The 288,358-nt window shown below is 30.8% G+C and overlaps 2 protein-coding genes across 2 annotated transcripts; one reads left to right on the plus strand and one right to left on the minus strand.

Annotated features, from left to right (window-relative positions):
• Nucleotides 1-25: 25 nt before the first annotated feature.
• On the minus strand, nucleotides 26-2,170 carry LOC148278149 (uncharacterized). Its single transcript, XM_088231834.1, has one exon. The coding sequence runs from the start codon at nucleotides 2,168-2,170 to the stop codon at nucleotides 26-28; it is 2,145 nt and encodes a 714-aa protein (XP_088087960.1).
• Nucleotides 2,171-52,191: 50,021 nt separating this feature from the next.
• LOC148278150 (trissin receptor-like) lies at nucleotides 52,192-236,392 on the plus strand. The gene is made up of 7 exons (XM_088231831.1): nucleotides 52,192-52,435; nucleotides 116,605-116,992; nucleotides 127,252-127,396; nucleotides 129,700-129,859; nucleotides 147,550-147,747; nucleotides 196,576-196,713; nucleotides 234,938-236,392. The coding sequence occupies exons 2-7, from the start codon at nucleotides 116,794-116,796 to the stop codon at nucleotides 235,445-235,447; spliced, it is 1,350 nt and encodes a 449-aa protein (XP_088087957.1). The 5' UTR covers nucleotides 52,192-52,435; nucleotides 116,605-116,793; the 3' UTR covers nucleotides 235,448-236,392.
• The last annotated feature ends 51,966 nt before the right edge of the window (nucleotides 236,393-288,358 follow it).

Below are 288,358 nucleotides of genomic sequence, written 5' to 3' on the forward strand. Positions count from 1 at the left end.
TTAGAGGAGGTTAAATGTTAATGAATCATGAAATGAGGCCTGGGAGGCTTATGACGTCGTCTTTCCACAAAAGTCCTGTTTCCCATTGTCCCGATATCAGAGGTCGAGTAGTGTTTTGAAGAATATCAATTGCTCTTTTTTCACTGCAAGATATTTTAATTGTCGGCAAAATGCCTAACGAGTCAACGGCATAATTTTTCTTCACAAGATTTTCTAATCGGGCGTTGTCTTGTATTGCGGCGATTGTTTGAAACGGCATTGTATTTGTACCGCCGTGAATCGCCTCTCCTAATGCAGTAACGGAGATAATATATCTCCCGCTTTTCCTTGCTTCCCTCGTTACAATCAAGGAAGCGTTATCTTGGCCAATTAAAATTTGCGGGCGCACTGTTTTAATTTGTCCGGCGTCCATTACGGCTTGAGGCGGTAAATTTAAATATTGCATCGTGTTAGCTCGCATTTTGTATATTTCACTGTTATCGCCGCGGATATTTACTGTTATGCGACGTGATGACTCATCCGTCACATTCATGCCACCGGCCCCGTGAATTTTTAGTCCTCGTATTTTTCCTGACGCACCTGCACGGTCCGCCACTTCACTGTCGATGAGGGTAATTGTAGACCCTTCATCCAACAAGGCGTACGAAGTCACTGTTCCCGCTGGTCCACTTATTTCCACCGGTAATAATTTTAAAAGAATCGGTCCGTTCGTTGACCACGTGTTCACAACTGTTCTATTTCGTGAGTTTTCATTGTCATAGCGGTTTTCACTTTCACTCACTAAATTCTCACTTGATTCTCTCCTTGCGGATTGATTTCCGTTCAAGGAATTGTTTTGACGCAAAAACGATGAGCTCGAGGCTCCGACCTCGGCGGTAGGTCGATATTCGCGCACTTCTCCGCGGTTAGATTCGTGAAGCGTTTTATGGTGCAATGAACGGCACCTATCAACGCTGCACTCACGCGAATGTTTACATTGCGTAACCCTATGCGATTCCCCTAAGCACGAAAAGCATAAGTTTTTACTTTTAACTATTTGCCATCGCTCGGCCACTGATAACTTTAAATAGTCCCGGCACGACTGAATAGGGTGAGATCGATTACACAATGCACACTTGTTCTTCTCACTTGTAAGTATTTGAGGCACTACCGCGGTATTTACTAACTCGCGTTTTCGATTGCCTTTTCCACTATAAATGTTCGGTTCGATACCTCCGCACAACATTGCGGCGCTCGATATTTCTTCTAGCCAGACAGAAAAATCTTTAACAGTGGCTCTGTTATTATCACCTCGTCTGGCCCCCCACCACGATGTACGCATACATAGCGGTAGTTTCGCTACTAGCTCGCTTAGTAACTGCGGGGTAGTAAGATATTCACCACCGAAGCCTTCCAGAGTGGCGATCACGTTGCTGATGGCACCAGATAGCTCGATCAGTGACTCCGTCGAACCAGTACCCTGAAGACATTGGAGTCTCCTTACTCTATCCAGCATGGCTGCAACGATGACTTCTTTTTGGCCAAAGCGCAGCTCCAAAGTTCGGATGATTTGTCCGACGTTACGCGGCTCTACGAGTAGCGCTGAGACCGCCTCTCTCGCTCGCCCCCTCAGGGCGCGCTGCAGACGTAGGAGGTTCTCCGGCTCTGATAGGCGGCACATCTCAGTCGATTGATGATACTGAGAGCTAAATGTGGGCCACTCCAGCGGCTCTCCTGTGTAGACGGGCAGGTCCTTGGCGCTGGACTGTCGGGCCATCATGGCCCCAACCCTGCTGTCGTCTTCCACGTTAGGCGGCCTGGGGCTCCCTATCGACGAGGTTCTTATTGCTGAGGCCATCTCAGCAATAGCGGTGGCCATCTGCGCCATGGGATCTGCGGAGCGGTTAACCCACGTCTCTGTGAGTCCAGCAGCGCTCTCCTCAGATCCTTCCAATGGCGGGAGCGTAGATGGTCCCTGTTCTCCGTCCAACGGCTGTGGGCGGCTCTCTCTTCTACTCTGGCGCTTTAGTTGGATGCGAAGCTCCTTGTTCTGTGCCTTCAGGAATCTGATGGTGTTGGCTGATGCTTGAGAAGCGTTGTCAGAAGCATCGTCGTCGGATGATTCTCTTTCAGATATGGCGGGGTCCACCCGTTCGGCGGCGTTCTTCCCCGATCGCAATACAGGAGTCATCTTGGGCGGCTGTGATATTCAGTAGAAGATTCGGCAGTGAAGGACCACTTTGTACGAGACGCGTTTCCGCCTCGTATAAAGAATTGTGAGACTGTAAAAATCTCGGCAAGGCGCTGGTATTCTACTGCGAGCTGCGATAGGTATCAGTAGCCCGTAGGTATGAATATTTATTCCAAATACTGTCGGCTGACAGTGGCGGCTAGCAGGTTGTAAATCCGCTTCTGGATTCGGCTGAGTCCAGGAAAGATGCAGTGAAGATCTGAAGACGAAGTGGCGAAGTAATCGGGCAGAGTAGAGTTAAAAGAGAGTGTTTACTGTTTTCGATCGATGTCTTTATTTTTCACATGTGCACATATTTATACAAGATTACAAAATCTGACCCTACGGTTAACTTAGGTATGGGAATGGTGCCGGCCCCCCACTCCTGTCAAGTATTCTCCCGAGCGGCCAACGTAAATAGGCGCCCCCTAGCCAACGTATAAGCCCCGACCCCCGCCTCCGTCCCTCCATTGCACAATCGAGCGCCGACTAGAGCGGACGTGAAAGGGCCGCTAGCTTGACACGCTCCGCTCAATTTGTCCTTTATACGGCAGCGGCCGGTTAGGCACGGAATTAGCCTCGCAGACTCATACATACTAGGTTATATATTAAATACAAGTAAAATAATAATTGAAACATTTATACGAACATACAAAAATAAAATAAAGGACTATGACGTCGGCTACAGTTGCTGATAAGAAAATTAATGCTTCCAGAAATCTAGTTATCTTTTCTAAATTAAATTTGATAAATACATTACAATTTTTATTTTATAAATTCACTAACTTAAAAGCACCCATAGTAAAAAAACACGTTTTGATACAGAATTTCATCTCATATATTCTCAGTTTGAATAAGGTTTTCAATATTAGATCTGGCTGTTTTCTGTAAAATGCATATTTTAGGTTGTGTGGACAGCTAGACTTTTGAAAAATCTCAAAATTTTCTTTAGCGTAGGATAAAATATTATTTTAAGTTATAACGGCAAATTAATTAAGTGATTTTTTTTTTATTGAAATTTTTTTACATAAGCATTCTTCTAAACATTTTTTTAATTCCCGCCAAACTGCAAAAGCAGTTTTTTAGCAGGGATTCCTCACTTTAAACACTTTGGTAACACACTGTTTACATAGAAAGATAAAAAAATCTTAAATATGTCAATAAAATAAAAGTTTTTAAGAATTAAATACAAGTGAATCAAGTCTTTTTTGGTACCGAAATAAATAAAAAATAATAAACAAACACTTTTTTTGACACTGTTTTAAATTGTTTGGTTTCCCCTTTTTTTACAAACTAAACTTAGAATTAAAGAAAAAGATTTTTAAAACCAATTATACTATATTTTTATTTATATCACTATTCTTTATTTTGTCCGAAGAGTCTATTTACTACGCGAGGGAGAATATACGCCCTGGTCCTCTCTCCATATGCATTTAGAGCTCTTTTTTCTATGAAATTTACTTTCATTTTGGCGCGTTTCATGCTTATGTGATATTGATTCTTGACAATGAAGTACCCTAATATGAATATAAAATAACATGTTTAATACAGAATTTTACTAGAACTGGCTGTTTTCTCCAAAACGCACATCGCAGGTTGTGTGGACAGCCAGATATTAAAAATCATTTAAACTGATTAAATAAGTAATAAAATTATTTTCTGTTTTAAAATCTAAAATATACATTTTTTATTATTTGTCAAAGTAATTAATATTCCAACTGTTATGTATAGTTGATTATTCACTCTTTTCAAAAAAGTGCTATTATTTTAGTTTTACTTTTCAATGGCTGACTGCTTTCTGCATAACTACGTTCAATTGTAGGAGGTACCTATTATGAATGACTCATTTACCTATTTTTATAGGTTTACTCTCACAAAAAAAGATAATTCAAAACGGTAAATATTTTTTACGTTTTCTTCAAAATGGAAAAAATGTGTTGTGTGAACAAAAAAAAAAACAACACGTTTTATGAATTTGGACAAAAATTAAACAATTACGCACAAACACACTATCTTAACTTACAAACGCATCTCAAAACCCATATATATTTATTTTAACACGTACTGCTGTTGAATTTGAGGGGTGTTTTCCTTTCAATGTAAAATATGGCCACCTAGGTTACACGCGGAACAAAACATCCGACAAATGCCCGCCTTGGCTTTGTTGGCAAACGTTCACCCTTTTCACTAAATTTTCGATCATATTCTAACATAATCTTGGATGAATTTTGACGATAACTCGTCAAATTTTCGTTTCGAGCTCTAGAATTGTCTGTGACGTCACTTTTCCCTTTAGAAACTCCCAAAGAAAAAAGTGCAGAGGTGTCAGATCACACGATTTTGGTGGCCAGTTAACTTCTCGATGACGCGAGATAACTCGTCCTGGAAATGTTGTATACAATAACTGCATTGTTTCTGCCACAGTGTGGCAGGTTGCACTATCAACATCAATATCATCCAACGCAGGGTACAAAAAGTTAGTTAACATGTCGCGATAACAATGACCATTGACGGTAACTGCATTGTCCGTTGCATTGTCAAAAAAATACGGGCCAATGATTACGTCAGTCCAAAATCACACGCGGTGATCTATCAGTGGATTTTCGATCCCCCAAAATTTGACAGTTTTGTTTATTGACGTACCCATCAAGTTGAAAGTGCGCGTCATGGCTAAAGATGATTTTTATGGATAAATCGCCATCGACTCGTTTATGCTCTATTATCTTATTGACGAATTTTTGGCGCAGCGCATAGTCTGTTGACTTTAAACATTGTGTTCATTAAATTTAATTTCGTGCATGTGTAGTCTTTAGTCAAAATGCGTTGTAAAGAATTTTTAGAGAAGTTTAATTGTTGAGAACGATGACAAATATATGTGAATGGGAGTTTGTGTACTCTTTTTCTAACTGCCGCAATGTTTTCAAGCGATTGATACGTACAAAAACTTTAACATCCTGAACGGAGCCAACAGTTTCAATTTTTTAATTTAAATCTCCACAGTGACTCGAGATAAGGAAGACCAAAAATTATGCGACATTTTCAATCCGTCTCTGTCTCTTACCATTTCGGTAGTGAATTTTCAAAATTTCTATGCGTTTCTCTACTAAAAAACGCTACATGAAACCTAAACGAAACGCTAAACCTCAAACTTTGTTGATGACAACTGCAAAATATCCGCGTTCCATGTTTGACTCAACGAAAATGATTGGAAATTCAAAATTCAAGTATCTTTTGATACGCCCCATATATGTTTGTATGATTTGGCGGCCTCCGTGGTGTAGTGGTCAAGACGCTTGACTCACACACAAAAGGATCCGGGTTCGATTCCCGGTAAGAACACATAAATTTAATGTGATTTTTATCAAGCCTGAGTGTTTTGTAATGAAATTTACTACTGTAATTGGGCCTCCCGGCCTTTTGTGGTGCAAAAAAATAAATGAAAAATGATGATCTTAAATAAACATCAAATAAATTATTGATTGATTTGGTGTTAATTTTGTAGAACTCCATATTAAAAATTATAATATAACAATTCAAGCACTGATTTGAGTCTATTGAACACTTTATTTTTTTTTTACAAATATTAAAACAACTCAAATCAGAAATCAATTTCTTATATTATAAGTTAAAATATCGATTTCTACAAAAAAAACTAATAAATTAAAAAATCAATAAATTGAAGGTGGCTGATATAACCACCCATGTATTTTTATATAGAAGATTAAAGTTGTTTAAACATGCCCTAACAAAGCGAAACAATTGTCACGAAAGTTTTGTTTTTATATTTTTAAAAATAAAATAAAGTGTTCAGTAGACTCAAATCAGTGTACGATTTCACATATTATAAGATCAAATTCATTATTTTGATTTTTTTAAAACTTTTTTTTGGTTTCTGCATATTTGTTCCTTATATTTTTGGCGTAAACATATGAATACTTTGAAAATTGAAAGTCTTGATGTTCTTAACAAAAATATTTTCAAAAGCCGTTTCAATACCAATTAACTATTTAACATGCTATCATTTTTACTAAGAAAAAACGGAACGTCATGTGCGTCTATCCTGACATACATCCCCAGCTTATTCCACATTCGTACACCTTTTTCTACATGCCCTTTACGCATTTACGCATTTAACCATACTTTAAAATTAGAACCAACTGCTGTGTTTTGTTGATAAATAAAAAACGTTCTCTATTATCAAGAATCACTCTAGCTCTAGGGTAAAAACGCGTTGCTTTTCATAAATATTTACCTCTTTCCATTAGTGAAAGGTAAGGCCTATTAAGTGGATGATGGTAGAATATAAAACCTTGGATAATACACTTTCTCTTATATTCGGAGACTTTCACAGCTTCCATTGACGTCAAATCATACGGCTCACGTATCTTGCGAAATAGTTTGGTTAGTCTAGTGTAATATGACAAACTCTCCAATATACCCTACTGAGTAGTATCAGTTCAAGCATAGCATCAACTTGTCCCATTTCTGTTAACCAAAGACAGACAAAAGCTATGTAAACAATTTCATTGAAACATAACAGTTAACTAAAACAAAAAATAAAATATTTAAAAAAACGAAAGGATGTTATAGTATTTAGTTTTTGTTTTTTTAGCTCCATATGAAAAAATATCTGACTTAAAACAGGTTGTACCTAGTTAAGCAGACTACACATAATCCAGAGATATCTATTACCATAAAAAATGTAGTAGCTACAGATATAGCAATTTTCGAAATAAACTATTATTATTAAAATTCGTATATTCTTGCTGACTTTACATTATTATTTCCAGTAAAAATAAAAATATTTTTTTATTTTATTAAATCAATAACATGTGGTATGCGAACTTAACATTAGGGCTTCTTCCTATAATCGTATTCCTGGTAAGATAATTACAATATTTTTATATATTTCAATTTTTCAATTATGCTTATTTTGTGTTTTTTTTTTTAATACTACTATATTTTACTATTATTTTGTTGATTTTAATGATACCACTATTTTGTATATTTGATTATGTGTGATTCTTAATTTGTATAATTTTTATTTTAAAAATTATTTCTGATTATCTTTTTTGTATTGTATTCTTTGGAATTTGATTATTTAATACATTTACCTTTTTTTCTAGATTGTGATTATATGTCATTATAATTTGATCTTATTAATTTTACCATGTATTTTTATTGTTATTTATTGTGGCTTGACACGGGCATAGCCTTAAAAGCCTTAATAAGTTCATAAATATTTAATTTTGTAATTTTAAATGAATAAATAAATAAATTTAGATTTGTTTCTGAGTTGTAATGAGGAAGTTCAGTGCTAGGGGAAATTGGATACAAAAAATGTTTTCTTACCCATGTTAAAAAACAGAACATTTAATCCCACGGCGAAGTTTCTGGAAAATGTTTAAGTATGTGTTAATAAAAACCAACAAATTATAGCGCCGTTATATTTCTGTGACAACCGACAATAGATTTTTGATTCTGTCATGTTTTAGGACGTTTAGCGTGTTTCGACGTTTAGTGGGTAACTCGTAACGTCGCGAGCGGTATCATTTAGAAATTTCGGTATGGATTTTTAAAATTACAAAACTTAAAACCGTAGCAGTGATAATACGTTACCATTTTTTATTTGGCCTAGTTCGACTGTCTTTTAAAAAATATTTTTAAAAAACACTGAACTCTCACATTAAATGGAAGTTTTTTTTTGTTTGGAGTTACAAATAGGGAGTTTTGCAAGGATCAATCCTGGGCCCATTATTTTACAATTTAAACATTCACTAGCGGACCTGACAAACATTGTCCTGCCCAAACTTCGGCTTACCCGCTATTAGCTGGTTTACCAAATGTTTTTTGCTATTCAGATTTTCGATAAACTATATACTAAGTGACATTTGACATTGAGTTTGATTGGCATAAATATATGATTCTTCACATGTAATGAATTATTAATATTCAAATATTGATATTTATGGTTAATTTCTAAAATTAAAAAGAATTTTTTTTTAATACGGAACTGTTTTTGCTAATGTCATACTCTGCGTTTTCAACAGGGGTTCATTTTATTTAGGAATTTGATTTTTAAAAACGTATTGAATGTCACTTAATATTGTTTTAGTATTTTCAAAAATCCAGTAAAAAGAAATAAATGAGTAGAAATTATAAGGAAATAGTCTGATTGAGATCCACAAAAAACAAATACTGTTTGCACACACTAAAATAAAAACTTCTTTTGCATGCGAAAAAATAACGTCTTTCCAATTTTTTAGTACATGCATTCTTGTCGAATGCAATAAAATATTCATGCTGCTAAATTGAAAAAATATATCAAATTGAAGATTTTTAGATCTACAAACATGCGTAGGGAAAAATTCATTATTATGCAAAAAACCGAAAAAATGCAACATCGTACATTTTGAAACGAATAAAAAAGGTCATCAAATTGAAGCCTATAGAAACTGAGAAATACAAACTAAATTAGAACATGTCAAATATCAGGGGCTTAGCATGGACCGACAGTTAAAATGGGCAATACATATTTTAATTTTATTTTATAATTTTCTTCACCATGTTGTAGTATGTATGTGGGTGAATGTGTATGTGCGTGTGATTAAGTTTGCGTGTGCGTGTATATGTGTGAATATTTATACATGCGTGCACACGCATGCGTATTTGCATGCATACGTATATGCAATTATTTATAGAAATATGTTTTATATTCCTTCACATATTTTTTTGAAATAAATGTGTTTTTTGTACTTAAATTATAAATATTGTAATCCCACAGCAAACACAAGAGGTTGCTTCTTTTTTGTGTGGTATTTCGTTTCGGTTTTTGTTTCTATACTTTTACTTTACTATGTATTTCTTTTTGTTTACATGTCATAACTTTTTTCTTATATTATTATTTTTTTTTTTATACAAACATTTTTGTTGATAAAATAGCATCATAATGTAGTTTATTTCATGAAATTAAAAAATTCGTTCCGATAAAAAAAATTGTTACTTGATTCCATTATGGGGTACAGGAAATCAAGGAAATAAAAATATATTTTAACGCCAAAAAACCAAATGTTATAACTTCTATACGACTTACGATATTCAACATAAAGGTAGATAAAAAACTGAAGCATTAAATTTAATATGCATGAACTTTACCAATTACAGACTATCAGGCAAATTTAAAAAATAATTCTGAATGAACTTACAGACATGGAATTTAATATAACAAAAAATACTCAGACATTCTTATAATACAAGATCGTCTGAATACAAAGTTCAAAAATAAGACAAGCACAAACAATTTTCATAAACCCGAGACTCAACTAAACAACGCTTTACCCGAGGAAACATAAACAAGAAAAAGTCAGCTTTTGGAAAAAAGTTTTAAGTATTTCATATACATATTTAATATATGTATATTTAATTGAAGAAATTGTACAATATAATAATAATCCGTTATGGTATTCTTCTGAATATTGTAAGAATTAAAAATATATATATATATATATATATTTTTCTGTAACTTTCTAAGCTTTCCACGGCCATTCAGATGCATGACAAGTTTTTATGCCGTGTGTCGTTTGCACTTTTTGTCGACGTTTAAGACCGCGTTACAGCGTTCATCACAAAAGTTGATGTTATTTGTGTAGATATATTAGAATTTAAATTTTGTCTCCTGGTCATTGATTCGTATATGCATATTGTAAGTCTGAAATCTATATCATTTCACAATCCACTAAAACGTTTTTAAGTGTCTGTAAATCTAGACGGATATTCAACAAACCATCACGCCATTTCCCCGTAGGGGTAGGCAAAGAGGATAAAACACCATATCACTCAGTTTTTGCATACAGACCTCGCTTCGCCAACATTCATACATCTTCTCATGCACGGACGCCGATTATTCCTACTCTTGACATGTCCATCTTCAAGTATTTGATAAATTTGATCGTGCCATGTCTTTCTCGGTGTTAAATATTTGTTAACCAAAGTAGATTTCAGTGCACTGTTCTCCTTTAAATATATTTCTCAGTATTTCCTTCCCTAGTAAACATACTTCCCAGATACACAAATTCTTTGAACTGATTCAGAATATCTCCGTTCACACTGATCTCACATTGAGTTAAATTTTCATCCGTTTCGATTTATCAATATTCATTAGCAAATCGCTTTTCTTGCATACATCGTAGACTTTTGTTACCAAGAATTGCAGGTCTTTTTCGCTGCTAGCACGAAGCACGGAATCATCAGCATATAGAAGGCAGTTAACAGTTATACAGTTCGTTTTTTATTTGCTTTGCAGAGTTTGGCAAATCTTTGGATTGCCTTAGATTAGCACTACAAAAAAAACTTTTGTCCCACACATTTCTAAAAGCGATTGGATTTAGTTCTGAATTTGCTTAAATATCCATATTTCTTCTCAAAAACGCTATTTGTCCAAAACTTTACGCGTATTCACAGATCCGAAATCCGAAGTTCGAGTCCTACAACGCTCCACCTTGTTGTATTTACGAATAAAAAAAATGGTCTCAAAATTTTTAATTTAACTAAATTACTGTTTATGTTTAGTTATACAAATAAAAACAACATTTCTATAGAAAAGTTCCAAGTGTTAATATCGTCACAAAACATTTGCCTTAATTTTTACACTAATAATTTTCCGACTCAAATTTTGACTCTTACGTGAGGAAATTTAGTGGTTTTTTATATTTTTAATTTGTCAACAGACTATTAAACTACGCCAACAATTTTGAAAAAGAAATTATCTGTCGTATTATTAGCGTTTGGACTTTTACAGTTTTGTGATTTTGACATTACTCCGCCCGTGACATCACAAGCTCTCATCGGCGAGTTCTGCTGATTGGTGAGTTCCGTACACTGGAAATCTATCACAACATACTATTATTAGTTAATTTGGATGAATTTGCGAAGTTTTTACACTAGAATATTTCCGGCACTGTGACTGGCACCTGAAGCGTAAGACTGAGCATCTACACCTTTATGTTACAAAAATGATCCCGTTACTCTGCGAGTGATGTACAAATTCAGTGCCCTATACACCATTAGGTGCGTAAAGAGAATGATAAGTTATGATGTGACGCAATTTGTTTTTATTTAAATCGTGTTAACATGTTACAACATAGATGAATAACATTTAAGAGAAGGTAAAATAGAAGTCTAGGCATCTACAGGGCTTCTGACCTTTAAATGGCTGGTTTAAGTGGCCACTTTACACACTGTGTAACATTTACCATTTTGCCCATATTTGAACATCTATATTCCTTCAACTTTTTCATCTGTTGATGTTTGTGAAGTTTAAGAGCTGAAACCTTTTTTATGCCACCTTTATTTATGAAACCTTTATTTATTTATTTATAGACTTCTATATCACCTTCTCTGTAATGTTCTTCATCTCTGTTGTAATAGGTTAATATAAACAGCTCCCGGGGGAGTTGAATCCAGTCCTTAAATAAAAAAATTTAGACAAACTCAAAAGTTTGTTGTAAAATCGTTTTTATTAATTTTTTCATACATTTTCAAAAAAACTTTTTATCGCGAATAAGAAAAAAAAATTAATTCACATTTTCCTATAACTCTGGACTTCATTGTTGGTCAATTTTACAATTTCTAAAAACTTCTAATCTTGTACATTTTAACAATGTTTGTTAAGAAAAAATTGTTATAATTTTTTTATTTTTGCGTGTTTTGAATACAAATCACAGAGATCGTTTTGCTCGAGGCATATAAATTTCGTTATCATTGTACTGCGGATGCCTGTCTTCTGTAACAGCGCGGGCGCGGGTATGCATGGCATCAAACAATACGGAAGGAATACTTGCCGTGATAAATTTATTCGTCTGTGTAAGCTTGACACTCACTTTATTTCATTTCATTTTTTCATTTCATTTTTTTTTGCACCACAACAGGCCAGGGGGCCCAATTACAGTGGTGAATTACATTACAGAACAACCAGGCTTGAGAATAATCACATTTTTAATTTTTGTGTTCTCACCGGGAATCGAACCCGGAACCTTCCGTGCGTGAGTCAAGCGTCTTGACCACTACACCACGGAGGCCGCCGATTATATTAATGATAGCGTTACTGAATTTTAGCCGCTTTACTAAAACTCTAAAGTACCGAATGTTATTAATCATTTACCAGTTTTAATTACTTATGTTGAAACTCAATATTACTAAGCAATATTTATTTATTTATTTTATTTAAATTTATTAACATAAACGGAAAATCCGCCTTCTACAAACATTTATAATACTAACATATTTGGCTTAGTTTTTTTTTTTTTAAAACAAATTTCCTTATACCCAAGATTTATTAAAAAAAATTAAACCTTAAAATTAAACAAGATTTAAATTTTAAAAATTTACCTTAAAATTATACAGCATATTCAGTAGAAATTTTAAATAATATAACATTCCACAGTTAATACATCAAGAAAATCATAAGTACTGTTTCACACAGCTGGGCAAAGTGAACAAAAAACTTATTATTTTTATTAGTATGGATAACTTATATAGCGCCATTTTCGTAATAAAATACCTCAAGGGCGCTGTACATAGTGATTCTATTGTTCAATTAATTTAATTGAAGCTTTTAAATTTGTAATTTAATTAAAACAATTTATTTTGTTGTCACATGCTACGGATTTATTCAAATGATTTAGGGAACAAGTGGGTTTAAAGTTTTTTCCGAAACATCTGGGACTGTCGACGATTCGTAAGTTTGAAGGCAATTGGTTCCAGGCAGAGGGGCCGGCAACGGCAAAAACACGATCTCCAAATCCAGTGTTTGGGGAGCGCCGGATTTTGACAAGCTTTCCTCTTCCTGAATCAAGTAGTGGTCAAGACGCTTGACTCACACACGGAAGGTTCAGGGTTCAATTCCCGGTGAGAACAAAAAAAAAAGTATTTTTTCTCAAGCCTGGGTATTCCGTGATGTAATTCTCCACTGTAATTGGGCCTTCTGGCCTGTTGCGGTGCAAAAAAAATAAATACATACAATATAAAAATGTTATGGGTAGTTTTATGAGGCATTGCCTAGTACGCTACGCCTAAAATAATTTTGATAAATCACTGCCGCGTCAGTTGTTTTAGCTTTTTTTATCATACAAATATTAAAAGATGGATAAATTAAAGGAATGTGGATGAACAAATAAAAACAGAATTATGAATGTCATTCAGTACATAAAAAAAAACAAAAAAATGGGCCCAGACTTCCACATCACATATTTTATAAAAAACAATATTTACCATCCATGTTGTTTGAAATATAATTTTAATTTTATAATCCATCTACATATGCTTCGGTAAATCCATATATGTTTTATATTTTATTCTGATAGGTGCCTACCCGAAAGTAGGGAAGACATCTCTTTCATCACAATCACAATCTGCCTATGTTGATCCACTCCAGGACATGAACCTTCCCTAGTCTATTTCATTTCTACTGTCTCCCAGTAAACATCCAATTATCACCCGACCATCTTGTTGGTGGGCTCCTCCGGTGTCTTGTCTTCACTTTTGATCAGGTCCTTTCCATCTATCGTCAGACATTACCAATATATTGCCTGCCCATTTCAATTTCAACCAGCCAATCTTTTACACACGTCACACAATTTAATTTCACTGCGGTTCAATCGTTGTTCTTTTTGTCTCGTAATGTTAATTCAAGCATATACCATTTCTTACTTTTAAGAATGCTTGGTAAGAGTTATAGTCTCCGCGTCGTTACTAGGACAGATATAATTAATTGGCTCGATACTCAAGTCATTAGGGAGATTGAAATGGAACATCAAAATGGGGACCTATAATATACCTTTAAAAATTAAATACATCTAATATATTGGTATATTTAGGCTACATGTAATATTCTTTGATTCAATGTCTATCATTATTTTACTAAATTTAAGTTCATATTTAAATAAATCAATTCATATTCCACGTTTGGTTAATTGGTGTTCTTAGTATTCTAGGCCCTTAGAATTCAGACATCTCCTTGCTTATTGACAACGTCTTTGACTATCAAATTCTGTTTTGGGGCGTTAAATTAGATTCAAATCATTCGACAAAAGCTATTGATAGTCTATATCTCAACTATTTACCTTCCGAAACTAATCGTTTCGACGATATTAAGTATTGTTTGATTAGAATTCCCTAAGGGAATATCTGTTGTAAGCTGTAAGTTATTAGTACGTATGAGGAGGTATTCTAAGGCAAATTATTTATAATTATGCCTACTTAAATGTACGTTCAGCCTTGGCCCAATGTAAAAGCACCCTCTGTTTTTCATATGATGGGTTTATGACTGGAAGTACTACAATTCTTAATTTGTTTGCAATAATTCACTACCTGCTACTCCCACATGTTCTTACTATAAGAGTAATAAAAACAAATCATTAATTTACTTTTTTCACGAGTCTCGATCGATGAGTGGATCAAGCCAAATAGGTAAAATGTATGCACTGTTTACGAATTTTTTTAAATTGGTCTGTTTAATTGGTTATGTTTTTTATGAACATTTTTGTTTTTTATTGTTTATCATGTTAATTATAATTAGGTTAATTGGATTAATTTCGTTTTTTTATTGTTATTATTATGTTAACTTTGTTAAATAGCTAATCTGAGGCATGTTTCACATTTTGTAAAATGTTTCCCTCGGCACGGGATACCCTAGTGAGGAAACATTATTTTGTATAAAAAAGAATACAAACAATGTAAAAGTATGCATAAATAAAAATAAACACAATGTTAAAATTTTACCCCACACAGTGACAAGATATCTCTTTGTGTAAAGCAAGAAAAAAAATACCACTCTCTGAAGAAACTACACTAATCTGGGCACAAATACACAAAAACTGGACAATGGATCATTTAGCGAATATTCTTTGGTCTGAAATAGAAGAACCAATATTAATATAGTTGTGAAAACGTGTCAAGTGTAGGTATTTAAAAATCAAATAAAACTGTTTTTCTCTCTTTATCTATGAAATTTTGGCACTTCTGGGTCTGTAAACGTCCTTCGGAGAGTAGATGAATAATAAAACCCTAATTGTGTGGTATGTACAATAAAACGTGGTGGAGAAAATATTATAGTATGGGGGTGTGTGACGTCTACAGGCTTGGGAAAATTCTTCGTATACGTGGGACGAATGAACTACATCACCTTTACCACCATGTTAAATGATGTTTTGGAACCTTCGATCGTTAAATTTTATAATACCGACTACCGAAAGAGTATTTTAGCAAGATCACGGTGACGTACCGTGCCATATTTAAAACAAAGTATTAAGTATTTTTTTAAAAACCTAACTAATTTGTTTGTAAAATCACCTGACCTTAATCAAATTTAAATATTAATAATCAATATTTAAATAAATCCAACATCAAAACAGAAATGAAAAGTAATGGCTTAATTAAAGGCTGACTTTTCAGAAAATAAGGCAAAATGAAAAAATGAGTGTGTGTTGTTGTAAAAGCAAAAGGAATAATTATAATCTAAATCAAAGTTTTATAACAAAATAACAATGACTTTATCTACTACATACACAGTTAGGTAATAATAGATTTCTCTGGATTATGTCTAGTCTGCCTAACTAGTTGTTAATTTACTATACAGTTATACAATATTCATTTAATATTTTGGGGGCTTAGGGTCATAAGGGCGAAACTACAAAAAATGCTGTTTTGTGTTAAGTGCAAATCTGATATCCAAACAAAATATCCTGTTAGTGACAAAAAGATGAAACTCATCCGATAAGTAGTTACCTAGATAAATTTGTGTGAAACTACAAATGAAGCGTTTTGTTTAAAGTCAGAAGAATAAAACACCTTTTACATCATTTTGTTAATTTACTAATGTAAGCGCAAGTTAGGGTCATATAGACGAAAGCGTAGTTTCATATTTTTGTCTCTACAACATTTTTTGCTCTATTAACTGTATTTTTTATTTTCTTTATTTGTTACCCTTAAAAGACAGTGTTATTTTTTGAAAACTGTTTTATCATTTATCTCATAACAGTGTTTTTGTAGTTTCGCCCTTATGACCCTTAACCCCCGATTTAGGAATGTATTTTGAGTAAATTTTTCGATTTCCGATCCCAGTAACCAATTTTTAAAAAAATTATTAAATTGAATCCGGCTCATGTTTTTGCAATCTTTGGGTGACATATAGGGTGGTGAATATTTTGGGGCCCAGAAACCTGAGATTTCTTTGCCCGAAAATGTTCACAACATTTCGAAAATCCATCCTAATATAATACATTTGAAAGTGTGTTCGTTTGAAAGTTAGTGTTTCTTTCACGAGATTTTTAAAAATAGAATAGCCGGAAAGCTAACAAGTGTCACATGCTACTTTTCATCCAAAAAAAAATTCACTCCCTCGGGAAAATTCAAAGTGGGAAAATGAATTAATTTTAAAACCGAATAACGATGCTAGTCACCATTCTAACGCTGATTTGGTAATTTTATTTTTAGTGAATGTTTTATCTTCATTACATTTGTATTGCTCCGAGCAATAAAAAATAAATTGTGAAGCCCAAAAGGGCGATAATTTATTAATTTCAAACTAGGTGTCCGAGAACCAAATGAACTGAGACCCGAAGGGCGGAATATTCTTGCAAATGCTGTATAGCAATATTTTTTTTCCACCTGGTAGTTAATAAATAAACCAATACTACATTTTTTAAAACTAAGTTTGTTAAGCGCGCTTAATTTTGCTAAGGGTGTACGTGTGTTTATTTAGAACCACTATAGTATAGTATAATTATCTATCCCACATAAGTTTTATTAATCCAAGAATCTGTCAATACAAATGTTCTAATTTCCAGCGAAGTAGTAAGAGGTAAGCTTAGCAACAAAAGTTTGATATAAGTTATCTGCTGGTTTGTTAGTTGTATTTTCTACTTTGGAAGGTGGGCGGAATATCAAGGATTGTTCTTTTACTTGGACACAAAGCATCGTTATAAGAGAATAAAAAATGTATAATCGCATTTAATTGTCTTATTCTATAAAAAAAAAAATATTTTTTTTTATTTGAAAAATATCGAAATTGAATATGTTAATCTAGGCTTTTACGGAAATCGTAACCTGCCAATGACAAGTTTATGTGATCACTTTACTCAACGCAATATTCGCAATTTGAACTCCCATTATTATAATATTTTTTTATCTGTTGATTTTTTTATGAGTTTATTGTCGTATTCTTCCAGTTGACTTTATTTCAATTTGAGATAAAATGTAGACCTACACACAGGCCATACCATTGTGATTTTTTTTGTCATTTTTGTAAATGTAAAAGTTTTTTTTTGTATCTTTTGTATACCTACCTATTGTTGAATGCAAATACAAAAATATAGTAAATTAAAAATATTTAAAAAATTTAAATTAAACATTTATTAATGTAGATGATAACATTATATCACTTTGCATTTTGCCATAGAAAATAACGGTCCCAATATGATTGAATATTATTTATATATTTATTGCGTTAACTTTGTGGTCAAACATTTAATTAAATGTTTTAAATATTTGTATATGTATTGCATGTGCTTGTCGTGTTGGTTTTATATTTTTACGCAACAACTATGGTGAAGGTGTATAGTGGGTTTTGCATGTTGGTTTGCGTGTTGGTATAAATAGTGGTCTGATGAAGTGACGAGTACGTGTCGAAACCGGTAGTCATAGAAAAGTTGGTAAGTGGTTATATACAAATATTTAATAACATTCAGTCGATATAATTGTTTCATAAACATTACATAATGTTTTTAATCTACTACTACTCCTACTGTTATCACAACATTTCCCCATATAGGTAGGCAGAGAGGATTGACCACCACGTACGTTTATCCTGGCATACATTTCTAGCTTCTTTCACATTCATACATCTTGTCATTCATACCTTTTGGTTTTGCGTGCTTTTGACTTGACCAGACTTAAGATATTGGTTTATTTGATCATGCCACGTCTTCCTTGGTCGACCTCGTCCTACGTTACTATTCATTTTCGCTATATATACTTATTTTACCATTTTTCGCCATATTTTTGTTCTACAAGACTAACTTATTTAGAGACCCTTTCTTAATCTTATCAATTATGCCAGAATTAAATTTACACCATCGTCTGATTTCATCATTCATCACCCTGTCATGCATTGACTTCTCACACATTCGTCTAAGAGATCGCATTTTAACCGCTTTTACTCTGCTTTCATCCTTTCTCTGCTAGTTCCATGTATCACTTCCAAACATAAGTGTTGGGAGTAAAGCTCCGTTGTCCACTCCCAGTTTAGCTTTGATTGACACATTTTTATTAGCAATTACTGTGCTAAGTGCGCCGTGTATTTTTTGCTCGCTTTACTCTCCTTTCACCATATTTATCTACTCTTTCATCTCTTGAAAACATAATCTCCAGATACACAAATTTTTCTTCGTGTTTAAGACATTCTCTCACATTCCCTTTCAAATACCGTCACTTTTGACTTTTGTTCATCACCAATTCGCTCTCTAGACATACATCATACGCTCTACTTTCTAGAGACTATTTTTTGCAAATCCTCTTTGTTGCTTGCTTAAAGAACTGCATCTTCAGCGCATAACTTTAACAAAAACAACTTTTTAGAAGAATTCATTAAAAAATAAAATAAACCAAAAAATCTTATTTAATAGCCAGCGAATATATAATCGATTTAGACAAAAAAAAAATCTTGTATATTATTGTAAATTAAAAATTAATTATTAACATGCATTATTAGTTACTTTTATTATATATTTATTTATTTTTTATTTTATTTATTTAGATAACCAACAGCTATAATTATCTTTTATATACGAGTATATTATAAAACAAATAACCCAGTTACAGGTTTTTACAAGTAGCATCACATCATATGAACATGGTTATTTGGTATTATTTGACCCATAAAGAAATGAGATGTCACTTTGAATTTCATATGAAATTTCATCAAATATACTTTTTTTTTTGAATTTAATAATTTATTAAAGTCCGTAAAAATGCCTCTTAAAACATGTAAGCGAAAAATGAAACGGCTTTTTTTAATTCTTGTGGACTCATAAAACTCATTTTGTGGAGGGCAAAGACAAGGTCATAATTATTTACAGACTTAAAATGGAAGAATGAAAAGATGAACAAAAGGTCAGACGTGATTACACGATTTAATAAATATAATTATAGCGCTCTACCTACCTACTTTTTTCCGCTAACATCTTACTAAATTACATATCGTACCTAACTTACTCAAATCTAATTTAAAACGAAAAGCTTTTGTAGGATATTAGAACAGGTTGTTTTCTAGACCTATCTACAACATTAATTATTCTTCTTAAAATATCGATGAAAAAACTTTGTTTTTTATCGCTTCAAAGTAGAAAAAATATAACCCAAGTGGTTAAAACAAAGTTGGTATATATTTATTTTATTATAATAAATAACCCCAAAGTAAGTACATAAAATATAAATTTTAATTAGTTTTGTCTTATTAATTCAATTTCAATTTAAACCGCAATAAAATTGAATAAAAGAAAACGATGCTTTATTTAAACAAAAGGGAAAAATGTATCCGGAATTTTTTTTCGTGGTCCCAGATATTTAGGGATTTTTTTCATCGGTGATGGAAAAAGTTGTATCTTCATACTTAAACATATTTTTTTTACAAATATTAATCCCGCAATGAAATTGAATAAACACAATGGTGCTTTTTTTAATCAAAGTGAAAAAAATGTGTCCTGGATTTTTTTTGTCTCAGAGACAAAATGGGGATTTTTTCATTGGTGATGAAAAAAGTGGTATCTACATACTTGAAATATTTTTTTAATATCTACATTTATTTATTTATTTATTTATTATTATCATTATATTACATACACAAAATTATAATTTATGTAAAGTTGCTTTGACTGTCTAACTAGGGCTATTTACCCCGTTCTAAAACAGTCAAAAAAATATAAAAAACAGTAATCAATTTATAGAAACAGTTATAAAGATACAGGACAAAGTGAAAAACAAAGTAAAAAATGGAGTAAAAACATGGTAAAAAATGTAGTAAAAACATAGTAAAATTGTAGTAAAAACATAGTAAAATTGTAGTAAAAACATAGTAAAATTGTAGTAAAAACAAAGTAAAAATGTAGTAAAAACATAGTAAAAAATGTGGTAAAAGAAACGTAGCAAAAAAAATAAATTATTAAAACAAAGTAATAAATGCAGTGAAAACATAAAAACAGAATACATAGTAAGAAACAAATTTAAAGTCATAATAAAAAAAATGAATGTATGTTGTATAGCAAAAAGCATATTTAAAGAAAGAAAAAAAAAACAGCATATTAAAAAATAAAGTAAAAGATGTAATAAAAATTTAAAAAAATAAATACATAGTTAAAACAAGTTAAAAAGTCATGAGGATCTTAAAAATTAAATCAGCAAAAAATTAAATCAGCAAAAAACTAAAAATATACATTAAAACCCAACATTGTTTTAATTTGCGAGATACCATGCCCTGACTTTTTTATTTTTCAAACCGTAAAACACGATTATAACACCGTAATATAAATTCTTTTTTTCTGAAAACAGATTTTTAAATATATATATAATTTTTGTGTATCGTTTTCGTGATTGTCTCAATGGCAATGTTCCTATTTGAAAACAAAGCCAATTATATATCTTTATTGTTGTAAAAAAGTTTTTTTTATATATTTATAATTGCATTTCAATTAAATGGGTTTGAATCATGAGATTTTAAAATAAAATAGTAATGCTCGTATTCACGGTTTAAAGAGAAAATTTTGTATAATCGCACATAAAAAATGCCAAAAATCTTTTTTTTTGCATTTTAAATGACAATTGCAAAGCCAAACCCGTGATTTAGACAAAAAAAAAACTTTTCAAAAACGAGGATATAAAATATATTTTTTGATTTTGTAAAATAACATTATCGATTCGATAAATATGGTGATCCCTAATGAGAACATTGGTACCAAATGTGTTAAATTTGTATTTTATTGTCAAGCCATGTCAAACCTACGTAAAAAAATCTTATAAACTTTCATACTTCATGACCGTCAATTAACAAAATCGGTTAATAAAACACACAACCGTACGTTATACTCGTACATAGCTACGATCAATTAACGAATCGCAGCACTTACGGAAGTTTGATAGATTGTTTGTAAAACTAGCTCTTAGTGGTATGACACTTATTTGTTGACAAAATTTAATACAACACTTGAATACTTTATTATCCGTAAACCGGTTTTGAAATAACTTCATTGTTTTCAGGACAGCCACTTAGAATCACTTGCCTCATTATTCGCATTATAAAATATTGAAAGAAAAGAAAAGATGAATGAAATAAACCTAGATAAAAAGAAGATAATATGTATCATAACGTGTAGTTCTTAAAAAAACAAAGAGAATAGTTTCTAATTTTTTTAAACAATGTTACGTAAAATATATTTAGCTTCAGTAATCCTCTTGAAATTCACGGAAAACCATTTTTTAAATTCAAGTTTATTAATCAGAAACATGTCTTTACGAGCAAAGATTTCAAATACATATTTCTTTTCTTGAAATAATATCAGTATCCCTAATTTGTTTGTTTTCCTTTAATTCTTGACCAGTTCTAGGAGGTGAAAATTATTGGCATTAGTATGCGGTTGAGCATTATGATAACTTAGCCTTTCAAAAAAATATGAAAAAAGTAACAAAAAATGATCTGCAGAATTTTTATAATGGTGTTTTGTATTCTTCCGGAATTTGGAATTTTAAATCATTTTCGTTGTGTCAAACATGAAACGCGGATATTTTGCAGTAGTCATCGGCAAAGTTTGAAGCTAAATCATGCAATGTTTTTATGTTCAGCAACGCAAAAAAATTGAAAAAATTAACTACCGAAATAATGAGAACTTTAAAGAGACCGTTCGAAAATGTCGCACATTTTTCGGTCATTATTATTTACCATATCGAACCGCTGCGCTGTGGAGATTTTAATTAATAAATTTGAACTTGTTGGCTCCGTTCAGGATGTTTAAGCAGGTGGGGGTTTTTTTTTTTGATTTTGAGATTTTGAGAAAAATAAGACTCTTAAGTCATTATAATAAGACTCTTATACTTAAATATAAATAACTTTATTTTAAGGTATGAATAAAAATATGTACACTTATAATGTGGCTAGAACGTATTATTTTTAACTATTTCATATTTTTTACAATTTAGCTTTTATAGTACAGGAGCTTAACCCGGCAATGCTTTGCTATTGCTAGATTTAACTATATCTTCTTTTGTAGAAAACAAACACAATCGAAAGAGTGATATCAATTATTGTATTTATTTTAATTTAGATATTTACATCTACGAATATATTATTATTTTTGTGTTTCGGATTACAAAAATTGTAAGAACATGCTATGTAATTTTAAAAAATATGTATTTTCATATTGTTCTGTAACTATCTTACAGATGTTTCCCCGATTCTGTGCAAAAAAGACAACTCCGTGTTGTACTTTTTATGTTTAACTAAAATAGATAATATCGACATTTTGCTGTTCCATTTCCTGCACCTCAAAATTTAAAAGATTTTTTTCGTTTTTTAGTATCAGAATGACATTTTCTTTTCCGTTTGTTTTTGCATTTTTCATAAATAGTTGGAAGACAACAGACAAAACTGGGTGCTTTAATGAATTTTTGGATGGTTCTAGTTCCCATAAGTAACAATTTAAATAAAAAACAAACATTAGAAACACGCCAATGGTAAATATTTATAGTGTGCAAAAAATCCCAGCTCTAATGCCATAATCCAAAGAAAAAAAAGGGAATACGTCAGTATGAAGAGAAATCAGACCGCGATTCTTCATAAAATAATACATTATTAAATATAGGTTCTTATAAAACTTTGCTTTATAATGCTAAACGTAACCATTGAAATACACGTTCGGTTTTTTTACATAAAAATATGCTGAATTGATCAGTCATGCTCAATGTGTATTAAGTTGTTTTTTAACCACCAGCCGGGTTATGACCTGTTGTTAGTACCATTAGCCCTGTAAATGCCTAGACTTCCATATTCCCTTCCCTAAAATTTTCTCCAAATCTGTTTTAATTGGTTAATCTTAATGACTCCCAAAGGGGGTAAAATCTAGTATCTTGTCTACAAACATTTGGACAAATTCAAAATGTAATAAAATTTAGAACTATTTTTGTAAATGTCAAACTGCTATTTATGACACAGGGGTGCACTTAATGTTGGAATACGGTTTTCAAAAATGTATTTAATGTCTGTTAATATTATTTTACTATTACCAAAAATCAAGTACAAAAAAAATGGGTTTAAATAATTTAAGAAAATAATCTGATTGGGATCCATAAAAAACGAATGTTGTTTGTAAACATTTAAATATAAACTTTTTTAATCTGTAAAAAATAAAATGCCCAATTTTTCAGAATTATCATTCTCGTGGAATGGAACCCTGATAATTGATTAATAAAACATTTACGCTCCTGTTTTTTTTTCAGAAGCGATTAAAGGTTTTAAAGAGCTATAAATGGCAGTTTATGTGGTGTAATGGCAGGTTCGGACGGGAGAACGGAACGGAAGGTTCTAGGTTCGATTCCCGGTAAGAATACAAAAACCAAACATGATTTTTCTTAAGCCTAGGTATTCTGTGTTGTAAATTACCACTGTAATTTGGCCTTCTGGCCTGTTGTGGTGCCAAAAAAAAAAACAAAATATCCAGCGTAAAACTTATTATTTCGAAAACAACCGCACGTAAATCGGTCCAGTAGTTATTTTGTCCATCGAGGACATTGCCTTTTATAAATAAAGAAGAAGAAGATGAAAAATTAAAACGCGTTTTTTTCTCTCAGGTAAAACTCCTGGAATAGTCATAGTGTAGTGGTTGGCGCGCTTGCCTAGCATGTTTAAAATCCTAGGTTCCATTCCTGCCAAGATAAACTTGAAACATTGGTTTAAAATGTGATTCTACCATGTAATATTTCATGGTTCCTGTACTGGTGAACTTATCTTCCATTTAGTGAAAATGATCAAGATGCTATACGAATGGAGTACTGATGCAGTGCCGTATGTAAAGGTTCATTCTACCTTGCAAATGGTCTAGCTATTTAGATTTTTGATACATTGTATGTACATTAGAGTGGGCCGATGATGGATGAAGTTTTTTTATTTTTTTATACATTAAAGTAAAAGGGGTCTAAAAAATTGCATTTTGAATCACATTGAACGTAAAATTATTGAAAAAAATATTTCATACTACTTTCGGCTCTTAACCAAGGTTTCAAGTTTATCACTGTCTGAACATTTTGTTAATTATCCATATTGATAAAATTATTTTTTTGTTAGTAAAGATATGACTTAATCACATTATAAATTCGAACACATTTTAAAACTACCGAAATGCAAAAAGTTTACACTCCCCGGAACTGATTCCGTTGAGCGCCTGGCTACTATTGACGAAAACAATGACTCAGTAGAACAATGTTACTCATTTATTACAAAACAGTGTGCAACTCACGCCCTAAGATGCTTTTTAAATAAGGTTTGATGCACATTACAACATTTTATTGCACTGATTTTCTAACTGAAATACGAAATGACAGCTGGTTTCGCGCAAAAATCAACTTTTTTGAAAACTTCAAGCTCTGGTTGAGGGCTTAAAGTTTTTGTGATATTTTTTACATTCCGGGTAATCTAAAAAGCAACTTTTTAGACCACTCCCCTTTTATTTCAATAATCGGAAGAAAAAATATTCGGCCCACCATAACGAACATGTCTTATTAAAAATCATTTTTGTCTAATTTGATAAGCCGGTGCGCACATCAATACAAGGCATGTTTTTTAAACACTACACTTACTGTTATACAGAACTTTAAAACCCAAAAATTTGTGATAACTTTAACAAAAACACAAAGCCCTTATGTCAAATCTAAAGACAAGCGAGCTTTTGTAACCAATTTGGTTAAAATGTTATAAAAAAATACCTTTGAAGTTCTGTATTCCAGTTAGCATGAGGTGTGACAAAAACATGTTTAAAATGTGGATTGTAGAAAAATCCAGGCAAAAATTTTTTTGAACGCACGAGTAAAGAATTCTTGAATAAAAATCTGAAAAGTTACACGAAAGTGGTCATACTCACGCGCGCACGGGTTTACTTTTATTCTTAATATTAACCCAAATTTCACAATTTTTACACCATTTCCTTAAAGTCGTAAAAATACTAATTAAAATGAGATAGAGTGGGATTTGAACGTGGTACTTTTGATCCGTAAGATTACGGGTAATAACTACCTCGGGACCACAATCCGGTTCAAATGACAGGCGCCGGGGTGTAGTTGGTTAGACGGCCAACTGTGAAACTGGCGTTTGCAAGTTGCCAGTTGCGGCCTCCGTGGTGTAGTGGTCAAGACGCTTGACTCACGCACGGAAGGTTCCGGGTTCGATTCCCGGTGAGAACACAAAAATTAAAAATGTGATTTTTCTCAAGCCTGGGTGCTCTGTGATGTAATTCACCACTGCAATTAGGCTTCCTGGCCCGTGGTGCAAAAAAATGTTAAAAAAAAAAACTCCAAGAAAGATTTTTTCCTCAATTGGTCTGGGTGCTGTGGTGTATTTTACATTACCTCCTTCCATATCCCCTCTATCCCATCTGCTGACAAGCCTCAAAATAGAGGCTTAGCGGGTTATTCCTTTAAAAAAATATATTTTTTTTACGCAGATGTTTTTTTCGGATATTTTGGTCTTTTTCTCCTTACATACTTTTATAATATGTAAATTCCCACCGAAGTTATTATGTTTTACTGTGTCAAAAATTACAACTTTGGCGTATATCTTTTAGTTACACGTGCATTATTATATGATTATGAAATTCGGCAGTTATATTAAATATATTTATTTACAACGTACGTAATATTAAACAAGACTTTCATAAAATTTTGCGTGTTTAAGCATTTTCGTCATCCAGTGATCCGATAGAGCGAAATTTGCTGCCACCTTACCAAGACTGCCAAAAAATAAGGTAATATTGCTCTTGAAATGTAATAAATATATTCTCATAATATGGCTGCCAAAGATCATAAAATTTACCGAGTTCTGGAAAACCTTTGTGCTTAACCCTTAGACTGCTAAACAACGATATATCGTTGTTGTTAATCCCTATCATAAAGTTCTAACTAGACTGATGCTGACGTCATAATCCCCAAAAGGGTAAATGAATTCGGGAACTGCTTGTTGCACTTAACCATCAGTGGTATAAAATATTTTAAAAACATATAAATTACTTATTCGACGGGTTATTATTCAGTTTCGTACCTATTTCAGCCCTACGGAAAATTTAATACAAAAAATGTTTTCTTACGCGCGGTAAAAATTAGAACATTAAAGTGTACAGCAAAGTTTCTTGAAAATTAATAAAAAATAATATAAAATATTTTAATAAAAACGAACAACTTTGAACGACGTCACTTGTTCATATGAATCATCCAAGATATATTTTACTCAAATTTTGTTTAGCAGGCATTGATGGAAGTGGTAGGTTTGATAATAAGGGCACTTTGCCCCGCAATCGACAACAAAAACAATCATAATACTGTCGTTTCAATAATAACTATTAAAACAATGCGCCTTGAGATTGCTGTGCGAGATCATTTTTGTTTGTTTTTATTTTCTATTAAGAAAGGGTTTACAACCGCTGTACGAGAATGTGTTGCGGGCGGCACGAGTTGTCTATCTTGCTCACTCCACTGGGCTTGAATTAGATATTTATGAAATGGAAGATTTTTCTTGGAATTGCTATTAATTTTTAAAACAGTAGTGTGTTTGGAAAACAACGTATTCGATATTTTTTTTTTAAAATGTATTAATAATAAGATTTCTGATTAGATTCTTGAAAAACTGCGTAGCAGCGTAAGGGTTAATACCTCTATGCCAGAATTACTTGGCTCGAAACCAAAAACATACGGATTTTTGATTATGCACGGATTGAAGAAACCACATGAAAACTACATTAAAATTATTATCTTATCTTAAATTATGAATCCAATTCTTTTTTATTTTTTTTAAATTGATTGCTTTAAACATTATTAACAATGTTTTGAGTTTGTCAAAAGGACTGAATTAAACTCCCTAGGAAGCTGTTAATATTAACATATTACAAAAGAAATGAAAAACATTTTAGAGAAGGTAATATAGAAGTCTAGGCATATACAGGGCTTATGACCTGTCATTGGCTGGTTCAAATAGCTACATTTCACACTGTGTAATATTTATTATTCTGCATATATTTGAACATCTATATTCCTTCAATTATCTCATCTCTCTTCAAAAACATCAAGAAATGAAGGAAAATTGATGTTTAAATATGGGCAAAATGGTGAATGTTACACAGTGTGTAAAGTAGCTACTTAAACAAGCCAATGACAGGTCATAAGGCTTGTAGATGACTAGACTTCTATATTATCTTCTCTAAAATGTCCTTTATCTTTGTTGATAAATTTCGTTTTTTATTTATTAACTCGTTACTAATGCACTAGATGACAACGTACAAATGTTTTAAAAAACGTACATAAAATATTGGAAATTATTTTTTTTTCCGTAAGTTTTGCTCTAAATACCTCCCCCCCCCCATGACTAGAAAATGGGAAGCAAGTTGGGTTAAAGTGGGATTCGTACCTTGAATTCTGACACGCAAGTCCGTGACACTGTCAACAAGACCATAAACCCAATTCAGCTTAGAACTACCAACTATCAATTAAGAAAGACCTTTAAAATCAAAAAGCAAAATAATCAAGCGGGCATATTTTTATCTCCATTTGATTTTCCTTTTCAGTGTTCTTACGTGAGATCTGCCATCGAATCAAAACCAGTTAAATCCAGGGTTCTGTTTTTTTAAATTTATTTATTATTTTTTATTTTTAATTTTAAAAACCAAAAAGGGTTATAAAACTACGAGAGAAGGCTGAAAACTAATGAACACGTGCTTGTAGAATACGAACGAAATGACCTTTCGCAGCGCGCCAGGTGGCATGTGGAAGTAACATTACCCGTCTATACGCATGCTCAGATTTGAAAACGTTGCGTTCATCTAGTGTATTTTGAGAAGTGTAAGTATTGAAACATGTTCTAGTGCTATGTCAACGCAAGTTAAATAGCATGCTGTTATCAATTTTTAGCTGCCTACTGAGATTCATTGTCGTTTAAAGACTTAGTAACGATGCTATTAATATATCCTCTGTAAATAAATGAGCAGTAAAATTTCATAGGTGCGAGCCTGAAAAAGTCATAATTGTTGATGAAACATGCAGCGAATGTCCAATAACTGCCGCAGATGATAAACATCGCAAACTCTTCGACGATTTGATTCAAAACGACTGGCAAATCACTCAAAAGCGTGTCGCAAATCATATTGGAATATTCAAGGAACATGACGGCTTCATTATGAAACAATTTGGGTACTGTAAAATCTCGCAACATGATAACACTCGTCCACACACCTCGCGCGCAACTAAAATGGTTTAGTGAAACCTTAAGTTTGATCCAATTCTACACTCTCTTTACTCCCCCGATCTTGTCGCTTGTGATTTTCTTCTCTACTCAAGATTGATTTCAGGGGTAATCATTACACCTCGGATAATGAGGTTAAGGCAGCTTTCAAGTCCTGGATTCGAGGAAAGTCGGAAGAATTTTTAGTTTTTATTATATTTTATTTTTAAAATTGTTGTGATCCCCTGAGTTCTAAGCACGAGACAGTTTGTATTATACCTAGGACATTCAATATACATTAAAACGGTACCAACCAATTAAGAATTTATGATTTTTGCCCTTTTTAATTTACTGCGTTATCTTTATGTATTTTTTATTTACCTAAATTAATTAACCCTTCAGAAATCTGTGGTTATTGCCCTCAATCAAAATACATTCATTATCGGCAAAAACCTCAACCATACATGATAGAGAAAGAAAAAGTTCTAAAAAATCCTCAACAATACATTCCATAAAAGCGGTCCCAAAACACAGCCTTTAGAACAACCACATGGAATCTCACGAATAAAGTGTACTACCGCCGAAATACACAACGTTTGCCGGATACACTACAATATACTACAATTATTACAATTTAGAGTTTTCAACAAAAAAATCCTGAAGCAGACGGAATAAAAAAAATGATTTGCGCTTACCAAATTATATAGCTTCTTTCAAATAACATAACCTTGATTTACTTACAGGCTAAAGAGATATCAACAACCAGAGCCTGCTTTATAAAATTGTAAACAATGAGTTTGATTCCCCAAAACTAATTAATCTATTTGCCCTTTCCAACCACTATTTCTCGTCATCAAACCAAAATGAATTTTACGCTCTTACTTTCCTTCATTCATCCTTCATCACTCCTTACGCCTTTCTTTCTTTTCCCTTTCCACTATTTACTTGTTTTATCCCCCTTTTTTCTTTTTTAATTTTATTAATAACATTGTTTCAATAACTTTTCATTTTATTTTTCGTAGTATGTTTTAACGAAACGGTTTATTTAATTAACATTTTGTGAATACCTGTAATCTGATGGAAAGCCAAATTATTTATAAATGTTTTTTTTATAGTCCCAAAGTATAAACAAGTAGAAAATTAAACAGTAAAGAAAATTGTAAACATTCAACTCGTGTATCTGTTTATATTCTAAGTAAGTAATCTAAATTATAAAAAAAATCTTGAAAAAAACGTTAAAAAAACGATACAAAACCATTTCTGAATTAAGTATTTTTATAATTTAAACAATAAATTACAAGGTTTGAAGTTTATTTACAAATTAAATGTTAAGTGTTACATTTTGTTACTTGTATTAATTTAAATTAAATACACAACCGAGAAAGAAAAGTAAATTTGAGAAGGATTTCTAATTAAATTATACGATGAATTTTTCCGTTTGAAAGCAGAACATTCAATTCCACATCGATGCGCGATCTGTTGGTTGGTTAGTATTAACTTTCAAAATTGTTTTTCTAATATTTTGGTTCACTTCATGGTTCACATAATATTGCGACATTATGTGTTAGTTTCCACATTCCAATTTCCAGTTAAAAATGTAAAATATTTACGTACACACGATAATTTTATTATGGAATCAGTTTCACTATTTTTCGATAAGTAAATGCTTTTGAGTTTAAGTGATTGACATTTTGAACTTCGATTTTTTGTCTAATTACACAAAAATACAAATGACTATATGGGGTCACAGTCCATTGATTGATGACATTCAGCCGTGCAAAGATTCCACCTGAAATATAGAGCAATGCCTCCAAGAAGAAACTCAACGTTTTTACAATATATTTTTTTCTGCGAGACTAATTGTATTGCACATAAATCGTAAGTTTCGAAAATAATAACGTCCAACAATATATTAACTTCATAACACTTGTTTCCGCCATGGAAACATGAATAATAAATAAATTGTCCAGGTGCAGTTAGTTCGACACACCATCGTCCTAATACTCGCACGACATTATGAAATTCATGTTATATTCTCCGTGAAACCTCGATCCTTGGTTCTTTTGTCAACATCTAACCGGGGTAGGAGCCACAACCCCAACAACTATCAAACTAAGAGAAATTTTCATATTAACACTAGAAATAAAGAAAGACTAGCTATGGCTACTACTGGGCTCCAGAATATTGATAATCCTTTACAAGAAAACTGTATACACTGCAACAATGAGCTCGTGGGGGATCTATAAATAATTTTTTATTTAACGGTTAGACGCTTTTGTCCGAAAAATGCATTATCAACCTGCGATCTTCCACTCACAAAACCAGTCGCCACCGGCTAGACCACAACGCTAGAGCATGACAGGGGTATATTGGCTCGAAGTTTACTACATGAAACACAAAAGTACATTAGAGGCAAAATATGTTTAATGAAACACCTTTTTTACAGTATGTGAATTTGATACATAATCATGAGAATTTACACATTTACCACTATCACTTAAGTCTATACCTAATTTCTGAATTTATTTAAAAATAAACACAGAATAAACTGTTTTTTTCTACAAATATCGTTAAATTATTAATTAAATATATCTCTACTGGCAAGTAAACAATTTCTGATTAGAAATATTCTTAATCATTTATTCAATTCATCTTAAATAAATAAACGGTTTTTGGTTCAAAAATTTACAGTTACTGATTTAACCGAAATCAGGTGTCAATAAAAACAACATGGCGACTCGTCGAAAATGGAATCTTGAAAAAAATTTATTAAGGCCCGCTTCTTCAATCTTTTGAGTCTTTCCGTTGAAATCCTGGGTCATCTGATTGGAATTTGCATCAGGTTCAGTAAAAAATGTTCCAGCCCCAAGCCATAACCTCAACGCCAGTAGCTTCTTGGAAGATATCAGATGATAGTTACCTATATCGCTTATTTTTCGTAGATATAATCCATTTGTTTCCTTTTTCAATAATGTGCCATGAAATTGAAAAGTTTGATGGTAATTTCCACTCCTGAACCCCCTAAATTGAATTTTAAAAGATTCAATTTGAAGGGCTCAGGAGTGAAACGAAAATGAATAATCTTATGATTACCAAACAAACGTGAGGTTCGTGTAGCAAATTCACATTGGAACACAGTCGAAATAATATTCGCATATGAGAATACGTAGGCAATAAAAAATGTATATGAATAAAATAACAAGAAGAAGTTCCGTTTATTTAAGCCGAAGATTAATGTGAGGTCTAAAGTCACTGGATCGACATAAGTAAAAATAATTAAAGTCACTCACACCCAAGGTAGCCCCCCGGTTGCACGCGCGAGCTTCTACTCCGCTCGTATTTAGCAACGGTAAGAAAGCTTAGGTCGGCCACATTTGTAGACCCGTATTTGACATAGAAAACATCAGAAGATTGGTAGTGTGATGTGATGGTTAACATAATATACCCGTTACAACACTTTTACGACGAAATACCGATTAATATTAAGCTTAGTCATGAAACAAATTGAAAAAAAATGTTAAACATAAGCTCTTTAGAAAAAGTTATTATAAAATTACTGAATATTTAGAAGACGCAACAGCTTGGCAATGCATTAATCTTTAAATTATAAATGCGAATTCTGTAAACATAATTGATTACGTTTATAGAAAATTCCATGATAAATCCTATGTGAAAAAGAAATTGAAAATACGTCAAAACGAATGAAAAATACAGTAGGGTATGAAATATGTCTATAAATTATCAATTTCTAGATTTACACAATTCACACAAAGTACTTATTAGAACAAGAGTGTTTTCGACTAAATAACTTATCTCATTTAAAAATCATGCAAAGGGAAATTGTGTGAAGATTAGTTCACCTCGTAACGTAGTTGTTGGCTAGTTTGTCCACTATGATTGAGGTTCCAGATTTGGTTCCTGGCATATTTGATATGAAATGTTGCATTTACACTAAAATAGTAAATAAGACCGATCACCTTTTAACCTCAAGATGATTTATAAATATTTTTAAAATACTTGAAAAATACAAAATCTCAAAAATTGTAATGAACATTGAAAATCCCGAAAGTATAAATAATTCACATAATAAGTATGAATTTAAGAAATACAATGCTTACTGTGGCAATTTCGAAGTTTACTATGGATATGAATATATTTAATGTCCAAATCTTTTTAGGTTTTTTTTTTAATATAAATCTTGTATAATTTTTAAGTTTAATTTTTTTTTTTATAAATCTTGGGTATAAGAAAATTTATGTTTTAAAAAAAAAATATTAAGCCAAATATGTTAGTATTATAAACGTTTGTAAAAGGCAGATTTCTCGTTTATGTTAATAAAATAAAATAAAATAAATCTGTCCGAGTTCTTTTACTCTTTCGTTATTCAAAATAAGTAACAATAAAAAATACTTTTAAGGACCAACAATATTAAAAGGAATTTAATCCTTACTGATATAGTGCACTGATTTTAATAATTAGTGCATATTGATGCTAATTTTTAACTAAATGTGACCTTTTAGCAGGTTCTATTTATATTTTCTGCAAGTACTATGGTGAGACGCATAAAAGGATTTGAATGTTTGAAATTACGGGTGCGCCTCAAAACTGGTAGACATCGAAAAGTCGATAAGCAGTTATATTAATATTACATTTATTAAAATGTTTTTTTTCACTAAGCTCATACTTTAAACATTTACCCATAATATGTCACGCTCCATTAGTATTTCAGTATTGTTACAAAACACAAATGTAAAAAAAAAAAACAGCCATCATTAGTTTGACAAAAGACCAAATTCCCAATCAAAATGTCTGCTACGACGAAAAACCTCATTAATTTTTCACTCAAAATAACATTTATTTTTTTCTCTTAACAAAACCATAGGAAAATATCTTTAATTCTTTAGATATTTCTTAAAACAGCTTAAATTGAAGTGAACTTTAACGTTATAAAAAAAAAATTACCGCAACCTGAAAAAAAAACAGTTATCATATTTAAGTGTCAATTTTCTATTCAATATGTTTACGTTTAAAAGCGCGCTTCTTTTGAGCTTTGTGTAAAAATAAAACAATTTGATATTTTCTTCGTTTTCGGGCTAAGATTTTTCTTACGTGTTTATTTTAGAATGAGAAAAACATGAATTTAAATATCTTTATTTTAAAATAAGGGAAATTTTTGAGTGCACGTTTTCACATAAATTATTGTTGAGATTATAAGCATAAAAGGAATCGTACTCATGACCATAATGATGAGAGGCAAATGCATCAACCACTACACAATATTATCTTAATACAAAATTATTTCATGAAAAAGTAGTGGTAGTAGTCGTTGTGGAGTGATGTATCTGGCGCATATCACGTCTGTGTATTTTATATGGTCAGAATTACATTGTTCTAGTATGGTGTGTCGTGGAGCGCCACAATGCAGCCCCTTTTATGACGCATCACAACTTACTACAAAAATTTGTTTCTAGCGCTTCTTAACGCTTGAGTCACTGTTCACAGGTGCGCAAGCACGTTAAGCAAGATAATCAAACAAGGTGAATGATCATTAAATAATGACAAAAGAACCCTCAACAAACCACACCACTTCACAGCATGACTCAACAATGTAATCCTACTTTAAAAATTTTTTAACGAAAAGACAAAAATAATCATTTACTTGCCCGTTTGTTGACGAATGAAAGGATTAGATAATCAAAATAAAACAATTCAAAAAAATATATAAAAACATTTAATTCACATATTATTTTTTCCTTGTTTTTGAAGCGTAAGTACAATTGATTACTTAGAAAAAAATATTGTTTAAACTTTAATTATGAAGATTATAAGTGGAAAACTGTTTACCGAATTACTACGGAATTCATTTGGACGAATGTGAAAAAGGTGCTTGACCACGGCTAACGTTTGCGTTTTCGGACGCGGCGCAGGCCTGGTGCCCGCGTGCGGGCGCCTCGCGCGATTTACCACGCGGTTTGCTGGGAAGTCAAGCCAGTTTCAAATGTTTTTTTAAAAAAAAAATTAAGATGGGTGTTGCGTATTGTAAACAGGCTTTATATTTCGTAAAAGTGGATTTTTCTGCTTTCACGTAAGCCATTATTTTTATTTTTAAGTGTAAGAATATTCTACACTCGTAGTGGGCTACTCAGAAATTTCTTTAAAACAGAAAATTCACCCAAAACCTTAGCCGATACTAAGGAAAATTTTCGGTATTCCTTGCATGTACATGTATTTGTCTTTGGATGGAGTCCAGTTTCCTACGGTTGACTTTCTTTTTACTTAGTACTTAATATACAATACAAAACCGTTTGTTTACAAATCTACACAAGTAGAACAAAATGTTGTGTCGAAATCAAACTGATTTAACTTTCCCATAAACGACGTAGTCAGACCTTAAAACGCGCGCGGCGCATATTGCTCGCCACTGTGGCTACACACTAACAATTTGTCACCATTGAAATTGGAATTTTAATTGAAATTATTGTCACAGAAAATTATTATGAAACTACAGAATTAAAATTTCGTCTAAACTGATTCAATATTAGCTTGATACCGTAACAATTTTGTTTTTTTTCACCTTAAAACTGCAATTAAGAAATAACTTTAACGAAATGTGTTTATTTTTTTAAAAAAATTTGTTTGATGGTGACAAAAGTTTAATCTTCAAAATAAAATTTCAAAAATATATCCGTTCTTGTAATTTACCAAAATACGTCTATTTTGGTGAAAATTTTCAATAAGTTGTAAATAACTTACCATTAGAAAATGGAGTAGAGTGCGGTTCAAACCTCGAATCTCTAATCCGCGAGTCCGCAACACTAGCCACACGACCAAACCCTATTCATTTTTCTTTGCACGGTAATTGGTGGTTTTAAATCACGTTTTGTGTTGTGGTGTAAGGTAAATCACTGATGTCTATGTCTGCAAATGTGTGTTCATTGGGATGAAATGGAATTTCTTTTCAATCCTTCATGTCTGTGTAGAGTTAGTAGGTCCTCGGCTTTCGCACATAATTGGTTTCCAAAAATGTGTGAGAATTCTTTAAAGTCGAGGAATGTAAAAGAAATTAAGAAAAATTATGTTTTAAAATATTTATTTATCAACATACATAATTAGGATAATGAGGCGTGGTTACGTGCTTTCAGGTGGTTGCTTTATAAATTCGTCAAGAGTTCATTGAATACCAACTTTTTTTCTGTTTTTGATAAAGAGTTTTATAATGATACACCGTCTTTTTCAATCACTCTACGTACTTGCACATACGTTCTCCATTGGCCACATATTCTTCCATTATAGTCAAAGATTTGTCATCAATCCATGAAGACAAAGGTCGTTTCATTTCATCCATCACTTTACCGTATACGTTGAAGGCAATAATTGAAGATATGTTTTCAGAATTGTTCAAAACGGAATAAATAGTAAATCTGCCGTACGATGGACCAAATGAACCAAATAATTCACTGCTATCATAACGTCTAATTATATTCATCTTTGTCTCAATCGTATTTAGTTTACGGGTTCTTTTTTTATTTGTATCAACACTAGACTTTTTCTGTATTTTACTCATGTTTGCAAATTTATAAGGCAAATTATTTCAATACCCACAAATAAATTGGTAAACCACACAACGCATCAACATCCGCAAAATTAAATATGTTTAATGTGTATTTGCGAAGCAACTGCTTCGATGCAATAAATTTTTCCACCAGCGATAAAAATCTGTAAAAGACGTAATTTTGAAAAATGAGCAAAAGTCGAAAGCCGCCAGAAAGTATTTCTTAACTCACCCTCCCCAGTGATGTGTAGCTAGTACACATTGCGTCTAATAACTAAAATATAATATATAAACATAATAAATATAAGGTTTAAATTTTCAGTAATCCTCCATTACACATTTATGCATCGACTGAAATAACTTGTAATCAAATAATAAGTACTTATTGTCACATCTTGCTGGAGGATATGATTCTATAAAATGCTGCAAACGCCTAGTTACATTCCACCAGCTACACTTCTGACTAGTGAAACTCGCAAACCCTGGGCAATAGGATCACACGCATAACGGTGTGATCACAGCAGATAACGAGAGGATAAAATGCGAAATTGCGCCTCAAAACCTTAACCCACTAGCTAAGGAAAGGTAACTCCGACTTTAATTAACCATACATTTTGGTAAATTAAAGCCATTTCCTATAAATATTTCATTTTTCCCTTTTTAAATCTTTTATTTTTTAATGTGTTGTGATTGCACAGCACCGTAACGAGCGGGTGTTTTTAGGACAGTAAGGGAAGGGTTAAATTGTATAAAATTATGTTTAGTTTATTTTGTGTGACAACATTCATCAGTAGTGTTGACGGTGGAATGCAACTGGGCATTTGCGGCATTTCAGAATTACACCCTCCAGCAAGATGTGACTCACTGCAACCCTACGAACGGTTCGAAATCCCATTTATTATCAAAATTTACATTACTATCAAAATTAAAGATGGAAGTAGTAACCTTGTAGCTTTTCATTTTAATAAAATAAGTATAAAACGACTTTGTTTTTAACTACTAATTTATTATTTTTTGTTTCAAACCTACACAAGCACCTTTACCTAGATAAACATAACTTAATTATACCTTGATAAAGAAGCTTGTGTAGCTTTGAAACCGGTCGGTAGAAAAAAAAGTTTTTATATGGATTTTATTTATAATCAAGGCCTGAATTACAAAATACGACTTTTAGTTAGAAGGACATAGTCTTGTATTCTATGTTAATTTATGTGACATTATAGCCACACAAAAGTTACTGAGAAGACTAGAAATGTATGTATATGTTGTATATCGCTGCCGTTGTATCAGAGCGTATCCGCCAAATTCTGCATAGGGAAATTGCCGCAATAATAAAGCGAAAAGAAACATATTTAATCAATATTTCAAGGCATACCATTATGAATAGTCCAGAAAGATTGAATACACTATGCCTCACTTTTGCCGCGCGCATTCGTGATGTCGCCGCGTAATGTTGCACGATGGGAAAATATATAATTTTAATACAAATGTAAGGTAAAAAAAAACCAATGTGTTTATTTCTCTAAAATTTTATTGTGCACGCGGAAACATTGATTGTCACAACAGAGTAGATAAGAAAAGGGTAATTGAATTAATGAACTTTAAACTTAAAATATAAAACAAATTTTATTTTACATATAACAGATATTTTTATATCATGTTGAATAATATTTGGTGTTTAAAAGATAATGTCGGTCAAATGTCCACGATAGAGTTGTTTAATCCTAGAACAAATTTTCATGAGTTCTCTCGTTAGATAAGCAAAGTTACTACCCTGGCAACACTAACAAAAGGTCCATTTTGATAGATGGAAACATAATTAATTTTTTTTGTAATGCATTTGTGACATACACATTCATTTGCTAATTATACATGAAATGTAATTGCATCCTGTTTCTTTAAGTTTTTAGCAGTATTTCTACACTTTAAAAGGGCACAACACGGCATGGTTGAATTCAAATAAGGAGTTGCGTACTGAGCGACGTCTAAAAAGAAACTAATGGGTCAAAACGTTAACCTACTCATTTATGAGTAGTTTAGTCACCTTCTGTTTGATGTGCGTATGCGGTTTCTGGATTATTTTTAAAATTTCACTACCAACTGTTACATTTTTCGTCTTCACTTTTTTTCTAGAATTAATTAATACTTTATGTTTCTCATCTTATTCCGATCACTTATAAATTCCATTAGGACCTGTACACGTTACAAAGGAGAAACATTGAAAGGGTTGTCTCAATTATCTTACATTTTGGATGAACGATTCCATCTAGTCAGATAGGTACATCGCGGTACGTAATCAACAACCATTGAATTTCAAATATCGTTCAGCAGTTATTCAAGTTACTGTCTCCATGTTTGTTTTCTAGATGCAACATACGGCTTCCACAAACACTCTCTAGATTATCAATATTTTGAGTTCGTCCAAATTTTTGTAGACAAGGACTGGAATTAACTCTCTAGGGAGCGGCTAATATTAACATATTACAACAGAGACCTGTCATTGGCTGGTTTAAGGGGCCACTTTACTCACTTACACCAATCATTTTGCCCATCTTTGAACATCAATATTTCTTACATTTTTCCATCTGTTGATTTTAGTGATGTAATAAATATTTAACCATACGATGATACAAATTATGTTTATGTATAATATTAATAATTAAGAAAAAACACAAAATTTTGGAAAAAAAGTTATTAAAGCCAACATGAACAATAAACATGATCACAATACCAGAAAAAATGTAAAAATTAGACTCCCATATAGAAAATAGGCGAAGTCAAAAAATCCAATTATGTGTGAGGCAGTAAAAAAGTAATGCTAGAATTAGAAAAAAAACATTTACAAAGAAAAATAAAATTGAACAGTTGGTTTAAAAATATGTGTTAAATAACTTATGAATTAAATAGATCTACATTGTTATTATTAGAACACTCATAATAATATGTTTGTGTGTTCTATTTCAAGACTAAAAATGACATTTAAAAAATAAAATAAAAGAGCTAAACTTTTATTGTTGTAAAGAAATTCATCTGATTAAACTATTTCACATACTTTGAAACGCCTGAACACAATTTTTCAATATTTATACTTCTTTTTGAACCAGTTGGTTTTGTTACAATATTTTGAGTTTGTCGTGATCGTAGAACAATGACAAATGAGCGAAAAATACAACATTGACTTTCTTTTATATTTGATTTTGAAAAAGTTTTATATTTCAAGTATAAAAAAAAAAAACTAACCCAATTATTCAATAATATACTTTTGTACTTATTGATTATTAAAAACTATGTATTTGTCTTTTCAAATCTCAAATAAAAGTGGCCCTTCACAGAATTTGTCAATTAAAATTCATGATTTAAAATGTAATGTAGATAACTGTAAGAAATGCTACAGCAAAAGTTCTCGTGAAAGCTTTAAATATTTTGGTATACACATAGATTATAGGCTAAAATGGTAAAAACATATAGCTAAACTAACAGACAAACTCAGATATTCATCTTATGTTTTCCAAAGACTAAAAAATATTTTGAACAAAGAAAAATGAAAAATGTTTTAAAACACTTTAATACAATCTTCAATTCCATATGCTTAAAGTCTTGGACGTGCATAGTCGCTCAACGAAAATTGCACAGAAAAGTACAATTAAGATCTTGTTAAAAAAACATAGACTATTTCTTAGTAATGAACTATACGTAGAGAGTGGACACCTTAGTTTTAGAAAATTATATTTATTTCTGTGCCTGAAATATGTTCACTTAAATGCGGAATTATTTATCAATAATTTTAATAGGATTAGCAATAGATCCGATAGTGTACTGTCAGTTCCAGGATGCAGAACTAAGTTCGCACAGAGTGCATGTTGGTTCAAGATCCTTCGATCTCCTACCTAAGGAATTACAAAACATTAAATTACTGAAACCGCCTAAAGTAGATTTGAGGTCTTGGATTAGCATGGATGGAATATATAGACACCTTTAAAAAAAAAAAAAAATAGTATGAAAATTTGTACTTTCAGCATATAATGTTATTTTGTTTTTTTTCTTGGTTATGTCATACCATATTTATAAGCTATAAACTTATAAATCAATAAAAAAGGAATGGCCCACACTCAGACGCTGACGTCTTTGTGGGCATTTTTTCCAAATTATGATATAGCTCAATATTAAGATGTATTTTTTTAAGTGTATTTTCGTTATTAAATTTTTTTGTTAATATATGCGTCTAAAAATTAACAAATAAAAAAAAAATGTCACATAAAGTATCAAATAATAAATAAACCGCTCTCATGTAGAGTTAAAAAAAATCACACGAGTCATTGTTCTTCGATTCTAGTGAAATTTTCGAAGACAAAATATTAGATATTCCCTAGGGGATAAAATTAAGTTTTTTGTCTACGAACATTTGGATTTACTCAAAATATACGTTTATTTTCTCAATTTAGAAGTCATAGAAAATATTGGTACTATTTAAATGTAGCGTCAAATATTCGTCTTGACAGATCACTTTTAATTTATTTTATTTTCCGCTGCGCAACTCTGCAGTATATTTGATCCATTATGTAAAGACCTTTCAAGTATCTCCAAGTTAATTTAAGTTTATTTCAGGTCAAACAAATGCAACATATTTTACAATACACGGAGCAGAATTCAGGAACCGTATCTATGTGAAATCTATTTGCGGAGAAAACTTCGGAGAGTACTTCGAAATATCAGCTGAAGGAAAATAGCTCTGACATTTTAGAATGTTTTAAATAAAACAAAACAAAACCTTGAAGTTTAAGATCATATTACTTTAAAATAAATATCGATTCCCATTGTTTCAACAGATGCAATATTACTGATGATTGAACCGATAATTTAATACGGATAGTTGGGTAAACATTTCATGAATTCAGAAACTTACGTAAAAACACGTGAAAATGCCTTCTATGTCCATGCTTCGTGCACCTTTTGCATATATTTTATTTTTAAATCCTTTTATATCCAAGATAAAATAAGTTTTAAGTGTTTAAGTATGTTTAAGTTTGTGTGTGTTTAAGTTTAATAAGTGTTTAAGTAGTTATGTTCATTTATTAAAAAAAAAAAATGAATATATCAATTTAAAAATGTCAAATATATTTATAAATGTACGACTAGTTATTTGTTTTTTAGTTTTTAAAATATTTTTTTTTTACATATTTAAAAAAAAATTTTTTTTTTAAAAGGTTTGTTATTTTGTTTCTTTTTATTTTTTATTTTTAAAAACGGTTGAGAACGCCTGAGCTCTTATCGGGAGACAGTTAGTATTATTCCTAGGGCATTCAATATACATTGCAACAATACCAACAAATCAATGATTTATGATTTTTGCTATTTCGAATATACCACGTTATCTTTATTTTATTTTTTTTCCACCCAAGTATTTTAAGTATTAAAATTCCAAAGTTATTATATAGAATGTTTATAAAACAGCTGTGTAATATGTACACATATATTGTTATTATATTATTTCACAATTTTGTAATAGAACACTGTATGTTAATTGTATTTTTAATTATGTTTATAAAAGGCATTTGTGCCGTGTAAACACTAATAAATAAATAAATAAGTTACATAATATTCTTAATGCATTGAAACCACTTCAAGAAATGAAATTTTCACTGTAATATAATCAAATTTTGGAATATTTCTAAACGCAAAATTCGCCTGTCTCCATATCAATTTGTATCCACATTGCTAAAGGCAGCGCGCCGAAATTATTCTCACGATATATTAATTTATTAGTTAGTTAGTTCAGATAAATACTTTAAACTAGACGCACATCAGATTAAATTGTTTTTTTTTTTGTATTGGGTGGGATGTGGCACTATGCAAGTAAATAAAATACCTAGCTTCGGTGGCACGCTAGTTTGTGTCTTGGGCCTTATGCAATGTACAGCTATACTATTTAGAGCTCATTTGAAGCAAATTATCACCGAATTACCCGTTCGAAATTCAGTTTAACAAAACGGCACGCACGCTCGTGGTCGTGGTATACGATTTAAGTTTAATCAAATTTACATACCTTTTATGGACCTTGTACATGTGAAAACCGTCATTTTAATAGCAAAATAAACGATTTATTGTAATATTTTTCATACAGTTCTACAGATAAAAATCTTTCAATCTATTAAAAGTATGCAAGGTGAAAAGTCTAATGACTTTTAACGTTATGAAGTGAATTTAAGATATTTTGAACAAAAAATTGACATAACTATTGGCGGCCAAAAATCGAAAAAGCAATTTTCCTAGGGACTTTTCCTGAAGCCTGTGATAAAAGTGAGATATAATTTGACTGTATTTTCAAGATTTCAATTAACTAATGTAATGCAATTTGCCGTGGTAGTGGCGGTCATCGCAAGGACAACCACATCGGCGCGATTATAGAGTTGTTTGAAAAATGATTTGACATCGAAATTGACTATGGAAGATGGACTAAGTTAAGCCACTTACCTGTTCTTCGTTTTTTTCTTCTTTCTTCAGTACCTACATAACGAGTTGATCCTGATACTGTACACAATATATAGCGCGACGCGACGATGGCGGAATACGACAGCGAGCTTCAGAACACGGCACTGACATGAACGGATCGGATAAACACGTATAGCGACGGCAACAGCGATTGCCAAAGGACAAGATTCAGAGGCTTTTGCGAAAGGACTGAAGCGGAATGGGAAGGCAAGTAGGTGGGTTATTATATAATGTCAATTTGCGACAATAACAACCGAGAACAATAATCAATGTACCCATATGCGTAGTTGTGACCGACCGAAGTTTCGTATTCGACCAGTTTCAACCTGTAAAATAAGTTTCGTATTCGACCAGTTTCAACCAGTAAAATAAGTTTCGTATTCGACCAGTTTCAACCAGTAAAATAAGTTTCGGCTTCGGTTTCAGTTTGGCCAAAACCAAACGTTAGGCTCAGCCAAAACCTGCGGTCGGGATGTGTCGAAATACGTTCTTCTGTACTCGGGTGGAATATTGGATTGTTGTCCATTAACTTTTTTTTATTTTACTCTTTCCGCACCTAATGGTACACAGGGCATATTGGTAAACCGATCGCAGCGTATCTTGATCATTTCTGTTACTTGAAGGTAAGGTGATCAGTCTTACGCTTCAGGTGCCAGTCCGGGGAGCATGAAATATTCTACTGTAAAAAGACATTTTAAAAAAAATATTTCATTTCAACTATGTCGGAAATTCAACCTGAGACCTCTTACATGGTAGGCAAATGCGCTGACCGCTACACTCCACCTTATTGTCCATTAAATAATTAGTTACTGTAATGCCATTGTCTTACATAAAAAATAAAAACGAGACTGATTTTTCGATTCGTTGAATATAGTTAGTAGTTCTAAGATCTTTCATAATTAAATTATAAAAAAGAACAATTTTGGGCGTTTTGAACTGAGTTTCGGTTTTGGCTAAAAATCTTGTTTCAGTCGGGCACTGCGTAGCCACTGTTTTTATTTTTAATTAATTTCAAATCAATACATGTAGAGAATACATTTATTTAACAGATAAATATAAAAAACGGTTTTTAATGTAAATAAACTAAACCATAATTCATAAAACTGAGCCTGATTTAGTGTAATGAAAATTTGTTGATTTTTGGACGTCGCGCGTCGTTCAAAAGGATTTTCGTTAAAAACACCAACATTTTTGTCCGATATCTATGCCATGTCAAATATTTACGACGCAGTTTAAAATTCTAAAAAAAGTTAAAAATTTAAAATTCTGAGTTTAACCAGCATATTAAATTCAGTCTCAGCTATAGTGGCTCAGGAGTCACTTTTTACCGTCTAGAATAATAAAACTGTCAATTGTAAAAAAATAAAAATAAACCATTGCATGAAACAGATTTTCTAGCTCACACGGTGAAAACCATTTTGGTAAAAACTAATATATTTTTTTACTGCTATAGAACTTTGGAAAAATATATCAAAAACGTTGGAACCGAGTGTAATACACCTCTAAAAAATCACAATAAATTATCCTGCTTGCGCTGAGATGTCACAAAGAAGTTTTACACTTATTACTTTAGTCTAAATAAAAGAAACATTATCATAATAATATTATGTGACGGCATGTCTGTCTACAAGAGTCTCGCCCTATTTACACCTCTTTTCTATGTTATAATAGCAAGTTATTATTAATGTTTTTTTTCCAGCGAGTTAACATTAAAAGCTATAAAAATATTTAATTTTATTTTTACCTTATTTTTAATATTATTTTTAACCTTAAAAAATATTTTGAAAAATAAAAGTTACAAACTTTAATATTTTCAAACGGATGAAGAATATAGCTCTGTCTGTGAAATAAACCAAACCAGAACCCTAGACGAGGGTTTTCAACTCAATGGCTGATCTCAGGTTCAATTTCCGAATAAAAAAACCGAGTTGAGATAGTGACACCTTGTTGTGTAGTAGTTGACGCGTTCGCGTACCATTTTTGACGTCCTGAGTTCGATTACTGGCAGCGTGGACGTGAATTATTGATTTTAAAGGCGGTTAAAAGGGAAATACTTTTTTTTTTGGGACGCAAGACTGCTCAACTATCCTTCATGTAACAGATGATTTTACAAATGAAGTGCGCTACACAATTAGGTGTGAAAAAGGGTATGATAATAATGAACGTTACAAACGATAACTTCACGTAAATAACAAAACGGCGCGGGGCGACGTTGTAATTTTAAGTCAATATTACTATTTTAGATGGTAATCCAGGGAAACAACATTGCAAAATTCTTATATTGAACACAATGTAAATTTTAATTCTGATGTATGTTGAAGTAGTAAAAGCTTTTTATTTCCATTCAAAAAAACATATTATAGTAATATGTTTAGTATATAGCTTTACTGGCAAACTAACATTAATTCAAATTCAAGTTTGTGAGTGAAAATTTTCTGAAAGTTTATTATAGAAACGAAATGAAAGTAATTTATTATGGAAAATAAAAGATGAGTGATACTTTAATCCATAAATTTGGAATATCCAGTGACCAGTTCCATCGTTTTCGCGACATTTTCGAGACCGGTCTCGAAGTTGTCCTGTGTGCACAATAAGGTAGGACTTCAATAAGGTGTGTCTCGAAGATCCAGTCTCAAAGATGTCGCAAAAGCGATGAAACTGGTCACTGGATAATCAAAATTTGTGGATTTAAAGTATGACTCGTCTTTTATTTTCTATAATACTCGTAAATTAAAATGAACCTCCATCAAGAATTTTCACTAACAAACTTAAATGTTGTAAAGAAAAGCAATGCTAATTTATTATATTATTTCCTACCTTTGTTTTGACTTACAGTATCTTTCTTTAAAATGTCAGTATTTTTAGGAATTTACATGTTTTTTTAATTACTGAAAAGATTTTGCTCCGTTAAAAAGAGAAATGCCTCGGGCGTAATTGTCGTTTCTTGAAAAAACAAACACAACCAGGATGTAAATGGTTTTATTTTTTTCCGTAGTTTTTTAGTCCTATCAAAAGAGACTTATTAGAGTGATGTTTCTTACCTTTTTTTTCTATTCAACGTTTGCAATAAACAAAACTTTAACAAACGTGAGGAAACAATGAATGACAACATTAACTGCCAACATCACTTACCATGTCTTTATTTGTTTTATACTCTACCAATTTTAATAAACTGTCAGTTATGGACAACCAGGGCAATAAGCATACGGTAAAAAATAAAAAAAACTTCAGCTTGATAATAATTACGTTGCAACTGAAGGTTGTGAAACAACTATTCTCGTATTTTTAAATGCATTTCGAAGTTGAGCAAATCATTTCAGCACCACGATCACAGATGTTTTTCGTTGTATTTAAAAAGCCTAAACATCTGAGCAATCACGACGATCATAACTAAGTTATCACGGGCCCGTGACCAAACGCCAAAAATAAAAGATATTTTATGTAGCCAAACGTCAAATCAAAAAAGTCAAAGCTCATCGAGTGTCAGTTTGTCCATTTGGTTTCTTCCTTATATAAATATTTATATGTTGATTACATTAACCAACATTTGATGGCTAAATTCCATTTTTTTAATCAGTTTCGGAGTATTTTTTATCTTGAATAATACAACAGTAATCACCAGTGAAATTCAAATACACAACACGTGCGCCGCGAAATATAAATATTTTAACATCATATAGTGGGTGTTGCTACGCATCAGGTTGAGATGTGGCAATATTAAAAAATATAAATATTTCGATAGACAACTTTTAACTGATGTTTCATTGGAATCGCTAAAACGATAACCAATCACGGCGAAAAATTGTTATCACGTCGATTAACATCCGTGATCGAGCTGCTAGTGAGTGTTAGAGAGCAGATATAATAGATAATATAGATATGTAGGCTGTGAAATTTCCCATGCAAACACACATTATGTACAAGTTTTATAAAATATATCAGTCTGACGATATCGCAAGAGAGATGAAACCGGTTATTGGTCAATCAAACTGGATTTATGTATCAACAGGTAATATTTTTTTATAGATAACAATGAACAATCTAGAATTTCCGCTAATAAATTTAATTGTTTTAAGCTATACCGATATATCGAAAACTCATTGGGAAAATAAATACAGAATACATTTGAATTTTTTGATTTATAAAACGAAAAAGCAAATTGATATTGCCGTAAGTAATTTCATCTACCTTATTTTTAAAATGACGTTTGTTTTTCGTTTTTCAAATAAAATCTTTAACCCAATTTCTTAATTTTTATATTTATTTTTGGTTATCATATCTTTCTCTCCTTAGAGTATTAGTTGCAACTACCTGTTTTCCACTATATACTTAATTTTTTATAATATTGATGTTCATTGTTGATATTTCTTGATAAGTTTGTTTATAGTTTTATCATAATCATTAACTTTTTATCTTGTCTATTTCACAAATATTATTTCTTTTAAATCGCACATAATTTTAATATTCCTTGATTTGTCTTGACCAGATCTTGTCTTGAGGTAGTAATTATAATTCAGTTAGGGTTCAAGCTTTAATTTTGTTGATTTGTATTTCATTTCAATTGTGTTTGTATGTATCATAAAGGTTTGTGTTTGCCATTTTTTGAATGGACTAAGTTTGTTATTAAATAATAATAATAAATATGATAAAAGAATGTCTGAGCCAAACTAGTTGCATATCTTCTATTGTCAAGTATTTCTACGGATATTTTCTTCCTTTTGCTGGGTTTTATTTTCTCACTGTAATTTAAAACCGTTCTCTGGTAGATTGAAAATTTCTTTAACCGATCCCTTAATCATTTTATCGCTAGAGAATCTAGTAACAATGTAAGCAGATGTGTTCTTTTGATACGAATTTTATTTTTTTTGCTCGTATCAGCAACTGATGAGGCACGAAGCATAAAATTAGAGTAGTGTTTATTGAATATCAATGCATAATTTATTGAACGAAAATGAAATTTTCGGGAAAACATGGAAATTGAATCCGAAAAATTATGCGTTTCAGGAATGTTTTTACTACTGATGTATTCGAGACTTTTGCCTGTGTGTTTTTTTTATTTTTTATTAACTAACATTAACAGGCTACTGGACATAAAAGCATTAATAAAATACAGAATATTGCTTGACCCGTCACTCTTTAAAAGTGTTCGCATCTTGAAATGTGTGTTGAGTGGCTTAGTATGATAGTGGTTAAACATATTGTATTAAAAATTCGTTTTAAAATGACTTGAGTTTATTTTAGAGCACTCTTACTTTTGGAAATCACAGATCTTTTTATCATCATTTGTAATTATAAATAAAACATTAATATACAAAGTTAAAACAATTTAAGTACTGACAGTGGTGGAAGAAGCTTATAAAAGAGGGGTAAGGGTGGTTTCTGTAACGGAAATATTGTGAAAAAGTATCGCGAATTTCGAATTTCCGCGGGTTACGTATATTCGATTTTCGATTTTTTTGTGGGGTTATCTTAGCACTCATATTTCTCACTTATGTCGACATGTTCAGCCATTTTGAATATTAAATTGATTTTTAACAGCTGCTTCCAAAGATTTTTGCCTAGTCAAAAAATGGATCAAAGAATCTGTATCAAGTTTTGTGTAAAAAACAAAATTAAGTGTGCGGACTCATTTCAAATGTTGACTGTAGCATCTGGAATATCTACTTTGGACCGAAACAACGTTTAACGGTGGTACAAAATGTTCTCAGAGGGCCGAGAGATTTAAACAACGAAGAGCGTGCCAGACGCCCGAGCACGTCAACAACAGACGAAAACATTGATGAAATGAAGAAAATAGTATTGACCAATCGTCGAATTACCGTTAAAGTTGCCGAGGACCTAAACATGTCGATTGGCTCGTGTTATTTGATTTTTACCAATGATTTGGGCATGTGACTGGTTGCCGCAAAATTCATACCAAAATTGCTCAATTTGCGCGAAGCAATCCGCCAGAAACGCCCGGATTTGTAGAAGAAAAAAAATTTGCTTTTGCAACATGATAATGCCCCTGCTCACACATTGTTGGTTGTGGGAAATTTTTTTGCCAAAAACAACACAATCATTCCCCAAATCTTATTCCACACTTATGCCGCAGCCACAGTATTCCCCAGATCTGGCCCCCTGTGAATTGTTTCCGAAACTAAAAATGCCTATGAAAGGACGATTACGGAGATAAAGACGGCATCGAGGGAGAATCTGAACAAGATCACAAAAATTATTTTTTGAAGTGCTTCGAGGATTGAAAAAAACGTTGGCACAAGTGTATACTATCTGGCGGGGATTACTTTGAAAGGGATAAAATAGATATTTATGAATAAATAAATAATTTTTGAAAAAATACAAAATTCGCTATACTTTTTGTACAGACTACGTGTGTTTAAAAACAATATTGTTATTAGACATTTTGTCAGATTTTTTTTCGTATTTAAAAATTTTCTAAGCTATTTATTATTTGGCCTTTATTTATAATAGAATTTAAGTTTCAGCACTTTTACTTCACAAAAGTCAACACATGGAAAAGTTTAGGAAATGTGGATGTTTAAGCATAGGCAGAATTGTGAATGTTGCACTCTGTGTAAAGTGGTCACTTAAACCAGCCAATGACATAAGCCCTGTAAATGCCTACACTTTCATATTTCGTTGTCAACAATGTTTTTTTCTGTCTGTTGCAAATAAATTTAGACTTAAATAACTCCCTAGGGAGGAAATCCAGCCAGTCTGCAAACATTTGGAAATACTTACATTACATTTTTACAAAAAAAAAAACAAATACTCCAATTAAGTATATATGCAGTCCACAAGCATTACTGCGCACTGTGTGCGAATAGAAAAATGATAATGAAAATCTGAAAGGTTTATTTATTTCGCGTATTTTGAAAACTGATGTGTTTTTTATCATATGATAAGCTCAACATTTTATTAAATGGACATGTCTGAAAATTTATTATACCACCTTAAATATTTTCGTTCGTGAAGGGGATTATTATGAGTGTTTATTTATCAAGTTTTGTCATACAATGGCTACTTTGAAAAGTCTCTTTGTAAAACTTTTCACAACATAAATAATACTCACATTTCTTTATTTGACTTTTCTCTCTTTATTCGAGAAAAATATATATCGTCCAATATTGAAACGTAAAGATTTATAAAATTCAATGGGTAGAAGGATTTTTTTATTTTTTACTGAACGCATGTTTACTGTGCAGTATTTATATGAAAAAGCGGACAAATAAAATATAACCAATCTAACAAAACATTGGTTATAAGTTACAATTTATGCCTCCCGAGAGCCTTAACCACGCTTGACTTCTTCACCGGGCATCAGTTTTTCGATATCCTGGATGTCGACTGCTGACTGTTTGTGGCAATGGAGGATTCATAGAATCTGGCAGCCATCAAAGGGGCCTGGAGGCTCTTTGCGGACAAGATCTGCTCCAAAAAGGGAGCGGACATGGAATGAAGATGATTAAAAGTAGCCATCGTATCATATTAAAAAAACATAATATTTTTACAAAACGAAATACCAGTTAGGTACTCATACTAATAATGTATTTTCTTGGAATGATTTTATCTAAAAATAATTAAAGATTAAACTATTTAATACACAAACGTTATTTTTACTTGATAAACCTATTTTGTTCATGTCCAGGCGAATGAGTAATGCGTAAGTGTTGTGTGTGAAAAAAGAACCCGAACCCTTTACCCGGCTTTTTCAACTTAATGGCTACTCTCAGGTCATAATCCTGAAATAAGAAATCGATGAAACACCATGTCCACCTTGTAATGAAGTGGTTAGCGCGTTTGCCAACCATTCTCGAGGTCAAAGTAAAAAAGTTCACTGCAAAATTTCATGGAACAGATTATGAAAATATGCGGCATCTGGTGCACCAATGCAGTTCTCTATGCAACTCTTGATGCGTAAATGATGACGTTGACACTTATATTGACTCTGCAGTACATCTTTGTGAAATTTTTATAATAAACCTACTGAAGACTACCCGCTTTTTCAGTTTAATAAGATTTCAGGTTGTCTTCTGTTTAACATTTTTTTTAAATATTTTTTTTTGGTTTTATGAAATTTAGTAAACCCAAATCAAATTTGCATTTGGCAATATACTATATATATAACGGTAAGAACGATTTTGAGTAATGAAGTTGATTCATAAAGGGATATTTTGACAAGTTATTAAAGATTATTGGAATTCGTGTAAATGTGCTTACTTCTATTTCTTTAGCTAAAATAACTTGTTAAGATTTACTTATTTATTTCAATGTTTCTCACAGTGTATAGAGGTTTATTGTTTTAGGTCCTGATTAGCTTGGAGTTTCCTGTGGTTAGGCAGGATCTTTTTTGATATGAATGTTTTTTTAATTGAATTAGACTAAAATAATTAAAATCAGTACAAATAATATAATAATTAAAACATCAATATTAATACTAGTAATATTTTTTTTTTTAAAAGTAAGCAATTTTTTTGTTAACCTTACTTGCAAACCTTGCAGAGCCCTTTTTTCAAACTGCCGCTTTTTAAAAAAAATTACGTACTCTGTTTCGACCCTAAACATTTCTCCCCAAGATAAAGAAAATATCCTTAATATGCAATAATAGAAAGTGTGCTTTAAAAATATTTTTTTTTCTCTTTTCAAAGAATTGTTGCATTTATACCATATTCTCAAGTTAAAACTTAGCTTTTCCTAAAAATTTATGAAGATTCACTTTTTTATACAAATTGAGCCTTACTTGTAAACCTAGTGTAAAGTTAGGCCTAGGCATAGTGGTAGAGTAAAGATGAGAATACCATCCCTTTAGGCTCATATACATTTATTTTAATGTTACAATCCACCAAGTCTCTAATTTAAAGGCTTGTCAGCAGATGGGAAAAAGAGAATGCGGAAGAAATTTGTCAAATTAAATTAACTTATTAATCACAGCACTCGAGAAAAATACGTAAAATACACAATCCGTGAAAATGAACTATTGTACAAAATAAACATACTAGAAAAAAAAAGCTTTGTATGCATAAGCAAATCAATAAATAACGGGAACAAGAAGAAAAAAAATTACAGCACCCAGACCAATTTAGAAAAAATGTTTCTTCAATTTCTTTCTCGCAACTGGCGGGAATAGAACCCGCGACGCCAGTTTCACAATTAGCCGTCTAACGAACGACGTCACGACACGGTTGGTCTAATTGTTTTACTGTTAACTGTTGATGTTTAAATACATCTACCCGTTTATGCGTTTTTATGCTATTTGCAAAGATATATTGATAGATATATGTAGATTTACAAGTTTGGTTAACAGCGTGCATAAAAACTGCAGCATTCCACGCTGATGGAAGATTTTTCTTGTGACGCGTGGCATCCGCCTCCGTATCGGGTTAACGCCGAGACGTCGAACGAGAGGGCGTCAGTACTTCACAGGCGTCGCGTAGCTAAACACGGTCCAATCTACGCCATACGCACGGCGCAATCGCATTTGACCTACAGATTAAAACTTTTCGTGGGTTGAACGCGAGAAAACTTTGGTTATACTTCTCAAAATATCAATAAAATACTTGTCACTTATTTACAAACTTTTTTTTTATAAACAGTTGAATTTGATTAACAAACGTGCCAATAAGTTTTTCTGTTTACTTCTTGTGTATTGTGAGTTGCTTCCAAATTACTGGTAACAAACATTTTCCAATTTTTTTAAACTTATACAAACCCTATGCAAATGAATAAAAATGCGTAAAATTATTTTGACAAGTTTATTAGATCTAATGTTATTTTTATCAAAAATTGTTTTACATCGATTTCTAGAATAAAATGTAAGTTTTTGTTACATATTTTGACACGCACTTAAAAATGATTCTGCATTTTAAATGAATATTCGAAAAAAGTTGGCCCAGATATTTGAACAAATTGATTTCTAAAAATTTAATGTCATATTTTAAATCATTGTTGGTATTTTAATCTGCCAAAATTTTAATAGGGCTTCTGATTTTTCAATGAAAAAAATAGTTTATATACGGAAAACATTTTTTTTACGAATCAAGGCAGACTATCTTTATTTTAAAGACGGTTTTTACTTCTTTGAAATGTATCATTTTAATAAAATACTCAGAAATTACTTTATTTTGTCGGCTATTTGATGATTTTTTAATTTTTAAATACTTCTTTGTGGATTGACTGGGATGCTTTGGAAAAACAGGTTTTTGTTTAATTAGGTTTTAATTAATTACGTTTATGATCAGAGTTTTCCGACAGATTTCTGTGAATTATTTGGTTAGAATAGCATAATATAATAATAATATTCTAGTTTATACATAGATGAGAAATGTTTTTTCAATACATTTGGTTGACGCATGCGCAGAACGCTGTTTACTTTATTAATTATTTTTAGAATTTGAATTTACTAATAATAAAGACAAACATATTTTTATTTTATTCCTTTAAATTATCATTTTATGAGAATCAGAAATAATGAAATTCTGTTCCTCGGTCATCATAAGACTTATTATGGTTTCCATGCGCCTCTACCCAAGAATAATTAGATTTGTAAATGAAAATCAAGATTTGAATTATTTTGATTGTTAGTTGAGTTTTTTACAAATATACTGAAAAAATATTCCCAATAAATTTACTGTGTATTTGTAGAATTAACCTGGATTCTATAATGCCTGTCTAATGTATAAACTTGTCTTTGATTTTCTTTTCGGATTGATTTTATTATTTGTTACTGTATTATTACTGTATTATTATTGTTTTTCGTTATATGATTTGTTAAAATTGAACATTGTCCGTAAACTTGTAAAATAAAAATAAAAAAATAAATAAATAAAAAAAAAAAAAAAAAAATAAATAAATAAAATAAATTAAATAAATAAAATAAATAAAATAAATAAAATAAATAAAATAAATAAAATACATAAAATAAATAAAGTAAATAAAATAAATAAAATAAATAAAATAAATAAAATAAATAAAATAAATAAAATAAATAAAATAAATAAAATAAATAAAATAAATAAAATAAATAAAATAAATAAAATAAATAAAATAAATAAAATAAATAAAATAAATAAAATAAATAAAATAAATAAAATAAATAAAATAAATAAAATAAATAAAATAAATAAAAAAAATAAAATAAATAAAATAAATAAAATAAATAAAATAAACAAAATAAATAAAATAAATAAAATAAATAAAATAAATAAATTAAATAAAATAAATAAAATAAATAAAATAAATAAAATAAATAAAATAAATAAAATAAATAAAATAAATAAAACAAATAAAATAAATAAAATGACCGGGTTTCCTCGCAAGCGACATCGCCAGTCTGACATGTGTATCGGTGGATAAAATCTAGAAGGAGCAATGTCAGATTTTATATTTTTCTTGTCATCATTTTGTAGAGGGTTAATTTCAATTAGGAAACTTGTATTTTTGACTATTTTATACACACATACATGTTTTAATGTTTTTCATTAATTTTTCTTTTAAAAGACGTCAAACAATTCCGTGTAACGCCACAGAATAGCTAAATATTTACTCTCCTGTAAAATTACGATTTACGACATTGGCCCTTATATATTCAAGCCACATACACAAATATATTGTATATCGTAATATTTACTCTCCTGAATAGATATATATGATACAAATATTCTTAGTTGTAATTTTAACATCATTCTCTCTCCACACATAACGCTGCATAGGGCACGGCATTTGGATACCAATCGTAGCGTATCTTGATCGTTTTTATGACACGCAGATAATATCAGTCTTACGCTTCAGGTGCCAGTCCAGGACTATGAAATAAAAAAAAAACAATTTTCAAATAAATATTTCATTTCAACCATATCGGAAATCGAACCCGATATCTCTTGCATGCTAAGAAAACGCGCTAACTATTACACCCGTGGTCGAAATATAAGGCCGAGTTGATATTTGTCTCAGGTTCAATTGCTGATATGGTTGGTATGAAATGTTTATTTAAAGGTTGTTTTTACAGTGTGGAGGGCAACACCAACCGCGGTGAGGTCAACAGGTCCAAACTTCGGCTTGGCCCGCAACGCGTAGTCCACTGCAACATCAGCTCAGACAAAATGTCAAACTGATCTGACGTTACAGCGGACTAAGCGTTGTAGGCCAAAGCAGAGTTCAGACCTGTCAACCTAACGGCTGTTAGTGTTGCCTTCCACAACACTATGATATCTGTGCTGACACAGAAAAGGGGAAAAATTGAGTTACTAATATAATTAGATACCCCATTTACAAACAAACACACAAGTAAAATAAAGAAAAGTAAAAAGAATCTCTATTGAAACGATGAAAAAGCGAATTTACATTTGAGTCTAAGTTAATATTTGTAAAATGGTATCAAAGAAAATAGACCTGACTCGAGTTGTGCCTTCTTACAAATATTTTAATCAAATTTGAAACGTGGAATACGAGCAAAAGTCAACTTACGCTTGCCGTGCAATGCAATAATATTAATCCGGAGTCCTTTTAATATCAAATTTCAACGTCAAACTTGAATTATTCACCTGAGTAGTGTGATTATTGCTGCATATTTCCTGTTAAAAAATAAAAATCCAAGATTACGTCGTGTCAAAGATATCTAGTGCCAATAAAAATATCACCCTGATAACATGATGAGAAAAACATGTAAATGTTCAGTGAGATTTATGTAATGATACATAATATCTTTAAGTATATAAGTAAGAGCAAAGGAAGGATAAAAACAGAGTTAACGTGGTCAAAATGCGATCTCTTAGACTAATACGTGGGAAATCAATACATGGCATGGTTACAAATTATGAAATCAGGTGAGATTGTAAATCTGAGTGAGGTATAATTTATAAAACTAAAAAGGGATCTCTGAGATGGTTTAGTCATGTCGAACAAAAAGATGAAAAAATGGTAAAATAGGTGAACATGGCGAGAATGAACTGTAACGTGGGACGAAACCGACCAAGAAAGACGTGGCATGATCAGATGAACCAAAACCTCAAGTCTGGTCATGTCGAAAGCAAGCAAAGCCGAAGGGCGTGTATGACAAGATATGTGAATGTGGAAGAAGCTGGAAATGTATGCCAAGATAGACGTGTGTAGCGGTTCTATCGATGATAGTAGTACAGCAAAGGACAGAACCCTCAGGAGAAAGTACCAATATCCTTTGAGCCTCCAACATAGTTGAAGGTGAGCTTAAAAAAGAAAAAATATGTAAAAATGTAGAAAAAATAGTGTTTTGTGGAAATATATCCCCAATTTGAGCAACAGCAAAACTTAAATGTATTAATAAATTTAGGCTTATGAGCACTTACTGCCAAATCGATTGTTGTATGAAGAAAAAATAACAGGAAAAAGGGGCAAAACTTGTATAAAAATATATATACGCGATTTCTTAAAGAAACAAAGATGAAAATATTATATTTCAATATATTCAAGCATTGAAGTTGAAAATTTTAAGCTATATCTATTGTTAATTATAAAAACCAACGAGACCCTAGCTGTCTATAAGTAAAACAACTATTTTGTAAAATACACCACACTGACCTATGCCCTTTTTCCGTGTCAGCACAGATATTTCATAGTCCCTGGACTTGTGCTTGAAACGCAAAACTGATCATTTTACCTTTATGTAATAAAATTGATGAAGATACGCTGCGGTTGGTGTACCAATGCAGTGCACTAAGCACCATAAGGTGCAGCAAGGGAATAATGATGATAATATTTAGCTTGTCTAAACAAACCTTAAATACTTAACTTGCCAATTTGGGTCATTTGATTATTTCATTTTGTTTTTTGTGTAATATTCAAGTCTATAAATATTGACTTCAGAGCATTTTGAAACATTTGCTAAGAGCACATTGACATTTAAATTAATTGCTTTTCCTGGAAAAACCCCGGTCAGAGTTTTGGGTTTCTCTCGAAATGTCAATAATTAATTATTCGGCCCTCCCCACAATTATGCTTATTTTTGCATGCCTAAAATTATTTTTCATTAGATGTATCATGTTTCTTAGCTAAAAAAACTTTTGATTCATTAACAATAATGCATTGTTAATATTTATTTCGTTCATTTTTTTAACGATTTTGTATAAATCACACGAGTTTAGAGTTACACGACCGATTTGAAAGCTACTACTTTAACGTCAAGGGGTTCATACAAATTTTAAAATCAAACGCCATGTCATAAAGTAAAAAAATAAATTATATTTAAAATAAACTTGTCCTACAATTTTACTCTTTATCGAATTTAATGTGTAAACATTACATTTTTAATAGTTAAAAAAAGAAAAAATTCTTTTAATTTTACCCATTTCTTTACAACTTTCTTTTTTCATTTTATTTGAAAAAATTTGAATTTATATTTGAAATATTAACTTTATTGTTTTTATTATTTAAAAAAACCAAAATTCTGTGATGGTAACCACATATTATTTATTTAATTACCGACCGGTTTTGGAGCTAAAAAAATCACGTGTTCCTTTACCAAGATATATTTATTTAGAAATGAATGTATTCCTATTTTATAATCTTAAAAATGTCTCCATAAATCAAGTCTAAAGGTATTTTCTTTTTATTCCTTATAAGTATGATGTAATATTCTTCATACTCATGTAGATTAGATTTGTTTTATTTATGACAAAATACAAGGTTTATAAACTTTACGCATTACATTACATTACATATTTAATTTGTACGAAATATACCCAATCAGCAAATGTACTGGTATGAGGGGATATTATAGAGATTAATATAATAGTTTAAATGAAAAGTCGATAAAATAACATCACATATCACTTGTCACACGAAAATCAAGAAAGGGGTGCTGCGTTGGTTTTGACATGTAGAGCGAATGGACAGCGAAAGAACGGCTAAAAAGATCTACGATGCAAAAGTTGATGGATGCAGAAAACGAAGAAGACCGAGAAAGACATGGCATGATCAAGTCCATCAAATACTTAAAGATGGACATGTCAAAAGTAGGAATAATCGGCGTGCGTGCCTGAGAAGATGTATGAGTGTAGAGGAAGCGAGGTCTGTATGCCAAGATAGAGTGATATGGCGTTCGGTCCCATCTGCCTATTCCTACGGGGAAACGGCGTGATGGTTTGTTTGTTTGTTTTTTTGTAATTATCGTAATTGGTATTGGTTTTATGGTGTATTGTCATAACCTACTTTTATACCTTCTTCTCTTTTTCCTACTTGCTGACAAGCCTCTGATTTGAGAGTTTGCGGTTTAAAAATAAAAAATAAGGTTATTTGAAATAAAATCGTGTTATTTAAATATTATTTTACAATGAGTAAAATGTCTCTTTGGATCTTACACACGTCATCGTTGGCTCTGCAGCCCGCCGGGGGCCGTGGCCTTCCCCAACGTTTGTCGGCATCTTTTTTTACCCTGGCATGTTTTTATCCAGTCCCTGATGCCAATAGCATCCGCATTCTTCTGCACTCCATCCGGCTTTCGGAGTTTGGATCTACCAACACTACGTCTACCTTGCAGCGCGTGTGAAGTATCTTATTGAGCACTCTCATTTCATTTGTTCTTGCTACGTGCCCTGCCCATCGCAGCTTTCTTATTTAGTAAATTCTACCTCATAAATAATTATAAAATCATATATAAAACGTAACGCAAAAACTTGATTATGTTTTTATCCGAATTTCTAGTAAAACAAATTCAATATCTAGAAGTTTATTAAGATAAACCATATATTTAAAAAAATTAAAACACGTAACTTTCAGACAGGGAATTAAATTTTGGAGCTTTGAACAGAAAAAATAAATGGTTTATAATTGAAGCTTTGTAAGTTTTGAATATTTTTCACGAACTTGTGACTCATAAGATAAAGTAGGTATCATGTTCCTTTCAGATAACACCTGTCTGAAGCATTGAACATTTTAAAGAAAATCATCTTATAAGTTAAGGTTATTTTTCATTCTTCGAATCTCATAAATCACAGACGTGCTTTTTAAATGCGTAATTTTCTTCTTAAGAAATTTTTTTTAACGCGTAAACAACATTTTTTTTATCATTACAACATAACAAACGTTATTTAAAAGTAGAAACTTATTAAAATTATTATTTACTTTTTTTGGCCAACCTGTTTCAAGATAATTTGGTAATGAGAATCAATAGAATGGATTATTTCAATAATAATATTATTGGTGCGTCAATTATACCAAAATGAATCATAAAAATAATTTGAAGTAAACCTTAAGAAAGAAGCTTGTTTCGCTTCAAAACCGGTCTGGGTAATAAAAAATAGTGGTTAAAAACAAAATGGTTTTATTTATTTGATAATGATGAATAACTACAAAGTTAGTGCTGCAAATATAAAATAAAAATATCAAGTTTGTTTGATTTAACATTCATAGTTGAAATTCTCTTACTTAGTTCTGTAAGTGAAATAGAACAAGTACCCTGGACGAGTGTTTTCAACTCGATAATTGATTTCGGTCAGGTAGAAATAAGTCCGCCTCGTTGTGTAGTGGTTGACGGATTTGCCTACCATTCCTATAGTCCTATGATTGATTCTTGGTAAGGTGGATGTGAAATATCGATTTTAAAGGATTTTCGAACTGCAATATTTCATTGTTCCTGGACAGATTCCTGAAGCGTAAGACTGATCACCTTACCTTCATGTAACATATAATTAAACTACTCTTCATTTGATTAACAATGCAGTGCCTTTTGCACCGCTCACCGGGGGCGAGAAGAAGAATGATGATGATGTAAAAGTATCTTGAACTCAAGTGAGTTACTACTTGCAAACCCGGCAAAATCCAAAATTTAAAAAAAGTGAGATATTAATTGAAACTAATTCAGAATACATATTTTTACAATAATTGTCACTTTGTCAGTTAAAAATATGGCTTTATTAGTAGGATTCGACTTTTAAATTATCGGGTTTGTTGCAAACATGGCAACCTCTACTTTAGTATTGCAAAGTTGGTAATGTATAAAATAAAATTTATTATTGCCCTACTGTTTCTTAACATAATCATGCTTATGTCATCACTGCTAACGTATAAAATATTTACTGATTATAATAAATAAATTATGTTTGTACAGTTTTTTGTAATTTGCTCAAAATAAAGAAAGATGGATTTTGCCGGGTTTGCAAGTAGTGCCCTCAAGTATTAATTAATTATAAAATATTTTGAACATTGTTTCGTAGCTAGGAAAATATATATAAATAATATATATATATTTGTGTATATAGGATTTTTATAAATTTAAAAAATAATTACATAATTTAAACTCGTTTTAGCGAAATGCGATTTTATTATTTTTTCAATAAGAAAGATATATCGAGCCTTATATTCTATTAAGACATTATTATAACAATATTTTGAGTTTTTCCAATTGATGAAAACAGTATTTTCAAATTATTTTATGATGAATTTTTTAGACAATTAAGGCCACGGCTGCCCCCCTTGACTGTTTTAACGCCCTCTATTTCCCTCCGGACCTGCTGCCTCCCCCGTAGAAAGCTCCCGCCGTATCTGTGGGGCAACCGCCCCCGTTGGGAAAAGATGAACATAAACCATGTCCAAAAAGTTTACATTGAATTGATTTTTCTAAATAAGTGCAAAAATGCATTTAGAGAGTTTTATCATTTGCACATTATATAAAAAATATATAAAAACGTATTTTCGAGTTAAATCATTTTTTGACAGTTCTTTTAATAATTATTGTTAGAAAGTTTTTAGTGTTTGATTTGCATTATTCCTCACATATTGCAAGCAAACTTCCCGTTATTTTTTGAACAAACCTCGTATTTGTAAACTTTGACCGGAACAAGAGGCACTTGGCATGCAATACGAGTGCAGTATAACAGTTCCGTTAGGATCCTGAACTGTTTAATAAGGTTCCACAGTGCCTTTGGTATATTTATTTTTCTCTAAAAAACATTTTCAAGCCACAATGTGGCGTAAACCGACCATTTTTACGTTCCATTGGCATTGTAGTGCAACGTACATAAATAATCATGTGAGTACGTCTTAACTTAAGGCTACTGTATTTTTTTTTATAGCACCAGTAGTTTTTTTCCTTTTTATTTCCCGATAATGAGTCATTGTTAAAGTTTGAGTTTTGCTTAAAAATTTGGATGTTTTTTTGAATCTGTAATTTGTATTTTCTCTTGTTTTTGAATAGTTATTGTCAAAGTTGATGTTTTTTTTTTCACTTTTTTAAATTGTGTTTCAACCAAATATAAGCATTTAATAAATAGAATAGAAAAATTAAGTATGGTTTTTAAAAATGCGTATGTTGCTTTTCTCACTATCCCTTTTTTAAAACAAAATACGTTGAAATTTAATTTGTTTATACGAACTTCATTACGTTTTTACCTCGATCAGATTTATTAATTTCACATTCATAAAATCAATAAGGTCAATTTATTTTATGTAATATATGATACATATCTTAAGCATTCACTTTGTAGAGAAACATTGTAATAAGTATTAGTAAATATTTGTATAAAACCTCATACCGACTTTTTATATCTACTGGTTTCTAGACGTACCTGTTTCTTCGTCAAGACACAAATTGCACTAATATGCAATTTCTGAAACGTGCTGATGAGACACACGCTATAAGAAGCTTACACAAACGTGCACTATTTTTTTATTATTTTAGGAACAAGAGATGAAAAAAATAAAGAAGGGTAAAGGGAGGAACATAAATTCATAAGTGTAAAAGGGGGACTATTATTACAATTAAATATCGTAATTATTTATGTTTTCTGTAAAATATTCATAATTTGATTTCAAATTTAATGAATAATATAAAACACTAGCGTACCCAACAGACGTTGTCCTGACCGAACGTTGGTTTGCCCGCTTATAATTATATTATCTTATTTTGGAAAAAAGACTTTTCATTGATAAGTAGGTACCTAGGTACTTGTTTATGGTTGAATTCCAAAACCTAAAATGAATTTGTTTTCGAATATGGCATTCTTTTTGCAAACGTCAAACTCCGGTTTTCTCGTCAACAGAGGGGTGTTCATGTAGGAATACGATTTTTAAAAATGTATTGAATTCAATATTGTTTTAGTATTACCAAAAATCCAGTAAAAAGAAAAAGATAGAGATCCACAAAAAATTAATGCTGTTTGTAAACATTCAAAACTTATTTTTTTCATCCGCAAAAATACAACATCTTCCCATTTTTTTATAAATGCATTTTCCTCGAATACAACACCGGTAGATGGATGAATAGAACATTTATGCTTCTTTCTTATTTTTTTACATATTAGATAGGAGATTTTAATACCTACGAACACACACAGCGCAAAGATCTATATTTCCCTAAAAACAACACGTAAACCGGTTGTGCCGTTTAGGAGGAGTGCGGTGACATCACGCGTACAGAGGTTATATATAAAGATTGTATTTACATCGAAAAATGATATGACAAAACGATCGAACTGAATATGTTTTATAAGAATAAAGTAAAAATAAATCATTTTTTATTAATGCACACAAAAATAGTTCATTTTCTTGGCGTTTATTAAAATTAAAACAATGATTTTCGAATTTGCCCTGAGCATTTTCTCGCATGTTTCTGAATTTAAAATACATGACTGAATAATTTTTCATAACTACTCGTTTTTCCTTCTTTAGGATTTTAAAGAAGTTCTTACGTATGTTAATTTCTGCCCAAAACATAATTTACTCAAGTACTCAAAAAAAACTTTTTAAACTCTCGTAACTTTATGTAGATACTTGTTTATACCATGAATGCTTTTACTTAAATAAATTTTCAGAAAAATCATTTGAAATAATACTGAGTACTTGTTGGGTGATTTTTTTCAACTGAATTATGTAAAATCAATTGCTTTTTACCATATTATTTACCAAAATGCTTTTCCTTCTTTGTTTTTTAAGGTAAATTTTTCATTGTGATCCTCAGTAATTGTGTGTATGCGAAGCGAGCAATACGTTTTTTTATTAATGTTTAAAATATGAAGAGAATGGCTTAAATACAGTTTTTTTTTAATTTTTTTTGTGTATTTAATGTAGTTACTTACATATTTGTGTTACATAATATATTTGTAGGGGCAATAGTTCATTGATCAATGACACTCATGCGTGTTTAATAATTTTACCTAAAATATAGAGCAACGACTCCAAGACGAAACTCAGCATTTTTTATTGGATACAAAGCATTATTTGCAAAAAGACTTACAGTATTGCACATAAAACGTCCGACAGCTTAAGAGCAACGACCTGCCGTACATTCACTTCATAACACACTTCATTCCCGCCATAGAGACGCGAAGAATAAAGGAACGCAGTCTAAAAAGAGACCACAGGGCATGGTAACGCCCAGTTAGCCCGGAAAATCAGCCCAACTAAGTCAGCTCAACGCAGTCACTCAGTTCCACCATATAGTTAATTTGTTCAACTCATCGCCATTGTAATTAATACGCATCAAAGATCAACCTGGCGTCTTCTGTCAATTTACAACTGGGGTAGGAGCTCCAACCTTTAGCCAAAAAAATATTACATGTAAAAATGAAAAAAAAAAATTAAAAATAAAATAAAAGTAACTAAACATTGAATTTCAAAGTATATTTATCATCATTCCTCTTTCCGCATCCTCTGGAGCATAGGAAACTGCATGAGTAAACCAAGTTTTTGATCATCTGATACGTAAAAGCAAAGCGATCAATGATGGTAAGTGATGTCACATTAAGGTTTTCCCTTTTTCTTCCCTCTTTCTTTCCCTCTCTACCCCTTCTCTCTCCACAGTATAGTGTAGATATTAAGTTGATATAGACCGAAAGTACCGTCGTGTCAAATCCATCAATTCTATCATTTCTTTTATAAAAATCATTCTCTGTAAACGCGTCTATCTTAAAAAAGTACCGTTAGATTTTTTTTAGTAAGTAACAAGGACCCAAAATGCGCCTTTCGCGAGGGTCGTTAAAGCTAAGTAATAAATTGAATGTCCGTCCGCTCAGGTAATCGAGAGCTTATTGTTCTTACCGAGAAGGTACCTCTAAGAACCGGCCTCATGTGATTATTTTTGAAGCTAGAGACAATTTTAAAAACGTAAGATCAAAATGAGTTTAAAATAATATTTTTATTTTGAAATCAATTCAATTCAATTAACATTTATTTAGACATGTTTATTTTTCACGTTTGTATGAAAAACGTAACGGCACCCATCACGCCGTTTCTTCGTAAGAGTAGGCAGAGAGGATGGAACGCCACGTCACCCTATCTCTGCATACAGATCTCGCTTCCTATACCTTCATACATCTTCTCGTGTACGCGCACCAATTATTTCGATTATTTATTTAACTTTAATTATAATGCTAGGTTAATTTTATATTTACGTTTAAAAGAATAGGTGCGATTTTAAGAATGTAAGTGGCCACGAGAAAAAAGGAATTTGGCGGGAAAAGAAGACCGCCCCAACCGAAGTGTGCGCCCGCCAATCAGGGCGACGAGACCGAAAAACGAAAGGCGTCATCCCAACCTGGGAGTCGGGACGCTCAGAAGATGATAAAAACCATGACACCCGCTTCCCGAACTCTCTTCTTTGATCTCTTTCCTTCAAACTCTCTCTCCGAACTCTTGTCTTCGATCTCTTCTCCAGACTCTTTTCCTGCGTCAGTTGTCTTTGAGGGTTACGGCCAAGTGCCTTGCCATCCCCGTGGCCCATTCAGCAGCCCAGGAGAGAAGCCACCACGCTGGCTAACCGGCCCTGACGCCGCAAAACCAACGCTGCCGCCTAAGAAGCAACCCACGCGCTCATGTCGCCGCACCACGGTGACGCTGCGCTCATGACGAGCCACCCACGTCGTGCGTCCCTCCGCACCCGACGTCCTTCCTCGTGCCCCACCATGGGACAGGAAGCAACGCCGCCGCTCATTCCAAACCGCCCCCGCGGCACACCTTACCGCAGCTGGACGCTAAGGACCCACACCGCCTTCGCGTCACCGCGCCGCACCGCCGCATAAGGGCGTAAGGTTAATTTTAAGTTTATTGTTTAAGTAGGTTTAAGGCTAGTCTTAGTTAAGTTAGTGATCCTGGAATATAAGAATTCTTTTAAATTCATTTAAATTTCATTTAAATTGCACAATAAGCATTTTATTCCAATTTTACCCCTCCACATTGATATTACGAGTATTATACCGAATGCAAACTTAATTAATTGTTATTCTGTACGAATAACTGGCGCCCAACAAAGACACCGATCTCTCTCACTCTATCATTCACTTATTTTATTTATTTTTTATTTAATTACTAAATTTCTATTTTCCCTTTAATTTTATATTTTTTTAATTTTCAAAGTCAAAGTTAATTTTTACTTCTTAAAAAATGTCGTCATCATTCCCTTTCCGCACCTTATGGTGCATAGGGCCCTGCGTTGGTACACCAATCGCAGCGTATCTCAATCATTTTTGTTACATGAAGGTTAGGTGATCAGTCTTACGCTTCAGGTACCAGTCCAGGGATTAAAGACTATTCCTTTTAAATAATATTTCGGAATTCGAACCCGAGACCTCTTGCATGGTAGAAAAATGCGCTGACCATTACACCACGAGGCCGACAAATATACATGTTTATAAATATTTTTTTCTAAAGCGAAATTATTGAATAATCAATCATGTATTGCGGCCACCGTGGTGTAGTAGTCAAGACGCTTGACTCACGCACGGAATGTTCCGGGTTCAATTCCCGGTGAGAACGCAAAAATGAAAATGTGATTTTTCTCAAGCCTAGGTGTTCTGAGATGTTATTCACCACTGTAATTGGGCTTCCTGGCATGTTGTGGTGCAAAAATAAATATAATATAATTGGTCATCTACATTATGAAAATCCGTCTCCTCCACTCCTCCACTCTAATTTCTCATCCCTTAACCTTCTTAAGAGCACTTTTTTTTCTCTCATGTCTGATATAATTTTTTTTTTCTCTTAACTGTGTAACATGTTCTCTCATTATATTTCTGAAAAACTTTAACTGGATGTATGTTATATTCTTATATTCTAATATAACAACTGTTGTTTTTCATTAATAAATAAAAATAAAAATAAAAAATAAAAATAAAATAAAAATATTCAAATACCAATGATTTTCTCCAATTGAACGGTTTGGGTAGGTAGGAAGAAATTTTCTTTAGGCAATATGCCCGCCCTTATGTTAAATTTGTTTAAATAAAGTAAATTAATAAATAATGCCAGTTTAGGAACAATAAACCAGTTATAACAACCTTCAAAATCAATATTTCACGTCTAGTAGAAATGTCACTGACTCTGGATCAAACGGTTTCAGGTTCGTTTCCACCCATCATAACTTAACTCAAAAGTTCATGGACATGAATCAATGAACTAATTAAAAAATGATCAAGAAATTTTTGTTTCATAGCAACAATTTAGTTTCTAGTACTGCGAAATATTTGAGAAAAAGTTTGTGTAAACTATCGGTTACATTTAATCATTGATTTCCTATATTTTTAAATTGCTATTTTATAAGCTATTGAAAAATGACATCACGTAAAAAAGATGTGAAAAAAATGAATGCAGTCAAATGTTTCCATTTTTAGAATGAAATATATTTAGTAATACATTTTTGAAACCAAATTACAATTCAAACAAAAAAAAAATTGTTCAATTTTCTATTATAAATTCACATTGACTTAAAAAAAACGTATTTTTTCAAATAATGATTTATTACCAAAATATTTTGTACGAAAATAATATATCTTCATTCCTTTTTTTTAGTCAGTCAACGTGTTTCCAATGAGAGAAAACCTTTTCAGAAAAACAGTAATCCTGTATTACAATATAAAGGAGAAAAGCGTCTAAGTCATCCATTGGTGGCGTAGAAGTTTTCTCAGCCGGAAAAGCCAATTGATTTTGAGGGGGTTTTGTTTTAGTAACAACAGAAACAATACTCATTTGTATTCTATGAGTGCCTGTTTCAAAACGGAAATTGGGGAAGCTATTCTGGTCTGTAATTTAGAAGAATTGTAAATTGAATTAAATGTGTATTTAACCCCTATAATTTAGAGCAGATAAATAATTGGATAAAATTGTTAGTAGAAATTATAATGTTTGTTTAGACGTACCAAACAAACTTTGAATTGAATGCTCGGTGCTTGGTTCAAGTATAATGTACCAAAACAAATAAATAAATATTATATTTTTTTAAAAATAAGTTAAAAGTAAGGTGGACGATGAATACTATCCAGTGTGTGAAATAGAATCAGAACCCTGGACGAGTGTTTTAGACTCGATTGCTATACTAAAGTAAAAATCCTGAAAAAGTTAATCTTGTGGGGAAAAGTCCGCTTAGTAGTGTAGTGGACGGCGTATTCACCTACAATGCTTAAGGTAAAAGGTTCGATCCTTACATGAAATATCGGTTTGTTGAGTAGTTTTACGCTGCAATATTTCACTGTCCTTAGATTGGTCCATTAAGCATAAGACTGATCACCTTAACTCCTGTAACACATGATCGAGAAACACCGAAATTACCTTTTTAGTGCAGTGCGCTTTGCTCCATCGGGTGTAAATAAGGGTTTGATGATGTATATAAATATAAATAACATTATGAACAAAAAGTTAAATAAACATTAAAAAAATTAATTCACCTATATCCAGAATACATAGGTGTGGAAAGAAGTTCGAAAAAATATTTGATATTTTCAATACACACTCTGTAAATGCATTAAAATGTAATCTCACTCGTTATTTTTTAGAAAAAGAATGAATTTATTTAAAAATATATTATCAAATTATTTTTTTTTTCTTGGATTCGTGTTTTTGTTTTTTTCTTAATATAGAAATTATATATTTGTGGGTTTATTGCCAAATTCCAACTTCTTCCAACCAAATGATAAAATAAAGTTGTATTAAGATTATTTAAGCTTTCATATTGATCCAAAAAACGTAATATTTATAAAGTATTATTGTGGCATTGCTTTTTTTTCATTATTATCTAGCTAAATACTACCCACTTTATGTTGATGTTAAATTATTCTTAATTTTACTTTGTTATATTTATATTTAGAACATAAGATTTTCTCCCTATAATTGTTATCTTTTATTTATAAGCTTGGATATGTTATGTTCCTTTTTTACTTTTTTGCAGTTTTTTTTTTTTTAAATATTTTACTTTAATTTATTTGTTTTGTTTGAATTATTCTGTTGAATTATAAAGTTCATATTGTATATTACATAATGAATTGTTTACTATTGTGATTATTTCTGTAAAACTTTTTATTGTAAAAGGTTTTTTGGACCGTTGATATATAAATAAATAAATGCTCTCAATCTCTGTTGTAATATAAGTATATTAAGAGGTTTATTTTCTCCAATTACGACTGTGACGTACTCGTGGAGAGGATTTTAATGATACAAATTAATATTGTCTCTCAATAAACAACAGAACAATCATTACGCCATGTGAGATACAATTACCTAGCCAATATTTTAGAGATTGTAGCGAATTAAGAACTTTTTGCATTAATTTGTGCTCACATCGACGACCCCTACGATATGACAATGCGGAAAATGCAAAACGGCTCAGTTAACTCTTCCTGATGATCCAATCAATATTTCAATTTATTTTTGAACAATAACGTTGTTACAAATTCTGCAACTGTGCTTTGTGCAAAGTCAAAGATCGTCAGTAGTAAAAAAAATAGCCGTATCTCAATATAAATCCGGCATTAGCAAATACGGCATTGGATGTAATGATAATGGAAATTAATTAACAAAGTCACGTTAAGGTGCTTATTCCTAATAACGGACAATGACTGCTCGATAACTTCCTACATTAAAGGAAAGGAGACATTGTAGGGTACACCGATGCCTCCAAGAAAGATAGACAAGCGGGTGCTTCCGCGCGATGCTTTCCACGTGGAGTTAGGCCCGCTTAAAAGCTTTGTTTAGCCTAGAACTCTATCTCACAATAAAGGGACCTTTACCGAAACTACCGTAGAAAAAATCATCTCAACCTTGCCCGGAAACTAGAAACCCTAGAAACCCACCAACCATTGCACTATGAGGTGGATGTTTTGATATTACATGCTCGATATTATATTTCCGATTTTTTACCTAATAGTAGCTGCCGAGTCAAAAACGTTTTTCCATCCAGTTTAAGAAACAAAATTGTATTATTTATCCGCCCTGGTATACCTTTTTTTTTCTTTAAAGAAATACTCGACTTCAATTAACTCAAATGTTTGAATTTTCAGATAATTTCCTTAAAGTCATAAACAACTTGAGTTTGAAAAATAGAAATCAAATCAAGGCAGTGTGAAATTTGAACCTCCGACCTTTGGTCCGTGGGTTCATAATACTATAAAGGGACTACAACCCGGTTATTTCATATAATTTATTTCCATCAATCGGAGAGCAAGTGCAGTATTTTCAAAATAATTCTATAAAATCAACGAGACTTAAATTACTTTAAATAAATTAAAATCAACTGATGTTTCTGAAATACGGGATGGGGTGAAACTGACTGAGTTGTTTTAAGGAACCACTTCTTGGGCTGGGATTGAGGTGGGTAATTTTTTTTTCTTTTAATCCTGACAAACTAATGCTTATTCGTGAATTGAGTATTATTGACTACAAAAACCGCTCAATGCGCTGTAAGGAAATGTTTTAGCAAATCGAAGCACTTTACCATCTTTCGAAGGGTGACATTTAACAACATTTTTTATATTGGGCTGAAAATAACTCATTGTAACTCCACAAATTACCATTTCTTTGAACTCACGGCCATATTCATTAAAATGTATAGAAAATTATGCGAAAGCTTCAGAAATTGCCAGAGATCAATGTATTGTTGATAACGGCCGCCATATTTTTTTTATATGATTTTCAAAACATGATTGAAAAATTGGGATCACCTACAGTTTGAATAAAATAAACCTTTTTTTTTCTTAATTGTACCATTCTTTATATAAAGCCTCTCAAAACTGTTAGTTTGCTTCATCAGGTGTGTTTCTCATTGTTTGACTAGGATTTTTAAACAAATAAAAGCAGATTGATTTTTTCAATTTCTATTGAATAAATCGTTTTCTAACTGGAATCAATTTTAGCGTAATACGGGCATTGTAGATTTTGACACTAACTTATTCAAACACAAACACCACCAATACATCATTATTTATGTATTCGTTGCTTATTTTCTTAAGAACACTACATTAGTTTTTCGATCGCGGCGTTTATAAACTATTTAGTAAATAAATGGAACACGATTGGTCTTAAATTTCTACTACCTTTCCAGAAATCACGCAATATTTCAGTGTACAAGCATCATTTTAAATAATTTTCTTACGGAATCCAATCTGCCATTTTATATTAAAAATTCATTTTCGTGACATTGATCTGACAAAAAAACGTGTTTTTAATGGGGGGATATATTTAAAAAAAAAACAGAATATAAATTTTATTTCTTCGACATATGGAAACATGTGAAACACGAGACATTCAGCTAGGACAAAAAAAACTATTTTCACTCATTGAATTTCGTGATTTTACGTTTTTTAAAAATTGATAGATTTTGAAAAAACCACCCCAGAAAAAAGGATTTAAATTTTCAGGCAACATCTGAACCCGATTATTGTGTAAATTAGTGTTTTGTACATCCTTAAAGTAGTTTTTTTTCGAGTAAAGTGTAATAATTGCTTTATTTATCATTAAGGTAGAGAAATGGTTTATTTCACACCAATTAATGTAACAATTATCCTATTTGGTATATATTGTGTCCTCAATGAACTTCCAGTCAACTCTGTCAGCGATTAACTCCTTAACTTTCTCTTGAGTCAGGTTCACGTCTTTTAGTACTGACATGAACTGCTGACAAACAGTCAGCATCGGACCTTAAGGACGTCGAAAACCTAAGGCCTTTTAAAGTGAACAAGCGTGGATAAGGCTCTTAGGAGGCATCCACAATATATGCGTCCGACAATCGTGTCAAATCTACTTTATGATAGTTGTCACAAGAGTTTGTTGCTTCCATTCTTTTAATTCCTCATTGTTCACAAAGTCAAACCAGCTAAAAGATACGAACGACAAATGTAGAAACTTAGGCAGCACTTACAAACCAGGTGGTGGTACCATGGCTCGTGTCGCGAGCTCAGAGATCAGAGGTTTGAACCCCACTCTACCACAACTTGATTCCCATTTTCTGATAGTGAATTATTCACAGCTTGTAAAATATGGCCCCCAAAATTGAATTATTTGGGTAAATCATAAGAACGGCATTTTTTTCAGAGCTAACTGCACATCGATTACTTCTATATTTGACCTCGTGGTGTAATGGTCAGGGCGTTTGCCCACCTTGCAAGAGGTCTCGGGTTCGATTCTCGACATGGTTGATATCAAATATTTATTTGAAAGGGTGTTTTTACACTAGAATATTTCATAGTCCCTGGACTGGTACCTGAAACGTAAGACTGATCATCATTTCAAAAAAATCAAGATATGCTGCAGTTGGTGTATGGATGCGGTGCTCTATGCACCATTAGATTTGGAAAAGGAACGATGATGATGATGATGACGTTTCTATGTTTGGTCCACAACTAGCCAAGAGACCCAATCACAGTGGTGAATTATAGCAAAAAATACCGAGGCTTGAGAAAAATCACCTTATATTTATTTTATCTTTACCGGAAATAGAACCTGAAACTAAAGAAGTCTAAAACGCAGCCAAGAGGACGTTTTCTTTAAAATAAATGTAAAAATTAGCCATTTTTACGTTACGTTACATTTTTACATTTATTACGAAATGCCGCTTATGATTATCAGTGTAGGAGATTTTTTTTGTAAACAGATTTCATTGGGATTTTATCATATTAGGCGTTATCGGATATATTTGCTTACGTCTGTTTACGTTTATACAATCGTTAATGAAACATAAACATCCGCTTGTGTTCATTATCCAGAAGCCTAAAAAGCATTCGATAAATACCAGAATTTTTATTTCTAAATATCATAATTTCCTGGAAAATATCCAAGATTGCCGTTTCGCACAAGTAAACTTAAAACGGTTTTTATGATACCGATATTTTATTTTTTTATTTTATTGCTGTATTTATACAACTTCAATTAGAAAGATATTTATAAGCCAAAATGTGTTTTACTTCAATTTTATGTCAAATTAAAATCAATATTGCATAGAATCACTGATGTAAAGCACCCTTTTTTTATTATATAGTAATTTGAAAATTCTCATTCAGCCTTATTCTTTCCACAGCTGGATAAAGGACTCTTTCAAACGTCTTTTCTTTCCTATCACCTGTTTTCATCATCCACATTTTACCGGCGATAGAGGCAATTTCGTTGACCCATCTTTTCTATGGCCTTTTTGTTTGCCCATGGCTCCACTATATAATTATTAATGCTAAAAACCTCCAAACAAAACAAAATGAACTCGAATTTTAAAATTTGAAAATTGTATATTTGGAATTGTCCATATAATTTATTATTTATCTGTCTTGTGGTTGAAATTTCAGGGTATTTGCATACATGCAAGAGGTCTCTGGTTCAATTCTTAACATGGTTTATACAGAACTTTTTTTAAAAAATTAAAATTAAATTAAAGTGTAAAACCTTCATGTAACTGAAATAATCTAGATGCGCGATGATTGATGGGCCAATACAGTGCCAAAAAGGAATGATAAATAATAATAATATGAGAGTTGTGATGTGTGGTATTGTGAATGTTGGAATGTTCAAGAAATCATAAACTTTCAACACCCAACGCAAGATCAACCCGACAAATTCCTAGACTTCTTCTTTTCTTTCTCTGTTCTCTCAGTTCATGTCAGAACTACGGGACGCGAATCTAACTTTGGAGGATGCATTGAAACTTGCAGCTGGCAGAAATATCCGGAAGCTATTTGTGACACGATATAATCCAGCTAGGGAGCGGACATGGAATGATGATGAAGCTGAAATATCTGTCTTGAGCAATGTGATTTTTGAGATGTGAATTTTGCCATGTGAGCCATGTGAGTGACACATGAGGCAGAAACTCGTATCGACCACATTTTTGCTAAAACAATTAACCCTACTGAATCTGCTGTGCTTCGCACCTCTATTACTGATTATTACACCACGGCTGTTGGTATTAAAACCACAGTTCACCATTAAAAAAAGTCGATCACTCATCAAACTACATTTTTTATTTCCATAATTTTTAAAAAGTTATCGTATTCTTATATATCTTATCCCATTTTCAATTAATTTTCTTTTGCCATCTCAGATAAAAAAAATGCCGTACTTATTTTTTTTTAATACTGTCTACCTTAGAGCAGGTATCTTCTATTAATTTATTTTTATTTCACATTTAACATAACCCTGTTGTTTTTAAATATAAATACCTCACTAGGCACAACCGGTGTCGAGGCATTCATTTACATGATTTAAAATATACCTATGATTTCTAACAAATATACATAAAATAAAACATATTCATACATCCACACAATAAAATTAAGAAAAAAAGAAGAAAAAAATTATCTAACTATACCTAGTGAGAACAGACAGTGCTTAATATGTTTGTATATTTGTAAATTTTTTACTTTCTTCACTGTTTTGCAAACAGAATATAATAATACTTTGCTAATAATAAACGCCGATTTTCGGCACTGAAATGAACTGAATATACTTGTCGAAATGTGGTTTGAGTTATCCCTTAGCTTAAAATATTTATAAAATAAAATTCACGAAAATGTAACATACAACTGTACGATTATGTACTCCAAGTTTGTTGAACGTCTGACGGGTAAGTACATTTAAGTCATAATCATATTCTAAATAAAATGATTTCGTATGTCGCAATATATTAACTATAAAGGTCTGGTATTTACATGTGGTTTTTTCCACATTAATACGAGTTTAATAAAACGGTTTTACCGTAAAGTGAACGCCACCGATTTTCATAAAAGCTAAATTTTCATTTTCAAGGTGCAATAATGCGAGAAAATTTCGTATAATCAGATATTTTTTTACTAATCTGGCCACTCAGATGAAATATTTTCAATAATGAAATACATTGATAATACAAAATACCTAATCGAGTCACTAGAAGTACGGAGTTGTTTGCAACTACGAGTACATACGTAGCTACTAACTATGCACGACACTCTCCGATTCCGCGTTTACATTCCTTAGCCAACAAATTTGCTTGTGAAATAGACATTTTTAATACGACAATTATCAATTTTAAAACGTTCTTAAATGCACTGTTTGAAACTTATTATTAATGTCGTAATAAAACTTTCTTTTTCATACAATTCTTTCTCTGTTTTTGATGTGTATTATTATTTTATCTCTTTCTGATATTAATTTATCAAATATTTTTGTGTACCGTATATTATATTATTATCACATAAATACTTACCGTTAACTAATTTTCATTAATTGTTTTTAACAATAGTTTGTTGATACCATTTTTTTTATACTTATAAGTTTATGTAAATGTATTTATTTTTTGTTTGAATCCTTTACATGTTATTTATGATTTGCTTTTTAATTCAATTACTTTTCTTATATCCATTAAATTTTTTTTTTTGCTTTTTTACCATGTAAAGTTTCACTTTTTATTTTGCATGGCTGTATGCTTCTTATTATTTCTACATGTATAAAAAAAGCGTTGTTTATCTTTTAAATATTTACTCACTATGTTTGTACTTACCTGTTTATTTTTTGTAAATGCCCCTTGAGCGTATTGTAAAATTAAATAAATAAATAATTTTTTATAGTTATTTCATGAGATACGTGAAACCTTTTTAAAAATAAAAATAGTTCACTCACAGGAATCAGACTGGATATGGACTACTTTGAGTAATTATTTATCATTTTTATAACCGTGTAATGTACGTGTCTCGGCTTCGATTATAATGTTAAGTTCACAATATTATTGTAAATTGTCTATAAAGTTAAATAAAATTTCCTTTATGAAAAATAGAATATTTATAAAAAAATACTAGCGGACCCGACAGACGTTGTCTTGCCCAAACGTTGGCTTGCCTGCTTTAAACTTGGTAAAAGACTTTACATTGATAAGTAGGTAGCTAGGTATTTGTTTGTTATTAAATTCCAAATATAAAAATTGTTAATATTCAAATATTGAATTTAAGTAGGTACCTATTTTATGGTTGAATTCCAAAACAGAAAATATATATTTTTTTTAATATGGCATTCTTTTTGCAAACGTCAACTCTGGTCTTGTCACCAACAGAGAGGTGTTCTTATGTAGGAAAACGATTTAAAAAATAAATTGAATTTAATATTATTTAAGAATCACTAAAAATCTAGTAAAAATAAAAAATGGGTTAAAATTATAAAGAATTTAAGGAAAGTATCTAATTGAGATTCACAAAAAATAAATGCTGTTTGTAAACATTCGAAAACCAACATTTTTTTACACAAATAACAACATCTTTCAATTTTTTAGTAAATGCATTCTCCTCGAATGCAACCCTGGTAGATCGATGAATAAAAGATTTATGCTCCTTACTTCTATTTTACATATTTAATTGAATATTTGAAAATCTACGAACACGCACAGCGCAAAAATCTATATTTCTTTAAAAACCGCACGTAAATCTGTTAAGCCGTTTAGAAGTTTGGTGACATTTCACGTATGGAGGAATTGTATGTAAAAAAAAATAATAACGGGTTACTGACGAAGGTGCGTTAAATTTTTGAAAAAATATAGGTATCCATTTTTAAAAAAAAACATTGTTACCGGGACTCTGTACTTATTTTTTAAGTTAGTAAAAATAATAACTTAAAATAATAACATTTTTACTTCAATAACCACATTATTTTGGAAATCAAACCAAAAACTATATGGACTTTTGCTAACCACGAGGCAGACGTATCTAAGCCATTTTAGGCTCAAAATGCGACTGAATAATGATTTTACTATGGTGCATAGTGTAAATCACGAAATGAAAGAAGTTTTATTTGTCATAATTAAACAATACGGCCTTATAAATGCAAAAAACAAAAAATAAAGCCTCGTGGCTCGAAACATTATTTATTTTCACCCGAGTAAATTCGAGAGTAGTCTTTTCTGCAGGTAAAGTTTACCCGAGTTATCTCGGTTGCGAAAATCTTCGCACATAATTGCCGCCCGAGTATGTTCGGGTTTAGTCCTTAAGCGGTTATTAATAAATCCAACATTATATTTTATGTGTTACCCAACAACATGAAAAAAATATGAGTAAGTATTTCTTAAATATACCTAAAAGGAATTTAGCTACCCGCCTACATACTCACAAGTTTATTTATCATCATCTTTCTTCCATTAGTAATATTATTGTGCATAGATTATTACATAAGTATACTAATTGCAGCATATTTTAATCATTTGTAATGTTTCAAGTGCTAGTTTGAGGAATATTTAAAATCATAAATCTAATAAATATTTCAACTCCACCATACAAATAACTAAATATCTTATCTTTCTCTTTTCTAAATCCGCTCCTAAGTGGAGCATGTGGACATCACCAGACGCTTCCAGGAAACCTTATCACCAGCCAGCACTCTTGCCTTCTCCTACGTCAAACCCTCGTCCCTTAGTTCCGCGTTTCGTTAGAATCAAATCTGGGCCATCATAAATGGTTGGCGATCATACTAATCAGTCCACCCAAAAAGCGGACTTTTCTCTACTGGAATAACTTCACCTGTATTAAAAAAAATAACTCGTTTTGGGTTCTAGTACTACAAGTATTTTAAAAACGGAACCGTTTTCTTGATTTCACTTGGATACGGGTAAAAAAATACCGTGTAAAAACTGATTTCAAAAATTAATTAAGGAAGTTTTTTACAGTCGGAAACTGACCCAAAATGTAATGCATACTTTGCACGCTAACTACTAATTGCTTTACTCTGAAAAATTGATATTTTTTATATTGTAGGTTATGTTTACTAAAATAAAGCTTCTGGAAAAATTTTCAAATCTAATTTTTCAATCATTTAAATCACATATGCATCTTTAATGTTGCGTGTTTAAAAAAAAATGCATCATACAATATTAGAAATAGCGATAAACATTTAACACTTAGAGCACCGGAAAAATACATATAGAATTGACTCTGTGCCTGGCCCATTTTTGTGGTATCATTTTTGTATGATATTTTTGCCAACATTGGCCTTTATTTATTTAGAGCCACATTGAAATGTTCCCACATATACAGGCCTCACTATTTTTTTGTCCTTTGTATCCCAGAGCCGTGTATACACGTGATTATAATAACCACGCGTTGTGTCCCGGTCCCGTGTTTTCACGTGGTTTACCAGCAGCGAAAAAATACTTATAAAAGTCACTAGATGTTAATAAAATGCACTTTTTTAGACAGCTGGTAAACCACGTGAAAACACGGTACCGGGACACATCGCGTGGTTAAACATACAATCACGTGTTTACACGGCTCCGGGATACAAATTGTTAATATAAACATATAACTTTATTTGAAATTCTTTAGAAACTTTAGTAAAACTGAAACTCTGAAAATATGTATCAAATTGTTAAGTTATGAAATTTCTTGAAAATGTTTTAAGTTGTAAGGAAATTAATTTTATTGTTTTCTTTACTAATCGGATTTTTCAATAAATTCAAGGTTAAAAGCAACATATTTTCCTATTAAAATATTAATATTTGGAAACTTTATATTAAGCAAACGTCTGTAGTTATGACAATTAAAAATTAATCAAAACTCTTCTTCTTCCTGCTGACGATGACTGTATGTCCCATTTACTTCGGGTCAGCCCTCTTAGTCCTCAGTTTACACGTAAGACTAGGAGATTTATTGTTTGGTTTTTTTTTTACGGCCTGTTGCCACCCGATGCCAAGACAGTATCCCCTCATACAAACTTAGGCTTAGGATGCCACCGTTGACTATTGTTCCTCCGCTGCCATCCTCAACACAACGTCCTGCCCGACGCCGCTGTTTCCCAACAGCCCATAGCCCGAAGTAAGTCCGGGTGGCCTGAATGAAGATTTGCGCCCCTTCCGCCTGTTCCACCGTGCTGGTGCACTTCATCTCCGCAACCCTTACGGTTGTGGTCTTCACCCGTAGCTCTGGGCAAGGAATCGCGTTATACTTCCCAATACTGGGTCTTGACCCAAACTTATCCGCCTTGACACTTCGGTCTACTGAAGTGAAAGGTGTCCACCCTCGCTAAGTGGACGCGCTGAATGATAAATACTTAAGTGGAAACTGAGAAGGAGACTCAGTCCAAAATCAAAACCGAATACTTTCAATTTCAATTGATTTTTTTTATTTTTGTAATCTTACATAGGATTTTATTTTCTCATTTGTTTGCTTTATTTATAATCAAATCAAAAATTTAAAAATATAGTTGTGTCGTTCTTGATACTTATTAACGTATAATTATACGTATTTTATGTTTTGTCTAAAAATATCAATAAGCGATTTGAACAGAGAAATTAATATATAAAATAAACAAGTATTTATATTTATTAAATGATGTATGACATAAAAAAATACGCAATTACTAGGAAAAATTATATAAAAGTGAGGAAATAACTCTATCAAAGTTTTAATCAAGAGGTCTTGAAAGATATCAAAGTATATTATTACAATGTCACATTTTTAACAAGAAATGGGAATTTTAATACTAGTTTTTTTTTGTAAAAAAAAAACTAAAAAGATGGGTTCTGTTTTAAAGTATATTTTAAGGTTGGGTGATTAATTCTACTTCTCAATGTCGTTAACCCCAATCGGGTTGTTTTGCTATACAGGTTCGAATAGGCATCCAACGAAAATAAACTCAAATCAAACTCCACGTAAGTAGTTCTTTTTGCTGATTATCTAGTTCTTTTACCTGAACAAGCTTAAAAAGGTGAGCTTTTTTGTCAATAATATTAAATTATGCAATAAACACGATTAATCATACCATTGATGCATTAAACCTAAATCATAGTCATAATGTTAAATGGCACATTGTGTTTCAAGATTTTTCCAGCTTCTTTATTTATTTTTAAAGCTAAAATAAATATTTGCGTTCTTATGATTTACCCAAATATTTCATTTTGAGGGTGATTTTACATTACTCACTCTTAGAAAACGGGAATCAAGTTAGGGTATAGTGGGGACCACGGACCTTTGAGTCATGAGTCCGAGACACTAGCCACGAGACCACAACCCGATTTATTCATTTCGCATAGTTTTATTACGAAGTCACTGGTTTTGCGAAATGGAAATTATTTATCTTCTTAGAATAACTTAATTACATGGCGTCTCGGGACAATCAACTTTTTGAAATAGAAGACATGAATAATGAAACACCGAATTTGTGTTAGCTATTTAAGAAATAAATGTCTTACTTTAGTAGCTTCAACATACCTCAATCTTTTGACTCATGCTTTCGAGAAGTAAAAATTAGTATATTAAATAAATATCGAGACTATAGGTGTTTTACAATTCAAGTTAAGATGTTAAAACAATTTTAGAATTCACGTTTATTAACACATTTACAAAACAAACTTTATCATTTATTATACGCATAAATTATTAATTTCCATATTTACTATCATATCATAAACATAAAATTATACATGAATACAAAGTTGCTTTGCCTGTCTAACTAAAGTTATCAATACCGTTCTAAGACAGTCAAAATACATTTCAAAACTTTTTGAAAAATAAAACTGAGGATATTTTTCTTTTTACCTGTTTTATTGCTGTTGTATTTACATTTAAATAACCCACTTTTTAAATTGTGTATTTAATCAATGTGTACCAAATATTTGACCTCAAACAAAATTTTCACAAAAAACTTTATTTAAAATAAATCCTTGAAATTGAGATTAAATTACTTAGAGGTGTTTGAGTGCCATACGTTAATAAAACGCTCCAATGCTCCCTGAACACATATAGAAATTCGTTTTTCTCTTCTTCCACCTCAAAAAACGATCTAACTCATTAACTCGCTTTATATAATTTACATTTTTATTTTAATAGCAGTAGTTATAAAAAATTCTTGTGAATGGGGAAATAGAGGCCTAGCTACTCAAATTTATACACTCTGTAATATTTATTTTTACATAAATTGCCATTAACATATACATTGAACATAAATATGAAGAAACAAAAATACCTACGAGAAAAATACGAGAAAGATATTGAAAAGAGGGTGAGTGCCGGGAACAGGGTGAACGGTGCACTTAAATCTACTTTGGCAAACAAATGTTTATCGCAGGAGGCTAAACTAGCAGTTCACAGCGGAGTTCTAGTGCCAACTCTTATGTATGGGAGTGAAATATGGAATTAGAGAAATGATGATGAAAGTAGGTTGAATGCTGTCGAAATGCGATCCATCAGGCGAATGTGTGGTAAAACGATGTATGATAGGTGCACAAATGTCGAGATCCGTGAAGTTTGTAAGGCTGAGATATGCATTATAAAATAAATAAATTGAATTGAATTATTGACAGAATCGAAAAAGGGGTGCTGCGTTGGTTTGGACATGCAGAGCGAATGGACAGCAAAAGAACGGCTAAAAGAATCTACGATGCAAATTTTGATAGATGCAGAAAACGAGGAAGACTGAGAAAGACATGGCACGATCAAGTCCATCAAATATTTGAAGATGGCAATGTCAAAAGTAGGAATAATAGGCGTGCGTGCATGAGAAGATGTATGAATGTAGAGGAAGCAAAGTCTTTGTGCCAAGATAGAGTGTTATGGCGTTCTATCCTCTCTGCCTACCCCTACGGGGAAACGGCGTTATGGTTTGTTTGTTTATTTGTTTGAAAAATACATATGTTCATATATTTACATATATAAATACATAATTAATATGATAAAGTTGCATAAATATAACAATAGTAACAAGTTAATAAACATGAGTAACCAAAAATGAAAACGAAATATATACATAAATATGAAAGAGTATAAAAGAAAAACATTTTCAAACATAGAGAAAAGTCGAAGAATTATATTGCAAGAGAAAAAAATCTTTCAGACTGGTTTTAAAACTATCAAGTCCAGAATTAAATGTATCAGCCTTGTCCTCATACTGATTACCATATCTGTGGAGCCTAGGGATAGGCGAGTGCATGTGATAGCTGATCCTAGAACTTGCAGAACAAAAAGGAGGTTTGTGGCTGGTATGTTGATCAAGAACACGTAAACACACCGACTCCAGGAAATCTGGACAGTAAATTAATGAATTGATCACCTTATAAAGTAAAATTAGGTCTCTTAGAATTCTTCAATCGGAAAATTCAATTGGAAAAAAATCGGAAAAGACTTCCTAAATATGGAAATCATTTATTTTTAAGTAAAGCAGCTGAAATATGTTGTTTAAAATAATAACAGTTTAGAAATTTCTAGCGCTCAAGTGAATCAGAATGTACACTATAATGGGCCAACCAGACTGCAGAAATATGTTCTAAACGACGTCTTACCAGGAAGCAATAAAGAGATTAAATGTATTCTTATTGTATATGCATACATAAATTTTTTAATCAGTCTTTCAATTTTTAGAGCTTTTTGTGTGAAGGTAATTTTTATGTCACGTATGTTTGCATTATTCCTTATTACTATTTAACTGTTGAATTTCTTGTTTAGTACATGGTTATTGCTAAAGTTTTTTTTAGTGCTAGAGGTATTTATAATAATTTTACCGTGTCTATTGAAATATCAAATAATTAAAAAAAACATTAAAAATATTTGATATCTCAGCAGAAATAAAAAAAAACTATAAAAAGTATGCCTTTGTGGCATTTTTTATTATTTTAATGCATCGTGTTATTATTTTATTTTTTTTATTCGCTGATAATATAAGAGAAAAAAACGATATTAATAAAACTACGGCCATTATTAAAACAACAACATATGCGTCAATAAAACAGTTGATATGTATTTTTTCAATATTTTTATTTTATTTTATTTGTTTTTGCACCACAACAGGCCAGGAGGCCCAATTACAGTGTTGAATTACATAACAGAACACCCAGGCTTGAGAAATATCTATTTTAATTTTTTGTGTTCTCACCGGGAATCGAACCCGGAACCTTCCGTGCGTGAGTCAAGCGTCTTGACCACTTCACCACGGAGGCCACTACATATTATTTAATTTATATGTGAAGTTTCTAATTCTATGAATTTATTTTTGTTTCTCTTCCCGGTTTGTTTTCCTACACACGCGTCAAATCGCTTTACATTTTTTAAATGCTGATACTATGGTTTTTTATTATAATTTTACAAAATCAAATAATTTTACCCTATTTTTTATATAATTGCATGTATTTTCAACACAGTATTAAAAATATGTAACACAAGTGATTTATTATCGTCAGATATTATATTCATAAGAGATTAATCAAATACGTTTTTTAGTTCAAGCCGAGGCCTTCCAAATATATACGGTAATTGGATTAAATATTCGAGCACAAAAGGCATGAAAAGTTTGTTACAAGAGGATGAAAACTACTTATTATACTCTTTTGTGCCCATTAGACTAGATTCCATTTTGTGCCCATTAAACTAGATTCCACCTTTCTTTCATTGTTATGATATTACCTACTGACGTGCACGACAGTATAAACTTATCAAACAATTCGAACAACTGAATTATGTCATTATTTGAAAACGGGTTATTATCGTATCCAGTAAATTGAATGTCTTTACAATAAAAACGTCTAAGATATTTTCCAGCCTTTAAGACTTTGCAAGTGTTATAACCTGTCGAGAAGAGAGTAATGAGTTATATTGTATTAATTTATTATTGTATAAAATTTTTTAATATTGTTCTTTATTTACTATTTTTTTTTCTCATGTATCTCTATAATAATGTATAAACTTATATGTATGTACATGTATGTGCATGTATGTGTATGTGTATATATGTAGATGCATGTATGTTTATGTGTTTGAGTGTATGCATATGCATGTGTGTGTATGTGTGTATGTTTTCATAATAAAATTTGTTAAATATTTTTCTATGTACCCATATTCCTATGTTGGTACATTTCCTTATTTTTACTTATTATTGAATCTTTTAGTTTTTCTAATTTTATCTTTAATTTTAACTAAATTGACATACTAATGTTTCACTGCTGCACTTAAATGTAATTTCTAATATATGTAAAAGCCCGTAGGGCGTGTAAATTAATAAATAAATATTTATTTTATTTTTTATCACATACCGTGCAAACAATTTAAGCGTGTATTTTAAGGACGCAAAATAGGCAAACAAGATATATTATGGGCTTAACGGCTCGCATAATGTAGGGAAAAGTATTCAAATATGTATTAAAAAAAACATGTTGGCCAAGAAAAAGCTGTTGAGTTAACTTAAAAAGAACGGTTTTTTTAAAACTATTTCGTACTCAGATAAATTTACTGAAGTAGTGCGCACAATAATTGAAAGTCTTACAAGGATGTTATTTTTTTTTCTTTAATACTTGAGATAATAAATAAATAAAATACTTATATTTGTTCTGTTATTTACTAAAACGTTATTTATTTTTATTAATTTTACTGTGCGCGATTTTCATATAATTTTGTATGGAGAAAAATGAATGAATAATCTACCTACCTCACGCGTGTTTGTTATTTTACAAAAAAAATGTTTTATACCTTGTTTGATTTTTACAAAGCCAAGTTTTTATTTAAAATACAAAGACGCCTAACATAAATACCTTACTAAGCCATTGTTGAGAGTTTTGTTAAAATGCCAAGTTTGGTGTCATGAGATGATTAAGGGCAGTCAGTAAGTACTTAAATTAATATTAACTTTTAATGAAATGTATAATTCGGATAAGGAAACCGACTGAGTTGGTTAAGCATCATTACAGTATAACAAACGTATATTTTATAAGGTAACAAATTCATTTAATCCCTTTATTATACGAACAATTAATTTGAACGTTTCCTATGTTTGATTATACAGTTAAATGTAGGATTTTCTTAAATGACGGTGATTACCATTTAAGTTTATAACCCGTGAAATGTGCGTTCATTGCTGGAAGTTCGGTAAAGAGAATAATGCGTACATTTAAAAGAGTAGTTATTCGTGAGGCTTAAGTGCTGTGATAGTCTATTTCGGGAATAGACCATTATACCTATAACAAGCATGACTAAATGGCCCGCGGGCTACATGTGATCCAATCAAAGGTAAAAACAAAGAAAAAAAGTTATTTTTTTTAGAAAATATTATTTTAAAAATATATATGATTAAATGTTAAAATGTTTGTATTATATGAGAAGATACATACTCGTATGTTACGGGGAGTGTGTCGGGCACCAGCTATTCATTAGGCAAACTAGAGGAGTTACCTATATATTTATATATAAATATATGATTCTTCTGTACGTGTGATGTCACTGAACTCCTCCTTAATGGCTTAACCGATTTACGTGCGGTTTTCAGCGTAATGTAGATCTTAGCACTGCGCGTGTTCGTAAATATTAAAATTTTCAATCAAATCTGCAAAAAAAATTTAGAAGCATAAATATTTTTTTCATCGACCTATTAGTGTTCCATTTGATGAGAATGCATAAACAAAAAAAATGGTAGGATGTTATTTTTTTGTGTTAAAAAAATGTTTTAGAATGTTTACAAACATCATTTGCTTTTTATGGATCCCAATCACATTATTTCCTTACATTCCTTATAATTTCTTCCCATTTATTACTTTAAAATGGATTTTTGGTAATACATTCAATACATTATAATACCCTGCACCCCTGTTAGTGAGAAGAGCCGAGTTTGACCTCTGCAAAAATAATCCTTTATTTGAAAATGAATTATTTTATGTTATTTAAAGAATCAATAATTTTGAGTTTTGGAATTTAATCATAAAGAAGAACCTAGATACTTACTTATTGGTGAAAAGTATCTTTCCAAGGTAATATATTCATCTAGCTGAATTATTTTACCCACCAGGCGACGCCTAAAATACATTTCAATTTATACTTCTTTGCAACCAAATCAGTATAAAGAACTGCCTCTTAAAGAATTTAAGAAATTTCTATGATTTGGCTAAAGATGTAATTGATCACAATCCAAACGCAACTATTATAATAGATATCAAAACAAGTAGTGCCATATTCAATCAAATAAATATTGCTGCACAAATATTTTTTAGAAGTAAATATAATAGTTTCATCAAGACTGGTATTAACCCAAGTCTTAAGACTCTATCGATATTATCGACCAGTTAGTTCAATGAAAAATGTTTTGAGTATGTCCAAATGTCTGTAGACGGACTGGATTTCACTACCTAGGTAGTTATTGCGATCTCTAGATTTTAGAGATTCTCAATTTATTGTAAAAGAAAGGAAAAACATTTTTGATAAGTATATATGGAAGTCTTGGCATTTACAGGTTTATGTAATGACAAATTTTAAACAATTATTGTTTTAACCATATTTATCTGAAGCTTTTTAACTGACCACAAATATTACTAAAAAAGGTTTTCAAATTTCGTAATTTAGAGGGTTGTATCAGTACTTCGTCAATATTCGCTTAGAACTCTGGGTGGATTATTAATACAACAACGCGTATTATCACCATTAAATTTTACATAAATTAATTTTAAACCACCAAATTAATCTTTTAACATTTTCGTCGAAAATTCAACAAAATATTTACATTCCTCCGCAGCCAGATGTGTTCTATAGTATGTGAAATAATTCAGCCATATGAATCTTACTCATATCGATAAAGGTTTCTTTTTTACTATGCAAAAGACGACAAATGGAAGACTTGGGAAATTATCACTTATTCATTTTAATGAACCGAAAAGGACAACTAGGCAAACCAACCAATACTGTGGCAATAATTCTTCGATTTCATACGATAAAAATACAGTCATCAATAGACTTCATACACAGGACAATAAATACTAAGGTATCAGTGATTCTTTTCATATGAAATTTAGTACCTACAGGGTAGCCTTTCTATATGGGCAGGAGACACAAGAACTTCGTAGTTCGAGATAATATATTTTTTTGTTTAGTATTATTAAAAATAACACCTTCATGTTTATGAATTTGTATAAACCACTTTAATTTTGAGTAACACTTCGACCAGTTTTAAAATTACTACCTTTTCGTTAGGAATTAAATTAAACCGTTCGAAGTGTAACTCAAAATTAAAGTGGTTTATACAAATTTACAAACATATACGTGTAAAATGTCATACCACAAAGTGAACAATATTTTTAATAACAATAATTATTCAAAATTGTTTTAATTTCTTTATTTATGTGTTTTTTCTCGATTTTATTTATGCGTTTGAAATAATTTTTTTTATTCAATAGAGAAGTACTTGAGTTTTTATAATTTACTGAAATATTAAAATTTTTGGACCATTTCCTAAAAGCCGTAAATAACTTGTGCGGGAAAAATGGAAATCGAGTTGTGTTAGAGTGGGATTTGAACCTCGGATCTTTCGCCTGTGAGTTCACAGTACTACTACGGGACCGCAACCTGGTTTATTTTGTATTTATCTTTATTTTTATAACTTCTTAGATTAATTTTTCGTTCTGTTAACCTTTTCACTTTTCTTAATTTGCAAATAACTGTTATTTAGTATTTATTTTAAAACACTGTTTTTTACTTTTAACTTTATGATTCTAATTACCTGTATGTATTAAAATGAATGTTTTTTTCAATTTATATGTAAGAAGCTCTAAATGCCGTTTATTTGAATATAATAAAATTTCAAGTAAAAATGAATGCCAAAAAGTTTTGTTCTATTTTGCGTTTTGTAACCACGCATTGAATAAGGTAATTTAGATTAATAAGGTAATTATCTGTTCTAGTGTTCATCTTATGCAGACCTTTATCTGTTAAACAGTTTTGTTTATTATTAACGATACTTCTCTTAAGTTAAAAATTTACCGTGTGGTAGGTCTGGTATAGCAAAACAGTATTTTCTTAAAAGTACGTTTCTAAAATCAACCTAAAATATGTTTTTTCTGAAAATTGGATATGGTTGAAATAAATTTTACACATTGTATTGTATTGTATTGTAAAAAAATAATATTTTTGGAAATAGAACCCGAGATACATTAGAGACAAACACGGAAAGGCGGACGACATTACATTTGTTGGATTAGGTTGTTGAGGGTTGGTTTGAGCTCCTACCCCAGTAAAAGATTGAGAAACGACACGAGGTTGCTGTTTGATTGCGTATTTATTTCATGGCAAATAATATACAGTACCTGGTTGTGTGGCACGAGCGTAGGAGCGATGATGGATTGAAGAGACTGAACTTGAATTACATACTGGAATTGTGTGACTGATTGAAATAGACTGACTGAACTGAACTGTCTGACTGGCGTTGGCTACACTTTGTGGTCTTTTTATAGGCCACGTTTCTTTGTAGTTCATTTCTTCATGGTAGGGACGATGTGAATCTACTGCAAAAATATGCTCCCAATTTTATGTGCAATACTGTTAGAGTTGCATTATACGTTATATTGGATTCTAAAGAAAATGATGACATTGCTTTCTTCGGTCATCGCACTATTTCAGGTGAAATGTTTCAGCACTTGTATGTCATCGATGGTGGACTATGAACCCCATATATTTATTAGGAAAATATTTTTTAACATTGCTTTGGTAAGTTTAAAAAAGATATACAACGCCTTTAAAAATAAATTTATTTATTTGATTCACAACATATTTATGTATTATTTATTAAGACGCTATATTAAGGACGAATATATGCATTACACTTAAACAAGATACGTATCGCCATCTATATTATACAGAATAAGAAGTTCATTTAAAAATACATGACATATAAACATATAAAAGAACGTCCACTGAAAAAATATTTTAAGTACATGAAAAATTTAATCGAAATAAACTAACTAAAATATTTTTTAAATATTGACAGCAAAAATTAAAGAAATATGGTTGTTTTAAAAATGGCAAAATTGTAAATATTACAGTGTGTAGTAATCACTCAAACTAACAATTGACAGGTCATAAGTCCTACAAAGTCCAGACTTCTAAATTTTCATCTAATTTTTTTTTCATTCTTTTTTACTTAATTTATGACAAAATTATCTTAATTCAAAGCCCAATACATAATTATTTTACAATTACATTAGTATAATAGAGAAGATTCATTAGGTTTGACTAAGATTTTCCGTAGAAAAGGGTGGAATTAAGTTCAAAGGTTTATTTAGGTAATTAACAAAGATTCTGGCGCTGACTCAGCCACAGGCATTATCATCTATATTTGTACTCTGGCGTCGAGTCTAATTGACATCACCAGTCTTCATGAAATTTGTCATGAAACTTGTGAACAATGTTTAGGTAAACGACCGTACCAGTTTCCTAATTTTTATTTCTTATTTAATGTTTAAAATTGACATGGAAATATTTAAGATTAGGTAATATGGAAGTTTTGGCATTTACAGGACTCATGACATGTCATTCGAAGGTTTGCGTGACATATTTACACACTGAATTACATTCACCATTATTATGCCTATGTTCGAGCTTCCACATTACTTTATATAATTTTCAGGGGTTGCCTACTAGGTGAAATAGTTTAGCCAGATGTATTTAAATTTATTTCAACAGAGAGGGAAAAATTTTTGAGAAGGGAATATGGAAGTCTAGGCATTTACAAGGCTTATGACCTGTCATTGGCTGGTTTAAGTGGCCACTTTACACACTGTGTAACATTCACCATTCTGCCCATGTTTGAACATCCACATTTCCCCAACTCTTCCATCTGTTGACTTTTGTGAAGTGAAGTGAAGCCTCCCTAGGGAGGAAATCCAGCCAGTCTGCAAGCATTTGGACATAATCAAACATAGTCAGATCTATCTCACTCGTAACAATAAAAGTGTATAAATCATCAGATGGAAGATTTTAGTGCCCCCTCTCATGAAGCACAGTGGTATAAAAAAAGTAACACATATTCAATATATTTTTTTTATACTAGAATCATCGTAAATATTAATTACCACATTGATGGTCATATTTAAATTTATACTACCTGGTAAAGCGTTATCCATCTTTTTTTAAAAATATTTTTTTGACACCCAAATTTAATTATAATTTATTAAAAAAATTTAAATAAAGTTATTTAATATTTTTTATTAAAATAAAAAGCTGTGCCTAATATAGTTAAACCAGCTAATGAAAAGTCAGAAGTTCATTAGGTTTCCGTATTTTTTTGTTTAAAATGTTTTCCGTCTCTGTTGTAATAAGTCAATGTAAGTAAGTCTCTAGGGGATGAAATCCAGTACTTGCCTACAAACATTTGGTAAAATTCTTTTGCTTTCAAACGAATACATTCGATTTTCTTGACATTGTTGATTTTTGTAACCATGTCAAATGCTAGTAACCAATCGGGTAGAAAAGCCAAAAGAAAAATTTCAATATTTTTCTTATCGTATCATTTCTTGTTCTTCTTTCAGACAGCTTGACATGATAAAACGCAACAACATATGTTAAATTCTAAATACTTAAGTAAATAAAGTTCTAGAAAAACTTTATTCAGTAGATCAAATGATAATAGCCTTCAAGCTTTGTTCCTACATAAATATTTCAAAGTGAAATGATGATTTAAATAAGTAATTTAACTAACGGAGTTCCTCAACATAAATAAAAACTATCATCATACCCCTTAGTTGCACCCTAAACGGTGCATATTTATTTATTTAAAATTTAATATACGTATAAGTTTGAGAACATATTTTTTCCTACCTACCCAAACCGTTATGTTTGAGAAAATAAGTAATAGGTATATGGACAAATCTCAGGTATATTAATTTAGAATCTAATAATTTTAGTATAAAATTGAACAAACATGTAAGTGTATATATATAACCTTTTTTATAGACAGCAAAATCAACGATAAATCTACACTATTTTATGAAAAGAGGAGAGCGTCCGTCTGATAGTTAAAGGATACATCTATAAATGAATCGTTTTACTTGCATACGGCTCAAAATATTCTACTCCCTGAGATCTATCATATGATATTAAATATAATATTTAATAAGGCTTCCCAGCCAATTGGCATCTTTATGTGACTATGGAAAAGTTCTGTTTTAAATTATAAAATACATTTTTGAGGCAATTATTGCAGTTCAAGCTTTTAGGAATGCATAGTTTCTCCATCAGGTGAGCAAAGGGGGATGGGAAGGAAAGAAGAAGAAGAAAGGAAATACACTGTAGATAGCCTAAACAGGTACTCCGTATGAGTGGGTTTAAAAATCAATATTGCAAAAATTAATGCATTGTGTAACAAAGCATTGTTGACAAATCAAGTCATTGAAAGGGTCGAGAGTTTTAAATACCTGAGAGTATATGTTACGGATAATGGCAGCTTTCAAAAAGAGATAGGAGTGCGGCTAGGAATATCAGGCACCATATTCTACAGTATGAAGGCTGTCTGGAGACCGGATATTTACTCAGTGAAAACCAAATACCACCTAAATATATATAAAAATATCGATTTCAGTTTCAATAAGGATATAGTATGAAATAAATGTAAATTGTTTTCATGTTTGTTTGCTTACAAGTGAAGTCATGGAAAACATGAGTTCTTTCTATATTTTGAAATGTGCGAATCAAAATAGAAGGCAATAATTTTTTTTTATTACGAAATTACAATTGATAAAATAACTTTCAATAACGAAATTAGATTAACCAATAACAACAGGGATGGAGAAAACCTTAAAGAAGGGAATATGTACACTCCCGAGGGGGTGAAACCCAGTATTTTGTTTACAAACATTTGGACAAACTCAAATATTCTAATAACGTTATTTGGTTTTAATATCGAATAATTATTCAATCCCTAATTTACAAAATTAAAAAACATTTTATATAATGTCCTCTAAAGTGAATTACTAGGTACATACCATACAGTAAAACAACTTTGGCTAAGAGGCATTTCTGTGTGGTAGGTCCAAAATTTTTCAACTGTTTAACTAGATCCAGGTGACAAAGAAGTCTTAGTCATTTTCAAAATTGAAATCTGGTTTGGGTAATTGGTTTGCTCGAACGGGAATGGATCACTGTGATACAATGTGAAATAACTGGTGAACGACCAATTTGTATGTATGTATAAATGTAAAATGTAATAGGTAATATGAGGCCATCAGTATCAATGATGGCCAAACGTCAAAAATAGTATCAAAAGCGGCCAATTGCATATTATATACGAAATAAAAATAGTGTTTTTTGTGATGATAACATATAGGTTAATTGTTCAAAGTGTTAGTGGCACCAAATATTATCAAATAAAATATTTTATTTGTAAATATTTCAATTAAAAATTGCTGGTATAGATTTTTTAAATTTTCTAAAAAATATGTATGGAATCTTTGATACTGAAGGTCTTATGTATAGTATATTTATAATATGTATGATGATATGTATAAACTTAATATGCGTCTTAAAATATAATACAAATATGTTTATGCGAATATATATGTATATATATGTGTGTTTGTAAGTTTATGAATGCATGTGGTGTCCCGTGCTTGGATTCAACACCGATTTCCTAGCGAGTCAGGACAAGTTCACAGGCATGGGTCGTTCTTAATTGTGTCGCTCCAAACTGTGTCTTTGTACTTTATTAATGTATGTACCTATTATTAATTAAAATAAATAAATAAACATATTTCAAATGTGTTTTTTTTTTTGGCAAATATACGGTAAAAATGCCAAAGTATTTTGTATGCTAAATCTATTTCTTGTTTAAGAGCAGTAATTTGAACACCTCGGATGCATTATGTTATAGCAACTTCCGGAATATTTCATAGGAGAATCCTTCTTTGTTCAGTAGTGAACTCTGAATAAACTTTTCAGTAACTTAAATGCACAAAATAACCCACATCAGTGAGAACCGACCACTGTGCAAGTTTCAAGATAATGCAGTGCAAGTTAAATATTCCTAGAAGGTCGAATTCATTCACTTGTTTCCCTGGTGGGTTGTGGGAATCTGTATTTATTGTACAGGTAGGAGGAAGAAAAAAACCTGTTAGTTTTAGGTACCGGAATATCCCCTAGACAGCAATTTAAATGGTTGGAGATGTAAAGATATCATAGCAGGTCTTTTTCTATGAAAATAAATCTTTATAATTAACGATACGGTAATCCTTTTTAAGTCTCTGTTTTTTCATGTTTTTTAAGAGTTAAATAAAGCTTTACCTGTAGGTAACAAATATTTCTTTTACTTCTGAAAGTAATATTTGAATACTTATCACTCCCTTGCCGGTGATGTGTAGCTAGCACACATTGTATCTAATGACTTTCATATATCTCTTTAAATATAAAAAATATTTAGTTTTGATTTTCAATAGGTATTTATTAATTAATATCTCCATTTTACATTTATGTATCGCTTGAAATATTTTTTTTTTAACAAGAAATATTTGCGTTCTTATTATTTATTTTATTTTATTTTATTTTATTTTATTTTATTTTATTTTATTTTATTTTATTTTATTTTATTTTATTTTATTTTATTTTATTTTATTTTATTTTATTTTATTTTATTTTATTTTATTTTATTTTATTTTATTTTATTTTATTTTATTTTATTTTATTTTATTTTATTTTATTTTATTTTATTTTATTTTATTTTATTTTATTTTATTTTATTTTATTTTATTTTATTTTATTTTATTTTATTTTATTTTATTTTATTTTATTTTATTTGGGAAATCAACAGTTCTACATACATATTTTTAGTAAACAAACAGATATAGTGTATAAACTCAAAACACATAACAGATTTCCACATAGTATACAAAGTTAGTAAAGAAAATATATTACATATCAAATAAATACATACAATTTATACATATAAAAATGTTATTTTCATGTACTCAATAATCAAATTTTTTTAAATATTTATTATAAGAACATTAAGTTACTGTAAATTGTGCGGGATAAGGACAAAAATGCTTGAAGAGGGGATAAGGAAGGGAGGGGAGATGTACATATTTATTATTATAATGTCTACTAAGTTACATAATACATTTTTAGTGTATTTTTAAATCTGACACAGTGATGTTTGTGTAATTACCCAAATATTTAATTTTGAGGGGCATTTTCAACGGGTTGTAAATAACTCACTATTAGAAAATGGGAATCGAGTTGGGGTAGAGTGGGATTCGAACCGCGGATCTTTGGTCCGTGAGTCCGAGACACTAGCCACAGGACCACAACCTAATTACTAAATAATATTTATTATTAAATAATAAATCGTTATTGGGAAAAGAAAAAAGATTTTGTAACAAATCAAATGAAATAAACGATTTGGTATAAAGAGTACCGAATATACAGATATCTCAAACACTACTTAGGTAATGATGTAATAACTTATATTTACATATAAGTTATTAATTTAAAAATACTTGGTACGCTTCCTCTTATTTATTTTGACCAATTAATGTCAGTCTGAAGATGCCCATTAGAGGGTGAAAGCGCTAATTGGTCAAAATAAATAAGTGGAAGCGTACCAAGTACTTTTAAATAAATAACTTATATGTAAATATAAGTTATTACATCATTACCATGGAATTCAATCAAGAATTGTCAATAAATAATTTAAATAAAGCTATTTAGGTAGCCAATATGTTTCTTTGTTGGGTGATACGGATTTTCAGCTACCATTGCAGGAGCCATCTTTAGGGTAAGCTAAGTGTTTTGTAGAAAAAATAATCTGTTTAAGTATTAGTAATGTGTACCATGTCGCAGTCGGCAGTAGGCACATTTCTATTAATTTTTGTAGAATGTAGTGCTGGGAACTATGTTGAGTTGAATTAAAACCTCTCGTCTTTGTTTGTGTTATTTGGGTGTTTATGTATTGTAATTGCCTCTTTCATTATTTGTACACTGTAATTACTTGGGTTATGCAATTTTTTTGGTTCAAAGGCAAAAAAAAGACCGGTGTCGATAAAATGTTCCGTTATTGCAGATTTGTCAGGTTGCCCAAATTTACACGCTCTTTGGTGTTTGTTAATCCTTTTCTTTGCTGTGCGCCTTTTTTGTCCTATGTAGATAAACACATACTTTTTTCTACAAAACATTCAGTTAACCCTGAAGATGGCTCCTGCAATGGTAGTCAAAACGTCAAAACAAATCCAACACACACGGTATCACACAAAAAAGAAACATATTGATTACAGTAACCGTGAAAACCATCGCACCTACTATTTAGGTAGGTATATTCGCGAGCGAGATAAATTCACGGGTCACGTAGGCCAGTAAGAAAGTGACTCGTATGCCAGTCACCAGTTTTGCGTAGTTGCTTTTGGGCTTTTGTTGGGGGTGATTCTCTTCTCGCTGCGAACGTCAGCCAATGGGTTTTTTTTAATGTTTTTAGCAAGTAGATGGAAAATATTATCGCTTTTCCCTTCAATCATAAATAGTTGAAGAAATCCTAATAAATATTTCATTTATCCAATTTTAAATCTCTCGGATTGAGGTCACTCATTTACATTGCTTCTACTCAATATAACATCTTGCCTATTCACCTTAAATCATTTTTTTACCAATCTACGAATGGAAATCGAATAACACTAAAAAATCGTTTCCTTAAAATTTTTCTCGATAACTCTTGACCAATGTAAGTTAATGTTAAATAATATATTAAAATTTGTTTCTAAAAAGGTTTTCGAGATTCGTTCATTTTTGTTTTAATTATTTTTGACTAAATTTGTTTTTATTAGATTATCTTTAATTGTACCTATCCCATAATGAGTTTGCTAACTCATGAAGTTACAATTATTTTTTATACATTTTTGTATTTTGTAATTTTTTTATATTTTAAAACTCACATTTTTGCATGTGTATTGAATACACAGCACTGTAACGCGCAGGTTTTGGTGGCCATATTTAACGAATTGTGAGTAACTCACTATTAGAAAATAAGAATCAAGTTGTCATGTGTGGTTCGAATTTCAGACCTCTGATCAGTTAGTCCGCGACACTAGCCACGTGACCACATCTCTAATCTCGAACCTTAATGAGTGATTATTAGTATATTTGTGAAGATGATAAAAATAATTTTAAATCATGCTGACTCCTTAAAAAATAAATTGAGTTTAAAAACCTTATGAAGGAAATGATTTTTTCTTAATACTGCAGGACTGAACTGAAAACGATTATAAGTTTATTGCATCAGAAAGGGAAAACATTTTTGTGTAGGGAATTTAGAATTTTAGGCATTTTCAAAGCTTATGACCTAATATTGGCTGGTTTAACTGGCAATTTTATTCACTATGTAAAATTCATTATTCTGACTTTGTTTAAATAGACACATTTCTTCAATTCTTTCATCTGTTCACTTTTGTGAAGTCAAAGAACTGAAACCTCAATTGATGTGGGTGAGACATATTTAGCTGAACTGTACTAGGCAATGCCTTAAACTTATAATTTTTACTTATTTTTTCACCAGTTGGTTGAATCAACTTTATTCTGACTATGTCCGAATATTTACAGACAAGGCTGATTTTTTGTTCCCTGGGATAATCAAGATTGAAGTGTATTGTAAAAGCATGCATGAGAAGGAAATATGGAAGTCATGGCATTTACAGAGTTTATGGCCTGTTATTGGCTAATTTATTATGTGTAATTTTTATTTAGAAACTTCGCTGGTATATATTTAAGCCGTATTTTTTTTGTTATTATATCATTGTCATCGGTTTGTTTCTGTAAAATGAATTAATACTTTAAATATTGTTAAAACAATTATATGTATTCGGTTGTTCTGAAAAAAATCAAATCACTTTACTAAACACGGAAGAGCACACCCTCGATGCGCAGCTGTTTTTTTCTATCTCGCTCGACTAAACTCAGTTCGCCTCCCTTAAATTCACCGTAACGAACATTAAATTTAATCTTCAAGCATGACGGATTGGTGACTGTCTATTTGCTGGCCACTAAAAATTTTGTACGCAATGCGCCCAAATAAGTTTTCACGTCAAAAATACAATAGATAAATATCACCTACTACGAATACCGATAAAAATATATGAAATGGATTAAGTATAATTAATTGTATCTTCGAAATCAATAAGGATATTGTGGAAAAGTGTTTTTGAACAATAATTTAAAAGACAAATCAAATAAAATACGTTGTCGAAAAACGCAACATTTTTGGCCTTAGCAGGTGTGACGTCAAGATTGGTGATAATGTTCTTAACAAATTTGAATGATCAGGAACAAATAAATATAAATCGTGAGGCATTTGGGGCGTGACCAATGGAATGACCGTTTTCGAGGGAATTCAAATTTTCTATTTTTTTTTTCATGGTACTTATAAAAACAAAATATATTTTTTTTACTGGACTCTATTTTAAAGATCTTCATTACTTAATTTTTTTTTTTTAAAGTGATTTTTCCCTGTTATGTTAGTAAAACAAAAACAAAAATTGAATTAACGTTACACTAAATCATTCGAAATCTGGGTTATGTATCGTTTTATAAACGTATCAAGTCGGAAAACAGTTTTATTATCATTGCAAAAATTATTTGCAGAGTTAATTATGCTGAAATCATCATTGATAGCTATTTTATATACATATCGATAAATCACTAGAAATCTGGATTATATCTTTCTGCTACTTATTGCTTGTCATTCTTTTCATCGTGTAAGATCTTATAAGTATAACAGATGATGGTTTTATAGCTTCGCATTCTTCTTTTGTTTAGAGCGAAGATTATTTTTAAAGTGTGTAATATAACCAGTACAATAGTTCCTACGCTTCCTCACCTCGCTAAACATACAAACAATACTCTAAAAATTTACGTTTTAAGATGAAAGACGTTTCCTAATTATCTAATTAACACGTTCAAAGAAACTAGCGAACGCTTCCATAATACCTACTCAGAACATTCTTTGATATATTACTACTTTATATATTTTCTCTATGTACATGTACAATACTTGTAAAAGCCCTCCGGCCGCTTAAGTGAATTAAATAAAAAAATATAGAAAAAAAATATTTTCAATATTTTCTTTTATAATATTATATTTAATTGATTTTTCCCTATCTATTTTACTACTCTAAAGAAAAATATGTTTGACCATTTTATTTGGTTTTGTTGAGTTTTTTTTGGATTTTTTCTAAATTCATTTTTTTTCGTTTTTCTAAGCACAAAAAATAAAATATTTATCCATATTTTAAATGTGAACAATATTATGTCTATAGGTAATCTTTAATTTAAATCTTAATAAAAACTAATGTCCGAGCATCCGATGACAAACTATTATTTATTAGGTTATCGGGACAAATATGTTTTCATTCTTATAATGTTTTAATATTGTAATAACATTTGTATTTTATTCAACAACAGCTCATTAATAATTGTCATACAATCATTTGGACATACATACTTAAAATATTGTTGATTAAACTTGGTGTAAAATATTAAAACCTAAAAAGTCTTTCGAGGCGTTATCTGATAGGTGAAACAATTCAGCCAGGTAAATTTCGCACACATCAATAAAGGTTTCAACTTTTTCTTCACAAAAGTCAACAGATGAAATAGTTGAAGAAATTTGAATGTTTAAACATTGGCATAGTGATGAATGACACAGTGTGTAAAGTGGTAAATTAAACCAGCAAATGCCTTGTCAGAATCCCCGTTAACGCCTGGACTTCTACTCGTACATATTTCATTCTCAAAAATATTCACCCTCCCCGTTGCAATTCCTCGGCCTCATGGTGTAGTGGTCAGCGCGTTTTTCTACCATGCAAGAGGTCTCAGGTTCGATTCCCGACAGGGTTGACATGAAATATTTATTTAAAAATATGTTTTTACACAAGAATATTTCTTAGTCCCTGGACTAGTACCTGGAGCGTCTGAATGATCATCTTACCTTTATGTAACGAAAATGATTAACACTGCTATTGGTGTACCAAACCAGTCTCTAATGCACCATTAGGTGTGGAAAGGGAATGATGATGATGATGTTGAAATTTATTTTATTTTATTTTAAAAGGTAGGTAATTCAACAAACATACATACTAGGAAACATACAATTTAAATGTATTCGTCGATGCAATTTCACATACATTAATAAAATGTTCAACTATGGAATTACCCAAAATACTTATTTTTAGAATTACATTCGCTGTTTTTTTTTAATTTCTTTTGTAGTATACAATACAATGAAAAATAATTTTCAGGTGTGAACTAAGATTTAGATGGCATAGCACGTTGCTAACGCGAAGAAAATGACATTTGATCCTTGGATTATTGCCTTCAGTGCCTTCATTCTCTAATGGACTTTCATCGTGATCAGACGTGATGACAAAATAATGTTATGATGAATACAAATTACATTGTAATGTAGCTATGACAAACAAAACAGATTGTGCCGTTTTATTCGTAAATACATTCCAATTTATGGAATACACTAGCTTATTTATTTATTTTAAAGAAACAAACAGTCGACAATTATATAATAACATTTTTATAATAAAATACAGTTTAAAGACAGACCAGCAAAGTTTCTAAATAAAAATCATACATATTATTGAATTGTGTTACAACAAAAGGGTGTGTTTATGTGTATTTGTATAAGAGTAAGTATAGATGTGTGTTTATGTTTATGTGGGAGTAAGTGTTCTGGAGTGTGCATCATTAAATAGTAAGTGGGATCGTATCGCAGCCAGAAATAATAAGTCTTAATTTATTTTGAAATAAATTAAGGAGTGTGTAAAATATATTAATTGATGAAAAAAAAACATTTCAGTTAGAGCAAGAACGATAGACGAAAGAGTTATGTGCATAGTCCGTGCTACAGACTGGCAGATGGAATAAATACTTATTTCTTGTCACGCGAAAGGGGACATTAAGATTAATTTTGGAGAGTAGGTTAAAATAGTTTATTTTATTATTTAATAATTTGTGTAAATAGCATAATTAAGATACAGTGCGTCTTTTTTCAAAGTTAAAAATCCATTTTGTTTGGCAGATTGGCTGTAAGTACAAAGTACTTATAATAAAATAATTAAATTAATAGTTTTAATTTAAAACCGATGCCAGCTAGTGTAGTTTCTATGTTATTCCACCTTGTATTCTAGGCAAAACCTAAAAAAAAACTCTGTTTAAATACTTCGTCATGGGTCTGTTGGTTATATCATCAATATTCTGAGATAAATATGGACATGTATTTTTTATAATTTTCTCCGATTTTTAGCCATATTTACCATGTGTATATCGTACAAAAATATCTTTGTAAACAACTGATAAAGTATCAGCAGTCGTTTCACGTTACATTGTAATGTGTCTAATAAAACGCTTTATTGTTTGATCAAAATAATGTGATTGATTGGCAACCCTTAAAGATATTTCAATCAAATGTCAAAATCATGTCAAACTGTTGGGTTAGTGATGTAAAATAGGTACTAAAAGTATGACAACTGATTTTCTATCGCAGGAAAAATTACAATCTGTTCCAAAAGTTAAACCTGGGTTTTTTTAATTTTTGGGGTGAATTTTTTACATCACAATCATGTCAAATACAATATTAATAAATATGCAAACATTGATATCAATCATATATACATTAAATAACTTATAGTGTAATACTGCCATTCGCTATAAAAATCGAACCATCATTTAATTGAAAAATTAGCCAGAGTGCCTTCCTTTTCATTATTTTTCTATAGATCAAATATTTACATATTTCCAATGGTGCATAAAGCATTGCGTGAGTTAACAATCCTAACGAATCTCGATCATTTGATGTTTTGTAAAGTTTAAAAAAATATCAATCTCATTCAGGTTACGCGACGCGACGCTAAGAACATTGTTTTGCTGTAATGTAAAAACACAATTTCAAGTACATTTCATACTAAAAGTTAAACCCAACTTTTTGCCTAGTAGGCAAACGTAATAAGCGTAAAGTGATCAGTATTACGCTTCAGGTTCCAGTCCAGAAACTCATTAATATTAGAATTTCAAAAAAAAAGTTATCCACCCTGCTAGGATTAAAAAGAACACTTTGGTACAATATACCAAAAATGTATAATATGCTCCCATTTTAATATAAAAAAACAAAAAAACTTATCAAGCTCAAGAGAAAGACTTATGCTCAGAATCTGTCTTTTTGAGCGTGTTTTTTTATTTTAAAATTTTTTTGTGTTTTTCTTTTTTATTTAGACTATTTTTTTTTTTCTACGTGTAACATATTTTCGATGCAAATCGGAATACGTATTTTATTACAGAGTTTTTATATGTTATAGAATTGTGGAGATAAGATTATGTATTAGAACTTAACTATAAGCACCTACTGACGAACTGCATTTAATGCAGTTAAGTAGGACTTGATAATTTGTATTTTAATTTTAATAAATAAAAATATTTAAAAAATTTAAAAAATCAAACTCAAAGCCTCAAGAATGATACACAACGTGAAAACGTGGTGGATTTATCTCCACCCCGTGTTTCTTATTCGGGTTTTTTTATTTGAGAGCAGCCATCTAGTCAAAAACACTCGTCCGCCTGCACACAGATAGATAATTTACAAACAAATAAGTGTAAAATTTCATACCACAAAGTGGATTTTTTTTATATTAGAAATTTTTGATAGTAAACTTCATTAACTCTTAAAAGACGGTGGTAAAAAAATTCTTTGCAAGCGGTGATGTAACATCGTGTTACCACTAGTAAAAGACGGAATATTTTAGTAAAAGGTTCAGACATTTGAAGAAAAAAAAACATAAGGATATACTGTTTTTTAATTCCTTTTCCATAAAGCCCTGTTACAGCAAAATAAATTAAAACTCATAAATACTCGTATTACGCGCGTGCATCCCCCATCACTTTCATCAACCGACTGAATCTATTTTACACAACACCCACCACAGAGCAGCATCTCTGTCTTCCTTGTTGTGAGTTCTATCTTCGTGCTCTCTCTTATACAGATGTGTTGCTGAATTAGCGGACATTAATTCTTCGCGCAGCAAAGATAAAAAAAAAAAATTTTAACATCCAGCACAGCTATACAAATTTTACTTTCCAAATCCGGTGTGAAAATGTCCATTTGAAGATTACAAAAAATACGAGTTCATAATTCTAAAAAATAAGAGAGATATATCAAGTCGTGTGTCCTATGTCGACTAGTGTGACATCACTGCCACACTAGAATTAAGGTAAAATAGTTTGTTTTAGTTTTGTGTACAACTGTAGGTACATATAAAAAAAATATCATATATGATAATAGATCTAATTTATGAAAAAAAAATACATTTACTATTGATGTGCTAACTTATCTCGTATATTTCAATACAAGTTAGGAATTAGAAATACTTGATAAAATACCTTATAAGCCCTTCCTTTGATCATGTACATCGTCCTATACATTGTAAAAAAACAGAAATAATTTCATAGAATAGAATCCTCCCTTGCAGTACACCGTCAACACATATTTTTAATAAATTTATCTCACTCTATTTCATTGAAATATTGTGTATTGTATCTCTTTCAACTTATATTTTAAATGTTACTTCACTTTATATAATATTTAGTTTGATAAAAAATTTCCTTACACTGTATCATATTTACTAGTCTGAAGTTACCCATTAGAAGGTAAAAGCTCTAATTGGTCAAATAAATATGTGGAAGTTTACCAAATATTTTTAATGGGTAACTTATATTTAAATATAAGTTATTATCCTCGTATTGGAATATCATCAAGAATTGGCAATCAATAACTTACACAAAAACTTAAATCAAATTGACAAGTGCCGTGGCGTAGTTGGTTAGACGGCCAACAGTAAAACTGGCGTCGCGGGTTCGATTCCCGCCAGTTGCAAGAAAAAAATCCAAGAAAGATTTTTGCCTCAATTGGTCTGGGTGTTGTGGTGTATTTTTCATTACCTCCTTCCATATCCCCTCTATCCCACCTGCTGACAAGCCTCAAAATAGAGGCTTAGTGGGTTATTCCTTTTAAAAAAAAATCAACATACATTATTAATCATAATTTACTGGAATTAAATATTAGTAAATGTCATTCATTTTGTATTTTGCGCAAACAAACGACGATCAGTTTTCCTTACTTTTTTTATGATACCCTGATCCCTATAACAGATAGTCAAATTCGCGACTTAGGTATTATTATTTATACTAAGCTAATGTTTTATATTCATATTGAATCAGTTCTGAAAAAAACATACAAATGGTCGGATTTATTATGCGAGTATCGAAACCCTTTAAACATGCAGAGACATATGAAAAACTTAACAAAACATTTGTTCGTCCCCAGCTAGAATACTGTACTCCTATTTGGTCTCCTTACTATTATGTAAGTATTAATAGACTAGAAAGGGTCTAACAAAAAAAAAATAAGCAGGTCGACTACCGGTTAAACATTCACTTCTCTAACCATGCTGAAAGTATGCAGTACCATGGAATAAACTCTCTTAAAAATCGAAGAATAATGTTAGACCAGTTATTTTTATTCTAATAAATAAATAATAGAATTGATACTCCTAACCTACTTGAAAGACTTCAATTCCGTGTGCCATTTAGACCGAAAAGACAAAATCTTCTGTTTTACACAGAAAACGCGTCAACAAACTATTTTCAACAATCTAAGATAACTAGAATATGCGACCAATATAACAACATATTTACCGAGGCTGATATTTTTCTGACAATGTATGTAAATTTAGGTAAAAAATTATCGAAATACTGAGAGAAGCAGATGTTTAACCAAATTATTATATACATATTTTTTCATTTCGTTTCTTTTACATTTATTATATTGAACATAATTTAAATTATTGTATTAAGTTTAAACAATTTTTTTGGTGTGCGCATGTCGTCGCATACGAGTGTCTTACACTAATATACAGAGAAATTGGCAATATTTGTGTACATACTGTTTGTTTACCTAATAAAATAAAATAAAATATAATAAAATTATTAAAACCAACAGAGATATTTAAAAATGATCGACAAATTAATAAGCATTGTATACTTCTTTCTTATTAGAAATGTTAAGACTATCAGAAAAAAAGTATTCTTATTGTCGGTGATTAAAGTTTATTTAATGTAGTATCTTAATATTTTTAAAACAAGAGATAATACTCTAAATGTTTACTTTTGCAGTAAAAATTAGACTAAAAAAGATTTCGTTGGTGAATGTGCCGAAAAAAAATATTGGGAGAATGAAATAAAAATTAATATAAATAAAGCAAATTTAGATTGATCAAACTTAATACAGAAATGAATTGTTTTATGTCAATCAAAGTAAATCTCATCTCACATCTCGTTATTTGTGAAAGCTTATGGTGATTTTGTAACCGATTTGTTTCGTTATCAGAGGGGTTATGTTCTCGCATTTTTTTAAACCACATTGTTTAACATTAATGACGTTTTTAACCAGCCAATGACAGGTCATAAACCTTAAAAACTGTTAGCAATTTAAATTTTAAAATATAAAGATTACCCTTTTGGAGAGTGTATACGAACAAAACAATCAGCAAACCAATATAAATGTCATTAAAAGTCAATTAAATTTACAGTTATCATGTCTTGATATTGAGGAGTCGGATATAGAAAGAAGCATTGAACAATTAAAATCCAAATAAAGTAATAAACCCGACAAAATACCACCCGTCTTTACAAAGAAATGCATCCATTGTCTTATACATCCACTTCATATAAATTTTAATAAATCATTGTCAGAAGGATATTTTTCTGAATTGTTAAAATCAAGTTTTCTAACTTGATAAGTGGATATATACAAATATTCACTTACATTCAATTTTGAATTCAATTTAAAAATAATCACAAATTTAAATTTCCCCCCGTTTTAGCTTTATCATTGGTTCTGGTTGCTCTAATTTATGGTACATATTGAATAAATACCTAAAATTTTCAGACGTGGGACCAATAATAATATACTCCCTTCCTACGTTTTCATCATACGAAAACGTGCGAACCACTTATGTGCATGACAGCAAAATGACGTGATGCTTTTTGCATAATAGTATGAACCGACATCTGCATGCAGCGCATTTAAACGCTCACGTTAAATTATTATCCACGTACTGTACATGCGTATTAATAAAACATATACATACATTCCTATAGCGATACATTGTCATATGAACTGTTTTGTAGTCCCTCAGTTATCTCCCGAACTGAATAATTACAGATCTGAGGTCTGAACTTTGAACCCCGTTTGACCATTTACACATATTCTAGCACAGTTATCAAGGACTAGATAGAAATGGCCATTAAGGACGCGAATATGCAAAAAAGGTACTGTGGGCATGACTACTGACATAAAGTAAAGTATTTAAATGTTTAATAATATATACGCTGAGATAAAAAGTAAATTTTAATTCTAAAAAATAATTCATACTAGTATATTAAAAGCGAGAGCATGTTTGTTTATGATTCTTTAACGTCTCAACGAAGCGACCGATTGTTATTTTTTTGCATAGAAATAGCCGGTAAGGCGAGAAATGAAATAAAATATTAATTGTTTCATCCCGAATAAAAAAAAATATGTAATATTTATATCAAGAAATAGCAACATTATTTGTAAATTAGGCGGTAAGGCGGGATGCCAAAAAAAACCTATTCGAAATTAATTCTTTAAATTACTGTAATTGACTTAGTTTTTCTATGGTAAGTTTGGTTTGATTTTCGTTTTGGTTTTGTGGTTGGACCTTGGATTTATGAACAGAAAAACGATGCGATGTCACCATAGACCAACGGATAGTCCTATTTTTCATAGTAATACAAGGAGGAGTGGAAATCGATACCAGAAATTTTCTGTCCCAAAAAAATATATCACTCCATCGGGAAAGTTTTTATTGCTATTTCTTTCCCTAATACCTCGTGAAAAACGGGTAAAAGCTAATATTTGTATAAATCTGTAATACGTAAACACAGATACTCACACTTTAATATGGAGGAAAATGTCTTGACCGTAGGCACAATTAAAAGTCTTGAAAAAAAGGGGTGTTATCTTCAAAATTTTACCCTTATACCAAAGAGAATATAAAAAACATTTTAAAGCTAATAAAATAAAAGGTTTATTTTTTCCGTTATTTACTTATACATAAATTTATAAACCGCTTGTAAAGTTGTTGTATAATACGTAAATATTTTCAGTAATGCTGTTGTTTCCTCAAAATAAAAATAAAAAAAATCATCTTGTCGTTCGCCACTTTCACATAAATTTGTATGAAGTTATCCGCATGAATAACTATTTACGGTCAAACGTCAACTTATTCTACACAACAAAAGTTTGATATAAACATTGGAGCCAGTCGGACGTCGCGGCGTCACTAACTGGTCACTAGCCTACTTCCTCCACTTACATTTAATAGTTGGCGCAAATGTATTATATTCAGTAATATTTTGAAGATATCTTCCAATTCTTTCTGTGATGTGCAGGCAAAAGAAAAACATAATTCTGTATTGGAAATATACCCAGAACGCTGGACAAGTATGTAAAACTCGATAATTACTCTCAGCCAAAAACCTTAAAAAAATAATAGTGGAGAAAGTCCGCCTCGTAGTTTAGAAGTTGGCGCGTTTGCCTACCATGCTTGATGTCTTGGATTGAAATCCTAGCAGAGATGGTATGAAACATTGGTTAGAAAGGTAGTTCTTCACCACAATATTTCATTGTTTCTAGGCGTTAGACTGATCATTACATACCATTGGAGTATTTATTCAGTGTCCTATGCACTATTTAGTGCTGAAACAGAAATAATTAAAACAAAAATTGTGCTTTATGGGCTTAATTACCTACTAACTGATAAAGGAATAATTGATATTTCATAACTATAATATTTTTTTAAGGATTTTGTTGAAAGAAATTTTTTCATTTATTTTTGGGTGTTTAATACTTAAATCCGTATTCAAAATGTGAATTTATAAAATCGTCAAATATGAGAATTCAAACAATGCCTGCCACAATATAAAACCTTTTTTTGGTGATCACCTGTAGGATTGATTCGATCTGACGTTTTGGCTACCGTTGCAGAAAATAAAAAAACATATTGAAATAACATTGGCCATAAAAATATACTCTCACGTTTATTTTTATTCATTCACTTTAAATGTTCATATATATATATACATATGTATACAAATTATATACATATAAGGGCGGGCATATTGCCTTAATGCAATTTCTTCCTACCCACCCAAACCATTCAGTTTGAGAAAATTACAAGTACATGGACATATTCTAGGTTTTCTAAAATTGTGTTATTTAACACAAAATTTGAAACAAAAATTCGTTCAAAATCTACACTCTACTGTTAAAAGAGTAGAGGGAATGGAAAGGAAAAGGGGAGAAAGGAACAACTCAAACATAAAAAAAGTGACATATTAATATTGATTTACTTGTAAATAAACAATGGGCGTCTCTAACATTGGTTGGTAGATTATTCCATAATCAAACAGCTACTATTGTAAAAGAGGAAGAAAAAAAAAAGAGAGCGGTGAGTGGGTATTTAAAACGTTTTCTTGTTACTAGAGCGAAGAGATAGTCCACGTTGTGAAGAGGTTGGAAAAGCTCTCTCAGATAAACAAGTGAAGTGGGATTATTCAAAATATTGTGAAGAAGTGATAGAATGTGAATGTTTCTTCTATGCCTGATACTGAGCCAGTTTTTAGTGTTTGCCACATATTATTCTACACTTATTTTTGAAAAAGTAAAAATTAAATAAACAACCCCTTCGAGATTTGATAGATACGCTTGATAGATACTTGAATCATTTGTCATTTTCTGATAAAAAGTATGACATTTGGGTATTAAATCAGTTTACGACACGAAACGACAAGTGACTACAGCCACCTCGGTAGTAGGTGGTATTGAATATGAAAACCAGTTCGTCTTGGCGGGTGGTGAATTTTGTCGCCATGTAAAAGCCATGTCTCGCCACCTAAATATAAACATACGTACATGTCTCCACGAGCTCTTTTCTAAGTGGAATGTAATATTTTGCGCGGCAAACTTTTATTCGTTTTATTTTTGCCACATTTTTTGGAACAATTTTATTTTTGGAACAATATTTTGGAAAAATTTTTGGAACAATTTTTGGAACAATGCCACAATTTTTGGAACAATTTTATTTGCTGAGTTTTGCATATAGTGCCTTTATTGTATTTTATCATTCATAATGTCTTCATACTAGTTTCTCTAGTGACATAATACCACGGAATTGAAAATAAATAAATAATTATTAACCATCATGCTTTAATCGTCTTCAAATTGCGATACGCCGCAATTGGTACACTAATCGCGGCATATATTAACATTATATTCACTGCACACTCTCACATACACACAATACTCACACACCCATACACATATACACACACCCTCACACACCCTAAATATATATACTCACCCTCACTAACATGTACAATAATAAAACGGATACACTAAATTTTTTGTGACTAAAACTAGTACTTAGAGTAAATATTATTATGTAATAATAAAAGTTATACTCATAATGTAATTGAGACACATTTAATGTATATATTTCTACCGACATATTGTAACCATTGCATAAATTCCATAATGTGTTTTGTTTTTATGAGAAAAATAAAATAAATGTCGTTATCTTATTTTGCTACGCGAAAGTAAGTTGATCAGTCTTACGCTTTATATATCATTCCAGTGACAATGAAATTTCGCAGCGTAAAAACAAATTTGATGACAATATTTTATGTCAACTATATCATAAATCAAACCCGAGATATCTTATATGTTAGGCAAACACTCCATCTAGACTTTTAGGAGAGCATAAAAAGAACGCATACTTATTTGCCTTAAGAGTTTTCGTTATTTATTTTATTACATTTTATTAATTATATGCCAGAGGGCTTTTACATGACAGGTACAACATTAATTTTCATGCGCTTCATGGTATAACAAGTCTTTTTATAGGTACTCAACTAATAAACCTTTTTTTTAGTATTGAATTACATTATGATTTATAGAAATACACATGTATTAAGATAAAATACTACGTGAAGTAGGAAGATACATAATTAAATGTGAAAAAAATAGGATTCACAGTATGCATCATTTAAGCGTAAGTAAGCAAAATACAAAATTTTAATTGATATTTACAGAAATCGAATAATTTTAGATATTTTGATTTTATCGCCGAAAGAATTTTTGTCGATAAAAAACGAAACACACCAATTTATCCATCCTCGTTTCCGAGCCGGTGTAGTCAGACGACTGGAAAATCGATAAAATAATTATGTTATAGACGCATCAACAACCGTAGACTGCAATCTTGAACATTTATTTGGTACTTTGATACTTATCAGTCACGTCTAGCGTGACATTCGCCATTTTATAAAAATTGATGGCATCATTAAGAATTTTTCCCTTTGAAAGGAATGACAAGCTTAAAAGTCAAGTAAAAAGTTGTGAAGTTTTACAGTTTAATTTTATTGAATTGCGATTTCGTTCCACATTTTTACTAATTATTTAGTTTAAAAAAATGTGACTGTAAGATACTATTTTACTTTGAAATGATTTATTACGATCAATTTTAAGAAATTTATTCGATCATCTACAAAGTCTTTCATGGACTTACTTGCCTTATAATCAAATTAAACTTGATTGTATCGTTCAGTCTCTGATCGCTTAGTCAAATTACCATCGATATATTTTCGCAATCTCAATTACCTTGATACCCATCTCGGGCTAATAGTATTTTTCTTTTGGTGATCTAAATCTACTAAGCGGACACAAAGACACGTGTCTGACCCAGATTTCCTTTTATTTTGTGAACAAATTTTTATTTTTTATTTTCAGAACTTTGAGACACCTGTTTACACGTGATTCCTATCATAATAGGGAAATATCACGTACTACGAATAATAATAAATAAGAATGAAATAGATTTAGAATAAGAAATTGTATTTTCATAATCAATAAAGATATTGTAGAATTTTTTTTTCATACATAAATCTAAAAAATAAATTCAATAAAAATACGTTCGTAGAAAAACGCGACGTGTTTGGCCTTGGTTGTTGTGACGTCAAGATTTGTCATATTGTTCTACACAAAATTCAAAGGCCAGGAACAAATAAACATAAATCGTGACGTATTAGAGGCGTGGCCAATGAAATCACCGTTCTTGTGGGAATTCAAAATTACAAATTTAAAAGTATTTTTTATGCAACGAATAATTAGATTGTTTTTTTTCTGGACAGTATTTTAAAGATCTTTTATAACTTTAAGAATGTAAAAAAATGAGTTATATTCTCCTATTGTTGTGATTTTACATGCACTAAAATTTTACGCAATGAGGGGATAGTTTAAATCTTCCTTTTAGTTATTAATCAAGTGTTTTCATTTTCACAAGTTTATGAATTTGAAATTAGTAAATGATAATTTACTCTTTCAATCCAAAATTTGCAATAATTTATACTGTATCACAAACGGACTATTTAAAAGTTTATTGTACCTTTAAGCACTTTAAAATAAAGTTTTTTTTTATAATATCTTTATGTTTATAATTCCTCTGTACTTGTGATGTCACCGAACTCCTCCAAACGGCTTAACCGATATACGTGCGGTTTTCAGAAAAATATAGATTTTTACGCTGTGCGTGTTCGTAGATGTTAAAATCTTCAATCCAATGTGTAAAAAAGAAATAAGGAGCATAAATGTTTTATTCATCGATTTACCAGGGTTGCATTTGAGGAAAATGCATTTACAAATGGAAATATGTTGTTTTTTTGAGTAAAAAATTATTTTTTTTTGAATATTTACAAACAGCGTTTGTTTTTTATGGATCTAAATCAAATTCTTTCCTTAAGGAATAAAAATTCCTTATAATTTCTACCCATTTCTTTTATTTTACTGGGTTGTAAGTAATCCTAAAATAATATTAAATTTAATGCATTTTTAAAATTGTATTCGTCCATAAGTACACTCCTCTGTTGGCGAGAAGACCGGAGTTTGACGTTTGCAAAAAGCATGCCATATTTGAAAAAATATTTATCTTATGTTTTGAAATTCAAGCATAAACAAGTACCAAAGTACCTACTTTAATTCAATATTAACAATTTTTGGTTTTGGAATTCAATCATAAACAAGTATCTAGGTACCAACTTATCAATGAATGAATGTCTTTACTAAGGTAATAGCTGGCAAACCAACGTTCGGGCAGGACAACGTCTGTTGGGTCCGTTAGTTTTAAATATAAGGTAAATGACTTTTTCGGTTTAGAAAATTGATTATTTATTCAGTCATTGTCACTCGTATAAATATGTTTTATGAATCTTTAAAGAGAATGCCTTAAAGAGTTCATTCGAGTCTTCGAAACTGTTTGGAATAATTTAGGCTAAAACAGTCTTAACGAGCAAGTATCTTCGTACAACTCTGCTAAATGCATATCCAGTAAACATTTTGTCGACGAAGTAAGCAGAAAAAATCGTGCACAATACGTCCTTGAGACCGCTTCCTACACCTACCATAGTGAGACTGATTCACCCTAATAAAATCTCCCGACACATAACTGGACCGAGGTAACGCTCAAAAGCGACTGAAGGAGCGTGGCATTCATGACAAGATGGAGCGAATAAAGCAAACTGCAAACGGCAATAGCAAAAGGTGCAATGGAGAGGGAGGGGAAGTAAATGTTTTGAATAAAAAAGAGCAAGAACGAACGTGCATGTGTAAGAGAGAGAAGAAACAATTTCCCTTATACTTGAACAAAAATTTCGTTTTTTTTAATTTGTTTTATTTTGTCTGCCTCGTATTTTCGAAAATGTCAATCTTACAAAAAATATTAAGTTACGGTTTTTGTAGGAAATTTTGATAGATTTAATTTAAATATGTTTTGCCAAGAGTGATTGTTTCGGAGAAATTTGTAGGAAACCGTCAAAAGCAACCTTCAACCCTTTTTTAATAAAATTTCTTACTTTCGTTATCTTAAAGCTGGTATTTAGGTAGCTTTTAAACCACTTTAAGATGTTTTCTCTTATTCCAATCGCTTTCAATTTTGCCAATATTACTGTTCTCTCAATAGTCTCAAATGCTCTTTTAAAATCTAGAAAAACCGCTAATTCTCGTACATATCAGTTTTGGCAATTTCTTCTTTCCGGTCATTTATTACTGAACTAAGACCTGTTTCATATGAACTTTCAGGCCTGATGCCTATTATTCAATACTTTTATGCATTTTTCGAATCATTAAATAAAAAAAAACATATCTAATCAAATAAAATGAACAGATTTCTTTTATAATTAGTAACTTACGTACATTTTTCCCTATGAAAGTTGTTCTCCATCTCGGTTGGGTTTTTTGCAAAATTTCATAATTTAATTGAGTAATGATGTAGAAATAAAACATATTTTTTTTACTGCGCCCAGTTTTATTTGAACCTTTGCAGCGCGTTGTTTCTCGTTTTACTGCTTTTGGCTTATCTTTATATGTTTGTTTTATAACGTTCATATAAGTAATAAGTCATTTCACTAATATAATTAATGAAGCTAGGTTTATTTTATCTGAGAGGAAATTAAATGCAATTGGGGCTAAACGTATTGTGCGCTACTTCAACATTTCAAAATGTACAAATATCGTAGTCTTAATAATTGTACTTTGTAATGTTTTAATTGAACTGCAGAAGTAAAAATAAATGAATAAAAATTCAGTTGAAATAACTTGTAATAATTTTAAATCCATCCAAAATGTATTTTATGGGTTTTTCGAAATACCGTTTCCATTTTTATGAACTGGAATTTGAAAGTGTCGCAGATTCACGGATCATAGGGCTGAAGGTTTAACCTTACAGCTGTTTCCAAATAGTTGAAAATGTATAATGAATAAATGTATACTAATATTAAAATATCTCAGATTGATATAATCAAAATTGCCACAAAAATTTAAAGTACCTATTTCAAAATATAGAAACAGGACGTGCGAATTGAAGAATTATTTTTTCCAGAAGTACTTTGAATAAATAATGTTAGTTTATAGAGAATGCGCATTCTTGAACATATACCTTTTAATATTTCACCGTTTTTGCTTGTATATGTAATTTTTAATACTATTTAAATGTTATTTGTGTTTTTTTCTTTTTATATACTTTTTTTGGCTTGTATACATAATTTAAATTTTTTCAACGTTTTTGATAAAAAAAATTAACCTGTATTGGGTGTGCGCATATTTTGTTAATTAAAAAAAATGATTTTATTTTGTACTAGTTCAGTATGTATATATACATCTATGTAATTTTTAAACTTTTTCAATTTTCTTTCCCAGATTGCATAATGTAAACATTATTTTGAATTTATTTCCATGCCTAGTATTCTGTTTATTCTGTTATTTTCAAGTATTTTTCATACCCTTTTTAATTTGTAGTATATCATAATTTTAATTTTTCTGCTTTTGTTAAATAATATTACAGTTTAAAATTTAAAAACGTCTCTAAAAAAATTATTATCTGTATGTCCCTAAATGAGTTTTTTTTTAAAAAACTCCTTGGGAATATTGTATATAATTATGTATAATATGTTTTCAATATAATAAAAAAAAATTTTAAAAAAAACGTGAGCATTTGTTTTCTGAACGTAATAGTATTTGTTTATTTAAGTATTGCTATTTTGGCAGGATAAAATTATTGCAAAAAATCTTAAAACGTGTGATTTATTTATTTAATTATTTATTTATTTATTTACACTCTTTATGAAAATACAATTCCATGTTCACTTTGCCCAGCTAACAAGGGTAAATACCCCATTCCAAGCTAGGCAATTACATTTAAGTATATTTTAATAGTTAACAAATGAATATAGAGCACAGACAAACAAAATGTAAACTTATTCGGATACACATTTTGAAACATATACATATACATACAGACAAACACATTTATACACACATATATATATATACACACATATATACACATGTACATACACACACACGTACATACACCCATGCGCATACACATACATACATTCATAAAAACATAGACAATTTATTTATGCGAAACTTCATGGTTGTCATCTATAAATATATATTTTTTTAATTATTCCTTATTTTTTATATTTTATTTTTGACACCCAGTAAGAATTTCCAATCCGTGGCATGCATCAACTTTTCTAACTCCCTACGACCAATGTCATGAAAGAGCGAGGTCAACACCTTCCGTAACTTGACAACACTCCCGTCTTTCCACGATTCTGGCTAAAGGTTATGGACCTTTTTGCCTACGTAATAGTGTTGTCTCGATACCAGAACAGTGTTGACCCCTTCACTTAGTACCAGATCCCTATTAGAGTATCTTGTATTATAGTTGTGATTGACGCTTGGGTAAATGTCTCTATTTATGTGTGGAACCACTATATTGCTTTTTTAGTGATATATTGCTTTTCTATTCAAGCTTTTTCGATGAGAATCATAATTGTTTAGAAGAAATGTATGTTTATAAGAACATGCATATGCAAAAAATAAATCATTAAAAAATATACATAAATTTCACCACCACAGCTCGAGAGACTCACTGCACCGACCATAGTTATAGTAGTTCCGTACACAACACAGAGCCATGATTGGGCTCGTTTTTATTAAATAAAAAATAGATAATAACATTATTCATGTAAGAGTATATTGTAAGATATTATTTATAGTAGAATGATTATTTATCAATAAAAATAAAAGATGCTTAACATATAAATTTTCCAAATAAATCGGCATTTACGTCATTTTATTTTTCAAATTATGTTATTTTTTACAAAAATGTATTTAAATAACTATAAAATAATAATTTTTATTATCATTACAGTTATTTACTAAAACCTTCAAATTTCTTAATAGTAAGAAGCTACGAGTAAAATGTTTTTATAATATATATTTTTTATGACGAACTGAACCCGGCAATGCTTTGCTTTTGCTAGATTAAATGAACACAATCGAAATTTTGTTATCAATATATATAGTATTTAGTACAAAATAAATATCTACGCATAGAATAATTAAAAATAGTCCTTAATTATATGTATGTACCTACGTGCACATTATTAATATTGTGTTTTGGTTTATATTTATTGTGAGGACAGACAATTTTGATAAATAGGTATTCTAAAATTGTTTTCCTGTCACTGTCTTGCAGATAACTAACCCCAAAACTGTGCGAAAAAGACAACTTCATGTCAGACCATTTGTTAGAATCGACGTTTTGCTGTCCCGTTTTCCGCATCTCAGAACTGAACCAATTTGTTATTTTTTTAAACAGAGTATCATAATAAAACTTTCTCCGTCGGTACATTTTGCGTTTATTTAAATAATTATATTTGTTTACCATGTGCCTAAAGACAGCAGATTAAACTATGCCTTTTTACCTGTTTGTGGATTGTTCTAGTTCCCACAGTAAACAATTTTTCAAAAAACAAAACAAAGGAGAAATTTTTAGCGTGTTGAAAAAATTACTTCTTAGGTGCCATAATCCAGAGAGAAAATACGGAAATACCTTTGTATATGGAAAAGGTTGACCACGTTCCTCTTAAGATTAAATAATGTTAAGTTTACTGGCAAAACCTTACTTTGTAAAGCTTTCAAGTAACCATAGAAACGGGTTCGGTGTTCTTAAATAAAAACATCGACCTTTCAACCCTCTAAAATTATGACACTTAATTCAAGCTCAAACGCTCAGTTCTTCCCATCCGTATTAAGACGTGGTTTAACCGCCAGCTAGGTTTTTTTATTATTATTATTTATTTCATTTAGTTCTATGATTAACGTAGTCAAATATATATTTACAACACAATATTTACATCTATACTTATTCTAACATTATTTATCACTATTATACACTTAATATCCTAATTCATAATATTCACTGTTTCATATGTACATTTTCATTCATTATATTCACTATTTACACTATATATTACTTATATTTTTCACATATATACTTTTTGACGTGAGTTTGACATTTAATTCGAGACCGAAATGCTCAGTTGTGTCATGAAAGCGTGTGAAAACCGTTCGGTCACTTTTCATTGGTAAATAGGTACTTGTTTATGATTCAATTCCAGAACTTAAAATAAATCATTTTCTAGAATAAGTTTTAGTGGGTACCTAGGTTCTCGTTTATGGTTGAGTTCCAAAACATTAAAAAATCAGTTTTTAAACATATAATTCTTTTTGCAAATATCAAACTCTGCTCTTCTCGAGAACAGGGGCGCACTTTATTTAGGAATGTGATTTTTTAAAATTTATTGAATGTAAGTTAAAATCATTTTAGTTTTACCAAAAATCCAGTTAAAATAAACAAATAGGTAGAAAATATCAGGAGTTTAAGAAAGTAATCTGATTAGAAACATTTTAAAACAAACTTTTTATACGCGAAAAAAATTAACATCCTTCCATTTATTTTGTATATGCATGCTCGGCAAATGCAGTGAAAGTGGTGACTTAACTTTTTTTTTCTTAATTGACAATTATTAAGAGTTATAAATATGCTCGTGGCAAAGTTTTACATTTCGCTGAAAACCGCACGTAAATCGGTCCAGTAGATATTCAGTCCATCGAGGACACATAAACAAACATTGCCTTTTCTATACATAGATAAAGATAGACCTTGTTTTCATGTTTTTGATATATATATTTGTATGTATTTTTATATGACAGCGCCCGATCACTTGAGCCCGAAGCAAATTGAATTCAATAAATGTTTTAAAGTTTTATTGAGATTAAAAAGCTGAAAAAATACATATTTATTATAAGACATAACAATATTTTGAATGTAACAAAATACGTAAAAATTATATTAATGTATTTTGATAATGAAGCTTTAATTTTAACAAACGCATTTTGTTCTGAGATGTTTATTGAAAATTATTTTTATGTGATAATTTTTATTTGTAGTATTTTTTAATTATATGCTTGCTTCCACTTTCTATTTTGCAGTATCCCAACTCAACACGGGGCTCTTGACCTCATAGAGTTAAGGATACGTTTTTTATTGTAATATGTACGATATGTTTGTATCTTTATATGAATAAATAAACATCTTTGTACGCGTTGGAGTGGAAAGTACACACTTAACCACAGAAAAACTAGACTCCCCTGACTTGATACAAATGACACAACTATGTTTATCTAATACGAAGAGCCTTTATTCTATGTAAATACTGGGACTAATGATGCCCATCAATTCCCTTGCTCGTAGATTGCGCGGTCTAGAAAATAAATTTTGCGGTTAAGATGTCATTAAAAGCAACCAATTTTAAAGTGAGTGTGAGCATGAGAATTTTCGTAGGTTCTACGGGGCAATAGATTATTTCTCTAAGTTAATTCAGAACATTTGCTTTGCTATGAAAATAAACGTTTCGCTTATTTTAGTGGCATATTGCTTTGTATTAACTTGATTATTTTCAAAAATAAGATTTTTAGTTTTCTTTTAAAACTTTCGAGTTTGAGAAAAATACCTCTCACAATTTTCTTTTTTTTTCGAAGCTTTGAAAGGGTAATTTTTATTCTAAGCATAGCATAAAATTAAAAATCAACATCTTACACCTATATTTAAAAATATTTGTAATATAAAGACTGTTGACTAAATAATGCATTCTGCCAGTGTAATAAAAATACGTATAATAAACTTTACAAAATAAAACAAAAAAACTATTACATTTTGTGATTTTCTTAATCTCGTTTACCGCTGATTTGTTTTGCCCTTAAACTTACTGGAATTCATCGGTATTTAAAAAAAATAAATATTTTCCCTTGTTGCTATAATTACTATCAATTACGCATTTTTATTCGTTCTTCAATAAAAGGGTTTGAAAACAATATTTTTCGTGTGGTGAGTGAATATAATAAAAGTGTTGTATTTTTCTAAAGTGGAAACCAAACAAATGAGAATAATCAGTACATTTCAAATATAGCATGAGAAAAATCATGCATCTCTGACCTACATAATAGCGTAAAACTTAACTGTGAAAATTTAACGACTTAAATATTAATCTTCGAGTGGGCGAGGCGACAAATGAAGATAATAATTCGCAAGAAACGGATATAAGCTCCAAGACAATGCATTCTAATGAAAGCAGCCCACTCCATGCTCGACTTGTGCCCGAGCTAGTTGCACTGGGAGAGGACTTCTGGAATGAGTCTTTAATTGATAACAATCATTCTGCCGAGTTACCCAAGGACTACATCTTCGATAGGACGGACGTCAGAGCCATATTTATTACCCTTTATTCACTTGTATTCTGCTGCTGTTTCTTTGGTAAGTACATATTAAATATTAAAACAAGTAAATTGCTTTTTTAGCTGAGCCGTTATATCCAAAACAATTTCAAAGATCGACTAGTTTCAAAAAGTGTTGTAAAAGTTAAAAAAAAACATTTATCAGCCTTTGATTTGTTTGCTTGTCTATCTAGTATACAGCGCTTTCACGTAGAATGATGTGTTTAATGATCGTTTTAGTCTCCGACAAAATACTTATGGTGTAGTGGGTAGCGTATTTGGCTAACTACCAAAAGATCCCATGCTGGATTTCTTGGACGACATGAAACATTCTTATAAAAATATGTTTTTTCACTGGAATATTTTACCTCTTTACAATTGTTGTGTGCTTTTTATATAACAAATGACTAATACAGCTTTGAAATGCATCATTAGCTGCATATATGGAAATAATTATTATGATGACCTTATTAAGGATTAATTTCGATTAATTTTCCACTAGAATAAAAAAAAAAGTACTGAAGAGTATTATACTGGAGCAATTTCTCATTCAAATTATGCAAGCACGTCTATGCGCTTACTATAAACCGCTTGTCGAAAAACTAAACAAGCGTACGCCAGTCAAACGTCGAGCGTTCATTGGTTTAAGCCTTCAATATATTTATATCATCAATCTATGGATTCCTTTGATCAGTGAACAAAATGCCGATACCGCACCGCCACCGTCCCAAACCCCAGCAAGCGCTCGCAAGCGTCCGCAATACCGATCCACAGGCTTGCGCTTGGCGATGCTTGGGAAGCCTGTGGAACACTCGTTTATTTAATAAACAATAAAGAAATCGAATTTGTCAGATCGAACTATCAAATTCTATTGTAACAATAAGTTTTTTTACATGAGCACAACTTGGCCCAAATTGAATGAAAAAACCCCTAAAAATTTAAATGTCAGTATATATAGAAGGCATTAGTATAGTTATACCTTTTTTTTTTTTTTTTTTTTTTTTTTTTTTTTTTTTTTTTTTTTATACGCCTCCACTCGTTTGCGAGTGATTTTGGCTCTTAGAAACAAGAAAAAGAAATTTAAAGAATATACGCTTCAGTGAACGACAAAAAAAAAACCCATACCCACGAAAAAATATAATATAATGTGAGGTAGTTAAAATCAGTATGAAAGAGTTGTGACAATAAAATATTATTACTGTATAAAGTAAACGTAAACATAAAATGAAATTTCGGGCCAAAAGTAAAGAGGGACATTCAATTAGACTTATTAATTAAATTATGCAAATAATATTTAACAAATTCAAATATTTTTATTATTTGTCCTTAGGAATTTAGTCAGAAGTAAATAAGTATCCAAATCATTCTGGGCTAGTAAAAATTTTACGTTAAGAGGGAACGTATTATATTCTTCACATATATTTTGAAGGAATTCACTTCTTTCGAAGAGGGGACAGTCAAAAAACAGATGATCTAATGTCTCATCGTCATTTTCACAAAGACACATTGCCGAAGTAAAGACACCTATTCTCGATAAATGCGAGGCAACGAGACAATGTCCTATTCTCATTCTTGATATTAAAGAGATGTTCAATTTTGATTGCTTTTCGATTTCAAACCATGGTGTAACGGGGATGGAGCATTGAATACTCTTATAAAACAACCCAGTCGAGGAATTCTGCCAGAAAATTGTCCACTCAGCTCTGATTTTATTAATTATAGTTGGTAAACAATCGTCAGTAGGACGACTAAAGGAGTGCGGGATGCTTCCATGAAGGCATGCTTCCTTGGCTAGGTGATCAACTCTTTCATTTCCAGAAATTCCGATATGCGAAGGAATCCAACATAAGGTCACCTTGAAATTTCTCTCGAACGCAAAAAATATAAGATATTTCATTTCACAAATTAGTCCATCATTACTACCATAAATTCCAGATTTCAACTTTTTGATCAGACTTAGGGAATCAGTAAATATTATTGACATAGGAATCTCAAGGTGTATCACTTCCATTAAAGCCTCTTTTAGTGCAATGCACTCGGCAGTAAAAACTGAGGAATCGGAAGGCAGTATGAAAAGTCTACTTAATTGAAAAGTTGGAATATAAAATGCCGCACCACAACCTTGGGCTGTTTTAGATCCATCAGTAAATATAAATGTGGAACCAGGCCATTTTTCTTCTATATTCGCCAAGAATGTTTGGTTATTACCTTGGTGATTCAATCGAGAAAATGATTTATCAATACTTATATGTTCTTCTATTTGAGAGGAAAATATTAGTGCTTTAAATGGAGTAGAAAATATTGGCAAGTTGTCCCTGGGGTAAATTGTAAATACTGACTGAATATACTGCATGGACGAACACAATAAAGGAATAGATCTGCGAGCGTTTGTTTCATTTGTCATCTTTTGAGTTAGAATTGACAAGGATTTTATCAAAGGATGATCCTCAAATTCAATTCGTTTCAAAACAAATTTTATTGCAAGATATTTCCTGCGCAGCAACAATGGCATTTCACCAGTTTCTACCTGTAGAGATACAATAGGTGAGGAACTCATCGCTCCTAAAATTAAACGTAAACTCTTTGACTGAATTTGGTCTAATTTTTTCAATTGATATTTTGGCAAAGGGTCAAAAAAATAACTGCCATAATCGAGATGACTACGAATCAATGCTTTATACAACATTTTTAAGGTCGACGGGTGAGCCCCCCACCACACTCGAGACACGGCTCGAAGAATGTTAAGGTTCCTCTCGCACTTTGCGACAACCTCTTCTATGTGTATATTCCATGATAATTTCCTATGGATAGTCATACCCAAGAATTTCACTGACTGCTTAATTGGGATCGGTATTTCCTGAAGTTTGATGCATATATCCGGTATTTTATGTTTATTGGAAAATATTACTAATTGACTTTTTGAGGGAGCAACTTCTAAATAATTACTGCTCAGCCACAACTCTAGATAATTCATTATTGTCTCCATTTCGATCGCACCCTGCGTTATGTTTTTATGGTGGAGATAAATAACAAAATCGTCAGCATATTGTAAAATTTTACTCATACTTGGGAGGGAACTATGTAGGTCTATAGTATATATGTTAAACAGCAAAGGGCTAAGAACTGAGCCTTGTGGTAGGCCCTTATAAACAGTACGCATAATCTTACCAGTAGGGGTTTCAACTACTAGCTCTCTCTGGGAAAGCATATTGAATATTATACGTGATAATTTTTTTGGAATACCTGACGTACAAAGCTTTCTTTCCAGAAAAGGGAGGTTAACGTTGTCATATGCACTTGCTATGTCTACAAAACACGCAATAGTGCACATTTGTGATGTCTTTGCAGATTGTATATCCACGTATAGTAAAGCAATGTTATCTAGACAAGACTTTGCTTTCCTGAAGCCGAACTGAGTGTAGGGAAGGAGGCGTTCAGTTTCAACATGCCATTCTACTCGAGCCTTTATCATGTATTCTAGAATTTTCAGCATACAACAAGATAACGCAATAGGGCGATATGAAGAGCCTTTTGATGAACACTTACCAGGTTTCAAAATTGGAATAATAAGTTGTTGTCTCCATTTTATTGGGACCACAGAAGAATCGAGAACATTATTATATAATTTGAGAAGTTCAACGCGAAAGGAATGTGGGAAGTGTCTTATCATTTGATAAGAAATAAGATCTATACCAGGAGTAGAGTCTCGTGCATGACTGATAGCTAAAGACATTTCTTCCAGAGTAAATCTCTGAGAAAGCCAACTTGGTGACACAACTTTTTGTGCTTCCGAAAATACTTCACATTCTTGAGGAACGTACGGGGGAGCTAGTTTATTTACAAAATCTTCAATCCAATCAGTAGAAGAGCTAGACAATGATGATAAGCACCCTTTGAATCGACGTACAGCACTCCAAATTTGAGAAACAGGTGTTTCTGGTGAGAGTGAGGAACAAAACTCACGCCAACCTTGACGTTTTTTGCGCTGAAGAGTTCTTTTAGCTAATGCTTGAAGTCTCTTCAGTTCTAAAAAATTACCCAAAGACATGTTATACCTATACTCACGCATCGCTTTTTTCCTATCAGAAACTATTGAAGTACACTCATCATCCCACCATGGGGGACACTTAACTTGCTTACGTTTTGCCGTTTTCTTGGGGATAAGTTTATCTGCAACTGAGTACACTTCATTAGTTATAAATGATAGCATTGAGTTTGTATCTTCGAGTTCAAAAAAAGGAAAGCTAACCGCTTCCAAGGCAGTTTCAAAATCTTTCCAATCAACCTGTCTCAGATCGTAACCTCTTGGCTGCCGGTTCAGATAAATTGAGTGTAAGGTTCGTTCGAAAGCAAGAATAATTGGAAAATGGTCACTTGAGTGTGAGTCGTCTAAAACCGACCATTTAATTAATCCCGCTAAGTCCGACGTGCAAATAGATAGGTCGACTGCGTTTTGATTCTGTGTGGGGGGGGCAAGACGGGTAGGTGACCCATCGTTAATTATGCATAAGTTAAGGCTATTCGTAAAGTCTAAGATAGCTCTACCACTAGAATCTGAAGAATTACATCCCCATGAAATTGAATGGGCGTTAAAATCCCCCAAAAGAATAAACGAAGATGAGAGCTTTGTAGTAATAGAATCGAAGTACGAACTATCAAAATGCATTTTTGGAGGGATATATATAGAAACAAAAGAGATTCCCGATATATCTATTGCAACAACTTGGTAATTTATGTGTGTTGGTATGGTGATGTGAGTGAACGGAATTTTTGATTTGATCAATAATGCTGTTCCCCCTCTACCATCAAGACGATCGTGTCGAACCGTCTTATAGCCAGGGATATTAAAAGTGAAATTTGGTGGAAGCCATGTTTCTGAAATTGCAGCTATGTCAACATTATGTTCTTGAAGTAATGATATAATTTCGGATTTGTTTGAAACAGCACTTCTGCTGTTCCATTGTAAAATAGTAAATTGTTTTGAGTTAAGTATCCACTTCACCGCCATTTTTAATATTATGAATTAGAGAGTTAATTATAGGAATAAATGAAGCAGCGTTGGACGGTTGATATGAATTAGGATTTGATATCAAAGTAAGTAGAAGTTTAGCAATAGAATCAATTAGACTAGAAATATTTGATGGAACAAGTTCTGATGATGTTGAATTCGATGAATTGTTTTGGGAATAAGCATTATTTTGAAGAGCACAGCCATCCGCAGGATTGGACGCCTGTCCATTCCGATAAGAGAGAAGTGATTCATGTTCCTTTGAATTCCATGCCTGAACATGTCTTGAATTTACAGCAGTAGACTTTATAGGAGGCGAAACCATTGTGATGGGAGTTGAAACGCGTTTAATATTTTTGGAAGTTTTTTCCGCATAGCTAATGGTATATGTGGGATGTAAATTGGAAGCTTCCTTGTACGTCACATTACCAGCGGCCATTGTATGCTTTATATTCTTTTGTCGAGTCAGTTCTGGGCATGAAAAACTAGAGGCACTGTGCGAGCCATTGCAATTTACGCATTTAATGTTTTCAGTCTGGCATACTTCTCCGAGGTGAGATTCCCCACATTTGTAACACCTAGGGATCGATCAGCATTGTGTTTTCGTGTGGCCAAAGCGGCAACATTGAAAACATAAAATAGTTGGAAAAATATATTGCTCCACTTTTAAAGAATTATGAAACAAATAAACGTTATTGGGTAATGTTTGCCCCTCGAAAGTCAAAACAATCGACTGAGATGGTTTCCATGTCACAGTTTCACAAGATTTATCTTTATAATTAAGACGTCGAGCCTTAATTACCTTACCACATCCATAAGGGACCTCGATTGACTCAATAATTTCTTCAATTGTAAGATCTGTGGACACACTTTTTACAATTCCTAATTTGGTTACTTTAAATGACGGTACATAGGCTTTCAGGGAGTTAGTAACGACAAAGTTTGATGTTAAAAAATTGTTTGCTGCAACGGCAGTCTTAAATGTCAAGGAAATTTTAAATTTGTTTTCCACTCTCACACCTCCTAATATAATGTTACTAATTTTGTTGGTATATAAAAGTTTACCAAAAGTGATAGGATGAAGGGGTTTTGAAGATTCTTGGTATTGAACGAACACCAAGAATGGGCCAGAAGCATTATCCGAATAGGTAAATGATGGAGAGGAAAGGTCGGGAGCAGGGAAAGGAAGTTTGCATGGTTGCAAATCAGGGGAACTGGGTGCCCTGGGTCTTTTTCTATGCTCAAGATCAGGAGGATCCCCAGGATCCTCCATACTTAAGCCTAAAACAACGAAATGCGAAAAAGAACGCAGTCACAGAAATTAAATAAAAATAAATAATAATCAAAAATCGAAAACTTGTCAAACGCTCCTCCCTCGATGTCGAGTTATAACTTGACTAATCCAGTACAATGCACCGAAGAAATATTGTTATTCACACAAAATTGTACGCGCTGATAACAAAACACACAACCGTCCACTGTCGATGCTACGAGACAACTCTAGTTATACCTTAATAATTTATTTATTCTCTCGTGTCGAATAAAACTTTTGCGACACTTATTGTATAAGACGCCAAACGATAAAATTAAACACTTTTCAGACTTGCTACTGATCAATGGCAAAAACCCGCATAAATAATTTGAAATGACTGGTTATCTCCTGCGCCCCGCATTGTTTTTGTTATTTAATAGCAGGAGTATCTCAATTTTAGTCTATGGGTCACATTATTTTCTGTTTCATAAAGCTGAACGCGCTTAAACTTCTCAGCATATTAAAACAATAAATTCTTAAATTATTGTTTTAGTTTTACAACAAATCATAATACGTTCGCAGCACGCGCAGAATAAGGACATATTTATTTTGATAACGACGTTTTTATTCTTATAAAAATCATCATCTTTGTATTTTCGTATATGGTGTATAAGGTATCACAACGGAGTGTCAAATGTAATTCGTCTAAATTTGCTAATGCATTTTGTTGCTTTATTTCATGTCGGCCTCGTAAAATACCAAATTTTTGTTGAATTTCATTTATTTATGTTTAGTTACATTGAAAGCATTACAGAGTATCCAATTAATTCTTAACACATTACAAAATATACATATCAGATTTATTAAATAGAAAAGAGAAAAAAAATGTAAATTGTAATGTAAAATTGACACACATATTACAATTTGGAAATTGTCCTCATAAGAGTAATCCCACTGTCATGAAATATATTGGCATTTGAGGCGATACGATTGAATAACACGATTGCTCTACCTACCGGAATAACAATTGGAAGGTTGGTTCTGCATTGTGGTAGGTAGAACAACCTGTGTTGCCTTTGCCGAAGATAATTATTAGGGACAGATAGACCGAATTCATTCAGAATATCAGAATTATGTGTGCGACCACCAATGAGTTGAAAAAAGTGAACACCCAAATGAATATTCCTTCTCCCCAACAATGATTGGTAGCCAAGCATTCCTAGTAAGAAGTCAGTCGGGAAAAGCCACGGGTAAAATCCATACTCCTTTAGATACAGATAACGTAGAAACTTTTTCTGTACCCCCCTATCATTAAAGAATACGTGGTTTCATTTGGCGACCAAATGATGAAACTAAATTCCAAGCGACTTCTTACCAAGGATTTATACAATGTTTTCAAAACCTGAATATTTTAAAAAATCTTGGCATTTCTAAGAACAAATCCAAGCATTTTAAGGGAGTTACTACATAATGATATTCTATGTAGATTAAATAATAACTTAACCTCAAACAACACCCCGAGATCCCTAGACGTCGACGCTTGTTTAAGCTTTACTCCATCCATGGTATAGCGGAAATAAATTGTTTAGGACGCTCTTGTGTACGATATGACAAAACATATAGAGACATTGAATATCAGTTTGTTTCATTTACTCCATCGTATAATATTTTGAATGTTGTACTGAACTTTCAAACAGTCCAAAGGAGTTTGTATTTCACAGAAAATTTTCAAGTCATCCGTAAATAATTAAAAATTCGGAAAATTTTATTTTATTGCTAATGTCATTTATAAATATTGTGAACAACATTGGTCCTAAATAAGATCCCTAGGGCACTCCCGAGGAGGTGTGAAAAAGTGCAGATTGTTAGAGTCCATATGACACATACTGCTTTCGATCTATAAGATTGCATGAGAAAAATCTCAAAAGAATGTCACTGAAGCCAATCTTATGAAATTTCTGAAGCAAAAGCTGGTGATCTACTTTATCAAATGCTTTTGAGAAGTCGTACGAGCAGTCTACCTGAGCACCTTTGTCAAGTGATTTTGTGAAAAAAATCGTAAATATCATCAAATTTGTGATGGTTGAGCGCCCTAAACGAAATCCATGATGTTCATTTGCAATGAATGGCTCTATTTTGGGATTGATAGAATGGTGTATTAACCGCTCAAATACCTTTGCAGGTGTAGATAAAATTGCCACAGGTCTATAATTTTCAATGCATGTTTTGCATTGAAGTTTTCTATATCTCTAGATAAGTGCCTGTTTTTAAGGATAGATTAAATATTACAGATAGTGGTTTCTTTAAAATATGGCTGCAACTCTTTAACACAAATGTAGGAACAAAGTTAGGACCCAGTGATTCGGCGTTTTTTAAAGAACTTATTGATTTCAAGACATCTGTTTTACTAAAAATATCGAATAAAATATTCTGCGCGCCTTGAGACAAACTTTGACTCCCTATGTGAATGCTTTAATTTAAATAAGAACTGTTAACTGATTCGAAGTTTTCACAACATCTACATTGCAAACGTCCTAACCACGCCAGGTCATGGAGTCAATAATTCCTCTATCTCGGCACTTGGAGTCAATATATTTCTAGAATTCATTAGGATTTTGCAATATATTAGACCCAATACCAGAAATATGTATCTTAAAAACTACCATTTTCTTTTGTTTTACAATTGTTCGAAGATCACTGAATAGAGTGTAGCAATATAAATTACAAGAAGACATCCATTTTTTGTGAAACCAATGTTTTCTCTGATATTGCTGATAATATTTCGAGAGAACCACTTTGAATATCTCCTATTACTGACAGCCGGGAGTGTCCTAGGAAAGTAATTGTCAAAACAAGAATACATAATTTCATAAAAATATTAAACAGCATCATTCACGTCTATAAGATTACCAATATAGTCCCAATCAGAATTCAAAAGCATACCGTAGAGAGAGCGGAAATCACCCTTAGTGAAATTCCATCCCCTCCATGATGCTGTATTAGCAATAGGAACCTTAGTGTATGAGTCAAGAGATTCCGTTTTAAACAGAAAAAACAAAACAGGATGATAAGCATCCTCCTTCGTGAGAGGAGATTTGCTTCGATAAATAGATAAAGGAACTGTAGAAAAAATTTAATCAAGTATACGTTACATTGAGTGAGTTTTCTCAGCCACTTCTTTTTCCTTGTGCTGTGTACAAATTGAAATCAAATATAATTTTTTTTAATATTTATAAAATCCAGTGTTTGCAGGCCAGTTGAGCGGGCCAAAGGTGTTGTTTGAAAACACCTGTTTTAATAAAATATGTCATTTGGTTTAATTTTAAGTACTAATCTTGTACATTTTTATGTTTAATAATATAACTTCGTATTTACTATGTGTGAAATTGTCAAAACAAATGTAATTTGCACACTGGTTAAAGGGTTAAGGGTTAAATATATTTTTTTATTTAATTCTTACCAAAAAACAAGTAGATACATAAAAATGCATAATACGCTAATATTTGTTCAGTGTTTTGCATTCATGCTACAAATTTTCAAAAAAAAATAGAAATAGGTAGTAGGTATTGGATTTAATGATTTCATTCAATCCAAAATAGTTATTTTACACCGAGTAAATTAGAAGCAATATAGTTAAAATAAATGAACAATTTTCTTTGTGTATATAAAACGCTTTTTATAAATAATTTAAATTCTGTCATAACTGAATCCGATAATATATTATTCCAAAATTCAACAACCCCGCCTTCAATATTTTCTATAAATAGAAAAACCCACCCTGTTTTACCCCCTCCACCCCTTTTTGCCCTTATCCCTCCATTTAACCATATCAGTACCTAATTAGTATTCTGAATAATAACATTGGTTAAATTGCTATTTACACCTGAAGACGGATAATTTAGAATACCTGAAACTAATAGTTGTGTTGTACATAATAATATTAACATCTTGTGTCATGTATAAATATATACAAAGTGTCTTATTTATTATACAATAATTTAATCATTAAGGTATTTACGTTAATTATTTATTTTTTTAGGTAACCTTCTCGTCATTCTGGTGGTAACCCTATCCCGGCGGCTGCGTTCAATTACAAACTTTTTCCTTGCGAATCTCGCATTGGCTGATTTCTGCGTTGGAGTCTTCTGCGTCATACAAAACTTGTCCATCTATCTCATGCCGAGGTAAGTAATTTACCGCAGACAAACTATTAATTAAACTACTGAATGTTCTCCATCCCTGTTTTAATTTGTTAATCATGACTCCCTGGGGGTGAAATCCAGTCTTTTGTCTAAAAACATTTAGACGAACTCAAAATATTGCATTACATTAACGATGATTTTAAAACTTTGTTTCACAGTTGAAAATTTTGTACTTTGGAACATAGTTTTAAAGTTAAAAATTTTGTACTTTGCAAAATATTTTAAACAACAAAAACAATTGTTTTTTGTTTTGTATTGTTATTCATTTCTAAATACAAATAAAATGAATAATATGGAACATCAAACATTGAACAACTTATTACGTCAGGATTCAAAAAAGTCATCTAGTATTTTCTCGTCTCGTTCAATTAAACAACAAGATTTAAAAAAAGTTAAAATTTCAAAAAAAAGCAATTTAAAAAATATACTTGCTTTCATTTCTTAACAGCTTAATTATTATTTGTATTATACCTAAGAAATAGATGAAAAGTTAATACGACGCAATAAGCTTTTTTAATCTCGGTTGAATAAACACCAGTTTTTTAGAGATTTCTTCTCAACTTCAATCTAAATTCAAATGTTGTTTTTAAAAAAAACCAACTATTCAAAATATATTTCTACTTTTTTTCGGGGACGTTTGTAAATTTAATTAAAAAAAAATTGCCTTTTCCAATTTCAAATCTTGCTATTACGATTCTAGGAAAAGTACATTTCTTGTTAGTTAATTACATGAATGAGTATATTTTCTAAAAACCTTACAAATCAAAATTTATCAAAAAAATTATGAGTTTGTGGTTTTAACGAGATGAATAAAACTATATGATTGTTAATTCTCATCAAGAATAACAAGGTTTAATTTGTCTCGTGGAAAACAAACTCAGGAATTTTAGTCATTTCACGTAAGTGACGTGGCTCTTTTATATTCAGGTTTGACCATAAAGTCGACTATAAGTTCAGCTAGAAGTTAGAAAATAAAGTCGAACCTGGATATAAGAGAGCTCAAGAGACCGGGACATTTTTCTCTTATATAGAGGTATCTCTTATATCCATGCTTTCTTTAACAGAGGTCTACAACATAAACTGGCTTCCTATTCTTATTATGTGTGTACTAATATGTACATGTATGTACAGGAGGTACAAAAAAAAAGAAACTACATGACACTTGTATGTATTAGGTAAAGAGGTACATAAATGTATACACGAACATACATCATACAAATTGTCAACTTGTCAGCCGTACACAAGCAGTGATGCTGTGACCACATCTGCAAACCAACACTTTTTCATATAGGTCACAGCTTCGGCTCTCTCTTATATGTATAGAAGTCAGTTTAGGTAGAACAACTCTGCTTTACATTGTTTTTCCCACTCTCTTTTACAGAGGTTTTTGGTAGTAAAATGACGGGACCTTAAGCCAGATCTCTTTTCAAGAGGATTCTCTTATGTACAGGTATCTTATATCTTATATTGAGGTTTGACTGTACTTGAATTTGGTTCAATTTTAATAAGTCGTAATAAAACCAACTGTTGTCAGTATTATTTGGAAAAGCCCCCGTCATCCTTAAAATAACTGTAAAAAATTATTAAATTGATTAAAATTTAAACTCATAAACATGTTCTTTTACATTATTTAAATTACTTATACAGTTTCCGCACATTATAGTTTATAGGGTACTGCGCACACCGCGCAGTGCATGGTCTGCGCAGCGCATGCTCTTCTCATGCAAAAACATATTTTAAAATAAATACATCCATATAGGGAGTCAAACTTGCGACCTCTTGCATAATGTTATATTTTATTTCAATTGTACCTGTATATATTATTAAGAAATGTATTTATCATTGTTAAACGGACTAAATAAGTCGGTAAATAACAAAATAAATGCACATGTAATCGCGCCGACTTATTGCCGCAGTTTTATTACATTATAATCAGTTTTTACATGACAAACCTTTTGAAACTTTAAAAGAAAATAATTTTTACAGGCCTGTTATTACTTATAATTAACTCATTTATGGACTTTTCAGAATTTTTGAAGTATTTAATCTTATTTCTTTTGATCCATTATTGTTATTGAATCATAAGTAATTATTTATTTCAATTAACTGTATTTTTTCTTTACTAACTGTTATAGCTTAACACGGGCACAGCCTTAAAAGCCACAATAAATTCGTGAATATGCAAACGGTTTAATAGTTTAAAATTGACAAATTAAGGTTTTTGCTAATCGTTTAAGAAATCATCTGTATATTCATAAATAAAATATGTTTGTTTATTTTTTCAGTTGGATATTTGACGATTTTATGTGTAAAATGTACCAGTTTACACATTCCCTGAGCTACACAGCATCTATATTCATCCTCGTAGTAATATGCACAGAAAGATATTTTGCGATCATCCATCCAATCACGTGCAAGCAAATTCTTACACCTACGAGATTACGAGTGAGTACTTATTTCATAAACATTATTTTCTGCGACTTCACGATTAATATTTATTCAAACTGCTTCCTCACAATTAATATTCTTCCAATTACTTTTGCGTTGGCAGTTAACAAATTCTCTATATGAATTAAATAAGTGATCACGTTATTTGTTACTTTTAAAAGAAAAACCATTGAATATTTACTGAATGTAATATTTTTTACACAACAGGCCAAGACGCCTGATTGCATTTGAACACAAAGCAGTAAACGATAAAAATCACATTGTTATTATTTATATCACTACAGAGATATGTAAATATATATACTCAAACCAAAAATAATATCACATTGTTATTTTGTCACTAAAATCAAATCAAACCCGATAATAAGACAAGCGTTTTAAATTTCCGGTTGAAATATTTTATTTAGAAATAAAAGACAAATAATCCAGAAATCCTGAAGTTTTGAATAACCTTTTACCGGACTCATCGGTTTCGAAACATCCGCAATACTTGAATCTTTATTAAAAATTTACCCTGCTATACTTCATAAAGGTCTTACAGACATTTTTATTTATTTAATGACCATTGTATAAGTTTAAATTCTTTATCTTGACGGTTTGAGTGTATTTATTTATTTATAAATTTATTGCAAAAAATAAGTTTACATACTTAATAACAGAGAATCTATATAAAACTGATTAACGTAAAATTAAAACGGAGTGTTCTCTGTTTATGATACTCTCCATCTTACATGGCTCAGCCTGTTCTAAGATGAACGTTTTTTATCTTTAGAGCATAAGTCGTCCGATACTAATAAATCAATAAAATAAAAAAGAAAAACTAAAAATACTTAATTGTAAATGCCTAGCTAATCAAATGTAAGAAATTAAAAATCGTTATTATACAAATATAAAGTATATATATGTGCCAAGAATACATGTTACTTAAACATAAATAATATAGTATAATATATAATAAAAAACAAATATAAAGCAATGAAATACATAAAAATATGAATAATATGTGTACTAATTATATAAAGTACTACGTTTTTTGATTTACATATATTTTTCAAAAAAATCTCTTGCTACACATATGTGCAGCTATTGTTATATTTAAAATTTGTTTTACATTTCGAGTCTTTTATATTTGGCAATAAATCTTTAAATATTTTTGGAGCAATTACATTGTACTGCTTTTTACCAAAGGTTTTTGTGCTATTTTCACTGATTTAAGGATTGAACGAGAGCAATCTCCCTAAGCTAAATTGCAATATGATAGTTTGTTTTGGCTAAAAGCAAAGCAAATTTGTCTCATAAGTTGAGCATTCAAAATATTTCTAAGGCTTTTATAAATGTTTGCTGATTTCCGTATTTGCTTAGATATTTCTATAATGTTATCATTCCAGGTAAGTTTAGAATCTATTATGACCCCTAAGTATTTTATTGAATTTACTTGTTCTAAATTTTCATATTTGCACAAAGTAATAGGTATGCATGAATGGATCATGAGTGAAAATTTTTCAGGTTCGGTTTTTTTTGTTTTTACTCAAGCAGATAGATTTGGTTTTTTTTAATATTTAAGGTAAGTAAATTATTGTCTTACCAATATTTTACGCGTCGGATACCTTTTTCACATTTTTTTTTTGCTTTTTTCCACAATTCGGAGTCGAATATTAGTACCGTGTCATCAGCGAAAGTTATTGTTTTACCTCCAATCAGTAGCAATTTATTAATATAAGTGTTAAACAATAACGGACCTTAAACACTTCCTTGAAGGACACCGAAATTTAAAAACATTTGTTTACTACGGACACCATTTATACATACACTTTGAGTCCTTTTACTTAGATAATTTGTAAATCATGATAATGATTATCCAGCTATTTCGATTTCACGTAATTTGTGAACTAGTAGTTTGTGGAACACTGTATCGAAGGCTTTTGCCAAATCTAAAAAAACTGCTTGACATTTTAGTTTTGCGTCAAGTTTACTTGCAATTTGTTGTGTCAGTTCCACAACTACATCTTCCGTACTAAGTTTTTCTCTAAACAATATAACTGTTTTGGCAGGATACTTTTTGACTTCAGGTAGGTAGTAAGTCTATTTTTATCAATTTTCTCTATAACCTTTGAAATTTTGTTAAAAGTAAAAAAAAATTAATAGAAATTTTGTTAAATTTGGTTATTGGTCGGTAATTTGAAATATCCAAATTATTACCAGATTTATATATAGGTTTGATGATCGCTAATTTGCAGTGATAAGGAAAGATACCAGTGCTAAGACTAAGGTTGACCATATGAGTTAAGGGTGTTGTAATGTATTGACTTTATCTTTTAAATAGTGGTAAACTCAAATTATCAGTTCCTGCAGAGTAACTATTTTTAATTTCCTTATTGTTTTAATTTTCTTATTGTTTTAATTATTTTAGCAGAATTTGTTGGTTTCAGTGACGTTAGAGAATTATACACATTTTCTTCTTCTTTAAAAAATCAGAGAGAAAAAACGAAATGTTAAGACAGCTTGAAGAAACACTACATGTTAATATTTAATATTTAAAATTATTATATGTTAACCGAGCAAAATATTTATTTTTGTTAATTTGATTTTAAATAACAGGTTTTTGTGAATTTTTATCGTGCATTAATTTTTTTTTAAATATCGAATTTCCAGTTTTAATGAAATACATAACGTACATAAAAATACATGTTTTGTATACATTATGTGAAGAAAATTATCAGACAATCAGCCAATCAAATATATCTTATTAATTTAAAACGAGTTTCAATAAAACAAAAAAATAGAAGTGGACATTCACATACTTCGAGAACGGCTAAACATAACAATAAAGTATAGACAAGTGTCCTTAAGGAAAGTTTCTATTTCATTGGTTCACTGTAAAACAGTTCAGACAATTTTTTGGTACCTTGTAAAGAATTATTATTCGACGGGACCCTAAATTATATTTTAACTACCTCCGTATAACACCTCTTTGGCTTGCAGTCGGATCGATGCAAATCAAGCAGGTACCCTATGGATCTTAAGGTAGTTGCAATGGGTGTCCGATTTTGTTTTTTAACTGTAATATAGACAGCTAAAAAAAACAAATCTTCGTACCACACAACAAATGAAAAAGGCGGCATTTTAACATCCAGGTTTATTGATTTTATATTATGATGAAAACATGGTTACAGACATTGGTAAGGTACAATTAAGTTTATTTGGTATATAACACAAATGAAAAATTAGCGTGATTTACAATAAACATTGTAAATAGTTTTGATACACGCGTCACAGGTTAACTCCGCTCGCAAGGGGTTGAATAAAAGTCTATTCTTAAAAATACTATATGGACCAGTAAAATACGTGTAAGGTTAAGTAGTTTGTACAAATGGAATGAGGAAGTTGAGTAGTTTTTTTATTTATTTTAATGTTAATAGACTATTAAACTAAGTCAAAAATTTTTTTTTTCAACGTTTGTATATCGTATTATCAGCGCTACAATTTTTTTAGGTTTTGTTTTTCTGAAATAACGTGTAACGTCAGAGGTTCATTTCCGCTTATTCTCATTCAGTTCTTCCCATTGGCTTAGAAGCGACAAACAGACCGGAAATCTTCCATAGCTCTCAGATCATAGGTTGATTCACATGAACTAGCGACGTCATTCAAAGTAGTCCGTTTTTATCAAAATATTTTTTATTATTTTTTCCGTATATTTTCAAGAAACTTTGTTTTACAATTTAATGCTCTAATTATTACCCCGCGTAAGAAAACATTTTTTGTATCCAATTTCCCGTAGGGCTGAAGTTTCTCATTATTTGCCGACCATTTTATAAATAATATTTTTATTCGATGCATTATTACAAAAAGTTATCTTTGAGAACTTTGACAGTGTTATACAAGTTCGATAGTTTTAAAATCATGAATACTTTGATGAACTCAACTGACTGACATGACTGGCTAGATTCAAAATTACTGTGGGCATTATATATTCATCAAGGTAATTGCTTTGATTCCTCCGGATAATAATGTTACTGCCCTTAGAAGTGAATGCCAGTTTACGAACCAGTTGGTGGGAAAAGAGGGTTGTGATCAATAACTCGCGGCGGGGCAAATGATGCATAGGTTCATCGATCAAATAAGAATATATTTTTTTGATCACCCATCGTTTCATTTATGCGCTGTCAAATAGGTTATGTCTACTACTCGGCCTCGATTACAATGGGAAGTTAACAGAGCTATCTTTGAATATCTATAAAGAGCAATCGATATTTGTCAAGAATTTCCATAAATAATTTTCACTTACAAACTTAAATGTTTTAGATAACGCGAACACAGCAACCCTGAAACGACTGTAAGGATACCAGTCTCGAAGATGTCGCAAAAGCAATAAAACTGGTCACTGGATATTCCAAATTTGTGGATTAAAGTATCTCTCGTCTTTTATATATATAATAAATTACAATGATTTTCCATCAAGAATTTTACACTTACAAACTGAAATGTTTTACCGATATTTGTGTACGAAAATGAGTATATTTGTGTTAACATTTAAAGTGTCTTCATCGGTAACCTATAATTGAACATGTTTATAAGAAAAAATTGTATGCGTATTCTGCTTTTCATAAAGAAAACTTAATTTTACCATGTAAATAAAGTGGTTGTTCATACTGGTTAATTATAATTACTGTAAACTGTAGTAAACGAATAGTTACTTTAAACACCGATTTTATACACAATTTAGATAAAATATTTAGATAAAATACTTAGATAAAATCACTCAACAATGTCAAAATGTTATTTTTGTATCAAATAGTACATCATAGTTTGTGAGATTGCATTAGAGATCGGTATATTAGTTACTGAGAAAAATGTCGGACGGCATAGTCGTACTATTAAGAGTTTGATAGTATTTGTTTAAACTGAACTTAAATCAGTTGCGTTGATTTTCCCATGAGAATTAAGAAACACTTTAAAGGAAATGATCTGATGTGTGGAATACAATACGAACTGAATTTATCGTTACGGTGTGTGAGGTTCTATTTATGATATAGTTTTAACCACAAGAGTAACCACACAATTTTGGTATTAACTCGAGTTGTTTTACTTTATGAATTTATATCATCATTTTCACTGAGTGGGCGTTATGTGTTAAAATAAAATAATTGACATACTAGGATGAATGTTATTACTCAGTTCAGATATTAATATGCACTGTTTTTACTTTATGAATGTATGTAGTCGTTATTTATTTATTTATTTGACGGACTTATGCAGTCCATTCTAACAACGATAAAATTCAACTGAATAAAATTAAAGCTAGGACAAAAAAAAATACTACCTCAAGACAAAAACCGGTCTATCTTAGTGATTTTTAAAATCTATTTAAAGACTTACACAAAAAAAGTCCAGATCTTGTCTCGAGTTTACAATACGACACAATCGGCACATTAGTGCATGCAAGCCAGGTTATCACTGATCGACAGAAGTATTGAAAAAAGCAATATACGGACTGGCAACAGACGCGTATCACTAAATCTACCTCGGTACGTTCTACTGACTTGTCATCTCAACGTCATGTGATCAAATAGAACCAATTAATTACCCCGAAAATTTATTCCGCGGTCCTTACTTCATTGACATTTCAAATAATTATCATTTATATTTTAAATAGGCTTCTGTGGTGAAAAGTATTCACTTCAAAGCGATTATTAACTCCAGTTAATCCCAATTTAAGCAAAAAATGCTCGCATGAACATGATTTTTACACGACTTTTGACTTACTTTTTGAATTACCAATACGGTACGGTATCCTTAACAATCGTCCGTATTTATTTACCGATTAATTAAAAAGCCTGCTCCTTTAGCGTCTCAATACGTACGCTCAGAAAGATAGTAAAACAGATGGAAAAATATAATAACAATTTTTTTTTTAAAAAAGAGCCAAACTCAGAAAGATTAAAAAGTAAATTAATTGTAATTAAATAAAAATTCGCTCTAAGGTTCATTTTTTTTCACTTTTAATGCGTTTATATACGTATCGAGGGGTTCTAGGAAGATCGGTAGTATATCTTCGTAATCGGTCGGGAGAATTTTTTCTTCAACTGTGATGTCATACTGAAGCTACGTCATTTTAGTGCGTAGATATGTGTACAGTGGACTACGCTTCCCCTTGTTTCATATCGATGTACCTACCCGAAACTTAAAGGTCGGGAGTCGTTAGTGTATCTTCGTAATCGCTAGAGAGAATATATCTAAACTTTACCGTCATGGTGAAGGTATGACGTTTTTTATCTTCCCATCATAATCCAAGTTCTGGTCGGGGGTAGCTGCGTGCGGAATGATGTGCGATATGATGAGGAAAACGGGGGGAGAAGTAATACGGGGGACGCGATCAAAGGGGAATTCCCGGCCAATTGATTGCGTTTGCTAAAATAAAAATTGGACGCTTTTGCGATACTCAGAGAGAATATAAAATTAATAGACAACTTCGTTTTATTATGACATGACTTAACTAAACAAAAATAATTTCCGATAAGCGTATTGCGACAGCATAAACTACAAAACTTATCTGGTTTTGATTACAGAACATTGTTTCAGCAAAAAGAGGCAACGTCATATAGTTTCAACACGTTTCCTGCCACGGGTTTGAGAATTTTTCCCTTTCATATTGATCGCCAGGAGAGGTGATATAAATTGACTTCCATGCAGTACTGATTTGGCATTTATGAACTTTTTCTTGGGGATATTTAAAATCGATAATTTACGTCAATGAACCGAGTTCTCTGGTGCAGTTAAAAGAAAACATCCAACACAAAACGACAGCTATCACTACGTGCCAAACCATCCAAACGAATTTTCCCATTTGTTTAAATGAGTTCCGTTTATGATTAAATTTACAAAGATGACGCAATTTAAAAAAATAACTCCCCTAAAGCATATTTCAATAATAAGGAGAGGTTTTTTTAACGATCTTCATCTTTTATTTATGTGAAAGAAATAAACCAAAAATCTTAACAGTTCAAAGTTTTGTAAGAAAATATTGAAAAAAAGTATGGAAACATTTCTTGTCGGATTCAAGCAACTTCTTGTAAACAAACCTTAAGTACCTTATAATCTTTTACAGAATATTTTCTTTTCTCTTTCTTATATAAGGCAAAAATATTATACCTGTCCATTTATTAAAGAAGCAAAAATTCATAAACATTTCTTGTATACCTACAAACAGGCCATGCCTTTGGGGAATTTTTTGATATACTATTTTTAGTGTTAAAATTTATTTCTTTGCCATGTAATTTTCCTTAATTTTTTAATTGCTGTGTTTTACCTATTATTTATTTATTTATTTATATACGGCATTTCTGCCATTTACATATATGTGGTATAAAAAGTGCTTAAAAATAAAAATTTAAAAAAATCGAGTATGAAATATTAATATACTCGTACTGTATACATTATAAATTACTTGAAATACATATATATTTTAAAGAAACTATACAATAACAAAATACATAAATCAATTAAATTATAACTATTGTTAACCAACCCAACCCAATCTCCTGAAGATGATTTACTCTTTTTGATAAAAATATGTTGGTCGTTTTATTTTTTTAAGTTAGGCAGAGATAAACTAAATATATCAAAATATGATGCCTATTCATTCCCGGTATTCTGTAATCTAACAATAGGTAAGTTATATTGTGCTACCGTTCGAGAATTTTGACAATAAAACATTTTAGATGTTCTGTTTAACCTAGGTGGTACATAGAATAAAATCAAATTCAATAGATCGGGGGTTATGTATATTATGTATATTGTATTTTATTTTTTTACTTGTTAACACTTCGATTACCGGTAAGAATACAAGCCTATCCATATTTTTTCTCAAACTTGGGTGATCTGTGCAATATTTTACCACAACAATTGAGCCTCCTGGTCTGTTGCGATGCATAAAAAATAAATATATAAATACATAAATCTGAAATTTAAAAATTATCTAATCCAATAAAGAACGGGTTTTAGTTTGCTGTTCAACCAAATATTAAAAACATTGTCCTTTGCTTTCTGTAATACACGTACCAAAATAAGTAGTCAAGTACAAAGCAAAGTTATGATTCATTATTTTGTCAATGACATTTTTAAAGCTTTTGCTCTAAAGCTTATATCTTTAATCTACGCAATTTGGTCGGCTTTTCCACAACTTAGCGCATAATAAACGATTTTAAGGATAAAGCAAGAGCTGGCTAGAATAAAACTTCATCGTTTACGGATTTAAAGAAATACAAGAGATCTCATTTGATAAAATCATAAAAAAAATGAACATTTTTTCAGGATAATATAACTTGATCATCATTTAAGATATGTGTATCAGGAAAATATTCTCGATTTGAATGCTTCATTTTTATTCGTTTTTTTATGTAGTTTTTTCAATAAAATGTAAAAAAAGATTGATCTTGTAGAAATATATCTTTTGGGCTTCGGAGAAATTTAAAAAGTAAACATGGTACTTTAGTTTGATTATTTATATCCCTAATACTATTCTACCTATTGAATATCTAAATTAAACTTTGAATTTAAAAAATTGTGACAAAAAAACTGCCAGTTTTTTAAAGATTTTCACGGCTGTTATTGTTTATTTATTTATACTTTTACAATGTTTGTATTCCTTTTTTTACACAGAACAATGTAACGTCACTGCGGTGTCCCGTGTTGAGAAAAACATTTTGCAATAAGTAAAACATGCCTTAAATTAGTTATTTAACAAAGTTAACATAATAATAAAATAAAAACGTTATTAATCAAATCAACCTAATTATCATTAACATAATAAGCAAAATAAACTAAAATAATAATAAAAAACAAAACCAATTTACATAACCCATAGACCAAATTTCAAAAACAGTACCTTCACATTTTTTTACCTATTTGGTTTTATCCACTCATCGATCCGTGCGCAACCCACCTCCACTATCCATTTCTTAATACCAATGTTATATTGTGAGTACTTACTAATGGTCCTTATGGATAATGGAAGATAAAATGTACATTTTTTTTTCTAGGTAATCATGAGATGTGTCATTTGCACTCTTATCACTCTAAACTCATTGTGTTTCTGCAGATAATTTAACTGGGTTGATGGTTTTTTTTTTAATACAAAATTTTAAAAAGGGTGATCCATTAAACTGTTATAACTATCGTGGTATTATGCTTCTTAGTGTACCAGGAAAAGTACTTACATCTGTAATACTACAAAGAGTTTGAGAACCCATTATGCTAGTATAAAGAGTGAACCCAGAACTAAATAGTTCGCGCGCTATGAGCTTCGTAGATTACAAAAAACGTTTTTTACTCCGCATAGACCTACAATCTGGAAAATACTAGAAACATATGGGATACCTATAAAACAAATTTTACTAATTAAAGCCGTTCACTCAAGTAGCGAACACTGAATCAGAACTTACGATGTTATCACAGATTGGTTTAAGGTTACCGCTGGAGTTCGCCAAGGTTGCTTTCTTGTAACGTTTATTTTTATAATCCTTATGAACATCATCCGATGGATCGAAGAGTATGCCGATAATGCGTTTAAAATTGACGACTCAGTCGGGGCTCTTCAGGTCACTGTAGATAAACTAAAAAGGTACTTCACATTCATTGATTTAGAAATCAACATTTCAAAAACCCATGTTTTATGCTTTGATGCTCAAAATTCTCTGACTCTGTCAAACCAAGTCATCAAAGTTGTCGAGTGATGACTTTTTTACATTAATGATAATTAATGGGATGTTCCGTGCCGAGGGAAAAATTTCATATAATTTTGCATAATCCTTATTCAATATAATTAAATCTTTATAACAAATACGTATAAACATAATAAAAACACATAAAACTCACAAATAAAAACACCATGAATAAAATTATATTTATATATATTTAGCCTGATCCAGTCATCAATCCGTGCGCATTCCACCTAAAATGTTACAAAAAATGGCTAGGAGTGCAGCTAGGAGTAGCAGGCGCCACATTCAGCAGTTCGAAGGATGGCTGGAGATAATATATTTACTCAGTGAGAAACAAATGCCGCTAATATCACTCTTGCATAAAACAACATATTCTCCTCTACGGATGTGAATCGTGGCACCTTACTAAGAATAGGTATCTTAAAAAAATCTTGAGTGTGCGGTGGTTCGATTTTGTTCGGAAAGAAATATTAAGAGAACGGACGCAGCAAACTCCGGTGACAACTGCCATTACGCGGAGGCGACAAGGTTGGCTGGGCCATATACTGCGCATGCCTCCTGGGAGCCTTAACCTCGCTTGGCTACTTTACAAGGCATCGGGTTTTTGACATCCTGGACGTCCACTGCTGACTGTTCGTCGGCAGCTTATGTCTGAACTGCGGGACGTGAACCTGACTTGGGATGTAAAAGATCTGAAACCTTTATCATGTGTAATATACTTGTTGGCCTAGTAGTGTAATGGTCAACGCGTTTGCTTACCATGCAAGAAGTCTCGCGTACGATTCCCGACATAATTGGTATGATTTTTTTTTTAAAGGATGTTTTCACACTGGAATATTTCAAAGTCTCTGGACTAGTACCTGAACCGTAAGACTGATCAACAAAAATGATCAAGTTGTACCAATGCAGTGCACTATGCACCATTTCGTGCGGAAAGGGAATGATGAGGATGAATGAACTTATAAATATGAATCAATGGAATAGGATATTTTGTAAAAAACACCATCCAATCCAGGCACCGTAAAATATTTCGCATTCCTAAGAACAACCGTTTTTAAGACTGTAAGTCTTCCTATCGGTTTTGCTGACACTAAAAAGTCATGTTATTCAATCAATTAACGAGTTTCTCTCTGAAAAAGTCATTTTATAAACCACGATCTGAATCGAAATAAAGTCTACAGCTTTGGTTGCCCCTTTTACTATGAGTTTGGCAAATTATATGGAGAGATTATGTCTGATATTGCCATTATTCCTCATGGCCGTGTAAGCATATATGTATAAGTGGTCATACTTGATACCTAGATTGGTTCATGCACATTTGGTTGTACATAGGAAGTGGATACTACTGACTTTGCAACAATAACCGATAAACCAGACATTCACTCTGTTTGTATAATACACTCATATTAAAGTCCATTTTTTTGGGTGTTGAATTCACTACTTTTCTTCTTTGTTTCACTGTTTTTATATAAAGCCTTATTTTCTATACATTACTTTTATTAAGCTTAACCATGAGAATTAACTATGTTGTTTAAAAATTATTTTTATCTTTGTTTTGTACAAATTGACTCTTATTTTGTACAAATTGGCTACGATCGTTAGTTATAATAATAAATAATAGAAATCTTAAAATTTATTACATTTTTTGAAGGGAATATAAAGGTCAAGACATTTAATCAAATTAATTCAAATAAATCAAATAATTTTTAATATGAATAACTGCTTAGGGTGGAAATCCAGCCAGTCTGCAAGCATTTGGACTTACTCAAACATTGTTGAATTTAAAAAATCCTTGCGTTTTTATGATTTACAATATATAATTTATATTTCAATTTTGGTGGCCATTTTCACTCACTTTTAGAAAATGAAAATTTGTGGTAGAGTGGGTTGCGACCGTCGGATCTTTGATCCATGAGCCCACGACCCCGTGACCTCCATTATGGAACGGGATTTTTTACGTAAAAGTAGTTATCGAGTCATAAGCATTCGTCCAGTGTTCTGGTTCTATTTCACACATAGAATTGTATTCTTCATCAGGATATTATAACTTTCCCCAATCCACCCAGATACATTTTTTTCGATTGAAAAACAAAAGGTTTGAAAGCAATTTACATAATAAAAGTAATGTACAAGTCCAATCAAAATTTTTCACAGCCATACAACACTTTTTGTCAACATACTGATGAATAAAACAATAATATGAACGAGTTACAAAATAATTATTACGTTCCCAAAGCGTTAAGAGGAATGAATTTAAATGATAATAAATATAATTATTTTACTTAGAAAAAAAAAATCTAAAATAATGATTTTATCTTCTAGACATTCAAATCACCTTATTTTATTATTTTTTAAACATTTTGGCTGTTGTGCATATTTCAACCTTTGTTAAGTTTTGTTTGCTTGTATAGTCCTTCTCCACGGGATATGGACAATTTATTTCTTATCGTAAAATAGAACCAGTACCCTGTACGAGTATTCTTGACTCGGTATCTACCCCCAAAGTAAAAATCCTGAAAAACGAAATGGAGTGAAAATCTCGTGGTTAATTTATTTACTAAGTTATTCAGTCTATTAAGTAGTTAAAGCGTTTTCCTACATATTCTGAGACTCTGGGCTTGTTTTCCAACAAGATCGAAGTAAAACATTATCGGTGGTTTATCACTCAGCGTTAGCTTGAATTAGTACCTGAAGCGTAGTACTGATTATCTTATCTTCTTATGATTACAAAAATTGACTAATACGTTACAACTTTAGTACCTTAGGTGACGATTTGTAATTTGTCGGAATTATTTGAGAAAATGTTGATCTGTGTGAATTTTTGTCGGAAAAAAAAAATTGCGGCGGGCGGAGATGGTAGATGCAATATTTATAAAACAGTCAGCAACCAATCTAACTACACTAGACAAAAATACTACCTTTAAGAAGTCAGGAAAGGGGATCAAGAACAGGAATTCAGATGCGAAAATTGCCGAGTTTTTTCTTCCGGGTAGTGCTTGGGATTGTCTGAACACAAAACTTTGCTCTGAACACAAAACTTTTACAAACGTCTCTTGCATTTGGGCAGTTAAATTACATCCGGGGAAGAATGTCTCTCGATGATGGTGAAACAATTCACATAGCGTGCAGTTTATTATAAAAATTTAGGCAGAACAACGATGAAAAAACCAGATTTTATTTTTTGTTGCCATGGATATGAATAATGGTTACCATTGCAACCCACTTCTATAGGAATTTTAGTGATCAATACACATTTAGGTATTAAAAGTTGGGAAATCACAGAATAGGATCTAGGATGGACAGACTTTAATCAACTGACGGTACATCCAGCCCCAAGCCACTCAATCCAACAAGTACCAACGCAATAATATATTCAAAATGAGGAGCCTATAAGGAAATTATGATGATGACGTATTACTTTATTCATTTTATTTAGAGAAATGTTTTTTTTATTATGGAAATTAGGAAAGATAATTAATTACATTCAACTTTGAGACAGCGGCTGGAATAATGCGATCATAATAAAGGCTTAATAAATATCGTGAGAATACAAGCCTTATAATTTTGGAAATGCTTAAATATTAAACTCAATCTGATAAAACTTTAAGACTTTATAAAAGCTTTATCAAAATTTCCATGAATTCAAAGAAAAAATATTTATGGATAAAATAAAGCTTATTATGAAGCGCAAAAAGTAATTTATCTTGCAAATAATACTTTCCGTAAAAATATCAAAAGTTAATCTCATTTTGATTGATCTATTTCTTTCATAGTGTAACCTACGCATCTAAGTCTCGGGTCGTTAATAAGCAAGCCAAACATTTCAAATAAGGTATTGAAAAAAGCGTTTATAACAGTCATAACATTGGGCAGAAGTTCTATAACATATTTATAAAAAATAAAGTTTTTTCTGAACTCACAAAAAGCATTTGAGTCTTTTGACATCCATTTTTCTTTTGAGTTTCAAATAGGCTGATAAGATAAAAGTCCGACAGTTATGAGATGAGATGAATCAGCGTAATGGTTAAATTGAAGGAGATATTTCTAATAACTACTTACCGACTTTTTAAGTAAGGCGATTTCTACAGGATAGCATATTTTTTACTACACTAATAAACAATAATTATTTAAATTAAAGGTGAGTAAAAAAGTAGTTCTTTAAAATTAATGTATTTTTTATATTAAAATATCAAATAAATCGTTAAAAATGATACAGTTCTACAAAATGTAGAATTTATTCAAAAGCTTTAAAATACAGTAGAACTCTTCGAGATCCGACTATCCGAATCGCTGATTATACGAATCGAATTCCCGAGTGTGACCACATGAAACTTCTCACAGTCAAGCGGATGCGCGACTTGGCTGCCCGAAAGCTAATGATGACAGTCAAACAGCTTACTTTGACCGAGACTTTCAACGAGCAATGACTTTCATTTACTGTACTGTACTGTACGTACTACTTACATACTGTACTAATGTACAGCACTTGTAACTATGTTTAACATGTTAAAATGATGCCTTTTCATTTAACTAGTTGAAAGCTCATTTTCTTGGATAATAGTTTTTTCTCTCAATTTCAATATACAGAAATGAATTAAAATATACCCTTTTTTTGGAAAAAATCAAATTATCCGATATTTTTACTATCCGAAAGGGGTCCGGTCTCAATTGATTTGGATAATTGGAGTTCACTGTAGTATGATTCATTCTAAAGTTTCTGATCTAACACCTTCAATTAGCCTGGAATAAAATCCAATCTAGGAAAATAAAATTTGTACATCATAAGGAAAGGCAATGGTACTATAACTGACAAAATTTGTATTACGTTATGGCTAAAACAGCTTGTAAAGTAATGCATACTACAATATGTCAAAAAAATAAAATACTACAGAAATGTTTGAATTTTTTTCCTGAACTTATTTATGATTGAGGTATATACGTACTTCACATACATTTTAGTGAGATTGTTTTTTTTATGAAACAAATGTAAAGTCGACTACCACGTCAATGGTTTATATCTTTATAGTCCGGGCAAATAGGGGCAATCGAGGAAAATAATTAATTAAGTTTTGTAAACTTTTGTAAAACACGATAAAATAATAAGATAAAAGTTCCCCACTCAGGAGGCTGCGTCCGCCCCTTTCCCCCTCAAAAGTCTTTTTTATTTATTTTCACGAAAAACAGTATATATTTGGAAAAAATTTCTACTTCAAATACATTTTTCACGTATTATTATTTTATGAATGTTTTGAATAAGATAAACTGTTTGCGATATATTGGAGTAAGAAGAAGATTAAGAATCCATTAGCGAATGATTTTGGCCTCATTTGCAACTTTATAGTATTATTTTTTCTCCTGTTTCTCTTCTTTAAAAAATATTTCTGCGTTTTAATGTTTTTTTTTGTTTAGTTTGCCTTGATTTTTTAAAAGGAGTACGTTTATGCTGTTAGTTTATATAAATATATAATATATAATGCTAACCGAGTTGCACAGTTTCAATCCATTTAAGCCAGCGGTCATCCTAAACAACAGTAGCCTCTTGTTCTACTATAAATATAATTAAACAAGTTTTTTTTTTCAATAAACGTATAGATAAGCAATGTTTTTGATGTTTTATTTTATTCACTACACAAAAAAATCTTTAATTTAAAGTTGTTATTAAAAAACCTTTGCCATCTGAGGAAAAAAATGAATTCTCATCGATCATATTTTGTTTTGTTGATTCAATACTAATATTTGCCAATTTCTAATTTAACATTAACATCTGAAAACTAAAGCAGGTAATTTATTTATTACCTCTTATGCAATATATTTCATATTTGTTTACGATCAATACTAACATATTTATCGTATTATATCTTACTTAAAAAAGGATTATTTATTTACAGTAAAATGTAAAGTTTATTAAAATTTTGCGTTTAAAATTTTATTTTATTTCAAAACATTTTTTTTGTTTAATACCATATTTGATTTGTATAACATCACAGCCTTGTGGTGTCATCAAGTCAACGCGCCTGTCAACCATAAAAGAAGTCGGGTTCAATTGACGTCTAAGTTTTTTTAATTTGACAATCAGTAAATATGATCGGCCTCGTGGCGTAATGGTAAGCGCGTTTGCCTACCATGCGAAAGGTTTCGGGTTCGATTCCAGACATGGTTGATGTGAAATATTTATTGAAAAGAGTGTTTTCACACAACAATATTTCATAGTCCCTGCACTAGTACTTGAAGCGTAAGACTGATCATCTTACCTTCATGTAACAAAAATGATCAAGATACGTTGATATTGGTGTACCAATGCAGTGTCCTATGCACCATCAGGAAAAGGAATGTTGATGATGATGAAATATGATTAATATCAGTAAATATGGTTAATACGTTACATACCCTCATTATCTATTTGGCCTCAATTGAATAAAATAACCTGTGCCGATTTGAGATCAAAATTGAAACCGAGAATTTGTACTGGGAATAATAAATAATGATTTTGTAACGTAGGTTTATTTCGTAAATTAGTCACCAATTTATTCAATGTAGATATTTTCTATTATTTTACATTAAATAAGCATTATTGTGTTTATGTTGTTTTCAATGTTTGCTATATACAATCCAGATATCCTAGTCTTCTTGTACGCAACGCAACAAATATCTTTTTTGTTCCTCCTCAACTGAAATCAAATCATGAAAGTTGTGTATTAATTTCACTGCTCTCTTAGCTCTACTGTTCACTGCTCTAAGCGTATTTCGTATGTAGTCGTATTTCGGTGTCTAGAAACAAAGCATTATTCGTCCATGAAGCCTCCTCCAACAAATATAAGGACATTCGCTTAGAAAACTGAATCACGAGAAGAATGTCTAGCTTATGACTGATATAAAATCTTCGATGTTTTTCTCTGAAATAAAAAAAAATTGCGTACAATTTCATTATGTAAAGAATAATTCAATAAAAAACTATGAAAGTCAATGTACCAAACTAACTATACAATGAACCACAAATATTTTAAAGGTGCTTTAACTGTCAAAACACACGATGCCATGGTTGTGGGTTGTTATAATAAACAAGGAACCGTATAACAGCGCTGCCATGTCTTTAGTGTATAACTGTATCTGAATACTAAATAACAATATTTTTTCGAGAACTTCAGACATTCCTCCATTTTCTAAATTCATTACGCAAAGAAACGAAATTTCCTTTAAAAATAGAAAAGGATAAAAAATTAAACTTACTTGACTTGTTGTAAACAATAAAAATAATCACTTTTGAAGATGGTATTTGCAGTGTATTTATTATAAAGTAACACTCAATCTTAACAATTTTAAATTTACAAAGGTATAATTATGGCATAATCTAGGCGGACAAAGTAAGTGTGTCATCGCGAATCAGGAATGATAACACCGCTTGCTTCTTGAATGCTTGCCTTTGCTGTAAGAACACATCGACAGTACTGTTTAGTGAGATTTCGTTCACTGTTCTTAGGTTCCTTAGCAGAAGGGTTTAGAATCCGATGTTAGTTTTATAATTTCCCACAGCAAAGACAGGATTAGTACGCAGGTTACGGCGAGGTACATTAAAATTTATCTGAGCAAGGATATCATGGGCATCTATACAGTTAGATATCAATATATGCAAGAATATCACACCAGCTAAAATTCTTTTGAATTCTAAACTTAAGATATGAAAGTACTCTCGACGATTATAATAGTTGATTATGAAAGTATTTGATCCGATTCAAAATATTCATATTAAATCAAAAACAAAACTAAAACTTATAAATAAATATTTGTATTCTACTCCCACAATAAACTTAACTAACCTACCTTAACAATGGCGGCGGATTCTTTTTATAAATGCCAATTTTTCTAAACAATTGTCTTATTCCTTGCCATCAAACATTAAACCTGCATTTTACATAATTGATAATATGGGAACAATGTTAAAAAATCACAATACTAAGTGTTTTTTTCCAGATGGTCATTGTTGGAGTGTGGCTTACGAGTGCGCTCTACAGTGCGCCTAAATTTATTTGGATCAAGACAATAACCAATGTTTTGGAAGATGGCCAACTGGAGACCATTTGCATATCACAAAGGAAGAAGTTTGATTCCGAAGCCTTTGATATGATCAACTTTGCTCTCCTCTACGTGGCGCCCCTTTGTGTGATGACGGTAAGTCCCCTTTTTTACACCTGTAAATATAATAACAAGTCTAGCTTAAATTCTGTTTGCAGAACATTAACTTTAAACTTTAACAGGATATATCTACTATTTTTTGTGTTTTTAATTTTTAACGATCAACTGCTGTTTTTTCTAAATATATAAAAATCGAATAAATAAAATAAAACAAAATAAAACACATCCAGAACCCTAGAGGAGTGTTTTTGTTTAAACCTGAAAAAGAAAACGAGTAGAGTAGAATAAGTCCACCCCGTGGTTGGAGCGTTTGCATACTTTTAAATTTAATAAATAAAATTAATGTGGTTTTCACAAATATTTCAGTCCCTGAAATGTATCTCAAGAGTATAACTGATCATCTTGCGTGTATGTGTTATGAAGAGATGGAGGACTGGGAGGTGATCCAGTGCGACATTTATTAATTCATAAGAAATCATCATGATTGGGTATGGGATAAAACACGAACGTGAAATTATAATGTAAATAAATTTAGTAATTTTAGTAAAACAAGGGATGACACATAGGTTTTAAAGTTTAATTTGTAAGGTATGGATATAGGAGAAGAGAAGAAAACGAGATAATAAATCAGTTCTTATATCTAAACTTAGGATGTGAAGAATTTTTGGTCACGATTTGAATATACAAAACCAAAAAGTTTGCGAACGAAAAAGCGTTAACAGAGACGTAATATCTAAAATATAATTAAAATAATGAAAAACTGAGAAATGTTTGGGATTTAAAAGTAGTTGCTTATAATAGAAGTATGCAAAATCATATCTCATATAAAACTGTTTTTAAATTAAATATTAGTTAATATAAAACATTACATTTAGAAAAAAATCACATGTCACCTCAAGACCTTGCATAAAATTTTTACTTTATTTGCTTATCTTCAATATACCATAAGTGAACATACTTTTTTTAAATAGTTTGTTTTTATTTTTTAATATATGCGTAGGTACAGCGTATATAAATTGATGTTCAACACACGCTTAAAGATTTTACCAGAAATCTGGAGTGCCAACACTCAGTACGTCAACTCTTAATAACGAAATAGGTTGACAGATACAGTGCAACGCTCTGAAGTGCATCAACTTCATATTTACTATAAAGTCGTCAAAAACGCAACCTATAAAAGGACCACACGGCATGGTAAACTAGAGCAGTTCAAAACCGCGATTCTGTTACCATGTTCCTTAACTTAAGGCGACTATTAAGGATCAAATTCTTAGTTAAGGATGTTTGCGATTCTCGATCAAAAATTTGACAGATGAATTCCTTCCGCGAAGGTGAAAGTCTTTAAAACTTTCTTTAACTTAAGGCGGCCATTTTACCCGACGCTAACGCTTAGAATTTTTTGCAATTCTGTTTTTAACAGAAAAGTATTCTAAATAGATGTTTTTTTTTTTGTTTTTTTTTTTATTTCAAATTTTCATTGATAAACTCTTACAGATTACATACATTTAACAAAAAATGTTTACTTTTAAAATTCACATGCTACTGTTAATAATAATATTTTTAACATCTTTTGTAAAGGTTGTCTGAGTCTTTTGTTTAGTTTTGTCTGGTAGTTTATTATATAATTTCAGTCCATGGTTTATTAGTCTCGATTGTCCTTTTTTCGTTTGAGAAGGTTGAATATGATATTTTTCTGATATTCTCGTATTGCGTTTATGTTTTTTTAATTTTTTGTATTACATTATATTTGCGTTCTTATAATTTACACAAATATTTAATTTTGAGGGCCGTTTTCAACAATTGTAAATAACTCACAAATAGTAAATGGGAACCAAATTGGGGTAGAGTAGGATTCGAACCACGGACCTTTGATCCGTGAGTCCGAGACACTAGCCACGGGACCACGACCCGATTCGCTACAGTTTTTTTCAAGTTTTAATTATTTGTCTACAATTACATCAGTGGCTAATTTATGAATGAATTCAAAGGATTCAAGTTGAAAAAGTTCACTTACATTTAATTGTTTAGTTTGTCAAAAAAGTTATTTAGTTGCTGTTAGATAGGGTAGGTCATTTACTAGCTTTAATATATTTTTTTGCTGTCTTTGTAGTCTGTTTATGTCATTTTGATTTCCTGTTCCCCGTAGTAGTTGCATATAACATATTTTAGTTTTTACATAGGCCTCGTACATTTTTTTTTTCCTTTTTTGGAACAAAGTTTTTTATTGAAAAAAAAAGACTCGATAATGTCGCCACTTTGTTGATTAAATTGTTGATATGAATTGTCCATGTCAATTGTCTGTCTATTGTTAGTCCTAAGTATTTGACATGTTGAATTTTAGTTCGTTGTTCATTATTTATGTAAGCATCTACTTTGTGACATTATTTTCTAGATTTAAAATGGATAATATTGCTTTTTTTTCAGAAAGTGTAACTTAGTTTGAGTTTGTCCATTTAGTCAACATAGTAAGGTTTCCGTTTATGTCATTTAATGTTAATACGTCTGTTTGATTTTTAAAGAAGAGTCTAATGTCGTCGGCATACATAATATTTTTTTCTTATAAATTATACAGTGATAAGTCACTCATATATAAAATATATAATAGTGCACCCAAAATAGATCCTTGTGGGGCTCCAAAATTTACTGTTTGTATTTGACTTTTTTTTTTCATTTACAAAGGTATACTGTTTCCAATTTGTAAAATATGATTTAAATAGTTTGCATTCTTGATATTTCTCCTACATCATTTTTTTTACCATGGTTTCAATATAGCCCGTATTAAAAGCTTTTTAAAAATCTAATATTACTCCTGTGGTTGGAATTTCTGCATCCATATTTGTTTGAATATAATTAATTAAATTTACTAATGCGGTTCCGGTTCCTTTTTTTCTTGGAAACCATGTTGATTTCGCATATTAACGTAAAAAATATTGGCTGTCAATTAATTCTGTATTTTTTTCATTATAAATTACCATCCACGTAGAAAAATTACTATGCTTTATGCTTTTGTCAAACTTTGTATTTCAAATGTCAATAAAAGTACCCGTGTAATACCTTATAAAATTGATTTATTGTAAATGCTTAGTAAACATCGAGTTTACTTGATGATCTCCCAAGTACTCGTATGATTGTTTTCTATCAAATATTTTTGATTAAAGAAATGAACTATAACCCATAATTGTATGCTAACCACATCGAAGTTTGCATACAATTATTATTAGTGGATATACGGCAGTATAATGTTATTATTAACAATGCATTGTTCTTTCATTCTAGGATCAAAGATAAAAAATATTTCAATAATGGCTGCAGGATATTTAGAAGAAAGCTTATTCTATGAGGCTCCATTATAGGCTGTTAAGAGAAAGCCAAAACCCTTTAGAGCTGGAGGAACAACAGTTTTAAAAATTTATTTAGAACATTTAGGGACACGATTACTACAATTTTGACTTTTGAGTTTATTTTTAACTTCTTTGGCTAAAAAATAAAACCATAGACAATAAACGCGGTATTTCTAGTAAAAAAATATAATGTTAAGGATTTATCCTTACCACAAATTAAAGATCTTTCCTTATCAACAATAGTTCAAGAATCATAAAATTTTTAAGGACATCTATCGCAAGGGATAAACTCCCTAATTAAGGATTCCTTAAAAACGGTAAGAAAAAATACAGAATCGCGCCTCAGTTCAGTGTTAAGTGTTAATCTAGTCACACTGTCCAGTTCGATTAACTTTTCGTCGTCCTGTATAATATTCAGCATGAATAAATACACATCGAACATCAACATCGTTTTTCTGTCATCTCCAACTGGTGTGTCAGCTCCCCTAACATCAACTAACAAAATCCTACATATGTACTGTGGTTAAAAAAAAATTAAGTGTACAAACGCTTTAGGGACAGAGAAGTAGGTATAATACGAGAAAATATTTTATGTCAACTTTATCCGGTATCGAACCTTACGTCTCTGGATTAGTGGGGAAAATTATTAGACAATGAAACCCACATAAAATTTATTCTCGTTTCAATTTTATTTAAATTAAAAAAATTATTTTTTTAGTTTTGTTTGAATTTATTCAAAAATTTCTTATCCGGAAAAAGTTTTCTTTACATTAATGTCCCAAGAATCTGTCAACAACAATGTCACTGTGAAAAAAATAAGTTGCTCTGAAATTCACGTTTTTTTGCCAAGCTATTTTTACAAAGTCCCTAGACAAATTAAAAAAAGTTTTTCTTATCCATATTACTCCCCATCATCAAAAGTTCAGTTTAAAATGGATATTATTTTCATTTCATTTTTTTGCACCACAACAGGCCAGTAGGCCCAATTACAGTGGTGAATTACATTACAGAACAACCAGGCTTGAGAAAAATCACATTTTAATTTTTGTGTTATCACCGGGAATCGAACCCGGAACCTATTATTTACTAGAAAGGCTCATGTGTTTTAAAATATATATTTCATATTTAACATAATACTTATTTTTGTGTTCAAGGTTCACCTTTAAATCCAGTTAGAAACAATAATTTATAAATTTACGCTATTTCAAAAATCTTTGCCAAAATATACATTAATCAAGAAGCAAACGAATCTCCATATGGTAATAAATACGTGTTTTTTGCCCTCAGAACATGTTCTGTTTTGAGAGAACTACGTACAATTTCACAAACTAACAAAGCATTTTTTCATTGCTTGAAAATAATAGTAATAATAAACAATCCCTAGTAATTGCACAAAGGAGTGTTGTAGTAAATTTACTAAGCACACATATTTTTACTATTGCTGTTTTTTTTATTAAAAAAAGATACTTTAATTTTTATACATTTATTTTGTCAATGTAAGAATTTATTTTCTACATTCTTTTTTAGCCATAAAGATTTAATTTAAAAACATGTATTAAATTGAATCCCTGCACGTCATTATATTAACATATATTACTCTGGTATTCATGGATGCAAAAAGCCTTTGCATTATTGTTTTAATGTATGCTTGATTTTACATTACTAATACATTGTTATTGAGTTGCTCAAACAATATTTTGATTGACGTATTAAAATCATTCATTAAGTATCTCTGTATCAGAATTGATAGAGATAGTTCGGTGTGTGTAATAAAACTAAAATTTTTCATCATCATTACCAAACCCCTATCTGAATTTTGTAAACAAGGACCAGAACTAAATAATGTGAACTTAAAATGTTTTAAAAATGGGTTTCTCATTTTAAAAACATTTTTTCAATTTTGTTTTTTCATTAATTAAACAAAAATGTTCTAATTTATGTGCTGACACCAAAAAGGGGCATATGTCTATGAAATGTAATTTTACAGTACAGCTGTTTTATTTATTGACAGCTAGGGGTGGTTTTGTATTGATTACAAAAGATCTGACCAAAAATTTTCAATTTTGATTCTTGAATATATTTAAATAGAGTATTTCCTACGAGATTTCATGTTAATTTTTTGGAAATATTGCGTATTTATACTTATTTACAACTTTTGCCCTTTTTCTTTCGTATTTTTTACTCCATATTACAATTGAATTGGCACTAAGTGCACTTAGGCCTAAATTCATAAAAACATTTTAATTTTTTTATTGCTCAAACTGAGTTTTATTTCCGCTAAACACTCATTTTTTCTACATTTCTACTTTTCTCTTGTTTCTCAAGCTTACCATCAACCTTCAACTATGTTGGAGGCTCAAAGGATATTGGTACTTTCTCCTGAGAGTTCTACCATTTGATGTCTTACTGATATTACTACTACTACCATAACGCCATTTCCCGTAGGAGTAAGCAAAGATAATGGTATACATTTCTAGCTTCTTCCACATTCATACATCTTGTCATACACGCCTTTCGGTTTTGCCTGCTTTTGACATGATCAGACTTAAGATTTTGGTTTATCTAATCATGCCACGTCTTTTTTGGTCGTCTTCGTCCCACGTTACCATTCATTCTCGTCACATATACCTTTTTAACCATTTTTTTTGACATCCATTCGTTCTACATGACCAAACAATCTCGGAGACATTTATTCAAAAAGTTATTTCATTAAATGAAATAAACAAATCAAGAACCCATGTTATTAAATGACCGATATTTATAATTCAATACTTCGCAAAATGAAAGAAATATTTAAATAAATCAAAAATTTAAGAAAATAATGTACCTCTTTGTCTTCTTAGATCTAAATGATACTTTTGGGTACCTACAAAAATAATGTAGCTCAGACATATTTTTTTTGAAAAAAAAAAAAATCATTAATGGCATACCTTTTTCAATAAATATGTAAACTTTCAAAAGATAATATAATGTCAAACTCAACAAAAATAAAACTTATAACGATTCAATAAAATTATTACGCTTGTTTTACAAAACATTGCAAAATATTATACATTTTTCGCAATTAAAATTTCTATTAAGTCCACTTTTGCTTAAAAAAATAACCAAAACGGTTTTTTTTGTATGCCCCGTTTATTGCGTCATATGTCAAAAAGTTTTCTCCTTGAAACTGACATTTCCTTTTAAAAAAATAACACGCAATTACACGTTATTTCTTTCACAATTTTTAAAAACCTTTTGATATAACCTTATGACATAACATGTTTTACTATAAATAATTCAAAAATGTTTGCGAACTCGGGGGGACGAGGTGCTTTTTAGATATATTGAAAATAAGAAATAAAAAAAACATGATCTCAAAACACGAGCACTTCACATAGACACAGTAGGCACCACAATAGAATTCTTAATAAAAAAATATGATAGACCTGAGTTAAACATATGAACAAAAATAAAAATAACTTTCATAAAATGTCAATAACAGACGCACGGAGCATGACAGGAAAGAAAATTTTGGCAAATTTTTAACAAAGTTTCTGAATTTATTTTACATGTGATTTAAAACACGATAATTAAAAATTTTAACTAGTGTGCGCCATAGTTATTAATCTAACAATTATTAAAATTAACAGTTTATTCATCAGAAACATTACTTTTCTTGGAATGGTGCAAGGTGATGTTTTTAATATTAATTGTTTTTAATGCCATAAAATTCATTTGTAAAATGTAAATTTTAAAAAAAACCTTAGAGTGGTCTGAAAGAAAGTGAGAATATAGATTTGATTCAAAAAGGTAGAATTCCAACATCAAACAATCAAATACCTCCCTGGATTTCAAATTGGTTTTCTTGGAGATGTATTGAGGGTAAATGAGTAAAAGTCGAACGTTTGTAGAGGGTGGTATTGATTTAAATACGACGAAAAGATCGTCTCCACCACGATATTGACATTACTCGCATTACGGCACCTAAGTTATTCCGAATTCCACACCAGACATCACACAACTCAAAGTTAAATGATTTAATGTCCTTTCTGCTTTTAATTTTATAAACTTAAATATAAAAATGAAAAAAACTAAACCAGTTTTGACATTTATTTTCAATTAAACGTGCTCTCGGTAAAAAATGACGGGTAAATTTTTTATTAAAAAATAACCAAGTTAATATTGTTAAAATTATTATAGTTTTATATATTTTGTGTTTTTAAGTAGGTTTAAACGTCCATATTTATTTGGAAAAATATATTTCTACATCCTAATGTGCCATTATTTTTTATAATAATAAATTAGGTCATCATTTTTTAAAAATACCCTTGCTTGAGAATTTTTTTATTTATTATTTTTCGTCTTAAAATATTGATATATATATTACGTGATAGTCACCCAGAAATCAATTCTCAGTGTCAGCTAACCTGCTATCATATTAAGCACAGTGCAGAAACGAAATCACACATTTGCTGCATGCAAACAATTGATTATCAAAATTAATAAATTATTTATGACAAATCGCTGACCCACGCTGACATTAAACTGCTGACAGCCAAGGAAGAAGTACACGAAATCAATTCCCACTTGGAAGTAAAGTGAACTTTGGACAATATGTACCTTTACATGATAACATCCTTAGTAACAATATGTAGTTAGGGCATTTATAGACTCAGTAACAATAAGTAGTTCAGTCAGACTCAGTCAAGTTACAACATGTAGTACATTCAGTTCAGTGCTCAGTTTCTCAACGTTACCTTTTATGTTACTTTATTTATACGACATTTGATAAACACGCATCAAACCATAGTATCGGTTTCTTCCATCACCTTTAACTGGGTAGGAGTATCCATACTATTGCCATGCATTAAATCTTAGAGATACATCAGAATTAAATATTTATTTTTTTAAAAAGACAGTCATTTGAAATTTTATGTCAAATAAATAACATTTAGGTTCTAATTCTCTTTAGCGTTCTTCGGTTTGATAATTACGCAAATTAATGAACTTTTAAAAATAAAAACAGAGTATTCTTAAACATTCTAATTTTATTACAAAGAAGACTTAAACACAATATTATCAATTCAATAGTTAAGAGATTTCTTTGTCATTACATTATTTGCATCAAGTGCATTTATTAACAAATGTTTGGATAAAAAATATAATATAATAAACACTATTAAATACAAATTAATTTACAATATAAATAATATTGCATATTATGAAAAAAAATATATTTATCCTTTTTTTCCTATCAACCCTATTACTTTTAAATTCACCGTTCAATTCTGTACCTCAGAGGCAGACGGATACAAATCCAGAATTTGATGAAATGACATTTCAATTTTCGTATCCAGTTTATGATCATGCCCATTGATTTTGAAGAAATTTAAGTCTAGAAAAGAAAGATTGTATTACGATACTGAAAATAAAATATTAATGCTATAAATTAAAAGAAATCACTTAGTAAAATTAGATTCTTTAGTCTTTTTTGAACATTTGACGTTTGGATTTGCATCCATCTACCTCTCAGGTACAAAATTTAACATTTAAGTTGACTTGACATTTAATACTTGTACATGTTCCATTTCGCCAAAGTTTAATAATATTTGCATCAAGTTTTTATTCTTAACAGATTTATTACATTATTTCAATAAAGATTACATTTCAAATTAACAATTCATTATTTATCTTGTACTGAAAATAAGTAAAACTTTAACAAAATTACGGTAATTTATTCGAACGAAATTCTCTAAGAACATTCAAAAGTATTCTGAATGGAATTTTTCACTGAATTTCTACATTTTAATAATCTTTCTCCGTGAATTTTATTGGTAAGCAAATTTGTCAAAGTAAAAAGAAATTAAAAAAATAATTATTTAAACAGAAACAACCAAAATATCAACGCTGCGAAAAACTTACGTACATAGAAAAAGCTTGAGAAGTAATATAGTTTGATCATAAAATTAAAATAATTATAGTGAGTTGATATTATTATTTAACATTGCAACATTTGGTTTTTTGATCAACAATAAAATCATACAATACTCAAATTAAAAAACAATTGTCTTTAGTACTTAATTAGAGTCACAATTTAGTTATAATACATGAAAAATAAAGAAAACTTATATTATTGTGATGGGCAAAAATATGAAATAAAAAGTTTAAGAAATACCAACAAAATATTTATTTTTTCAATGACATCAAATTATATGCGTAAAAAAAGTCTATAATACGAGTATTTAATACGTGATAAACAGATTTATATTTTTGTAAGAATCACTTTCTGTATTTAAATGAGAAAAATCTGTATTACAATTTTTAAAATACACAATATTTTTGTAACTGTAGCTTAAAGTTGTAAAAAATAAAACTTGTAATATACATCATTATCTCTGATTTTAGATTGAAATCTTTTTAGGGAAATTAACGACGCGTGAAATTGAATTTCATTCACTTTTTTACTGTGAGTTCCTAAGTCTATATTGGTTCTAAAGAACGAAAAGCAGAATGCTTGAATTAAGTGTTCTCAAATGCTTAACATTTTACTCTTAATGGACTCTTTTAAAACATTAATTCAGGTAGAAAATAAAGCATTCGGAAATTCAACAATCGTGTAAAAATAAAACTTTGGAAAGAGTTATTGAAGTATGTACAATACTTTAAATGCCGAAATTATTTTTTCTCTGTTAAACTAAACAACTAAAAATATCAGTTTTGGATTTAAGTTCTAAGTGGTTTGCGCGCAAGGAATGCATTGTTTCGAAGTTTATTTTTTAGGCATAATTTGCTTTATCTCAAACCTGGGTGTACTGTGCTGTAAATAACTATGGTTGGGCCTCAAGGGCTATTGTGGTGAAAAAAAAATATTGACACAAAAAGTTCGATTAGTAAGCACAGTTAACACCAAATAGTGAAAAATCTGTAATTCTTAAAATAAATAATAACAGTCAGCTATCGCCGACTGCAGTTTTGCCAACCCTACCGATTTTGATCGAAATTCTGGTGATTTTTAATCATTTCTTTTTTTATTTTCCTTTATACTATTTGTTCGTCCCCAATAAATGCAATTTAGTTATAAATAAATAAATCAAATACCCATTTTTTTTACTTGCTTAGAAAGCTACTTTTTCTGCCATCTGTTTATTATTATGAATGCTACTTGTCTTTCGATTTTGGTTAGTATTGGAAAATAGTGATGTCGGGTTTTGTTCAAAGTTGACGAATTTAAATTATGTCATTTTCCTTCATGATTTCATAGTTTCCATTGTATTAAATGTAACATCAGTAGATCACTTAATAAAAATGAACCGTTTTCGTCACCTGTAACTATTTTCAACTAAAATTTTGTAACCTATGCCAACGATTAGTAGCTATTATTATATCGATAAGCTTAAAATAACTATAATAACAGTTTTTTGAAGTGGCAAAGTCGTACTCATTTTTCCCAACTATGAAAATGAAAAAAAAGTGAAACTGTTTTTTAAAACAGTTTTTGGCAACGTTTGATTTTTGTGAAATTATTTTAGCTGATAACGAATTTACTGAAATCTGCCAATTCATTTTTCTAAATCTATCGGTTTTAGCGTAATGGAGTTTAGCAACTCTGCTTGGGGCCTCGGGTAATTAGGATTGCGGATACACTGTATTAGTTTTCAGTATTACAAATTTACTCATGAAACTTTACGCTTTAAACATTAGATATTTATAATAATAATAACAATAAAAGACATATTATGTGATTCAGGATACAAGATAATTATTTTGTTATATAATTTTTTTGTCCGCCTCGCAATTTGATGTTCACAGCATTTTGAAGTTAAGTAAACAAATGATTATATTTTAATATTTTGGAGCAGAAATCAACCGTAGATGGAACATTTGTATTTAATGGAAATATAGACCACTAATATAGCTCATTTATTTAACAAATGCCGTTTAGCTTTTATTTATTTAATTTCAACACCTAAGTCGAATACATTTTATGGTTAAATATGTCTGCAGTTTACTATATTTTCAAAGGAACACGTAAACGGGTAATCACGGCGTGTATACAAATATTTAATTTTATACTAAATAAAAATGCAATATTATAATATCAAACTAATTCATATTTTACCTTAACAGCAAAATACAACGTAAACATATTTGACAGTCGTACAGCGTTCCTTATTTACGCAAAGTATCTGCCTTATGAAAGAAACGGTCGATTTAATAAATCGTCGTATTTGTCGCACACGTCCAGTATAGAATGAGTGTATGAATGAAAAACGCGGCGCTATACAAAGCGAATTAGGCCTGCAGTGTCTTTTTGTCCGTTATTTTCCTTTTCAGTTCAATGATTTGAGTCAAAATTTCTACAAACGAAAACAAGTCCGATTTACTTCGAAAATAAGACTGAAATTCTTATGAACGAGTATGGCTGGTCACCACGCCACAGCAAAAATTAGCGGGCTTGATAAAAAAATAAAAAGGTGAACTGATTTAAACATATTTTTTTCAATTTAAAATATTTATCAATCGGCAGGTAAACATAAACCAGTACATGTTGAGGCCTAATAATCTCCACTTTGTTTTTTTTAGGAAATTTTAGAGTAAAAACTAAACAAATAAAAACAAAAAAGAAAATAACAAATAAGTATCCACCCAGCCTCCTTTAACGGTCCGAGTGGATTGGCGTGATACGAGTGAAACGAGCCCGTACATGACAGACACAATCAACAATTTGTAAAATAAAAATATATTATAGGATTTTCATATATACTCCAATACTGAAATGTTTCACAATACACAAAACTCCATGTAAATAAATAAAAATTTGCCATTCAATTTTTTTCTGTGTAAGATTGCTGATTTTTCATTAACGTGGTACATAAAATTATTGATTTGTACTTATCAACTAAACTTTATTGAGTGTGTATTCAATTGGAAACCAACATGCGTGTGAAAAACATCAGAGAACGGCTTTTCTGTTTTCTTTGAACCAACTTGTGTTTAATAATTTAACGTGTTTAAACATTAATACACCCCGAAATCTCTTTGAAAAACTTTTGCAACAAAAATAAGCATGTTCTTAAATAAAAGGGATTTTTATGAAAATTAAAACTCCATCTATACTCTAGGTCATCGTTATTCAAAAAATTAAAAATTTTCTTATAAAAACAAATTCATTTCAAATATATTAAATTGTACATCTCAACACATTATGGTAGATAATTTTAAAATAAAGACTTTGTTTTTAGCGTTACACGAGTATTTTTCTCATTTAAATTTTTAAGGTACTTAATAGATAAGAAAAGCATTTTTAAAGATGAAATAAGAGGATTAACCTATCGTAGGCTGGTTATTTTTAATTGTTTTAAGCGCTGATTAACATTCACTCAAATCTTTAATTAGTTGATTTTTATGCAGTAAAATAGCTGAAACCTTTATTGGTGTGGTTAGATTCTAAAATTTTATTTTATTTGGAATTTCAGCAAGGATGCATTTTTTCTTATTCCAGTAAAATGGCTTCATAGTGCTGAGTCAATACTATCATTTAAAATAAAAAAATATCTTTGAAGAACTTATAGTGGTCTTAACATATCCCGCCATCGCTCGAACAAGGGTGAATGGATTCACCCTGCAGTCACTTGGAGAAGTTATTAGAGCTTTTCAGGCGTTTCCATATTAAATACATCCAATTTGTACATAAACATTGGTATAATGCTTTGTATTTACCCTCAATTATATAACTTCACCATATTTTATAAATCAAATAAGTTTGTAGCTTGATAAAATAAATTTAATTTTAATAATATTTATAGAATTAGCTTTGTGGTCAAACATTTTACTAAATGTTTTTAAATATTTGTTTATAACCATTTACCGACTTTTTTGTGTCTACCGGTTTCGAGACATACCCGTCTTCATCAGGACACAAATTAAACCAACATGCAAAACCCCCTAAACACCTTCCCCAAAGTTGTTGCAAAAAATATAAAACCAACACGACATGCAATTTAATAAGTACATGCACTGATTTATCATTTTTTCTTTAGACAAACATGCACTGATTAAATTATGACAATATTCTATGTTATTTGAGAAAAATTTGAATGAATGTAGATGTGGAGTTGGTTTTATATTTTTGTGACCCTGAGCCATCTAAAATTATGACACTCAACCCAAGCCCAACGCGAATTTAGTCGTTCTTTAACCGCCAGCCGGGTTTTGCGTGAGCTTGACCTTTAATTTGAAATGAAAAGAAAAAAGCGCATACCTAGGTACTTGCTTATGATTTTATTCCAAAACCCAAAATTATTTACATTTAAATATTTTATTAAAGTAGGTACCTAGTTACTTGTTAAAAGTTGAATTCTAAAACATAAAATAATTGATTTTAAAATATATATTTTTTTTTGCAAACATGAAACTCTGTGTTTTTACCATAAGAGGTGTACTTTAGGTAGGAATGCGATTTTCAAAAATATCAGCTAATTTTATGTTATCATTACTTGAAATTCATTAAAAAGACATAAATGGTGGAAATTATAAATAGTGTAAGCAAAGAGTCTGATTGGAATCCATAAAAAGCGAATGTTGTTTGTAAACATTCAAAAATAAACTTTTTACACATAAAAAACAATATCCTTTAATTTTTTTTGTTTATGCATTTTCGTCAAATGCAACTCTGGTAGGTCGATGAATAAAACATTTATGCTCCATACTTTTTTTTACAAATTAGATTGAAGATTTTTATATTTGCAAAAACGCGCAGCGCAAAGATCTACATTTCCCTGAAAACCGCACGTTAATAGGTTACACTGTTTAGGAGGACCTCAGTGAAATCACACGTACAGAAGAATTAAATATAAAGACTAGCGGGCCCGACAGGCGTTGTCCTGCCCGAACGTTGGCTTGCCTGCTATCACCTTAGAAAAAGACTTTTCATTGATAAATAGGTACCTTTGTACCTGTTAATGATTAAATTCCATAACTAAAAATTATGAATATTTCAATATTGAATTTAAGTACGTACTTTGGTACTTGTTTATAGTTCAAGTCCAAAACATGAAATAATTCATTTTCATATAAAGAATTATTTTTGCAAATTTTAAACTCAGCTCTTCTCACCGGTAAAAATGCGTGTACTTAAAATTTATAGAATACTGATAGTATATTTCCGTTCGTCGTACTCGACACACTACATTATTTAACGCCACCAAATGCAAAACAAAGCAGCTCACAATCATACATTATAAAGAGCAATTAGTATTTTTTTTAAATATAAAAAGATGCGCGATTCGGATTTATTCAACAACCCAGCTCTCCGCTACAAACGGAAGCCAACTCTCATTGATATTCATGATAATTACCATTTTTAAATCTCAACTAAATTAACTTCCGTAAAACATACCTCGCGTCATATACCACACTCCACACACCATCTTCTAAACACACTCAATAATAAAAAATTGAACACAGATATCATCTGTATTCTCATATAACATCATTATTTTTACTGTGTATTATGTTATATACGTAATTGGTGCTGTATCAGGTTTTTGTTTATTTTGATGTAATATCTTTATACACATATAATTCTTCTGTACGTGCGATGCCACTGAACTTCTCCTAAACGGCTTAACCAATTTACGTGCGGTTTTTAGCGAAATGTAGATCTTTTTGCTGTGGGCGTAAAATATTTTTAAAAATTTAATCGAATCTGTGAAAAAAAAGTTGAAAGTAAAAAAAATTTTTTCATCGACCTACCAGGGTTGCGTTTGAGGAGAATTTATATACAAAAAAAATCAAAGGATGTTTTTTTTGTATTTAAAAAAGATTGTTTTTTAATGTAATTTTTAAAACAAACAAAATTCGCTTTTTATGGATCCTAATCAGATTCTTTCCTTACATTCCTTATGATTTTTTCCCATTTATTTCTATTGAAAATAAATACATTTTTGTAAATCGTATTCATGAAAAAAGTGCACCCCCGTTTTTTTTTTCAGTTACTATTAATTAATTTAATTAGGCCCTATGGCCATCTCCCAAAACATGATAACCTCAGCCAAAAACAAGTGACATTTATATACAATAAACATACGAACAACACGAATAACAATATAGACATAAATAATAGACAGGTGAGAGGAGCTGAATTTGACATTTGCAAAAATAATTATTTTATTTTTATATTATTTAATTATTTTGGAATTTAACCATAAACAAGTACCTACTTAAATTCAATATTTGAAAATTAATAATTTTTAGTTTTGAGATTCAATCATTACAAGTACCTAAGTACCTTCTTATCAATGAAAAGTCTTATTTTAAGGTAATAGCAGGCAAACCAACGCTCGGGCAGGACATCGTCTGTCGGGTCCACTAGTTTATTGTAAAAAACAAAAATTATGTTTTAAAAAGAGTCATTTGTACATTAATAAGAGTCATTTTTAATCTTAGATTAACAGATTTTTTTGTTTAGTAATGAAAACAATTATTAATTCCAAAAATAAAATGAAACAAAACAAAAAAGTTACTAATACCAACCTTATTTAAACATGGCGTCATGGTAATAAATATTGATATGAGCTTAGAGTACCTACCATGCCACAAATCACAGCGTGCTTAATAAAGCTTTTAGAATTTTCGCTATATTGGTTTATCTAACACTCGCTACGCTATTTTGTTGATAATAAAAAACACTGTTGTCGTCACGCCTGGAAATTATCGTTATCCGTTGTATTTATTTTATCTTTGTGATTTCCTCAGCGCGCACATAACACTCGAACTTTCGGTTTCGTTTGTATCCGATAGCATATCGTTGCTTTAGTTCCCGAATAACATTTTCTTATTCAGGAAGCGAAAGCAAAGAAAATACTTTGGAAATTCAATTGCGCATTGGGTAAATAACTCTAGAATTCGGTCAACACAATCCAGTGGAATAACAAACTGTTCGTTTCCTATTCCGCACCATCTCCTAAGCAATTTTATCAATTTGTTCAGTTAAACCAAAAAAAAAATTAAAATATTTCCTTTAAACTTTGTTTTTTATTTTTTAAAAAGTTGAAAATATTAGAAGCAGAACTAAGAACACAGTAAGTTTTAAAACATTGATATATTTTACATCTTAGTAAACAGTATTTACAAACGCATAATATAATTATTTTTCTTCTTTATCCTTATTTCCCCTTTACATTTTTTGATGTCTCGTTATATTCTTTACATATAATTTCTCAGTACGTGTGATGTCACTAAACTCCTCCTAAACGGCATTACCGATTTACTTGCGGTTTTTAAAGAAATATAGATCTTTGCGCTGTGCGTGTTTGTAGATATTAAAATCTTCAATCTTATACGTAGAAAAGAAGCATACGTGTTTTATTCATCGATCTACCAGGGTTGCATTCGAGGAGCATGCATTTCCAAAAAAAAATAAAGATTTTGTTTTTTTTGTATAAAGAAAGTTTGTTTTTTAATCTTTTCAAACAGCATTTTTTGTTGATCTCAATCAGATTCTTTTCTTATATTCTTTATAATTTCTACTGATTTCTTTCTTTTTACTGTATTTTTAGTTATCCCAAAGTAATATTATATACAATACATTTTTAAAAATCGTATTCCTACATAATTACACCCCTCTGTTAGTGAGAAGACCGGAGTTTGACGTTTGCAAAAAGAATTCCATATTTGAAAAAAAAAAAAATATATATTTTGGAATTTAACCACAAACAAGAACCTAGGTACCTACTTAAATTTAATATAGGAATTTTTTTTCAATTTTTTTCAATTTCAATTTTTTTGTTTCGGAATTAAATCACAAACATGTACCTACTTATAATCGGGTCCCCCATTTTTTTTATATGGCTTAAACCGTTATTTTGATGCTTTCTTGATGACTTCAATTTATACTTTAAATACAAAGTGTTAATGTATTTATTCATTTATTTTATTTATACAAAAACATATATATTGCGAAAAAATTCATTATATCGTATCCCAAACTGTATACGGCCAAGAGCCCTTTGTTTAGTTGGAAAACTACATAATGGAAAGTTAAAACATGTACATAAATAAATAATAGCAAAATTAAAATTGTTGCATGAGCATATATTTCAATAAACATCTGGACAACACGCTTAATAGTATATAAATATATGCAATATCTCGCAGCTGCCTCCTGCAATGGTCTCTTCCCTTAGACAAAATCCAAATCTGTACACCCTTTCCTAAAATTATAATAACAATTATATTTTTGTTGTATAATTTAATTTTATGAATATTAATATTTTTTATACTGATTTATGATTTTTATTATTTTTTTTATTTTTTTAATTTTACTATAAATTAAACTTATAATACAAAACGTACTACTCCCCGGAGTTATAAAAAAACTCGTTTGGGACCAAACATAAAAAAAAAAACATTTTTTGACGATACATAATATCATACATCCGAAATAGTAATAAAACATTATTGTATAAGAAACATAAAACTCAATACTTTACACCATCCATATAAAATACATTAGTAACTATCACTTTCAAAAAGATCAAAGTAATATTTTTTAATTGAGACACTTCTGGATTTTTCATTCGATTTTTCGTGTTTTAGCTCATCGGGCAGTTTATTATATTCGGAATGGCCAATATTTTCCAAAGACCTACTGCCAAACTTTGTTGAGTGAAACTAAGCCACATGAAGATTCCTTGAGTAACGCGTATTTTAATTGTGAATATCAAGACCAAATGTGTATTTTAAATTTGGGTGAGCAGAAAAGTTTAAGATATTAAAAATAGTATATGTCATGCAGTGGCATCACCTTAAAAGGAAGTATCTTTGTTTGTCGGTAGATATCCTTTTTTCACTTTATAGGTATGATTTATATTCTACCACTTTTGTACGTTTTGAATGTTATTTTATTTATTTACATTTGCTATTTTTAAAATTTGATAATTATTTTTAATATTGTATCATTTTTAATTATTATAATCAAAGCATTAAATGTTATTTCTTGTATTTGGATTGTTTTTTTTATGGTATTCAGTGGAAGTCAGCCTTGTGGGGTAATGGTCAGTGCGTTTGCCTATCAAGCAAGAGATCTCGGGTTCGATTCCCGGCGTGGTTAATTTGAAATATTTATTTAAATGAAGGATGTTTTCACACCAGATTACTTAATAATCCTGGACTGGTACCTGAAGCGTATGTCTAATCATCTTAAAGTCACGTATAAAAAAAATTATCAAAATACGCTGCGATTGGTCTATCGATTCGGTGCCCTATGCACCATTGGGTACGGAAAGGGAACGATGATGATGATGATGCAATCAATTATTATTTTAATTCACTTCATATATTGTGATTGTTAATTTCAATGGCTTAACAGGGGCACAACCTAAACTGACATAATATGTTAGTAAATATGTACACAAATTTTATTTGGAATTCATAAATAAAAAAGTGTTTGTGTTCCCGATTATTTTCGAAAATGAAATTTTTTAAACGTCCCGCTTTAATTTAACGAAAAACATTATGTAGTTTATTATATATTTCATATTAATTGTAAAATGGATTTGGTTATTGTGTGTCAAAAAATATGTTTTTATTTTTTTACATATAATTTTTGTAAGATTTTCAATGCCTATTGCACGTAATTTAAATAAGAAAGTTGTAAATAAATTATCATGAATTCGATTGATTGAGATTTTTTTTAAATAGATAACTGATTGGGGTGAAAATTCAAAGTTTCACAAACAATCGGGACATTAAAAGAAAATTATCTATCTCGAAAATTATTTTGAAAGCTATAAAAGATATGTATATATTTCATAGTCCCTGGACTGGTACCTGAAGCGTAAAACAGATCATCTTACCTTCATTTTACAAAAATGATCAAGATAGGCTACAATTGGTATACCAATTCAGTGCCCTATATTAAATATTAATATTAAAAGTTATTTTGAAAATTGTATCATGTGTAACTATTATTATCAAATGCTTGGTTGTGTCGCGAAAGCGTGTAAAAACGTTTAGATAAATGTTAAAAAGATGGAGTAACTTTTCATTAGTAAGAGGTACTTGTTCATGATTGAATACCAGAACCTAAAATAATTCATTCTCAAAAATTAAATTATAATTAAAGTACCTGGCTACTTGTTTATGTTTGAATTTCAAAACTTTAATCAATTTTCAGAATCTTTTTTGCAAATGTCAATCTCTGCTCTTCTTACCTACAGGGGTGCACTTTATTTAGGAATGTGGCTTTCAAAAATATATTGAATTTTAATTAATATGGTTTAAGCACTGCCAAAAATTTAATTTAAAAAAATTCTGTAAAAATCATAGGAAACTTTAGGAAGTTATCCGATTGGGATCCATAAAAAATGAAAAATTTGTGTAAACATTCAAAAACATTTTTTTTATGCACCAAAAATATAACGTTTTTCCAACTTTTTTGTAAGTGCATTCTCGGTGAATGCAGTCATAGTGAATGAAAAAAACATCCGAACGTTTTTTTACTCAATAAATTAAAGATTTTAAGGGCTGTAAATATGCTCATTGCAAAGATCTACATTTCGCTAAAAACCGCAAGTAAATCTATCGAGGACACACATACAAACATTTCCTTTAATAATACTTATATATATATATGTTTATAATAGAAGATAGATATATCATTTGAAAATTACGAGTATTATAAAAATTATATTTTTGAACTTTATATTCTATTAATTTAAATGATATTATTATTTTGTTTACCGGTTTGTGTTTGTTACTTCGTAGGTTTGATTTCTATTCTTTAACTTTTTTGAGTTTATAATATTATTTCACTTATTTGGATTGTTATTTTTTTTATTTAATTGTTTTTTTTATATTTTACCAAATATAACTATTATTATAGAAGGATTTCATGTTATTTCTTGAATTTTGTTTGGTTTTTTTATTTATTTTTTAGTGTATAATGGAGTTATCAATTATTTTAATTAATTTATTATTATATATTATTTTGTTGTTAATTATTATGGCTTAACCCGGGCACGGCCTGAAAATCCATAATATGGAAGTAAATTTGTAACTACAAATTGAATGTAGATCACTTTGATGATTCGGAATATAAAAAAAAGATATCCCACACACACAAAACTAGATGAAAAACTAAGGACTCCCTGATCATTCCTTAAATTACAAATTACTTCTGAGAGCGAACATTAAATTTCGTTATTCCAAGGTTGTTAAATGATCTCCCACAAACCATCATTAACATGAAAGATCTTCAAGTGAAAAATAAAAAAACTTAAGAAATATCTTCTCAATACTTTATAGTGCCTGTTAATAAATAAATTTGTCTAATATTTATAAAATAATGTCAAATAAACCTGTCTTAAGAGTTAAAAAATGTGTCTCACCGAAAAGTTTTTAGACTTAGTGGGTAACAAACTGTAATATGTATTTTTGAATGTCAAATAAACGCTGCCCTGCAGCACTGAAGCTAAAAAAAATGTAGTTTGAAATGAATAAATAAATAAATATGTTTTTACAGTCGCTATTCTAGCTTTTTACTAGATATAAGCTTTGACGATGACTATAAGTAAGGGCTTTTAAATTTACACCTTTATTAAAAACGTTTTTCTTTTCTGTTTTCAACATATTTGAATACCATATAATATTATATTTGTTTTTACTTATCGAAGTACACGTTTGGATGTTAAACAGTTGGTATCTAACAAATATTTCAATCTAAGGCTAGCTCATATAAAAACGCAATGTGAGCAAACGATGACTAAGCATAATAGGCCTAACTTCCAAATGTTTTTTACTGGAAATTCGACCTAAACAACAGGGAAAAAATGAAAACATGCTTACCTTACACTACATAAAACGAAACCAGAGAAACGTCGATTCAATAAAAATATTGAAAACAACAACGTAATGAAATTGAGTGATAAGAACAACCTAACATATAACTGGTTTAAAGTTAAATGTTAATTTGATTGTCATTTATACGAAAATAATATTCAAACCGATATTTATCCTGTAATAGTTATGTGGACTTTACCAGAGGTAACTTATTCAAATCTCGCTCTATCACAATTTGATTCTCATTTTTCGGCACGTTTATTTACGAGTGTTTAAGAATAACCTTAAAATCTAAATATTTATGTAAATGAAAGAATAGTCTCATGATCAGCCGTTGATATATACAAGGTGTTATTTTAACGCTGTCACATCCGAATGCACGATGATCAGTATGATCAAGTAGACATATTGGCAAATTAATATAAATTTTTAGAACGAATAAAATTTTAAAAAATAAAATATTTAATAAAACAAATGGTTGCTAACTTCTGCAGGAGAGAAACGAGGAAGAGGGAGAGGGGAGTCTAATACACACGTAAACACGCGGCCGCGCTTCCCTCGCTTCTCCCATGCAGAAGTAAGCAACCATTTCTTCGTTCTAAATATTTTTTTAAATATGCCAATATGTCTTCTTGCCCATACTGATCATCATGGTTTCGGATGTGACAGGGTTTAAAAAACAATCTGTAAATATACACTACATGCAGTGTCTTGTGTTCTATTCAACTTAACTTGTGGTCAGTAAACGTGAAGCATAGTAAAAAGACGTGACATATAAATTTGAATTCACAGTAAACTGGCATAAACAGTAGTCTTTTTTACTCTACTACGCGTTTTGCACGACAATTTACACGTGAAAACACAATTTTTTGTGGAACCTAATTAAAAAAATCGTTCTATAAAGCATAATTTCTATTTCATTATACCCCAGTTTGGTCAGCACGTTTTTCTACTATGCAAGAGATCTCGGATTCAATTTCAGACTTGGTTGACTTTCACATTCTAAGGCTGATCATCTGATTTAGTTATAATAATAACATTTGATTACATCTAATAATGCATATAAATGAATTTCATAATGAAGAAGTTTCTTTTTTAAAATACACTGGGTAAAATGTAGTGATTACCGATAATTTTAAATAACCTGTTATTTAAATTTTTAATAATTCGGAAAATGGTATATCGCATCGTTTTATAGAAATACTCGTACTTAGGGAGAAATTTAATGTCACAATATGAAATATTTGTCTTCGTTGTTCATTTTTCACGGTTAATTAATTATCCAGCGAAATATGTGATGCGTAATTATTGTGAGTGACCCTTCGGTACGAATAAATTTATGGAATTTTAAAGGTCTTGCAAAAAACAATTTCTGTGAAACGAAATTCCTCGTTCAATTTCACCTCCTGAAAAAGTTTTTTCGAAGGCGATAATTTCATTTTATAACTGTTTTAAACCTTTTTGATGGAAAAGAATAATATCATACATGTTAATTGTGTTTTTATTTTTTAAATCTTTTTTGCTATGCACATATATTTTTTTTACTATTAACATATTACAGCAGAGATGAAGAACATTTTAGAGAAGGTAATATAGAAGTCCAGGCATCTACAGGGCTTATGACCTGTCAATGGCTGGTTTAAGTGGTCACTTTACACACTGTGTAACATTCACCATTCTGCCTATATTTGAACATCTATATTCCTTCAGTTCTTTCATCTGTTGATGTTTGCGAAGTTAAAGAGCTGAAACCTTTATTTATGCAGGTGAGATTCAACTAATTAAATTATTTCACCTACATACTAGGCAACGCCTAAAAATATTAATTTTTGCAGTTTATATACTTCTTCATGGACCAGGTAATTTATCAATAATATTTTGAGTTTGTCCAAATTTTTGTAGACAAGGACTGGACTTCACAAACATCAACAGATGAAAGAATTGAAGGAATATAGATGTTCAAATATAGGCAGAATGGTGAATGTTACACAGTGTGTAAAATGGCCACTTAAACTAGCCATTGACAGGTCATAAGCCCTGTAGATGCCTGGACTTCTATATTACCTTCTATTAAATGTTCTTCATCTCTGTTGTAATATGTTAATATAAACAGCTCCCCGGGGAGTTGAATCCTGTCCTTGTCTACAAAAATTTGGACAAACTCAAAATACTGTTTTTTTACTTTGTTTGAACTACTTTTTTTACTATGTTTGAACTACATTTTTTACTATCTTAATTGCAATATATTTTACTGTGATTTTCAATACCTTTTTTTACATTTTTTTTCTGTTTTTATGTATTTATTTATTTATTATTTATTTTTTGACTAGCTTAGAACGGGATAAATAACCCTGGTTAGATAGTCAAAGTAACTCTTACATCTTTAATTTTACGTGATTAACTAAAAATGTAAATAAATAAAAATCAAATTTAAAATTTCATATTTTGGTGAAACAACTAAAAATCCTGTTTTTAGTATTTTTTATTTTTTATTTTATAGCCAAACAATTAGATTTCATCTAAATAACAAAAGAAGCTCTTACTACCTATTTTATGTTATGTTATATTTTTTACAATTTTACTCTCCGGAAAAAAAAAATGCCATGTCGCTAATCGTAAAACCTTTTTGGACAAATTTTATATTCAAGTGTTTCGCTAGTTACAGACAGGTGAATCATAGATATATTGTTGATCAAAGCGTTAGATATGCTTAAATTATTACTTAACTGCGCAACGTACATAATCACAGTTATCAACTATTTTTACTAATCTCTTTCATGAATATCTAAGTGAACGGAACAAAATAACAAAAATGGATAACACAATATCGGAACTAATTGAAAAATTATCCAGGTTTTCATCAAATATCGGTGTTAGGACCAAATACGAAATCACTCAAATAATATAAACTTTGCCGTACAATTGAATGCTCTAATTTTCACCCCGCGCAAAAAAAAAACAATGTTTCTATCCAATATCCCGTAGGGCTGAAGTTCCTCATTCTGAACTATCCTTAATGCCAAAACATGTAAAAAAAATGACCAGGAGAGTGACTTTTTCGACTTCACAAACGATGCGTTTTAGAGTTTTGTAAACACTATGTTCTTGTCAAATTGTTAAAAGCAAGAAAATTCTGTAAAGAATTCAAAGTAAAATTGCCTTTTAAAAGTATCTTAGGGGTTTAGGATAACTATTATGAATGATTTCGAGTGTTTGGCTAGAATAAAATGAAATTACTGAATAACTTAAAAAACATTGCATTTTTAGAATTTAAAATTAAACAGAAAGGAAAGGAATTTCACAGAAAATAATATTCTGTAAAACAAAAGCGTTATAAAAATTATAATTATACATATGTAAAAGAATAATTGTTGCCCGTTGGGACACTATTGCCGAAGAAAATCAAATATAATAATGTTTGATAAATAAAAAGTTATTTCAATACGATGGAAATAAAAAAAAGACTTTAGTACAATGCGTGTACATGTTAGCGTTAAATTATCTAGCCTCAATATTTTTTCATTGAAGCTGTTTCAAGTAAATATGAAATAAATGGAAATAAATTAAGACTACTACTCAAAAAAAATTCAAAAAATAGCTTGATATATAGTGGTATAATTATTTTAATAGATGCTTGAAAGTATGAAGAATGTAAGAAAACTTTTACACACTAGAAACATACAGTTTCCTAGTGGTTCTTTTACTTATAAAGTTTATCTTAATTATTAAAATCGTGTCCTTTTTTTCCCCCCTTCACTTCTAGCAGAATTAGTGTGTTGTCCTTTTTCAACCCTATTTACTACACATATCTTACATCTAAACTTATATCTTACAACAATAATAATATTTATAATAAACTTACACTTATTTAATTAAATCAACTTAAATACGAACATGGAGATTAAAATACACTTTATTTATAACTTCGCCTCGTGGTTAATGTTTGATAGAGGTTCTTGGACCGGAACCTGAAGCGTAAAGCTGATTACTTTACCTTCTTTGTAACAAAGGGAATCAATTGATCTAATTTGGTATCATATGCACCACCGAGGGCAGGTAAAGAAATGAGGATGACGAATAAATGATGAATCAATCAATAAATACATGGTAGATGAATAAATACATGAAACTATTGAATAAAACGTCGGGTTCAATTCCCGGCAAGAAAGATGTGAAATATTATTTTTTAAATTTAATTCTACGCTGAAATGTTTTTATAGTTCCTTGACTGAAACCCAAAGCGTAAAACTGACCATCTTGCCTCCATACATATGAGTGACCGGAATACGTGTCGACCGCGTTAGTGCCCTGTGCATCTTTCGGTATGTAGATAATCCGGGTAAAGTTTCCCACGTTCCGGAGATGGAAAGTTTTACTCTTTACGATGGGGTAGGATTAAGTCCGGTCCCTTGAAAGAATTTCGGAGTTTACTCCGTTGTACTGAGTCGTGTTTTTATTACCTCCGTTATTTAAAAACCCAATTATTTAACTGTGGCGAGTTGCAAAGAATTTTCTAAGGCAATAAAATTACCAAAACGTACGTGTACGATTTTTTAACACTGTCTGCATCCTTATTTGAAAACCTAATTTTATTATTAAATTATTTTAGCCAATGGTTTTATTGGTAAAACACCGCCTTGCTGTTTTTCCATATATCAACTTATTGAATATTAAAAGCACATCCAAGTACATATAATTATAATGGTCCAGAAACCGGGTACGCACATCAAATGAATGCAGACAAAACTACTCATAAATGAGTCGTTTAATGTTTTGGCTATTAGTTACTCAGTAGACATCACATAGTACGCAACTGCTGATTTAAATTCAATTACGCCATTTTGTGTCGTTTTTTAGTGTCAAATAACTTTGATTATTTTACCGTCTGCCAGATTGTCTGACCTCTGTCTGCTTCATGGTCTAGTGGTCAGCGCATTAACCTACTCTGTGTCTGGTTCGATTTCCGATATGTTTGTCATGAAATATTTATTTAAAAAGGTGTTTTTACAGTAAAATATTTCACAGTCCCTGGACTGGCACTACAAACGTAAAACAGTTCATCTTACCTTCATGTAACAAAAATGATCAAGAAACGCTGCGATTTTCATTTAAATGCAGTCTCCTATGCACCATTAGGTGCGGATAGGGAATGGTGGAGATGATGGTTAATAAACTAAACTAAATATTTTGTCCATCAAGATCTCGTAAATGACCAAATATCAAGTACCCTGAAACAAATAAATAAAATATTCATTTGAGGAAAAGAGGTGTTCTCTTCATATATCACTAAGCAAGAAACATATATAATTTCAATAAGATAAAAAGAGACAGTGATATTGAGGCGATCATTTCCTTACCTCAGATTTTTTAAGGTTTAACGTAAACTAACCTTAAGTTACCACACAGTGACTCCATGGAGTTTTTTTACCCAGTATGTCAAAGGTTTAGTATGAAAAGTATTGGTACAACATTATTATTTATCACAATTATTTATCAATGTTCTTATATTAATTAATTAAGTACGTACTATTATTTGGCATATGATTTATTGCTCCTATTTCTTACTATAGTATTGAGTGAGTTTCTAGAACACATATCTCAATTATCATTTCAATTATGTTATTGTACATATTTTCTTTTTCTGTTTTATTCAATGATACTCTTATTTAGTTTTTTTTAATACTACTCTATTTTACTATTATTTTGTTGATTTTAATGATACCATTATTTTGTATATTTGAGTTTGTGTAATTCTTAATTTGTATAATTTATATTTTAAAAATTATTTCCGATTAACTTTTTTGCATTGTATTCTTTGGAATTTTATTATTTATTACTTTTCCATTTTTTTCTAGACTGTCATTCTATTGCATCACATGTCATTATAATTTAATCTTATTAATTTTACTAAGATATTTTTATTGTTATTTATTGTGGCTTGACACGGGCATAGCCTAAAAAGCCTTAATAATTTCATTAATATTTAAACTAGTGTAATTTTGAATGAATAAATAAATAAATTCTAAGTAATTATGACTCAGAATAAATTTATTTTAAATTATCTTAATTTAAATTATTACATTCATTTGCTTTTTAGCCATTATTTATGGGAAAAAACCGCCACATGAGAACGAGACAGCTAATGTACAAAACAATATCATTATTCACAAAAAGTCATTAGATATGTAGGATACTAAGTATGTGCGTTATATGTATATGAGAAACAACAATAACACTTCAAAGTCACAATATTGATAGAATCTACGAAGTTGCCAAACTACTAACTGGGCGATATTACAATTGTTACTACAGAGTTTGTCAACCCTTCTTGGCTCTTAGCCCACATCGGACAATCATTAATTTCTGTAGTTTTTGATATCTTTCGTCATTTCCAGAAATTCAAATTTTTTTTTAAATTTCTAACTCACTCTCTCTTATTATTATTCAGCATAAAATATTTTCTCTTTATATTTAATACGAAATCACAATTTAAGTACAACAAAAGTGTTTTTTTATGAAAAAAATAAGTATTTTTGGTAATAAGAAGTAACTACCTGATTTTTTGTTAAACTGCCATTACTTTTGTAACACTAATGGTCAGTTATATCATAAAAATTTAAGTTAAATACAATTTGAAGTTTAATTTTTGTTGCATTTTCCTCAAAATGGGGGAAAATCATCTGTTTTATCTATTTTTTTTCAAAATACTAATTTTGTCCATTTTGACGAAAAGTAGACAATTATTTTTATGTTTATATTAATTTATACATTTAACCATATTTACTTTTTTATTACAAACTTTATCTTAACTTTTTTTATTCAACTGGCCGTTAAAGATAAATGATAACAGTACATAGAAGTTTTAAATCTGTTGCAACAGAGAGGGAAAACATCTTTTAGCCATGTAAATGCCGAGACTCATATGTTCCCTTCTCAAAAATGTTTTCCCTCTCTGTTGCAACAAATAAAAATATGAACAACTCCCAAGGGAGAAAATCCAGCCAGTCTGCAAGCATTTGGACATACTCGAAACATCATAGAAAATTTTTAACATTTTAAATTAATGGTCGTATTCAGTTAGAAAACTTTAAACGGGGAACGTACATTTTACTGTCCTCAGCTTCAAGTTATTTCCTGCGTATGAGATAAGAATTTACTAACCGTTTTCTGGGTTTTGTCTTTAATAAAAGTACAAGTAACTTTAAAAGCTTTGATAATTATTTATTAATAATTTGTTACGTGTTGTTATTAAACATTTGTACAATTTCCTATATTGGCGGACAAAAAAAAAACATTTCAACTAATAAAACAATACTGTTACAGAGAGAAAGATCATCTTTGAGAAGGGCATATGAAAGTCTAGAAGATTTACAGAGCTTATGACCTGTCATTGGTCATTTAAGTGGCCATTTTAAACACCGTGTTGCATTCACCATTCTGCCAATATTTCAACATCCATATTTTCTCAACTCTTCCATCGGTTGATTTTTGTGAAGTAAAATAACTAAAACCTTTATTGGTAAAGGTGACGTAAATATGATGCAATTATTTCACTTACATACATGTTTCATATTCGAAATTGTATATCCTATTTTCATTTGGAATCTACAAAAAATGTTTAAATAATAAAATGATGATTTTTCGGACACAAGATCGTTGTTCGATTCCTAATTTCCTAAATAGTTCTTTTCGTTAATAACTGAAAAGTTTTCAGGGATTGTCTTGCGGGCGTTCAATCTCAACCTCATCAATAAAGGCTAAATGTACCTCTTTAATTTCCCAAAAATCAATTAATGGAAGATGTAATATGGCAATGCCTGTAAATTCTTTTTAGTTTTTTTATTATTTATTTATTAAAATACACGGCACGTGATGCTTTTTACCTTACAAAAAAATGTTCTATAGAAAATAAACATTTTAATTTTAAAGTAAACGATTTAAATATATTTAATAGTTGATAAATACATATATAATACAACAGATTCGTATAAATAACAAAATGCAAAAACATATTTTTAAAAACTAATTAAAGCTGTGAATATAGAATTTAAAGAAATCAAAAAGAAAATGAAAAGAACATGCATAAGTAGATTGAGTTTTTTTTTTAATTTTAACTAATTTACGTAATAAAAAACAGTATACACGTTATTTACATTATATTAAAAGTATACAAAAGTAAAGATAAAAATAACGATATCATAATAAATATAAATTACCGTTCATGATATTTGAAATGATTAAATACTGATTGAATATCAGCTAGGTGAGAGTAGTTATTCCGAGTACATGAAGTTGATTCATAAATCAGTTAGTTTAATCAATAATGTTTTCTGTATTTTTAGGCCTCGGTGTGGGACTATTTAAGCCGAAACACTTAACTTTTCTTTTAATTGACATGAAAGTTGTTTACGTTGAATTCTCGGAAGGGTTAATTTAGATTACGTGTACGTCCTAACTTGCCAGATATGAGTTACAGCGGCCGCAAACGCAAGGCTGCCAATAGGATAGATGCCAGTTATTCTCTATGGTATACCAATTTAAGTATCTTACAACTCCCTATAATAATCTAGGCTTATCTATTCTAAGTGAGCTACCATCAAACATAAATTTACTTACCTCTCTCGATGCTCACCCTTTATAAAATATAAAGTTATATGCTATTTTTATTTTGTTTAAAATTTTTACGGCTATTAAATTAGTGGAAATATATTAACAATATATTTTTTATATATCCACTGTAAATTTTTAATACATAATGCAAAAGAAAAGAGCTAACATAATTATTGTATGTGTGCGACGTTTGTATTCATGTGTGTGTGTGAAAGAGGGTGCGTGTGTGTGGGTGCGAAAGTATTGTAAAATATATAATTCAAGAATCGTGCCCTTATATTGAAAAGTAAGAGAGCTTCGTAAGAAGTTCGATTATTAAAAAATAAGTAAATATTTTAAACCTTCTTTTGGAACATTAAAAAAAATATTTAAGTTAATAAATTTTAAATTCGTATTCTAATACCCGTATGCAGAGACAAAACTTAAGGTAAGGAAAGTACATTCTAATTTCAAATGCAGAGAATAACCCGAAGATGAAAACAATAGAATGTACTTTCCTCACCTTAAGGTTTGTCTCTGCATACGGGTATTAGAAGGATGGTAAATTTCAAAAACCAATTCTTAAAAGAAAGGCTTTTTTTTATTTGATAGATACATATTGAATTAGTAATGTACAACAAGTTCCTTATAATTCGGTATGTAACCACAAAATGCAGTGAATATAAGGTAAAGTTAACAATAAACACGGTAGGTATGACAATACGCTGACGTTGGCGTTGGTTCAAAATGAACATACAAAAACATGTAATGCATGCACATGCACCCACAATATATACAAATAAAAATAACATACATTTGATGTAAATTATTCGAATGATAAAAATCATATGGCTCTACGTTAACTTGATTCAAGCTATACAAACCAATCAGCTTGCATTTTCATCTTCGGGCCGACGCGACGAGCAATGGGCATTTTCCACGCATCTACTCTAGGTCTTAAACAATACCTCCACGGTACTGGCTGTCTGGCTCTGGCTCCGATGGACTGCACCTGGAAACTGACAAATTGCCCCTTAAAATGCCATCAGACAACTTGGGAACCTGCTCTTTGAGTTTCAGCGATGTCTGCGTCATCCGCAACTCTACTTGGCTCTGAACTTGCAATATTTTTTTATCTGTTTGGCATATCGATTCCAAGTCATATTAGTATCTTGAATCTTAACAATATAAATCTAAACACTTACATTCTTCAACACTCCATGTAATTTTGTTCGTATTACAAAAATCTTTAGCCAGACATTTGTCTTCAATACAGAATACCTTGCTTTCTTTCCTTAAAGGAATCAGAAGGTTGAAAGCTGTTTTAATCGCTTAAAAAATTGTTTAAAAAAATTGCCTAAATTAATATCGGTTCCTAATATTTTTAAAGACTTTGTCACTATTTTTACTGAACTTTCTGGCAAACCGTTACTTTGCGGATGCTTTGCGGGCATTCACAAATATTCATGATGCGTTCAAATAATAAAATGACGATTTTATTGGACGAATTAAACTAATTTTTTTTAATATAAATTTTATGTCGATCATGTCGCAAATCGGGTCCGAAACCTCTTGCGTTACAAGCAAACGAACTGACCATTTAACCAGAGACAGACAATAAACAGTACGTTAAAATGTGACAAATAATTAAAAAACCTTGTAGTTGAAATACCAGCACAGTAAAAAGTGCCAGCGTAATTATGCATAGTACATATATGTACATGCCGCGGTAGAAAATACTTTGTATGTTTCCACTATTAAACCAAGTAATTTACTTGTTATCTTCTACTTATATTTCACTGTTTGCAATGCGAGATTCTCGGATTAAGAACGTTATTTTCGTCGCACAAACGGAACTTTTCTCCGTTCCCTTATTTGAACTACGTTTGTTGAAATTCCACTTTTAATTTAAATTACGGAAGTTCTTTCAGTCTTATAAGCTTACAAATGTATTTTACAGTAGTATTTTAAACAAATAATGCTGACGTATCACAACAGGGATGAAGAACATTTAAGAGAAGGTAATATAGAAGTCTAGGCATCTACAGGGCTTATGACCTGTCAATGGCTGGTTTAAGTGGCCACTTTACACACTGTGTAACATTCGCCGTTCTGCCTATATTTTAACATCTATATTTATTCAATTCTTTTATTTGTTGAAGTTTGTGAAGTTAAAGAGCTGAAACCTTTATTTATGCGGGTGAGATTCATATAATTGAATTATTTCACCTACATACTAGGCAACTCCTGAAAATGTTATTTTTTCAATTTCCATACTTCTTCATGGACCAGGTAATTTATAGGTAATATTTTGAATTTGTCCATAAATTACCCATAATTGTTTGTTGATAAATTACCTGGTCCATGAAGAAGTGTAGAAATTGAAAAAATAACATTTTCAGGCGTTGCCTAGTATGTAGGTGAAATAATTCAATTAGATGAATCTCACCCGCATAAATAAAGGTTTCAGCTCTTTAACTTCACAAACATCAACAGATAAAAGAATTGAAGGAATATAGATGTTCAAATATAGGCAGAATGGTGAATGTTACACAGTGTGTAAAGTGGCCACTTAAACCAGCCATTGACAGGTCATAAGCCCTGTAGATACCTAGACTTCTATATTACCTTCTCTTAAATGTTCTTCATCTCTGTTGTAATATGTTAATATAAACAGCTCCCCAGGGAGTTGAATCCAGTCCTTGTCTACAAAAATTTGGACAAATTCAAAATATTGTTAAATAATACTGAGTCACGCAAACCCAAACATTGTATTTTCTTATACTGTTGTTCCTATGCTACATCATTGAAATTTGTAAATACATAACTTGTTTTCAGCCGATATTACTCATATCGTATCCTGGCCTCAATAAAAGGAAAAAAACAACAAATTTTGGTGTATACTGAACATACATAATACTGTCTCTTGTGTTTTTTTTCTTTATCTCATTTCTCCTTATGGTGCAACTTTTTTTTTAAGGTTTTATATCAGCTTCTAAAACATAAAAACATTTATAAATTTAAAAAAATATAATGTAGTACTTACTGTAATTTGGCCTTCTGGCCTTTTGTGGTAGAATATAATACAAATTCAAATTTTAAAAAAAAATGAAAATTAGTATTTTCTACCTAAAAAGCTTATTCTTAAAATAATACATATTAATAATTCTCTTATCGATCTCATTGTAAACGCTCATAATAGGCGAAAGAAAAAGAAACATATTTTTTAAAGATATTAAACAAAAATCCATTTATAATGTGCGACATCTATCTTCATTAAATGAGTAGATAATAATACACTCAAATATCCTTTTTTTAATGAATTATGATTCGCAGATGCCTTAAAAATCTAGTACTCTTTAAAAAAATACGTGTTTAGTAAATTTGCTGAAACCGTGATAATTCACTAATGTAAATTGAAATCTTTGCTGTAAAAATTTCAATATTTTGAATATATTTTAATGTGTTAGTCAAATTTTTAGACGTGTTTTTTGAATGGATATATTATATTTCAACAAAATAAAGAATAACATTTTCATTTCTTAAATGCATTTTATCATATTGTTTTTTGTTTCTTTCCGATTCCAATCATATTTTTTAAACATAATATATTCAAGTCTTTGTTTGAAATAAAACTATTCCCTAGTTTTTATAACTTCTCGTTACATTTAATTAAAAAATATTTTGGCAAATATTAATAATATTTTTGAAAACAACCAACGGTTTCCAAAATAATGGGTCAGTCAGAACTATTATTTAAATTATTGCTTTGCAATAAATATTTGGTTTTCAATAAAAGAAATTAGCAAGGAAAGGTTCATCCTCCAATTTTTAAAAAAGATTGTCATTTTTTTTAGTATTCATGCGTATAATTGAATAATATAATTTTTTCTTATACTATATTTTGTGATATTTAACACCTATTAAATTTAACTTTTAACAAGTTATTCATTTACAACCCACAAAGTCAATTTCAGGCTCCGGATTTATTTATTAAATAATAATTAAAACCAAATTGTTTTGCAACCATTGTTTTGTCCTGCCGACTCTTTGTAAAAGCTTATTATTTTAATATTTCACTCTCCGGATACACTTAACAGGAATAATACTTTAAATATAAATTATACAAAGGGGAAAATTCATTTTAATGTATTCCGAAAAGCTTTATTTATTTTATGGTAAGAAGTGCTTCATGAATTTTTAACATTCTTTTATTTTCGCTTAGTTGTCCTTTTTCATCAAAATAAGGTATGAACTATATATGTTTGTATTATTAAAAGTAGGTACCTGTCCATATTTTTATTTAACTTTTTGTACATAATGTTATTTGTACATTGGCGGGCTTATTACCAAATGGCAATTTCTTCCAACCAACCGAGGGAGGGCGTATTTACATATTTAGCGTATTAGGTGGTTCACTTTACACATCTTCGTTCAACTGCGCCTGTAAAGCACTTGTCTTTCAGTGAGAACGTTTTTTTTTTTTTCAATAACAATTAACGTCTTTTAGAAAAACACGTAATCCTAATTACGTAAAATTTAGTAAACAAGAATTTTTCAAATATAAATTTATTTCAACAGACAGGGAAAACGTTTTTGAGAAGGGAATATGGAAGTCTAGGCATTTACAGGGCTTATGACCTGTCATTGGCTGGTTTAAGTGACTACTTTACACACTGTGTAACATTCACCATTCTGCCCATGTTTGAACTTAGTTTTAAATCTAGTGTTGTGAGTGTGGGAAACTCTTTTTTTATATTCCGGATCAACAAAGTGATTTACAATCAGTTTGTAGTCATAAAGTTGTTTTACCGGCAGGAAATTACGGAATTTAAAATATACACTTTTAAGTAGCCACTTTAAACACTGTGTAACATTCACCATTCTGCCCATGTTTGAACATCCACATTTCCCCAACTCTTCCATCTGTTGACTTTTGTGAAGTAAAAGAACCGAAACCTTTATCACGTGGGTGAGATTCATCCGGCTGAACCAAATATCTACTAGGCAACGCCTGAAAACAATTTTCCAATTAATATACTTCTTTTTTTACCAGGTAGTAATTCAACAATGTTTGAGTATGTCCAAATGCTTGCAGACTGGCTGGTTGTTCATATTTAAATTTATTTCAACAGAGAAGGAAAACGTTTTCCGTATGTATTCATTTGTGATAGTGTATATAATTTTTATTATCTGTTTAATTTTCAAAAGCTTATGATGAACAGATATTTATATAAATGACCCATTTCTGTTAGCTGAAATTGGTCACATTTCTAAAGAATCTCCGAATAAAGATAATCATTTCTGAAATGGCAGATAGCTGCGTAAAAGAGTGCCGGTCATGACGCTAACTTATTTACTGTAAACTTGGTTTTAGAATTACGAATTACGAATTTGGTTTAAGGAAATGATAAAACATCCTGATTTCCAAGGTTGAAGAGCAGGCATTTCTTAGTATTCACATTTTTCTCCCTGCATTTTGAATCGAATTTAATTAGCATTTTCTAAAATGTAAATAAGTAAAAAAATAATTTTACTACCAAATTAAAAAAGTTAATTATAATTATATTATAATTATTAATTATATAATAAATAAATTAAAACAACATATGGTTTTTAAATTTAACAACGAATTTTATTTCATGAATTCATTTATTTGGGATTTTTATAGCTAATTAGCTAAATATGCAAATACATACAAAACAAGTAGAAATATAATAACAATACCAAAGCCAATGAAATAAATCCACTGTTAATCTAATAATACATAATATATAAGAAAGGATTTATAAAATTGTATGTGTGCGACATTTGTATTCATGTATGTGTATATGAATGTGTTCGAATGAGTGTGTGAGGGTTTGTATATGTCGGTGCATAAATAAAAAAAGTCATTTAAAACGTGTACAGGAGAGAACTAGGTAAGAGGTTTGACAATAAAAATAAATAGTTTACACCTACTTTTGAAAGTTATGGTATGTTTTAATTGTATTTTTAAAAAGTGTAGTAATTAAATTAATCATTTTGATTTAAAATTTAATTGGTACATATTGAATGAATAATGTGCAACGAGTCCCATATAACACAGAAGTTCACAAGATGCAGTGCATACGATATATTGTCAACAATAACCAAGTTAAATATGACTATACGCGTGAGTTGGTGCAAAATAAACATACGTTTTATGTGCACCTACATTATATATGAATAGAAATAAAATTCAACAATGTTTGATTATGTCCAAATGCTTGCAGACTGGCTTGATTTCCTCCCTAGGGAGTTGTTCATATTTAAATTTATTTCAACAGAGAGGGAAAAATTTTTGAGAAGGGAATATGGAAGTCTAGGCATTTACAGGGCTTATGACCTGTCATTGGCTGGTTTAAGTGGCCACTTTACACACTGTGTAACATTCACCATTCTGCCCAAGTTTGAACATCCACATTTCCTCAACTCTTCCATCTGTTGACTGTTGTGAAGTAAAAAATGTCATTTAAAACGTGTACAGGAGGGAACAAGGTAAGAGGTTTGACAATAAAAAAAATAAAAATAAATAGTTTACACCTACTTTTGAAAGTAATGGTATGTTTTGATTGTATTTTTAAAAAGTGTAGTAATTAAATTAAGCATTTTGATTTAAAATTTAATTGGTACATATTGAATGAATAATATTGAATGAATAATATTGATAAAAATTTGAATGATAAAAATCAGGTGTCACAAACAGTTGGCCCGCAGTACGGGAATCCATAATTATTCGCCGATCCGACTACTGCTCCAGTTCCGGGTTCCGGGTTTCAAATCTGCAGGGCACAGCGCTCAACGATCTTCGAGGCTTGGAGTGGATCCGGGCCAAGGTGACGGTTTGACTTTTTGCAAATAATACGCAGAGTAGAAGAACTGAACTATTTTTTTATGAACAAAAGTTGCACAGGTAATATCAATACATTGAAATTATAATGAAAATAAAACTTTGTTATTAGTGTTACACAATTTTTATTATTTTTAAAAAATACTACTACAGTTTCGGGAGAGCACTCTTCCCATTGACGGGTGATATAAAACTCGTGTAACACTAATGACAAAGTTTTATTTTTATTTTCAAGATAATTTATAATGAAGTGTTACGAAGTGAATGCCGATTCAATTAACAATATCAATACATTTGAACCGTGTCACTGTCGGTCACGGCGCAAACCAAAAAAGTGAACGATTCAAAAGTTTTTTTTTACACAATATCGGAGACCACATATAAAATCGAGAAATACATAAATCTGGAAAAATTTTAATGAGGTTTACAAAATTCGGTCTCCGGCCAACTATTGAAGTAAAAAAAACTTACCTTTATTAAAGGGCTGACTCAGAGCACTGGATTTACTTTACGAAAGCTACAAAAATTAATTAGTGTAAAATCGGGTAGGTGAAATATCCAGAGTTTTTAATTTTTTTTAGTAAGAACTTATCAGGTCTAACCGAATAGCGCAAATCCCAGGTAAATACCTCAAATGTGGAATTCGATACGGTCGTTCAAAGTCGATATATTTGAATCAGGTAAATTTGGTACGGCTCATTTAAAACGTATAAAAAATTCAAGGTTAGGGCGAAAATTGAAAGTTATTCCGAAAATTCTGAAATCAATTCCATTCTAAATTAATAAATGAATAAATCAACAACTTATAGGAGCTTGCGTCGGACTCTTGGATACCAATATTAAATTTAAATATCATGTATGAAATAACAAATATACTTCATAAAATATCGTTAAATAAAAAAAGTATTTCGATTCTTATTGGATTACATGTCCTTAATTAATTAATTTAAAACGGGTATAAAATAAATATTGATTGGGGTCCGATACAATAATTGTTAATAATTTAAAGAAATATGTTTGTTTATAGGTATGCATATTATATATAAGCAGGTAATTATTCCTATTTTGAAATAGAGCAATCTCTTAATCTGTCTTCATTGGAGATATGTAGAACTGATATGGACCTTATATGCATTTTCAAAATACTAATGCTTTAAGTGATGTCCCATCTTTGTTTCCATCAAATTTTTATTTTTTATGTTCCCAACCGTGTCATCAGAAGTCAAAATCTGCTATTTATAAAATCTTCTAAGAGCAACTTTGGTTTTTATGCCCCAATGTCCAGAATGTGTAGATTAGTCAATTCATCACACGACTTGGATTTTTTTGGGATAGATCTTCCGGCTTTTCGTATTTAATTGTAATTTAATGTCTTATATTTCACTTAAAGATTCTTCTCATCGTTTCTTTGAATCCCTTAAAATAAATATGTGTAAATTTATGTTTTTCCTTTATTTTTTTAATGTTATTACTATTTTATTTTATTTTTACATCTGAGCATGTTTTCCATTCTTTATTTCAATTCTTAATTTTTAATAACGCTTACAAATTTTCTTCATTTTTTATATTATTTCTATTTGTAAATACTCACTACAAACTACAAACTTTAAAATATCTTTTTTTCACTTAAATTTTAATTTTTAAACAACTTTCATTTATGTTTTTCTTTTTCCTTCTCTTTTTTATACTTTCATAATTAACCTTAAATATAATTGCTTTATAATATGGAAACTTCACTGGTCCATTAGAATTAAGTCCAATTGTGTAAAATATTAAACTTTGTAACTGTACTGTATGTTTCTTAAATAAAAGAAAAAAAATAATAAAAATCTCTTCGCAACTAAACAGTGTGGGATGAAGTTTGATTGGCATGGTTTAGCTCAAAGTTTTAGGTCTTTCGTTTTTTTTAATATATTGTATACAATTATTGATTTGCCCTTGTTTGTCTTTGCTTAATAGTTTTATGTTCTTTTTGTTCAGTTTCTTGCATTCATGTTTATTCATTTAACTATTGTTATTGGCTTAGGCCGTATATATAATAAATAAATAAATATACATTACATAAACATAAACATACCTTAAAACTGATTATTTATTTATTTATTAAGGAAATCATACTGTCTTTTTATAAATACAAGGTATAAAAGAAGAATTAAAAAAAGTAAGACCAATTACAGATTTCACATTAGTTTATTATAAATGAAGGAGAAGAGGGGAAAAATAATGAAATTCTAAAAAAAATATAAATATTAAATAAAAAGTATATAAAAGGAGAAGACATTGTAAAGCTCCAACTCTACTTTCCTCCCCTCTCTCTCTCTCTGCTTCCATAAACATGTATATTTCTTAGTAAAAATTTACAAATAACAATAATTAATTAGATGTAGGTAGTAGACGTACATATGAAAAAGTAAAAATTAATTATCTACAAATAAAGTTACAATTGTTAATTATTAACTCATTTTGGTCGATTTTATGGCTTGACATATTTTTGCGTAACACCATTCATATTATGTATTGACTGAATGAGACTTTTGTCCTATTTGACAAGTTTCGGTACAATTCCAAAATTATATGTACATTTCGTATATTATTTATCAAAGGAAAAATAAAACTTTACCATTTATTTCGTAGGCTTTCAAGCATAAAAATAAAGCTTGAAAATATCACAGAAATAGTATTTTTCCTTTTTACTCGTTTATATATTAAACTACAGCTTTTCTGGAAAATTTCAGGGGCCAGGTGTTTTTTGGTCGACAGGAAAAAATATGGGTTAAAAACTGCCAATTTCCTTTAACTTATTGCATATTTTATGAATGAAAATGTACCTTATACCAAGGGTGGCCAACCAGATCAGAGCCGAGGTCTACATGTAATTCTTTAATGCGATTTTCGTGCGATCGACCAATCATAATTTCTCTAACCGTACGCAGTGGTGCATAGGGCACTACATTAGAACTCCAATTGCAGCGTATCCAAGTCAATTTTGACATACTGCAGTATAAAATCAAATGAATTACATAGAATTTGCCAAGATTCGAGCCTCGAACCCCAAAGTAGTCGAAAATACTTACCAAGAATACTGGTGGTATTTCACATTCAGGACCTACTGTTTTTTCAAATATTCAAAACATTTCGTGCTATGCGTGCAATAAAACTTATCATCATGAGCATTCCCTTTTCCTTCGCCATATGTTGCGTAGATAGGGCGCTGCATTGGAACACCAAATGTAGCGTTTTTCAATTACCTGTTACATGAACTAGATAACTAAAATATCTTGAAGGTCTTCGTCTTTTTACAACCTTTTTTTTTCTATACGCTGTCGCGATCGACAAGCGTACTATGATCGACCAGTCGAACGCGATCGACCGGTTGGACATTCCTACCTAATATAATACTACAGAAAAAAACATAAAATATTGCTTATTAAGATTTTTTTTTCAATTATTTAAATAGGTCCGTTGTTGTGAAAATTATCTCAAGGGCATACACAATGCGTATTTAAACACGTCTTGCAGCTACAGAGCGCTAATATTACGATATAATTTAATAACATATACGAGCTAGATTACGTGCTGTAACGCATGGACAGCATAAAAATCTAACCCCTAGCATTAACGTTAATAACTTTTAACTGTTTTAATATTTTTGTCGTTTACAAACGGGAACTACATTACATGTCCTGCAGCTACAAAGCGCATGGACGGAATAAAATCTAACTTTGAAATTTGGTAATGTATTCAAAATAATAAACCTTTATTGGATTTTAATTCTATTATTTAGATTATTTTTAAAAATGTACAAGAGGGTATATTGTGACGCGTTTCGTCTTGTTAGGACATTTTCAAACCAACTTAAATATTTACAAAGTTTTCTTATATATACTAATAATAATTGCTGTTTAATGGTTGTATAGAAATCTTCAATCATTCAGTGTTTTATTTTGGATATTAGCAAATTTAATATGGAATTCTACCAATTGTCTGCATACGAAATAAATTAAATCTAACCTCTGTTTGCATTATTTAAAAACGGGATTATTAGTACAATATTTTAATTTCTCCAAATGTTTGTAGACAATAGACTTTTATTCGTTTTTTTTTAATAGTGTAAACGTTACATCACATGTATACAATTGGAGTTCTAGATTCCATTCATAAAATATAAGTATGAAATAGTTTGACAGTTGACATTTATACACAGAAGCCAAATAACCAATTTGTTTTATCAAAATAAAAAATATATTAGGTCTTGACATAAATTAAAGAGGTTTTTTGTATTTTAAATAAGCAAAGTACAGTAAAAATTTAAACTATTCATACAGGTCGCAAGCCGTTTGAATGCCTTGATTTACATTTACCTCATAACGTAATTTTTTTTACTTGCATTAAGAATCAACTGAGCTGATTGATTATTTTTTTTAAATATCATACAAAAAGAAGTCTAGGAGAATTAAGTCCGTTTAGTGTGTTTAACTTATTTGTCTGAGGTTCTAACTTAATTCCTTATCATCTGAATTGAAATAGGTTACGGTCTCCTGGCTGATGTTCGAACCCAACTACCCATAAACTTGATTCTCGTTTTCTAATATTCGTTGAAAATGACCCCAAAACTAAAATATTTCTATAAATCGTATGAAAGCAAATACTTTTTTCGAAAAAGTCAAACATTGTAATAAAACTAAATGGTTCGAGACGTTTAAAAATTGGAAAATTGTTTTCAGGCGTTGCCTAGTATGTGGAAATAGTTCAGTCAAATGAATCTCTTCACACGAATAAAGGTTTCAGCTCTTTTACTTCACTAAAATCAACAAATGGAAGAATTTAAGAAAAATGTAAATTCAAACATAGACAAAATGGTGAATGTTACACAGTGTGTCAAGTGGCCACGTAAACCAGCCAATGACAGGTCATGAGCCCTGTAAATGCCTATACTTCCAAATTCCCATCTTTAAGGTATTCTTCATCTCTGTTGTAATTTGTTAATCTGAATAAATATTCGCACATATACGAGTGCTGACGATATTTTATATGCTTACCGGTTTCGAGATGAACTTGTCCCTTTGTCAGGACCCTTTTAACACTAACACGCAAATCCCACTTTAACCTAAAAACATATAAACCAACTTGCTGATAAGACACGTGCAATGAGTTACTATCACCAAAGTCCATTGATTAAAATAAACTAATACAATTTTGAAGCTGTATATTAGAATTTGCGTATTTGTGTAATTAGCGTCCTGACGAAGATGCAAATAATATTGGCTTACATTAAATAATATTTTAATTCTGCTATTTTTAACTGCTTTTACATTTATGATCCCCTTGAACTACCGTTTTCTGTCTAACCACTTAAAAAACTGCCGTTCAAAACGTTAGAAAATTAAATAACCTTTACTTTTTGTTATTTTGAAAAGCTTATTCTCTCAGGAGGTTTTATCTCCTTGCCTTATTTTAGTATTTATTTTAATGTTACTCTTCAATCAACACTCATAAAGTGGTAAAGACACCAAAGTTATGAATATGTTATCTGTCTCCACAAAACGGAAGTAATGTCATAAGGCCAGATTACCAGAGTTTCTTAATCTTAAGAGATTTATGAATTAATTTGTGTTATTTAGAATACTAGCATAATATTTCAAATGCATTCTGAGTTCAAAGGAAGTTTTGATTAAGACTAGTATTTGACAATTTGAAATGCTCATAACAGCACAAAACAAAAATTAAGGAACATTTTTTTATTTTAAATTATTGTTAAACAAGACGGTGTCCAATTAAGTACTAACTTTTGACTTTTTGTATTTTGAACCAATTAACAGCCTTATTAACTAGCCCTTGTTGATTCCTATATTAGGTTAGAAACTTAACTCTGAAATTGTTCTTTTGTAAATAAAATTTGTAGTATATTGTTCAACACCTTTACATTTTTGTCATTTACCCAGACAGAGGGATTAAAATTATTTTGATTTGTTTTAAATCTTAAAGTACGAAGAATATTACTGCTAAAGGCAAAATCATCCAGCCACGAAGAAACGAGAAAGAGATTTGAAAGAAATGAAAAACGTGTTTTATTATTTATATTTACATTTTATTTTTAATAAGCGTATTATTTACCTAGTCTCATCTAATTGGTGTGGCAGATTCCGAAAATTTTTTCATCGTCTTTAATTTTTTCGTTTTTAAAAAAATTATTACCGTAGTATTATGGTGATAAGCCTGTCTTTCTTTTATCAGACTATTAGTGCCATAAATTATTCTTGTATAATTTTATTCATCGCTGATTTATTCGTTTGAATTTTGGAATTTTTGCTTAATTCAAATAAAAATAATTCTGAATATTTCCATTGAATTCTGAAATCGTGATAATTTATTCAAATTAATAATCAGTCAACATTTTCACGAAATTGCTATGACTTTTTAGGCTATGACCGTATCAAGCCACAATAATTAACATAAGGGTAAAAGGCAAAAAAAAAAAAACAGTAGGTATCCTAAAATATTTATTTTTTTTGATGTAGCGATGTAAATAAAAGAGAGAGGTCCATTAAAAAAATGTGTATCAATTATTAAAAAACAAATTTTTGGAAATTATTTCTTTAAAATAATTTCATCTTAATAATATAATCCTTCACCCTCATGGCACTCATTTAAACAAACAGCGGTATTCCTTATGATGACTCGCCACGTGGTCTCTCTAATGGCTAGCATTTTGTGTCGGATCTTTTTTTTCAATGCACCAGTAACTCAATCATAAATAACTATCCACGTGCTTAGAAGCGTGACAACGCGTACAAATTATTTTAAAAAAAATAAATTTTAGTAATCGTTCAATTGTATCGACTTTTTTTTCGGTGTTAATCAGGTGCCCAGCAAATCAACTATTCAGCATACGATTTTATTTACGAATATTCTTAGAACAGACAACCCGACAAAAATTCATTCTGAGATTTTTTTGTTTTATTGCAGACTAGCTTTTAACCGCTTTTAGATTTTCTCACGTGTTATTAGATATAAATTAGTTAGTTAATTAGTTTTGTCGTTAAACAATGAAAATTTTCCTGATGAAAAAGGATATATTATTTTGGGATAAAAAGTGGATGTATCAATTTCTGGCCCTCAACTAACGCGCTGTAAAAAAAACAGCTATCTGTTGGTCTTTGACGACGCAGCATCGTCAATCTGTTTTAATATTAATTCGTTTTTCACTTAAAATTAATTGATTTTTTTAAACCAAAAGTACTTACTGACACTTGTTAGCTTTTCGGCTATCTTTTAACAAAAAATCACGTCAATTGATGGCTCTGTTGTGACGTGAAAGGAAAAAAAACAAACAAACAAACCCACTTTGGCATTGATAATATTTTTATATATTTTTATTTATTAATACATTTTATAAAAGGTACATGTTTTTTAAAAATTCTATCCAGATCTACTTTTATACATCTACTGAATGTAATCACTGTAACTCTCCAAAAAAGAGACTAACTCTTGTGCTTGGAGAGTGACTTACACTGTTGTAGTTGTATATTTATAAGGGTTTATATAATTTTTAATATATGAGTACATGAGAAAAAAAAAACATTCATACTTATTAAAATTTAATGTTATTTTTACACGTGTTCAAAAAAATTCGTTAGATTTACTTTAAATTTATCAAGTAATACATTATTTTTAATAGTTTTTAGTTTATTAAGGATGTTATTACATTTTTCAATTTATTTTAATTATTAACTCACCAGCGGCTTTGCACGTGAAGTAGTAGGGAGAAATTATTTTGGCAATTAATTAGTTGTGTCGTTTATCAATAAGAGTTTTTGTTTATCAATAAAAAATTTCCCAGTGAAATCAAACATTTTATCGGAATTGAAAGTAGTTTGGATTTCCAAGTATCGCTATGAAAAAAATACGATGATTTGCGTTAGTCTATGGCAACGTGACATCGTTATTTTGTTCACAAATCCAAAATCCTACTACAAAACTAAAACGAAAAGTAAACCAATAAAGCAAATAAATTATAGTAATTTCACTAATAAATTACAAATTGATTGTTTTTGTCATCCCACTTTACCGCTTTATCATTTTCAAATAATTTTGTAAATTGTTACCATATTTCATAATTTTTTTAGTGTATTTTATTTATTTTCGGGGTGTTAGTTGTTTATTTTACTTCCTATCTTTCAGGCAATCATTGTGCAAAAAATCAAGTAGATCGGTTACTCAGTCGAGGCCCAAAGAACACATAAACAAACTTTCGCAATTATAATGTTATGTAAAGAAGTAAAGATTAAAAGTATAATGGGTAATAAAATTATTAAGTACACACTTTAAACAACTTTAACTTAACCTAGCCTAACCATATTATTATACCGAGTGGGATGATTTCAATCGGCCTCCATGTTGTAATTTTGAAAAGTAGAATTTAATCTACTAAGAAAATACATAAAGCTTTCTCGAGTAATTTGTTAATATTTTATGATCAAACATAACATTTTGATACAAATTAAGTGAAAATCATATTTTCAACGTCAGTCGTGGGCGTGAGGTTTTCAATAAAAAATATGTAAATCATGATTTCAACCTTTCATAAAACAATGTTAAAATATTAATATTTATTATTGTTAACTGATCATATTTTGACAGTCTAATTGTTTTTTCATAAGGTTGTTTTTTTTCAAGGTTTGGTAGTACCTAAAGCTATTTTATTCTGCAAAAAATAAATACAGTCAATTTTAATACTTAATAAACTCTGTTTACGTATGTGCAATATTTTTTTTTCATATAAACTATTCTAATGTGCGTTCTTGTATGTTTAGGACCTTGATTGACCAACTGTCACTAACACATTAACAGATTTAAGTTTGTAAGTGAAAATTCTTAATGGAAGTTTATTGTAATTTATCATAAAAATAAAAAGCAAGTGAAACCTTAATCCAAAAATTTGGAAAATTCAGTAACCGGTTTCATCGCTTTCGTGACATCTTTAAAACTGGTATTTTTACTTAAAAAAATCTATGTATTTATACAAAACAGAGGTAAGGATAGATAATAAATTGGATGAGGGTAAATTCAATTAAAATCTTTTGGTCTTAAGGATTATTAATAACGTGTTTCAGGTTAACTAATGAGTTGATATAATAATATTTCTCATGAGTTTAAGTATTGAATATGTATTATTTTTAACTGTCTCATTTTTCGTGAGTTTAATTTCTGTCAATAATGATTTCTGAAAAACCAAGGGTACAGGTCAATTTCACACTATGTCATTTTATTACAGAGCTGCTCCTTTGGTGACGTGGGGTGTTATTAAGGACGCTGTCCTATTATGTAGGATTGGATGTTCATATTACGTGGGGTAAATAAGGTTGGTTGATTGGTTGGTCGATAGATTGGTTGATAGGTCTTAACTGGGATGATGCCAGTTTTGAATAGCTTGATGCCAGGTTTTCGTCTTGAATACAGTGATGCTAGGAATAAAGCGAATTTATGTGTGAATTTATGTGAATTAAGGTGGTGATGGTTTTAGTTCTTCCGATTGGACTTGTTTCTTCCATTTTACTAACAAACTAATGAACTAACATACTCTTTCGCTGTCAGAATGGAGAAAATTAGTTTGAGTGTGACAGACTACTTGTCTATATATACTTAGGTGAGCTAGGTTGAGGGTGACAGACGACTTGTCGATATGTACGAAGGTTGTGCAAAAGCTCTAGTTTGTAAAAAAAAAAAAAATGTAAATTTAAATAAATATTTTTTTTTAAATACCTCTCGTTAACGTTAAAAAAATATTGTTTTTTTTTAATGTGCGGATCTTCAAAGTGGCCACAAGACCTTTAAAATGAATCGAGGTAAGTAGGTGGGTCTTTTAATGTCATTGCATTACGATATATTGTGACACAAGTAAATACAGTTTTTGCTACCATTTATGTTTGCAATATGGTCATGAAGATGAATGACATATTGCAAAATTTACTAAACATAAAGTCAAAGGGGCAGTGAAAGGAGTATAGTCGAATTCAATTAAAATCGTGATACATTAAATTTAAATTTTTTATAAAGTAACTCGTTTATTGACAAAATAAACATTGCTTTTCTTTTTAAAAGGAATAACCCGCTAAGCTTGTAGAGGCTTGTCAGCGGGTAGAAAAGAGGGGATGTGGAAGAAGGTAATGAAAAATTCACCACAACACCCAGACCAATTAAGGAAAAATTCTTTCATGGATCATTTTCTTGCAACTGGCGGGAATCGAACCCACGACGCCAGTTTCCCAGTCGGCCGTCTAATCAACTGCGCCACGACGCTTTTTTGTATAAGTAAACCCACTAGAAAGGCTCGTGGCCTCTTTTTTTAAATATATTAGTTGCTTTAATTTTTTGCCTTGCTTGTAATGTAGAAGGTTTATATTTACTTCAAAGCGATAGTTATTTATTTGTTTACTTATTTTTTTATTTATATTGAATTTACTTCAATGAAAAACTTTATTTAGTTATTTTATGTAAGGATCGGTGAGATGTTACGGCTGTGACCTGTTTCAAGAGCTTCTTCGCATTTGCTCTAGTGACGAGGAAACCACAGAAAACTCGTCAGGAGAAGGCGGACCGTTGTAATTTGTTAACAGATCTTCCGATCCACTTGAAAAGTGTTCGGCATTTGGTGTCCTGCTATCATTAATACCTTTTATTGCCTTCACTATATCTGTCATGTATAATGTTACCTCTTTTGACAAGTCCTTATGACTAATCACTACATGCACATCGTGTAAATCCTCATTTAGACTTTTGCATCGCGCCTCCAGTTGCATTCTCTGCAGACTAAAAAAGGGGCAATGCATCAATAGATGGGAGACATCTTGGAGAGTAACATCATCGCATGGGCAAGTGCTGATCTCAGATATTTTGAATCTGTGTAAATACCTCATAAATCCGCCATGTCCTGTCAGGATTTGTGTAAGTTCGTATCCTGCACGCTGCAGTTTTCTGAATTCAAAAGCATGGTAAATAGATGGAAAAAACATTTTTGTTACCTTTCCTGTGGGTTCTGCTAAATAGCGCTCATTCCAGAGCTGTAAAGTTATGCTTCTTATTTTTCTCTTAGCAAAACTTATTGGAAGTCAGCAAAGTCAGGAACTGTTTTTTTTAATGTTGCTTCCCGAGCCTTTTCGTCAGCTCTTTCATTGCCAATTATTCCTCAATGTCTTCGAATCCAGCCAATGTTCACATTTTGCGATCGATTTTTTTATATCTGAATATCAGTTCGTATACTCATGACCATTGGGTTCACCGAATTACGATCCGGAATCGCATGAATACGTGATTTACAATCTGTCAAAATCGTTACATGTTTCCATCTATTAGGCGGTTTTTTTTAAACGTAAACTATAGATTCTCTAATAGCGTATATTTCAGCCTGAAATACTAAGCCAAAGTGATCGAGTTTAAACTTCCTGGCAGGCAGTTCTCTTACGCCATCGTAGGGTACAAATGCTGCACCTACTTTGCCATTTTAGAGACTGCCATCAGTGAAGATCCGCAATTCATTCTCTTTCATGTCAGGCAGCGTTTGGTCATTGAATTCATAGTCTATCTGGTATTGCTTTGCAGGATGAGGAAGGGAGAAAAAAAATCCGGTTCCCTGATAAAACCTGTCAGTTGGCAAGTCTTGCAGAGTGAGACTCTTCTTGACCTCATAAGACTCATGGCTCACGGCCTTTAAAATGGTTCCGAGTATGTGGATGAAGTACTTTCACTGTCATTGCAATAGAAATGGATTCTTGTAACTAAATTCAATATGTACTAGTAAATAACACAATTTTTGAAACCATTCGTGTTAACTTTCTAGTCTTGAAGAACAATCTCAAGATTCAGCATTAGACTTATTTTTTAAATGTGAAACTCGCAGCGAAAGGGCCAATAAAAGCATTGTAGTTTAAATCAATGAATATCACGGTTTATTAAATTCCAATTTTACGAAGTTTATTAGCATTTTTTTATTTTATAAAAGTTAAAACGAATGGAAGACTCTTTGATCTTAAAAACAGTTTTAAGTATGTAGAAGTAATGTTTTCAATATATTATAGCACTGATTTATGTACCGTCTGTATGATCAACTGTAAATGTTTATTTGACTTAATTGTCGTTAGGGTTAAAAGGATTAACGACTATGGTAAAACTGTTGTCCACGCCTCCACGCATAATAACCCAATATAAATACGGTTTGAACATAATTAGCATTTTCTCTTGCAGGTCCTGTACACTCGGATCGCTGTAGCTCTGTGGCGCAGTTCCAGGGGTATGGAAAGGGCGGCCCGCGTTCCCCCGGCGACCCCCTGCTTCGCGGCACATTGCATCCGACACTCGTCCTCCGAAGCTGCAGAGACTCAGGTAAGATTTGCACGTAAACCAATCAGAATAAACATTTGAAACCTATTTAAAAAAACTCAAAATAATAGTATAAAAACATAAAATAATACATTTCATTTTGAATTCGAAGAGTATGATTTAAATAATTCAGTCTCAATTAAACGATATTCAACCAACAACAGGGTAACATTTATTTATATCTTGACAAATCCGTACTGATTTAAAAAAAAAAAAATAAGGATTTAATAATCCAGGTAGTATGTTCCGTGGTTGTGTCGCGTATGCACGAATCAAAGGTACGAGGTTCAAACCCCGCTCTAACAAAATTTAACTTAACTGTAATTCTAAAAAAATGAGTCTTTTTACGAGCTGGACCAAAAAATTTATGTGTCTGGGTAAATCATTTAATTTTAAAAATATATAATAATAATAAAATTAAAATGGTTTGACCTTATGAAGGTTTAAAACCATTCGTTGTCTTAAAAAAAAGATTTAATGCAATAATTAGGTCACACAAGGTTTTTCGTACCCAGTGACGCATAAAACACTGAATTTGTAGCTTTATATTATGTTAATAAAATTAATATAAAACCACTCACCGACTTATCTGTCTACCAGTTTCGAGACGTAACCAATCTCTTCGTCAGGACAACAACACTACACCAACATGCAAATACCACTACACACCTTCACCATAGTACTATGATTAATAATATTAAAATGTTGGACCACAAAGTTAATGCTTTGAATATAAATAACTAATGTAGCTTATTTTAGCGTACAAGGCAAGGTGATCAGTCTTTGTGCCAGACCAAGAGATATGTTGCAGTTTAAATACAAAAATGAAATTTTATGCGGATACCAATTTCGACGAAAATGAAAGTTTTAAAACCGTATTTTTCTTTATATACGTCGACTTAATACTTGATATTCTGATTAAAATAATTCTGAACTGCTAACGGTTGATGGATCTCAAAATATTTTTTGCTGTAAAATTAGTTATCTTATGCAAAAGTAAGTCAGTGAAATTATTTTATTTACAAAGCCAATTTAATATTTAAATATTCAACAATTTAATAAGGAAACAAACATAATATAATCACCAGTATTTTCGCAAAACAGAGGCATAAAACTCTCCTTTGTTAAATAACCTTGATATTTTTTAAAATTGTGAAAAAATGTTTTCATAAAACTTACTACTATACAGTTATATTATTTTTTATCTGTTTACTTGTCAATGTCAAATAATACAATGTCCTCTAAATGATTTTGAATAAATTTACATATGAAAAATCAACAGAGTGTATTTCACTCTTTTAAAGTGATATATTTTTTATTGAAAACGTTACATTTCTTGTTTAAGTATACTCAGCTAAACGACAGTCGGTGAAAATATGAACTTCAAATTTAAATAGGTTTTCATCATAATTGTAGGAAATGGATTCTTAGAAACGAATTACTGGTAGGAAAAATGCGCGCGTTACCTACTTCTCAGTAGGGACTTTAATTTTGACCACCGAATGCGCATTGAACGATGTTACGTCTTCTCGGTACTTTTTTATGGTGTAGAAATGTGAAAAATTACCCAAACCACTTAAAAAAAGATCGAGGCCTTTAAAATGTGGTACAACAGGAAGATAATAAAAATCTCCTGGGTGAACAGAGTCGGAAACAATGAAAAGATATAAAAAGGCACTGAAGACCATAAAGAAAAAACTGGAGTACTTTGAGCATGTGATGAGAGGCGAAAAATATAAAAAGTTACCCGTCATTCTACAGGTAACGATTGAAGAAAGACGCAGTGCAGGTAGAAGGCGCATGTCTTGGCTGAAGAACTAACATGACTGGTTCCATTGCAGCACTCAATCCCTGTTCAGGGCAGCTGCCAACGAAGTGAGAATTGCTGCGATGATTTCCAACCTCCATCGGAGAGAGGAAAAATAAGAAAAATATAAAGTTGAAATGCTTATGTTTTTTTTTTATAAATGTCTGGTGTATGCATTAGACCTAATTTTGCAAAACTACAATCTTAAAATGTACGTGTTCATTATTTTCAATTAAAAATTAAGCAATATTTTGAGTTAGTCCAAATTTTTGTAAACAAGGACTGGATTTAACTCACTGGGGAGCTGTTTATATTAACATATTACAACAGAGATGAAGAACATTTAAGAGAAGGTAGGCATCTACAGGGCTACAGGGCTTATGACCTATCAATGGCTGGTTTAAGTGGCTTAAATTAGCCATTGACAGGTCATAAGCCCTGGAATTGCCTAGACTTTTATATGACCTTCTCTTCAATGTTCTTTATCTCTGTTGTAATATGTTAATAAGAATTAAGCTTTATGAGTGCAATAGAAATCGGTTTAGGTTCGTAAATATCCTGAAATTGGAAATCATATGGATATAAGTCTCGTATGTGCGTTTTGCTAACCATGCCTGAGGTTTCGGTTTATATTCCCGGCAAATTCGACGCAAAATGTCTTTTTAATACGTGTTTTTTACCGCAATATTAATTTCACGGTCCGCGGAGAGGGGTCTTTTTAGGCCGAACTTGGTGAGAATGATTTTGCCTTTAAGAAATATTATAGTCGATCGCTGATACGCTCGTATTAGGTTTCAACGCGGTGGGCCTATGGGAATAATTATTACAATTTCTAAACACATTTCATCCTAATCAACAGTAAAAAGTTTGTTTTTTTAATCATTCGATTTGCAATAATTATCAAATGCAGTCGTAAAAATCCTGAACGTAATTTGATTAAATTAAAGTGGTAGTTACCTCGATTTTAGGTTAAGAAAATAGATTTTATTATGAACAAAACTGATAGGAAGACCTTCGGTCAATTTAACAATCTTGGCTGTATGGAAGGAAGGCTTTTACTTTTTTTTCACCTTTGCATAGTAATTGTTTACTCCACTCCAACTTACGTGCTCATGGACAGATAATATATTGTACAAACTTCGTAATGACAAAATGGTTGAATATTTATATTCAATGTTTTAACCGTACCTATAAGCTTTTAGAAAATTATTTTTTTTGCTTTACTGTTTTAATAACTTTAATTTATATCGATGTTTTATACAAAAAGAGCCATAAAAAGGTATTTAATTATTAATTAACCTTCAAAATGTCAGCCAATTCACTTCACCGACAATAGGCTCATTTTAGAATTTGCCTCAGCTTCTTAAAACATTTTAAGAAAATGGAAAAGCTGTTAAAATATGTTACTGTTTCCAAAAAAGTACTCTCTAATAAACGACATAAGAAAAATTTACCCATTCCAATATATGTTAAATATAAAACTATAAAAAATACGACTGTTTTATCCACCCAAAATCCAAGTCTTCCCTATAGCATTTTGAAAGTGTTATAACCCTATATTTTTATTCAAATCCAAATACGTTATATACGTAGCTGAGTTGAACATTTGCACGTAAAAACGCTTTATTTATATTTAAGTTAACATGAAAATATTCATGCGGAAAGATAAAGTCAAACTAAATATACGCATTTGTGATAAGCCATTTTGTTACCAAAAATTTATATTCAATTGACGGCGAAAAGGAATAGGAAAAAATATCATGGATTGTATTCACAAGAGTTTCTACTAAATGAACAAAAAATATGCAACAATGTTTTGATTATCTCTAAATGGTTGGAAGCAGGCTGAATTTTCTTCTTAGAGCGTTATTTAGGTCTAAATTTGTTTCAACAAAAAAAGAAAACAATTTGTGAAGGGAACATTCAGGTATACTAAAAAAAATACATTTAACGTATTTATTGGTGTAAGAAGTATAAAAATTAGAAAAATGTTTTAAGGCGTTGCCTAGTAGGTGAAATGATTCATCCGGATTAATCTCACCCATGTGATAAAGGTTTCATCTCTGCTCTTCTAGAAAAGCCTTCCATTATTAAAAAATATATATTTACAGGAGTAAAGCTTTAAAATGTAATCAAAATATACTTTATAAAATGTACTCCCGAATGGATTTTTCATTATTTTTCTTATCTTAGTTTATAAAGGAATCCTCAATCCGGGCTAAAATACCCCCATAAGCTATTAGCACATTTATCCACCTATATCATCAAGCAGCTTTTATTGTTAGTACATAAGGAAACTTTAATCATAACTTCAATAAAGACATTGGATTAAAAGGACTTCATGTTGAAAATAAAATATTAAAATTAGAAAACTTAGAAATCTTAGAAATTAAAAAAGCGATTCATAATAAGAAAACAATAATTAATAACCAAATAAACAAGATTTCTTTTGGTTCTCTCCTGTCTTACTTCGAAAATAATGATATCAAATTACCACCCCTGTAAGAAAAAACCACTTGATTTATTGGGCCCAGGTGTAGTATTTGGTGAACATGATAGAAATAAAATAAAAAGGAATCAATTTATTAGTTACGTAAACCTTGACAAAGAAGCTTGTTTGCTTTGAAACCGGTCGGTGAAAAATAAAAATTAGTGGTAAAAAACAAAGTTGTTTTATTTATTTTATTTAAAATATATATTTATTCGATATTGTCCTAACTAGACAAAACACGTCATGTCACTCTTGTATTGTATATTTTAAAAAAAAGTAGAATTTAATCCAACAATATTATTTTATTTTGGATACCATACCAATAATAAGCCATTATGTCTATACATTAACATTTGTACTTTTTCAACACATTTTTGCATTTCGCTCTTTTTACGATGAGTATTTTAAACATATTTTAAGATATTGTACTGATTCAGTCAGGAATCAATTTTAAATAATTTATCATTCGTATGCGTTACCCATTACAAGGCATGGCTTGGCATCCGTAAAATTACAATATGTTGAGTTTTTTTAATGTTTCTAGACAAAAGACTGGAATTATTTACTTCTTAGAGAGTCATTAAGATTAGTAACTGACAATAGGGATAGATAACATTTTAGAGAAGGGAATATAGAAGTCTTGGTATTTGTAGGGCTGCCATTGGCTAGTTTAAGTGGCCACCTTACACACTGCGTAACATTCACCATTCTGCCTACGTTTGAACATTCATATTTTTTTCAATTCTTTCATCTGTTGATTTTAGTGAAGTTAAGGAGACAGCTGAATGATAAATTCCAATTTTTAAACTCCTTTTTGGACCAGTTAGTTTTATAACAATACTTTGAGTTTGTCCAAATTTTTGTATGCGAAAGACTGGATTTGGAGTCATTAAGATAAACAAATTTCTACTTTGTTAATCCTAATGACTCCCATTTTGACAAAAAGCTACAATATTTTTTTTTTAAACTCAACTCTTTGTTGCAAAGAGACCTTTACTGTGCATCCCAAAAATACTTGAAATATTTATTTTTATTTATTTACTACCTAATCCAGCACAATTTAAAATAAAATCATTACAATACAATATAAAAGTCAAATTAAACTATTAAATAAATTTTATAAAAACACCTTAAATACATATATAAGATAACCGGATAACGGACTAGTGGTAATATTGTGAACTCATGAATCAAAGGTCTGAGGTTTCGAACCACGTTCTACCACAACTTAAATCCCATTTTCCTACCACAATTATTTACAGATTTTTAAAGGTATCTTTAACATGTTAGTATACTGTTAAACATTAGGAACGCTAATGTTCATAATTTTATATAAGATTAAATCCGTAGAGTGAAAATTCCTAAAGAGTAACTTTTTATAATACCCCTTTTTAAAAAATGGCATCATCATCATAGCTTTGATTGCCTCTGGTGGTACATAGGGTACTGTATTTTATACTTAGTGCAGCGTATATCAATCATATGTTACATGAAGGTAAGGTAATCAGCCTTACGCTTTAGATGCCAGTCCAGGAACATTAAATATTCTAGCGCAGAACTACTTTTTAATAAATATTTAATCTGTACCATTCCAAGACTTGAACCCGGGACCTAAATCATGGTAGACAAACCCCCCACCAACCACTACACTATGACGCGAACTTATCTCCACTCGAATTCCTTCTTCAGGATTTTTACCCAAGAGCTTCTTTTGTATCAAAAGCACTCGTCTGGGATTCTGGTTCTATTTCACATACACAACTATATTCTTATTCCGCCCGGATACAGAATTTCAGTACAATTCTCTTTTTTTTAAATATTTCAATTGTGTATTAAGAGTTTTTCTTTGATTTATTAAATAATTTTAAAAATTCACTTCCCTTTTATCATAATGAATATAATATTTGCACACAAAATTCATGAACACGAACATATGAATCTAAAAATGTTTTTCCAAATTATTTTTAAAGTATAGTTTACGTGAACCAATGTTGGTACTGGTTGTTTGATTAAAGCTGGCATGTTCGCAAAACTCACACAAACGCATTTAAAATATACCTGTAGATTTAAAAAAAGGTTATACTCAATTTTAAGCAAACGCGCTATCTTTATTGTATATTAATAAGTGCTTTTACATATTTTCTCCAATATAACTTGTACTGTGCATTTTAATTACAATGTGTTAATTATTATAATGAACACAAAATGTTAAATAAAAAATATACTTGTTCAAAACTAAATAAATTTATCACATTTTTGAAAGTGATTGTTTTTTTTCGCTCTAATCTAAAAGGGATTTTAAAAAACATTAAAAATAATTTTAAGATTTTTAAAATCAATATTCCGTACATAAAAAATGTTTTTGGATAAGTTTTGCGAAAGTGCCAGCACTACCACCTACCATCCATAGTTTTAACACACATTTACCTGAGAGATCGCATTTTGACAGTACGAGATTATTGATCAATACATGATTTGATTAAATGAAAATATGTATTTATAAACTTTATTTTAGCATTTTTAGTAGTAGTATTTTTTTATCCATAGCTTAATACATATACTCATACTTAATACGTCGAATACATATTATTATATTTTTGCTATTAAGAATTGCAGTGAAATTCATACGAACGCAGTATATTTTATTACCATAGAATTAGCAACTAAGAGCCCCCACTGATTGTGACAAAAGTCTGTGAAGAAAAAGATTGTGACAATGACTTTTTGTCACAGTGTCAAGTGCTATGGAGATATATAAGAGTGCGCTTACTGTGGCGACATGACAATACGGTGGCAAAAAGTTCTAGCATGACGTGACTGTCACCCGGCCGGTACATTGCTATGGGAGTGCGCTCACTAGAAACTTTTTGTTCTCTGCCGGCAGACGCCTACCAAACGGATGAGTGTTGTGAATTTTGCAGTTATATTTCAGTTTAATATATCATTACAACAGTGATGAAAAACATTTGAGACAAGAAAATATAGAAGTCTAGGCATTCACAGGGCTTATAATTTTCCATCTTTTTTATAAATAAAAAAATATCATAACAACGCATTATTTTGGAGTGATTCCTACATAATTAAGATAAAAATTTAAAATACAGTATTGATTATTATCGAAAAAAAATTAATTAATTGGCTCTTCCGCAAATTTGCTCTATGTAGCTTGATAACTTTTTCTTTCGGGCGTCGATAAATACAGTATAAAAAATGTATAATCTTTATATATATATATATATAATTCCTCTGTACGTGTGATGTCACCGTACTCCTCCTAAACAGCTTAACCGATTTACGTGCGGTTTTCAGAGAAATATAGATCTTTGTGCTGTGCGTGTTCTCAGATATTAAATTATTTAATCGAATATGTTAAAAATAAGTTAGGAGCATAAATGTTTTATTCATCGACCTACCAGGGTTGCATTCCAGGAGAATGCATTAGCAAAAAAATGGAAAAATGTTGTTTTATAGTGTATAAAAAAAAATGTTTTTGAATGTTTACAAACTGCATTTGTTTTTTGTGGATCTCAATCAGATTCATTCCTTAAATTCCTTATAATATCTACCCATTTATTTCTTTTTATTGGATTTTTGGTAACACTAAAATAATATTAAATTCAATATATTTAAAAAAAATAGTATTCCTATATAAGTACACCCCTTTGTTGGTGAAACGACCGGAGTTTGACGTTTGCAAGAATATTTATTTTATGTTTTGGAATACCAGTAAATCTTAAAATACTCATGTTTTCAAATTCAAACTTAATTTTTTTAAATTCAATTATTTCAAAAGTTACAGTAGTATTTTTTAAGAAATTTATTTTTAATTAAGTAATAATTATTGACGTTTTCAACTCTTTTGTGGCTGTGATGTCACACTTGTCCACATACAATACAAGGCTCTTTGTACTTATTGTAAATTAAATCCTATTTTTAAAAATCCTTATTCGGTCTTGAGAACAATAAACATTATTTCTTTATAAAAAACATCAACCTACCGTATAAACATTCTTTATGAATTTATAAAAATCGGAAATAATTCCCGGTTTTTTGAATTACAAAAACAGAAACAAATTATGAAACGCAATAAAATAATGAATTTTTAGTCCTCTTTTGTATTCATGAAAACAAATAAAAATTCGGATTATCAAGATTCGCTTCAGCTCCTCAAAACATTTTCATAATTGGACAGGTGTTTAAAAAATGTTACCGTTCCTGAAGTAGTACTTTTAGATGGCAGAAAACCTAAATAATTATATTACAAATATAAAGCACGTAAAAAAAATTCAAAAGATAATGAATTATTCAGATTATTTACTTTTTTATACGAATTTGATGTGAAATATAAAAATAAAAATTGTTTTTTTAACTTCCAAATTAATTTCCAATCAATTAATTGTATGTTTTACATTTTTCATTATGTTAACTGTAATGAAAAAACTAAAAGTGTCGTGATTTTATTTATAACATTACATGAGAATCAACATTGTTCTAATTTACTTATTTAAGTTGACTAAATTTTTCATATCTTCATAACGAAACGTATTTATATGTTTGTTAATGTAATTCCTTGTATTATTTGTATTCAGCCAAAAAATAAATTAACACGTTTTTATGTTAATGTATACTATAAATAATGGACTGAAAATGTACCAACTGGATATTAGTATAAAAAATTAACCAATATACGTTTTTAATTTTTTTATTTTTATTTTTTTATTTTTTTTTTTTTTTTTTGCACCACAACAGGCCAGGAGGCCCAATTACAGTGGTGAATTACATCACAGAACACCCAGGCTTGAGAAAAATCACATTTAAATTTTTGTGTTCTCACCGGGAATCGAACCCGGAACCTTCCGTCTGTGAGTCAAGCGTCTTGACCACTACACCACGGAGGCCGCCGCCGATTTTAAACTTTAAGTAGAGTGGGTGCTAGAGAAATTGGGCCCTCTGGATAAAAACAAGTTAAAAAAAACAAACTAAAAAAGTATCTCATTATGGTATCGAAAAATTATTTCATTTACTTGTTTTGGACTATTTAATTTAGAGTGTCCTTTTACTACAGCATGTTAAATTACTATAGCACTCACCCTACAAACGCATCGCATCACTCCGGCTAGATTGCCACAAATCTAAATGCGTCAAACTGAGAAAATAAGTGTACTATTCGGATATAGATCTTAAAGGAGTAAATACTTTTTTGTAAAACATAATTATATTGAATGCCTGAAATCATGTTTCGTAATATCATTTATATATTTGTTATGATGGACATATCTGTGTGTTTATATATTTTTTTAAATTATGCTAGTTGAAAATGTTGTTAAATAACTTATAATATTAAAAGCATTAATTGAGTGTTCAAACATTTTTCAAAGTTTTACTAAATATTTTTAAATAACCACTTACCGACTTTTCTACGTCTACCGGTTTCAGGATTTGCATATTTGTTTAATTTGTGTCCTAACCAAGGGACGAGTCAGTCTCGAAACCGGTAGACATACAAACGTCGATAAGTGTTAATATACAACCATTTACTAACCATTTAGTATTGTAATTACGATTACGTAGATCCCCTTCTAAAATTATTTTTTGTCTACCAACGTTAAATTGTTGCGTATTTATGGCGAAAGAAGGTAAATAACTAAATAAAGCATTTGTAGAACAGTGAATTCTGTTTCTTTTTTATATCCCGCGAACCTGCTATAAAATAGGTTATTTATACATGGTTGCGCGAGGGGTTGACGGGATTGAGTGGTTTGTGGCTGGATGTACGTCAGTTGATAAAGGTCCGCCTATCCGCCTATCCTCATCTCTCCCTTGTTTACCTACAATTTCCTAACATTTCATCAATCCCAAAATGTGTATTTTTATATAAGTCTCTATGGTTAAGGTTGCTTTGGAAACAATTATTCATATCCATGGCAACGAATAATAACATCTTGTTTTTTGTCTACCCGTATTCCAATAACAAACCGCACGCCTTTTTATCCTTCCTCAAAACCGGAAGCATTTTGTTTATATATTCTTCCATCGCCCCGCATACCATTCGATTGCCCGCACACAAAGAGACATTTGTGAAAGTTCTGTGTTCCATCTCGTCACCATCAACCCGCAGCTGCACTGAAGAGAGCCAATTAGAAGCTTTTCCGCATCCGCATTCCTGCCCTTGATCCCCTTTCCTGGATTTTATTATTTTATGTAGTTCGTTTGGCCAACGGCTGTTTTTTTCTGCATCATCCATCTCCGCATACCGCAACTTTTCGTTCTCCGCGAATTAACACAGATCAACATATCTGTCAAATAATCCCACCAAATTATTAATCGTCATTCCAATACAGTCCCATCGCAACTCCATAATTTAACGTGAACTTAAATGATTGGAAATGTATAAATATTCCTACATGTCTTTCTGTGAAACAGAACCTTTATTTTTCAATTTACAGTTAAATCAACATCATGTGATGTTTATTTGAAATTGAAGTAATACATACGAGTATATACGGAGAGATGCTTGTAAATAATAAACAATGAAATATGTTTGAAATAATAGAACCTGTGGGATTCGTTTTATGTGTCTTTATTTTCATTTTTGTGATTTTAATTTTATTTGTTATCTACCAATCCAGCTTCCATGATATGTCGTGGAAATTGCCAATTTTCGAAATGGAAATGTTAATAAGCCCGAATAAAGGCACAATTGTTATTTGTTACTCAAATACGCATTATTTGACTTAATTTATTCTCTGAAAGCATTCTCCTTTCATATTATGCATATTGATGATACACATCAAATAAATTTGAACCTTTATAATAAAATAAATATTTGTTCAAATGAAGAACCTCGTTACAATTATTTTTTTCAAATACTTATGAATATTTTTAAAAAACTCAGTGTTACTGCAACAATAAAGTGCTTAATTATTTTTATTATCAAATGAACATTTTCAGCGATTTTATTCAGTCATACGTTTCAAATCCATCCGATTACTATGAGAATTTGATTTCCTGATAGGTTAAATCAAATATTGTTAACAAAGACTTTAACATACTCAAAATATTTTTTAAATATCTAAAAAATAGCCTTATGCATGAATTAAATATTTGCCTTATGCACAGTGATTTCAGATTCTTATTTTTTTCATCAAAGTGACTGAAAGGATTTAACATAAACCTTCTTCAAAACCTTTCTTCCTTAATTACCTAAATTTAAGATGCTGTTAAATTAACAAGTAAAACATTACAACTAGAGGTAAAAAAGTGGGCAAGTTATAATGAATGTCTAAATGCTTTAATAAGTTCATTAAGTTGTCTTATTCTAATTATTCAGGGATAAATTTTGCCGCTGTGGGTTGCATCAAAGTCCAGCGAGTTTAAACGCTGATTCCACTATTATCATCAAAACTGACAGCGTCCGCCAGTCAAGTGTAACGAAAGTTATTTATAGTTACAATATTTATTCTTACATAAAATCGTTTTTACCTCATTTTTAAAAAAAATATATTTTAAGAATGTACATTATTTGTGAACAAAATGCTTCAAAAATTAATTAATTGGTTACTGTTCTATTTTTTATCGTTCCACAAACAAATCACGATTTATTTGTGTTTATTTTAACCATTAAGATCAAACCGTACAAGAACAGGGCGCGGCTCGTCGCAGCAACACGAAATATTTTTTGTACTGTTTTGTATGAAATAAACAATACTACAGCTGCGCTACACCGCACAGTACTCCATTTTTTTTCCCCGAAGCCCGCTGAAATGCAGTGACGCTGTAGTGTTTTTGTATCTTTAGGAGCATTTGAATAAGAAAAGAGATTTATATATATTTTTTAAATATTTGTTTATTTATACAATGTCCAGAATATTTTCAATTTTGCGGATATTTTCTAAAGGTTATAAATAATTACGGAGCTAGAAAAAATGTAAATTGATCCGTGATAGAGCGGGGTTCGAATTTCGGATCTCAATTACAACAGAGATGATAAATATTAATTTATTTAAGGGAAATTTAAGAAATCGAGGAATTTTAATGACCTGTCATAAGTAAGTCGTAGTAGTAGTAGGGGTAAGTCTTACTTTTTCATGTCTGTATCAATCTCAATAAATTTTCTAGAAGATAAAATTTAAAACGTTCTTAAGCACATTCAAATTTTTTTTCGAAAATGTCGTCTTCAAAATATATTTTAAATTCATAATAAAATCGAATTTGGGTAGGTACTCGCGAATTACGTTTAGCCGTTTTAAAGAGGGTGAATTTTTTTCAAGCACGAGGGCAAATACCTGTTGGGATAAAGAAAATGATAGGCGGGACCATCATCATTACATATTTTTAATGAGCGTAAACTTTGAATACGCGTTTAGACCGAAGTATAAAATGTACGAGCTAGAAGAAATTGTCATAATTAAACGCATAAATTGATACTTTATAGATTAAGACATATTTTAAATACAAATAACATATTAATGAATCGCTGTTATAAGTCTCGCAAAAACTCGAAAATGGCTTAACAGATTTACGTGCGATTTTCTGCAAAATTTTCTGATTTACGTCTTTAAGGTTTATAAATAATAGCATCTTCAATATGTTGAGTGGAAAAAAAATAAGACGCTAATATGTGTTTTCATCGATTTTCAAGGGTTGTATTCAACTAAAATTCATACATTGAAAAATTTGGAGGCTGTTGTTTTTTGTTTACTGAAAAAGTTTGTATTTTAACGTTTATAAGTAACAGTTTTTTTTAATGGATACTTAATTAATTTATTTCAACTTATTTTCAATGGATTTTTTCAATTTGAACTGACATTTGATACATTTTTTGAAAAAAGGATTCTTTCACAAAATGCACAACTGTTGGTAAAGGAGAACAGAGTTTGACATTTGCAAAAAGAATTTTATATTTGAAAATGAATTATTTACAGTTATGACATTTAACCATTAACAAGTACCCAGGTACCGAATTAAATTCAATATTTGAAAATAAATTATTAAAACTTTTACAATTCAATCACAAACAAGTACCTACTTACCAATGAAAAGTTACACCATCTTTTTACGTTTATCCAAAAGGTTTTCAACGCTTTCACGACACAACCAAGCATTTCGGTTTCGAATTAAATGTCAAGCTCACGTCGAAACCCAGCTGGTGGCTAAAGAACTAAACACACGTAGGGCAGGACTGAACGTTTGGGCATAAGTTAAGTACCATAATTTTAGGGGGTTTCGGATGCGTTTTTGTGTATTATGGTAGATGGTTTTAATTAAGAACACCGAACCTATTTCTTTGGTTATATAGAAGCATTGTGAAGTAATGTTTTGGTAATCATACTTAATATGTGTTAAAATTTTATTTATACAACCATCTAAATAAATCCATTACACATAAATGTTTAATCTTAAGAGGAAACGCGGTCCGATTTTTCTTCAAACCAACGTATTCCGTACTTTCTCTCTGGATAATGACTGAAATAAATACAATAGTTGATATCAAACTTTCCATTGTGTTCATTTAATATGTATCCAAGTATAAACTCAAATCTAGCAATAGCAAAGCATAACTGGGTTCAGCTCGTATTTTAAATAAAACTACTTTTCTAAAACTGCTCCGTGTTCGGCCGAATGAAGAATGTAAAATAAATCCAAAACCCTGAAAAAACGTTTTTGACACAATTACTCTCAGGTAAACTCCTGAAATAAAAATTGAGTGAAGATAAGTCTGCCTCGTATTGTAGTGGTTGCTGCATTTAAATACCACACTTAATATGCCTGCTAACGTAAACGAAATTTGTATGTTTACTTGGTACACTGAAAGGCTAACGCACTGAATTTATGTTTGTGTTAGATGTTATTAAATGTGGTAATTATGATAAAGCCTGTAATTGGACTTTTATATATTTAAATATATAATATTTTATGTAACTCATGTCTATTGGCCTTTCTAAATAAAATTAAATTTGTATATATTAAGCTTCGCAGTGTATACCTTAAATGTTCTAAAGCTGTATGTTCTTCGGTGTCTGCTAAAACGTTTCGTTCTTAATTTCTCCCTGCCAACAAGATGATACAATTTAATAGTATTTATTAACTATTATTATATTTTATAGAACTAGACCAAAGCTCTAGACACTACCTGTAGTCAATTAATAAAATAAACAGACTTTACGTGAATTAAATTGTAATCTGCCTGTTATCTGTGAACTAGTGTAATTGAATACAATGACTACTAAATCAATAATTTTACCTCTTTGAAATTCCATCTATATTATTTTTTATAAAATTACACCTTTTTAAAACAATTTTACGTAATAACTATACTATTAACATAAAAATCTAGGAAAAAGAGATGACAAAATGAAAATTAGGGTTAAAAAGAATGAATACCGAGTTCAAATAATAATAAGTTATTTTTTTTATATTTCACTGTACGCGGGAAATTTTACCATATAAATAAAAAATAAATATAATTATCGTAATAAACACAAAATATCCAAGTTTTGAGAGTATGTGTTTGAAGAAATTATTAAGCATAAGCTAGCTCGATTTTGTAACTAAAATTAAAGCCCAAGAACTTGAGTTATCCACAAACCAAAATTTCACATATAACTCAAAATTAAATGGGAGCTTCAATTTTTTTAATAAGAACACGTCAACTCTTACAACCTATTCTAGGTGAAGTGTTTGTTATTACTCTATTATTTGTTTTATGAAAATAATTTGAATGTAACGCTTCAGTTTAGAGACTAAGTATATATTTCAAATTCGAGTTGAAAATAATCAAACCAGCACGGAAGACAAACACTCCAACCACTTCAGCACGAAGCGGACATTTTCTGATTTATTTATTTATTCATGTTTTCATTACAACAGTTCATAAAAATATTAAATAAAACTGTTATGTATCCCAAACTCCATAAAACCACGAACCATGTGTTAAATTGGGATTAAACATAATGTTATGTGGAAGCATTTGTATGCAAAAATACAATAATTACATTTATAACATAACTAGCAGGCCCGACAGACGTTGTCCTGCCCGAACGTTGGCTTGCATGCTTATTTACTGGTTGAACAAGCATTTTTTTCTACACTCGTTATTTATTTTGGACTTTTAAGAGCTCTTTATATATTTGTAATAAGGGTAAGTTTTTCATTTTATTTCCTCATGTGATTGACTAAGAGGCTTCGTCGTGATCAAATCAAAATTGTGCAAAAATCACTACTCTAGTGCCACAATCAATGGGAAAAATGCGTGAATGCGTGTTAGTGAAAAACAGTCTGACCGCAATATATCTGAGCCTCTTAATTATGACACTCAACTCATGCTCAACGCTTATTCTTTAACCGCCAGCCAGATTTTACAATACATTTCGTGTTAATGAAGAAAAGCCAAACCGCATTTTACCTTGAGCCTTCTAAAATTATGACTCTCAACTCCAAAAGCGAATTTAGTCATTCCTTAACCGCCAGCCGTGTTTTGACGTGAGCTTGACATTTAATTTGATACCAAATTCAATATAAAGAAATATGCCTGATTGTGTCGTGAAAGCGTGCAAAAACTTTTCGTGTAAAGGAAAATAACTTTTCATGGATAAGTAGGTACCTAGATACTTGTGTATGTTGCATTCTAAGACAAAAAATATAAATATTCAAATTATGAATTAAAGTAGATACCTAAAAACTTGTTTATGTTTAAATTCCAAAACTTCAATTGATTGATTTAAAATATAAAATTCATTTTGCAACTGTCAAACTCTTGTCTACTTACAAACGGTGGTGTATTTTGTGTAAGAATCCGTTTTTCAAAAATGTATCAAAATTCAGATTAAATTATTAAGGCATCACTAAAAATCTATTGAAAATAACCTTATCTGTAGAAATTAAGAAATTGTATGGAAATTATTAATTAAGTATCTATTAAAAATAATTGTTTATTTTTTTTTAAAAATTTTTTTTAAATTTTTATTCCTGTAAAATGGCTATAAAGTGCAAAGCCTATACTATATAAACATGAACATAAATATAAACAAAAACAAAAATATAACAATAAACATAAATATAACAATAAACATAAATATAAACATTAAAAAAATTACTATTGTAAACGTTAAAATACAAACTTTTTTAATGTGCAAAAAAACAACATCCTTTGAATTTTTCAATATATGCATTTTAGACGAATACAACCCTGGAAAATCGAAGAAAACACATTTATGATTCTTACTTTTTTTCTACTACAAATATTGAAGATGTTATTTTGTGGACGTAAATTAGAAAATTTTGCTAAAAATCGCAAGTAAATCTGTCAAGCCCTTTCCGAGTTTTTTCCAGACACAACACGGTGATTTTCATATAGATAAAAGAAGAAGATGAAAGAATGATAGAAGATAGATATGGCAATGCCATTTCAATAACTGACCAATAAGCAGCGCTTTGCATGCACCATATTATATTTAAAATAAATAAATTTATGCAATGTCTCGCAGCGAAGGGAGATTTTTATATTCTCTTTCATTATCCCTCGGCACGGGACACCCCAGTGAGGGAACATTATTATGTATTAAAAAAAGAATACAAACAATGCAAAAGTATAAATAAATTAAGTAAAAAAATAAACTCCGTATCTGAGCAGGAAACGTATAGTTATGTGTTTGAAACATAGCCACAACCATAGAATTAAGAATAGTCCAGAAGGAGCAGAGAATCATATTTGAATACATCGGACTGTGTCCAATAATCTCCCCACTATGCCCTACTTTTGTCGCGCGTATTCGTGATGTCACCGCATACTGTTGCTTGATGGGAAAAAAATAATCATAACATAAATGTAAGGTAAAAAAAAGCAATCTGTTAATTTCTCTAAAATTTTATTTTACACGTGAAAATATTGATTGACACAAGAGAGTAGATAAATAATGGGTCATTTAATAAGGGTAATTGAATTAATAAACTTCAAACCTAAAATATAAAACAAATTTTATTTTATATTTAACGGATATTTTTATCATGTTAAATAATATTTGATGTTTTGAAGATAATGTCGGTCAAATGTCCACCACAGAGTTGTTTAATCTGGGGTCCAATTTTCATTAAATCTCTCATTAGATGACTAAAGAAGGGTAAAAAAAAATACTACCCTGGCAATACTTACAAAATTTCCATTTTGTTTGTTCGACAATCTGACCGATGGAAAAATAATTCAGTTTTTAAGTAATGCATTTGCTACAAAAACATTTATTTGCTAATTGCACATGAAATGTGGTTCCATCGTGTTTCTTTTACGATCCTAGCAGTATTTCTTCACTTTAAAAGGACACAACACGGCATAGTTGAATTCAAATCAGGAGTTGCGTACTGAGCGACGTCCACAAAGAAACTAATAGGTCAAAACGTAAACCTACTAATTTATGAGTAGTTTAGTCGCCTTCTATTTGATGTGCGTATGCGGTTTCTGGACTATTCTTAATTTTATGGCCACAACTCTGGAAGAGTATTGTCGAATAGGAAACTCTAGTAAAAATGATAAAAAATGAAATAGTAGTCTAGTGAATAGCGCGTTCACCTACTACACATGATATTTCCTTTTAAAATCGACACAAAATATGTTGAAAAGGTAGTTTAACACTATTTTAATATTTCACTGTCACTAAATTGGCACCTTGGACAATTAAACTGATCCCTTTATTGCTATGCACCAAAAATATCTAGACTTTGTTTAATCATAATATATATGCTGTGTCTTATGCACTTCTGAGTGTAACTAGATTATGATAAAGTCACTTCTCTAGAAAAAAAAACGCTCGTATAACGTTCTACAAAAAAAAAGTTTTGGTAGAACGTTATACGAGCGTCAGATCTTATATCAGAAGTCCGTTACACTATTTTTTTATCGTGGAAAAATATTCCTCAAAAATTTTTAATTATTTTATTAATATTTTTTTTTCTCTATTTCATTTATACGGAGCATTTTTCTTAATTATTGTTTATTTTATTAAATATTATTTTACCCTATTGACTTTTTCACACTTTTTCAATTTATGTAAATAATTGTACGTCTAACTTTTAAACGAGGAAATATATTTATAAATTCGGTATTTTGCTTATAACTTAACTTTTCTTACCTGTATGGATATTTAATGACGTATCTTTGACCTAATATGTTAAATGCACTAATTATTCGAAAAAAATATAAATAAAACACTACAATAACTATACCACAATGCAACCATAGGTGATAAATCTAAAATATATTTACCCGTGTAAGTTATATGGGTACAAAACGTGGATTTTAAGTAGTTACCTACTTTTTGAGTACTGGAACATAGTCAAAGAGGATTGTTCTCTCTCACTAAAGTCGACGTTGGTATGACATAATTCGTTTTGCAAATAGGACTGAGTGTTCTCTCTTTTGTCTACTGTACAATTCCATCTTGACATGTTCAGTTCAACAAAGACCATTTCCATAATAGTTAATAGGTAAAGAAAGGTCTCCATAATATTTCACCATAACAGGCACTCGCATACAGAACAATTGAAGGAACGAGGTGGTGTGTTGTGACCACAAATATATTTAATTTGCTGTGACGGTATCCGGTTGAGTTTAAATAAAAACTGTCCCGTCAACATGCCCGAATTTAATATATTCGTAAATATCGAAGCCCCAATTCTTTGGAAACTTAAGAGGAACGCGGTCTGACTTTTCTACATGCAAAAGTATTCTCAAAAATACTCCCGTATTTTCTTTATGGATAATGGCACTAGAACAGTAATTACACACTTTATATATATACCATTAGCGTGCCACCATTGTTTTTCTTTTTAAAATATCAATAGTTTACTATGGGAACTAGAACTATCCAAAAACCATTAAAATTACCTAGCCTTATTATTGGTCTTTGGTAAAACGGTATCCAAATACAATAAATAATTTTTGAAAAATGCAATATGTATAGACCCGAAAATCTTTGTCGTGTCTTTATTAATTAAAAAAACAACTAAATTGCTTCAGTTTTGGGGTGAAAAAAACCAAACGACGATAGCTAAAATACATTGTAAGACATAATAAGACTACAAAGACAGCAAAATAAAATATATCAGTTAGTATATTATGACCTCCTTTATCCAACAGCAACTAAAAAACTCTTCAAACAGACTAAACAATGAAGTATAACTGAACTTTTTTGACTACAACCCTTCAAATTCATTCAGAAATTGGCCACTGAGTAATTGTGGACGAAAAACTAAAACTGGAAAAAAATGTTGTAAACATGGACACTAAGCAGAATATCATATACAACATTCTAAAACGAGACAAGGACAGTTGAGACTAATAAATCAGGGACTGAAATTATACAATAAACTACCAAACAAAATTAATCATAAGTCTCAGACCACCTTTACAAAAGATGTCAAAAATGTTTTCATCAACAATAGAATATGAATTTAATTTTTTTTAAATTATTTTGTTAAATGAACGTAATCTGTAAGGGTTTATAAATAAATTTCAAAAAAAAAACCTCGACTCCAATTAAGTATAATCAGTCCGACGTGCAGTTGTCTTTTTTGCACAGTATTGGGTGGGTATTTGCGAGAGAGTGACAGAAAAACAGTTTTCAAATATTTATTCATCGAAATTCTCAGCCACCGCATTCCTTCCGAGCGCCTTGAACGTACACCTCGTCATATGAGTCCATTCAAATTACCGAGGATAAATTTTGTTTCTATACTTCATCATCTGCTCTTATTGCCGATATTAATTTTACAGCCATCACCAAATGCAAAAATAATTTATTACTATCGTCAATTATTACGAGACTACGAGACTACGGGTTTTTTAATTTCGCTTTTTTTTATTTATGTCTTAAGAATTTAATTATTTTAATAGACTCTTTTGTATTTATTAAGGAACAAGTTGTGTTGCATAATAAATATTGGTTCTTGGGTCCATATGGTCATACGTTTTTGTTATTTTATTTATTTATTTATAAATTCACCCAACAGATATTTACAAATACAATATACTTTACAAAGTGTGAATGAAAAAAACACATTATATAATGGGGCAAAAGAAACAAAAATAGTTATAAAACATTGGCAAAACCGTAATGTTCCTCAATCGACAGAGCTTTAAAATATAATTACAGCACAATTACATTGAGGAAGAAAGGAAACAAATTCTTGTATTTGGGAGTAAAAGATGGAAGGATATGGTGACGGTTAAATTTAATTCAGGGATCGCATGAAAGAAGACAAGTTTTAATCAAAGAAATTAAGACTGGAGTATTTGTTAGCAGAACTTAGAAATCCTGAAAAGGCGGACTGAAAACCATAATTAGTTGGCTTTCGGTTTGAAAAAGACAATTTTGTCTTGAGTTTCATGTTGGGATATTTAATTTTATGTGGCTCAGAATTTCAGACTCATCAAAAAGTTAATTAGGGGTTTTGAATAGGACTAACAGATCGGTTTCATCGTAATTATTATATTAATTTTAGAAAATCAATCATTGACTGATTTGAAGTCAAATAGCCCTAGAACGGCACTGTGCGACATTGCGCGGTGCGTCGTGACAATATGAAATATTTTTTTCACTGTTTAAGATGAAATAAACTGCTTTACAGCTGCGCTACACTGCAAGCACTCCATCCAAAATTTTGTTGCGCAGCGCCGCTAAATTGCTGCGACGCTGTAGTTTGGTTTAACCTTTAAGTAATTACAACTTTACATCATTTTTATGTCCGGGGGGATAAATAATATAATCTGATTGTAATACAGAACGCGAACCTTAGATGTTTTCGACTCGATTGCTATTCTCAGGTAAAAATTCTGAGAAAGGAAATCAAATGTAGATTAATTTGCCTAGTAGTATAGTTGGTGCGTCTGCCTGCTATGTTTGAAATTCTAGGTTCGATTTTTGGCGAAACGAAAGAGACATATTAGTTTTAATGGTGGTTTTTTACTAAAATATTTTATTGTTTCTGGACTAGAGCGTAAGATGAAACTTCTATATATTAGAAATAAGCAAAATACGTTTCAAATTCAAAACCAATCAATGCAGTGTCCTATGCACCAACGAGTTCCATAAACAAAAAAATAATATACATACTTAATAACAGGGAATCTATATAAAACCAATTAATGTAAAATGAAAACGGAGTGTTCTCTGTTTATGATAGTCTCCATCTAACATGGCACAGCCTGTTCTAAAATGGAGATTTTCTATCTTTAGAGCATAAGTAGTCCTATACTAATAAAACAATTACATAAAAAAGAAAAACTAAAACTACTTAATTACAAATGCCTGGCTAATCAAATGTAAGAAATTAAAAATCATTATTATACAAATATAAAGTATATATATATGCCAAGAATTCATGTTACTTAAACATAAACAATATATAATAATATATAATAAAACAAATATAAAGCAATGAAATACATAAAAATATAAATAATATGTGTACCAATTACATAAAGTACTACATTTTTTGATTAACATGTATTTTTCAAAAAAATCTCTCGCTACACTATTTATATCTGCAGTTATTTTTATTTTAAAATTTGTTTTACATTTATTATTATTCAATAAATCATTAAATACTTTTGGAGCAATTACATTGTATTGCTTTTTACCAAAGGCGGTTGATACAAATGGGACAAAACAGTTCATTTGTGTTGCTGAACGAGTTGTTATATTTTGTTGGGTTCTTTTGACCTCACTTAATTTATCATAAAATTTAAGTAGTAGGCACCTCACAAACAATTGTTTTACATCCAATATCTTTAACTCAGCGAATAGATCTTCCATTTGATACCTCACGGGATTTTCGAGAATGATCTTCATGATTCATTTTTGTGCTATTTTTACTAATAAATAAATTAATAGTTAAAAAGAAAGCGGTTTGATTTATTTTATAAGAACAAATTTTAATTTTTCTACTTATTTTGTATGTATTTTTTATTGTTTGTTAACCTCAATAAATAAAATAAAATATGCGTTTGGTCGAGAACTTTGGAATTATGCAGTATTGGAGTCTGTGTGTTTGTGACAGTTACCTAAGACAATGTCACAACCGACCGTTTCATATTCCAAGGTGTGGAATAAACCTGCCAATGGTTTTGTCTGTGAGAAAAGTTATATTTGCGTTTAATGATATTGCTTGGTATAATTAACTTTATCACAGACTGGGCGGCTTAAAGAGTAAAACATGTTTTTTTTTCTTATTGATGTTTGTGATAATTTATTTACATGTTTATTTAATATTTGATGATACGATGACAAGTTTTGTAAATGAATTTGTAAGAACAGCAAGATGTCAAAATATTATTTCGTCAATATTATAATATATCATGTGTTCTGGTTGCCATCATGTAGGTCGGTGTAACGGGCTTGTCTCCTTTAGATCTGGAGGTCCAGCGACGATTCGCAAAGTTTCACTTAAAAAAAAGGCGCTCCTTTGTTATTGGTGGCATCCGTCTACTCCCAATTGAAGGAATGTCTCCATCAAATATTTAAAAAATGTCTTTAAATGCTCTTCTTGATGCTTAGCAATTGCAATGGGAATTTTCCCCTTCAGGGAGGGTTACCTTTATTTTTTTTTCTTAAAATCTTCTTGGGTTATCCTTTATCACTGGACTACGCAGTTTTTATCTGGTCATTGTAAATTATATGACAAATTATTTGTTTTCAGTATTAACGATTCTCTTTCGTGCTGCTACGGATATCCTAATCAATCTTCCGAACACATACTGTGGTCTAGTCTCTTTCCTCCTTTTTGTGATTACTGAATGGAGCTTCTCGCTACTGTCCATGGTTTTGTTATAAATCCTGTCAGATATACAAAATAAGTGGCTTCCAAAATGAATTTTAGGCTTTCAAAAATTTTGTATCATATCTAATCAATTGAATCCCTGTCAGTGAAGAATTCACTTCTCTCTTTTCTCAATTCAATGAAGTGTATATTATGTTCTTCTGGATTATCTTCTTTCAGGAAAAAGATTCTAAGGCTACCAGATTATAGAAAACTCCATCGGGCAGCTTTTTTTCGTTTGGCAACGAGCAACTTTTCCGTGTATTTAGGCACCGCCAAGGAGACTTATGTCCTCAGATGCGGTGTGCGTCATGTGGTTGGCAAGCTGCCATCATGTAGGTTTGATTGTCATCAGGTTGCCTAGGAAGACGCAATCTGTAAAAAAAAAATCACAACCTACACAAAATAAATTACCTTGTAATAAAAAATCGTGTTTTATATATTAATAATAATGGTTTTTGCTGAATCTGCTCAGACTCACAACCAATTAATCATAATGGTGAATCGCTAATGTTACACGGTGTGTAAAGTGGCTACTTAAGCCATCCAATGACGAATCATCATCATTATCATTCCCTTAAAGCACCTAATGGTGCATAAGGCACTGCATTGGTTCACAAATTGCAGCGTATCTTGATCATTTTTGTTATATGATTGTAAGATCTTACGTTTCAGATGGCCAGTACAAGGACTATGAAATATTCTTTCATAAAAACACCATTTTCAATCAATATTTCATATCAATCATGTCGAAAATTCAACCCAAGGCCTCTTGCGTGGTAGGCAAATGCGCTGACCACTACAATACGAGGCCCACGAATGACAAGTCATTAGCCCTTTAAATGCCTAAACTTTTATATTCGCTTATCTAAAGTGATCTGCATCTCTGTTGTAATATTTTACCTATTTATAATATCGATTAAAGAAATTCTATGAGAATAAGGTTTAAAAAACTAAAACAATTTGCATAATTTCATGTTTTTATTGTTTTATGTTGTTTCATATAAATAAACATGTATTTTCATTTAGAAAAAACATAACAATAAATTACGATTTTATGTAAAGTCAATATATATATTTTATAAATACATATTCTTAAATATTTTCTTTACAAATTATAATAGAAGTGACGCCTTACAATAATATCGATGGATTCGTTCCATATAGAGATAACCAAAAATTGCTTAATTTGAGTAATGGCTGACCAAAGTTTTGACGGACTTAAATTGATTTGTAACAAATGATTACGTGCAGTTTATATGAATATATTTATGTAAAATATGTTCGCATTGAGGGGAGACCCTTAAGCCCACCATCCACCCGCAGCTGTTATAGAGTCCTGAGGGACTCTCTGTCAGCTGCGCATAGAGGAAAGTTATTATAAATATTCCTAAGAAATACAAACTATATGCAGATTAAGGAGGGGGGAGAAGGACGTATGGACAGAGGCCAACACGTCGTCTCCACCCCTCAGGATCCCCTCAATGCCTCTGTTTTTTTTTATTCAAAAAAATATGTTAACAAACAATTTACATAAATAAACGTATCCAAATATACAAACACATTTTCTTAAAACTATAGTAACATAACAAACATAACTTACACAAAACATAAGTAAAAACACGGATATTTACATTAAGAGAACGACTTTGGATAAAGAAGGACTCCTTGGGTGGTCAGAGGCAGAGGATCTGAATACCACCCCCGTAAGGTGAGGATAAAACAAAAGAACGTGTGCGTTCCACTCGGAAGGAAGCACAGACCCAACTGAATGAGCATCTTACTGAAACAGTTGCCTGTCCCACCATATTTTACCCACCTAGGCGTCCGCGCATCTGAGGAGCTCCCAACGCGATACCCAAGTCCGGACAAACTGACGAAAGAGTGCAATATTCGTACTGTTGGCCATCAGATCCACATTCCACGCTGGTCGCATGACCCCTGTCAGACCATTCAGCATCTCATCTCTGGCGTCATCTAATAGCACACAGTGCCACAGGATGTGTTCGGCCGATTGATGGTTATCTCCGCAAGCACAGCTCGAGACAGGGGCAAGTCCAAGTTTATGAAGCTTGTCTCTAAACTCCCCATGTCCCGAAACCATTTGTGCAGTATGATGGTCAAACACCAAGAACTTACTACACATCCTGTGTCTGATGGAAGGTAAAAAAGACCACGTCCATCTCCCCGTACATGCCATGTCCCATCTATTCTGCCATTGATTGAGAGTTACGCCTCGCATAATATCACATAGTACGCTAAATCTTGTCTCGGAAGGGCACAGCTTAACACCAAAGTATTCCATATTCTCTCCTCTTCTCACAGAGCGTTTTACTATTGCTTCTCTTGTCTCAAAATCTATTGGAAGAACTCTTGCAAGCACAGGAAGAGTTTCAGACGCCACAGTCCGATATGATCTTATCAGTGCCAGCAGAGGAACCCTCAGAAAATATGTACACAATGGTTACTAGTTTCAAGATTAAAGGTGTTTTACAACGTATCAATTCGTTATAGAGATAGTTAAGTTCATTTATTCATGACAAGCGCCGTGGTGCAGTTGGTAAGATAGTTAACTGTGAAACTGTGAAACTGCCAGATGCGAGAAAAAATGCAAGAAACATTTTTCTCAATTAGTCTGGGTATTGTTGTGTAGTTTTCATAATTTCCTTCCTTCTTCAATTTCCCACCTGCTGGCAAGCCTCTAAAGGAGAGATTTAGCGGGTTATTCCATTAAAATATGTATATATATGGTTGAAAATTTGTTTTTTTATGATAAAATCAATAGGTTTTAAGAGTTACACTTTGTAAAATTAAAAAAGGATGTTTTTTAATATAATGAAAAGTATAACTTAAAACATCATTTTTTTAGTTATCCCTTTATGGAACTGAGCCATCGATATATTTCCTATTTTTGCTTAATAAATATTCCTTAAATCCACATAAGCCTTTTTCACACATGCCACGCCAATCCACCCGGCCCGGTCATTTTACCGGGTACACCCTTCCAAAGGTGACACATTTAGTATGCGTTTGAAGGATGTACCTGGTAAAATTACTGGGCCGTGTGGATTGGTGTGGCATGTGTGAAAAGGGCTATACGTTACGAAATACACCGTGTTTTTAATGACTGTAATTTAACAAAAAATGAATTACTGTAATTTTAATTGTAAGTGAACTGCTTGTCGGTCAACAGCAATCGTGAAAATCATTGGTTGGTAAAATAAATAAAAAACGATAAAATCCATATTTAAGGGGGGTTCCTGCGTTTTTTCATCAGAACATTTTTTGTCTTTTATGGTTTGTTGCATAAAAATCTATAATTTGAAAAAGTTCAAAGTTTTATAATGTTATTGCGTTTTCGTCGAATGAAAAGAGCCGCAATAATAATTTGACTGAAATTATTTTATTTATATTTTTTTCATGCAACTAGCCATAAATGGATTGTTACTTTATATTTTGTTTATTCAAAAAAACAACAGCAATACAAAAAAATAGACTCAAAATTAAAAAAATAAAAATTAAACGAAATCAGTTTTCCACATAAATACAATTACAAAAATCCAGTTCAGTTAGATAATAATTCATAGAAGTGCATGTGTGCGAGTTTTTTTGTGTGAGGATGCGTGAGTAAATGAGTAGAGTGTGGTTTTAGTAGGTATGTGAATATGTGTGTGAGTGTATATCGGTGTGAGTGTATATGGGTGTGAGGGTGGGTTTATGGACAGAACAGACAGTTTATGTTACATCAAAAATATCACAAAATAATGATGTGTACTTATGGTCCGCTATAAATGTGGAGTTACTTTGTTTAATTAACTACTTTAAACACTATTTGACGTTTTCTTTATAATTTAATTTCCTCTCTTCTTTTATAGTTTATTTTATCTTCTCTTCCAAAATAAAAAAAATATTTTTACTAAGGAAAGCCAGTAAAGTTCTTTTGTATGACCAATCTACAAAAAACAATATTTACACGATCTACCAGTTTGAGCCGAATATTCATATTTTCAATATTCGCAGAATTACTCTGTGAATAAATTCGAAATCGTTTATTTAAAATAACTATTGACAGAACTGTGACGACATAATTTCGTTTTGTTATATCAAACTATGGAAGCTTTGTATCTATTTTTTTTTCACGGGAGTTTATTGCTCCGATTCCACTTGTCTATGAAAATTGCGTTTTATTTTCATGGTATATTATTTTAATTTACGATTAAATTACCTTATCTATATTCACACCTTTGTAATGGTGCACCTTTTCTTATAATTTAATTTATTTTTCTCACGAAATCAAAACACATTTTAGAATTTATACAATGGTTTCAATATGTCGGTAGAAATATACATATAAATGTGTCACGATTTTAATTAATAGTTTATTAATTCATGGTAATCAGTTTATAATATAATTACATTATGAGGATAACTATAACTTTCATAAATAAAGGCAAGATTGTCAGTTTTATACTTTAAATGCCAGTCCAAGAGCATGAAATTGTTTACCTATTGTACTGAATAACACAAATCAGGATGTCTCAATTAGATACAATTTTTTTGAATGCTCCTTGATGCTTCTTTATCACCACTAAAATTTTCTCTTCAACAAGAGAATCGTTTATTTTTCTTCTTAGTTTGACAGAACCTTTAATCTTCTTGAGTTATTCATGATATATTTTAATTAGTTCATATCAAATTTGAAGAAAAATAACTGTTATTATTATTATTATTATTCATCTCTTTTCTTTTAAATACTCTAAATAATCATCTAAATATATGTATTGTCTTCGTCTTTCTTCACTCTTTTTTAATACTGAATGAAGTTTTTTTCCACTGAAGTGGCCTTTCCTGTTGAATTTATAAATCTGATGTTTTTTGTAAATAATTTAAGGCTATCAAAATGGCTTTTAATCACCTCACCCAATTGATTATATCCAATCTATTTTATCCCGGATGGTAAAAAGTTCACTTTTCTTTTTTCTTTAATTCAATAAAGTGGCAGGATTTTATTATATACTTCTGGATTTTCTTCTTTCTGCACTTTGATACCTAAACTACCAGATAACTGAGATCTTTATTAAGTAGATTTTTTATGAGGAATGTTTGTTTTTAAACATATGTAGGTAGGGTACCATCATCAGTTGCATTAAGCGGTACCTATTTGGTGAGCCAGATTAAAAAAATAGCAATCATATCAGCATTATGCGTTAAAATTATAATATGTTAAAAACAATCAGGCCATCATTTTTATACGCTATTTAAACGCGCTACCATCTACACAACTGGCTTACTAAATTTTATAACAAACTTGATTATCAACAATGTTTTGAGTTTGTCCAAATTTTCGTAGACAAGGACAGGATTCAACCCCCTGGGGGGCTGTTAATATTAACATAATACAACAGGGATGAAGAACATTTTAGAACAGGAAATAAAAAGTCTAAGCATCGACAGGACTTATGACTTGTCATTGGCTGGTTTAAGTGGCCATTTTATACACTGTGTAACATTCACCATTCTGCCCATATTTAAAAATTTATATTCCTTTAATTCCTCTATCTGTTGACGTTTGTCAATTCTTCCATCTGGCGAATGTTACACGGTGTGTAAATTGGCCACTTAAACCAGCCAATGACAGGTCATAAGACCTGTGGATGCCTAGACTTCTTATTCTCTTCTCTTTCTTCTATTTTTCATCTCTGTTGAATTATGTTAACTTGATTAATTCTAACATTTTAATATGGCATTATGGAGTTAACCACAGTCCCTTGATTAAAACCTTGATCAAAACCCACATGACATGACATTGTTCACACGTATATATAAAAAATCTTATTTATTTGTATCCATGTGAACAACGGATTAGTAATGAAAAAAAATCCAATTTGAACTATAGCCCAATTTTGTCTGTTATTTTGTAGCCATGGTGTGCTGATATGTTTACTCTTAACTAAGAAATGTGAACCGATTTGTTAACAAGACCGGTAAGTCGAATCCTGGACCTCAGATCCAGTAACTTGCTTAATGTAATGACATAACTCATATTCATAGTCCGTTGTAAATCATAATATTTCTCACAGATTTTCCAGCACTAAACGTTAAACTATTCCAACGTATTCCGGATATAGGACCTAAAGCAGGCGTTCGAATTCCACTTCCATACATTAAACAACCTTCATTGGTTATTGGCGCAGTAAGTGAGGATAAAGCGGAACTGTGGTTTGGTAATGTTAATCCGAACAGCCAATCTCACTCGACAATTCCGGTTTTCCTATTGATTCCAACCTTATTCAAACACGAGTCTACCCATGATAATGTATCCAAGAAAATAATTGCCTTTACGGGGGATTCCGACGAGAGGATTTTCCGATAAAATTTGCACTTTATTTCTAATTTCAAAGGAGATTTCACGTGTAAGGTTAAATTCACTTGATTTCAAGTTTGAAGACAAAATAGGGAAAAAGACCATTTGTATTTTATTGTATTATAATTATCATAAACATATTAAAATAACTTTTTGCGTGTCGTAAAAAAGAAAAAGTTAATAATACTTTACTCGCCAATTTTATCAAACAAAATTCATCTACGTATTTTATAATTGAAAAAAAAAAAACATGTAAAGTGTTTTTCTGGAGGAGCTTAGAGGTTCTATGTAGACACCATATGCTTCAACTAGGAAGCAGACATGAAATGATGATAATGACGAACATGTATTTCTTGGCACGGAATTTTCCAGAAAGAAATACATTATTATCAAATCACGTAATGTTAATAACTCTGCAATTTTCAACTTTTTTTATGCAGTACGCACTTCTTAAAATGAAATAAAACCACCTTTCATGCCGTTGAGTTGGCAGAGGGATAGAACGCCATTTTATTTTGTCTTTGCATACAGACCTCTGTTCATTTTCTCACGCACGTACGCCAATTATTTCGAGTTTGGACGTGTCCACCTTCAAGTATTTTTTAAATTTGTTTATTTGTTGAACAAAACTACATGTCAGGCCGTTCCTCCATAGGGGTTGGCAGAGAGGATAGAACGCCATTTTACTATGTCTTTGCATAGAGACCTCAGTTCATTTTCTCACGCACGTACGCTGATTATTTCGAGTTTGGACGTGTCCACCTTCAAGTATTTGTTGAATTTGTTTATGCACTATATTTGATGATCTTCTTCGTTTTTGGCATCTACGAACATTTACATTACTTATCATTTGGCCTTTCTTCCGCTGTCCTTCCGCTCTATATGTTCTAAACAACAAAGCCAATTCTTGATTTTGTCGATAATGCTTGTCTCAGCCTTATTTAACGCACGGGCCTTGACATTTTTGCACCCACCGTCCATAGTTTAACTGCAAATGTTGCCACAATTCAGCCTTTTTTTTCCAAATCCGCATTTCGCTGAAACAAAATCGGGAATTTTTGCGGGTGCTGCGCTGACGTAAATCTGAACAATAAAAATATTTATAGAAGCTAGTTTAACAATTTATTCACGATAAATTTTACTTTTCTGAAGTTATACGTAAACGATAAAAATAACGTAACTTTCCAAACAAATACTCTGATTATCATATTTAAATTTACTCGAGTTGACTTTTTCGATAAATCTCCGACTATCAATTTGAAACTTCGGTTTTGGTTTTGCAAAACTTAGAAAATAAACTGCTTTCGAACGTATGAAAACAAAACAAATCCTGAAATACCTCTTAAACTTTTAACTTGTATGAATAGTAACGCATTAATATATTGCCTGGAAGTGTTATTACTTTTGCTTATTTACAAGTCATGCGATTTAAAGATAATTATACTTTATTGACTTAAATAGTTAATTACTAATTTTACTTAAGTAAATGTTTATGAATGTAACCAGAAAAAATTATTTAAGCTCTTTTTAACAAATTAAAAAAGAGAAATAGAACATTTTAGAGAAGGAAATATTGAGACCTAAGCATTTACAGGGCTTATGACCTATCATTGGTTGATTTAAGTGGCCACTGTAACAGTGTAACATTCACCATTTTTAATTTGAATATAAAAATCAAACACTGATTTGAGTCTACTTAGTATTTTTTATTCTATTTTTTAATACAAAAATAAAACAAAAAGTTCTACAAGTTCTACAAAATAAACACAAAGTCAATAAATAAATTCACCATTTTGCCGATGTTTGGATTTGTTGATTGGCAGAATAGTGAATGCTACACAGTGTGTAAATTGGCCAATTAAACCAGCCAATGACAGGCCATAAGCCCTGTAAGGCCTGCTTAGGCTCCCATATCTCGAAAACGTTTTCCATGTCTAATGTAATTTATTAATCATAATAGCTCTCTAGGGATAAAATGACATATTTTGTCCACAAACTCAAAATATTGGAATATTTTTTATTTCTTCACAAAAATCTACAAATCAAAAAATTGAAGAAATCATCATTTTAATTATCCCTCTACCTGATGGTAGATATATATCATAATATGTTATATTAATACCTAAAACAGCGTCAGCATAGATTGTTTTTTATATTCCGATATACAGGACCAACCTGCCGACGGTTATGTTTATTGGAAGGGCTACCGCTATGCTGAACCATATCATTCTGGATATTGATATGTTCAATGTATCCATAGGGGTTTTCCGGAGCAGGATTATCCTACTACTTTGACATGAGACTCTTTCGTGAATTTTTTATAATATGTACGTATTGAATGTATGTTTGTAATGTATATATTATATTCAAATGAATGAATATAATTGAATTAACTCTGCGGTGTCGAAGAAATATCCAATGAGACAAGAATGGTCACATTGTATCTGGGATATAAACTTTTTATTCCCGTTCTCATCCAACTTAAAATAAATATATTGAATAAAAACACATTGGATTAATTTTTTTATTGTTTTAAATATAATTTTAGAATATAATAAAAATAAATTTAGGAAAAACAGAAAATTTTACGACTTCTTATAAACAATAGTATCTTTTTTCATATTGTTTTAAGCCTAAGCATTTTTTAATATTCTTCTATATTTAATAAAAACAACAGTTTTTATGTTAACATAAAAAAAAAAAAATACATGCATCTAGTGAAAGTTTTTCACAAAGATAATGAGAAAACATGTAACACAATAAAGAGAAAAAAATAATATATTTTATAAGACAACAATATGAAGGCTAAGGGATGAGAAAATAGAATGAAGGAGCGGAGGAGAGAGATTTTCGTAATAAAGTTGACCGTTTTTAAATTTTGATTTGTTAATAACATGAATATAATTAAATGAACATTAACTTATTTAAACACTGACAAATGTATCATTTTACAGTGTTTAAAAAAGATTTTTTCTTGAAGTCACAAAATTTCGTATTTAAAATATCTAACTGGGGACAAAGTAAGTTAAATTTGGAGCAGCTACGATAAATAAACGAGTTTTAAACATATGTTTCTTTGGGAAACGGATTATAAAATAAAATAAAAAAATTGGCTTGACTTTGCGGGACAAATTATTGAAATACTCTCCAAGAGATAAAGCCTGGACATATCAGAAATATTTCTACGTTTCATAAGGAAAGTTAAACTGTGAAAAGAAGAAGAGTCTTCGTACGAGTCATAATAACTGTGAGATTTACGATCCAAAAGTTTAAATAATCTATTATGTATTCTTTCTAGTTGTGATATATAAACTATATATCGAGGATTCCAAACAACAGAAGCAAACTCAAGATGGCAGGGAACGTATGCATTAAATAAATTTTTCAGTGATGTGATGCGGTTGTTTTAAATGGTTGAGTGGTGCGTATAATAAAACCCACGTTTCTGTACGCCTTTTTGACGGACGCCTGAATATGGGAATCGAATAAGAGTTATTTATACATAATCACACCTGTTAGCTCGTTTTTTCGAAGACAATAACCGTGTATTTCATTACTGAAAATTATTTTATTTTAGTTAAAAAAATGATTTTTTCCTAGTGATTGTATAAGGTCAAGTTATTTGAAAAAAAAAACGAAAGCTTTATTTGGTAGATGATATTACTTTCAGCTTCTGCCTCGTAATCATTGTAATGCTATTCGCAAACAAAAATAGAGTGTTCCAAGCACAAAAAAGTATGCCATTTTTTATAAATATATATATTTTTTTTTATTTGGAAAATTTGTTATTACATATTATTCTTGATTTTTAGTTTCACACGCATGGAATGCACCCTTTTTTTTTAATTATTAGAAACATTTAAAACACTCGCATTATTTTCGTTATTATTCGTTTATTTAATCCGTAGAAAATTTAATAATTTCATTTGAAGGCTCTTTAGAATTCCACGTGTTCGAATGCTTCTTCGTTGTAAATTTTCGAACGCTAACTCGTCTGACAGATTCCTCAAAAAATGTCCCCTACTTTTGGTTTAATTATTATTTCCGATGTAAATAATTTGAGAATTTATAGCGCTGATATTTAGATATCGAAAACAAAATCACCATTGACCAACGGTCGCTATTTCTAACAACATTGTGTGCTGCACACATTTTATCTATTACGTCAACACCATATTTTGTGATATTGTAAAAGGTTATGATTTCTTGCTTGCATTTACCGCATCTGCATTTATAGCGTCATTAAAATTCACGCCATAAATTAAAACTAAGTTTTTTTTCAGTATATGCGACACTACTGTACCCTTTTTATTGTAACCGAATACATTTGAATTATCTGCGAGCTTTTTCGTTTAAATGAATTGAGAGGAAATTTTAGGTTAGTTTTTTTCGGTGCCTTACCTACATACGAAAGTTTATGTTCTTGTAGTTTTTCTATCAGATTAACTTTTGAAAACTAATTTTCTGCTGTGCTTTTTTGCCTTGTATTTTTAATCGGGGAAACTAGTCTCCTTACTTTATCACTAAGTTTATTACTCAAAGGTTAAAGCCTGTCTAGTTTAGTTCCCAGCTATATATCTAAATTAACAGTGTACAATAGTTTGGCTTTGTTATTGACTAGGACGTATATTTGAATACCAAATTGGGTTTAGAAGGTATACTGACGGAATGGACACCTCCCGCGGAAACCTTCCATTTTTTTGTCTTATCTTGCAATATTTGTTGGCTATCCTAAAAATAATAAATTAAAAAAGATGATTTATGAGAGGTAAGTTGTAATATATATTTTAAAAAATATGAAAACATATAAAATTAATATTATGACCTGAACGGTCGCAATGTGTCTTACAGAACAAACTTAAATACATCTTCAATTTTTTTTATAAAAAAAATATATTGATAACACAAATATGCAGTCCAATAAAAACTTTTTTTTATTTTTAAAATTATCAAAAACCGAATTCACAAAATAAAACACGAATGGTGGCAATGTGTCTCGCAGAATTTTGCACAAAAAATACCGTATGTTTTTGTTGTACGATTCCAGATTTCTGACTAACAGGAGCATTACTTAAACTTAGGAAGGTATGGAAAGGCGCGATATTGTCACGTAAAGGATGAATGGGCGACAGCGAAAAAAATATCCTATGTATCTAATAGACATATTGCGACCATCGAAGGGTTAAGTTAAGATGATCAGCCTTACGTGTGCCAGCCCCAGGAACATGACATATCGCAGTGTAGAACCACCTTTTTAGTCAATATTTCATGTCGGTCTTCCCAGTACGAGACGGAATTATCTCGACTAGATACTTTTATTCAGGATTTTTACCTGAGAAAAGCCATTGAGATGAAAGCACTCGTCCAGTTTTGGTTCTATTTTACATACAAAGCTGTATTCTTTGTCCCCCTTGACCTTTACACAAACGGTATAAACATACCCATAATGGTTAATTTATTCTTTTTTAACTAACTAACTAACTAACCATCACGCCATTTCCCCAGAGGGGTAGGCAGAGAGGATAGAACGCCACACCACTCTGTCCTGGCACACTTCCTTTGCTTCCTTCACATTCATACATCTTCTCATGCACGCACGTCGATTATTCCGACTTTTCACTATTAATAACATTGTACTTACATTAATTAGGGACAGAGACGTAGTTTAAAGTGACAAATTCAGGAACGACCCATTATAACATATAAATGAATACATTAAGCATTTTAAACATTTAGAAATCAAAATGAATATTCCGTTGGTCATTCAGTCTGCCAATTTTTTAGTTGGGGATTTTTTAATTGATTTAAAGAAACGTTAAATATTTTTTTAAATGTTGCTTTTAGAAAGGGCTTTTCTGAAAATACAATTTGATAATTTTTAGGTTATTAGGTTCTAAATCTTGAACCATCAGTCCTTCAAATGATTTGATCAATTTCTCTTATAGAAAATAAACCTTTACGTGAAAGGATTGTAAAATTTCATCGTTACTCAGTCCCTTTCCATGGAATGAAAACTTGTAATACTTTAAGCTATCACATAATTTCTGTTAAAATATTTTCATAATATGTAACAATTAATAATATTTATCTCCCCAAGTGAAATCTTTTCGGATCAATAGCTTTATTTTGATTTGAAAAAAGGTACGTTTTGTAATGGTACATTACTTTCAATATGAATAATAGATTAACCTTAGAATAATTCGGACAAAGAATTTCAAATTTTCTTCAATGATGTTAACCGTCTAGTTGGATTTTTCCCTCCGCGCCCTATCTTTGCTCCCTCTTGCAGATCCCTTTCATAAACACGTACGCCGCTTCTTTTCCCGGTAGTTCCGGATCCATCTCTGCCTTGTGATACGTTTGTTTCGCGACAACGTTTCGCGACTGTTAGTAACTCACCCGTATCCCGTCGATCTAAAATTCATTAAAGTTAAATAACTATCCATTTGATTAACTCATCATTCAATGATTTGATTAAACAAGTGAAATAATCAGAGACTCCTTTATAAAAGTTGCCGGGGCAAATTGGTTTCCGTATTTCTAACTGCGCCACAAACGAAAAACCGTTTACGCCGTGCCGCGCCGGTTCAAATTCTAGAACTTTCCAAACATTTAAAACTATGTTACAGAGCCGTATAAGACTATAACTTAAACACCAGTACGCCATTTGCAGTATACAATAGATTATTTTATATAAATTAGTTTTGTGTGAAATTGCTATATTGCCTCAGATAAGAGTCAAATTCAACTGTTACAATGCAGTTTACTGCTGAAATCTATCTAATTCTATCAACTTAAATTGTCACCCACCACGTGCCAACCAATTTATTTGGACTGTTTATAATAATACAAAATATTATAACTTTAAGCCAATGATTTGCGTCCTACCAGCAGTTCTATACAGTTACCTCGCGAGCTTAAGTTACAGGGCGCTAGGATTCTTGAATCTTCTATTTGGGAAACGTTTGATTGAATATTTACATTTTCGACCATCTAAAGATAACCATGTTCAAGTCTACTGAGCCCTTGCGTATCTTCTCTCGAGGTAAAAAATGTACATAAGTAAATTTCGTATCAGTACACCGCTTGCCATGCTATCTCAGAAGACCTTTAAATACGGTGCTTTGGCTAATTAAACACTGCATTGTACTTAAAATGTTACTTTCCTGTGGAAGACTGTCTTTCGGGAGCATCACTACTCTTCTTTCCCCTGCCTGAAATATACTTCACCAAGCCCGATGTATCTTTACGCCGGTTTGTCCTATGATTCTTACTTACTCAATACCTATTGGCACAGTTTACCCATATCAATTGAAGTTACGTTTGGAATTGTGAAATCGCAAACAGTCAGTTTCATAAAGGTTTGTAATCATTCCATAGGTTATTTTACTGAAATTGATAGTCCGATTTCTCATAACTTATATAATAAAGGTTCACTGTAAATAACAATACTTACTCATCTAAGTTGATATCAATTATGAACAATGGTTAAATGATGGGTATTGCCAATAAATGACTACATTACCATATTACTACTTATTATTCAAATCTTTATTAATTAATTGGATCTTAACGGTTTTTTTAAGTAAACTTATGTAATAATGTGTTCTGGTTATTAAAAATTCGTATTTCCTTAAGTGTTTTTTTTTTTTTTTCATTAAGTCATACATTTTATTTTGTACTCCCACGAGTTACAAGAAACTGATTTTAGGACAGAATTATATTTACATAAAGGTATGGTAATAATAATAATTTTATAGTAACAAGTAATAATATGTACATAAAACTGAAATAAGATAGCAAGCAAGTATATAATACAAAGAAATAAGATAGCAAGCAAGTTTATAATACAAAGAAATTATAAACAATTCATAATAAAAATTAATATTAAATATTTACATATTGTAAGAAATAAGTATCCTAGGAAAAAGAAATGTTGGCCATTCTTTCTTTTTAATAATTTAAAAAAATATTTATTTAAGTGTTTCATATTATTTCATTTTTTTTTTTCAATTTCAATTTATTTATTTTAAATATAACATATACATTACAAAAATATATTCAATACGTACATATTATAAAAAAGGAAAAAAAATACACGAAAGAGACTCATGTCAAAGGAGTCGAAGAATCCTGCTCCGGAAAACCCCTTCGGATACATGAAACAGATCAATATCCAGAGCGATGTTGTTCAACATAGCGGTAGCTCTTCCAACAGGCATAACCATAGGCAGGTTGGTCCTAAATATCGGAATATGAAACAATCTATGCTGACGCTGTCTTAGGTAATTATCAGGAACATACAAACCAATGCTCATCATAATTTCAGAATTATCGATCATACCGCGCAACAATCGATAAAAATGTGTGGTCAAATACACATTCCTTCTAGTCTCTAAACTGTTGTAGCCAAGCATACCCTGGAGAAACTCGGTCGGGTAGAGCCAAGGATAATACCCGCACTCTCTCATGTAGATATATCTCTTATTACATAAGCCCTAAAAATGCCTGCTTACTAAAACCGTTAAACGTGCAAACTATTGACGTTTGTTTTTGTATGTTACATATCTTTATATAATATAGAGTTTTATTAAAAACATGTCATTTCATTAAAAGAATATCACTTAGTGGATTTTTGGTATAACGATGAAATATAAAAAAACTTCTGATGTTCAATATAAGCCTACAACGTAAATAAACAGTTGATAAAAACAAGTTTGACCAAAATTATAAAACCACTGTTTTCGTTTTGTTCCAGGTGACGATAGAAGGAGGGACCACGAAATACCTGCCTGTAGTAAGCACATGGAGAGCACGTGGCGGCGTTCAAAGTGACACTCACTTCAGTCACCTTTCCCAGAACGTGCTGCGTGCAAGGCGAGGAGTTATCCGGATGTTGATCGTAGTGGTTCTGACCTTCGCTATCTGCAACCTTCCTTTCCACGCCCGCAAGATGTGGCAATACTGGTCCCCCAACTACCAGGGAGGAAGTGACTTCAGTTCCCTCTTCACTCCCCTGACATTCCTCGTCACCTATTTCAACTCCGGCATCAACCCTTTTCTCTACGCTTTCCTCTCGAGAAACTTCCGCAAAGGAATGAAAGAGCTGATATTCTGCACCTGCAAAAATGCCCAAAAGAAAAACGACCAGCTGCTTTATAATCCCCAGTCCAACCAGCAGGTTTCTGTGATGCGGAGGAGTTCCACCAGGTCTACAAGAGCTCCCTACAGTTCCGTCACTTTGGCCACTAATGGAGGGGACACTTGAAAATTACCTATTCACTTCAACGTTATACATAATTTTGAAGAAGTTGACGAAGGCTAAGTTTATATTTTTGTGCCGTAAAAAAAGACTTTTATTTTAGATCTCAAAAATTACTAATGTTTGGAAAGAATTTGCTGATATATTTTTTATTAAAAATATTATTTTATCTTGTGTTTTACCCGATTTTGTTGATAATATTTTATTAATCTTAATAAAAACTCTCAAACTATCATTCATTTTAACAAATAATGGCACCAACAGGTAATTTAGTCGCTTGCATACATAAATATCTATTTATTTTTTGTTTAAAATTTAAATAATAAATCAGATTCAAGTTTAATTTTTGTATTTCTTTGTAATCATTAAAGATATCAGAATGGGAAGAACAAGATGGTTGTAAATTTTAACCTCATTCATTTTTAAATCTTAGAAAAACCTTTATTTTATTTCAATTACTTTCTCATCAATTTGACAAGCGTGATTTTGTTATTTAAACAAACGAAAAAATGACGGCTAATATTTTGTAAAAAAGTCAAAAGTTGGGGGTTTGTAAGTACATCACGTTATAAACATCCCGAATTCCAAACGAACAGGTTTATTAATTAGCTGGCCTTATAATTACATACTAACTTTATATTTTGTAAAATGTTTGTTATGTCATCCATTGATGCAATGTGTTATTTAAGCTTAATTAACAAGAAATGAATTTTTTAGGTTTCTGCAATGATTAAAAATATATATATATATGTATATTATACGTGTACAATAATTATTTTCTTTTCTCCTACTAGCAAAATGTTTGACTTTTTTATAGAAAAGATAAAATATTTTATTGTACTTACTATTACAATAGATAACACAGATATCGTTTATGGCATTTTGTAAATTTGATTTAAATATAGGTACCTGTTTAGATTCAAATAAACGTATGTTATAATAAATTCATTATTTACTTTGTATCATTTTACCACATAACAATTATTGCAGGACCTGATTCACATCGTATTCATTAATTGTATAATAAGAAATTAATTTCTGATTTTTTACTTTCTAATGTAAAATAAAATTATTACTCAAGGTCAGTTGCACCACAAAAAACTAAAATAAAAGTTATTAATGAAACATATTATTTCACTTTCGTCAAAATATTAAAAATATTACTTTCAGTGCTACAAAACAGCGTCTATTCATTATATTTAAAGCAAAATATCATATTGTAATTTCAGTTACCCAATACCCACTAAGATTTAATATTTTTCAGTGAGACATATTACTTATGGAGGTTTTTTCATATATATACATACATAACATATATTTTAATACATTTAGTAATTAAATTTCCTTTAATATACTGAGAAGGTATTTTTTATTTCATTTTTTTCATTTTCATTTTAAGATGTTCCATGTAAATAATGGTTTTCGGGAGATTATTGAACAATCGTGGAATAATCCAAATTAATGTTAGTTTTTCAAAGTAATTTGTAATTCGGTAACCCTTTCGAGTGTTGTGAGTGTGAAAAACTCTTTTTTATATTCCGGATTAACAAAGTGATCTACTATCAATCAGGATATCGCAAAATTTAAAACATACATTTTTGCCAATACTTTTTGCATCACAAGATACGCTGTTCGGTACGATCCGCCTTAACACTCTAACATGAATGTTATTAATTTTACCCAGATGAGACCTCGAACACTCACTCTAAAAGACATAATCGATTCAAGGTCTAAGGTATCGTTATCGTCATAAGCTCGACTGCCAAGGCGGACTTTGGCTGAATCCAGGAGTCTCCTCCACTCTTGCCGGTCTGCTGCCCTTCCTCTCCAGTTCCTCACTTCCAACATTGTCTTATCTTCAGTCCATGTTGTGATTTTCGGGTCGTCTGGGTAGGTTTCCGTTTATTTTTTTGAGGCTACTTGGATTTTTGTAACAGCCGGTTTTTTTTTAGTAATGCCGTTAACCTCACGCTAAAGCCTGCGTTAGCTGAATGGTCCCGGTTTTGTGAAGCTAAAGATTCGCCATCGCCCTCTTAACTATCAGCTTTGACCTGTACAGGTCACATTGCCCGGGGTTTGCGGCGCGGACGCTAGTGAGTTAGACTTGATGGTAGTATTGCTGGTGTTCTGCAACATGTAGTTTCTCGGCATTTTCTTGTGACTGTTCTCCAACAGGACAGGCACCATCGGGTGTTCAAGGTAAATATCGTCGTTATTCTAATATAACCATCTGAATGCATTATTGCCTTTTCTAAAAAAAACATCAGATTGTTCGCTCTCACTGTAGTCTTTTCCGGTCTTCCTTAGTCATATTTTGGTCATGATACATATGAACGAAACCATTTTAATTCTTGTAAATTTTCTCGTCGGTTGAGATTTCGAAAAAAATATCTGGTAAATGGAATTAATGGAATTAAATTCATAAATTTAATAAAATATAAATTTTACTGTACACCAAATTCAATTCAAACTCTGGAGTATAGAAGAGTGATTGCAGATCGGTTATTCCAGTTTAAACTAGTAAACAACGTCTTAGACTACCCTTTGCTTACGAGTTCTTTAAAATATCTTGTACCCAACAGAACAAGATTTCATACACCATTTAATTTGCCAGTACCTAGAACTAACTCAAGGAAAAACTCATTTTTCTTTAAAGCATGTCATTATTATAATACTGTTCTCTCCGGTCACGCAGACAATTTTCACCTCTCCTTTATGAAATATAGAAGATTCCTTATAGACAGTACACCTATTTAATTAAACGATTTCAGTAATTATGTATATACTCGTATGTTCAATATTATATTTTGTACCTTTTACATTATTTTTATATTACTTTTTTCTTTTCTTTTTCTTCAAATTAAAATTTATCTAACTTCTATTTACTTTATTTTTATAACTGTATATGAATATATGTATTTTTATTTTATTTACAACTTTTAAGTGCCTAACATTCCTAAATTGTTTAATTGCTTTAATTTTGATGCCGACAATGTACTTAATCAATAGTTAACATCACTGTGGAAAATTTGAATTGACTATTTTTTTTTTTAAATTTTCGGTTGTATATATTCTTATTTTCTATGCACAAAAAATGTAAAAACTGTTGTTTTTTTCCCAAATAAAAAAAAATGGTTTCCCTAATATATATTTTTATAGATTTATTTTTATATTTTTATAGAGCGAGTATATAAATATACGAGAACATGCTGACTTTTAAACTTAACTAAGGTGGATTCATGGGATTTATCAGTTTACAAGTTCTAAAAATGAGACATAACTGCATTTTTAACTTCTTTTTTCAAATTTTGTCATCAGGAGATTATATACCGACGATGTATCTTTATTTTTTACAAGAGAGTTGCATAATTTTTTTTCATCATCATTCCCTTTCCGCACCTAATGGTGCGTAGAGCACTGCATTGGTACACCAATCGCACGTATCTTTATTGTTTTTTTTTTACATGAAGGTAAGATGATCAGTCTTACGCTTCAGGTACCAGTCCAGGGACCATGAAATATTTTGGTGTAAAAAAACATTTTAAATAAATACCTCATATCAACCAAGTCGAGAATCGAACTCGAGACCTCTTGCATGGCAAGCAAACGCGTTGACTATTACACCACGAGACCAACATTACCTTGATTATAATGTACAAGGTTTATATTTACTTAATCCTTTCGCTCCTGGCCAACACGTTTGTGTGGGTACAAAAAAAAAATCAAATTGCCTTCCATATTCTGTTAGGTCCTGGCCACAACAATTGTTCATGTTACTGGCCACTTAAAACATCCGAAGTTCCGAAGTGGAGAGATGGTCCAAAAAAAGTGGCTTTGGAAAAGGTGTTTTTGTATCTAGTAAAGCTGCTAGGAATATTTTCTTCAATTTTTATATGTCGAACACTAACTTTGTTTTATTTTGTATTGCAAATGTATACCTTAATTGTTTTTTTTTTTGTAATAAAAGCGTAGTTCAGCACTAAACTGAACTGATATGTTTATAATATCGCACTTCCGTAAGAACAAAGGTGCAAATGCAAATTTTTGTAAACAAGATTAAGTACTGTCGAAGGTCCTAAAAGTTGTTTACTACCAGTAGAACAAAGACTGAATTGCTAGTTCCATTTATTACCGCTCTGTGCCTTGATTATGAACGCTATCTTCAACTGTATATATCGAAACGGTATACTTACCTTCTGTACTATATGTATCGTACCTCGGTTTGTTCTACCTACGTGTCATATCAACATCATATGATTGAAACAAGCCAATGGAATGACCGCAAACAATTAGTCCGCGTTCCTTACGTTACATTTCAAATACTTCTTATTTATGTTTTAAATAGGCTTTTGTGATGAAAAGTATTCACTTCAAAGCGATTATAATCTCCAATAAATCCCAATTCAAGCAAAAAATGATCACTTGAATATGCATTTTGCATGATTTTTGAAAACCACGTAGACAGTACGCTTAGCAATCGTCTGTACGTATCTACCGATTGACTACAAAGCCGGCTTCTATAATGTCTCGATACATACACTCGGAAAGAAAGTAAAACAGATGGAAAAAATATAATAACTAAATTATTCTTTTAGAGTACTTTTTGGCGTATGTAATCTGTGTCTGACGCCTAGATACCCTTCTTTGTTAATAGGACAGAACCTAGCGACATTATTTTTACATCTAGGCGTTTGTTTTATTAAAGTGACAGTTATATTGGAATTTAATTCGACTTCAAAACTTATTTATTTCTCTCTCATATTTTTAATAGGCTTTTAATATAAAAAGTGACAACCTCAAAACGATAAAAAAAATATATAAATTGTAGTTACAGAAAAAATTGCCCGGTGGGACAAAATTTTTGACACTTTTAATGCGTAGATAAACGTATCGAGGGGTTCTAGACCCGTCGGTAAAAAATGATGTACTTACATCAAAACTTAATAGTGGGGGTATTAGTATTATACCTTTGTTGTCGGTCGGGAGACTTTTATCTTCAAATGACGTCATACTGAAGCTATGTCATTTTAAAGCATAGATATGTGTACCGTGACATACGCTTCCCTTTGATTCATATCGATGTACCTACCCAAAACTTGAAGGTGGGGGGTCAAGAGTTTAGCTTTATAATCGCTAGAGGGAATTTATCTTCAAATATACCGTCTAGGTGAAGGTATGACGTCTTTATGTTCCCATCATAATCGAGGCCCAGGAGCCGTAGTGTCGTAGCATTAGTGCGAAATTCGCAAAGTATTGGATTTTTCAATGTTTAAATGCGTTTTCTGGAAGATGTTGTTGTTTGCACTTATCCCTTTGTTCTTCCGAAGATGCGATATGTAAGAATTGGGTGAGATGTTTCAGCTGTGCTCTGTTTTAAAAGCTTCTCTGCATTTGCTCTATTGACGAGGAAACCAGAAAAACTCACCAGGAGAAGGCGGATGGTTTTCATTCCTCAACAGACCTTCCGAACCACTTAAAGAGTGTTCGGCATTTGGTGATATATCTTAATGTCATGCAGCTCAATCACAATGGCCGCATTTGTTGGTAATTACTGACGTGATAAAAAATTATCATGGTGTTGGTTAACGACTTTTTATCGACATGATAAACATATTGAGTTATTCTACAGAAACATTCAGTCAACAATGATTAAATTGAATAATAAAGAAAAGTTTTTAGACAGACGATCAAAGTTTCCAAGCAAAAATCATAACTATTAAATTATAGTTCATTTTTAAATGTGTGCGTGCGTATATGTATATATATATATATATGTATGTATATATATATATATCATGAGGTAACTGCCAAAAGTTGGTAGGTGGAGTTATCGCAATTTTAAAGTTTAATATTCTGACAGAAAAAAATGGTTAGCGATATTACAATGTTTTTGCCGTAAAGATATAAAATTTTGGCTTGTTCATTGCCTAAGTTAATATTTTTAGTCTTTTTACAAACTTCTTCCTGTTTGATAATATAAAAAAAACTGGACTTACGATGTGTTTTAAAAAAAAATAAAAGCCATAAAACTACTTTACTGAGATCGAAGAAGCTAGAAACTATTTTTAGGCATAGATATTTGCGTAAAGACATACAATACATCGCTAACTCCATACACCTAAAATGTGGACTTACCAACTTTTGGCAGTAACCCCACGATATTCATATGTAAAAGGATGTGTTTGTATGTATTTATATGTGTTTAAGCGCCTAAAAGGCGGTAAGTATACTTTTATTTCGTAACTTTGAGCTAGTACATTAGTCTGTCGCAGATTCTATCAATTCCATTATTTATGCACTGCATTTTGACGAAAGCATATCAATACTTTAACTTTACAATTTTACTTACTTTTTAAACGTAATTGTCCTTTCATTGTCTCTATTGTCAATAAATATTCTAACAAATACTTAATCTTAATATAAAAACTAGTCGTAATGATAAAATACTAATATTTTGGTTATTTAGGAAAACTTTAAAGAATAAATTGTTTTACATGAATGTTGTTTTTATTTTAAATTTATTTTTATATTCAAACTTATAATGTTTTGATTTTAAATGTCTCCAGCAGATATAAAAAGGCCTTTTTCGTCTCATATGTTTTAAGTGTGCAATTCGTCCGAAAACAATAAATTCTAGCTGTTAACGCTAGAAAAAGGCAATCCAAAGAATTCAGGATAATAAATTAAAGGACACTTTAATCCAATTAATGGTCAAATAAAAATAATGTTCCCAATATTTTTTATCTGACGTTTATAAAACAGGTTTTGAATGCATTGAGTGTTGGTTAATGTGTTGTTAATAAACAACCAGCTAACTAAAGGAAATGAGAGAAACATTGATATTTTGTAAGACTTTTTATGAAAAGGGTTTCATAATATTACCCTGGATCATTATTGCGTGCATTGTTAACTTATATTATATTTTTATTGACATACTACGCATATTTTTGATCTTTTTTATGTTCAATCATCATCACCATTCCCTTAACGCACCTGATGGAGCATAGGGCACTGCATGGGTATACCAATCGCAGCGTATTTTGATATTTTTTGTAACATAAAGGTCAGATGATCAGTCTTACGCTTCAGGTATCAGTCTAGGGACTATTAAATATTCCAATGCGAATACACCCTTTTAAATTAATATTTCATATTAACCATGCCGGGAATCAAACCTGAGACCTCTGGCATGAAAGACAAACGCGCTGACCATTACACCACGAAGCCGGCGTTATTTTTAATACAAATGAATTATATTTCTATTAATTTCCTTAAGATTCTTTCAACTCGCCTGCTGTAGATTATTAGGTATAAAATGTTACGAGCCATGTACTGTATTATTACATGTTTCTATGAAAATATTACTTGTAATCTATTATTTTTACTAAAGCTATAAAAAGAATTATAAAAATTAAACAGTATTTTCAGGCGTTGCCTAGTAGGTGAAATAATTCAGCCAGATGAATCTCACCCTAATCTACATATCGTTGCTTAAGCGGCACCATGAGCAATCTCATGTTTTTACCAGATTCAGATAAATATGTAAAAAGTTTTGTAGCCTTCTGAATCTACCTGCATACTCAATTTTGACAAAATCCTACTAGAGGCGCCACAAATCGACTCATATCAACATGACACATCAAAATTTTCTAGACAACACGACGTTTATCTTATTTAGTTTTTTGTCTTTCCTGTAAAGGGCAAAAAATGAGATAGGTAGTGTTGCCGCTTTAGTGACGATATACTGGCCTCCTAAGCATAAAAGTCGTCACTGAAAAAAAATCGTTTTGGTTTTTTTTTTCTAAAAGATATTCGAAAACCTCATATAATAAGCAGATACGACTTTTAGCGTAAGCAGGGTAGTATAAGGGTTTTAGCTCTTTACCTCACAATTGTCAACAGATGGAAGATTTGCGGAATACATAAGCGGAATAGTGAGTTGGGGTAGAGTGGAGTTTGAGCCTCGGACATCCGATTCATGAGTCCGCAACACTAGGCACGGAACCACAACCCGATTATAAAAAAAAAAATTGGCTTGATGATTTTGATGTATAAAATATGTACCTATAACTGGGCACCTTTCCTTCTATGTACTTGAAATTATCGAGATACGTAACAATTGCAGTACCAATGCAGTATGCAACACTGGATGTGGATAGAGAAATAATATCGATATAAGCTAAAATTAGTTAAAGGATGTTTACAAAGCAAAAATAATTATGAATACCACAATTATTTTGATTATTAAATTAAATGTGGATGACTCCGATAAAAATATTCATTGACGATTATTAAGAAGAAATGCGATCTTACCTTTCTTCATAAAAACGTAGTCCTGTATTTCCTCCCTGGATAATGGCACAACAGCAAGTTTTTTATTACACAATATAGATATTTACAATTGACGTGTTTTTTTTTATGAATTGTTTCTTTTGGAAGCTAGGACCATCCAAAAACCCAAAAAGGCACCCAGTGTAACATGTCTGTCATTTTCGGACGTACTGTATACAAATATGATAAATAATTTTGGTAATCAAAAAGATGCAGAGGCAGACAATTTTATATTTAATCCTCTTTCTAATAAAAACATAAATATCGCGAAATGCAAATGTTGTCGATTTTTTTTAATGAAAAATCGTGCCGTCGTCGAACAGTTGTCTTGTTTGCAATGTATTGGAGAGGCATCTGCGAGAAAGTGACAGACAAACAATGTTTAAATACCTATTCATCAAAATTCTTACCTACCGCATATATTTATAAGAAAAAATATAAAGTACGTTGGCATACAATTGTTTGTATATAAGTACTTAGATCTTAGTAGTAAATCTTTGCCAATGCCTACTGATATTAATGGGTCTGGAGAAATTTTCTCTGAAGTTGGATTGTGGCAAGTGCATTACGTACTATGTATGGCATGCTATCTAACAATAAACCACGTGTTTTATAAGTTCCATCGATTAGATTAGTGTTACATAAAGCTTTTAATTGTCAAAACAATTATCAACATTAAAGGTTCATGATTTAATGCAATTGTAGTCAGTGTTATTTACGTTGTAAGCATTACATGGCTTTTGACTGAATATATCATATTGAGATATTTATTTTATTAACCAACGGACTTTAACAGACTAGATATATCGCACCCCATCGTTTAGGGTGCTACAAGTCTCAATGCGTCAAACTGGCAAAAATGAATTTAAAGATTTTGAATTTAGCTTAATATAAAATAATTAACTCAATATAATTATATTTCTGTATGTATTCAACAACAATTTATTTCAAAAATATCTTTAATTGTTAATTTTGACACTAAATCATATTAAAATGCCATTATGCACTCCGTATCGGTTGATTTTTTTAGTTTTGACGGTTTGGAACAGTATAAAATATTTAAAATTTTATGTTATAATTATTTATTAATATTCACGCCCTACGAGCTTTTACATTTATTAAAAATACATTAAGGCGCAGCAGTGAAACCTAAGTATGTACATTTAGTTCAAATTAAAGATAACATAAGAATAACCAAAAGATACAATAATTACTAAAAATAAGGAAATGTACCATCATAGGTATACGGGTATATAAAAAGAAAATCAATAGACTTAAATATAAAAACATACACACATACATACATATCCACATGTATACATACAAACACACATATATATACATGCACGCTTACATATATAAATATACATACATTCACATAATTTTATTCATGATTATAGTGATACATGAAAAAAAATAGTAAATAAAGAACAATATTAAGAAGTTTTATACAGATTCATTTATAACATTTTGAATACTTAACATTTATATAAAGACAGACAAAACATATTAACTTCACCATATTCGTTACCTAGCTGGTGTAGTCTAGGTATTGGTGAATTGTAATAATAGTTATGACTGCCAGGAAATTCAAAAAATTACTTAAGATGCCAAGTATTTCGAACAGGTACTTTTATGCTGATAACACTAGTTAACTCCGAGACGTCCAATACGACATTTGCTATTTTATATAAGTTAAATAAATCATTTATAGTTCTTCTTTTAACTCAAAACAATGTTTTTTTTACTTACAACACCCTTGACGGAGGTGCGTTATTACAAGAATAGTCGAGATATTAATGAACCTTTAAGAAAAAACAAAAAATAACATCGATACAAGATCTGAACTATTTACTTAGGGCTCGTTAAAATTCTGGGGTACTTAAACCGAAAAAATCAATCAGAAATTGTCGTGTCCCACGACTATTATAAAAATAAACCAACAATGATCGGAGCTTAAAAAAATTAAAAGTCATATTAATAATAAATAAATCACCATTTTAAATAATTTAAAAAATCTAACCGTCGTTCGATCCACCGAAATACACCGGGCGATCACGTGACCATACTCTCCAGTCATTTAGGTTGGCGTGCCATAATTTACTACTCTTTTACAGATAAATAAATCAAAGCAACGCTCATTTGAAATAGCGTCCGTTAAAACAAGCCGTTTTGTTTTATCGACGACTCTCCATATTGTAAGTATCTTTTAAAGTACGGATCTATTTGTTTAATCTTTTGTCTAGTACCTTTTGTAATTAAATGCTTATTCTAGCATGGAGCGTCTCGTTACCCCCAGAATTTAATCGGATCCACGTACGGTGTTCACGTAATGGCGTCTCGCGTAAATTTTCAACTGCAATAAATTCTTCTAAATCGGTGGATAGTCAAGGCTACATCTTTTCTTCATGGAAATTCGCTAGAATGGTTCGAATCTACGAATAACCGGTATTTTTTTGGAGCATCCACTGTCAAGGTTTGTGGTTCAGATCCTATCCAACACAGTGCCTTTGTCATCAGGAAAAGTGAATTTTACTGTTTCCACAAGAGAACCCCTGGCCAAATTTATTTGAGTAACTATTAACTTAGAAATAATTTTGCTTCACATTTTTGTACATTCTTAATCAGACTGTTTCTCGAAGGAAACTCCTGGCCAAATTAACATTTTAAAATCCTCTACTTGAAAACAATGGCCACCTTAATAACATTTGAATTCCCAGAGGAATAACATTGTCCGTTGTTCTAGAAATACCGTTAACTATTGTATACACTGTAAATTAACATTGTTCATGTTTTGATGTCCGGTTCCTCCATAATTCTTGTAATAAATTTGATTGGAATGAACAATTGACTTCTTATTCTGTTCTTCCAAACCGATATTCACCCCTAAGCAAGGAATAATTTAGGTACCCAAAGACCCGTGTCTTCCTAAAAAAAACCCTGGGTACTACAAGACCACGTTCTACCAGAGATAGTCGATGGCAAGATCGTAGTAGTAGAAGTAACACGATAAAATGTAATAAAACATTTAACTTTGTACGTGAAAATTTTTGATGGAAGTTCATCGTAATTTATTATATAAATAAAAGACGAGTGATACTTAAATCCACAAATTTGGAATATCTAGTGACCGGGTTCATCGCTTTCGCGACATCTTCGAGACTGGTATCTTTATTTAAGGAATTCAATGTATTTATACAAAACAGAGGTACGGATAGATAATTCAAAATCATTTGAAAGTAAATTAAATAAAGTTATTTTTATCTTAAGGATCATTTTCAAAAAAATGGTTAAGTAATGCTATTTTAATGAGTTTAAGTATATAATTATCACTCGTGTTTTATTTTTATAATAAAAAGAAGTGTAATAGATTTCAAAACTGCAATAAGAAGCGCGCCATGCGTAAAAGAGATATATTTACTACATACTCCTAGCATGGTTTTCAAGTATTGTACGCTATTGTGTATTTCCCAATATTAAATTTCAATACTTTCCTAGAATATATACTAAATACAAATTAAAACACTTATTCATTTATTTTTATGAATATAAAAAGAACATATCATTAGGTATCAACTTTTTAAAATTATAACATTAAATACAGTAAAGTATTGAAGTGTAAAACCAGTTTCAGAACCAAAATTTCACCTGAGACCTCAAATATGGTTGGCGAATCGCTAACCACTACACTGCGCGGCAGGTTAACCTCCATTCGACATCTTTTTTCATCATTTTTACCTGACAGTAGCCATTGAGTCGAAATTGTACAAAATACTGATTCTGTTACATCCACAAAACTGTATTGTTTATCAGCCTGAACACGGAAAAATACATATCGATGGTTATACATAAAAGTGCAACATGTAGCAATCGACGTTCACTTAATTTTACAGAAGAGAATAACAACGGGATCTGACTTATCTTAATGTTATTAGTAAATGACCCTGGCCTAATTCTTGTTATGATTTGTTCGCATTCGTTTAATAATTATTTAAACAAAAGTATCTCCCATACCGGTGTTGAATTGGAATTAAAATTTGATTGATTTATTTTATTTTATTAACATAAACGGCAATCTGCCTTTTAAAAAAAATTGTAATACTAACATATTTGGCATAATATTTTTTTTTTGTTATTATAAATTTTCTCAGACACAAGATTTATAAAAAAAAATTAACCAAAAAATTTACCAGATTTATATTTTAAAAATTATACAGTATATTCAGTAGAAAGTTTAAATAATTCAAGAATAAATGTAAAAAACAAAATTAAATAATAAAACATTCTAAAGTAATACAACCAGAAAATCATAAATTCTGTTTCATACAGCTCGGCAAAGTGAACAAAAAACTGTATATGTTATGAAATGCATGAAAAAATAAATATAATTACCATTCACCATCTTTGAAAAAGTTCAAAAGGTTTGTTCTATAGGAACAATTCCCTACACTAAATATATCAGATACGTGGGAATAACTATTGGCAAGTTCATGAAGTATGTTAAGTAAGGCAATTCAAGTATACACTATCCGTGAATTGTTGCTACAAAATGGTGGCACCTGTCTAGTCATTATTCCAAGCACCCCGAAGTTGATGAGAGATTCAGGACAATCCCATGATGATTAATAATTCACAATATTTCAGTTATAAATCCCCCACCCCTTCGTTTATTAGTTTCTCCCATCTCTGTCAGCCTGTTAATTTTTGAATATTTATGTTTAGTTTATAATAACACCTGTAGATGGAAAGACCTGTGATTTTCAAAACTAGTAGTACTTCAAAATAAACTCAAGTGGTCTTAAAGAAGGTATTTAATTCAATTCATTTACTAAAAAAATCCAAAGAAATTAATCATGTTTTGCAACTTCACTTAGCATTCCATAATGCTATTCATTTTTTGTAATGAGTTAACAATGCACATGCTAATCATTTCATCACTGCTACGGACTAGAAACTAATAGCTATTTTGGGACATGTTTGCATGTTGTCAGCTTTCTAATTTGTATTATATTGCACAATACACTTAATATCATATGACAGATGAATTAATTACATACTAGTATGTAGGTGAAATAATTCAATTAGATGAATCTCACCCGCATAAATAAATTTTTCATCTCTGTTGTAATATGTTAATGTAAGCAGCTCCCCAGGGAGTCGAATCCAGTCCTTATCTTCAAAAAATTGGACAAACTCAAAATATTGTTGATAATTCCACCTGGTCCATGAAAAAGTATAGAAATTAAAAAATAACATTTTCAGGCGTTGCCTAGTATGTAGGTGAAATAATTCAATTAGATGAATCTCACCCGCATTAATAAAGGTTTCAGCCCTTTTACTTCACAAACATCAACGGATGAAAGAATTGAAGGAATATTGATGTTCAAATATAGGCAGAATGGTAAATGTTACACAGTGTGTGAAGTGGCCACTTAAACCAGCCATTGACAGGTCATAAGCCCTGTAGATGCCTAGACTTTTATATTAACTTCTCTTAAATGTTATTCATCTCTTTTTTAATATATAAATGTAAACAGCTCCCCAGGGAGTCGAATCCAGTCCTTGTCTACAAAAATTTTGACAAACTCAAAATATTGTTGATGGACCAATATTGTTAAATATTTTCGGTGGTTCAAATAATTGACAGTACATTTTAATCAGTCGTCAAATCAAATCTTTTAGAGCCTATTTTTGACATTTGAAATTTTGTGCACTACACATTTTTATACTTAGGTCACACTTCGGCATTCCTTAGTCATTTTCGTATATTTTTGGGTTGCGACATATTGAAAAGGACTGAGACTGCGACTGTCAAAATATTCAGATCTTTAATTTTTCTTCGTGTGTTCTAGTATTTATGTATATTAAACACAAGAAAAATATTAGTACCACACTCACGAGTTGGATACTGTCTTTATGTTTATTCTCTTCAGAAAGTACCGGTGATCTCATTGCGCTTCCGAACAATAATTCTATTTGCTACAGTTTCAACAATGCTGTTTTCAATTCCCACTGGGATACTGGTGCAACGTGACTTCTGTAAAATTCACCCATTTGGGAGTCGGCGAACGACCCTAGATTACAAAATTCTATTCTACGTTGGTTGGACTATTGAGTGAACGTGTTTTTTATTGAATCTCATGTTCAAGAATTGCACAATCCGAGAGTAGTTTTAAGAAGTATAAAAGTAGAATGTATAAAACTAGGTTGTTTTTTTTTGTATTTTTTTATTAGAACTGTATTTTAGACGTTTTATTTTAACATTAGGATTTATTATCAAACAGAATATTTGAAAAAAAAAAATCCCATTTTTTTAGAACACATATTTTCACTACAATATTTGAGTTTGTCCAAATCTTCGTAGACAAAAGACTGGATTTCACCCCCTCGGGAGTCATTAAGGTTAACAAATTGTTTTCAGGCGTTGCCTAGTATGTGAAATAATTCAGTCAGATGAATCTCTTCACAACAATAAAGGTTTCAGCTCTTTAACTTTACTTAAATCAACAAATGGAAGAATGGAAGAAATATGAATGTTCAAACATAGGCAAAATGGTGAATGTTACACAGTGTGTAAAGTGGCTATATTAAACCAGCCAATGACAGGTCATAAGCCTGTAAATGCCTAGACTTCCATATTCCCTTATTTAAGGTATTCTCCATCCCTGTTGTAATTTGTTGACATATTTTTACCGTCCTTATAACTAGGGATCTACCTTTCGTAAATATGTTTTTTACAAAAATATTTTACGAAACGTCTTTGTCTTTATTAACTTATGTCATTTTAATATTATTAATAGATCAAACAGCATGCATCGTCATTAAAAATAGTGTTTAAATTTAAATCTTCAATAATGAGGTGCTAACAGTTCATTCTTTTTATTTCGTGTATAATGTTACACAAAACGAACAAAAAATTATTTTCCAATAACAAAACATGACCAAAAACAATGAAGAAGTATTTACAGTCTACGAATGTTTGAAAAAATGTTATACATTAGACTTTAAGCTAACCCATGTTTATTTTTTTATATTACATTCTGTTATAAATACGAAGAGATGTACAAAAGAATTAAAGCCATGCGAAGAATTAACGAAATTACACATTCTGGACATGAAAATAAAAACTGTATTTGATAGTTTGGCTTTGAAAATTTGTTCTTTTGTCGCATTGTTGGGAACATAAAAATAAATTCATAACAGCAAGGGGGGGACATCACTTTTTCTAGTTATTATTATATTTATTCACATAAACATCAACGTTACGTTCTTAAGGTAGACAAATTGAGAGATTTCTTTTTTTTTGCACTAGAATAATTGCTTTTAACACCCTATAAATACTAATGTTTAACTTAAAACGCGATTTCATAATTTATTGGCAGTCAAGTTAAATGAAAAAAACATATATTTTAAAATGTGAACACTCTGAAATGCTTGACTAACATATTTAATGGTATTGTTGATTTTAAAATTAAAAGAATAGTTTATCATTCACTTGTTTTATCAACACTATCGTACGGAGTTATTAGATGGGGTTGAGCATTCATTGATCATAATTCACAGGACTAAAACTGATAACAAAAATTATTTTAAATAAGAATAAAACATATTCCTTCATCCTTTTATTATTATTTTTAGTATCTAATACTTAAACTCCTTAAAATAGCATTATATAAACTAATTATTAACCCGAAAAAAAAGTGATAATGATCCTTAAGATAAAACAACTTTATTTAATTTACTCCATTTACTTTATTTCATATAATTTTGAATTCTCTATTCTTACCTCTGTTTTGTATAAATATACGTTGAACTCCTTAGTAAAGATGCCAGTTTCGAAGATGTCGCGAAAGCGATGAACCCGGTCACTGGATATTCCGAATTTGTGGATTAAAGTATTTATCGTCTTTTATTTATATAATAAATTACAATGAACTTCCATCAAGAATTTTCACTTTTAAACTTGAATGTTTTTTTAAATATTATGGTATTTACTTTTGGATTTTCTCGACTGTTTTATTGTAATTATGTAAAAGGTTCATGAAAGCGTAAATAAATAAATAACACATACACGTATATTTATGTTGGAGAACGGTACATAACCATTCGATTGAATGTGAGGGTTTTTTTGTTGTTTATTGACCCAAAGTTTATCAAAACTTGGGAGAAATGTAAAGAGTGCCACTCTTATCTCCTTTTTGACTACTAACCTGGTTCGATATTTGGTTTAATTTCAGCCAGAGCCAAATAGCACGTTTCGTATAAATAAAACGTTACAAACGGTGGAAGAAGGTACCGGCATTTTTTTCTCAAAGATTGCGAAGATTCATTCAAATCATCTCCGCTAAGATTCATCCTAAATTGATTCTGGGTTTTATTTCGAAACTTTTGTTCTGGTGAGCTATCGCATGATAATTTTATCAATTTTTGGCGCCTCCCCTAGTAATAGTCCGCTCCTCCCAGGTTAGAAAACCACTGCCGTAAGACGTAAAAAGATGAATATCTAAAAAAATAAAAATCAGTCATAAGAAATCTAACTTAAAGCCTTTACATATTGGTTTTTCTTTTTCAAGCGATCATTTGGTTTCATTCTCAATTTCCACCCTTGCGTGAATGGATGGTGAGTTTAACCTTTGGGTCGACGGTAAGTAGATTAAGCGCCATACAAGTCTACAGCAAGTGAAATTTCTCTGTTACTTTTGCATCATAAATTAATTATTACGAAAGTTAGTCGAGAGGCATAACACACACCTGGGAAAAGTCATAAAGTAGATTCTTGGAAACTGTTGAGTTGAGGAAATTGCGTTTTAATTTGTTAAACTTTTACTAAAGTTCGTTTTTGAGTATGTCGAAATCTTATAAGATTGACGGGATTTTACTTCCTAGGGAGTAATTAAGATCTAAATTTATTGCAACAGAGCATCTGAAGACATTTTTGAGAGGAGAATATCGAAGGCTAGACATTTGTAGGGCTTATGACCTGTCATTGTCTGGTTTGAGTGGCCACTTTACACACTGTGTAACATTCACCATTCACCCACGTCACCAAAGGTTTTAGCTCTTAACTTCACTAAAATCAACAAATGGAAGAATTGAAGAAATATGGATGTTCAAACATAGGCAGAAGGGTGAAAGTTACACAGTGCATAAAGTAATCACCTAAACCAAGCAATGATAGGTCATAAGCGCTGTAAATGCATTGAATTTACATTTTCCTCATTCAAAAATGTTTTCCCTTTCTGTTGCAATAGTTTGAGATTTTAATAAAACGAATTTTTTGTTTTTGCAAAATATGCCAATATTTTGATGTTCGAAAATCTCCAGTGTAAAACGTTTAAAGATAATTTTTATTTCAGCAAAGCAAATATTCCGATCCATTAGAATCAAAATTGAGTTAGTAGCGCTTCTTTGGTATCTTTCCATGTGAGCTTTGTAAATTTGTTTACTAAATAAAATGTTTGGGGAAAGCAACTTAATCAAAAATATTAACTCAATTTGAGTTTTATATATATATATTCATTTTAGCTTGAATGTATAAAAATAGCTTTTTGTAATTTGCCAGCATTTGACTGTTGTGAAACACACGTTTAAAATGCTGCGTGCATATTTTCAATGATGAAGATATATCTTTTATATAAATTCCGTCAATTGCATTGAAAACCCGTATTTACTTAAGGTATTTTTTTTAAGGATTTGTAACTTTTTAATTCGTTTTATTAGACTTCAAATTAAAGATTCAATCCAAATTCCGTAAACTCAAACCAAACAAAACATTAACAGAATTTTACAGGTAATTTTTTGATGATGGCTTCTGTATTTTAGGGTCTTTATTTTTATCCTTCATAAATCTTCGATACACTTTTTAAAAAATACTTAAGATTTTTAGCATGACAATCAAGCACTTAAACTGCTACATCACAAAGTGGACTATTATTTATTTTTTTTAAAGTAAAAAGTTATTTATTTTTTATTTTATTCATTTATTTTAAAGAAACAATCAGTCAACAATAATATAATAACATTTCAAAAAAATACGGTTTAAAGACATAACAGCGACGTTTCTAAATAAGAATCATTATCATACATATTATTAAATTGTGTTACAACAAAAGGGTGTGTTTATGTGTATTTTATGAGAGTAAGTGTAGATGTGTGTTCATATGTATTAGTGCGGGAGTAAGTGTTCAGGTGTGTGTAAGTGTGAGCATCATTAAATAGTAAGTTGGATCATATTGCAGCCAGAAATAATGAGTCTTAATTAATATAAATTAAATTAAATTAACTTGTAATTTTTAAATGAATTAAGGGGCACATCAATAGATGAAAAAATAAGCATCATAGTTAGAGCAAGAACGATAGAGGAAAGAGTGTTGTGCAGTTAGTGCTACTGACTGGCAGATTGAATAAACACTTCTTTTTTGTCACGCGTAAGGGAACATTAAGAATAATTTTGGAGAGTAGGTTAAAAGAGTCTACTTTATTATTTAATAAGTTATGTAAATAGCATATTCTCAAAAAAATATAGGAAGGTATTGTTCAAAAATCCCTAAATATTTTTTTTTTATTTAATGAATTTTCCGGATACTATATTTCACTTTGTAGCTAGTTTTAATTTCAGCATAACGGAGATATTATATTTAATACCCTTTTAAGTCTGTTTTCCGATATCGACGTCCGGTTGGCTTTGTGAAGCGTACTGAAAGATTAAATCTGAAATGTTTACATAATTCCATAGAAGACGGGTCTGACGAAGGCCAAATACAATACGTACGTACGAATTGTTATTTAACCCAATTTAAAAATAACACCTTACCCTGCTAACCTTCGAGGGATCTACTCAGCTTCGCTTTTACCCTTGGGAGCACGTGATAATAAGGGGCCATAAGCGTACTACTCCTAAAAGCGTCTAAACTTCCAACGAATATCATCAATGAATTCCACATTCGCAACCGATGCACACATGAAGAAATCGAGGAATTGTGCTGAAAAAATTGCTAGCTAAGCAAATTTTCGACATGAAAAAACATTTTTTTTTTAAAAACATTAAATTGATACTTCAAACTCCGCAGTTAAAAAATAAGCAACAGTGTAAGGGATGTTTGACAACGACGCATGTTAATGGTTAACTAACCCCTCTATTGATAGAGATTTATAGATATAGATATGTAAAGGAATAATGTTTTTTTTAAACGCTTTGTGCCTATTAATTATGTACACACTTCTGTTTAAAATTTTGGTATTCCGGTTTTGTATTTATTTTTATTTTATAATTGCGATATCATAAACTTATTTTTTGCATTTTTCTAAATATTATTTTTCGATCCTTACATTTCAGTTAGTAGTAATTATTATTATACAACGATGAAGTGTTATCATATGTTTTCATGTTAAGGATCTTAACCGACAAGCCATATTAATTGGCATGGTGAGTCCTGTAAAAAAAAATTGTTTTTAATAAATAATAAAAATGTACTCATGTATGTAAATAATAATAAAATGGTCATTTTTGACTCATTTTGTTTTATAGTGTATTTGTACCAAATCAATAATTTTTCACAAAATCTAAGGAAGTAAATTAAGTACCAAAAATTTCAAAACTAACAATGTTTAGAGGTATTGCATAGATTTACATACTATTAAGCGTGTTACCCAGATGTTTATTTAACTCAACACAGGGCTCTTGAACTCATAAAGTTAGGGACACGTACTATTATTTTTGTAATGTTTATGTATTTGTATTAAAAAAATAAATAAATGAAAGAAAAACTTCCTTTCATTGATATCATGAAATGTAAGGAAAACATCTCAAAAATAATCTTCCTAGGAAATATCGATATTTAATATATAAAAAATACAATCTCTTAATAATCTAACCAGTTTTGAAAATTATTTTACTACCTATTATAATTCATCAAATTGTATCAATATTCAGCATATTATTTCTAAATCAATTTTAGCGAAACCCTCCAAAAGAATCATTTGACTCACCTATGATAGTCACCGTGGTCCAATTGATTAAACAACCAACTGTGAAACTGGCTTCACCGGTTTGATTCCTGCCGGTTGCAATAAAATAGACCAAGAAAGGTTTTTTCTCGATTGGTCTGGGTGTTATAGTATATTTTTCATAACTTCCTTCCATAGCCGCTCTTTCCCATCTCCTGACAAACTTTTTAAATAGAAGCATTACGGGGTTAACCTTTCAATTTATTTATTTTTGTTTAAAATGATCCCTGGAAATTGTTTTATTTCTATTTATAAAATAAAAAGTCAAATAAAATACAACCATGTACAAATGTATTGAAATAATATCAAAAATACAGAAGTTAGTTTAATACAAAAATAATACAGTGTTATCAAAATATTGTGAATTACTTTTGACAAGAGAAGATGGCAAAACAATGTGCAAGTGAGAAGCGGATTATGTACAGAATCCTATTAAATAAACGTCATTCCGAGCAGGAAAACTTTTGTATTCTAATAGCTGTTTCATTTTCTCGACAACTCTTAAATCTACATATGTGAAAGCATCGGGATTAAAGAGAAATATTCCGTATCTTTTGAATATGCTCATGGTATTTAATTGTATTGCAGCTTTCAGATATGCCTCGCCAAAATTTTTAACTATTTTTCGAAAAATCGGCCTGTTTTTTATTACCTTATTCACTCATAAAAATTGAGCATATAGGCATCACCTGAAGCTTCCGAGAGACACTATCGCCAGCCAATACATCCACCTGTTCCCACGTCAAGTTTTGCCAACGTTGACCGAGGTATAAAATAATATAGCTTTTTTTTGTGTGTGCTATGTGTTTAAATGTTTCATGTCACAACATAATGAAAGCATAGCTTTAATTATATTTTTGAATTACTGCCGTCGAATGGGTCAGTTGAAAAAAAGCTTTATTTGTACCCTAGGATCAGGCGTATTAGTGGATAAGGTAAAATGCGTACAAACTGTGAAAAACCGCAGGAAAATTCAATTATATTTAAACCGTGTCTTAGATCAATAATCGTTTTTAGTCTTGCCAGTAGACAATAATTGTGAATTCTAGACTTAGATAATGAGTCTAGAAGTTTCAACCGTATTTCAAGATCATCTGACCCTACACTTAGTTGCTTGTTACTCGTGGCTAAAATGTCATTAAGTCTGTTAGTCTCAACTATATTTCGAGGTTTATAAATCATTTGGTCTTCAAATGTCTACTATGTCTAAAGGTCTTTATACTTGGTTGGATATGTTTACGTTTGTTTTTGTTTGAATATTTGTGTTTAACGTATTTCGGACAGCTTTAAGGGGGTGACCTTGAAATACAGTGGCGACTTGTTGATCAAATGAACTAAAAATACAGTTGAGACTTGATTAGGAAGGAATCCGCAATTTTTATCTACTTTATAGAAACTGTTTGTTATAAAATATGTTCAGTAGGTTGATATTTCAATTTCCTTTGAATCTGGGAAGCAATAATGTTCCCGTCGCGTTTGAAATGCGATAGATATCTCATGAATGGTATTGTTCGTTTCAAATGCAATTTTCGCTTTCATGATTTCCTACTGTGTCACCCACAGATATACCTAAGAGAGGATTTACCCCGTAATGCAATCTATCTGCAGTTTCAGAACTAAAAAAGCTTTTCTCAAAAAATTCAATCACTGACAATATTAAGTTTTTATTTCATAAGAATACGGAAAATATAAAGCATGAGAATTCAATATTAAAATAAAAACAAATATAATCATCGCATTCAACAATGTAACTTATTTTTGTGACAAGATAACTTTTATGCGGACTTTTTTTATCTAAGTGCGTAGTTTAAAAAAAAAGTGTTTTCTTTTGTTTTTCTGAATTATCAAATTATATACAAGACGACCCCGGCTAACACGCTAGCCTCACGCATGGTGGTTTCAAGTTAGATTTCCGGCGAAGTTACAAATAATAAATATGAGTTTTATAAGGCTCGGGTAGGCAGGCTGGGGTTCACTCCCTAGGGAGTATCAGCTTTTTTGGCTCACAAAAGTCAACAGATGGAAGAATTATGAACATTTAGATGCTTAAACATTGGCAGAATGGTGAAAGTTACACGGTTTGTAAAGTAGCCCCTTAAATCAGTTAATGACAGGTCATAAGACCTGCAATTGGCTAGACTTATTTAATCTATTTAAAAAAATATTTTCCTTCTCTGTTGCAATCAATTTAAAAATAATTGTCTTATCAGATCTATCGCTCAGTAAAAGGTTGTCTTTTTTTAATTGCTACTTTACAATAGATAATAAAGATAAATATAATATAATCGGAATACTGAAAAAACATATTACATCACTTTTACTTTAAAAAAACAAGTTATACCTCCAATAAATATTTGTATCCACACAACAAAATGCAATGAAGGATATCAGTTTCATAATGATAATTGCCTTCAAATCACTGAAAAAAATAGCATTAAATATTTAGGCGTTATAATTGATAAAAATATAAAATGGAAGGAGCAAATAAACAATATTGTAAATAGAATGAGAAAACATATAAATGAATTTATTATATTAAGGAATATTTAAACCATCAAAAAATTATAAACAATTTTCTTTGCATTAGCCCAATCCATATAACAGTACGGAATAATCGGATGAGGTGGTGCTTTTAAAACAAAACAAAAATAAGTTATAAAAGTTATTTTGAAAAAACCGTCTACTTTTCCCACTGTTATAAAATTGCCGTATAAAAATAATTGTTTGCTTCAAATTTCTAGGTCACAAAACGTAAGTACGTGATCTAGAACTGGTGGTAATATCTGAATCCCCAAATTAAAAACAACTAAAGCCCAACATCATTAAACTTACAAAGGAATAGTCTTTTTTAATGAAATTAACAAATATAATAGAAAGTACAGTCAGGAATACAATATATTTAAGAAAGAAGTGAAAAGTTACATTTATAATTCTTATTTATGTAACACTGATGTAAAAAATCGTTCATATATTTTTTTTAAATTTATATATGTTATCCGAATAATATTAATAATTAAAATAAAATAAACTATTGTAAGACATCCTTCTCATTATGTACACAATAATTGTTTATTTCTTTTACGTAATGGGAAAATTTCATGAAAATATATGTATATAATTAATGCGAAAAAGTGTATTTATATATAAGTGTTTATTGAATTTTAATTTGTATCTGAACAAAAACTGAATAAAAAAAAATATATAAGTTTATTTTTGTGGAAGTAGTGTTATTTTTAATAATTTAGGTTTGAAAAATATATAATAAATTTTTGCTCTGTTAAGGCTTAAATTTGATGTTACAACATAGTCTCATTCCTTAGACATCGTTAGAACTAGCGAACCCGTTTGTATCTTAGATATGGATGTCACGTAATACGTTATGTTACCTTACCTATAACTTTAAATACTGGAACTTAAGTTCTAACTAGTCACAGCGCCAACGCCAACGGTGCAAAACTTGTGAAGAAAAAAGTTAGATGTTAGCCCTAATTTTCCAACTGAGCAAAAATGAATTTTAAAATGAAAATTGTGTTTATTTAACTTACCATGCTAGTGATTTACATTTACACAGTTTTACATGGTTTCGAATTAAAATGGTCTAAAAATCAAATAATAATTTTTAAAAGGACATTCATTTAACAATGCGTAAAAGTAATATAATTGGAAAGACCTACATCGTATTTTTTTTCTTTTTGGCATTTAATATGTGACCAGTGTTAATAAATAATCTATATTATGAATTTTTTAAAGTACTTTTATGTCAAATTATATATTTTTTTCAAAAAGATACGATAAATGGTAAACAATTTCGTTTTTTTTTTCATCTCAATTTTTTTTTATATAAGGAAGTCTATCGAGGATTGTTCATTTTTTTAAATATTTTTTTACACTGTACTGTGCGGTAAATGTAAAAAGCGTTTTCAGTGTATTTTTTATTTTTCCATTAGAAAATGTTTCTGATTATAGTTATAAGGTCAAGATCATGAACCTTGAAAATATACTTAAGTTCCTTTTTAAAAAATCTTTGTTTATTATTAGTATTATTATTATTATTTTTCTAAATTTAAACTAATTTCCATGAAAATAATAATTGTTTTGTTGTAAGAAAGTTGTTTGATATCAACTACAATTTTTGTCCTGTTTCCAACACATTTGATTGTTGTTATAATATTTTGAAAGATTTTTCTGAAATACATTACTTGAAACCTATTTTAAGGGAGACCTTTTTAATGCAGGAATAAATAAGTCACATCACATGACAAATACTTGTTTAAACCGATGCCGATGGATTATTAATAATAAATCAATAATACAACTAAAGTTACTAGTATAAATATTATTATGATTTTTTTTTTATGCTTCCTTCCCAATTTTTTTTTTTTTTTTTAATTTTAATGTTATTTAAATACAGGGTAGGGGAGAGTTGACTTGACAGTTTTGAAGAGGTATAAATAAAGAAAGGTTTAATTTAGAGAAAAAATATTAATTTTATTGAAATTTGTACGTAATTTATTTTTTACATCATGTTTTTAAAATTATGTCACCAAAATGGCGGCAATACATTGATGCGAATGATTTTCTAAGTTTACTTATAATTTAAGTGGTCTTGCAGTGGGTTATTTCAAGTCCGATGTCGAATTTCTAAAATCTAATTGATGGCTTCAGAGAGATGAAAATGGGCCTCGTCACTACAAAAAAGTAACTCTCGGAGGGATTTACTATAGAATTATCTGATGGCGATTTTAGCGTTTTTCACTGTCTAATAACACTAAATTCTTAAACAAACAATAGTTTGTAGGGATGAAACGACAAATTTTCAAGAATAATTCTCCTCGGAGAGTGGTGTGACATTCCCAAAGCAACGCTGTGTTATTGAAATGAGCGTTTTGGTAACTACTCATATGCTCTTCTAACCAACTGCATATTACCAGGGGTGTTAACTGTTCTGGGTGCTAAATATTCCATTTTTTTAGGATACTTTCCGTTTTTTTCTAATTATCGAATCCAAATTAGGTTGCCTTAGCAGAAGGTATGGAAATGGCTCGCGGAATGTCGAAGTGTTGAAAAAAGTACTTTTCGGGGTGATCACCGAACGGTTCTTTACGTAAAATGCAAGCACGACAAAACCTCAATGAATTCCAATGCAAATACCGATAACAACTGAAATTGATATAATACTAAAAATACAATGAAACTACTCCCATCAGCCTACGTCAACCCTAGTTTAAGCAATGAATCCTCAAAACAGCTCATTTGGCTCTGAACCACCCTATATTAGGTGCATATATTTAAAACTTTTAACGTTTTAACTAACCGGTCAATTTGAACGTGAAACGTGATCAACTTTCTATGTGAGTTGAATATTAAAAAAGTGTTAAGCATCGATTTTACAAAATATATTTGTTTTCATTTTACTGGCGTATTTTTGTGAAAGGAGATAAAGATTTAAATAGATTCTGTGTTTTATGAGTTTAGAAACAGATGAAATCAATGAGGGTCGACGGATTTTCGTAAAAAACTCATTTCATATACTTGTAAATTTAAAGGAAAAAAAGAAAAACTTACCTTTTTTAGGAATTCGACATTTTTTGTACCAAGTTCTGTAAAGTTCGAACATACGAAGATAAATAAGACATGCTGTGAAATGAAACTGATATACGAAACATCAAAAGAACCCTAGGCGTTGAAAGAGAATGTCAACGCTTAGTAAATAGTCTTAAGAAATCGGTAACTCAAATAAAATTAACGATTCTTCTGCGTAGAAATACGTTTTATTTATATTTACTTACTGTACGGTATTAAGAAAATAAATAGCACTTCCATAATCTGTTGTAAGCGATATTATTGTGCTTTTATTCAGATTATTTAAATTAATAAGATATTTTCACACGCATCGAATTCAATTTTTTTCGTTATACTATTAAAGAATTGTAAGGCCTTGATTTGTTTAGGTATTTATAAAATCGCTCAGTTTTCGTTTTGGGATAAATAATGGTTTGTAAGGAAAAATAAACACAAATCAAAAGCTAAATATATTTTTTTAATTTTGTTTATTAGAATAAGCACATGTTGATAAAGGAAAAAGAAAAGAACCGCTAAACCGAAAAACCAACTTATCAGCTCGTCATTTTGGAAATTAAATTTAGAACACTCACAAATGGCCCCCGTAGTTGGCACGTTTTATGCAAATAAATGCATCCAACTCAGTGGCGGTATTTCCATAGAAGCCCATAAGGATTGCCTTGCTTGCTAACAATTTCATCTCAAAATTACCAAATCTGGACCAAATACATAAAAATATTTTTTTTCTTTGCTTAAATTTCGCACCATATAGAATTAAAGCTGTTTTGACGTTCCTACTGTTCGCATCCCGAGATCCGAACTACATGAAATCCATGTACGCGAACGCTACGACAGTGTGTCCTCTTATCTTGCTCACTCATGTGGGCTTCTTATGGGGCTTTTGTTATGGGGCAATTTACATGTGATGCATACACTAAGCTCAAAAATTGTTGGTCTACATATGTTGCTTTTTATATAGTGATTTAAAGCCAGCTTTTTTGGGATAATGTAAGTAAAGAGAGCCTCTCGTCCGTTGCATCAAACGTTTTTTACGATTGTTTGTTATGCTATTTTTCATGGAATTTGATACTCCTGATTTACGAATTCCACAAACTTTAATCGGTCAGTATTTTAAATATGTTTGATTGACGGTCACTCTTATTTGAACAATTTTTTTTTGGTATCACGCTTATTCTGTTGTGATAATTTTAATAATTTAACAAACGCCACTTTACTTTTAGCAAATCTCAAATGTTCAGTGATTTATTATGACGATGTTATAAAATCGCTTTTGAAAAAAAAGGAAGACTTATATTGAAAAATATTTTTACCCAATTCCTATTTTCCAGAACAGTTCATTCTGACTATTTGAAAATGCCCCCGAAATTAAAATATTTGGGTTTATTATAAGAAAGCAAGTATTTTTTTTAATTTCAAAATCATTTCTATTCGCCATTTAAAAGCAATTCTTCTTCGAATTCCGACTTCCATGATAAAATACCAAATATGTTTTTGTAAAAAAAACTAATTCCATCATTTTTGAAATTTGAGCTTTTATTTTATGTATATTTTTATTTTTGTATCTACAATCTACTTAAATAAATATTATCGATAGAAAAAAATGATTCATAATTAATTATATTATTTTTATTTGCATATTTACAATAAACTTTTTCCCATATGAATAATATTTTTTTTATCATTCCCTTTCCGCACTAATAGTGCATATGGCACTGTATTTGTACATCAATCGAAGCGTATCTTGATCATTGTTGTTACATTAAGGTAAGATGATCAGTCTTACGCTTCATGTACCAGTCAATAATAAATTATAATTATTATATTCATGTATCTATGGGTTTCGATGACTATTATTCAACTCTAAGCATACTATATTTTATGATGTTGCTTATTGATAATGGTTGATATCTGAGGAACCACTTCTATTCAATATAAAATTTTATTTTTTTAATTTTGTTTATTTAAACGAACTCCGAAAGATAATCCCTTGCATATTTTCATAATATTTCATTTTTTCTCTTGTTTTATAAAATATGTATTTTTTTATCTAACTCTATAATTTTTTCTCTCATTATATTTATAAAAAAAATTAACTGGATGATTGTCCTTTTTTTATATTTTATTTTCTTTTATAAAAACTGTTGTATATCGTTATTCGTCATAATTTGCCTTCTGGGTGCTTTGTAGACAGTACTACCGTAGTGAAGAAAGCATACATCATGTATTTTGGAAAAAATAATAATAAGTGAAGGCCTGTCAGTACCGAGGTTAATAAACAAGTATGACCAAAGAACACTTCATTGTATGATTACAAAAAATTTCAATAAGATTCCTAAACAGATCTTAAAAGAAAATGTTTAAGAAGCTTTTAAGAAAAAAATAATTAAATGACTTATAAGTCACTTAATTATTGACTTAATATACATATATGTAACAAGGCTTTATATTGATTATTATTTTATGTTAACAGTCATCTATTGAATTTTTTGTATGTAAATTTTGTGAAAAATTTCGTTTGCTTTTAGTTCTTCATAATGTTTATCTTACTTTTTAAATTTATATAATTTCTCTTAACGTTTTTCTTTATAAAGGAAAAATAAGAAACCTGCTGATAAGCCGGTTTCGCGGTTTGGTGGGTTTCATTATTTTTCCTTTTGTATATATTTTTTTTTGTTCATGTTTACTTTCTTAAATAAAAAAAATAAATACAAAAAAATAAATTTTACATAAACGTTTCGCATCTTTATAGGAAAAGTAGCGCAATACAAAATTATTTGTTTTTGCAAAATGTCGATTGTATTTTTTAGATGTTTAAACTTTTATTATAAATAGTATTTTCAGCTTTCAAAATGTGGTATTGGCGCCAAATGCTGCGAATTTCGTGGACGGCCAGACATACGAACGTATTTATACTCCAGGAACTGGACATACTAGAAACACTTACATCCACGTGCGAGAAAAAAATCTTGTAATTTTTGGACATATTTCTAGGGGAGACTCTGATAGTTTGGAGAAAACTATTCTCCTGGGATGTGTTGAAGGGACGAAGTCGCGTGGACGTTAACAGACTAGATGAATCTGCCTATTCACTGAATTATCAGAACCATTATCAGAATCATTGATAATGCCTATAGAAGAGCAAAAGACCATTCCAGATGGAGGGAGACTGTCCACAGACGAGCCATGCCTGAAGTCAGGCGTAATTACCATCCTCAGACATGAGGCACGGGTTTAAAAGAGAGATAAAGGTTTACAGTACAAGCCATTTCTTTCAAACAAACATAGTTAAAAAAAAAACAATTACTTTATCATGAGCATTATTGGTTTGAAGTAATCTCAACCTTATTTGTTCGATCTAAAATAAACGTTATTTCGTTGATTTCGTTATTTCACTATCGTAATAAGTGTGTGGTTTGTCTATTACGATACAAGATCTTCTAGTAAAAAAAGAAACAACAAAAAAAACAAAAATCTTATTAGTTCAGATTTGACGAAATACAAAAAAGAATTTACCAAAATAGACCTAAATGACGATTATTTCTGTCCAAATCCAAACAAAGAAATTCAGCACACAAACAAAAGTTGCCTATTTAGCGATTAACTCCACCCTTTTACCCTTTCAAGCTATCGATCACACTAGCTTTTACACGCTTGCCTCGATATATATTGCTATACGTAACTACTACGTATAGGCCAAGTCATCTTCTTGGTGATATATTTATTTACGTACATTTTGGTAGATCATTTAGATTCACGGCGTAATATGCTGGATAGATAGTACAAATAACAAGACTTAAGGGAAAATGGAAAATGGCCACCAAGGAGCGAAGCATAAGCTACTATTTCCATATAAAGACCATCTTAAATCATGCCTATGATGAATTTTAAAAAAGTATTTGCTTCCGCGCTATGAAGTTATTAAGTGTCGTATTTATATAATACGAGCTGAACCCGACAAAGCTTTGCTGTTGCAAGATTAGTTATCATATTTGTTTACTGCACGCTCGAAAACAGCAAATAAAACTTTGCATTTTTACGGGTTTTTGGGTGGTTCTAGTTCCCATAATAAACTAATTATCAAAATAAAACAATGCAATAGGGATCCACCAATGGTAAAAACTTATATGGTGTAAGAAAAATCACTGCTCTAGTGCCAAAATCCAGGGAGCAAGTACGGGAATATGTTTGTATAAAAAACAATCAGACCGCGTTTTATACTAAGAAAACTTTACTTTATAATTCTTTTACATAACAATATAAACTAGTTCGGTATTCTTAAATAAAACCATCAACTTATTAATACACATAAACGCACTCTGAGTTATTTAGTTTTATAACACTCAACTCATGCCCAAACGCTCAGTCATGCCCAACCTGTATTTAATCGTTCTTTAACCATCAGATGTGTTCTGACATGAGCTGGACTCTTAATTCGAAACCAAAATGCCTAATTTTGTCGTAAAAGCGTTAATAAATCGGTTCGGATAAACGTAATAAATAAGGTGTAACTTTTAATTGATAAGTCGGTAACTAGGTACTTGTTGATGATTGAATTTAAAAACTTAGAATAATTCATTTTCAAATATAGAATTCTTTTTGCAAATGTCAAACTCTGCTCTTCTTACCAACAGGCGTGCACCACATGTAGGAATGTGACTTTTTTAAATGTATTAAATGTGACTTAATATTATTTAAGCATTGTCAAAAATCTGGTTAAAAATAAAAACGGAAGAAATTATGAGAAATTTAAGGAAATAATCTGATTGGGATCCATAAAAAAAACTCATTTTGTTTCTAAACATTCAAATACAAACTTTTTTCTGTACGAAAAAATAATGTCCTCCCAATTTTTAGGTATGTGCATTCTCGTCGAATACAACCCTGGTGGGTCAACGAATTAGACATGAATGCTCCTAATTTTTGTTCTGCATATAAAATTGAAGATTTCAAGAGCTATAAAAATACCCAGCGTAAAGCCATTTATTTTGGAAAAAAACGCACGTAAATCGGTCCAGTAGTTGTTTAGTATATCGAGGACACACATACAAACATTACCTTTTTTGGATATAGATTTTTTTAATTTGTTTATTTATCAAAAACATACAAAAATTCAAATACAAATTATCAAGTCCTACTCAACTACATAAAATACAGTTCATCAGCAGGTGCTTATAGATAAGTTATAATATATATATATATATATATACATATTATCTCTTAAATTCTATACATATAAAAACTCTTATTACTTTGGAAAAAAATATATATATTTCCATGTGCATCGAAAATAAGTTACACGTAGAAAAATAAAAATTAGTGCAAATAAAAAAAACACAAAAAAATTTCAATATAAAAACCACGTTCTTAAAGCCAGATTTTTAGCATAGGTCTTTCTCTTGAGCCTAAGTTTTTTTGATTTTTATATTTAATGGGAGCATATTATATATTTTTATTATATTGTAATCTAGTGTTCTTTTCCCGTAATTATTATTGAATTTAGGGAGAGCTTGTCCATTTACACTAGTGAACCAAGTATTATATACATGCTCCAATTCATTTCTATATTCAGATAGAGATGCATACTGAGAAACCAGCTTGGACCATAATAAAGCTGACAGAATTTTTTTTTTTTTAATTAATAATTTGATTATTGAATTTCGTAATTTCTGAACAAGATTTATGTTTGTATTTTATTATGAGGTTATGGTGTATCATAAAATTGATTCTGAAAGAGACAAACAAATTATTCTTAAAGTAAAGAAATCACCAAAAAAAATGGATTGAGTCCTTTACTTGATTCTTCACGAAAAATTCAAAAAATTCATGAAATATTTTTCCATACAAATCACGCAAATATGTCTGGCATTTCGGTGAGTCAAAATGGCGGAAAAACTCAAATTTAACGGTAGAAAATTTAAAGTAACTTTTAAAAACCTGAAATAAATAACCTGTGCAATCCAGAATGATTCTTAATTAAAAACATAAACAAAATTAAAGTTGGAGTGCGTCGGATCTTTTAAAATCAATATAAAGCTAAAATTTAAAATATTTAATTACTGGAATAATTTTCCGAAGCATGAATGTAAATTACTACGAAATTCTAATGGGATTTGAATTCCCGAATATTATCTCCTAAATTGTATAAAATAGTTTATGAAAAATAGGTAAGTAAAATTCCAAACATAAAAATTCGTTACCAGCACACATAGTTTTGCTTTCTTCATGACGTTTGTTTCTCATTTTTATTATTAACTATGTAGTGTAAATTTTTAAATGGATTTACTAATCCTTACAAAAGATAATTAAATTTTTACCTTCGAATATGAAGTTTATGACATGAAATTATTGCATGAAATTATTGCATGAAATTTGACTTGACCCAGAAAACTGCACATTGATTCCTGGCATAAACGCTTATTTAGCAGTCACAGAACAGAGCACATGTTTCACAGCCCCCATATAACGTTCTGATTGCCGTGAACCTATGGAATTGTACCTCAAATCAATTATAGAAACAGGCTAGCGTAGATGGAACAACATAAACTGAATTTTTCAAAATACGTTAAGATCATTTACATCCCAATTTTTTTTCATATGAAAATTTATATTCTTTTTTACATAATATTTCAGAATATTTTTCTTACTTAATTTTACTAGTATTTGGGGACAAGAACCCCATAAGCTCTTGACTTGAAATATTGAAAATTTATTGTGACGAGTATCTTTTTTTAAACTCGCCCTGCTAAGCCCAGGTACTGAAATTACGTAAGATGGGTTCCTGTGTCTATTTGGTCAGTTGTGAAATGACAGATATCTTTAAATTTATTATGGCAAACATTAAATCAAAATGAAAATTTAAATTGAATTTATTATTATACCAGGCAACGCCTGAAATTTTTAATTTTTCGATTTCTATACGTCTTCATGGACCAGGTGGGTTTATCAACAATATTTTGAATGATAGTATATAGGTGAAGTTATTCAATTAGATGAATATCACCCGCATAAATAAAGGTTTCAGCTCTTTAAATTCAAAAACATCAACAGATGAAAGAATTGAAGGAATGTAGATGTTCAAATATGGGCAGAATGGTAAATGTGGCCACTTAAACCAGCCAATAATAGGTCGTAATCCCTGTAGATACCTAGAATTCTATATTATTTTATCTAAAATGTTATTTATCTCTGTTGCAATATGTCAATGTTAACAACTTCCCAGGGTGTTGAATTGACAAACTCAAAATATTGTTGACATCTAACTAAGCTTAAGTTACATCCCATATTTTCATATTTTTAAATTGAGAGTATGATAAACAAAAGTAGGGAGATTCCAGTCAAGATCTGAATGGACTGCGACTATCGATGATTCGTAAGTGTGAAGGCAATTAGGTAGTGGAAATTGTTTATGTTAATACATTTATTAAATGTAATATAACATACTTATATTTTTTATCTGAATAAAAAAATGATTAAAAAATGATAATTTTCCACATGAAGCAGCCAATGACAGGTTTTAAACCCTGTTAATCCACAAATGTCAATATTTTCTTTTTAAAATATTCGCCATCTTTGTTGTTATATGTTTATACCAAAACATCATTTTGTAGTAAAAAAATATTTAAAATAACTTGTATATTTTATAAATATAAGTAATTACATCATTACAAAACACTGTTGTTTAAAAAAATACAAATAACGTTATTCCATAGAAAAGTGTTTGAACTATTTTTTTTAACCATTTAGATTTTTTAAAAGATAATTGTGCGCATAATTTTACTTATTATTATTATTATCATTAAAGAAAAATACCAAATGATTAGTCCGACTGAAAATTGATGTTTTTTTTTTAAACACCGAAATTTCAGATTTTTTTTAACAGCTTCCTGCTCAATTAAGCATTTTTTAATTATCTTTAAATAATTACAACAGATTCTTCTTGAATACTTTATCTTTTTATAAGTACCGCCGTATCGTAGTTTATTATATATTTCCTTTTAGGCATTATCTGCCGGTCTTATGCCCATTTTAGGTTAACAAAACTTTTAAGAACATCAGAAATAAATACCTTAGAAAATAATTGTTTCTGTCCTATGTTTATTAAATTTTGTTTTTTAAAGGACGCGATTTTAAACGGACGGTGTTTTTAAATGGCACAATCGTATAACTTCTTACATTTTATCAGTACTGTTTTATAATTAAACTAGCTAAACCCAGCAATGCTTTGCTACTGCTAAATTTGAGTTCATACTTGATTTAATTAAATAAACACAGTAGAAAAATTGATATGAATTTTTGTATTAGTCCAATGTTTATATTGTTTTAGTGTTTCAGTTTACACAAATTGTGAGGACAGAGAATATAGATAAATAGGTATTCAAACATAATTTTTGCATCACTGTCTTGCGATGCCTCCCCGATAATGTGCAAAAAAGACAACTGCATTTCAGAACTTTTGTTAGAATATACAAAATCGACGTTTCGTTGTCCCGTTTTCCCGTTTTCCACACCTCAAAAGTCAACCGTTTTTGATATTTTTTCTAGACAGAGTATCAAAATAAAATTTTCTGTATCGATACGTTAAGCGTTTTTCAAAAAAAGTTATATTTGTATTCCGTGCGCCCGAAGACAGATAAAACTGTGCTTTTTGTTGGTTTGTATGGTTCTAGTTCCCATAATATTTTTTTCTAAAAACAAAACAAAAAAAACACGCCAATAGTAAATATCTATAGTGTGTGAAAAAATCACCGCTTTAGTGCCATAATTCAGAGAGAAAATACTGGAATACGTTTGTATGAAGAAAAATCGGACCGTGTTTTCTCTTAAAATTCAACATTATTAAGTATACTTACAAAACTTTACTAAAACATCTTCAGTAAAAACCGTTCAGATAAACGTTAAAAAGAAGTTGTTACTTTTCATTGGTAAGTACAAAAATATAATAAGTAGTGTTTAATAACTTAGTATTTATCCAGTAAAGTTTTGAACTTACTGACCTTCATGTTTATAAAATTAAAAACATTAATAATCTTAACCGGGTAGTGGCCGAAAAAGTGGTGGAAAAAAAGTATATAATGAGCACACGTTCAACAAAATTTAACGCATGATTCACGACACGAGGTCTTTTTATAGTGGATGATCAAAGATTACTGGTGATGGAAGTGAACAGTGGTTGTGGGTACAAAGGATGTTGAAATTGTGACAATATTTAACAATGCATATCCACATAAATCGCAACCACGTTGTGTAACATTCACCATTCTACCCAATATTTGATTTTCTCACATAAGTCGACAAAAATTTCATCGCTTCTTTTGAGATATCTGTACGATTCGATTATTTCTTCAAAGATTATTTGAGTTATTTATAAGGTTAAGAAAAAATATTGGTTTATAAATGTGCTCTAATGCTTTTATATTTCATAGTGCATGAACTATAAGATTGATCATCTTATCTCCAAGCACAAGAGCTAGTCTCTTTTTTGAAAAGTAACAGCTATAACATTATAAAAGTAGATTGGATAGGAAAAAAAACATGTTTTAATTATGTAATTATATTAATCAATAAAAAAATCTCATAAATGTATCGAAATTATCAAGGTTATGTACCAAAACAGTCACCTATACACCATTAGGTGCGGAGAGGGAATGGTGACAAGAAAAATGGAATTCAAGTTGTGGTAGAGCAAACTTTAAACCTTTAAACAGTGATTTCACAACACTAGCACAAGAGGGGTTAAAAATCGTTCAGTCTACACATATTCCGACCTACTTAAAATGTCGTATACTTACATATTTCTAGTAAAATTTACATTTGAAGCTCCAACTTTATGGTTATTCATTCAAATAAAATTAAATTAAAACGACCTTGTTTTTAACAATTTTTTTTCTTCTTATCCACCGGTTTCAAAGCTAAACAAGCTTCATTATCGAGGTATACTTACAAACTAATGAATTTTATCCTATTTTACGTTTACACTGATTACTTAATAGATTTAGTATTTCATACAAAATTAAAGAGGGGAAGATTTATTAGTTAATTATACCTTGATGAAGAAGCGATTGTGTAGCTTTGAAACCGGTAGGTAGAAAGAAAAAAAGTGGTTAAAAACAAGGCTGTTTTTTACGTACGTACTTTTACTAATGCTAGTATATATAAGTATATAACTTCTTACTCACTGTTTATGTCTACCGGTTTCAAGACGTACCCGTCTCTTCGTCAGGACTCTCACTCCACCAACATGCAAATACTAAAATACACTTTCACCTTTACCATCACTGTAGTATACATACGAGAACATGGTATTTACAAAAAAATACACATGAGATACAATTACCACCGTGTCCGAACATGCACAAAGTTAATGCTCAAACATAAATAAATTAGGTATTTTTGCTTGATGTTCATCCATTTATTTAAACACAGTTATAAAACTTCTGAAAAGAAGATTTCTCAAAACTCAGAAACAAGTTCAGTTTTACTTTCACGTGTCCTTAACTCAAGTCATGGACTATCAAAGGCTCTAAAATATCGAGTCCTTCCCGTCACAAGACCGTTAGCCCAAAACCTCATTTTGCAAAAAGGTTTTTTCGGGTCACAAGTCATGCCTTACATTACACCTACCCATAAAAAAAGTTCAGATACAGTTGATTTACAGTACCAGACTGTTTAAAATTCATGAATCCTTTCATTAGCAAATGAACCCTATTTTAGTATCAACGAGCTTAAACGTTAGTATATTATTTTTAAACTCAAGATTATTCAAACATTCTATAATTTATTTGTAAGTTGGTTGCATATAAAAACATATTCATTACCAGAAAATCTTTATAACATTCGAGTATTTGGATGTTAATTTGTCTTAATTTTGATATGTTAAAATATTTTTGAAAAGTTAGTATTTGTAATGAAATATAATATGTATACAATATTATACCGCAATAATGGCATAATTTTAAATTTCGATCATGTTCTAATATAAAATTTAATTAATTCTGTGAAATCGGGATATTCTAGGGTTTTTTTTGTTCCGGCGTTTTACCAATATGAATATGGATATTGTGGAGCAATGTTTTCATATATAAATTTAGAAAATATATTTTTTAAATACGTCTCTTGAAAAACGCGTCATGTTTGGCCTTGTTAGAAGTGACGTCAATATTCGTGTCAATGTACTCAACAAATTTAAAAAGTAAAGAACAAATAAACATGAATCGTGACGTATTGGGGGCGTGGCCAATGGAATACTGTTTTTGCGGGAATTCAAATTACAATTTTAAAAATATTTTTTTTGCCACTAATAGGTATTTTTTTTTCTGTGCCTTTATTACTTTTAAACTTTTAAATAAAAGTGATTTTTCCCTGTTAGATAGAATTCGAATCGAATTGTGGTTTCGTGGCTAGTGTTGTGGACTTACGGTTTAGAGGTCAAAATTTTGAACTCCACTCTGCCCCAACTTGATTTCTATTTTGAATATTGACTTATTTACTCGTTGTAATTAAGACTTAAAATTGAAATATTTGGGTGAATTAAAAGGACGCGAATATTTATTTTTATTAAAGACAAATTAATTTCCTAGACATTTTCTTCTATTAATCACCGTAAAACCAAATTCTTCAACCACTACACAACGCGGCGGACATAATATCTTCACCCGATTCCCATTTGTATTTTTTTTTATCTGTGAGTAGCTTGTAGTAGTCTTGAACACTTTTCCAGACATCTAGTTCTAATTCACAAACATAACTGTATTGTTCATCCACTCAGGCACAGAATAATTACATTATTTTATTTTATTTTGATACACTGTAGATAGCCTAAATAGGTACTCCACATGCATGAGTTTAAATATCAATATTGCAAAAACCCATGTACTGTGTAACACTTCATGCCTTGATGCCCAAAATCCTCTGACTGTCAAACCAAGTCATGGAAAGGGTCGAGAGTTTCAAATACCTGGGAGTGGCAGCATTCAAAAAGAACGGGGAGTGCGGCTGAGAAAAGTAGGCGCCACATTCAACAGTATGAAGGCTATCTGGAGATCGGATATTTACTCAGTGAAAACCAAATCCCGCTTATATAACGCCTGCATAACACCTATTCTCCTCTACGGATGCGAATCGTGGCACCGCACTAGCGCCCGAAACAGCAAAATTCTTAAGTTTTGAGAATAGGTGTCAGAAGAATCATGTGTGCGAGGCGGTTTGACTCGGTGGAGAAAACGGACGCTGCAAACTCCGGTGACAACTGTCATCAAGCGGAGGCGATACGGTTGGCTTGGTTATGTGCTGCGGACAACTTCTAAGTGCCTTAACCTCGCTTCCCTATTTGACGAGGCATAAGGTTCTCGACGTCCTGGACGTCCCTGCTGACTGTTCGTCGCTAGTTCGTGTCAGATCTACGAGACGCGAACCTGACTTGGGAGAATGCACAGGAGCTTAGTTTTTTTAAGGATCTTCGTAGACACCATACTCCTACTAGGGAGCGGACATGGAATGATGATGATGATGATTATTTTATTTTTATTTATATAAACATTTTATTCACATATACAGTTCACATATGCATAGGCCTCCTACATCATTAAGCAATTTAACTGAAATAAATAAATGCTGTTATTTTTCTAATGTGTCCGAGTGGATTAAGAATACAGGTGAAATAGAACCGCAATCCTTGATGAGTGCATTCGTATTGATGGCTACTCTCAGGTAAAAATATTGAATAAAGAAACCGAATGGAGATCCGTATCACAGTGTAGTAGTTGGTGCTCTTGCCTACTTGGTTTAAGGTTCTGGAATTGATTTGAGTAGTAATTCATTGCATTAATTCATTGTTTTTCGAATGGTATCTAAAGCGCAAAACTGATCAACTGACCTACATGTAACAGATTATCGTTATTATTCAGAGCCATATGCATCGTTAAGGGCAAACGGGGGGGTAATATGATGACAAAATATCAGGATTTAAACAGAATGTTAAAAAACCTGTGTTAAACAATTAACAAATGAAATTTAAATACATTGTTATTATTAGAGCCCACATTAGAATATGTTTATGTGCGCTCCATTTCCAGATTCTAAATAAATAACAAAAAAATTATTCTAAAAAACTAAATTTACAAAATAATCGGTATAAAAAGTAACTGTACGAAGTTAAAAAAAACTGGATTGAGATCCATTTTTAAAAACGAATAATTTTGTGCTGCTGATAAAATTCTTTGTTTATTAATTCCGTATCCGGTAAAAAAAGTACGGAACAAATACGCTGAATTTATTTTACTACCACATCTGGCATAATTAATGATAATAACTCTAGTCCCATATAATAACTTTCCCATAACTGCTCTATAAGACACCTGCGTCGGCAATTGTTAGTTAACGGTCATATTTACCTGAAATTTATGATTCTGCTTTTACATACTGATCCCTTATTCAGACCCACCGATAATTTATAATTACAATGAACCGATAAAAAATTAATCGACGTTCATCGAGATATAGTAGTTGACACGATTTTTTGCTTTATGAACGACCGGGTTACGGTCGTGGTGGCTTAAAAGACTCGCGATTAGAAGTCCGAGGTTTGTGCCCGCCTCTACAACGATGATTTTCTATTTTGTCAGTTATTTACAACTCGTTTTTTAATGTCTAGGTGTATATATAATACAGTTTTATGTGTAAAATGGGACAAAAACCCCGGGCGAGTGTTTTCGACTCAACGGCTTCCCTCAGGTAAAATTCCTAAAAAACGAATTTCGGTAATGGTTGGACGTTTGCCAACCATGATTGCGGTTCCGGGTTTTATTTTTGGCAAAGCAAACGTGAAGTTTGTACTTTAAAAGTAGTTTACTTAGTTATTCATAATAATTTTGTCAAATCTCAGAGGTCACGTTGTCTTACGCACAAGCTCTAATTACCTTAAGTTTTCAAACTGAACTGGATGCTAGCTACGTCATTTAATAAGGTCGTAGGATGACTAATAAACCAATAACTTTTAGGAAAAATTTGACTTTGTTCATTATCGTAGTCTCAACGTTTCTCTAACATTTCTACCCCGTTATGGTAGAAAGATTTATCTTTGGCCTGAAAACAGGCTTCAATTACGACAATCAATTCTTTATTGAAACCTTATCTCTTTCCCTGGAGCATTTTTTTGTTATAATCATTACCATTGACTTGTGGCTCAGTGTATTTTAATTTATGAAGGGAACTTTTTTCTTCTTTATTTAGGGTAGTTTTTTGCAATTTTTTCCATCAACCGCACCAATAATGCTATATTATATTCACAATGGATGTTTTTTTCTTTTTTCCGTACGAATCCCAAAATCCGGTGGCCTAAACCTTACCAGCGAATATTTGAAATTTAGTTCGCTTTAAGCGGCTATTTCCGGTTGCTGTCGACTCAAATGATTGCCGATTTTTTTTGAAGTATAAAAATACATCAGCTTCAATAAACAGCTTCAAACATCACTTTGAATTGTCGACGCGTTGTTGTTTTTTATAAACTGTCATCCAAACGCGTTATCACTTTGAACAGAGCTTTCTCATGAAATGTCAATGCAAAATAGTGAAAACAATACCTTTTGATGTCTTTAAGGTAATAGCTATTTAATTATTTTTAAAGCATTACCTCTGTAGTGAAACATTTTTTTAAATGTTACCAAATATTTGCACCATTTAGTTTAACATTTAAAATGACGATGAAACGGGTATGCCTTGAAACCAGTAGACATAAAAAAATCGGTAGGTGGTTATAAATAAATATTTGGTAACAATTAGTAAAAGTTATTTATATGTTACATATTACAAAAAAATAATAACGTATTCATTACTATATTAGGCCAAGAGCCCTGTGTTGAATTGGGATACAAAAAAATAAAAAATGGAAGCATGCGTATAATCAACAAATACTAGAAATAAAAAATGTTCCATAAACATAAATTTCAATAAATAATCATCTGGACATGCTTAATTGTACTCAATATGCAATGTCTCGCAGCAGTCTCCTGCTATCTCACAAAACTTCAATTTACGATCGTCTGAAACTATTTTGTGAAGAAGACAGCCCCCGATTTTGCCGATTTCCCGCTCAGCTTTGCCAAAAGGAAAATAAGAAGCAGGACCCTTCAACTCCGGAACGATCATTATTTGAGTGAACTTACCGAAAGTATTACTAAAATGTTTTTCCCTACAATTTTCCATGCCTATGATTTCAGGAGAATGCAGAAAGCTGGCTACGAGCTCACCCAGATTCTCACGGGTCACGGTTGGTTCATGAGCTACCTGCATCGCTTCAATCTCTCCGAGATCGACAGCTGCCCATGCGATGATGAAACTCCTCAAGATATCCCTCACCTGTTGATGCATTGCCCCTTTTTCAACTTTCAAAGACAACAGCTAGAGGCGCGATGCAAAAACCTGGTTGAAAATCTTTGCCACATCTTATCGGTAATAAAGAACTCACACGAGAGGTAGTATCATACATAGTCAATATAGTGCAGGCAATTGGTAAAATAAACCAAAGTAGGGAACAAAATTCCAAACACTCTTCTAGTGGAACGGAAAGACGGTTGACAACTGTCAACAGGTCGGTTTCTCCTGTTTTCTGGCTTCAAGTAGTTTTCTCTCCACATAAGCAAATGCTGAGAAGTTCCTGATTCGCCCACATTAGTATATCCCTCCTTATCCCAACCGTTTAGATAAATTTCAAGAAATTTAATTGCAGAAAAATCCACATTTGAAATATAAACCTTGTTTATTATAAGCAAGGTAAATAATAAAACAACTCCAACAATATAAAAAATAAAAATAAAAAACTATTTTATGAACTTTTTTTATGTCTTCGGGAACAACTGCCAAATTCAGACGACAGAGCGTTCAGCATCATCAGTATCTGTACAGCCGCATTTAAAATCAACAAACCACTTCTCTACCATTTGTTTCGATGGAACAGAGTCCAAATAATAGTAGTCAAGCCATTTCTCTGCTGCTTGAACGGTATATCTTCGCATTAAAAAGCAATGCTTTATCAACACAAGAAATTCAGATTTTTCCATTTAGAAGATTACAAAAGTAGCGTCCCTAAAACCACTGTTACTTGTGAACTAAACCTCAAATGCTTATGAAATAATGCCACGTATTTTTTCAAGATTGGTACTTCTTAAAAAAAATATTGATTTTATAAAATGGTGCTTACTTTATATCATGCTGCCAACTAGTTGAGTGATGTCATATAACATCATTTCGCCTTTCGGTTTAAAAAAACTGATGGTTGGTATATCATAATTAATTTAGCCTCTAAAATTTACTTGCCTTTTTTTCGTATTTTAAATATACTTTTTAGAAAAAAAATGGCCATCTCTTAGTGATTAAAAATTCAAATCAATCGTAATTGAAGAAGAATTTGCTTGGTGCATCAAAAATTTTATGTCTTCGAGCCCTCGGTACATATCGTTGTACCTACTTCAAAACTTGGAAATTAAAGATCGGTAGTGTATCTTCGTGATTACTCGAGAAAATGAATCTTCAATAATACTGTTAAGGTGCATGTATGACGTCCTTATCTTTCTATTGTAATCGCTGCCCTGGAACTGTTAAACAGTGTTTTCAAAATTGACCATTCAAATAAATATTTCATGACAATCATGTCATAAAAATCAAACTTGAACATGACTCTAAGTCCTACTGCATAAGGCGGACTGGTTGCGGAAAACTTATTCATTATTTTAATTAATGTTTTTAAGATGGAGATCATTTACGAGAGGGGAATATGAAAGTCTTAGCACTTGCAGAGCGTATGATCTTTCATAAGCTAGTTTAAGTGACCAATTTTAATCTATTGACTTTATTCACCATTCCGCTTATGATTAAATAATCATATTTTTTCAATTCTTACAACTGTTGATTTTTGAGAAGTCAAAGAGCTGTAGAGGTTTATCTGAGTAGTAGACAACCCCTGAAAATGTATAAATATCGATTGAATTTAAACACTTATGTTTGTTTACAACACATATCGATTAATATTTTATCGACTCGTGGTTATTCAGAACCGCATTTGATACTGTTAGTTCAATGGAGTTATTCATTGAATATTATTTAACCTTTACGTCGAACATTATCCTAACATAATCAGCCTGAAATATTGCTCCGACAATCATTATTCTTAAAGCAATTAAAGTTTTGGTTCAAAGTTTAATTGAATGCTCTTCAGAATAACAGTTTGCGTGGGATTGCCGTCTAGCGGCAGTGACGCGCACTCCGAATCAGACTGTACGAAATTCGCTTTCCGTTCTACCAGAGTTGATGCCCATTCTCTCACACGATTATTAAGAGAATATGCATGTGTAAGAATTTTAACAAATAGGCGTTTAAAAATTTACTTTCTGTCACTCTCTCGCAGATGCCTCCCCGATGCAGTGCGAAAAAGACAACTGCTCGACGAACTGATTTTACAAATAAAATCTACAAAATCGACGTTTCGCTCTCCTGTTTACCGTTCCCCAAAAGTGAACCAATTTTTTAAGTTTTTGTTTTAGAAAAAATATTTCAATATTTTTTCTGTTTTGGTATCTTTTTTGTTTTTTTAAATTATTTATCATATTTTTATACCGTACGTCCGAAGACGACAGATAAAACTGAGCGCCTTTTCTTTTAGATTGTCCTAGCTCCTATATTGTTTTAAAGGCAAAATATAGTGGGAAGTATTGTGTAAAAAAAACGCTGCTCTATTGTCATAATCAAGTAAGAAAATACGGTACAACGTTTGTATGAAGAAAAGTAAGACTGCGTTTCCTCTTGACCGTTTTTAAAATGTCCACAAACTCATACTATTAGCGTAAGGTATATTTTATTAAAATTAAAAATATTAACTTTATGGTCAAGCATTGTGATAAACTTTGGTTTATATTAAGACTTTTTTTATCTACCGGTTTCAAGACGTACCTACACGTCTCTTCATCAGGACACTAACCACACGAACATGCAAATTCCAATATACGTCTTCATCCAAGTAGCTGCATAAAAATATAAAACAAACGTTCTAATATGACTGGTGGAAAACGAATTCCTACGCGGGTGCGGGGCGAGAAATAGCGGGGCGAAGTCCTAGAGCTTCTACGATATAGTGAACTGTATTTTAAATTTAATATAATAAGTGAATATCCTCGATATGCGGTATGCAATGTCATTCAGTCACAATCCCAACAAATGAAATGGATCAGAAATGGAAGCCACTAACCTGGTTCATTCTTAATGAAATTGCGGTAGTCCGACTGGCCAATTGCGAGCGGCTCCAACACTAGGACAGGCCACCGATCTGGAGCTGAATACTGGTGGTTGGTGGAAACAAAGTCTATGATGCGGCACACGTTCAACGAAATAATATATACGACACGAGGTCTTGCTGTAGCAGGTTATCAAAAGATACTGGCAGTGGGAAGTGAACAATTGTTGTGGGTTAAAGGATGTTGAATTGTGACATTAATCGACAAATGCATACCCACATAATTCGCAACCAATGACAAATGATGTAAGAAGCTGACATCATGGAGCACTGATTATGTTTTAGCGCTTTAATTATCGTCATTTCTGCTCCACCCCGAATGGGGCAAGGGGCACTGCATTGGTCCACCAATTGCAGCGTATCTTGATCATTTTAGTTTTATGAAGGTAAGATGATTAGTCTAACGCTTCAAGTACCAGTCCAGGAAGTATAAAATATTTTAGTTTAAAAATACCCTTTGTCATGTCGAGAATCGAACCGCATGGTAGGTAACGCTCTAACCATTAAACCACGGGGCCGGCAGCTCTTTGATTCTTTTTTTTCTTCACGAATATCGTATTAACAGATAAAAAAATTGAAAGAATATAGAATATAAAAGGAATGTTCAAACATACGCAAAATTGTTAATATTACAGATGTATTTAGAATGGCCACTTAAACCAGCCAATGACAGGTCATAAACCGTGTAAATGCCTAGACTTCATATTTATATGTGTCTAAATATTAAAATTAATTTAACATGTTCATTAAGAAGGGTAAATATTATTTTACTTCTGTTCCCTTCTTTATTTACATTTCAGTCAAGATTGAAATATCACTTTCTAAATTGTTAAGCTGTTCCTTTATCCTTCTTCTTTCCTTCCCATCCCCTTTTCTTTCTTCATAGTAAAGTGTTATTTTTTGTGTATTTTTATTTTCTTAACAATTGTAAGATTCAATATGTCCATTTTCTAAAATTTTTCTCAAACTGAACGGTTTGGGTGGGCAGCAAGAAATTGCCTTAAGGCAATATGCCCGCCCTTATATGTATATAAACTGTATATTTATAAAAAGTGTTAAATAATAATAACAATAAAAAAAAAGCACACAAACTTGATTTCGTTAACAAATGAAAAAACTACACGTGACATTGTTTGAAATCATACCGTCTTTATTTCGTGGTTACAGCTTTGTCTCCGTATTAAAGATTTGAGGTACGAGTATGATTTTTACTACTTTTCGTTCTACTGAAAAACAAATTACAAGAAAAAAACCGAACTGTATTTTTTTTATTTTAAATGGATTTATTAATAAAAATATTATATTTAATATGTTTAATTATCAGTATGTAGCTTACCCACAACATACTGTATATATTATATACTGTACATCTGGGGATTTTTTGGGGACATGATTAATTCGCAGAAATTATTACAAAACTGTTTACTTCTATCCGACAGGACCTATAAAAGCGTCACGGATAGAAGCCTCATTTTCAGTGTAAATTTAAAAAAGCGAACTGCTTAATAAACTCAAAGACTTTAAAATTTATATTCTAGTGTCAACAGAATTTCAATCGCGCCTTACTAATAACAAATAATATTTTATCAGCGCGTTTGTAATAGAAATGAAAAAACCAGGACATTCATATAAACTCAAAATAAAATTACTATTCTATGAATTTAAAAAACAATAGAACCAACAATTAAAAAAGGAAATATAATTACTTATAACAACAGACATTAACAACATTTTAGGGAAGGTAACATAGAAGTCTAAGCATCTACAGGGCTTATGATACACTGTGTAACATTCGCCATTCTGCCCATATTTGAACATCTATATCCCTTCAATTCTTTCATCTGTTATGTCTTTAAGTTAAAGAGCTGAAACCTTTATTTATGTATGTTGATAAATCCACTTAAAATTATAATTTTATGCGTTGCCTAGTATGTAGGTGCAGTAATTCAATTACACGAATCTCACCCGCATAAATAAAGGTTTCAGCTCCTTTACTTCACAAACATTAACAGTTGAAAGAATTGAGGGGCTAAAGATGTTCAAATACAGGCAGAATGGCGAACGTTACACAGTGTGTAAAGTGGCCACATAAACTAGCCAATGACAGGTCATAAGCCCTGTAGATGCCAAGCATTATATTTTACCTTCTCTAAAATTTTCTTCATCTCTGTTGTAATATGTAATATGAACAGCTCCCCAGGGAGTTGAATCGAGTCCTTGTCTACAAAAATTTGGACAAATTTAAAATATTGAGGTTAAGTTATAACTAAACACGTTTTTAAACTTTAAAGTCTAGATTTTTTATTCGATATATATTTTCATATATATCTTATTACCGTAGGCAACTGAAATGGCTCTAATGCTACCCTTTCACACCCTCTCACTTCTGCTCACTGTAATCCATTGCACTAACGCTCCATTTTACCTTCGTAAAAATTTCCGACGCTTATCAATCAGTCCGCGGCTTACAATCATCTCTCTTCAAATTTCCTAAGCAATTTTTCGATTCCCATACATAGTTTCTCCTTTTCAAGCTCAAATAATGTGCAAGAGGTTCGATTTTAAAATCATCTCCCATCAACTATCAAAAATATTTCTACAGCAGCTTTTGAATTACGTCTAAAGAAATATCCCCTTTCTTTCCTTAATAATTGTAAATTCAGTAAAAAAAAATCACCAAAGTAATTTGATTAAAAAAATGTATTAACAATAGGGAAATATTTCTTTTTTTTACATCTTTAAAGTAATAAAGGTCGATGAAATACTGTCCAGTAAAAAAAAAAATGTAAATTATTAGTAGCATAAAAAATGCTTTTAAATTTGGATTTTGAATTCCTGCAAAAACGGTCAATTCATTGGCCATGCTCCTAATACGCCACGATTCATATTTATTTGTTCCTGTCATTGAAATTTGTGTTATACAATTTCATGAATCTTGACGTCACAACAACCAAAGCCAAACACGTCGCATTTTTCTACTAACATATTTTTATTGAATTTCTTTTTTACATTTATGTATGAAAACATTTCTCTACAACATCCATGTTGATTTTGAAAATACAATGAATTATTCTCAATCCATTTAATTTATTTTTATTGGTAATCGTAGTATGTGATATTTCCCTATTTTTGATGGAATTCCATTGTAATGATGTCATAACGTATATTTACATATACGCTATTGATTAAAAATTCTTGGTACACTTTCACTTACTTGTTTGACCAATTAGCGCTTTCACCCTTTGATGAGCATTTTCAGACTGGTGAATACTATACAGATGAATATTATACTGTACATTGTAATAAAACAATAAATGTTTTTCATAGAACAGAATCCTCTCTTACAGTACACCACCAATACATATTTTAATCATTTGTCCCACTCCGTTCCATTGAAATATTACGTATTGTATCTCTTTCAACTTATTTTTAAATGTACCTACACTTAAGACAATATTTAGTTTTATGTTAATTATCTTTACACTGTATAATATTCACCAGTCTGAAGATGCCCATCAGAGGGTGAAAGCGCTAATTGGTGAAACAAATAAGTGGAAGTGTACCAAGTATTTTTAATGAATAACTTAAATGTAAATATATCTAAGTAATCTTGATCCCGTATCATTTCATTATCATGACCTACATAATTCTAAATAACTTTAATGAACTAAAATAAAATCGGGTCAATCATCTAACGGATCATATCTGATAAAAACTGGGTATTTTACTTTATTTTGAAAATCAACAGTTCTACATACATATTTATAGTAAACAAACAGATATAGTGTATAAACTCAAAACTAATAACAGATTTCCACATAATATACAAAGTAAGTAAAGAAAATATACAACATATCAAATTAATACATATAATTTATACATATAAGAATGTAATTTTCATTTACCCAATAATCAAAGATTTTTTTAATATTTATTTTAAGAACATTAAGTTCCTGTAAATTGGGCGGGATTGGGACAAAAATGCTTGAAGAGAGGATAAGGATGGGAAGGGAGATATACATATTTATTATTATAATGTCTACTAAGTTACATAATGCATTTTTAGTGTAAATTTTAAATCTGACGTGATGTTTGTGTAATCAATATTTTTAAATTTTGTATTGTACACTGAAAAAGTCCTACGAAAAAAAGCATTTTTAACATACGATGTTTTACTTATTGGTACATGAAACAGGTGGTACCGTCTACAAATCCTGGCCGGCACATGTATTGTTATTAAACCAAGCAGCTCTGTACAGATAAATAAACAATGGACCGGCACGTGAAGCGTAAATAAGCGACTTTTTTAGTTTACTTTAAGGAATCATTGGATGCGGATGATGATGATAATAAATATTGAATATAAGACAAGCACACTTTGAGTACGAGTAAGAAAAAAATACGAACTAAAGTTAACTCTACTCTGAGTCTTAACACCAAGGCAAGCCACTTCATTTCCTGCCAACTCATTTAAAAATGTCGCAAAATGGTGACAAAAGTTTCCTGTCTTATCTTCTTAAGCGGGTTTCTTTCTTCCCTCGTAGAAACTTCAAGCATAGCTTTTTGGTTTTAACCTCTAGCATATTTTTTCCACTTGCATTGCTAATTTAGGGACCGTTGTTGAAAATATGTTTTGAAACTTGGATACCTTGTAAATATTATTATTTCAATATACCTGGACCAATGTTATATTTGGTATTCTTATTGAGAAAAACATAAAACGAAGTAGTGATTAACATACGAAGCATTCATTTAATCTTTAAGCCATTAAAAAAAATATTACAAGTAAAATAAAAATAGTTTCAATTAAAAGTCTAGTTTGTGAATTCATTGCCATTGATACATACTTATTTTATTGAAAACTTTCCAATTTTATACATAAAAATACAGTCAATCTTTTAAGTTATATAAATAACGAGCTGAACTCAGCAATGCTTTGATATTGTTAGATTTGAGTTCTTGCTAAATAGATTTAATGAACACAATCAAAAGTTTGATATCAATTATTGTATTTAGTCCAATTAAGTTAGTAATGCGATTTTCAAAAATGTTTCGAATGACAGTTAATATTATTTTAGTATTACCCAAAAACCAGTGAAAAGAAATAAATGGGTAAAAATTAAAAGGAATTAAATGAAATAATCTGATTGGAATCCATAAAAAAACGAATGTTCTTTGTAAACATTAAAAAATAAACTTTTTTTAAACACAAAAAAAAACATCCATCCATTTTTTCGTGTGCGCATTCTCGGTAAATGCAACCCTGATGATGGATAAAAAAAAACATTTACGCTCCAAACTTTTTTGGACTAAATAAATTGAAGATTTAATGACACCTTCTCGTGGCAAAGATGTACTTTTATCTGAATTCCACACGTAAACCGGTCCAGTAGTTATTTAGTCAATCAAAGACGACAATTCGAACTTTGCCATATATTTACATATATATAGATTTAACTACAGATGTTTAGTAAAAAGTATTTAATCAGGTCTTCTACGGGATTAATGTTAAATTAATATGTTTATTTCGAATATCAACAATATTTTATAACGTGGTTCGATTTTATTACGACAATAAACGGATTAACGGGTTTTTTTGTGCTCCACAACAGGCCAGAAGGCCCAATTACAGTAGTGAATTGCAGCACAGAATACTCAGGTTTGAGAAAAACCACATTTAATTTTTGCGCTTTGAGGGTGCGGCAGTGGACAACCTGACATGGACAAGTGCTGTACCTTATTAGAGCCTCAACTAAGTTTTTTTTCGCAGGGTCCCGCCGCCGCCGTCCTGAAATGCCGTCGATGAGATTTTTTCGGATTTATTGAACAAAACTAAGGGACGCGAGATTGACATGGAAGAGGCGAGAGTGCGGGCGAAAGGAGTTCCTGGAGGCTTCTAGTGATGTCCACATGCTCCCTTTTATGAGCGTATGTTGAAAATTAAAGACAACATTGTATCAAAAGATACCAGAGATTTATTTCATGATATTTTACTATCTAAATGTGTTGCAACAAAGAGAAAACATTTTTGAGAAAGGTATATGGAAGCCAAGAAATTTACAGGGCTTATGACCTGTCATTGGCTGGTTTAAGTGACTATTTTACGAGGCAACGTTGCAGAATAGTGAATGTTACACAAGGCAATTTGTTCCCCTCTGTTGTAACAAATTTAGATCTAAATAGGGAAAAAACTTTGCCTGTCCGCAAACAATTGGACGTGCTAAAGGCATCATTGATGAATTCATCATTGGTAAAATTTCACAGGTAGTAACTTCGAAGCCGACCGGACTATAACTAAAAATTTAAGTGGTTTATATACATTTGTAAACAAATCACTCTTCGATATTATTCCAATTAGAAAACCAAGTAGCGCTTATTTTATCATGCGAAATCTTTAATTGAATTTTCTTGTCACAAAAAAATAATGTCCTTATAACATTTTTAAATTTTACACTTTTTAAATAAATTATTGTTATTTTAAAACAAATATTCGCTCTTAAAACCAACTTTTGTACAAGCCAATTTTCTTCTCGTCCAATTTAATACTCGCCTCATAACAAATTTTTAGTGAAGATTTTTTTTATTTTACATACTCGCTATGACAACTTAAAGCGGAAATATATCTATTTAAATTTATTTCAACAGAGAGAAAAAACCTTTTTGAGAAGGGTATATGGAAGTCTAGGCATTTACAGGACTTATGACCTGTCATTGGTGGCCACTTTACACACTGTGTGTTTACCTCTCTGTTAAAATAAATTTATACACGAATAACACGATATCTAAATTCTTCAAAATTGTAAATTTGTTGCAGCAGAAAAGTAAAACATTTGGAGAAGGGAAAATGAAAAGTCTAGACATTTACGGGGCTTATGACCAATTATTGGCTGATTTAAGTAGCCACTTTACACACTGCGTAACATTACCCTGTAATTTCCCAAATTCCAATATGTATTTCCTCGTCGTTATGGCCATGGATAGCTACGGTTGCTTTGAGAACAATTTTCTATATCCATAGCAACCAACATCAACAATTGTGTATTTTCTCTCTTCATAATTTGTTCTGGAGACAACCGCATGTTTCATAATTTATCTGCCCGCTTCCGCACAACTTTTCATCTTCTGACCGTCGCGCCGTCGAATGCATCGAGATATTCCCCGCAATCATTATTGTGAAAGTGCTGTAGTCACTAAAAAAGAAATTAGCATCCAGATTCCTGTCCCTGATCCCTTTTCCTGACTTCCCAAAAGTACGATTTTTATCTGCTGTAGTTTGTTTAGCCGCATATCTACTGTTTTTGTCTGCATCTTCCATCTTCGCACTCCGCATTTTTTCTTACTCCTCAAAAACTAACACAGATCAACGATTCATTCAAATAATATCCAAGCAAATTGTTAATCGACACCACACCCACATTTTCTCAACTCTTCAAAAGCGTTGCCTAGTAGGTGAATTGGTTCAGTTGGATGAATTTCACCCACATAATAAAGGTTTCAGCTATTTTACTTCTCAAAAATCAACAGGTGGAAGAATTGAGTAAATGTTGATGTTTAAACATAGGCAGAATGGTGAATGTTTCACAGTTTGTAAAGTGGCCACTTAAACCAGCCAATGATAGGTCATAAGCCCTTGTTAATGCCTAAATTTTCATATTCCTTTCACAAAACGTTTTCCTTCTCTGTTGCAACAAATTTAGACCTAATTAACTCCCTAGCTATAAAATTTGCAAACCTAGTTCCATTGAAAATCTTATGACTCATTTTTCTGTTTCAATACGACTTTATCCGAATGTGAAGGAGGCTTAACTCTATATTCACATTAAGAATTCACGAAATTATTTCATGGTGTTAGTTAGACGTTACAGTTTTATTTAATTAAGGAATAATATTAAAGCATTTGGCGCAAAAGAAACTATCTAATTCGGTTAACGATTAGCGGCGTTGATAAAAATGATCTAAATCCACGACTCTATTTCAAAAGACACCATTATTATTATGGTGGAATAATTTATAAAAATATCTTTTAGTTTGACAATAAATTTTAGTGTTTAAATGAAACTTAAATATTTTTTAAATATAGGAGTTAGATTATAACAAGTCTTGCAGTTACTGAGCGCATGTACAGTTTAAATTCCAGACCCCATTTACAAAATTTAAGTATTGCATGGTTGATAACATTTACATATTGAAGTAAGGCTACCAATCGTCTTGCAGCCACAAAGCGCATCAACGAGTGGAATTCTAGCAAAATAAAATTGTATCAATAAATTTACAAAAAATAAACACTTAACAGAGTAGATAAGATTTCAAGTATTCATGCTAAAGAGTAAACAATTAAAAAAGAAATAAAACACTGTTTCAACATTATGATAAACAAAATAAAGAAAGATATCTGAAGGGTAGTTTTTGTAGATTGTAGGGAGAAACATGGTATTAGGGAGAAATAAGTAATTAATTAGTTTTGTTCTTCAGCAATAATATTTTTTCCGATGGAACGATTTATTTTTTTGGGACAGAAATTAGTTTGTATTGATTCCGGTCCTCCAACTATTACTATAAAAAAGGCGAAGATCCGTAAGTCAATGGCGAGGTAAAATTGTTATTTTATCCACAAATCCAAAATTCTAATACAAAACTGAAACGAAAAGCAAACAAAACAATATAAAGCAAGTCTATTTGAGAAGTCAAAAGAATTAATTTCAAATTGGTTTTTTTCGACA

The sequence above is a fragment of the Micrasema longulum genome, unplaced genomic scaffold, assembly GCF_059751315.1.
Source record: "Micrasema longulum isolate JH-2025_06_02 unplaced genomic scaffold, ASM5975131v1 h1tg000926l, whole genome shotgun sequence".
Taxonomy (NCBI): domain Eukaryota; kingdom Metazoa; phylum Arthropoda; class Insecta; order Trichoptera; family Brachycentridae; genus Micrasema; species Micrasema longulum.

What these genes read in the sequence shown, in the direction of transcription:
- LOC148278149 (XM_088231834.1), bottom strand. Translation starts at nt 2,170, where the DNA reads ATGACTCCTGTATTGCGATCGGGGAAGAACGCCGCCGAACGGGTGGAC.
- LOC148278150 (XM_088231831.1), top strand. Translation starts at nt 116,794, where the DNA reads ATGCATTCTAATGAAAGCAGCCCACTCCATGCTCGACTTGTGCCCGAG. An exon ending in TCCATCTATCTCATGCCGAG is followed by an intron (nt 127,397 to 129,699) that starts GTAAGTAATTTA and finishes TTATTTTTTCAG; the next exon opens with TTGGATATTTGACGATTTTA. An exon ending in CCGAAGCTGCAGAGACTCAG is followed by an intron (nt 196,714 to 234,937) that starts GTAAGATTTGCA and finishes GTTTTGTTCCAG; the next exon opens with GTGACGATAGAAGGAGGGAC.